The 288358-nt window shown below is 44.5% G+C and overlaps 2 protein-coding genes and 1 pseudogene across 3 annotated transcripts; all 3 read left to right on the top strand.

The window, feature by feature from the left end:
- The first annotated feature begins 76828 nt into the window (after nt 1-76828).
- On the top strand, nt 76829-194028 carry Trim2 (tripartite motif containing 2). Its single transcript, XM_059265544.1, has 12 exons — nt 76829-76995; nt 143053-143234; nt 147485-147722; nt 160723-160874; nt 161800-161980; nt 162859-163582; nt 176314-176417; nt 176731-176898; nt 183106-183274; nt 184537-184607; nt 188420-188560; nt 189458-194028. Exons 1-12 carry the CDS (start codon nt 76966-76968, stop codon nt 189608-189610), a joined length of 2313 nt encoding a protein of 770 aa, XP_059121527.1. The 5' UTR covers nt 76829-76965; the 3' UTR covers nt 189611-194028.
- A 3707-nt stretch (nt 194029-197735) lies between these two features.
- Nucleotides 197736-265412, top strand: Mnd1 (meiotic nuclear divisions 1). Of its 2 annotated transcripts, XM_059264765.1 has the most exons (8): nt 197736-197868; nt 205387-205452; nt 209194-209251; nt 212493-212641; nt 234939-235013; nt 247278-247392; nt 258851-258895; nt 265167-265412. In XM_059264765.1, the coding sequence occupies exons 1-8, from the start codon at nt 197866-197868 to the stop codon at nt 265271-265273; spliced, it is 618 nt and encodes a 205-aa protein (XP_059120748.1). In that variant the 5' UTR covers nt 197736-197865; the 3' UTR covers nt 265274-265412. The 2 variants fall into 2 exon arrangements, with proteins under 2 accessions (XP_059120748.1, XP_059120749.1); XM_059264766.1 differs by lacking the exon at nt 247278-247392 and having other exon boundaries at nt 265167-265281.
- On the top strand, nt 216064-218015 carry LOC131912792 (single-stranded DNA-binding protein, mitochondrial-like; annotated as a pseudogene).
- Nucleotides 265413-288358: the final 22946 nt, after the last annotated feature.

Raw genomic sequence — 288358 nt, 5'->3', positions numbered from 1 at the left:
GTGCTCTTAACCTCTGAGCCATCTCTCCAGCCCCAGAGCAATTTCTTAATTAGTGATGGAGGAGGTCCCAGCTCATTGTGGGTGGTGCCATCCCTGGGCTGGTGGTCCTGGGTTCTGTAAGAAAATAGGCTGAGCAAACTGTGATGAGCAAGCCAGTAAGCAGCACCCCTCCATGGCCTCTGCATCAGCTCCTGCCTCCAGGATCCTGCCCTGCTTGAGTTCCTGCCCTGACTTGCCTGAATAATGACGTGTGATGTGGAAGTGTAAGCCACAAACCTTTTCCTTCCCAAGTTGCTTTCGGACAGAATGTTTTATCACATCAATAAAAAGTAAACTATGACAGTTTGTTTATTTGTTTTCTAGGTATGGTCTCACTGTGTTGCTCTGACTGGCTACAAGAACAAGAAGCCAGAGGGTCACACAATGCATCCACAGTCAGGAAGCAGAGGCTAGGTAGGCTACAGCCTCAAGGCCCCACCCTCTGTGGTCCCACCCTCCTGAAGGTGGCTTAACCTTCCCAAACAGTGCTACCAGCAGAGGACCAAGTGTTGAAATACATGAGCCTATGGAGGAGATTTCATAAGCAAATCACCACAGATACAGCACATGGAACACAGCTTGTACGTGGAGAAGAAATGTGTAGATTAAGGTTTAATTGTGTTGGTTCAGAGCCTGGCTGTGAGTCTGTCCTACCTACCATCTTTTTGTCCTGCTCAGCAAGCTCTGCATTCTGTGTGTCAATGACATTGTGACATTCATGTTGGAACTTTCTTTTAGTGTTCTGATAATGAGCTCAAGGTCAACATTTTGTCCCTTTTTAAACAGAGGCTATCAGTACATGGCAAATGTCAGTCAGTGATAGGACATCCCTATGCCATTGTGAAAAACAACCAGGAAGTTTCTCCGCTGGATTCTGCCCACCCTGGGTGAGGGAAGGGCCTGGATCCTTTTCTTCCTCCAAGCATTGCATTACCACCGCCACCCCTGGCCTCGACAGTGGAAACTCCTGCTACCATTTCTACCTGCACAGGTAGTCTGCTTTCAACTTGGCAATTAGTCCAGTATTTCTTTCCACAGGCAGGTGGTGAACCCTGCCCTAGTTTCTGTGGGCTCGTGTTCACCAGCTGTAAAGCTGGACCTTCTCTACCTGGCTCTTCAGAGGTATTTAGCAAAGGTGGTGGTGAGATGATGTGGCCGCTGTTCTGGTGTCCTCGGCAGCCACTTGCATGGGCAGCTTCACACGGGCATGTTAGAACAGCTCTACCGTGAATTCCCCTTCCTCTCTCCACCTCCACCCACTGAATCAGCATCTCTGGCAGCAGACGCCAGGAAAGAGCACTTCCATGAAGTTCCAGATGACACCGAGCTGCAGAGCCAGCCCACAGGAGCCAGGGAGTAAGGGCAGTCATGAGATTGGAAGGTGCAGGTCTTGGTCCACACATTTCAGGGCAAGTGGCGAGGAGGTGGATGCAGTGGGCAGGGAGAGGTGGGTGGGGTTCCCATCTGCTCCACAAGTGGATGATGACTGTTATGTGCAAAATCCATGCCAGAAAACAGTTATGAAATTCTCTACCACAACTGTTAGATAAATAAATGTTAAACAGAGGGAGGGAAAAGGCATATGTGTGTACCTGTGTGTATATGTGTGTACCTGTGTATGGGTGTGTATATGTGAGTGCAGTGCCCACAAAGGCCAGAAGAGGGCGTTAGATCCCCTGAAGCTGGAGTTGTAAATGGTTGTAAGTTGCTTGATGTGGATGCTTGGAAATGAACTCAGGTCCTCTGTAAGAGCAGCATTTGTCGTAATTTTAATTTGTTGGTTATTAATGAACCAGAACACATTTTCATTAAAATATAGGCATATTTATGTGTATATATATTTTAATTTATTTTTGTGTATGTATAAGAGAAAGGGGTCTTACTAGGTAGCCTAAATTGGTGACTTCATGAGTGTACCACCATACCTGGCTCATGTTTTCATTTTTAAAAAGTCATACATCTTTCCACCTCTGGGAACTGTTAACTCCATTTTCTTTGCTCTTGATGAGGAATCCATTCCTGCTACAGATTTTTTTGTTTGATAGGCTTTTCTCAAAATTCTTGGTGGCAGCCTCCATAATCCCATAACGCTTACATTCTGCATGCCTGAAAAACTAGTACCATGTGGATGATGCCAAGTTCTGCCACCACAAGAAATAGTGTAGTGGTTTGAAAGAAAATGGCCCCCAAAGGGAATGGCACTATTGGGAGGTGTGGCCTCGTTGGAGTCAGTGTGATCTTGTTGGAGGAAATGTGTCACTGTGGAGGAGGGCTTTGAGTTCTCCTATATACTTAAGCCATGTCCAATGAGACAGACCACTTCCTGTTACCCACCTATCAAGATATAGGACTCCAGCATGTCTGCCTGCACGCCACCATGTCTCACCATGATGATAATGAACTGAACCTCTCAAAATGTAAACGAGCCACCCCAATTAAATGTTTTTCTTTATAAGGCCTGCCGTGGTCATGGTGTCTCTTCACAGCAATAGAAACCCTAAGTAAGACCAATAGTCAGGCCTCTTGGGCTACAGCTGTAGCAGGCTCTGAGTGCCCGGGGAAAGGCAAAGCCAAACAAACAAGACATGTCTGGGCAGCCCATTTCCAGCACTCCTCACCAGCACTCCTGTCCTGGAGCCTTGGATAGGTGAGATCTCAGTTCCTAAATGTCCTCACAGCACTTTCCTACTGCCCTGGGGGCACACTGCCTCTGTCTTCTTAATGCCACTCATCTCTTTAGCAACTCCTGCCACTTTGTCTGCGTCTGTTTACTCCACCTTCCCTGACCAAAACTCTCCACTCTTGCTCTGCTCCTTCACTTCCAATTCCCACTGTAAACATGGCTAAAAGTAGCCAGCGGTAACCATGCTACAACCTGAAGGCTGAGTTGCCTTCAAAGTTCCGCCACCAAATCCATTGCTTTTGAACTGTAAGCCTCCATCAAAGTTTCTGGACACGTGCAGAATATACACAAACCCTTTGCCAGAATGCAACATGGCCTCGATTCCCAGTTTTATTTAGAGTCTTTGTTTCTATCTGAGATCTCATTAGCACAGTCCTTACTGTGTACATGTCTCCTGGCATTATGGTATTCTGAACTCTCATCAGAATGGCCCCTTAAGACTTTAATGACATTCTAGGGCAGTTGCACACTCTTCCACATTCCTCCCACAAATCAATTCCAAAGCTGAAGAACCAGATAGTCAGGTTTTGTCACAACTCCACCTCTCTTATCAGTTTTGTGTGCTAGGTACCTTAATGTTGTAATGAGCACAATCCTGGGGAAAAAAAGGTTTGTCTGGGTTGTCTTAGTTGGGGTCTGTTGCTGTGAAGAGACACCATGACCATGGCAACTCTTATAGAGGAAAAACATTTAATTGGGGCTGGCTTACAATTCAAAGGTTTAGTCCATTATCATCACAACAGGAAGCATGGTGGCATGCAGTCAGGCATCGTGCTGGAGAGGAGCTGAGAGTTCTACATCTGGATTCACAGGTAGACGGAAGAGAGAGTGACACTGGGCCTGGCTTGAGCGTCTGAAACCTCAAAATCCACCCCCACCCCCAGTGACACACTTCCTCCAATTAGGTCACACCTACTCCATCAAGGCCACACCTTCTAGTTGTGCCATTCTCTAGGAGTCTGTGGGAGCCATTTTCATTCAAACCATGGGCTTCTGATTTCAGAAGGTTTCAGTCCATCATAGGAAAGGCATGGCAGTGGGGCTAGGTCCACAGTAGTGGGAGTATGTGGCAGAGGCATTGCACAACATAGCCATGAGGAAGCACAGAGCATGGGGGCTGAGCTGGCTAGTTTTACATCAACTAACACAAGACAGAGTCATTTTGGAAGCAAGAACCTCAGTTGGGAAAATGCCCCCTCCAGATTGGCCTGTGGGCAAGCCTGTGGTACATTTTCTTGATTGTTGATTGATGTGGGAAAGTCCAGCTCACTGTGGACGATACTACCCCTAGGCTGGTGGTCCTGGGTTCTATAAGAAAGCAGGCTGAGCGAGCCAGTAAGCAGCACTCCTCCATGGCCTCTGCATCAGCTCCTGCCTCCAGGCTCTTGCCTTGAGTTCCTGCTCTGACTTTCCTGGATGAGAGGCCACAAGCTGTAAGAGGAAATAAGTCCCTTCCTCCCCAAGTCACTTCTGGTCCTGGTGTTTTATGACAGCCATAGAAGGCTAAGACAGGGCAGAACTAGGGGCAGGTATAACCCTAAAAGTCCTGCCCAGTTCCACTGCCTCCCAAAACAGCATCGCCAGTTGGGGAGCAAGCATTCAAATCACGAGTGCTGGGAGACATTTCAGAGCCAAACCATAACATAGGTCATTCAACCAAAGCTGTCTGCCACCTTTAGCATGCCTGCTGAACTTACACGTAACCTGTGCTCTCCAGAGCCACACACAGGAATGAACACAGCACCCTGGAGATAGGGATTTCTTTCTTTCTTTCTTTCTTTCTTTTTTTTTTTTTTTTTAAGATTTATTTTTATTTATTATGTATACAGTGTTCTGTCTGCATATACACCTGCAGGCCAGAAGAGGGCACCAGATTTCATTATGGATGGTTGTGAGCCACCATGTGGTTGCTGGGAATTGAACTCAGGACCTCTGGAAGAACAGGCAGTGCTCTTAACCGCTGAGCCATCTCTCCAGCCCGAGATAGGGATTTCTAATGCAGATCCTTCTGGTATGTGTCCTCACGCCATGGAATGGAAAAAAACCAGCACCAAGAAACACTGACCTCCAGTACCCTCTGGCCGCATCAGAAAAAGGGGGGCCCAGGTGTGTCTTGATAGATAAGCTTATAGACATAGAAAATAATTGGTGAGTTTTGACCTTGACAGTATTTTTTTTTTTCAACCATTCTGGAGACATTTCTAGTCGGTGATCTAAGTTCTACAGTAGGTTAATTTTATGGTAATTACAGAGGAATCCATTTTCCATTTCCCCTAGCTTTCTGAGTTCACCTAGGAATTATTGACCAGAGAAAGTGGGAAAAGAGAGGGTTTTCATTGTGTTTAGTTTTGTTTTGTTTTTAATGTGTTGCCTGATATGGGCCACTCTTACAGGTCATAATCTCCTAGAATAGGAGAATTTCCCAAATTTGAAGTAGCCTAGAGTGTCAAAATGCTAAAAGCATTAACTCTTCCACTTTAAAGGTGAGGTCATGGAAAGGCATGGTGGTTTTGACCCAGAAGTCTCCTTCATAGCAAAATGTCAAGTGGAAGCTGGCATCACTCCATGAAGATGTGAGTGAAACCTGGAGCCCGTAGGCTGTGAATTCCTTGAGTGCTTGGAACACACCTCAGCACATAGTCAGTACCCAATAAATGCTTCTAGAATGAAGGAATGGGAATGGACAAGCCCAGAGCACCAGCCAGGAGCCTTCCACCCAAGATCCTCCGCGTGAACCCCCGTTCTTGAGGAAGTGACTCAGAGCTGCTATCTGATGGTGGGTGAGAAAGTATGTGTCTCTATCAGCAGGGTGCAGAGCCGAGCGGAGCTCACCACCGGGAAACCATGTGTGCTTTCACTAGGGCAGAGCTGACTATACAGACACGCTGGTCATCTGCCATCTTTGGATGGTGGTCTATCTTGGCACCTAGGCCTTCCAGGTAGCTTGAATTTCTCTTTCAATGGTGTGGAGACTCAGAGAAGATTCCAAACTAGGAACTTCGTCACTGAACCAAGTAATTTTTGAGTGCCTACTGTGTGCAGCAGGCACAATGAAAATGAGGTGCTGCCTTGCAGGGATGGGAGACAGAGTGAGAGAGTTAACACTCAGTGGGAACTGTTCTGGGACCGGCAGTGTGTGCCGGGTCCACAAAGCAGCGGCACATAACTCAGAGCGGGAGGTCAGGGAGAACTTTCTAGAAGAGGTGAGAAGTGAATCAGAAATTAGAAGGTTCAGATTCACTGTCGAGTTTAAAGCTGAACACCTCCTCCTCCTGCCCCCTCCACATGGCTCCACAGTCTCTGATGGGCGTTGGAGTCATAGGGTGTGGCGGTTAGTTTTATGTGTCACCTTGGCTAAGCTGTGGTACACATGGTGCCCTGTTGCTTGGTCAAATGCCAGACTAGCTGTTGCCCCGAAGGCGATTTTTAGATGATTCACTTCTCTCTTTTCTCTCAGTGCTGGGGACTGAATCCAGGGCTGCTTCATTCACCCCAAGCCTGGGCTCCATCACTGACCTGCAGCCCCACCCCCAATTGACATTAAGCCAGGAGGCTGTGAGTAAAGCAGATTGCTCCATAAACGGTGGGCCTCGTTCAGAATGATGAGATTGAAGCACCCCCAAGGCTTGGGGGTGGGAATCCCCTCCCATGACAGTGGGGAATCTTGTCTGAGTGTCCAGCCATCCCTACACATTTCAGACTTGCTAGCCCTACCCTACGGTGTCATGAGCCACCCCCTCCCCCACTCACACACACTCCACACATCCTGTTGGCTATTACTCTGTAGGGTCCTGATACAAAGGAATTTTTATTTAACCAGTGGGTTTAGTGGGCCCGAGTTCTAGCTGTGTGCCTTCAAAAAGGAACATGGACCTGGACACGGCGGCACACGTCTTTAATTTCAGCGCTCTGGAGGCAGAGGTCTGATTTACACAGCAAGTTCCAGGCCAGCCAGAGCTACACAATAAGACCTTGTCTCCAAATAAAATAAAAATTTGAAAGGATATGGACCGCAGAACCACTGTGGAGGAAATTAACCCTTTCTCTCTTCTCTTCTGCTGTGCGGGGGCAGGAATTGCGCATGCTAGGTTAGCGCTCTGTCACTGAATGCCACACTGCCCTGCCCACGTCTCATTCCCTGCCTTCTTTATCTGAGCTTTGTTCTGTTGGTTCATGAACTCTGGGGCATCACCAGGGCCCAGGATATCCTGGCAGGTTTTGGAGTATCTGCTCCTCAGGTAACCTTCTTCCACCCCAATGACCAATATCCTTATTCTCAACTCCCCTGAACCTCCAATCAAGCTATCACGTGGTAACTCCTGTCAGCCCCACCTCTTGGGTTATCAGAGTCAGTAACTCCTGCTTGAATACATTGACTACCCTTGGTGGCTCCATGATCACTTGCTAGATAGACCCAGAGGACATGTAATATTTTTTACAAAGTGATTTTTTTTTTATCCTATGTGTATTGGTGTTTGGTTTGCCTGTATGTCTGTGTGAAGATGTTGGATCCCCTAAAACTGGAGTTATAGACAGATGTGAGCTGTCAGGTGAGTGCTGGGAATTGAACCTGGGTCCCCCAGAAGAGCAGACAGTATTCTTAACCACTGAGCCATCTCTCCAGCCTCTGCACATGCAGTATTTTAGTAGTATGAACTTGCATTTTGAGTCTCCAAAAACTTGGGACTAAACGTTAGCACCCCTCTAGTTATCAAGAGTTTTGGGCTGATCACCAACATGTTTCTCCTTCTCCTCCTTCTTCTTCCTCTTCTTCTTCCCCTTCCTCCTCTTCTTCCTCTTCCTCCTCTTCTTCCTCTTCCTCTTCTTCTTCCTTAATGGGTGTGAGTGTTTTGCCCACATTTATGTCTGTGCATCACGTGTGTGCCTGAGGAGACCAGAACAGGTAATCAGTTCCCCTGGAACTAGAGCTAGAGGTGGCTGTGACCCATCATGTGGGTGCTGGAGACTGAACCTGGGTCCTCTGCAAGAGCAACAAGCACTCTGAGCTGCTGAGCCCTCTCTCCGGCCTCCAGCAAGCTTCCTGTCACAGTATGTCTGATTTCCACCGTGATTCCCCATCTCTGCTCCCAACTGGAGGTTTTTCATCTTCGTCTCCTTGGTTTCTGGTGTAAGGACTGGAACACAGTAGAGGCTTTTTAAGTGTGTGCAGAATGCCAGCAGTAGATCAGGGTGAGGGTGATGAGGATGAATGCTTGACATGTCCTTGGCCTCACTCTAGGTTGTGTGTGCCTTAGATGACTTACACACGTATTCTCTGGGCTCACCACAGTCTTAGGTGGTATGCCCACTATTGCTCCTACTTTTCAAGGGTCATTTTCCTTAATTTTTAAAATAAGGGTCATTTTTATAATCATACACAGTGAGAACAAAGCAACTTCAAACTTGTGCTCCTGTGCCCCACAGAGCACCCAACAAGCCCGTGGGGGTTGAAAGGACTCGGCTCATGGCTTCATTTTCCCAGTGTTTTCACGGTTGGAATAGGAAGGGATCGATACCCCATCCTCGGTAATCTGAAGAGAGCACCAGCTGAGCTGGGAGCTTGGGGGTGAGCCTGCGACCTGCCCTGGGTGACTTGGAGACTCAGTTTTCTTGTTTATAAAAGGGCTAGCCGGGCGGTGGTGGCGCACGCCTTTAATCCCAGCACTCGGGAGGCAGAGCCAGGCGGATCTCTGTGAGTTCGAGGCCAGCCTGGACTACCAAGTGAGTCCCAGGAAAGGCGCAAAGCTACACAGAGAAACCCTGTCTCAAAAAAACAAAAAAAAAAACAAAAAACAAAAAACAAAAAACAAAAAAAATAAAAGGGCTAAGCTAGGTGACCAGTGGCATCTCTCTCTTTGTCACCTAAATGCCATTGAAGGGTGTCAGTGGTTGTTTTGACCCTTTTCTCCGGGCTGTGGAGTCTATTTGCAAGCCCTCTGCTGTGGTTTCCATAAGCCATTGGTTGCTTCAAATCCCTCTGAGATGCCAAAGGAAGTGAAGGGTCTCAAGAACCAAACGCACCTTTTCTCAGAGCTTCTTTCCATGACCTCAGTGTCTCAGATCCTATAGCCTGCCCAACCAGAAGGTCCCGGGATGGAAACTCATGAGCTACACTGTGACAAGAAGTAACTGAAGTGAGCCTGGGGTGGTGGCACACACCTTTAATCCCAGCACTTTGGGAGGCAGAGACAGGAGGATCTCTGTGAGTTCGAGACCAGCCTGGTCTACAAATCGAGTTCCGGGACAGCCAGAGCTACACAGAGAAACCCTGTCTGGAAAAACAAAACCAACCAAACAAAAACAACAAAATTACTGAAGTGATTGAAAGCTGTGCTCAGGGGAACAGCATGGCTCTGTAGGGAGTGTATTGGGGTTTGTGGGCCTGAGCCTAGTGCCCTGGTTTAAAAGACAGGCAACCAAGGCAGCCCCACTCAGCAGGTAGCTGGTGTGAGGAGTGATACATGGGCACCCACTGATGTGTCCCTCCTAATTGTTCTTGGAGGAACCCTCCTGGAAGAGGGGAGGTAGGAACAGCTGAGTCCTGGATCAAGCCCTCACAGACCCTCACCTGAGCCATTATCCCCATCAAGGAGGATGCCCCAACCTGGTACCCAGATGCAAGGAGCCTTTTCCCAAGGCCCTGGCGGCTCAAAGGGAAACTCACTTCATTCAATACGTTAGGTCTCCTGGGCCAAGAGATACCCATGTAGATAAAACTCCAGGAACTTGAAAGCTCTTAAGGTAATTACATCTAAAAATATCCCCTGGAAAGGCGTGCTGAATTAATTGTAACGCTATGAAAGAAACCCTAAGAAAACCCGGCAGCAAAGCTTTGGCAAACAGGGAGACATGGTTTTTTGCCTCTGGTTCTGGGTTTTTATCAGGCACTATCACGCATCATTGCAGCTCACCAAAGCTCCCGCCTTCTGCTTTGGTACACGGGGACCCCTTAGCCCCACCTAAGCTGCCTCCAGGGAGCACGGAGTGCAGCTGTTTGCTGCGCGAGCGAAAGAAACACAGAACTAGGAAACTGTCAATAGCAGAATCTTCAAACCCCGTAAGTAAACAAGAGTCTTGAGTTTCCCAGCGTGAGTTTCCTGGCGTGAGTGTGTTCCTGTAGGGAGGTCTGGCTGGCACTGTGTTACTGGATGCTTGCTGTTTCTTAAAATTGGACCGTGAAAGCTGTCTGACTAAGTTTGGGTAGGGCTACTGGAGTGGATTAGGTGTGTCTTCATTGGTAAACAAGAATAAACCAAACAATAGGAAGCTGGGCACAGTGCTGGGAGAAGCGGGGACGTTATCGCCACCAAATAGGATTTGTGTCAGGACTGAACGCCTTTTCTGAGAAAAATGTGTGTCATTCTGAGAAAAAGAAAACTCTGCAAATCTGAATGCAGACTCTACAGAGACATCAGGGTGAAATCGTCACACCAGGCAAACAGTATCTTTGAAACAAGCAACCATACGCTTTCAAGTTTTTATTTTGTTCCACATTTAACTTAGTTGCAAGTAGGCATGCGCACTCTGGGGGTCGAATGATCTTTACAATGTCCTATTTAGCCCGTCTGTGGCAAGCTGGGACGGAATCACGAAGGTTCGGGAGGTAGCACTGAATGTTGGTTTTCTTTCGTGGTTTGAAATTTTCCTTTTCCCTCCTCATTTGGGGCGACTTTTGTTCTTGGCTGCTCAGCTGTGGCCCAGATGCTCCCTTGAGCACCCTGGAGAAAGAGTGACCTCTTGTGGTCAATGCACTAATTGCCGATTCAGGAAGTGGTCAGCTTTCCTAAAAGGCCTTATATTTGAATATTCTTGGTAGAGAACACAAAAGAAAATTTGATGCTCTCTGAACTCAATAACACATTTTTCTGTTAAAAGATAAGATGGCTTACTTTAGAATTTTCAATGTGATTCTACAGGGCCAGGGAGTTTATTACTTAATCGTGTTTCCTAAGAAGTTATGGCTTTTCTTTATAGCCCAAACTTCATTTTTAAAAGCTAATGATTGCTGGGGTTGAGTGGGGGGGGGGGAGCTCTGTGGTAGAGCTCTTATCTGACATGCATGACACCCTGGGATGGATTGCTAGCACCCCTACCCCGACTACGCACACACCACACACCACATTTAATGCCTTTCCTTCTGGTCTGCAGAGAGAGTTCCAGGACAGCCAGGGGTACACAGAGAAAACCTGTCCCAAAAAACAAAACAAAACAAAACAAAAAAAAAACTAAAGAAGGAGGAGGAGGAGGAGAGAGAAAGAAAGTAGCAACAAGATGAATAGCAGGCCTGTGGGTCATTTACTTTCCATAAAGTTAGCGGGATCTTTCAAGTCCCTATAGGGTAAGTTAATGCTTATAAATGCCAAGTCATATTACTGTTTTATGCAGTGGTAATGTGTCATGAAGTACCCAAGGCAATGTCCTTTACAGTCCTAACATTGCTGATCAAAGATGAGGTGTGTCTCTCACGATGTCTCCAGAGTGAAAGCCGCAGAAGTGATGCTGTGGGTTAGCTGTTTGACACTCAGGGAGATGGCAGGAGGCTTACACTTTCCTCAGGCTTATTGGTGAGCTGTCGTGAGCAAAAACCAGGCTCACCAGCCACGAACCTAAGCCTTTGGCCAGATCCAAGAAGTGGATAAGAGTGGCAGGAACCAGATGAGACCACCTGAGTCTGGCGATGGGTACCACGTCTTATATTAGCTGTTCAGTATTGCCCGTCACCAACCACCCGATCTGCTTCTCTCTGTTCCTCATCTTTTTTATTTTCACTGTAAGATACATCCCAGAAATCCTCCAATGTAGAACGTGATGAATGCGTGTGTAACAGAAAGAGCAACCATCGTTACTAAAGTGCCGGAAGCCCCTCTACTGCAGGGTCAACTTCAACCGCCCCCTCCCCAGACAGGGAGCTCTCCTGACTTGAGCTGTAGTCACTTCCTGTGTCTCTATCGTTGGTCACCCACACATGCCAGCGCTATAGCTCAGCTTGTATCACTCCGCTCCCTACAATTTTGTCTGGTCTCCTTGGGGTTGGTTGAACTTCGGCCTTCCTTTTTTATTTATTTATTTTTTTACTATGATTCGAACCCAGGGCTGCACACATGTTAGGTGTGCACCCTGCTATATCCCCAAACCCCTTTTCACTTTTTATTTTGAGATAGCATCTTTTCAAGTTGCCCAAGCAGGTCTTAAGTCTTCCTGCTTCAGCCTTCTAAGATCTCAGGAATGTGTCACCATGTATCTCTTGAGAACATCTCAGTGTCTGTGGGTCAGTGGCCAATTGCTTGGTGTAATAGCAGTCCCTCTGTACTTAGTCATTCCCTGCACCTAGTCGGACACACACAACACACACACACACACACACACACATACACACACACACACACACACACACACACACACACACACACACTACAATTGAACGGACCACAGGCTGGATCAGATGCTTGTTTGATCCCCATGTAGACACTAGATGGCGCCATGTCCTTCCACACTGCCCAGGTTGTCTCTGAAGTCATCAACTGTGGCTGCTCAAAGGCTGGATTCCTTAATCAGTCCCCGAGGTCTTCAGAAGGGTGATATCTGAATTTCACCATTTGGAGACTGAGGATATAGTTTTGGTGGTAGATCATTTATCTAGCATGCATGGGGCCCTGGGGTCAATCCTCAGCACTAGAGAAAAAAATACGGACTTTACATTTAAAAAAATTCATTAGGCTATGTTTTTCAGTTGATATGTAAAAACATTAAAATTACACATATTTCTGGGCTTCCGTGAGCTCTCTCCCTTTATTTTTCATTACCAACAGAGAACTTTTACAAAGTATGGCCCCTCATGAACTCACAGTGGTACAGGTCATGGAGAGAGCTTGGTCTTCTTATTAACACTATGTAGTTTTCAAGAAAATGGATCCATCCCCGTGGTGGTGTGGGAGCACAGAAGTTCCTTGTCATGTTAGCCTTCAAGCAGAGCAGTTTTGATACTTACTGAATCTGCCTGCACTCAACTGCTCCAAACAGCACATAAAGGTGACGGTGGGTGAAGCCTAGACCTGTGACCTGGTAAAACAGATCCTGCCTTGTGTCCAGTTGAACTCAGGACTCACATTTGACTTAACCTTCCTGTCATCTGTCTGCGTCCCCTTGGACACTGGACATGGCTAACATTTCTCTGGCACACTTACAGTCTCTATCGCATTACTCTTCTGCATTTATTCTCTTTTTCCCTTAAGAATTTTTCATGGACTTTGACCTTAGTAGCCAATGATTCTTTGTCAAGCAAAATTAGTTTCTTGTATGTTTTAGAAGGGGGCACAGTCGCTTTCTCTCTTCACAAAGCTCTCTGGATCTCTCTCACCTCTCCCCCGTTTCCTGCCATTTTGCTTGATGCTGACCATGTCCCCCCATTGTGAGCTGTGGCTGCTACTGCCTAGTCTGTCTTGTGGCAGCTGGTCCCCCCAGCTGGATCGCTCCGGCTCCTGACTGTTCTCTGGGTGAACTGCTCTGGTTGTTTCTGAGCTCGAGGTGAACCTCTGGCCTGCATCCATCACTAGACAGTTCTGTCCCTCTGGACTGCTCCCTCAGCTTGCCGAGGAGCCCACTCACCAGCTGCTTTGAGATCTGTTTGTTTTTTTTTGTTTTTAGTGTAAATGGCTTAACTTCCAGGCTTATTGTATAAGTACTCATAGGTTTGGGGGTTTGCCTAGTTTTATTTATTTATTTGTCTGTTTACTTATTTTTAATGCTGGGGATGAAATCAAGGCCTCACACAAACAAAACAAATAGCTTTACCACTGAGCTACATCCCAACCCCATTTTTTTTTCTTCTGTTTTCAAGAGGGAACTGAATGATTAAAAGAGTCGGCTGCCAGCAAGGCCGTCTACACGGAATCCTTCTCAGACCACTGACGGTGAAATCAGTTCACCTCATTTGTCTTGTGGGTTAGTTGCATGGTGCAGATTCGGCGTCAGATGCCTCGTAGGGCTTCCTCTCTCTCTGGCAGTTGGATCTGACTGCCATGGAGCTTTGGGTTTGCTCCTTCACGTCAGGTGTCAGCTCTCCTCAAGGCTGATGACTCAGCGGATCCACCCAAGGCTCTGACCACAAGCTGGACCGCGGTGAAGTCACGCATGGCTCCTCCTCTCCAGCGCTTTTGCACATCTATTATGCAAATGCCTAGACTACATGTTCTGAGAACTTACGTCAGGTGCACTTCTCACAGATTCCAAGGGAAAGGATTGAAAAAAGAGAGGCCAAGTGGGTACCTTTCGTCAGAGTTAGTGCAAGAGGTTATTGGGGGAGGGGAGAGTGAGAGAGCAAAGGCTGTGTCAGAGTGGGGACATGAGAGAGGCAGGCAGACAGACAGACAGACAGAGACACAGAGAGAACAGGGAAGAGACAAGAGGAAGGAAGAGAGGAAAGAAGAGGCAACAGATTGAGCTGTGCCTGGTGGGCACTTTTAAGGGGGGCACATGCCGCGTAGCTGACAGGTGGAAAGGCACCTGGCCGCAGGTGATGATGTAACTGCTTCCGAAGCAGAGGCAGGCTGCTGCTGGTGAAAACGAACACCAAGATCTCCCTTGGAGTCCCCTGGGGATAGGATGCCATGGACTCTAAACTCTGCATAAGCTCACCCTCCATAGAACAGGAGAAGCCCCAGTAGGGACCCGTCTGCTCTGAGTACACTGTCTTAGTTAGGGTTCTGTTGCTGTGGAGAGACACCATGACCACGGGCAACTCTTATAAAGAAAAACATTCAGTCAGGGCCAGATTACAGTTTCAGAGGTTTAGTCTATTGTCATCACGGTGGGAAGCAAGGCAGCATGGAGGCAGACATGGTACTGAAGAGGTAGCTGAGAGTTCTACCTCTGGATCTGCAAGCAGCAGGAAGAGACAGTGAGCCATTAGGCCTGGCTTGAGCGTCTGAAACGTTAAAGCCCATCCCCAGTGATACATTTCCTCCAATGAGGCCACACCTACTCCAGCAAGGCCATATCTAATAGATTTTCTGCCCACTCCATCCTCCCTCCACCCTCCCATAACAAGTTTCTCCACCGATGCAACAAGCTGGATCAAGCTGAATTGAAAAAGTATAAAAACAGGTTTATTTGAGCAAAGCAACTCCCGGGTGGGTTCTCCAGTCCCAGAGATCAAGGCTGGAGAAGACACTACCACAGATGAAAGCAGGGGGACTTTATAGGTTATAGGTGTGGCCTGATGACGTGTCTGCCACAAGCTTGGTTTGTGCCCAAGTGTGGTCAAAAGCTGAGCGCTTAGGTGGGCACTTGGGCGGCGGCAACTTCAGGGGAGGAAGCCGTAGTAGTGGCCAAGAGTGTACTACTGGGCTTTTTGACACCTTTCCTTTGTTTGAAGACTCTCTGAATGGGCAGGGTTTGGAGAGAGAGGCAGGAATGGGGCTTTCTGGATCATGCAGGTGAGCTGGAGGTTCCAACCAAATAACACCTACTCCAACAAGGCCACATCCCCAACAGTGCCACTCCCTATGAGTCTGTGGGGGCCATTTTCATTCAAACCACCACATACCCTAAGTTATAATTACTTACTCAATGAGCATTTAATAAGTGCCAGCTGTATATCTGACACTGTGCTGGGTGTTAGAAAAATAAGACTGAATACAGCCTTCTCTCTCCTCCCTGGGTATAGAGGACACTGGTAGCTGTCTTAGTTTGGTTTCTATTGCTGTGAAAAAACACCATGACCACGGTCACTCTTATAAATGAAACATTTAATTGAAGGGGCTCGCTTACAGTTTCAGAGTGTCAGTCCATTATCATTATAGCGGGGAGCATGGTGGCGTGCGGGAGCCGTGGTGCTTGAGGTATAGCTGAGAGTAGAGTCCTACATCTTACAGGCAACAGGAAGTCGACTGACTATCACACTGAGGGAAGCTTGAGCAAAAGAGACCTCAAGGCCCGCCCCCCGCAGTGACACACTTCCTCCAACAAGGACACACCTCCTAATAGTGCCACTCCCTTGGGGGACCATTTTCTTTCAAACCACCACAGTGTCTAAATATTAACGTGTTACAGGGAAATCACTGTGAAAACTGAAACACGGATTATATGATGCTCTTAGATGTGCAAAGAAAGAGGCAACTGCCAGCAGTGAGCTCTGTCATCAGAACGCCAGTCTGCATTTGTTCTCCTATCCCATGCACTAGGGCATGCACTGGGCAGCAGATGGAATAGGCTGCTATGAAAATGGTTTCTGAAACAGTGAGCTAACAAATGGGTGGCTTTCCCTTCGCTAAGGTTTATTCTATTGTAGTTAATGATAATTAACTTAATAACGGTATTATTCTCTGTACATGTATACATATGCAGACATATGTACATAGATACACAAATATTCCTAGCTTTTATATTTCTTTTTTGAGACAGGATTTTTCATCTGAGTCAAGGTTGTCCTAAAACTCATAATCTTCCTGTCTCAGCCTCCTGTGTGCTGAGGTCACAGACCTGTACCCCCATACCAAGCTTTAGTTCTTTCTTGATATGTATCCCTTTTATTGGTGCTGGGGATGAGTCCAAGGTCTGGTACATGTGAAGTATGTGCCCTCGTTCCCTGCTGAAACACAGCCCAGTGTCTCCTGGTGCCCTTTCATGAGAATCCATAAGGCTCTGGCTGTCATGGGAAAGCCCTAAGGTGCTCAAACCTCTTCCACTCAGAATATGTTTTCCTTGGGAAATACTGCAGGGTTTCAAATATATGGAGGCCCTAGACAACCTTGGGTGTCTGTTCTCCCCTTCTACCTCATTTGATGTATTATTATTATTATTATTATTATTATTGTTATTATTAAAGACAGAATCTTCACTGTGTAGCCTTGGCTGGCTTGGAACTTGCTATGTAGACCAGGCTGTCCTGGAACTCTTAAGATTAACCTATGTCTGTCCCCTGAGTACTGGGATTAAAGGTGTGCATCACCACACCTGGCTCTCATTTGAGATTTTAGAGAGTGGAAAAAATAAGGAACATGGACTGTGAGTGCAACTATCGTATTAACACCAGACAGATGGTTTAAAACCAGATTCTACAGAGGGGAAATGCCAAGCAGGTGTTTCCAGAATCCTAATGAGGTTTTGGGCCAGTGCAGAAATGTCTTCTCTGACGGCCAGTGCAGTGGCTGCTGCAGGAAATGCACTGGCCCTTTGCATGGGGCACCTAATGTAGAATTACTACAGAAGTCCACTGAATCCCACAGAGCCACAGAGAGAAAAAGCATGGCATGTTTGCACAGGCAGAACTGTGTTTTGCAGTAACTAACTCATGTGTATTCTTGGAGTAGACAGAGGAGAGCTGGACTGCGTAGCGAAGGGAGAATCCATCTTGGACCGTCATCAACTAGCGTGCTGGAGGATCTGCTTGTTCTGGTCAGCACAGCACTCCTGAAGTACTGAGAGCCAGTCCTCTCCATGTCCAAATGCCTGGACCAGCCATGTTGGGGCAGAAGAGCCTGAGCAGCACTTGAGGTTGCAGAGTTACCCCCTTCCCGTGCAGCTGGGCCCGGTCTCAAAGTCTTAAACGGGGCTGGGGAGGTGGCTTAGTGGGTACAACACTTGCTGTACAAGCATGAGGACCTGGGTTCAGATCCCGAGAACACACATAATTCCACGTGCAGAAGCATGTGTCTGTAACCCCAGTACAAAGTGGGAGACAGAGACAAGATCCCCAGAAGCCGATGGGTAGGCTAGCCTCATGGATACAGAGACAAACAAAATACCCGATCCCAGACAAGGTTGAAGGTGAGGAAAGACATCTGAGGTTGTCCGCTGACCTCCGCACATACACCCACACTCACACACGAGCATGCCTATATACACATGAAGGTACCCACATATATGCATGCACACACACAAAGCTTAAAAACATAAAGTTTAAACAGGCATGGTAGCATGTGTCTATAGTGGCAGCTACCCGAGACAGTGAGGCAAGAGGATTATCCTGGAATTTGAGGTCAATATAGAAAGTAAGTAAATAGTAAACAAATAAAGATCTGGCCGGGCGGTGGTGGCGCATGCCTTTAATCCCAGCACTTGGGAGGCAGAGCCAGGTGGATCTTTGTGAGTTCGAGGCTAGCCTGGGCTACCGAGTGAGTTCCAGGAAAGGTGCAAAGCTACATAGAGAGACCCTGTCTCGAAAAAACTAAAAAAAAAAAAAAAAAAAAAAAAAACTAAAAAAAAAAACAAATAAAGATCTGGACACCTTTGAGGTCTGGCCCTCTACAATTCTGCTTCTCCTGGCTCCTGCCCCTTCTCCGAACCCCAAACGCTGAGAAACTGCAGATGACTCAAGGTTTTGAGAAGATGGCTAAATAAAGTGTTGTCTTAACTAGCCCAAACTGCCAATTACAGATTAAAACAAACAAACAAACCTGAGGAGGGGGTGGTAACTGGAGTCTTTCTAAATTGAATTCGACTTAGTATGTCCTAGGGGAGCTGTAGAGCCTTATAGACCGTTTCAACAGAGGAAGAAGGAGAAATCTCTGAGGATTCTTTCCTCCACGGTGTTATTGAGTTTTGAAAGGACTCTTTTCTCCAGGATGGACTCAGAAGCATGGGAGAGACTAACCTCAAAATTTTTCAGTCTGAGCCAGATGTGGTACCAGCAGTAGGGAAGATGGGCAGGAGAAACCATGACCCCCAGTCTAGCCTAGGCTACATAGTAAGTTTGAGGTCAATCTGAGATACATGATCAGACCCTGTCTCAAAAACAATCACAGCTGTATCAAAAAATTCAGAGAGGCAGGGAGTGAATGAGGAAGGGGGGAGCAGATATTCTTTAGTCTGAGTTACTGGGAGATGGACAGATGCTGGGTGGGAAGGGTAAAATGTCAATAAGACCTCAAATGTGCAGACCTACTCGGCTGTTCTCTTGCTGAAGCAGCTGGATGGTTCCTGAGGGAAGAGGCTTCTCAAGTTACCTCGGCAGGCACTGGGTCACTGCACTGTGGGACAAGCCACACCATCACCTCTAGCTGTAAGCCTCTGCAGATCCAGTGCCGACTGAAAGGGAGACCAGCCCTTAGGCTGGCATCTCTGTGCCCTGAGAACAGCTCTGGGTTTACTCTGCCTGAGCACATGCAGTCTTCACCTGCACAGACACCCCTGGTCCTGAAGTGAGAGCTGTATGACGCCTCAAGGACTTTAAAGAAAAGCCACCGCTGGTGGAAACTCCCTTTCTCTCTTGTTTCCTGCAGGGCAAGTTCAATACTTATCTCTTCTACACGCACACTCCTAAGTGCCATACTGGGACATAGTTTGAGCAATGAAGTATGAAATTTGCCACAAAGAGTCTTGGGCGAACTCTAAATGTATCTCTCACTCCAAGTCCAAAAGTACAAGCCAACATTCAGCATGGAAGGATGGGGAGCACATGGAAGGACTTGGGTGGGAAGGCATGGGTTTTAACTGACGGGAGAGGGAGAAGACAGCGTCAATGTGCAAAGCAACTTTCCCATCTCTGCAGTTCCTGCTCCCCTCCTCTGTCCAGGCCCAGAGATGAGAAGGGGACACCCGGGACAGTGGTTCAGTTACTGAGGGACCTTTTCATGACCTCTGGTTGGATGGGGGAAAGGTCATAGGATGGATTCCTGGGTGATTTCAACTGAAGCGTCAGAACATGGAAAGCTCACTCAGAACACAGACCTTGCCATCAGATCCAGTTCGGTCACACTCAGACTGTGTGACTTCTTGGCCCCTCGGGACTCCAGTCTCCGTGTCTTCCCAATGGAATTGAACGAGTTCCTGTACTGCCTGAAGATGGAGTGAGGCAACGTATGCCGTAGTGCTGGACGCAGAGTAAGTGCTCACAGCCCACAAAGCATGTTCACTATGGTCATTTGAGACACATCACATGCTGGGGTCCGGGGGCGGGGGGACCACTCACTTCCACTCATGACTGATGCTGGATTTGTGTCAAAAACACTGCCTGATGAAATGTGCCTGAAATGTGGCACTTCTCCGGCCGAGGATTTATTCTTGAGCCACTGGTGTGTAGGGTTTGAACATGAACTGTTCCCCCGCAGGCTCATTTGTTTGAACATTTGGTCCTCAACTGGTGGTACTGTTTCAGGACTTTGTGGAATCTTTAGGAAATGGAGCCTAGGGCAGGCACAGGACCTTGAGGCGGGGCTAAGGAGGTTAAGCCCAACCCAGGTTCCTGGTCAGCATCTCCTCTCCCTACACTGCCTTACATGGAATTGGCCTTATCCTTGGGTTCCACCAGGCAGCCATGACCCTTGCTTGTAGCCCGGGGGTGAGGATCTCCATGCACGACAAATGGCTGTGCAGTTCTAGAATCTGCATCCCCGTACACATTACTTAGGGTAAAAGCCTTGGGCTCTCCTGGCACTGGCTGCTGGGAGATAAACAGGCTTATTTTCCCCAAAGCCCCAGCACACATCTGCTCCTGGCTGCTGCCTCTGATTTGATTAGTGCCAGTGTTTAAAGGATACAGTGGGAGTGACAGTGGCTTGAAACTGTTAAGACCTCCTCTTGGGACTTGGGACAAATTCAATCCCACCCAAGTCAAATTGCTTCTGAAAACGTCAGGTCTCATTTCAAGAAGTATAGATATAGGATTACAAATAGCAGTGTACAGTATGTCACATGTTAAAGCGGTCACCAGATGGGCTGGGGGTATATCTCAGAGGCTGAGCACTTGCCTAGGATACATACAGCCTTGGATTTAAGTCCCAGTCTTGCAAAATTATTCTTTTTTAAGTAGCAAATACATGTTTTGTGGCTACAGATTTGTGTGCTGTTCTTGATGGGCAGAGCAATAAATGTCTGCCTCTCCTGTGATTTTTTTTCTAAGAGATCTTAATAAGTAGGAAGGAGGGATCTGGGCACTTGCTCCTGACCTGGAAGGGAAGTGGGTGCAGCATCTGTAGATAAATAACTGAAGACCAAGTTCAAATAAATGGTGACTCTAATTAGTTCCTTAGGAGAAAAAGACCCAATGCCTTTGACCTCATGCCTCTCTCAGAGTCCACCCACAGCCTGCCCCTCTGCATTCTTTGGCTTCTGTTAACATCCAGCCTGATCCCAAAGGGCTTTGCCTCTGATACTCACACTCTTTTTTCATTCTTTCTTTCTTCCTTTTTTTTCCCCCCAAGACAAGGCTTCTCTGTGTAACAGCTCTGGCTGACCTGGAACTCACTCTGTAGACCAGGCTGACTTCAAACTCACAGAGATCCGCCTGCTTCTACCTTCTGTCTACTGAGATTAAAGATGTGAGCCACCACTTCCTGGCCCTTCACACTCTTAAAATGGCCAATTGAATCACTTGTGCTTTAAAAGGACTACCTGGGATTTCAAGGATTCAAGGATTAGCTTGAATAGAGCAGTGTCCTGAGTCTGCAGGGCCAGAGAAGACTGGAAATGGAAGGAGATGGGCCAGCCAGCCAGCAGCTCCCAGCATAGCCCCACTTCTCTGTCTCCTCCTACTTGGTGGCCCCCTGAGTCTGCACTGGGCATCCATCCCAGATAGGAGCAGTCAGGATAAGCAGTTCCTGTATTGTAGTGGAGCAAAAAAGGATCCTACCTGTCCAACTTTCAATTCTATGTAATGATTATCTAAATTATTCTATTATTAATAAAAACTCAGTCAGATATGGGGTTAAAACCTGATTGATCAGAGAAGTGGTGGAGAAGAAACCAGTGATCTCTTCTCTCTCTCCTTCTTCTACACAAAGGCCTGCCAATCTTTCTAACCCTTCCCTACTACTTCCTGCATCTCTCTATATGTCCTGGGTCCTCTAAAACCTCTATGGCCAATTCTGGTTAGCTAGTAGCTAGCCCCACTTGCTGATTCAAGGTAAACTTTATCGGCAGTCTCAAGGGTGTCAGAGCATGATCAAAATACCCCACATTTCCCCATTTTTGTCTAAATAAGAAGGGAAGGTTTTAACTCTAACACGGTAAAACTACATACAATAAGAACAATATCAGGTAAGAAATACATTCACAATGTCCAGTCCATTTGCATTTGGCAAATTCAGAGAAAATATTCCATTATCTATCCTATCTTAGTGAGTCAAAAGTTTTGTACCTAATTCACTTTCTATCCTAACTTGTATTACCAACCCAAAACTATCTTTTTAGACCTCAAAATATTTTCTTAGATAAACAACTTAAGCTTTTATGTCTCTCAACCTTATACACTTAACACCTCTTTTGTGAGTTTCTTTCTTGAATTTGGTAACACTGAAAACTGTAACTATAAATGTCTGTTGTCAACACCATCAGAGACCCAAGAAGGATATAGTATTACTTGAGAAAATAGGAAATGCAGAGCAAGTAACTTCCAAAACTATTGGAACAACAGAGACATCTGGCTGCCTGGATAGTCACCCAAGTCACCCACTCTGCAACATTGGGGAATCCATCTTTGACCTACAGACCTAGACTATCTGACAGACTTTTTTGTCATGCAGGGAATTTTGGTTTTCTTTCTTTTTCTTTTCTTTTCTTTCTTTTTTTGTTTTTAGTTTTTGGGTTTCTCTATGCAGCCCTGGCTGTCCTGGAACTAGCTCTGTAGACCTTGCTGGCCTTGAATTCACAAAAAAATTCCTACTGCTTCTGCCTCCTGAGTGCTGGGACTAAAGGCATGCATCACCACTGCCCAGCTTTGATGCAGGAAACTTTGAAGGACTATGCCAATTTGTCTTGGTAAAGCTCAGCAGTCACCTGCTTGTCCAATTTGGACAGTGTGCTATCAGCAGTTGAGGCAAGGGCAGTTTCTTGCCCAGTGGCTAACTTTGCCACAATGAAAACCAACTCCATATGGAGGTTCTTCAATGCCCATCATCCTTTTTGAAATTCCAAATAAGTATGTGGTATGGTACACATACTTTAATTTTCCAAACTCTGAAAAAGGAAACACATCCATTTGTCAAATTTCATTTCTCTGAGTACCCTTTGGGTTAATTCCTGAAGGTGGTTATACAAAGAACAAGTAAGACATTTCCATATAATTTCCTTGGCTTGTTGCTAAAGGATAGAAAAATCTTTCTTCAAACCTTTGTCATTAGCATGTTGTTTCATATGAAATTCTGAGGCTTCTAGCACATTTCCTACCAATAGCTGATCAATTTCATCATTACCTTGTGCTAGAGGGCCTGTTAGGCCCATGTGGGATCTGATATGTGTAATATATAAGGGATGATGTCTATTTCTGATTATTTTTTGTAATTCAATAAGTAACAAAGTTAATTTTGAATCATCTGAAATAAGTTCAGCAGTTACAATATGTAAAACAACTCTTTCTGCATATTGAGAGTCAGTAATTATATTAAGATGTTCTAGAAAATCTAATAATACCATGAAAATAGCATATAATTTTGACTTTTGAACAGAATCATAATGGTTTTGAGCCACTTTACTTAAATTTTTTTGACTTATAGCCTGCTTTTCCTGATTTACTTGTATCAGTATAGAATGTAGGGGCTCCAGAAATTGGTTCCTCATACAATGTGAAAAAGGATCCAATTAGTTCTTTTTATAAAATGAAGTCTTTTGCTTTTGGGATATTTGTTGCTAATCTCTCCCAAGAAATTACTGCAAGCTCTTTGTCAATGTTCATTTTCTGCCCATAAAGAGGCAATTGTAGCATTAGTATAAGATACCATGATTTCTGCTGGGTCTATTCCTGTTAATTGACAAAGTCTCGATTTTCCTTTCAGAACCAATTCAGAAAACTTTTCTACATTGGTTTTAATTTTTTGCTCTGTTTGTGAGGTGGAACTATCCATTCTAAGATATTATCTTCTCTCTGCACAACAATTTCTGTAGAAGAATGTGTAGAAGGTAGTATAACCAGAATACAATCAAGCTCTGGATCCAAGCAATCCACATGTGCATCCTGTAATTTCTCTTCTACCAAAGCCAATTCTCTCTCAGCCTCAGCTGATAATTTTCTCAGACTATTTAAGTCTTTATCACCTTGTAAGGTTTGAAATAAATTACTTAGTTCTTGAGTAGGTTGTGGTCAGTTAATACCTCCCAGCAACTTTTTAAAGTCATTAAAAGTTTGTAATTGATCTCTCCTGATTTGCACTTTTTGTGGTTGAACTTTTTAAAATCTATTTTAGATTGTAGGTAATTAATAGAGTCTTCTCTTTGTACTTTTTAGGAGCAATTTGTAATCCCCAACAAAGCAAAATTTTCTTTACTTCTTCAAATATTTTTTAAGGTATGTGCATCTGAATTAGCTAGTAAGATATCATATATATAATGGTGAGTTACAGATTGAGGAACTGTTTACAAATTCTTTCCAATGACTGTTATACAAAATATTGACACAAGATGGGGCTGTTTAACATCCTTTGTGGAAGAATTTTCCACTGATACCTTTTAATAGGCTGGACACTGTGAAGGCAATTTTTTCTCTATCCTGTTCTTGTAAAGGTACAACAAAAAAAGCAGTCTTTTAAATCAATCACTATAATAGACCATCATTTGGGTAATAGAGAAGGCAAGGGAATTTCAGGCTGTAAAGAGCCCATTGGTGGGCCTGGAGAGATGGCTCAGAGGTTAAGAGCAGTGGCTGCTCTTCCAGAGGTCCTGAGTTCAATTCCCAGCAACCACATGGTGGCTCAAAACCACCTGTAGTTAGATTTGGTGCTCTCTTCTGGCCTGCCTGCATACATGCAGGTAGAATACTTGTATACATAATAAATAAATCTTAAAAAAAAAAAGCATAAAAAAAGAGCCCATTGGCTGGATCACCTTATTTATGGCTCTTAAATCTGTTAACATTCTCCATTTTCCAGATTTGTTTTTAATGACAAATAGTGGAGAATTCCAAGGACTGGTCAATTCTTCAATATGTTGAGTAACTAGCTGCTCCTGTACCAGCTGTTCTACGGCCTGTAATTTTTTTTATGTCAAAGGCCATTGTTCTATCCACACAGGTTTGTCAGCTAACCATTTTAAAGGTAGGGCTGTTGGTACCCTTGAAAAACCACCAGCTGTTGTTCCCTGCTCATATACAACCTGAACAGTCTGTGACTGTTCTTGATTATATACCTTTTAATATTTCTCTCAGAAGCATTCTTTATTTTATGGTTTGTTTCTGAGATTGGAGAAATGTTAATCTGTGTTTTCCATTGCTGCAACAAATCATCTCCCCATAAATTCATTGCTATGTTAGCCATATGATTTTAATTGTCCTTTATGTCCTTTTGGCCCTGTACACTTGACTCATCTTGTACTTTGTTTTACCTGAGATAAAGTTCCAATCCCAAGAAGCTGAACATTTACCTCCTGAAGAGGCCAATCTGGATGCCAAGATTTTGGTGCATCTGTAAATGTTATTGTTATATCTGCACCTGTGTCTACCAAATCCTCTATTTCAATGACATTTATATGTATTTTAGCTTTGGTCTCTGATCACTTACAGCAGTTTGCCAAAGTACTTGTTTTTCAGTCATTCTTGTATAGTAACTGGATAAACTAAGGTCAGTTTTCTAATAACCTTGGACTATCCCTCTTCAGTTTGATCACACAGTGGTGTGGTAGGTTCTGGTCTCAATTCCTCTGTCTGTGTCTGAATACTTTTCTTATTTCATTGCTGGGGGATGTCTTTCTGTATGCTGTGAATATGTGTTGTTCCCAATGGTTTATAAATAAACTGCTGTGACCTATGGCAAAGCTGCTTAGAGGCAGGCAGGAAAGGAGAGAGACAGGAAAGGGAGAGGCAGGGTCTGGAGACAGATTCCATCCTGCCATTTAGAGAGCAGCATGTAATGGCACACAGGAACATGTGGTGATACATATATTAACAGTTATGGGTTAATTTAAGATATAAGTTCTAGCTAGCAAGAAGCCTGAGCCATTGGCCATACAATTTGTAATTGATATAATAAGCCTCTGTGTGTTTACTTGGGTCTGGGCAGCTGTAGGACTAGGCAGGACACATGAAAACTTCCAGCTACATTTCTTTTTTTTTTTTTTTGGTTTTTCGAGACAGGGTTTCTCTGTGTAGCTTTGTGCCTTTCCTGGGACTCACTTGGTAGTCCAGGCTGGCCTCGAACTCACAGAGATCCGCCTGGCTCTGCCTCCCGAGTGCTGGGATTAAAGGCGTGTGCCACCACCGCCCGGCCCCAGCTACATTTCATTAGTAAGTCCTTCTAAGGCTTGCATCTTATCAATCAAATTTTTTATTATTTTCAGTAGTAAGTCTTTTTAAGGCTTGTATATTATCTGTCAAATTTTTGTATTTGGCACAGTTATCAAACTACTTTTTTAAGGATCAAATATGAATTACCAAACTGATAATAATTACAATCAGCATTATGTCAATCTCAGCTGAGTGATTTATTCCCTCATTTATATTTTCCATTTTCAAGCCAGCCACAGTAACACTAAACAGGTTCCTAACTTTACCCTGTATTATGATATTTCCAATTCTTTTTTATTATTATTATTATTTTTTATTTTTTTGGTTTTTTTGAGACAGGGTTTCTCTGTGTAGTTTTGGTGCCTGTCCTGGATCTCATGCTGTAGAACAGGCTGGCCTAGAACTCATGGAGATCTGCCTGGCTCTGCCTCCCAAGTGCTGGGATTAAAGGTGTGAGTCATTGCCGCCAGCCCCCCCCGCCCCCCCCCACCCCCACCCCTTTTTCTTTGTAAACCTAATTCCCCTTTAAGAATTCCAGTTTCTCACCAGATCTGCTGCTGAGGAAAGCAAAGGTAGGCTTGTGAGGATAACCAGCTGTGTTGGTGGTGCTCAGCTGGGAGAGGGGGTGTGGCTAGCTGTTGCTGCTCAGCATGACTGGGCAGAGGATGTGCAGTGCATGGCCAGGCCCCTTGGCAGCTTGAGGTGGTGGCAGCCACATTAAAAGTCCAAGTCCTGATCGAGTGCGAATGGGTGTCGAGGCAGCCAAGCTGGCCTGGGTTGGTACTCTGGGGAGGAGGTCCAGGGAAAGCCCGCATGGCGGGAAGTGAGGGAACGGGCCTGTGGTGGGCAGCTAACCCTAGCTGCATTTGGAGCTGGGAATGGGCAGCAGCTGTAGAAAGACTACAGTGGAAAAACCCTGGACTCGCACAGAGGGCCTGTGGGGAAGGAGACAAAGCCAGCCCAGCAGAGAGGTGGTGGGTTTACCTTGGCATGGTTTAATAATGCCACTCCTTGGATACCAGATGTAACAATTATCTAAATTATTCTATTATTAATAAGAACTTGGGAGTCAGATATGGGGTTAAAACCTGATTGATCAGAGAAGTGGAGGAGAAGCAACAAGTGACCTCCTCTCCTATCCTCTTCCTTGATTCAAATGGCTTGCCAATTTTTCTAACCTCTTCCTACTACTTCCTGTGTCTCTCTATATGTCCTGGGTCCTCCAAAACCTCTATAGCTGATTCTGGTCAGCTCCACCCTCTAATTCAAGGTAAACTTTATTGGCAGTCTCAGGAGTTTCAAAATATCCCACAACAATTCTAGTCTAGAAAATATTCTGGTAATGGAATTGAAGGTGACCACAGATGAGCTGGAGAGAAGATACGGGCCATATTTTCCAGGTTTTATGATTGATTTGTGGCAGGGCGTGTTTATTCAGCAACCATTCATCAGCACTGAACACATTCCCAGCCCTGGAATACAGTAATAATCACAGGATTCATGATGTATTGGTGTGGATGTGGCTTGGGGTGTCTAGAACAGAGAGGCTAGGCAGTTACCAAGTGACCATGCAACACCCTTAAACATGCAGGCCGGGCCTGGAGGTGCAGCACGGGGCGGAGCATTTGTCTAGCATGTGCTGGGCCCTAGCTTCCATGTAATAGCAGAGAGATTTAGAGAGACTTAGGGAATGGGCAGGGGGAGAGAGGGAGGGAGGAAGGGAGAGAGGGACATATAGATATATGTAGGTGCAATTAGGAAAGTCTTAGCTGGAGCCACAACTGGAACTGGGTGGTAGAGTGCCTGCCCACCATGCCTGGATTCTGTATTTAGCTTGGAGTGGGGAGGAGAGGGAGGAAGAAAGAAAGACAGATTAATTTTGTGGATTGTGTGTGAAGAGAAACCCCTGCTATATGAATAAAACAACTTAAATTGATGGATAAAATATACAAAAAAATATTCATAGTGTCTGTTTTGTTAAGATTTGCTATGGGCTGGAGATCGTCACTGTCTTGATTGCTTTTCCTTTGCTGTGATAAGGACCAAAGTAACTTGTAGAAGAAAGGACTTATTGAGGGCTTATAGTTTCAGAGGGTGAGAGTCCATGACTATCATGGTAGAAAGCATGAGGGCAGGCAGCAAGGCATGGCACTAGAGCAGTAGCTGAGAGCTTATATCTTGATCCACAAACAGGAGGCAGAGAGAGAGCTAACTGGGAATGGCAAGGGCATTTGGAACCTCAAAGCCCACCTCCAGCGGGACACACCTCCTCCAACAAGGCCACACCCCCTAATCCTTCCCAAACAGTCCCACCAACTGGGGACTAAGTATTCAAGTATATGAGCCTACAGAGGGCCATTCTCATTAAAAACAGCTCTTGAAATTCATGAGATGGTAAGAGGCAGGGCCTTTAAAGGGTGATGAGGTCATGCCAGCAGACCCTCAATTCATGGGTTAATTGGTTAATAGGGAAATGGTTGTCTCAACAGTGGGTTGGTTACAAAACCAATTTGGCTCTGTCTTTCAATGTGCCCCTCTCACAGCAGTCTACCCTCTGTCACCGTCCACATCACCAAGAAACACCTCATCAGATGCAGCCCTTCAACTTTGGTCTTCTCAGCCTTTGGAACCATAAGCTAAATGAACCTGCATTTTTGTAAACTGCCCTGTCTCTGGTATTTGGTCATAGCAACAGAAAATCGTCCAAGACTAGTGTGCTACATAGAGTGATATTTTTTTTTTACTGTATAATTCAGTGAGTACCTGCAATGTTCAGAGTCATGTAACTGACACCAGAATCAGCACATACAGCATGCTTCCCTCACTGCACAGAAGGGAACCTTCCTCCCCACCTCCTCCAGCCCCCAGCAACCTCTGTTCTGCTTCCCAATATTACAGTCTTGCCCTTTCTAGAGTTTCTTAGAAGTTAAGGAATGCATCCCATAGTAGCCTTCCGTGTCAGGGTCCCGTCACTGGACACAACGCCTAGTGTCTCTCCATGCTTTGTATATGTCAAGCACACGGTCCTCTCTGCTGCTGAGTGTACCTGCACTGATACCACATGTGTTCTCTTGATTCATCTCTGATGGGCATCTGAGCTCCTACTGGCTTTTAGTGGTCATGAACAAAGTTGCCTACAAGTCTTTGAGTCTACATGTATATCTTTTTATTCACTCAGGATAATATCTAGGAGCAGAATGGCTGGGTCATGTGGTATGATAGCAGAATTCTGAGAATGACTCTTAAAGACCCTAGGTTTCGGATTACTCCTTGCCTTCATAGTGAGGGTAAACATGATGAGACACTCCTTCTGCAGTCATGATCTCTCACAAGGCAAACGGAAAATGGTCTGAGTGAACCTAAGCGTGTGATGCCGTAAGCCCCGAAGGAAGCCATACACATGAAGCAGGGGGTGTACTGACGTGTTTTCTGTTGCTGTATCAATATATTTGAGGCTGAGGGCATTATGAAGCAGGAAAGATACTTGGCTCTGTGCATGTGGCATGAAGCTCTAGCCTCTCCAGTGTGTAGACAGCCATTGTTGGACTACCTAGCCCACGTTACATAAGAAAATCCAATAAATCCCCTTTGTAATGCAACCGTCCATTCTATCGGTTCAGTTCTTTGGAGAACCCTGACTAATATGATGGCTATTTTCTGTCAGTGCTTTGAAAATATTCTCCTGGCTTCTGCCTCGATTAGACACTTATAAAAAAATGTCAACGGTCGTCCAGTTTTCTCATTTTTCTAGATGTCTGATGTGGACTTTGGATGTTTATTCCACACTATTCCTTTATTGCCCTGTCTTACATTAGGCAGAACATTGCTGACACTCACTTGCTCTTCTGTACGGCCGTTCATGTAGCCTTTGCCCAGGAAGCTGCTTTCTAGTTGACTCTGCTCATGCTGTCTTACTTCCTTCACAGAGTGCCCACGTGTGGCTTGACGAGTTTAAGCTTCTTACCCAAATCTCAAGATGGTAAATGCACATTCAGGTTTTTAATAAATGGGGTAAGCTTTCCTAGGCCCTAGCTTTCTCAGACAAAGAGTGAAATTTTGTAGCCACGTGCTCCTCACAGCCAGAGTTCTTGAACGTCTGCCCATGACATCATTCATGGTTAACTATTCCTCCACGAAGGATTCCCTCTGTTTCCAACATACTTAGGGGCTTTTTCTTATTCCAGCCTGGGGCCAGTTCGTGCTGGGAAATCCCTTTTAAGCATCTTAAACAGAATGAAAGAAATACACTAAAAAAAACTATGGAGTTTGTTATACAGCCAAGTGTAAACTTGCTTGGTAAAGAGGGGTGGAGCGACAGTCCCCAGTCTGTGACACCCAGGCTCTTGAGGCTCAGCCTGCATCCCCCTAATATCGCTGTTTTCTTATCCCTGCCCTCCCAACCAGTCCCTAGCACAGCCCTGAATCCGTATTTAAAGCAGCATCCATTGACATTATTCCTGGCACATCCAGAGCTGGGTCGCTGTTGTCAGGGCAACAGCGTGTCTGCAGGGAGCACCAGCTCTCCAGGGTTTCCAAGGCAACCACTCCGCAGAGTGGAAGCAGGTGCGGCGCCTAGAGTAGAGCCCTGGGGCGGAGCCAGCTGGGGTGAGGACCCTTGGGGGATCGAGAGGTGTGGCCGCTAGGCTGTGGTGTGCTCTGATTGGCCTTGTACTTGCTCTAAAACATTACTTTCGGTGGAATATTCGGCTTTGATGGTGCACTTGCAAAACCGAACCTCTGACTCCCCCCGGCTTGGTGTACCCAGCTTGTCTCCAGGAGCCGCTTGCGCTTTGGAAATGGTCCAAGTGGATGAACTGCAGCGGAACATCCCCACACAGTAAGGTCCTGTTGAACAGAGTCTAGGAACAGACGAGGGAATTGATGTGCGCCACTAAAACGTGAGGCGTAGTTGCATGGGCTTGTTGCGCATCGCCTAAGTGCCCAGGACGTCCGTCCCACCAAGGCCCCGGAGTCAAGTAGGAAACCCGGCTGGAGGAAGCCGCGTAAGATCCTTTGCATTTGAGATGCAGGTTAGCTCACCTGCCCAGTACTCGCCTCTGGTTTTGTTTATTCGCCTTGTTTCCTGAAAGAAACGCTGCCAAGTGAACAGGCAGGAAGCGAGGTTTCTGGAGGGTTCTTTGACATTTAACCTTGGCGTGGTGGGTCCCTGTGCGATCTTTCCTAGGGCCGAGACTGGGAGCCTGCGGTGCAAGGCGCCAACTTGGTCCCCGCGCCTGTCATCTGCGGCTCCTCGGGGGGTGGGGGGTGGGGGTGGGGGGGGAGGGGCGGGCTGTCTGACACAGTTATTAAACCCGGCAGCTGCGTTGGCGGCACCGGGGAGCATTTTGGGGGAGCTCGCGGAAAATAAGGGGCTGCCAGCTGGCCGTCTGCTCGTCCCTTCTCGCTGCCTGAAAGGGCGGCCCGCAGAGCTTCCTCGTGGTTCGATTGGGGACTAGAGTTCGGGCACTTTGTCAAACACTTGAAACGTGAGTATAGGCCACCCTCGGCGGTGGCAGGCGACGGGCTCGGAATGCTTCCGGCTTGGCGACGGGAAGCCTGAGACGGCGACAGGACCGGCTGCGGTGGGAGGGTGGATGGAGGGGGGGGGGACACACACGCACTCGCGACGCACGTCGCCACGCCTCGTCTGGAGGTGGCGCGAGCTGGCCGCAGCCCTGACGGCCCCGGCAGGGACTTGAGCTCCGGGTTGGTAGCACATCGCGCGTGAGGACCGCTTCTATGTGTGGACCCAACACAAAAGGAACTTGGGCCTAGGCAGCCGAGGTGCAAAGTCCTGGCTAGCCACTTGGGAAATTTCGCAGGAAGCCTTACACTGTAGGGTTGGGCTCACAGCAATGAGACATAGCTTACGCTGTCCTGTCCGTGGAGACCTTTGTGCACTGTGCAGGGAGTCCCCGAGGCCACCTAGCTGGGCGACGTGCTCACTGACTGCCCCTGGGTCTGGGTCCCGGTAGCATTTCAGAGTAGTGAGACTTCAGGCCTCTGTCAGGCTCCAAGCTGGCTTCTCTTCCCTGCACATGGTGTTTGTTCCACGGGACAGGCTTTTTTTTTTGGAAAGACCCCAATTTCCTCCTTTCTCCTCAATCTATGAATGTTGTAAAGGGTGTGATAGGTTTTATTTGAGGTTGTCATTGCTTTTTAGAAGAAATCTTGGCGTTCGATTTGTTTTTTTATATTTAATTTGGGCAAGATTTTCAACTTTACAGACCTGGCAACATGCAAGGAAGGCCTCTCTGTGGTCTCTGAATGTCTTGAGGAATCTGGCTTTCCCCGAGGTGTTCTGAAAAGTGATCAACTCAGTCCAGTGGCTCCCGAATGCCATGTCCAGAGACTGGGCTGCCCTTGCATGTTCGTCTGGCTCAGAAACCTGCGCGCTTGTCTGGTCCAGTCTCCTGCTGCCTCCTGCGGTCTCTGTGCAAAGCTTGTTTCCCTATGATTTCTTTCTTTCTTTTTCTTTTTCTTTTTTTGGAGGTGGGTGGAAGTTTGAGACAGGGTTTCTCTGTGTAGCTTTGCACCTTTCCTGGAACTCACTCTGTAGCCCAGGCTGGCCTCGAACTCACAGAGATCTGAGTGCCTCTGCCTCCCGAGTCCTGAGATTAAAAGCCTGCCCCCCTCCCCCAATCCGGCTCCTATGATTTCTTGAGTTCCGCTTACAGCATCCCGGGTTGTGGGCTATGAAAGACATGGCCTTCTCTAGAAGGTACCACAGATCCAAGACTAGTACAGGTTGGGGGTGCCAGCCATGAACAAGTGCTGGAACTTTCCAGGTTACGTCTCCTCAGGCATAACCGGGACACAGAAAACAACTTTCAGCTCAGCTTAACACATCGGCTAAGGTTTGGGCAGATCTTCCAATTCTGTTTCCCCCTGAGTAGCTTTTGTCTGCCTGACCTTTGAGGGCTGTTTTAATAAGAGCAAGCAGGACAGGTGCAAACAGAACGGGGGTGGGGTGGTTAACACTCAGAAAACCAGCAACCAAAAACGTCTTGGAAACTCAACTGATTAGAAATCAGTCCACATTTATAAGGAACTAAAACTGTTATGGATGCACATGTGGACCCTCTAATCTTACACATGGGATTTTGGGTCCCGACTCCAAATCAGAGTTGGTGATTTGGTGCTTGAGTTCGCGCAGCAAATCTTGATTTTCATCCCATGGTGTGGTTTCAGTTCCTTGTTAATAAAAATCAGATTATGACTAAGTTAAAGGGTTGTGAAAAACAACTGATGTAGTTCTGAGATATTAAGTGTGACGTGGATCCAGAAATAAGCCTTTCTATTAACTTCTGCAGTAGAATAAAAGGGTGCTGTTGCCAGTGTCTCCTGATCTTTGAAGGAAATGTGGAAAAATGAGTAGGGTATTGAGAATGGGACAACCAAAACAGTGAAACAGAAGACCCCCCAAAAAACCAAGGCTGTTTTAGGGAGAGAAAGAGAAGTAATTTAGCTACAGCCAAAAGGGGCTAGGGAGAAGGGAGCGAGAGAAACCAGATTTTGATTGTGTCTAACAAAGAGATTCTAAAATGGTGCTGTTCACTGCCTAGGAGCATCTAGAAGAAAATAAGTTGTCACCCACTTTTCAGGCCCTAGCCATTCTTAACCCTTTCAGGCCTAGCCACTCTTAGCCTTAGCTTCAAACCCTGGACCTTTAAGACTCTTCTAACGCCCAGGTCATTTCCCAGGCTCCGATTTTGACTCACCTGGGCTGAGCCCAGGGATGGATCTGTTCTCAGAGCAATCTGGTTTTTTTTTTTTTTTAAAAGGGGGGAGGGGGATTGTGAGAAGCTTTTCCATGCCTCAGATGGCCAAGTCGGTTGCTGCAGGGGCAGACAGGGAGCAGGAGTGTGCAGGGAAGCGGTGGCCTGATGGGGTTAACTGTGAGGACAGCAGGAGCCTATTTTCAGGCCAGGCAACTCTGCAGGAGGGAGCCAGAAGTCTAGCTTTCAATGTGCTAATACGAAACCACCAGATCTTTAAAGGTTGGCCACTAATTAAAACATCTAAAAGCACATTGTGCTTGCCAAACAGAACGCCCCTGCTAGAGCAGGCTTACAATCCAGATCGGGCAACCTCACCAGACCTCGCCTTTCCAGAAAAGCGCGCCAGGGGACCGAGGTAGGGTGGGGGTGGGCTATCTGTTGCCCCAGGACCTCTAGCTTCACTTCTTGAAGTTTATGCTCGTTCTTTCTTTCTTTGAAAGAAGGAATAAGCTTTTTTGTCCACCCTTCCTTCCTGGAGCTGCAGGTGGAGCATCGGGCACATGCCGGCCTTGTTCCTTGTGAAGGAAGGCCCATCGCTTTCTGGCGTGTGGTCTCTGGATTATTGAAATGAAGAAACATCCTCTAGTTTCTCAGAGGTTTCCCTGGCTGTGAATTAAAGGAGGTTGGTCTGCAGAAACTGACCATACCTGTCTCCTCCCCAAATTCAACCCCATAGAGTTCCCTGGAAGCTTCCTTTGGAGGTGGAAATGGTCAATGGGGACTGGGAAATGAAGGGACAGTATCAACACGTCATCTGCGCTGTCCGCTGTGCTGGAGAGCGGGCGTATGGGAAGAGGTGTGTGTGTGTGTGTGTGTGTGTGTGTGTGTGTGTGTGTGTAAGAAAACACAGGCTGTGTTATGTATATAAGTAGTACTGACAGGAACATAAGACCTATTCTCAGTTTACATATATCTTCATTTCCCTTCTCTAAGCTACGGAAGCAGTGAAAAGTGTTGTGTCTACATTAGTAAAGAGGAAGCATCCAGCGTCGCTCTTCACAGGTTGAAACATCTTTGTTGGGTGCAGAAATAACTCAGGAGACTGACCTACAAGATTGTCTTGTTTGCATTCCCCCTACCTCGTCCTTGGGCCAAGGCTCTTGTGTTTTGACTTGGTTCTGTGTGGCTTTTGTTCGGGTTGTTTTGACATATATTAACCATACATATTTATGGGGAACAATTTAATGTTGTATACATATTTATCTTGTGTAATGATCCAGTCGGGGTAATTAGCATACTAAAGTTTCAAGCACTAGTAATTTCTCTGTGACAAGACCATTTGAAACCCTCTCTTCTAGTTATTATAAAACGCAATGCATCTTGTGAACCGCAGTCATCCTGCTGTGCGAACACCAGGATTTACTCCTCTCATCTACATGCAGTTTTAGGTCAGTGGCAAAGCTCACCATGTTCTCATCCCCCTCCTCCCTCAGCCTCCGGGAACCAAGGCCTGCTCTCTACCTCTGTGACATCAGGTCTTTGGTTCCACTTGTGAGTGAGGTCATCCAGTGCATTTCTTTCTGCGTGTGGCTTGTTTCCTCAATGCAGTGTCTTTCAGGTCCAACGTGCTATAAATGACAGGGCTTTGCTCTTTTTATGCCCATACGGCATCCCACTGTACATGTGTAGCGCATTTTCTTCATCCATTCGTTCATTTGTTGACAAGCACTTGGGTTGGTTACATATCTTGGTGACTCTGCAAAGTTTTGTAATGGGCATGGGGCAAAAGTATTCCTTGGCCAAGTTGATTACTATTGGTGAAATTATTAAGGCCACTCCACGTAGTTAAAAGGGAGATTTATTTAGTGGCATAACTTACAAATGAAGGGATAGGTAGGTTGCGGGTTCTGGGAAAGACACAGCGCAGTCCGGTGTTCTCTGGAGAACTCTCCTCGGTCTACCTCTAGCATCCAGGGTCCAGGAAACAAGAGAGAGCGGCGCATCCGGATCTCGGGTCTTCAGGGCCCTCTCTTGGCCCTGCCTTGTAGGTGTGATAGTTACTGAAGCCTCAATAGGGGTTGGAACTTCCAGACCAAAGCTGGAATGGCTACCCACTACAGATTCCATCTCCTTTCACTATCTATGGTGTTAGAACTTCCAGATCACACACAGTTTTGGTTTCAGATTTTGAAGAACGCTGTCCTGTTTCCCACCACAGCTACACTCATTTACATTCCCACCAACTGTGTCCAAAGGTGCTGGTTTCTCACAGCCTCACCAGTTATGGCTTCTTGACTTTTTGATCACAGACATGTGAGCCCGGGTGAGTTGATATCCTATTGTGGTTTTGATTTAGATTCTCTGATGATCAAAGCTTGAGCATTTCCCCCGCATTAGTCCTTGGATATTTCTATGTCTCAGTGACCTAGCTTTAACTGACTTGCCATCTTGGTCATGACTACCATTTTGCTTGCCAAGTGGCCCTGGCACACATTCTAAACCCTTCAAGAAAAACAAAGTCATTTAAAAAGTCAACTAAATGTTTTATGCAGTGCCTAGACTAGTTTTTTTTTTAAACCAATGTTGGTCATGTTGATAATTTTTGAAGAAAGCCAGCTATATCCAGCTATATCCAGCTACTCTGTGTAGCTTAGTATAACCGACCCCGTCTCCCCCCACCCCACCTCAGGATCCCAGGACCCTTTTCTCTTGCTGATGTCAAGGCTCACCTTTGTTTGTAAATCTCTAGTAAACTGAACCTTGTACAACTTTGGACAGTTCCTCCCATCCTTTCTCCCACTTCTCATCGTCTTTGCAGCTGGTTCCTTTTTTTTTATAATCTTTTTTAAAAAATTATTTATTTATTTATTTTTTATTTATTATGTATAAGTGTTCTGCCTGCATGTGTCCCTGAAGGCCAGAAGAGGGCACCAGATCTCATTACAGGTGGTTGTGAGCCACCATGTGGTTGCTGGGAATTGAACTTAGGACCTCTGGAACACCAGTCAGTGCTTCTAACTGCTTGAGCCATCTCTCCAGCCTCGTGCAGCTGGTTCTTATACCTGAAATGTGTATCTTTTTCTGAGAAGTGATGTGTCTGGTCAAATTTTTTTGGTCCATTTTAAAATCAGATTCTTTGTTTCTTGTTGTGAGATATTGGAGCTTCCTTATACATTCTGGATTCTAACCCCATGTCAGATGGAGAGTCGGTAAATATTGCCCTTTGCAGTTGGTCCCATCACACTATTGATGTCTACAGATGATGTAGAGCCTTTTAATTTGGTCTGTTTGGACTTTTGTTTTCCATGAGTACTTCTGAGGTTTTATCCAGAAAAATCTTCACCCAAGTCATTCACTTGAAGTGCATCTCTATTTTGTTCTAGTGCCTTCATAGTTCTGTGCCTTACCATTAAGTCTAAAAAGACTCGTGGGTTTTTTGTTGCTGTTGTTCAGTGTTGTGAATCAAATCCAGGGCTTGCACACACTAGGCAAGTGTTTACCATTAAATGACACTTTTAGCCCCTTTTAAATCACTTTAAGTTGATTTTTGTAACTTGTATGATATGGGGAGGGGTCAAGTTTCAATCATTCTTCTCCACATATTGAATTTTCTCAGCACCGTTGTCTTAGCCACTGTTCTATTGTTGTGAAGAGACCATGACCAAGGCAACTCGTATAAAGAAAGTATTTAATTAGGAGCTTTACAATTTCAGAAGGCTAGTCCATTATTATCATGGTGGGGAGCATGACAGCATGCAGGTACATTGCTGGAGAAATAGCTGAGAGATTTGTTTACATCCTGATCTGGAGGAAGCAGGCAGAGAGAGACACACACAGAGAGAGAGAGAGAGAGACAGAGACAGAGACAGAGACTGGGCCTGGTGTGGACTTTTGAAACCTCAAAGCCCACATCCAATGACACATCTCCTCCAGCAAGGCCACACCTCCTAGTCCATCTCAAACAGTTCTACTCCCTGATGACTAAGCATTCAAACATATGAGGGCCATGTTCATTCAAACCACCACAACCGTGAACTAAAGAGACAGGTCTTTCCCTGGTATGTTGGCACCTTTGGTGTAAGGGCTGCTGGATGTTGGGAGGCAGATACTGACTGAGGACATGGTTTTGTTGATAGCAGAATACGTGCTTCTCTCTAGCAACTGTCCCCACCGTGGTGTTGAGATGATGATACCTTGAGAGCCATCTGGGGTGACCCTGAGACCTGTCTGAGCAAAATGACAGTGACTCCGTGCAGAGGGCATGAGCACATGCCGCAGTCTGAGACACAGAGGGCAGCCTTGTCCATCAATGAAACAAGAAGTCTTTTAGTCCTTCACATGCCATGGGCAAAGCTACAGTGATGTGACACAGGGGCCATGTTTCCCCTGTCGGTGGCGACAGCTCCTGACATGTCTGAGTCCTTTCATCTGAGCTCAAAAAATCAAGGCTGACCACCCAGTGATTTCACTATTGTTGAGACAGGAAGGAGTTCTGAAGCTAGAAGCTAGAAGCCTCCCACAGAGAAGGGAAAGAAGTAGGACCCAAGTGTTTGGTTGGATTCTTTTTGAGGAAACTCTGAAGTCTGTCTTGGAAGGGTAGATTCCACAGCAGCCTTGACATGGAGGTGGCAAAGCCTCAGGCGTGGCCAGGATGCCCTGGCCTGGCATACCCATCCTCTCTTGGTGACTGCTTCAAAAAATGCTTGACTCTTTTCCCGGAGCTGTAGATTATCACATTCCACCCTGCCAGCCTCTGCCAACCTGGACCGGTTCCCAAGGATGAGAGGATGTTTGCTGGACTGCTGATGCTTGTTTGATGTCTGCCAATGCCCACGTCTAACCACCAAGCCGCCTCGGGCTCTACCCAGAGTTCCTCTCTCTCTATGCTCTGGTCAAACTTGAGACCATCCTGCAGAGTTGGGGACCCGCTTTTCCTGACGCCCCTGCCTTTCTTCCTGCGACAGCCCAGGCTGCCTGTTAAGCACGACTGACTGTCCTGCCCCAGGTCACAGGAAGTCAACTTCTGTCCATCTCTGGCTTGACAAGTTTCCTGTCGAGAAACTATTTATATAACCACCATGTAATTTTCCTAAAGGTAGTCTGTCCGGTTGCCTTTCTATTCTAGACCATTCCTGTTGCCTCCTAGTGTTTTAACATATTTGATACTGTTCGAAAGGTTTACGTTAGGATGGAAAGAGAAAGAGAGGAAGAAGAGGAGGAGGAAAAAGAGACGAGAAGCTAAGTTATTCTCCTGAACTTACTCATGGTAGTAGCAGAAAAATCATTATGCAACTGTGTATCCATGACTAATATGGGTGAGGCCAATATTATGAGCTATAATTGTTTTTTTTTTTAAATAGTAATCCCATCAGAATGTTATTTCATTAATTATTATCATTAGTAATTACATTATTTTTTGCTGCTCTGGAGATAAAACCCAGGGCCTAGCACATGCTAGGCAAGTGCCACTCAGTTACATTCCAGCACCATTTTTTTTCTTTTGGAGACAGGGTTTCACTGTGTAGCCTTGGTTGGCCTGGAGTTTACTACGTAGACCAGGCTGGTCTTGAACTCACAGAGATCTGCTACCTCAGCCTCCCAAGTGCTGAGCTTAAAGACGTGCACTACTATGCCCAGCTCCATTTTATTGTAAAGCAGATTATTCTCACTATTATATAGTGACAAGTTAGAAATGAAATTACCTATTAATATATAGTTATATATAATAGTCAACAAGAATACAGAAAAAAAAATCTATTAAGGATTAATTACTCTGTTTCTCCCACGAGGATTTTTTTTTTTAAAGGAAGCATTTTGCAGTTTTTAAAATTAACTCTTACCATCATGTTTAGAAGAAAGATTCATGCACAAAAATGAGACACAGAATAAAACAAGGACTGTGCTAACAAGTACTGCTAGACTACTAGTCAGGTACCAGGGCAGGTGTTAGCCAGTCCATGCCAAGCCTGAGAAACAGGGACTGGTACTGCCCACAGTCAGGTTACTGAGTGGTGGTGCTTGGGTTCCAAGGACTTGTCTATGACTGGAGAGGGAGGCAGAGATGGTACACAGCTGTGGAGGCTCAGGAGGCTGAAGGAGCTGGACTTTAGGCTCAGAAAATAGGGAAGAACATAGGTTGGGTCTCTGAGGCAGGTGATGGGGGGCTATAGCAGATGGATAGAGGCAATTTGCTGGAGCACTGAGCCTCAGTGTCATCCTGAAAATGAAACAGTCACTGCAGGCTATTTTAAGGGCTAGGACAATTGCTGTAAAGGGTCCAGCGTGGCTCACGGGGCACAGATGACTATATGAGTATTGTCATCAGAACAAAGACAAGATGAGACGCTGCCAGATTTCACTGCAGAAAACAAAGACTTGGGATTTCCTGTCACAGTGGTGGTACACCAAGGGCCACCTGTGCTCAGTAGGAAGTGAGGCTTTCTTACATTCAAAGCTCTCTGAATTTGACAAATTCCTATTAAGACCCTTTGAGTGTCTGCCTGGGTTAATTTCCTCTCTCTTGTCTCTAGAATTCAAATTTTGGTACTTCAAAAAGTTTATTAAAATGCAAAAGCATGGTAAAAGGTTTTCTTCTGTATAAATAAATGATAAGTATTTGAGGAAATAAGTATGTTCAGCTTGATTTAAGCACTACATACAGTATATACACATATCACAGCCTCATGTGGTATCCCATTAATGTGCTCAATTGTGTGTTTTTATGCACCACTTGTAAAATAGCTTCCATTTATTTTTTAAAATAAACTAGAGCTCTTTCCTTTTAATGTCATCTGTTATAATTGTCTGTTAGCATTCTGCAGCACACCTCCTGTTCTCCACATTCAAAGGAACTTCATGTCTGCCTACACCCCACCTGCCTTTTCGTTCTTTTTGCTAGTGTGCTGGCGTATATTTTGAAGAATGCCATGGCTATTGTAATATAGTTTGAGGACAGAGAAGATAAGTTTAAGTTCTGAGTCTGCACTGCAGACCCAGAACCTGCTAATGGGCTGTTGCTTGCTTGTTAGTTTTTGTGATGTCATAAGGTGGTGGTTCTCAACCTTCCTAATGTTGTAACCCTTTAATACAGTTCCTCATGTTATGGTAACTGCTGTGAGCTACAGAAATATGAAGCAGAAATTCAGCTGACTATGGCAAAGCTAGCACCTGGAAGAGCAGGGCTCTTCCAGAGGATAAAGCCAAGCCTCAAGGAGTCTTGATGATATTGGCTTTTGAATATATTAGCTGTGTCCTACAATGAATTTCTTGTGTGCTACTGTAGCTTTCCCATTTGATTATTCATTGGGCACAGTTTTCCCTATTGGGATATTTGGATAACATCCCCAGGCTTTTGTTCTCCTGTTTAGCATTAGACCCAGAAGTCTGTCTTTCTGTAATTATCTCCATTAGCAAGTATTCAGCCAGGGCCATCTCCAGACAAAAGCGTTTTATCTGAGATCCTTCTCAAACATCCAAGGACAGACTGCAGATAGATAAGCATTCAGACCACCTGGTAGCCTCCTGAAATAAGGTAAATATCCATACTGAGACAACGACCAAGGCCAGGCTGGATGTTAGGTACAAAGTTTTGTTCTTGTGCAAATTAAGCTTAAACCCTCCTTTCTCCCATACCCAAGTCCCCCTTTAACAATTAACTCAGAACAGAAGGGCTTTTACATACCAGGTACATCAAGCTGTGACACAGGCTGCCTAGCTACTGAGTTCACTTCCCCTGCCTTGCCAGAAAACAGCGCAGCTTGGACAGATTTCGGTGCCAAAGGAAAAAAAAGGCAGTTTTATTTTTGCTCACTGACTTATAGAATCTTAACATTTTACCTAACCACGTCTAAGAATATAGTTTGAGCACACAAATTCCTTTTTTGGATCTGTTAACTGAATTTAACCCTTAGTTGATTCATTCCCCATGGGTCACGTTCCTTTGGGGTTGCTGTGACAGCTGACAGTTACTGCTCTTTGTGTAGATCTTATCACCTCTCTGTTTGACCCTGAAAGAATTCAAGCCTGGTGACCTTGCCTTGGCCAGAGCATTGCTGATGGCATGGGTGTATAACTGAAAATCTCAGAGACTTGGAGGAGAATTAAGACAGGAGGAATTACGATGGGTAGAACTACACGGGAAATTATGAGATGGGATAGAACTAAGAAGGGAGAATTAAGATAGAAATATCAGCCAAGAGAGGAGCTAAGTATGAGAGCAGAAAAGAAGCGGTGTAGAGAGAGAACTGACTCAGAAGAATAAAGTGGAGGGACTAAAGAGTCTCGTATATGCAGATTCAATCAAGAATCTCTCAGATTAATTAATTTGCCGCTGGTAGTGTCTCTTCTGGAACTCTGGGAAAAGACTAGAGAGGGGCTGGGGCCCTCTGTAGCCTTTGTTAGGTGACTCCCCCTCAACTATAAAATTATTTTCTTTGTTACTTTACAACTATAGTTTTGCTACTTTTAGGAATCATAATGTAAACCTCTGTGTTTTCCTGTAGTCTTAGGTGACCCCTATGGAAGGTTAAGTCGACACCTCCACGGGTGTCTCAACTCACAGGTTGAGAACCACTGTTATAAGGGACCCAAGAGCCTTGTGCATGCCGGGAAGCAATCTACCACTGGCACCATAGCTCTGCTTTTTAAAATGTAACAAATATTTGGGCCTGGGAGATGTAAAGGGCTTGGTTTGCAAACTTGAGAACCTAAATTCAATCCCCAGAATTCCAACAAAAAAGCCAAGTATAGTGATGCTTGCTGGTAATCCCAGGAGGAGGAAATGGGAATCCTTGAGACTCAGTGACCAGCCAGCCTGGCCTACTTGGCAAACTCCAATCCAGTAAGATGTAGTCTCAAAATAAAAGTGGATGGTGTTCCTAAAGATGACACCTGAGGTTGTTCTGTTGTCTGGCCTCTGAACACACACACACACACACACACACACACACACACACACACAGACCCATATGCATATCTGCACACACATGGAACAAACATCCAGTCAAAGTATTTCCTGTCTCCAAAAGTAAGAGTCCCTCAGAGGTGGGAGATTGGTTTGAAAGGGTTTCTTTAAATTCGTGTGACTGGCTCCTAAGACAGACTGTGTGTACACTGCGTGGTCTGTAGTTCACATCTCATTTCCATTTCCGGAACGCTAACAGTGCTGTGAGTAGAAGAAGGCCCTTATGTTGTCCACGAAGGGTCACATCTGCCAGCTACTACTATGAGAGGTGAATTTTGTGAAAATCTAGAGCTTGAATCCCCAGGATCGTCTGTTTCCCTATATTATTATTCCTGCATATGTTCCTATATGCCATTATTTTTAGCTTTTGGAGTAAAAACTACAATTTCCCTACACCTTTGGTGGTGCATTTTTTCTGCCCTGACTCCTCTGTTCACACCTTCCGGAGCTGCCCAGTGAGTGCATCTTAGAATGTGAGTCTGGTGCAGTCCCTGCACGTGATTCTGAATACCTTTTTTATGGCCTTTTTAAATATTCTTCTGAAAAATATCTCCCAGCTCTTTCCCTCCCCTCGCCTATCTCTTTTGAGTTGGTCTTGATTGACATAAGGGGAGGAAGCAGCCTCTGTATTCTGGTATTTCGTGGGGATTTGCCCCAATTCCAATGTTTAATAATTAGCCAATTTGACCATTTGGCCCTTTTCAATATGCAAACCCACACTTTTCCAAAAGTTTGTGGGGAAATACCCAGCTTCCCCCCTGTATCTCCTCTGCCCTCCCTGCTGGAACTCCAGCCCCCTGAACATCCACACGTGTCCTCCCCCTGTGAGTTTCTTCTGTGCTATGCCACGAGAATTTCCAAGGTGTTCTCCCGCGATCTGAGAATACCCGGTCTCTGTTTCACAGATGCGATAGCTTTTGTCTTTCCCTTTGTTTCTGTGTCTCCGACTTTTCTCTGTGGTTTTATTTTTGACTCGGCCTTTCTCTTTTCTCAGTGCCCGGAGAGCTACACTGGTAGACTTGGTAGGGGGACCTGGCAGTCAACCAGGTTTTCTCTTAGTGACCCCAAAAGGCAGTGTGGGAAGGATTTTTTTCTCTAATAAGACCATTTGGTTTCTTCTAAGTGTAAAAAGCAACTCGGTGCTGGGTGTGACTCAGTGGAGGAGGCTTGCCCTGCACATGGAGGCCCTGGTCCCTCCTCCTCCTCCTCCCCTTCCTCCTCACTCCAGGGCAGGGGAAGGGGATGCCTTCTGAGATGCCTTCTTGTTTGGGTAAATAAAACAGATTTTGTGGTCTTGTTTGTTTGTTTTTTGAGACAGGGTTTCTCTATGTAGCCCTGGCCATCCTGGAATTCATTCTGTAGACCAGTCTGGCCTCGAACTCACAGAGATCCAGCTGCCTCTGCCTCCTGAGTGCTGGGATTAAAGTTGTACGCTACCATACCTGGCTTGATTTTGGGCCCATGCCTTTAATCCTAGCACTCGAGAGGCAGAGGCAGGCAGATCTCTGTGAGTTCGAGGCCAGCCTGGTCTGCAGAACTAGTTCCTGGACAGCCAAGGTTACCCAAAGAAGCCCTGTCTTAAAAAACAAAACCAAACACAAACAAAACAGAGCACAAAGGGAGCAGGTCCAGACACGCAGTGTGACCATAATTTTAACCGAAGTCTTCCAGAGTTAAACTCTGCTGCGAGTCTGCAGATTAAATTTCTCTTCTAAAGTGAAAACTATTTTTTCAAGGTTTTCTTTTTTTTTTCTGTTTATATTCTGGTGTGTGTGCATGTCTGCATTTGTGTGTGTGTGTGTGTGTGTGTGTGTGTGTGTGTGTGTGTAGGGGGGCATACATTTGTGTGCATGTGCATGCAGGTGAGTTCACATGAAGCTCGAAGCTGATATCAGGAATCATCCCTGATGACTCTTCCATTCCACCTTGTTCAGTGAGTCAGGGTCTCTCAGTCAAGTCCAGAGCTCACCTGTGTGGCTAGTCTGTCTGGCTAGCTTGCTCTGGAGATCCCCTGTCTCTGCCTTTTGAGTTTCAGATGGGCCACTAAGGCCCACCCAACATTGACATCTGTTCTGAGGACCTGAACTCCAGTCTCGACACTCCTATGGCAAGTGTTTTAACCACTGAGCAATCTCTCCAGCATCAGTTTTCATTGCACTTACACACACACACACACACACACACACACTTCTGGTACCTTTGCATGCACATTTTTCTTCTCTTTAAAATGTTAATGTATGTACAGCTAACCATATTTCTTTATTCTAAAAATCACCATAGATAAACCAAGAAATAACTAAGTGTCACGATAAATGGCAAATGACACTTGTCTGTAATACTCCGGGATGTCCCAACATGACATCTTCTGTCACTGTCGCCGCTTCTGAGACAGAATGTCGGCCGCAGAGCAGCTTTAGACAGCAGGATTGAAGGGCATGGCGGTTCACACCTGCAAACCTGACATTCAAGGAACAGAGGCAGGGGGGCTGATGAGAGTTCAAGGACAACCAGGTGACATAGTGAAGCCCTGTCTCAAGAAAACAAACAACAGAGACTATAAAGGTCTGTTCCAGGGGCTTCTGCCAGACTGGCCCCTTCGAGGGGTGGGACCCACAAACGTCTCTCTCTCACTGTTGTGTAGGTTTGACCAACATCCTTCCTCTCTTCATAGCCTTTCCTCAGCATTTTTGTCTGCAGATCTCCCTCCTAGATTCTCTTGTCTCCCATGGGATTCAGGCTCTACTCACCCCCAATGCAAGAAGTGCGGAGAGGGACCCAGCTCACTCTAAGTATCCACGCTGAACTGCAAACACATCTCTTGGGAAAGACCCCACTGCAAAGTCAACTGTGCAAACCAGCGAGACTTCTAACAAACAGTGTTTCTTTGCTTTGGGGGTAGACAGTTCTGATCCTTTTGTGACGGAAAGCTTCGTTCAGGACTCTTCTCCGTGCCACAGTTTGTCATTGTACCATGCTAAGTCCCCGCACAGTCCTCAAAGAGTTGTTTGTTGAGAGCGCCTTCTCTTCTGGTTGCCAAGTCTGAGAACAACGCATTTCTTCAGCAGGCCAGTCACGTGTGCGTGTGTTCCTTTGTGCTTTCATTGGCCTGGTTGTATGTGGTAAAAGAGCATATTCTTAAAACACAGAATTGACCGTGAGGAATAAAAAGCCAGAGGATCCAGTTACGCTCTTCATCTTCCTAGACACTGTGCTGTCCTTGAGCCGCTAACCCGGGGCTTTCAACTGACCGAGGTCTCCTGGGGAGTAAAGAATAGACCCAAGATCTGAACCGAAACCTGCTGCTGCAGTGGCTATATTCCTGATATCACTATACAGCTTAATTTCACCATGTGCATTCATCAGGCCCTACAATTAAACAGTGTGTGTGTGTGTGTGTGTGTGTCTGGGACTTCACCCGTCTTAGGTGAGCATTCTTCCACTGAGCTACCCCCCAGGTCTGTGCAAGGATTTTTGCTAGCATTTATTTTTAATATTGACTTACCTACGTCAGGGAACTGGTTAAACGAATTATGCTATATCCACAAAAGAGCAAGCTATGCAATCACACACATACAGGCTGGAAATATAGTATCAAATATTTTCATAAGAAAAGTTATCTGCGATACTCTATTCATAAGGAGGCAGAAAAATCATCAATTGTGTATATTATATTATCCTATCAGAGACTGTTTTCACAATGTATTTGTCAAGAAAACAGCTGGTGTGATAGTAATTTGCTATTATTTCTGTGTGATGATGTGATAGGTGATAATTAAATTTTTTTCAAACATTTGTTTTTTTAATTAAAAATGCATAAGTGGCTATATATTAGTCTTAATTATATACATATTAGGTAATCGTGATGTTTGCTTGTTTGCTTGCTTGTGACATGGTCTCATTATGCAGTCCAGGCTGACCTTAAACTCCAGATCTTCCTTTCTCAGCTTCCCCAGGGCTGAGATTTCAGGCATGTGCCAACATGTCCATCTTAATATTCATAATTTATTGAGATGACACTATAGACTTTGAAATAGCTCAGTGTTAATTCTTCCACTTTTTATAGCCAGTTTAATGTACTGAAAAGTACAAAATAGTCTTTCTTAGACTCTATATAATGATATATATAATGGCTGATTTAACTGCATTGTTAAAATGTTTTTAAGGACTGGAGAGATAGGGAGATGGCTCAGCAGTTAAATAAAAGCACTTGCTGCACAATCATAAGAACTGGAATGTGTATGCCAGCATCCACATAACAAGCTGGATGTTCCACGCATGCCTGGAACCCCAGCTCTAAGGCAGGAAAGCAGAAGGATTTCTGGAGCTTGTTGGCTTCCAGCCTAGCTGGTGAAGCAGGTTTAGGAAGAGACTCTGCCTCAAAGGACTGAGGAGAGAATGATAGAGGACATTTGATGGCCTCCCTGGCCTCTGTATGCATGCACAGGTATGCACACTCATACACACACATGCATAGCATGTACACATACACACAGACACACACAAATTTTTAAAGCATTGCTTTTTTCCAGCTCTAATCCAGAACTAATTAAAAAATACTTTAAGAGAGTTGCACTGATACAAATCCTGCAGCAGGAGAGGCACCTCATTCTCTTTACAAAGTCAGTATGTATTGAAAAAAGGTTGTTATTTGGGCACAGCTCAGGCTGATATGACCAGGTGGCTTCTTGAAAGAAATCGATCCCGGTGACCACCTGCCTCAGAGGATGCACACTTGCACACCACACTTTAATGCATACATAGCATACATCCTGTTGAGTATCTGATGAGCCCTGGGAGACCACAGGACGTATTAGCAGGCTCTCCAGTGAAAACTTTACAATAGGCTCTGCTTGCCACACTTGACCTGCAAGTGGATTTTGATTTAATTCCATTTGGCTATTTGGGGTAGAATTTTGTTGGTGACCATTTGAGGTTGCTCTTATTTCCTGCCTCCACTTCCTAGTGGTAGCAATTTTTCAACCTGTTCTTTTCCTTGTGTTATTTAAGTTTTATATGGTTGTATTTCTGTGTGCATAATGTCTATGTGAATATATGTGAATTTATGTGATGTGTTGTATGATTTCTAGACCACAACATTTAGGAAGATTTTCAAAATTTATTCAGGTCCACCTGTGTGTGTGTGCATGCACGCACACATGTATGTATGCACATGTGAGTATAGGTGCCCAATGAGGCCAGAGAAGGCATTAGATCCCTGGAGCTGAAGTTACAGTTACCAGTCACCTGATGTGAGTGCTGAGAACTAAACACGGGTCCTCTGGAACAACAGCAAACACTCTTAACCATTGATTCATCTCGCCAGCTCATGTTTGTTAAGATTTTAATGTTGAGAAAATCCCCTGTGATCCTTCACTGCCACTCTGCCCAGAACGCCAACTTTGGGAAGTACTTCTCCAGCTTCCAGATAGCCTACAAGTGCTCCTTATTCACATTTTCAGTGATGTTCAAATGTCCATACATGACATCGGTCATGACCAGATACAGCACATGTGAACTGTGCTCATTCCCCACTATCGTACAGTACTTGTTGTGTACAAACCCCGTGTTTGGCCATCCACACAGTCAAGGACAGCCTGACTTCATCTGCATCTGCAGATCACCAGTGTGCTGTGGGGCTGTCCATGGAGGGACCCATAGTGACTGCAGCTGGCGAGTAGATGGCACGCTTCCAGCCCCCGAGTAACAAAGTGAATGGCTTAATTGTCGGGGGTAACAATGTTAGGTTTTTAAGTGAAGAAGCAAAATGGGAAAGAGAAGGAGGAGGTGAGGGAGGAGGAGGAGAAAGGTTGAGGAAGAGGAAGAAGAGGAAGACAAAGCAGGACCAGGCTTAACCCAGTGAGAAAGTAACTCATTCCTGGTGGAATAAACCATTTAAAACTTCCCAATTTTAGTCACCAACTTATGGAGAAATAAAAATACGTTTAGAAAAATCAGTAGGACGATAGGGCGTTCTTTGAGCACTGTACTGGATAGTTTCATGTCAGCTTGTCCCAAGTTAAAGTCATCTGAGAGGACGGAACCTCAACTAAGAAAATGTCTCCTGGAGGCAGATGGAGTGGTTCACACTTTTAATCCCAGCACTTGGGTGGCAGAGGCAGGCAGATCTCAGAGTTTGAGGCCAGCCTGGGCTACAGAGTGAGTTTCAGGACAGCCAGTGCTACAAAAAGAGAAACCTTGTCTCAAGCCCCCCCAACACCCCCTCCAAAAAAAAAAAAAAAGCTTCCATATGATCAGGTTGTATGCAAACCTGTAAGGCATTTTCTTAATTAGTGATTGACAGGGGAAAGGCCCCGCCCATTGTTGGTGGTCCTGGGTTCTGTAAGAAAGCAGGCTGAGGAGCAAGCCAGTCATCAGCACCCCTTCATGGACTTTGCATCGGCTCTTGCCTCCAGGTCCCTGCCCCGTTTGAGTCCCTGTCCTGACTTCCTTTGATGATGAACTGTGATGTGGAAGCATAAGCTGAATAAACCCTTTTCTCCCCGGCTTGCTTTTGGTCATGGTGTTTCATCACAGCCGTGGAAACCCTAAGACAAGCACTAAATGAGACAAATAAACAGGCCCCTCCTGGTGAGCCCCAGGCTGATGGAGAGAACACATGTGTGTGGACACATGTGTGTGAGCGGGAACTACTTCCAAGCATCTGCCACATCGGTGCTAGTTTTTCATACCGCTAAACACAGGCTGGCAGGCACCAAGCAACTGCCTTTTGACTACCGAACACACCCACCTCCAGAGCAAACTGGCAGCAAGTTGTGGGGGTTTTATTCCTCCCAGGAAATCTGGCTGGGATCAGGAAGGGCCTATGAACCCTACTTAGGGTCCGCACATGGCTGTACAGGTCAGCCCCACACAGCAGAACCTAGCCCAAGTCACAGGGACAGCTGTCCCTTGTTTCTGTTCAGAGCAATGAGACAAGGGACATTTTTCTTTCTTTCTTTTTTAATCCGTGTGTGTGTGTGTGTGTGTGTGTGTGTGTGTGTGTGTGTGTGTAGTATGTGAAGACCAGAGGTCAACGATGGGTGCCTTTCTCAGTTGCTCTCCACATTATTTCTTGAGACAGGGTCTCTCACTGAACCTGGAGATCGTTGATTCTGCTAGATTAGCTGGCCAGAAAGCCCTGGAGATCTTCCTGTCTCCTCCTTCCAGCTCTGGGATTACAGGCACACGCCTCTGTGTGGGTGCTGGGGATCTGAACTCAGGTTCCCATGCTTGTATGGAAAGCACTTTACCAACTTCATCATCTTCCCAGCACCTTTTTCTTTTGAGGTCCTGGGGATCCAGCATACAGCCTTGCACATGCCAAGAGAGAGCGTGTTTACCACTGAGTTACACCTAACCAGTCAGGGACATCTTTCTCTAATGACATAAAGGGCTGCTGGTGAGCTGTCCAAATAGCAGGAAAGTCAGCTGTAATTACTATCAGTAGCTAAGGCAGGACTGCGTTAGGCCTATTTGGTCTTTTCTTTTGTATATAACATTCATAATTAGTCTGTAAAGTGAGTACCGATGCTGTGGTTTGAATAAGCATCTCCCTAAGGCCCCCGTGTTGGTCTTCAGCCCATGGCACTGCTGGGACATCCAGGTCACCACGAGGAGAGTAGTTTTGTTCTATCATGTGTTTCCTGCCATGAGGTGCTGCTGCCTTACCATAGTCCAAACCTTTCAGGGCTAAGGAACCATGGACTGAACCATGTGACCCCCTCCCCCCTTTCTCAGCAGCTTTCCTTGTGGTGCTGGGGGTTGAACCCAGAGCTTTGTGCATGCTTGGCACAGATGTGTATGGAATGTGTTTGGCCCAGCCTGTGCTGGGAGACACAAGTGAATCTCAGGGTCCAATCTGCAAGGGGGTGGTGATGAGTGGCCTTAAGATAGTGAGGGAGACTAGATGCACGGTGCTCTTTAGATGGGGCAGTGAGGGACAAATTACAGGTAACATTCCAGACCTGAGTAGTGAGGATCAGGAGAGAAGGGAGCCTGGGAGAGGGGCAGTGAGGGCACAGTGTAGAGACAGGGCATGCTGGTGACTTAGAGCCAAGCCATTGTACCAAGGCAGGAGGTCAGAAGGCTTGTGGGTTTGACATGCACAGGAGCGGGAGGAGGGTGGATTTTAACCTGGGCACAGGGCACAGGGCACAGTGATTACTATCGTGCTGTGAGCCAGTTGCAGCCAGTGCTTAAAAGCCCCATGCCAGTTTGGCCCGCCACCACCCTCCCTGCACTGTGCTGGCAGACGAGCAAGCCTTAGAGGTGCTGGAAGGATGAGGAAGGTGGGGCACTGAGGATTCTAATTCTCAGTTCAAATCTGAGGGGAAGGAATGCAGGGCGATGGCACTCCACCACACCTGTTCTCCAGCTTCCGGCCTGAGCAAGCTGGGCTAGAAGCTGGGCTCCTGTTCTCAGAGCCCTAGCAGCCTCGAGGTCTAAGGCACCCCAGCTCCACCTGCACCGAACCTCCCAGCAACCTCCTGTTGCTCCCAACCCACTCTCTTGACTCCGGGTCTCAGAGAAAGCCGGGAACTGCTTGTAGTTCCTTTTCTCCCCTTACCCTTCGGGAGACTGGTCCTAGCACTCAGTGTGAAGAAGATGCAGCATTGTGCATGGAGGAAGAGTGGCCAGCGTGCTTCACTTACAGGAAACCTTGCCTCCATCCACCCTTTCCCATGTGCTTTCCAGCTGATGTTGATGCCCAGAGGTGGGTCTTTGGGCCCGAGGTGAACAGAGAGAGAAGGGCCGGATGTTATGAACCTCCCAGACAGATAGGGCCTAGGCACAGGCCACCGTGTGTGCAAAGGAGCAGGGCTTTGTTAGCTGTGGACCAGGCAGCTACAGGGCTGTCGCCAGCCTGCCAACTCCAGGACTCCCCCAGAGCTGCTTACAGATGGCAGTGACTTTAGCAACAAACTCACCTATGCCTCCCAATTTCATTCATTTAAAAAGTCTGCATCTTTGTAGTGGTACAGGGTGCGAGGAATTGCCTCTGCAGTGAGGCTGCGCAGCCACTGCCTAAGGAGTGAGGTCAGCAAGGCTACAGGCACCATCAGCAGGCTGGCTGCTGTGTAACCACAGACGAGATGAGTTCTCAAGGAGAACAGATCTTGTGTCCTAAGTCACCTTTATCAAGTGCATAGCAAGGTATGGATCAACACTGTATCAGAACAAGTCACACAACTGTTTAATAGCTGTGTTTAAGAAGCTTGGATAGTGCAAGCTCCCAGCTCTCAGTCAATGGCTAGTGCATCCCTCCCCCTCCCATGATATTGTTGAATTCATTGTAAATGACAATGCCAAATGTTCTCCAGCATTGCAGTGACAGTGGCCTCCCAGTGCCTGGGATGGGGTCTGTGCTTGGAAGCAGATTTGGGGGGTCACAGTAAAAGGGCACTGCATAGCAGACAGAGGGGACTGAGCCCAAGAAGCTTCCTTGGCCAGTGGCCTAGGATTGACTTGACAGCAGGAGAAACATGGACTTGGAAGAGAAGTAAGGAATACATTCAAACCATAAAGAAGAAAGGTTAAGGAGACACACCTGCTAATCACCCTGTGCTCATCATACACAGTGTAGACATGAATCAAAATGTCACATCATACCTCATAAGTAGAAAGAAATATATGACAGTCAAAATACCTTTTAATTAAAAGTCATGGAGGTAGGTGTGACGAAGGCCACACGTGCAAATGAAGCATGTCTTTCAAAGTCTGGTTTCTTTCTTTCTCATTGAAGTTGAGAGTGTAACTCAATGATAGAACACTTGCCTGGCATGCATGAGGCCCTGGGTTCCAACTGAACATAGCCCCTCCCCCAAAAATGATATTTGAGACATGACAAATATGTGTATGATCTTGATTAGATCCTGGACTGGCAAGGACATTGTTGGGACAATTGGACTATGAACTGTAGATTAGGTACAGATTGTGTTAATAAAATTCCAGGGTTCAATAACCAGTGTGTGGGAACTCTTGTCCTTATTCTTAGGAAATGCACACTAAAGGGATATAGTGTAGACAGTTCCTTGTAAAGTGGAGGAGAGTTGGGGAGGGCTGTAGGGAGGGAGGGAGGGAGACTGTTGAGAGAATGTTATTCTCTGGTTTGTTTGTTGTTGTTATTTTGCTGTAATTTTAAGCTTTTTTAATGCTCTCAATTATATTAGTCAAGGCCCAGTGAAGCTGGGAGAGAAAGTTTTCAGTGGTTGCTTAGTCAGTAGTGAAATTTTTTCTCTCTCAAACAAGAGGAATCCAAAGGTGGATGGGGAGTCCGCTCCATCTCTTCAGCCACTGGCTTCCACCTCTCTTTTGTACAGACCAACAGGAAAAGGAGGCCTGCAGAAAGTGGGGGAGGAGCAAAATGGTTCCTGATGTTAGAAGACCCGTTTCCTCAAAACTGTCACTTTATATTTTCTCCTACACTCTTTGGGCCAAAATAGCCTCAGAGCCGAAGGTAGCTGCAAGGGAATCAGGCAATGATGTCTTTATTCTGCACAGTCCTGACCAGCATACTTAAATGTCAGTAGTTCCACAGGGCTGAGCGTGATAAAAGACCCTGGCTTCAAGCCCCAGTACCACAAAAAAGGGAAGGGCACTAGTGGGCAACTAACAGTCTCTACCCAGCCAAGCCCCACAGGAAGGCAGCTTTTACCTGGCAGCCTCAACAAGGCTTCTCACCCTAGGGCTCTGCTGGGCATCAGACTGACCCAACCTCATTCATGCTGCTCAGTTACTGCTGTGGGTGATGGGTACCCATGGGTTGTGTTCTACAGTCCTGCCGTTTCAGGCAGACTACACTCCCACCCCACTGACCAGGCCAAACTCCATGGACCAGCCACTTTATTTGTTAAAGATTAATCTGTCATCTGGCATTTATTCAAGAGGACAAGCTATTTTTAAAACCTGAGGTGAAATCGAGTTAAAAAAAAAAAAAAAAAAAAAAAAAGGCTCCAGGGCCTTCTGGCGGCTTCCAGGCTCCGGGAAGAGGAGAAACAGTCATTGTACAGTTGATAGTGGGCACAGAGGCCTATTTTGTAGAAAGATAGATATGCTAATAGCAGTCTTTCTGTTCCCTTGAGATGCTAACTTCCAGGCAGGCAGTAATCTATTTTATTGAAAGGGTATCATTTTTGGAGTAGTGAAAAGAAAAGAAAAAAGATCCTTGGTCAAAGAAATTTGAGAATCTTGCACCATATACACCCCTTTCTTGGCAGGTCCTGATACAAAGACATGTTAAAGGTCCCGAGAAGTCCTGTTGTAAAGAATTCTTTTTGGTTTCCCAGACTCAGTCCACAACTCTTTCTTCAATCTCATCATCTATTTGCTTCTGACTGAAGAGCTTACCTTGGGAAATACTGTGTCTCAGAGCCCACACTTTAGTGCCTTGGCTTGCATCCTCAAGCACTGATTCTGGCCTCTTCTCCTTTTGAGTTTTACAGAAAATGGAGCTTAAGTCCCTTCTAGCACAGTGAAAAGGTTTTGTTCACATGCTGAACGCACACATTTCAGTCTCGAGGAAGGGTTTGACACTGGAAAGTGTTTTTGTTTTTGTTGTTGTTGTTGTTGTTGTTGTTGTTGTTTGTTTGGTACTTAAGATTTATTTTATGTGCCTGGGTGTTTTGCTTCCATGTATGTAAGTACCTCACATGCATGCCTGATGCCCTTAGAGGTCAGAAGAGGTGTCAGATCCTCTGGAACTGGAATTACAGGTATTTGTAAGCCAGCATGTGAATGCTGAGTACTGAACTCATGTCCTTTGTAACCACTGAGCCATCTCTCCAGCCTGCACCTGAGAGTTTTTAAAGGGATATTTATGTGTGGCAGGACTTGGCAGCAGATCTTGACTGTGACTCTTAGGTCATTGAATCTCTCTGCAGCACTCAGAACAGGGACCTCAACGAAGCCATCCAGCTGTGCTGGGTCAAGGATGCTTCTTCAGGTCAATCTCGTGAGGTTTTTGCTGCTGATTCCCTATAGCTAACTTGGAGAGGACTGTAGCCTGGAGCTCCTCTATCCCATGAGCAAGTCTAAGAACACCCCACAGTTGCATGCAAGTGGGCAAGGAGATGACGGTTACCTTCACTTTCCATCTGAACCCATCTATGAATAAGATGGGTCTGCTCTGTCTTCAGAGAGCTACAGGATAACAAGGCAACCTGGCCTCCGTGGAGCTGGTTAAAATACTGCAATGATTTGTCCCTAAGAAATTAAGAGTCTCACTAACTCCACCCATTTGGGGCACATTTTTAATAATTTTGCTTTAGGGTAATGTGCGGTCTTTTGTGCAGCACACAGCACAGTTCACATGCTGCCTCATTAACTTTTACCTTCCCTAGGATGAGGGTTGTTATTCCCATCAGGACCCCAAGGCTCTAGGCAGCCTGGGGCTAGGCAGCTAATTGGCACATAGCCAGGAGCACAGCCCCAGCTCCCTGGTGCTATATCTCAGAGCCTTCAAAAGGCAAACTTTTGAAATTGTGGTCTCACCCAGAGATATTATAAAAGTGCCCCTTTGGAACCCCTAATCCCACCCCCCTGCCAGCAAGGGCTTAACCACTGAACCATCTCCCTAGACCCTGAGTTATGCACTCATGAAAGCTCTGTCGTGTAGTCCATTTTGACTGAAGTATGACTTTGTGACTGTGCATATTAAGTGTCTACTTGTCCAGGCAGTGTCCTGAATGGTAGGGAAGCCTTTGTGGGTTCTAGTTACAGTTTTGGGGATGAGAGGATGGTTCCTGAGAATAAGGAATAAGTAAGTGGCCATGAGATTGCCAGTGTCACGATCATGTGATGGTTGATCTTCTCGACTGTGAGAGACCCTACACTACTACCTCCCAGTTTTGGGGTGGCTCTGGCTTTCTGCTGTGTGTTGGCTACTTTTGAATCACCAGGATCCAAACACTGGACAGAAGCAAGAAAGGAAGGGCTGACTTTGGTTTTCAGTCTGTTGTAGTGGGATTTCAGTCTATTGTGGGAAAGTTATGATGAGCTGGAGGAGGAGGAGGAGGAGGAGGAGGAGGAGGAGGAGGAGGAGGAGGAGGAGAGAGGAGAAGGAGGCACAGCTCCTGTGCATGGGAGAAGTTGGTGGAGCCATGGTGGCAGGCATGTGCAGTGGGGGCTTCTCACATGACTGTGAGTCAGGAAGCGCAAAGCAGGATTGAAGTAGGAGCCAGCTATAACCTTGAGAATCCCGCCCCTTAGGCACCTACTCCCACCAGACAGGCCTCACCTCCTAAAGGTTCCGCAACCTCTCTAAACAGGGCTATTAGCTGGGGAACAACGTCCAAAACATTAGCTGGTGGAGACATTTTAGATTTGACCCTAAGAAACCTTCTCCCAGGCAGAGACAAGACAGGGTGCACTGCAGCCCCAGCACAGCACACAGAGCAGAAGGGGCATGTGGACTCAGTCTCCAGCTCAGACATGGCAGCTGCGCCTATGGGGGTCTTCTTGACTTGGTGTCCTCAGGCGCCTGTTCCCGCTCGGTGCTTCTCCTACCCAGCTGTCCCCAGGTGACTCTGGAAACGGTCTTGTAAAGAGTACGCAGGGCCTTTCCCTGAGAGCCTGGTGACTTTGTGCTTTGCTCGTTAGAAATGCTGCATCCTCCAGGAAGTGAGTGGTGTGGCTGACTCCTGATTAGCAGCTTTACCTCCTCATCTTGCATCTTTGAAGGGGAAACAGGAGAAGGGCCGAGAGTGGCCATTTGCTACCTAGGTCCTCAGAGCGCTCTCGGCAGTCCATTTTACAGGTAAGGAAGCTGGAACCTCTAGATGGATAGTACGTGGCAGGAGAAGGTGAAGAGGAAGGTCTTTGACTCCGAAGCTCAATGGGAGGGGGGGGTGGTGCCATGCAGGGGATGGGCACCTCCTAAAGCCACAGCCGGTTAGCATGGGCTCTGTAGATGCTGGAGAAGTTTTGAGGTTGTAGAACTTGGACATGGTGGGTAAAGACACGGGTCCACGCCAGGCTTCCTAAGGTTTAACTGTCCACAAGGGGTCAGGAGAGGTGTCTTATGTCACCGAGGTGGGAGACCCTGGAGGCCATTGCACTGGTTCACGGGCACCTGCCTCATGTAGCATGATGGTGGCCTCCTCATTTATAAGTGGTGTATATCCCCTAGGATTGTTATCGGGATTAGTGAGTTGATTCACATGAAAAGAACAGCAGCAGAGCTGGGACTGCAGCTCTGTGAGCAGGAACTTGCCAGGCATTCATGAAGTTCTGGATTTAATGGTCAGCACCACAAAAAACCAAAGTAAGATAACAGCAATAGAAACCCACTTGTGGCAGGCATCCATCAGCCTTAACATTTTGTAGAAAGAGATTGTTTTCGGCATTTAGGATGTGTGCAAATATAGAACATCATTTTATGACCTTCTGTATGTCTTCTTAAATCTACTAGATGTCTCAGAATAGTTTAATTCTTGGGGTTACAAAGGAAAAACTTGTCACTTACATTCTGCCCAGGCACACTGGCCTCCTCTCATTCCGCGTCTCCATGGTGCTCTGCTGTAGGCCACCCCACGGCTTCCTTCCCTCTGCCTGGGGTACACCTCCTCCTCCCCATGTGCCTGTACCCTCTGACCACTGGAGTCTGCCTCACCGTACCCTTTACCCAGTTCCTGGGGTGATCTGTTCAGAGCAGGCTGGGATCTGGTTTAGTGTCTAATTTCACAGGGAGCTTGTTCCTGATGAATTTTCTCTATCTAGCACAACGTGGGATCCGGTCTCAGAACAAAGCTGGTCCTGAGAGCCAAGCAGGTAGTACCGCAAAGCCTCATTCTGGGGTGCGCAGAGGCTGGGGGGGGGGACTGGGGGGACACCAGATCAGAGCAACTGAGTTTGGACCAGAAATCATCCGAGGGACAGGACATCAGGTACGAGCTTCACCTGCAGGCGAGGAAGAGCCAAGGGTGCCCAGCCAAGGTCCTAGAGCAGGGACCAGTGAGAGCACACTGCGCAGGTGTAGATCTGAGGCCCATAGGCACCCCGCGGTCCTGTCTTCTGGTTCCAGCCCCACCACCCAGGCCCTCTTAAATTGGGCTAGTTTCTTCACCTGTGAGTTGGCCCTTCTGGGTGGTGAAATGAAAACAACAGCCTTGTTCACTTCACAACGATTACAGGAGAAGGGCTGGAGAGATGGTTCAGCCGTTAAGAGCACATGCTCTTGAAGAGGCCCCAGGTTCTGTTCCCAGCACCTGGATGGTGGCTCACAACCACCTGTTACTCCAGGTCCCCCGAATCTGGTGCCCTCTCCTGACCTCTGTGGGCCCCAAGCATGCAAGTGGTACACACACACACACACACACACACACACACACACACACACACACACGCACATGCACACGCACACACTGAGAGAGAGAGAGAGAGAGAGAGAGAGAGAGAGAGAGAGAGAGAGAGAGAGAGAGAGGGAGAGAGAGCTGTAACACTCATAAACGTAAAATAAATTAAAAATTTGCCGGGCGGTGGTGGCGCACGCCTTTAATCCCAGCACTCGGGAGGCAGAGCCAGGCGGATCTCTGTGAGTTCGAGGCCGGCCTGGGCTACCAAGTGAGTTCCAGGAAAGGCGCAAAGCTACACAGAGAAACCCTGTCTCGAAAAACCAAAAAAAAATAAAATAAAATAAAATAAAATAAATAAAAAATAAAAATTTTAAATGTGTAGCAGATGTTTTGTCTGCATGTATGTCTGTGCACCACATTCATGCCTGGTGCCCAAAGGGTCCTGAAGAGGGTATCAGATTCTGTTGGATGAGAGTCAGGCAGATGTGAGCTGCCATGTGGGTACTGGGAATTGAACCTGGGTCCTCTGGAAGGGCAGCCAGTGCTTTTAACCACCAAGCCATCTCTCCAGTCCCACAAACAAATCTTTAGAAGAGAGAGAGGTTACAGGAAAGTCAGGGTGTACATACCAGTGAGCAAGAATGTGATGCCAATGGGGGCAACCAGGGAGCCAAGCTTCATCAGGATGGATTTCAGGAGAAACATGGGGGGTCAAGGACCTTCACCTTGGGAAGGATGCCAGCCTGGGAGACAGAGGCATATCGGAGTCAGCTAGGGCTGCCTTGGCCAGGCACCACACGCAAGGTGACCTAACAACAGATGTTTACTTTCTCAGAATTCTGGCAGCTGAAGTCTGAGGTCCGGGCTCCGGTGTGCTTCCTGGAGAGGATGCTCTTTCTGGGCTTACAGTGGCCACATTCTACCTCCTCACGGTGTGCTCACAGAGCCTTTCCTCTGGTGTTTCCTGTTCATGGCAGGGGGAGGAAGGGAGGGCTAAAACGAGGGAAGAGGGGAGATGGGGAAGGCAGAGACCAAAGGAAAAGGGGCAAGCTCTCTGGTGTCCCTTCTGACAGTAATCCCACTGGATTGGAGTCTCATCCTTCAGACCTCACTTAACTTAATGACTTCTGATCTCTAAATACGGCCTCACCAGGATTTAGGGTTTTGATGTGCATGATAGGAACAAAAACATTCAGTGCTTAGCAAGGAGGAAGAGGAGTATGAAGAGCCACAGACCCTGACTTGGGAATCTCACATGTTCATGTCCGCTGCAGTGGCCTTTTGGCTCCATTTCTAAAGCTGACTTAAAGAAAACAAAAGTAACCTTGACCGTAGAGCCTTTAAAACCTCCCTGGTTTGACTGTACCCAGCATAGCCTCCTGCAGTCTCCATACAATCTGGAGGGTTCAGCCTCAGAGGAGAACAGTCGGCCGCGGCAGAGGTGGGGTATGGGAAGGTGGGGGAATTAGGGGTGTTTCCCAGCATCAGCACCTCCCTTTTCTGTCTGCAGTGATATTTGCACCTGTGACCTGTTCAGCTATGTCTTCCCGTTTGAAAGGAGCCAGGCCGTGGCAAGGCATGTAGCTCAGTGGTAGAGCAATTGCCTCACTCATGAAAGACCCCAAGTGCCACCCTCAGCACCGCAGAAAAAGAGCCAAGGCAAAGCTTTATTGAAGAGTTAATTATCCAGCGGCAGGCACCGAGTTTCTGATCCATCCCTGGCAGTGTACTTAGTGGTAGGGACCATCCTAGGATGAATCATGTCAGTCAAAGGGGGTGCACCTCCACTCTCAAAAGATTCATGAGGACTTGGAGAAACAACAGATACTTGCATGTATGCACGCATGCACGCATGCACAGACATACATGCACAAGCACACGGGAAATTTCACAAGGAGAACCAGAGAACCAGGAGATGATTTCAGGACTCCTAAGAGGATTGACTCCTCTCAGGATGAGTCCAGTGATGAACACTGGGTCTGGTTAGGCAGGCACTGATTGGGAGGTTGTGAAGGCACACAGATAGTTGTTATTAAACTTGACCTTTCTTATGAGCAGAAGTACAGGAAACTGCCAGACTAGTGGTTCTGAGAAAGCAGTGATTTTGTCATCTGTGGACATCTAGCAACATCTGGAGGTATTTGGGATTATCAAGAGTGATGGACCCAGTGGGAAGTGCTACAGAAATTGAGAAAGTAGAAGCCAAGGACATTGCTTAACATCCTACAATGCCCACAGCAGCCTCAAACACAGGATTATTCATCCCAGAATGTCAACAGTGTGGAGGGTGAGAAACCCAGTTGCCGTCTGAGGGGGCATCTGGAGCATGGCATGGAGTGGGAACTGGGTCTTTTCATGTCCTTGGGTCTCAGTTTATCTACTTGTGATGTAATGATCTCTTAGGTTACATTTGGCTTTACCATTGTGTGACTGAGTAACTAGAGAGAGCAACACAAGGCTGTGAATGTCTCTAGGCAGCTTTTCAAAGAAAGCAGAGGGTCTTCAAGGGCTTTCAGGTCACAGTTCTAAACGTCAGGCAAATCTGTGGAAACGAACCACTTCACCGTCTGCCCAGAGCTGGAAGGACCTCGTCCTTGGGTGCCGCCACTCAGGGAGAAGTCCTACCAGAGCTCCAGGGACAGAGTCTCCTAACGTTACCCGGGGCCTCAGATCCCAGGCGGCATTCCTGGGAGCCTCTTGCCAAGTATCCTCTGGGCTGCCAAGTCCTCCAAGAAGTACAGCTTCCCCAAGCCTGAGCTGAGCCGTTATTCCATGTCCTCAAGCCACACCTTCTCCTCTGTCTTAACAGCCAAAGGACTGTTCTTCCAGATGGTAGTGAAGGGCTCGCCCGGAGGGGAGGGGACGGAGCAAGCTTCGTCTGCACAGGGAAGATGTGCTGAAGAAAGCATAACCCTGTGGTGATATTGTGTTCCCCAATATAGTGCACCCTAATAAACTTGTCTGGGGGTCAGAGAACAGAACAGCCACAATATTAAACATAGAGGTTAGGCAATGGTAACACACACGCCTTTAATCCTACCATTTGGAAAGCGGAGATCCATCCGGATCTCTGTAAGTTCAAAGTCACACTGGAAACAGCCAGGCACGGTGACTCACGCCTTTAATCCCAGGAAGTGAGGGCAGAAAGCAGAAAGGTATATACGGCATGAGGACCAGGAACTAGAGCTGGTTAAGCTTTCAGGCTTTTGAGAAGCAGTTCAGCTGAGATCCATTTGGATAAGGACACAGAGGCTTCCAGTCTGAGGAAACAAGACCAGCTGAGGAATTGGGAGGTGAGGAAGGTGTGGCTTGTTCTGCTTCTTTGATCTTCCAGCATTCACCCCAATACCTGGCTCAGGTTTGATTTTATTAATAAGAACTTTTAAGATTCTTGCTACATAAACCATTAGCGGTGTAAAAACAAAATGATGACATCATACGTATTGATACTCTCCAGTAAAAAGTAGTTTCCAGTATAATCCCCTCTCCACAAAACAGCAGAAGGTGCTTATGTACTATAAAAGAAAATCCAATGTTAAAAACACAAATCATGTTCATAGAACATATGTCGAGGAAGAGAAACCTCTGTATGAAGAGAACACCCAAGATCTGTCACTGTATCATATGGTACATACATGTGATGATTTTGCATATCCGTGTGTTGAACAATATTTTCATGGAGTGTCAGGTATTTGTTCAACTGTATGTACAGTTACAGAGCACTCGTTCCTTGATTGCTATAGGCTGGATCTTAAACGTCCCTGCATAGGCCCAGGTGCTAAAGCTTAGTCTCCACAGTGGCACTGGAAGGTGGGGCCCAGTGAGTGATCTTAGGTTACAGGGGGTGCCTCCTAATGGAATTATACACCCCCAAATACCACCAGTGCTGTGGGTGAGAAACACAAACACGGTCTGAGGGAGTGTCTGGGACCCCAGGCTCTTCCTTTCCTTCCTATTCTCCTCCCAACTATGAGCTAAGAGTCTTTGCCCGTCTCTCACTCCCCAACTTAATACGTTGTCTCACCGCAGGCCCCAAAGCAATGGGACCAACTGACCATGAACCAAAATCTCCAGAACCGTTAGCAAAAGTCCACCTCTCTGTAAGTTGATTATCTCTGGTGTTTGGATACAGTAATGGAAGTGAATGTAGGCACTTGGGAGGCTAAGGTAGGAGAATCGTTAGCTTGAGGCCAATGAGCACTCTTTAGTGAAATTCCATCTCAAAAAAGCAAGGGTTGAAAAGATGTCTTAGTAAAGCGTTTGCCACACAAGTATGAAGGCCTGAGTCCAATGCCCCAGAACCCACATCCCACACCCACCAGGTGTGGTGGGTGTCTGTGACCCTGCACTGGGGAGGTGGTGACAGGGAAGAACCTGTCTAGCCAAATCAATGAGCTCTGGGTTCATTGAGACACTATGTCTCAAAAAATAGAGAGAAATTGAGGAAGACAGCTGACCTTGATCTCTGGCCTTCATACAAACACACAGATGCACATACGTGCATATGTACCTGTGCACACACAGGCACATGCAAAGTACACACAGAGAGACTAGAATAATTCAAAATAATTTTCCCTGTAAAGTGGGGGCTCTAAGGTGTTGCTGGAGAACTTCTCTCCAGCTCCCGCCACCAAGTCCCGCCAGTCCCAGAGCCCACTTATAAAATAAACACACAAACTCTTACATTATTTAAACTGCTTGGCCATTAGCTCAGGCCTGTCACTGTCTAGCTCTTACTCTTATATTTAGCCCATTTCTATTAATCTTTACTTTGCCACATGGCTCGTGGCTTACCGGGACCTTCCCATGTGGCTTGTCATGGTGGCGGCTGGCAGTGTCTCCCCGACTCAGCCTTCCACTTCCCAGAATTCTTTTCCTTGTCCCGCCTATACTTCCTGCCTAGCCAATGGCCAATCAGTGATTTATTTACTAACCAATCAGCAACACATTTGACATACAGACCATCCCACAGCACCTCCCCTTTTCTTTTCTTAAAAAGGAAGGTTTTAACCTTTGCATATCTCCAAAGTCAGCTTGGTATATTTGGGAATTTGGGCGTAGTTTCTCTTACTACTTCCTGCTGGAGGGGGGCGCTGTATCTTATGGGGAAACAAAGAAAATTTTAAGATTATGGAGTAGTCCATGAGGGTGTATCGTCTGAGCCAGTTGCCTTGAAACCATTCTGGATGTTGGATCATCAGGGCCATGGTGTCATCGGAGACCTTTCAGGTGGTCTTGGCTGGTCAAACCTGATGTATCTTAATCTTGAACAAATCCATAGCCTCTGGCTTTCTGTGAAAACAAAATCAGAGCCTCCTTTCCAAAGCAACATATCCTTACATCCAAATTTTGAAGTCAAGGTACCTTTAAAATATACATTTTGGCATAACTCAACAGCTTTTGTAATCAACTGTTTTTCTTCAGTTACGAATATCAAAGAGAACATAATCCAGATTCTCTGTGTGGTAGCCATCTTTACGTGGCTTATTTTTTTATATTAGCTTGAGCCTATTGCTTTAAACTGCAGCCTTCTAAGCCTGAAATGGCGCTGGCGCTGTGGCTACTGGCTCCGCCCACTTTAGCTTCCCAACATGGCGGTAGTCCGCTTTCCGCCAGCTCTGGGAGCCGTAACTCTCAGAAATAGTGGGTCTACACTTTTACCAAAGTAGCGTGTAGCCCAGAAACCTCTTTTTTTGTTTTGTACTAGCAAAGGCTAAATCCACCACACAGTTTAATGTGCTACTTGCAGAGGCCTCATTCCCGCCATACTGCAGGTTGAGCATGCACGCCAGGAACCCGCCAGTAGCTCAAACCGGCAGGCTGCCGCTAGCTTAAAAGAGACAACTAGGAGCTGTTTTTAGCTCCTTTTTAGAATCTTTTTTCCCAGTTTTTAGGTGGAAACTCTTGCCACCACGTTGGACGCCATTTGTTGCTGGAGAACTTCTCTCCAGCTCCCGCCACCAAGTCCCGCCAGTCCCAGAGCCCACTTATAAAATAAACACACAAACTCTTACATTATTTAAACTGCTTGGCCATTAGCTCAGGCCTGTCACTGTCTAGCTCTTACTCTTATATTTAGCCCATTTCTATTAATCTTTACTTTGCCACATGGCTCGTGGCTTACCGGGACCTTCCCACGTGGCTTGTCATGGTGGCGGCTGGCAGTGTCTCCCCGACTCAGCCTTCCACTTCCCAGAATTCTTTTCCTTGTCCCGCCTATACTTCCTGCCTAGCCAATGGCCAATCAGTGATTTATTTACTAACCAATCAGCAACACATTTGACATACAGACCATCCCACAGCACTAAGGTGGAGAAAAATTAGGTGCAGAGCAAAGTTAAATCCACCATGAAGGACTCACTTGTGGAGTGGTCAGTAACTCATTTTTATGACTCTAAAACTATTACCTACCTTGAGGGCTTCCTTGGATCTTTGAAAAGGGTGTCTGTGTGTCTGTCTTAACTCCGATGGAGGGGTGCTCTCTTCCCACCCAATGACAAGGGAGACACCGAGAGGACCACCAAGAGATCTTGGTTTTCATTCTGGAGATTGGTAGATCACGTGACTGCCAAGAGAGGAAGGAAATGGGGGGATTGGAGAAGGCTGGTTCAGGAGCCATCTTGTCGTCCAGCTGTGAGCAAGAAGACAGAGTTTAACAGAGACCAACCAAACCTCCTCTGAGGGGCCATTCGGGGTCATCTCAAGGTCGCACTCAAGGGGGCTGTAGAGAGGGTGACTGGATCTGGACAGAGGAAATCCTAACGAGGAAGACTCTTGTAGGGCCAGACACCGAGGGTCAATGTCAGCCAGAGAAATGGAGACACATCACAGGTATTTCAATAGGAGGTTCAGAGCAGGGCCATCTCAAAGGCCCCAGAGATTTTCAGGAGACTATACGCCAACCTCAGACACATCTGTCAGGTTCTGAACAAACAAACATCCTATTATCTCAGTACCCAAGGACATGACAGTCACCTCCCTTCCTTGAGCCAGCTCGAGAAGGAAGGAAACCCTGAGCAATGGGAAGGGGAAGTAGACTGTAAAAAAGAGAAGAGATCAGCTTTTCCCTCTTCTCTCACTTCAGGCTACAAGAGCTGGGGGAAGAAGTTCCAATCAGGTGAGAGGGGAAGGAAGATCTTATTAGCCCGGAGAGAATGTTCTACATTTCCTGGACGGCTCCAGAACTTACAGAGAATCAAGTACAATCATTTTCAGCCCGCACTTCCTAAGTGTTGACAAATAGAGACCACCCACACATTTCCATCATGTCCATCACGCCCGCCTCTCTCCCTTCAGAACCACTGTCCTGTGTCTTCTGCCACTGCCGGTTGCTTTGCTTTGACAGACTCTATTCATGTTGCCCTGACTGGCCTTGAACTTCCAGACTCAAGAGATCCTTCTGTCTTAGCCTCTCAGGGACCCGGGGCTACAGGTGCTCTCAACCACGCCTGACTTACTTGCCGGGCTAAGAATGGAGCCCAAGGTTCTGTGAATGCTCATCAAGCACTGTACCACGGACATATGCAGGCAGCCAGTTAGCATTTGCTTGGGTTTTCTATAATTGCAACTAAACAGTGCACGTTCTTGTGGCCGGCTCCTTCCCTCAGCTTGCTTTGGAACTGTGTTCCTAGTGTGTGTATCAGTAGCTTAGCTTTATTCCTGAGTATGACTATGTGAGAGTTGGTTTGCATTAGCCTCTCCCTTCTAGATTTGGGCTATTGTTAACATATCTAAGGACCACCTCGCTGTGTTTTCATTTATCTTAATTAAGTGGATAGGAGAGACATTCCTAGGACTCAGGATGTTGGCCTTTATAAAACACTGTACAAGTGCCGTTCCTTAAGTGGGTGTGCCACGCTATATTCCCTGGCCATATGGAAGAATTCCAATGACCCACAGCTTTGCCAACTCCTGGCACTGTTGGGTTTTTTAAGTTTTAGCCATGTCGTGGATGTGTAGTGGCACCTGATTTTTATAAGGAATGATTAATACACATCTTATCATTTGTCTCTTTGACTGTTTCTATATTTTCTTTTATGAAATACTCATTCAAATATTGCCCTCCCCTTTTGAGACAGGGTCTCCCTATGTAGCTCTGACTGTCTTGGGACTCACTCTGTAGACCAGGCTGGCCTCAGACTCACAGAGATCCACTTGCCTCTGCCTACCGAGTACTGGGATTAAAGGCGTGCACCACCACACCCAGCAGCACCTTTCTTCAAATTTATCTTAATGAATAATATGATTCTGAATGGCACCAATAGTTTTCTCAGTCTGTGATTTGCCTTTTCATTTTTTTCTAGCCAGTACCTTTAATGAGCAAGCATCTAATTTTATTAAAGTCCTATTTATCAGTTTCTTTCTTTGATTGCTTTGTTTTGATTGTAGAAGTCTTTTAAAGTGCTGAAATAAGATTCTGCTTTTAGAGTTTAAATGTTTAGAAGACTTTTAGAAATCTAAATAGACTCAAAATACTAGGGCTCTGCCTAGGATCCTATCCGAGGACAAAGAAAGACTGGCAGCCTGCAGCCTGCTTTGAAGAGGTTCAGTGAGATAAACGTGCCTTGCAGCGCATCCACACACTTACCCCTTACTGCAATACCACACACACCTGGGACACATATCAGCCCATCAGCCTTCTGTCCACCTCCTTGCCCAGTTTCCATGATGGAGGTAACCTGGCACTCTAAGGCATTCATGATGTGGTAGATTGAAAGAAAATGGCCCCCAAAGGGCGTGGGACTATTAGGAGGTGTGGCTTTGTTGGAGGAAGTGTATCACTGTGGAGGCTGGCTATGAGGACTCATATATACTCAAGCCACACCCAGTGAGACAAATCACTTCCTGTTTCCTGTGAGCCAAGATGTAAGAACTCTCAGCTCCTTCTCCAGCACCATGTCTGCCTGCATGCTGCCTTGCTTCCCGCCATGATGACAATGGACTAAAACTCTGAAACTGTAAGCACCTTATTAAGAGTTGCTGTGGTCACGGTGTCTCTTCACATGGTATGGAGTGATTGGCATCCTCCTTTGTGTGCAGAGTCTATGACCAGCCTTGGAAGGTAGAGGGACTACTCTTCTCAGTGCATTTCTGTGTTCTGCATTCACAGAGGGAAACTGGCTTTACTGTAAGAGCCCCCAGAAAAGGCACAGTTTCATTTCTGAAACTCCAAGTTTTATAACCAGGAAACCAAAACTCTTTTCCTGAGCTGGCCCTGCCCTCCAGTCCCACCACCTGTCACTCCTCCACACTCACTTTATTTATAGTCACTCCCTCATATGTGATTGCATTTGTGCTGGCCATTTTCTCTAACTAGAGTATTGCTTGCTTCTTGTGATACCCAGTAAGACCCTTGTATAGAAGCTGTTATGGTTTGATTCTGAAATTTCCCACAGGGTCATGTTGAGAATGCCTGTTCCCCAACCTGCTTGTGCTTTGATGGAGGTTCAGGGTGGGGTGGGGGGCTGTGGGGCATTTGGGAGGTGGTGCTTGGCTGACCGAAGATGGTCACTGGTGGGCCTTTGAAGGTTCTATCTGGCCCCTGCCTCTGGCCTGGCTTTCCACTTCCTGGTCTATGGTGATTGTCTTAGTTAGGGTTACTAACTAAGACTACTAACATGAAACACCATGACCAAAAGCAAGTTGGGGAGGAAAGGGTTTATTTAGCTCACAGTTCCGTATCATAGTTCATCACCCACAGCAGTGAGGGCAGGAACTCAAGCAGGGCAGAGGCAGGAGCTGATGCAGAGGCCATGGAGGAGTATTGCTTATTGGCTTGCTCCCCATGGCTTGCTCAGCCTGCTTTCTTATAGAACCCAGGTCCACCAGGTCGACCAGCCCCCGGATGGATGGCACCATCCACCATGGTGCTGGGCCCTCCCACATCAGTCATGAATTAAGAAAATGCCCCACAGGCTTGCCTGCAGCATGATCTTATGGAGGCATTTTCTTAATTGAGGTTCCCTTCTCTCAGAAGACTTTAGCTTGTGTCAAGTTGACATAAAACTAGCCAGCACAGTGATATGAACGGTTCTGAGACACCCAGCACCCACCGTGGTAGATGGAGCAGCTCCTGCCAAGCCCTCCCTGCTTAAGGGACTGAGACCCTCAGGAGCAGCGAGCTGTAGGGCTTTCTCCCTTAACTTCTTGGGTCAGATACTCTGTCACAGCTACCAAAAGTAACTACACAGAAGCCAATGCTCTGGCCTTGGATTTTTTGATTAAAATAAGTTAAAAACTGTATTGAAGGACAGCCAACAAGGAGACAGGAGGTATGCCCAGTCCACTTCCTCAATTAGCAAAGGAGTGTGTGTGGCCCAGGAAATATGTTGACTGGTTGTAACTGGCATCTCAGTGGGATAGTATGTTGGTGGAAGTTCTGTCCTGCCTGGTCCTGCAGCTGATCAGTCCCAAATAAACACACAGAGGCTTACATTGATTACAAACTGGCTCAGGCTTATCATTAACTGGCTCTTACAACTTACTTCAACCCACTTCTATTAATCTGTGTTTTGCCACGTGGCTTCATGGCATTGCCTGTGTTCCATTACATTGTGCTCCCCTGGCAGCACTCAGTGTCTCCTCTGACCTCTGCCTTCTCCTTGTCTCTCTGTTTGGATTCCCCACCTGGCTCTATTCTGCCTTGCCATAGGCCATAGCAGCTTCTTTATTAACCAATGGTAGAAACACATATTCACAGAGTACAGGAAGATCATCCCACAGCATTAGTGCGCATGAGTACATGGGGCAAGTAGATATTGTGAATGGCAAGAGCACTTGCCCAGCATGGGAGAGTAAGACCTTTGTATAGAAGCTGTTATGGTTGGATTCTGAAATTTCTCACAGGGTCATGTTGAGAATGCCTGTTCCCTAACCTGCTTGTGCTTTGATGGAGGTTCGGGGTGGGGTGGGAGATTGTGGGGCATTTGGGAGGTGGTGCTTGGCTGACCAAAGATGGTCACTGGAGGGATCACTGGAGCTTGCTAATTGTCTCCCTAGCTCCAGGTTCAGTGAAAGACCATGTCTCTAGGGAATACAGAGGAGAGTGATAGAACAGGCATCCTCCGCTGGCCTCCAATCACCCCTGACTAGACCCAGAGAAAAATTATTATGTTAGCTTGGGTAGACCATGAGCAGGCTCACACAGCAGAAACATGGTTCCAGGGTGGAAGGGTCATCCCAGACAAGAAGAAAAAGCTAAATTCAACAGGGATGCTTCGAAACATAACACAGATACATGAAGTACTAGGATTAATCTCAGCACCAGGGAACAGCAACAAAACAAACTCAAAATCTACCATACTGAGAGGCATGGAAAGGTCTAGATGGAAAACATTTCAATGAGAAATGCATGGCTGTGCAAGTGAGGCTCGTGAGCATTGGGTGGGAATCAACACTCTCTGCTCTGAGAGGGTGTGGGCAGACTGCGGCTGTGTGTCCAGCTGCAGGGAGAACCCGCCTGACTAACTCCCCTGCCTTCTCTTCCTTCCCATTTCCTCTGTCCCTTCCAGCCTCTTCCCCCTTCCCTTTCTTACAATGTTTTGGTAATGCTTTTCTTATTTTTCCATCAGTTGGTTTGCATCTTCATAGCACAGACAGACAGACAGACAGGTGGAGGATTATTTATTCACATGCTCCTTGGCTTCAGTAGTTTCTGAGACCCAGGGTCACACAGTCTGTGGTGGAGGAGGTAGCAAACCTCTCCAGGTGGAAGATTTCTCCCACAAACATACCTGACGTCATCATGCTGCAGATCAGGCCTAATTTCTTCCAGTTTGTCCTACAAGGAAATCAGGAGAGCAGAGAACACCCCTCCCTTTATTGAGTACATTGTTACTTTACATTTTAGATATAAACATTGACTTTTTATTTTTCTTCTTATTCATCTCCTTCCCCCTGTTTTCTGCCACCCGCTTCCGCTGGTCCCCTACTCCCAGATAGTCCCCAATTCTGCTTCCGTGTCACAGGGATTACTTTTTGTTCCCTTTTTTCCTCCTTCTCCACTCCCTTAAGCTCTCTTTCTCCCCTTTCATGGCTCCCCTTGTACTTTTATCACACACACACACACACACACACACACACACACACACGCCCCACAGAGAAAGAGGGAAAGAGAACCAGAGACAGACACACACACACACACAAACACACACACACACACACACACACACACACACACACACAGAGAAATTCATGTCTAGTCCACAAATGAGAGAAAATATGTGGTATTCCTCTTTCTTACTTTGGTTCGTTCTGCTCAATGCAACAATCTCTGGCTCCATCCTTTTCCTGTAAATGTCATGACTTGATTTTCCTTGGTGGATGAATAACTTCCACTGCACATATGCACTACATTTTCTTTATCCCTCCAGGTGTGGGTGGGCATCTAGGACTCGTTCTATCTGATTGTGAATAGTGCAGCAATAAACATGGATGCATGCATGTCTCTGTGGTGTGTTAATTTGGGAAACATGCTCAGTAGTTCTATTTTTAGGTTTTTGAGGAACTCCACACTGAGGATCACAGAGGCTGCATCACTTTGTGTTCCCATCAGGATGCACCAAGGCTCCTCTTTCTACATCCTTACTAGCATTTGTTGTTTTCTTGATGACAGCCATCCCAATTGGGTGAGATGGAATTGGCATTTTCCTAAGGATTTTACACGCTTTTCTGAATATTTATTGGTCATTTGTACCTCTTCTTTTGAAAACTATTCTGTTCATTGGCTATTTATAGATTGGATGATTCTGGAAGTTTTTGTGTTTAATTTTTATAGCTCTTTATGTACTCTAGATACTAATCCCATCTACTATATAGTTAACATTTTTTCCCCAACATTGTACTTAGTGTTGACAAATGAACTTCTCTTAATCCTCATGACAGTCATATGAGATAGAACCATTGTTGTCCTGAAATTATGGCCAAACAAACAGGCACAGCACCAGATCAACAGCTGATATGGGGCAGCTAACCTTCATCTTCGCTCTCAAACTTCCCCAGGCTGCCTACTGTCGATTACATAACTGAAGTGTACTCAGCACACACACACGACTGGACAGATTTGGGTTCCAGCAACCACAGAGAGCTTTCTGGATGTTGAAGAAGAGGTAGAGGATTCCATCCAGCTGTAGGAGAGATGGCGTGGGAGACTTGAAAGCAGTCAAAGAAATAAAAAGAAGAATGTGTGCAAGGCAGCAGGGACATGGGGCCAGATACGCAGAGAGGCTCAGGGGAGGCTGACTGCGCAGGTTGACTGAGCTAAATTAAAATTTAACCAGTGGCTCAGAAGGACTCCTCTTCATGTCATTCAGGAGCCAGCTTTGGACCAATGGCTTAAGCCAACCAAGGAATTGTGGGTTGGGCCAACACAAATGAAAGCCGGAGGAGAGGAAGGGCAAAAGCAAAGAGGGAAAGCTGGAGAGAAACGGATTCCCAGGAAATTAGCGTAATCTTGGATTATCAAATGACTTAACAAAACTCCTTTGAGAAGTAAATAAACAAATCCATATACTCATGTACTGGAACACCACTTGGCCATAAAGACAAGGCTATTTAATATAACAAACAACACAGATCAATCTCAGAATAATCAGGTGGGATACAAAAAGCCAAACATAAAATCATACTCTTTTTAATTGGTCAAGGAAAGCTCTGACTATGGATAATTAAAACTCCAGACTGCCCAGCTTAGACAAGAGAGGTTCCATTCACATACAGCGAATAGAATTAGTTAGTGTCCCTGTAAAAGACAACCAAGGGGCAGGAGAGATGGCCCAGGAAAGCTCTTGCAAGCTCAGTCCCCAGCACGCATGTCAGATAGCACATAATTGCCTGTAACTCCAACTCCAAGGGATCCGACACCATGTCTGGCCTTCCATGGGCACTGCAATCATGTGCACAGGACACACCCCCACCCCCACCCCCACACACACACTCACAACACACATATCCATACATGACTTTAAAAATACCCAAGATCCCTTTGCTCTTCTGCCATGTGAAGTCACAAGAAGAGAGCTGTCAGTTAAAGCAGCTCCCAGCAGTCATGGAATCTGCCAGAACCTTGATTTGGACTTCCCAGCTTCCTAAAGCAGAAGAAATTCATGTTGAGCTGGGCATGGTGATGCACGCCTTTGATCCCAGCACTTGGGAGACAGAGGCAAGAGGATCTTTTTGAGTTCAAGGTCAGCTTGATCTACATAGTGAGTTCCAGGACAGCCAGGGCTACACAGAAAAACCATGTCTTCAAAAACAACAACAGCAAAAAAGAAAAAAAATTCATGTTGTTTATTACCTTCTAAATTGATGGCATTGTGTTATTACAGCCCAAATAGACTAGGACAGTGTCACTTAAATATCTTATTTATTTTTATTTCTTTAAAAATAGAATGTAATGTCTATGTGACAAAATGCGCATTAAGCTGGATTTGGATTCAGTCCTCAGCTTAAAAAAAGGAGAATAAAGGGAAAAAAACAAAAACCATCTCGATGGTAGAGTCCTGGCTTAGCAGGGTCTTGGGTTCTGTCCCCAGCATGGTCCCCAAAATCTTCAAAAGAAAGTAAGCCACTAGGGGAGGCTGGGCTCCAGAAATTGACTGGGCTTCGGCTGTGGCAGGGTTGGGAAGCTCTGCCCATAGGCAGCTGAGACTCAGGTCACCAGAGAGTTGGGGAACTAAGGCACAAGTTTTTTGGATCAAGGGCAAAATTTTGATTGGCTGGTGAGTGTCTTCAAAGGGTGATTTTCTGAATTACATAATCGAATGGCTTGAGATTTAGAAAATAGAGATGCCCCCCCCACACACACACACTTTTCACGGGGCACAGACAGCTCTGCCTCTGTAATTATTCTGTGTTTTACTTTTAATGACAGCAGTAGGCCAGTGCCAAAAGGCTGTGATGGCCGGGAAAGAAACAGGCTTTCTCACAATCTTAGTGCTCAGAGTTCTCCCTCCTCCTTCCTCCCTCCCTCCCTCCTTCCCTCCTTCCTTCCTTCCTTCCTCCCTTCCTTCCTTCCTTCCTTCCTTCCTTCCTTCCTTCCTTCCTTCCTCCCTCCCTCCTTCCTTCCTTCCTTCCTCCCTCCCTCCTTCCTTCCTTCCTTCCTTCCTTCCTTCCTTCCTTCCTTCCTTCCCTCCTTCCTTCTTCCCTCCCTCCCTCCCTCCCTCCCTCCTCCTCCTCCTCCTCCTCCTCCTTCTCCTTCTCTCTCTCTCTCTCTCTCTCTCTCTCTCTCTCTCTCTCTCTCTCTGCTTATTTGGTGGTATTAGGGCTGGAGTGTGGGATCTCACACAAGGACCTTACCACTTAGCCACACCCCCAGCCTCCAAAGTTGTGTTTTCTTGATGAAATCCCCTGAGAAGTCTTCTCTAGGTGTTCAATGTCACCTCTTCCTCCCTATTCTCAATTCATTTCCTGTTTCAGTTTCCTGACACTGGCTCACTTGATGCTTATTGTAAAAATAATAATCCAAAACACCACCATCCTTTCTAATCTACTTGGGATTTTGTGTTAATTCATAGCTAAAGAAAACCCCTCTAGAACCCCTTCCCAACACCAGCTGACGCTCATGACTTTTGACTTGAAGGTACAGATGTCCTTCTGCAAAGAACCTAGTTTGCCTTTAATATATGAAGGTCATAGCATTAGGGGGAGGAAGGGGGAGGGAGGGAGGGAGGGAGGGAGGGAGGAAGGAAAAGAGAAAGAAGGATGAAAGGAAGGAAGCGAGAGGGAAAGAGGAAAGCAGGAAGGAAGGAAAAAGGAAGGAAGGAGGAAGCATTAGAAATAGAACCCAGCTTGGCAGCTAGGAAAGGCTGGGTGGGAAGGGACTGAAGAGAAGCTTGGTGAGGTTAGCATGTACGGATTCAGGGCTTTGTGTGACAGTGATAATGATGCTCCAGACCAGAAGTGATAATTATACAATCCTGTCTATGTCGCATGTGTTCTATACCACACTAGACGGCCCCAGGGAGGTCTGAGCACCAACTGCAGCCAGGTCTGAATTACTGGAAAGAGCATCCAGTCGTTGTCCCCCGCCCCCAACACGTGTGTGGAGAGAGAGAGAGAGAGAGAGAGAGAGAGAGAGAGAGAGAGAGAGAGAAAGAAAGAAAGAGAGAGAGCTGGAGGGCAGAGCCTGCTGGATGGATTAGGCCTTGGCCAGTTCAGCTCTTGAGTTCCTGCCCACAAGCTCTTCTTGCCTCCCCTGGGAAACACAATGAGACATCAAAGGTTAATGTGTGGGCCTGGCCTTTCACCTCTCTCGATCCTCGGCCTGATTGTGCTTCACTGTAATAAACACCATGAGCAGAACCCTCTAACTTTGATGAGGAAAGGGTTTATTTCATCGTAAGCTTCCAGGTCACAGTCCATCACTGAGGGAAGTCGGAGCAGGATCTCAAGGCAGGAACCTGGAGCAGAAATTATGGAGGAATGTCGCTTACTGACTCCTGTCCATGGAGGCAAGCTCAGCCAGCCTTCTTACACAGCTCAGGCCCCGGGGGTGGCACAGCCCACAGTAAGCTAAGCCTCCCCACATCAGTTAGCAATCAAGACAATTCCTCACAGATATGGCTGCTGGCCAGTCTGATCCAGACAGTTGAGACTTTCTCTTCCAAGGCAATTCTTGGTTATGTTGAATCAGCAATAAAAACAGACCACCAGCTCATTTTCCAGGGTAAAGAGCTGCGCAGGAATTAAGGTTTGGATATGAGGTACCTGTCATAGGTTTATGTGTTGAGTGCTTGTTCCCAGCTGGTGGCACTATTTGGGGAGAATGGGCCTAGCTAGGGTCAGAACTTTGAAGGTTATATCCATTCTCTGGTCCCTTCCTCTCTTGGTGCTTCCCATATACCAGGAGGTAAGTAGCCTTATGTTCCTGTCGCCTCAATGTTCTGTCATAGTTCGTGGGGCCAAGTAACTGTGGGCCGGCCCTTCTGAGACCCCGAGACAAGCAAAAAACTTCCTCTCGTCATTTCTGTCTAGTACTTCATCACAGCAATAAGAAAACTAACACAGCAGACCTGACGTGGTGCTTGCCCGGGAGGCTTGCTCGGAAACTTGCTTGGAAACTGCCGGGTTTATCAATGATTCACTAGAACTCCCTGATCTCTTCATCTAGAACGCCGAGGGCCTTCCTTGATCACCAAAGTCCACGAGTCAGGGCCAAACAGCAGAAGACTGTGCCAGGATGGGGGGCAGCCATTACTTGAAGGTGCTAGGAAACCTCGGTTTCAATGAAAGAATCCCAGGCTGCCTCACCTGCCCTTGTCTTTGGGTCAAGCAGAGGAATGGTGGGTACATCTGTGCTGGAGGCCACCGGAGATGTTCAGTATTCATCCAAGCATAGGAAAGGTCCAGAACAGGTGGATTTGCACCGTACAGTGGAAGAGGAGGGAGCGCCTCTGGGAGTGGTCCACACTGATGAGCTTTGTCCCTTGACTGGACGAGAGACGTCACCTCCACCAAACCCTTTCCTCTCCCATGCATGTGTCTGCTGGTGTTCCCTCAGAGGACTAGGCTCCTCCAGGAGCTCCACATGGAGCTCCGTCTCCTTCCTTGAAGGAGACCTGTATTTGAGGTTGAGGAACTCACCCAGACATTCCTGTGAGAGAGAGATCCTCTTAACAACCTACCCCTACAGGGTCTGACATGAAGTGAAGTGGCCTTCCCTGTGGCCACGGGCAAGGCAGCTGAAGATAGGGCCAGTCTAAGTCCTGAGCTCCTCTTGGTTCTGCCAGCCCTGACCTTAGGGGACTACGAGGTCAGAGACTCCCGGCACAATGAGCTTCCAGCAACCCTCGGCCACCGCTCCCATCCTCAACCTCTGTGGGAAGCGTGTCTCTAAGGCACACACGAGAACCTTCTTCAACACACAGTAAGGCTGTGCAGGCTTCATGTCATCCAGAGCTTGATCCTGTCCCTCCGAGAGTTAGTACATCCAAGATGCTCTCCACCACCGGGTCCAACCTCCCACTGAACTGATAGATGGGTGCTGAGAGATAAGGGAGATCTTGTTCCGCCCCACCCCCCACCCTAGCTGTGGCAGCCCAATCAGTGTGGATGTGGACTGCATGCCTATGTAGTGCTTATAGCTAAAGCTTTCTTCTGGGTACTTGGAAATTGAGACCCAGCACACCAGTGTATCATGAAATGGACACAGAGCTATCATTTTGGGCACTGAGAATGAGGAGGTGGAAGGCGTTGTAGCAGGTGGATGGATTGGAGGGAGAAGCCATTGACTTGTGGGGAGAAGCATTCACTTGGAGGGAGAAGCATTGACTTGTGGGGAGAAACATTCACTTGGAGGGAGAAACATTTACTTGTGGGGAGAAGCATTGACTTGTGGGGAGAAGCATTGACTTATGGGAGAAGCATTCACTTGGAGGGAGAAGCATTGATTTGGAGGGAGAAGCATTGACTTGTGGGGAGAAGCATTGACTTGTGGGGAGAAGCATTCACTCAGAGGGAGAAGCATTGATTTGGAGGGAGAATCATTGATTTGGAGGGAGAAGCATTCACTTGGAGGGAGAAGCATTCACTTGGAGGGAGAAGCATTCACTTGGAGGGAGAAGCATTGATTTGTGGGGAGAAGCATTCACTTGGAGGAGAAGCATTCACTTGGAGGGAGAAGCATTCACTTGGAGGGAGAAGCATTCACTTAGAGGGAGAAGCATTCACTTAGAGGGAGAAGCATTCTCTTGGGGCCCCTCTGCAACCTGCATTCTGAGGTCAGGAATAGTCTGGGTTTCCGCCGTAGGATTCACGCTTGTGCCATACATACTTGAGGGGATTACCCCTGTGAAGACAGTTGTTAAAGGTCAGAAGGAAAGAGAAACTCAATTAAAAAAAAGGCACTGCCCTTCCTGTTCAGGGTTCCTTACTCCCTGTCTCCCCTGCTTCAGGGTGAAACACAATATCTTAAGCAAACAGAGCTCAAAGTGGCTGATCATTGGCTCCCATTGTCCCCTGATACCACAGCCCCTCCCTCCCCTTGGCCTGAGCTGACAGGCTGTTTATATTTTTTTCTAAGGGCCACCCTAATTTAACTCACAGCCTGGTGACTATAATGGGCTCATTTGTCTGAGGGCAAAAGGGAGCCAGAGTCCCTAGTGCTGAGGAGGCTGGGCCGGTCTCTGATGCCCAGGAGTGGCCGCTATGGAAGCCAGGTAAGAACTTCCCCTTTGTGATGAGTCTTTCTCGGGGCTGGCTGGTTAATCTTGGGCAGGGAGGGAGACAAGCTGTGACTGAGTTGCTAGCTGGGTGTCACCGGTTTTCAGTTCTTGTCTGCAAAGACAGAGGAAAAGACTAGTCCTCCGAGACCTTCCCAGAAAGCTTCTGTGAGCCTGGTCCACCCAGGTGAAGAAGGCGAGAAAGCCCAGAACTCGGGGGAGGAAAAGGCAGATCTGGCACCCAAGCAGCATCACCGAGGCTGAGCAGCAGACATTTCCCCCCACAGGCTCCCGGGACTCAGCCTTTCACTGGTCCAATGCAGCTGTTCACAGCTGGCGGCTGCCACAGTGGGGTTTCTGGAGCCTGTGCACCTCAGCTGACCCCTTCTGAAAGAGTTAATATCTTTTAGTATTTTCAAAGGGAAGGCACAGTGGATTTGTCATAAACAGATCCATTCAGAAATGTGGGAACGGTTGTGAGCCAGTGGCTGCTGTAAAGTTTAACTGCCCCATAAAAGTGCTCAAAGGGTACTTGGAATAAGGAACAGCCCCAGGCGAATAGAGAGTTTGTTCTTGATTACTGGAGTGAAAAGGCGGGGGTGGGGTGGGGGTGGGAGTGGGCCCCCTGTTGCCCCACCCCCACCCCCCGTGATGATGGTTCAGAGGACAATGTGAGGTGGGGAATCTGACCGGGCTTGGGCAGCCATGCTGCCGCTGTGCTTTCTGGTTCCTGGTTCTGGTTTCCGGGGCGGTCAGTCTGGTTTCTTCATCTTAGCCCATTTGGCGGTAGACAGCTGTCCCAGCACAGAGCTATGACGGCATGAAAGTGATGGGCTGCAGAGCACCCTAAGCCCTCTTCCCCCTAGAAAGCGTGTTAGAACCACCCCCACCCCCACCCCCGCCTCCTGATGAGCAAAGGAAGCATCCCTGGCAGCTTTGATCGGACCCTGTGTCCTTGCCTTTCTGAGGAGCCTGGTGGTGTGAAGTCGGTGTCTTTGGTATGGCCAGGAGTCTGATAAGCTGTAGAAGGGAGGTCGGTGAGTCCCTGATGTCCTTGCTGTGCTTTCTAAATCCCTGGCTTCTCCCATGCCCAGGTTTCGTACGTTACCTGGATACAGCGCCTTTAGAAGTGTAATGCTTCTGTGGCACCAGACAGAATTAGATCAGAAGGCAAAAGTCAGTTTGTAAGCAAGGCCAGGGCTCCTGAGTGCGTGGTCTGAGAGCCCAGGAGAGAGGGAGGGCTAAATTGCTCTTTGGAATAAGCTAGTAAAGGAAAGAATTGACTCTGAAAATGAACTTGAGACTGCCCAGTGTCGGGTAGGGCCAGCACAAAACCTCCCAGCCCCACCCTCCAAACTCAATCTGTTGGGGGCACTGTATTCCCACACTCCTATCTGACTAGGTATCTTTCAGTTTCTGAAAGCACAATCCCCAAAGACTGCCTCACCCCAGGGGCTAACTGCAAGCCCTGGGGTGTCTCTTGTGCTACTGATCATCAGCTGTAAATCAGAGGTCCCAGCAACCTGGGAGGTCTGGTGACTAGCATGTAACTGTGTCTAACTTTGTGCTATAATTTGGAAGTTCTATGGCTCTTACCCTCAAGTTCGGTGAGTTGTTAAAGAAAGGTTTGCAGAACCCAGGGACATGCTTTTGTGTCTGCTGACCTATTGTAAAGGATATAATGGAGAACACAGATAATCAGTCAGATAAAGAGCTGCAGGGGGTAGAGGTGGGGTAGGGAGGGGGTCCCCCCAGCACCTCCACCTGTTCAGCAGATGTGTCATGGCTTTTGTTGTTATTGGTGGGTTTGTTTTGTTTTATGGAGACTTCATTACATAGGCCGGATTAGTTAGATACTGCCCCTGGAAACTGAATCAATTGCCAGAACCTTTGTGCCTCCTGGAGGTTGGTATTGGTGCTGCAGCAGGAATGTGGCTCATTCCCCTGACAATCAGACCCCTTCCTGAGGCTTCTGGGAAGCCCTCAGCCTTTACATACCCCATGAGCACACAGAGATACCTTTTCATGTTGTACATCTTAGTGGCTTCAAGAACTGTTTGCCAAGAAACAGGGACAAGAACACACACACACACACACACACACACACACACACACACTTCTTATTCTAACCCTCAGTATCACACCTTTCTGAGGATTTACACTTCAGATCATCTCTCACATATATTTGTACAAGTTGCATACTGTTTCTGTGTCCCAGTTTCCAACTCTGCAGCATGTGGCTAGTCGTAAAAAGGGTCAGCTAAGGAGAGGTAGTTGGGGCCCAACCCTGCCACATTAATGGGGGTGACCCCAGAAGCCCAAGGCTGAGGCAGAAACTCCAGAGCACGAGGCTAAGAGCAAGAGCTTTGATTTAGATACATCCAGGTCAACTCATACCTTTGCCGTTTTGTGTAATATTGGGCAATTAATCTACTTTTCTAAAGTTTCTGACTGGACCATTGAGAGGCTTATTGTGTCCATGTGTAAAGAGTTTGATGTATAGTGCTCAGAATACAACAAATCTCCAATAAACTCATTTATTTCCCAGCTACCAGCACTCAGCAAGAGGCCTAAACATAGACTAAGTTTTCTGAGAGCCCCTCCCCCGCCAAGCTTAATTGAAAATTCTGGGAAAAGTCAGCAATGCAAAGTTATTAGTCTCATTTCTACACCATGCTGGCCTGCAGGTGACTCTGTATGAAGTGTGTCCCTCGGCCCATTGTGATCTGGTCTCCCCACAAGACAATGTCTCCCAAGTCCTCTCTAACGCTCGGTCCATGGGTAGATATAATGGAGCTAGCATATACCTCCAGCAGCTGAACTTAATCTCAGGTCTCCAGTTTCTACCAATGCCGAGGTGTCCTGGGAAAGTCCCTTCCCCCCTCCAATTCCCTCACTTTCCTCATCCAAAAGTGGCCATCACAGTGTCTACCTCCTGGGGTAATTTGGGGATGGGGAGGATAGGAAACACAGACACCTCCAGAATGCTTGACTTTGATTCATTCCTAAACCTTCCTCCATGAAGCACACCCCCATTATGATGGAACTTTCTGGATATTTCCAGAGGTTTCCCACAAAGAATAGGTTGAAAAAGTCTCTGAGTACAGAAGCCTGATCCTGCCAGGCCAGGTTGGGAGCTAGAAGCCAATCTCGGACAGAGGATGAGAAGTGAAGGCCACACTCACATCCCAGAAAACCGGCCCTTTAGAAAACCCAGCCTCAACTCCCCCTAAGACTGACAAGAGCAGTCATTTCTTTACAGGGCTCTTTCTGTAGAAAACCGTAAGAAAATGGAGGCCCCAAAGCCAAGGGTCTAAAACAGTGGAATCAAGAAAACTGGTAGGCATCTAAGGAACAGACAGCTTGGTGACCTTTGTGCTCCTGGGGTGGTCTTAATGGAGCAAGAGGAAGTCACAATTTGGATTGGATTCATAGTCCTTGTACTTCATAGCTTTCTGCCTGCTTTACCCTTCAAACAAGTATGCATACTCAGTAAGCACTGTTTTGTCATCCAGGGACAGTGAAAGAACCCACCCAACAAGGATAGAAAGCACATCAGTGTTCCCTGAGGAGCCCCTAGGCACCCTTTCACCCCAAGCCACTCTCTGGGAACACATCTCTTACCCCACCTCCTGCCCTACCCTGCCTTTCAAGGGCTCTGAGTGCCAGGAGGGTTTTCCCACTCTCCACTGCATTTCCCAGCACTGTGCTTGTAGGGTTGAGATGAGGGATCAGCGCACAGCACAGCCTGCAGCCAACCCCTCAGACTGTTGACTCTAGAAACCGCAGGGTCTCCAAAGGCCATGGCAGACTTCACACACATTGGCGGAGCTGGTGTCATTCTCCAAGAATGATGTTTATTCTCTGCAGGTGTGTGGAAGACCTTGGAGTCTGTAAGCCTGTCTGTAATCCTGCTACTCCCACGGGGGCAGTTGCCAGTGTTGACCTTTGATATAGCAGATATCCTGCCAGAGAATCTCCAAGGACAGACACTTACGGGAAGCCTTCCCTCTTAACTCTCCCCCTCTTCCCAGAAGAGAGAGATGGAGAGTTTTCTGTTTTGTTTCGTTGTATTGTGCCGGGGGCATCACACAGGGTGTCCTGCATGCTAGGCCGCCCTGTTCCACTAAGCCACAGTCACTTCCCTAAACCTAGATCTAAACTGAACTTTGAAGCTGCTAATTAGCTCAGAACCGTGTGTCATGAAGGCCGCTGGTGTGCTTCCCAAGACAGTATAATGTGCATGGTTTTGCCAGCTACGCCTGGTTGTAACATTCATCACTGATTCAATTTTAAATATGGAAGTGTTGCTTGAGAGTGTCCCCAGACTGCACCCTGCCCCCCACCAACATACAAACATTGATGCTGGAGGTGGGGGACAGCACTGGAGGGGGACAGCACTGGAGGTGGAGGACAGCACTGGAGGTGGAGCACAGCACTGGAGGTGGGGGACAGCACTGGAGGTGGGGGACAGCACTGGAGGTGGGGGACAGCACTGGAGGTGGAGCACAGCACTGGAGGTGGGGGACAGCACTGGAGGTGGAGGACAGCACTGGAGGTGGAGGACAGCACTGGAGGTGGAGGACAGCACTGGAGGTGGAGCACAGCACTGGAGATGGAGGACAGCACTGGAGGTGGAGGACAGCACTGGAGGTGAGGGACAGCACTGGAGGAGAAGCACAGCACTGGGGGTGGAGCACAGTACTGGGGGTGGAGCACAGCACTGGAGGTGGGGAACAGCACTGATGCTGCAGGTGGAGGACAGCACTGGAGGTGGAGGACAGCACTGGAGGTGGAGGACAGCACTGGAGGTGAGGGACAGCACTGGAGGAGAAGCACAGCACTGGGGGTGGAGCACAGTACTGGGGGTGGAGCACAGCACTGGAGGTGGGGGACAGCACTGATGCTGCAGGTGGAGGACAGCACTGGAGGTGGAGGACAGCACTGGAGGTGGAGCACAGCACTGGAGGTGGGGGACAGCACTGGAGGTGGGGGACAGCACTGGAGGTGGAGGACAGCACTGGAGGTGGAGGACAGCACTGGAGGTGGAGCACAGCACTGGAGATGGAGGATAGCACTGGAGGTGGAGGACAGCACTGGAGGTGGAGGACAGCACTGGAGGTGAGGGACAGCACTGGAGGAGAAGCACAGCACTGGGGGTGGAGCACAGTACTGGGGGTGGAGCACAGCACTGGAGGTGGGGGACAGCACTGATGCTGCAGGTGGAGGACAGCACTGGAGGGGGAGGACAGCACTGGAGGTGGGGGACAGCACTGGGGATGGGGGACAGCACTGGAGGTAGAGGACAGCACTGGGGGTGGAGGACAGCACTGGAGGTAGAGGACAGCACTGGGGGTGGAAGACAGCACTGGGGGTGGAGGACAGCACTGGAGGTGGAGGACAGCACTGGGGGTGGGAGACAGCACTGGAGGGGGAGGACAGCACTGGAGGTGGAGGACAGCACTGGAGGAGAAGCACAGCACTGGAGGTGGGGGACAGCACTGGAGGTGGAGCACAGCACTGGAGGTGGGGGACAGCACTGGAGGTGGAACACAGCAATGGAGGTGGAGCACAGCACTGGAGGTGGAGGACAGCACTGCAGGTGGGAGACAGCACTGGAGGTGGGGGACAGCACTGGAGGTGGAGGACAGCACTGGAGGTGGGGGACAGCACTGGAGGTGGAGCACAGCACTGGAGGTGGGGGACAGCACTGGAGGTGGAACACAGCACTGGAGGTGGAGGACAGCACTGGAGGTGGGGGACAGCACTGGAGGTGGAGCACAGCACTGGAGGTGGAACACAGCACTGGAGGTGGAGGACAGCACTGGAGGTGGGGGACAGCACTGGAGGAGAAGCACAGCACTGGGGGTGGAGCACAGCACTGGAGGTGGAATACAGCACTGGAGGTGGAGAACAGCACTGGAGGTGGGGGACAGCAATGGAGGAGAAGCACAGCACTGGAGGTGGAGGACAGCACTGGAGGTGGAGCACAGCACTGGGGGTGGAGCACAGCACTGGAGGTGGGGGACAGCACTGGAGGTGGAGGACAGCACTGGAGGGGGAGGACAGCACTGGAGGTGGAGGACAGCACTGGAGGTGGAGCACAGCACTGGAGGTGGAGCACAGCACTGGAGGTGGAGCACAGTACTGGAGGTGGAGGACAGCACTGGAGGTGGGGGACAGCACTGGGGATGGGGGACAGCACTGGAGGTGGGGGACAGCACTGGAGGTGGAGGACAGCACTGGAGGTGGAGCACAGCACTGGAGATGGAGGACAGCACTGGAGGTGGGGGAGCACAGCACTGGAGGTAGAGGAGAGCACTGGAGGTGGAGGACAGCACTGGAGGTGGAGGACAGCACTGGAGGTGGAGCACAGCACTGGGGGTGGAGCACAGCACTGATGCTGCAGGTGGGGGTAGCATGCACTGACTTTTCCTGCCCATCCATATCTACCATAGCTTTTCACTCATAGTGAGGCAGGCAAGCAAGGACCATAGTGACTCCCAAGGAGCACTTGTAGTAGCAAGTGGTAATGGCAGATGTTTCACTTTCCGGCTGCTGAGTTCTAGAATTTTCAGAGTGCCCAGTACAGCCAAGTCCTTTTGATGTATCACTGACCCCCCAGGTTCTTTCCCTGGAATCAAGGGAGCAGAGTGAGCTGTGAGCTTTAGGGTTCTCCCTGAGGCCTAGAGCACAAGCTCTGCCCTGGACACAGTTCTTTTCTTGTGACTGTGTTTTGAACAAGAAATAGCAGCCACTGGCATTTTCTTAGGGCTGAGAGTCCTTTCAATCCACCCTCAACTTGGATAGCTGTCGTGTCTTGGATCCTTTCTGTGTTGTGGGCACACTGGGGACATAGCATAAATATTAATTACTGCTGGTACATTACCAACAGAAAATGGAAAGACCCCTATAAGGCAGCAGTGACCCTAGAAGTCCCAGAAGCTATGCTGGATATGTGACAAGGACAGATAGTGACAAGACATTAAAAAGCAGCTGTCTTCCCACACTTAGCACTTGCAATAAACCAAGGGTGCCATTGTCTGAGCTGTCACTGACGCTGGGGGAAAGCAGGGGGATGGGGCGAGGGTAGGCGTCCCTGCCTTCCATATGGGTTCTGAGAAGGCTGGTCTCTGGTGGGAGCCTCCTTTTCTACGGGTAGGCTGCACCAACCATGCTCTTTGAGCTGCACACAGATTCTGGGGCTGTCCCAAGCTTCGGGCTGTGGCCTTTGAGTGCAGGGTCCTTGGGGAAGGACCAGCTACTGATGTGAGTGACAGAATCTGAAGTCAGTAGCTCGGGGTAAGCAGCAGGGCTTGGTGACCAGCAAGCCCCATCCTCGAGAAACCGAGGTGATGGGGTCAGAAAGATAATCTCAGTGCCTGTAGTCTCCAAAGCTACTTGTAAACCTGTTTCTGTAGCAACCATGTCCAGCTGTGTCCTCAGCCCCACCTACTGTGCTAGGGGCAAGAGGTAATGCAGGAGGACTCTGGCTCCTTCTTTGAAAGTTGTCACTGCGTATCTTCCCTCCTATGTGGGTGTAAACTTACCTTTCCTATTCCCTTCCTTTCAATGTGTGAAAAATCCATGGTCAGTACAGGGAGGAGGGGGCTGGCAAGGAGAAGAGTGTGCGTGGTAACTGGAGACTGAAACCATTGCGGTTCCTGTCTTATTTGTTGCTGCATTGGGTGTTTTTGCTTGGGAGCTCCACCCACCCCGGCCACTTTCTTTCAAACAGGGCTATTTGCTCTGATGCTATCCACGGAGCATCTCTCTGGTTCCCTCACATAATGGTTGTAGTATCCAGACCCGGGCTGGTATCTACTGTGTCTTCTGTTATCTAAAGGGGAACTTGAGTTGGGTTCTTCTTCCTTTCTCGTTCCAAGGAATGCACTTTCTCAGCCACTGACTGGGGGGCCCGGTGCACGGGATACAGCCCCAGGCTGGCTGCTGATGGAGTTGCTGACAGAGCTCAAGCTGAGCCTGCTCCGAGCTGTGTCAGTCAGCTGTCCGTCACCATGAGAAATACCCGCAGTAAATAGACTCTTAAGTAAGAAAGCCTTATTTTGGGTCATGGGGTCACAAGTTTTAGTCCTTGGTTCCCTGGCACTGGTTGCTTTCAGCCTAGGGCAGGCATGACCAAGAGAGACACCTGAGGTTGACCTGTGGTTTCCATTCACACAAGAACATACATGTGCACACAGACACCAGACATGCACAGACTTCTGAAGGAGCACATAAAATAATGAAGGAGATGGGTTGTATGTGCAAATCAGTAAGGTGGAGAAATGCTGTCAGGACACGCTGTGTGTGTGTGTGTGTGTGTGTGTGTGTGTGTGTGTGTGTGTGTGTTTCCAAGACGTTGTCATCCAAGGCCAATCACACACACTTTATAATCAGGGAAGGGTAGAATTTAGACTTGGAAAAGAGAAGAAAGGCCACAGCAGACTCAGGAGGAAGCACCATCACAAAAGAGGCATGAGCTAAAACCGAAGGAGGTTTTAGAAAATATAATTTAATCAGGTGGTACGGGAGGAAGCAAGGGTCAAAAACTAGTGCTAAAAAAAGTCAGTAGTCTTGACAACCTGAGCAATATATGATGTCACTAATCACCTGGCTTGTCCTCCAGCTTTCCAACACATGACTCCTTTGAGCACTAGAACTCTCCCTTCCTCCTCCATGAAGGCTTTCTCACTTCCCAGGAAATGGACAGGCTGGGAGTTTCATTCGGTAGTAGAGCACTTGCTCCAAACACTCAAGGCCCTGGGTTCAATTTCCGGCGTGCAAGCACACACACACACACACACACACACACACACACACACACACGCACCTCCCTTGAGTCCTCAGAACAATTCCAATGCCTCCTTCATAGAGAGGCTTAACTGTATGTTTTGACCCTCACTCCCATTAGCCATCTGAGACCTTGTTACAGGAAACAGTTTTGGCTCCTTCTGTGCCAAGGTGGTGTACATAACCTGTGTGCTCAGCTAACACTAGCTACCCCTGTGGCGGAGGAACAGGCTCTTCCCAGCTGTCTCATGCACACATCCTTCAGGTAATCTGACATTTTAGCTCCTAGGCAGGTATAGACATAAATAACTGAAATTAAAGCAGTCTATGAAGAAGCAGGTCCCAGTCACCGAGCAGTGGTGTCAGGCAGCTGATCCACCAAGGAAATGGTTTCACCTTGAACTTGACATGCCCTTGTAATGCTAGTTAGTTCATTCCAGGGTCCCCAGGACTTTCCCTCACCAATTCACAAACTTCATCACTGATTCCCAGAAGAATTCCACTCTTCTGGTCATAAATCAAATACTAGAGAGTCCCTGCGAAGGCCTATTTAAGTCACTAACCTTCCAAGAGTGGCTGTTGGGAGACGGATTGAAGATCAAGGACTACATAAGTATTGTTTTGCAGTAAGAAGTAAGGTGGCAGAGCGGGGCACAGTAGCACCTGTCTGAGTCCCAGCTGCTCCGAAGGTAGAGGAAGGGGGATTGCTTGAGCTGGGGGAGGGGGTGGAGACCAGACTGGGTAATACAGAATGGCCTGCTCCCTTTCCCATCGCAAATGAAAAGCTGTGTGAGCAGGGCACCTGCCCAGTGTGCACAAGGCCCTGGCTTCACTCTTCAGCACAGCCAAGTAAAATGTAAAGTCTTGAAAGAAACAAAGACCAGAACTGAATTCTATCCCCTGTGTGTTTGCTGTGCTCCAAGCCTTTTCAAAGCTTTGTGGATAGTGTTGAAGATGATCCAAAGATTACACATGGCATCAGCCTCGCAGCAACGGCCCAGGGGGGTTTGGCATTGTGACAGAGGGAGGTGTGGGGAGGGAGGAGTCTAGAAAGAAAGGGGCAAGTGTTAACCATCAGGGCTTGACATCAGGACTAGATACATAGCTGCGAAATGGAAGGTTGTCATCATACTCATGTTTGTGGCCGTGTTCATGGCAGCCATTGGCACTTGGAGCTTGTGCCCAGGTAATACCTGATGCATGATGGATTCATATAGAATAGAAACACTTAAGGAAAATAATAATAATAAAAGTTCACAGGTGGTGTTAAATGAAGATATGGTCGGACAAGTTGGTGTGTGTGTGTGTGTGTGTGTGTGTGTGTGTGTGTGTATGTGTGTGTGTGTGTGACTGAAATTTAAAAAAATCCTCTTGTATTTTCTGATCCTCTTTCTCACTGTTTCCACCCACAGTGCCTCCCCTGTTCATCTGCAGTGGATTTCCTCCCCTCCATCCTCTGCTATAACTCTGCTCACAGTGGGGGAGGGGAGTGAATCTGATGAGTTAAACTGTTCTCCCCCAATTCCTATGTTGAAGTCTTCACCCCTGCCCCCATACCTCAATATGTGCTATTTTATGGAAAGGTAATTTCCAAGTACAAGATAGAAACAGAATGCTGCAGTTAGATCTTAGAATGTCTCAAAAGGTCTATGTGTGGAAGGTTCGTCCCCCAACCCCAACTCCACCCCATCCCCTGATCCTGTTCTAAGTGCAGGAACCTTCCAGAGTTGGGCCTAATAGAAGGGAGTTAAGACATCTGGGACAGCCTTTGAAGAGGACTTTGGAAGCCCTGTCTATGTGTCTTTCTCCTGGTTTCCTGACCACCATGGGTAAACGGGCATCCTTGTCATGTGCTCAGTCATTGTGTCTCACTCAGAGCCAAAATAAGCCTGTCCTTGTTAGATGTTGATCACTGTAGGCATTTCGACATCATGACAGAAAGCTGCCTGACACATGAGGACGAAGATAATTAGTCAAGTGCAGGAATTCTGGAGTAAGCTGGGCCTCTAACCTAATAAGACTGGTGTCTTACAAAAAAGGGGTATATCTGGTCACAGGCGCCCACAGGGGAAGATCAGCACGGACCATGGCACAAGCCAAGGAGCCATAAGAAGCCTGCAAGAGGCTCCAGCAGGCGCTGGGCTTTCAGGAGGAAGCCCCGCCCATTGTGTGGACCACAGGCTACCACACATTTCTGCTGTTTAATCTGCTCAGGTCCTGGTACTTTGTTTTGGCAGCTGTAACAAACCAAAACGGTGCATTCTCCCCTGCTCTGTATTTACATGCAACTTCAAACCACACACCTGCCTGGCCTGTCTTGCTTAGCCAGAGGTCCCCAATACCTCAGACATCTGTGTGGTTGGTTTGCATTAGTAACCACGCTCAACTTCTGTGACATCGGCCTGTGAACCCACACACGGCTTCTCCAGGTCCTCTTTCATTTTCTTCTATCTACCCTACTGCTCAAGGGACAGACCTAGGTGACAGTTGATACCTCCTTTATAATATCTCCTCCCTCCCTGCACCGAGCATCAACTCCCAGCTTCTCTTGCTCTCATTGGAGCCTTTCCCCTCCATTTCAAACTCACCTCTACTCCCTTCCTAGGTTGGACTCGCCTTGTGAAATTCTCTTTCTGCAGTGGAAATCTTACAACATCACTTGCCAGCTTGACATCTCCCATAGGGTCCCCTTAGCTTCCAGCCAAATGTCAAGGCCCCAGTTTACCGACAAGAAGTGACCTAACTCCCTTGCCATCCACCATAGGGCATCTGTCCCCATTGCTCCTGTTGTCCCCATACTGCCGCACTCAGGATCAGTTCCCAGCCTCTTTGTTCCTGAAGCCCCGCTAAGCTCCAAATTTCACATGCTTGGTGGGGAGGCAGCAGCAACAGCGGGGGGTCTCTGGATTCCAGTGATTGAAATCCCCACCACCACGCCCCCGGCCCCGCGCACACACCGCCCTGCATTTCTTTGACAGTAATTTTGCGGGACTAGGAAATGGCAAGTCTTCCTGGCCTAACACGCACTGCACTAGACCGCACAGCTCTTGAGAGTAGTGACTTCATGCTTTCTCCTAAGTGAGGAAGGGAAGCATGGAGAAGGCAGCTCTTTTGACCAAGCTGTTTCCGAGAGTGAAAAGTCAGCCCACAGAGACCGCACTTCCTCATCGTTTTCAGCGCTGACTGTATCGTGATTGAGTCATGGAATGGAATTAAAGCAAACGCCGAGCTTTCTCCCCTCCGTCACGTTCAGCAGGGTTTGCTTTCAATACCGAATGCCCGGTGGTGGAGGCCGGCTGCTGCTGCGTTGAACTCGCTCAGCCGGGTGCAGCTGAAGTCACTTCCCCTGCGGGGACAGAGCGTGCTTTAGTGGGGTGGGCGGAGTGGGGGGTGGGAGGGGAGGATGAGTTTTCCGCAGTAGACCTGAAAACCCAGCCAGCCGCGGATTGGCGCATCCCAGCTGCGGCCGCCTTAGTCATCCGAGTGGTTCTGGAACTGGGCACCAACTTGCGTGTTTGTCCCCGGCTCTTTGTGCGCCGATCAGCTGTGGCGTGGGCTCTGGCATCTAATCCAGGATTTGCCTCTGCGCGAGGCTTATGGAAAACAGATGTCTCGTCGCTCTGGGACTGAGCACAGAATGGGAGTGACCCAGAGGGGAGCTGCCTGGCACCGACGACACGGAGGGAAGGCCCCGGCAAGGCCCGCGGGGCCAGCTCTGTTCCTCGCGTCGGTTCTCTCGGCTGAGCCTGCAGCGTAGACAGAGTCCGGCGAGCCAGCGAGCGGTGTGACCTTGAGACGGCGTGGGGCGGGAGAGCGGGAGCCGGGGACTGCGGCCACCTGAGGTCGGGGCGCAAGCAGCAGCCGCGAGGGTCGCGGTAAGTGTCCCTGCGAGCGGCGGCGAGCCGGGCGAGGGCACCCAGGCTTGGGCTGCGGCTTTTCCATGCTGTCAGCCCGCCAGCACAGTTCCCCGGGTCCCGCGGACCCCCTGCCGCCCCTGACTTGCGAGGAACGCTTGCAAAGTCATTTGGCCCTGGAGAAGAAAGCAATTCTGCAATCTTAAAGCTTGGAAGGGGCAGGCTTCCTGTCCCCCGCCTCCCCCGCCCCCCTCCAACTTTCTATTTCTTTTCCTTTCAAAAAACGTTCTTTCTCTTAGAAGGGACTACTCAGGTAGATTCCCTTCTGATTAGTTTCTGCACTTACCCTCTGGCCAAGCTCATGTTACACTTCTGGTTTATTAAAGGAGGGAAATGTTGCCATTTGGGGTTTTTTGATAGATGGACATTGAAAACTGCATGCTGCTGTCCAGAGGTAATGGGTTGGGGGTGGGGAGGAAGCCTGTCCTAAGACATGCCTGTCAGATGCTTTAAAGCATTCAGTGACCCCCAGATCCTTCCCTACCAGTACGCCAGTCAATTCCAGGGAGCAACTGACTCCTTTTCTGCATCCCTTTACTCTATTTAGAGCAGAGACAGGATTAGATTCAAACGCTTTTGGGGATTTTGGGGTGTATTTGTTTATTTTGAGGGGCTGGAGATCAAATGCCCCGGCTGAATAAGTGGGCTACTGCTCCAGCTCACAAATGCTTTTTAAACAGGTACATTTCAGAGCACTTGGAGTTCTGGAAGTCTAGAGACATGAGAGGTTGTTCTTGTGACAGCGTGCTCATCTGTGTCCCCACCCCCCAAAAAACAGTTTGGGGCCCTTTTTTTCTTTAAGATGGAGGTTAACCTTAGGTTAACCTAATACATATATTCTGTATCCTTAGAATATAGTTATAAGCTCAGTACAGCATAACTAGTATTTCCAGATTCCTTTATCGGGGGCGGGAGTTATCGTGCTGGGTTGTACATGACCTCTAGTCTAGGATTTCCACTTGATTTCACCCTTGGCAGAGCTCATGCCGAAGAACAAAAGAGCAGCAATGATTCAGAGCCCACCACATCCTTGACCAAAGACATAAAGTATTTTATAGACTTTTTATGGCGCACATTGTATTTCCATCCTGTTCAAACACAGGCTCATATAATGATTAAAGATCAATTATAAAAAGAAAGACTCTGCCTCCCTTCTGCCTTGGGTAAATATGGATTTTGATGAGCTGGGCAGGGCCTTCTGCACTCAGGATCGAGTACAAAAGGTTCACACCATAGCTCACTGGCTCCATATCAGCGTTGTCTTTTCCTAGCCACCTCCCTTTGCTTCCCTCCCTGGTCTGTAGAATTTCACTCAGTTACCATGACCTCGTTTTGGACTGTGGCGTGTGTGATGCCATCACCTTTCATCAACATTTGTTTAGGTTAAAATGTTCCTTACCTGTATTTTCTGAGAACATTTACCCAAACCTAGTCTTTATTTTATTTTATTTTAGAAAACTCTCTATATAATAAATAGTACTGTATTTGTCAAAATGTAGCATCTATATCTGTAATTATTCTTTTATCATCATGTTACTGTGGGCTTGTATGGATTACTCTTTGGTGAGACTGTAGTTTCTATTTCATACTGAAGTAAAGTGGAAGGAATTTCTCATAGGACACTAAATATAAATGGGTTAGAAAGTGTAATCATTAACATCTCATGCTCTGACCTTTTCTTTGGTCTGCCCTTGGGTTGAATTCCATTCATTGACTCTTCAGCAAGAGGCTGATAGTCACATGCAGGTCAATAGTGGTCAGTTTATGTGCTCTTCAAGCTACAGTAATTTACTACTCTCCAAATTTTTCACTGTGAAAACCTGGCCCATTTAGTGGAGATACCCAACTGGGTAATATTACAACTTCCAAGGAAGCTTTGTAAATGAAACCCCAGGATCCTGGACTCCTGGAACGATACCATAATATCCTCTTTTCCTCACCACTGCTGAAAATAAGCTTGTTTAGTTTATCCCATATCTGCCTTGGATAATAAACATGTAAAAGGCAGTGTTAGCTTGATCATTTTACACACTGAAAGTTTATTCTGGCAGGTTCTTCAGATACGCTTTTATATGCAGCTGCTAATGATGAAGGTTGGGACAGTGATAGTGTCCTCGAGAAAAATCACTCCAGAGTGTCTCCTTCAGTGGCCTGAGAGAATTATCATGAAAGCCTGAAAGCAAAGATTGAGGCCTTATCAGACTGTCATCAAAGTTGGCTCCTGGCATCCTTGGCTCCCAAAGCTAAGGTTCAATCAACTGCAGATGTCACCTTGTTGCTGACATTCATTATTCAGTGAGGTCTGTCATGGTAGCAAGTCCTTACTGAACAAAAACCTCCCTTTTTGTGTGGCCATTACTCCCTAAACAATAAATACAGCAGAACAGTAATTCAAAACTGCATAGGTATTACACGTGATTTGAGATGACAAAATGCACAGGGAATAGGTATAGGTTATGTGCAAATTGTGTGTGGTTTTGGAGAAGGGACTGACTTACCTGCAGAGGTTAGTGTCCACAGGGGTGAGGATGCCTTTGAACCAACCCCTTCAGATGCTAAGGAACTGCTCTATTTCTTATAATTTCACATATTAGCCTTTAAGACCGAATGGCTAGTTAGCAAGTCTTTTAAGAAAAACATCCCCACAAGTTATCTGTGAGTTCAATGCATTGTTTTCTCTGAAAAAAGGGATATTAAGTCTCATCATATAGAGAGTGTTTGGTCTTTGGTCAAAAGAACTGACAACTGCAACTTTTAAGATAAATAGAAAATTAAGGGGGATACACCAAGCCAATGTTTACTTCCTGTTTGGCTTTTATGTCATTTGTGAGGTTTCATAAAAGTTGAACCTCAGAATTAGTGCTTATGTTGGCACATATTAAATCTTCTCTACAATGGTTACTTCCTACATTAAACTCTGATTTTTGTTGTCTATCCTGCCATTGACTCTCAATGATAGAACAGAAATATCCTCTCTCTAGAATTTTCACTATTTCCATTTTGCCTAACATACTGTATGTTTACATGAAACTTATTTATGCAGAATAGTTGACCCTGGGAGATTAGAATGTTCCTTGGGTCTGCAGATGTAGAGGGCACAGGTTGCTTCCTGGCATGCACAAAAAGCCCTGGGTTTCATCTCTAGCACCACAAGAAAAAAAATTGCCTTTCTTGTGTCCTTGAATCAAACAAAATCAGTGTATCTGTCAGCATTGCTATCAGCCTATGGTGGATTAGAAATGTACCAAGGGAAGCTGCTGATGCAGGCTTCCTTCTGCTTAACTGTAGCATCTGAATCCACCCGAGGCATCCCAGCTTCATGATCTAGCTTCCAGAAGCAGTTTGCAGAGGATGCTAAACACAGTTGGAACTGGAGTACTGGGAAGTAATTGGCTTTTTAAATCACTGTCTTCAGTGTGTAAATGTCTTCCAGGTTTCAGAATGTCTGCTCTTCCTGGGATATCCCTTTCTTCCCTTTAAATGCACCCCTCAATTTAAACTAAAGTGTCAAGAGAGGCATAAAATTGTTCTTAACTGTTTATCTCCCTTTTGGATCTGGACCAACATTGTGGAATTCTGTGTTGTTTTTCAGAATGGTGACTTTGAGGTCCAAAAATATGGCAAGTTTCAGGTTTGGGCTTCTGTTAAGCAATCCAAGGTGAGACCAAAGAGTGGTGGGGAAGTGAGAACAAACCTTTGTGCTTTTTTATCAACAGCATATTTATTTCTCATAATCTGGAGGCTGGGAAGTCCAAGATAAGGCACCAGTAGATTCTGTAGTGTCAGGGTTTTGGTGAGTACCTTCTTTTCATAGATATGTCCTTCTTGTGGCTTCCTTGGTGTGGAAAGGGCCAGGCAGCTTGCTAGGTCCTCCTTTATAAGCACAATAATCCCATCATAAAATTACTTTATTGGCCTCTTCAGTTTCCCAAGGTCCCACCTCCTGTACTATTAATTACATTGAGGATTAGGTTTTAATGTGAATTTTTTGGAAGTTTTAATTTTGCATTTTTTATTTTTAAAATAAAAGAAATTACTTACTATTGGATGGCAGGGAAGGTGATGCCATCCATGATGCATGTGTGGAGGTGGAGGACAACTTTTGGGAATCAGGTTTCTCTGTTCACAGTGAGGATCCTGGGAGATCAAACTCAGGTTCTCAGGCTTGGTAACAGGCTGGAATGAACTTTTGTTTGGTCTTTGGTTCAGGACCTCACACATGCTAACAATGAATTCTACTTGAAGCTCCTGTAAGTGTTCTTTTATATTGTTCTGCCCTGTCTGATAGAAGGAAGGGAAGGTGCCTTTCGAAACTCTAGTCTGTCTGCCAAAGAGATTTATGGAAAAAATATCACATTTCGAGGTCCTGCCTTATGACCTGGAAGTACAACCATCATTATACAGGTGTAACGGTTTATACAGGGAAGTCTAACCCTGGAAGGCATTTTCAAGCATTGTTGGTGCCTTTTGAGTAGTTACTAGGGAGCTTCTTTCTTCCGCCTAGTCACGAATTTCCTCCAAAGCCTTCCCTCCAGGTGGGAATGGTGGTACACCTCTGTGTTGTGTTGACACTATTCCTGTGGAGTCGTGAACAAATGTCTACTCACCCCAGATAGGGAATCAACTCCAGATCAAAGTTAAGGATACTACCAAAGTCCAGTTTGGTGAACTAATGAGTTTGATTGGGGTTACTTACAGGAGCAGAGGTGACTCAAATGCAGCTGCATCCCCCACCCCCACCCCCAGCATGGGAGACAGCTCACCAGTGTACTGCACAGCTTACAGGTAGCTCAGGAGGTTGGAGAGTGTCTCTTTGAGGCACAGGTGGTCTGAGCTGCTTCTGGATAGGCTGATCTTTGCTTCTTCCAGGTGGCTTGGCTAGCCCTTACTTCTTTAGACAGCTTGGGTAGTCTCTATTTCTTCCCAGTGGTGCTGAACTGAGTCTCTTCTAAAGAGCTCAGCTTGTCTGAGTGTCTTCTAGACAGGTCAGCCAGTCATTGTCTCTCTCAGGTGGCTTGGCTGATCTGAGAGTGTCTCTCAGCAGTCCTTACTGCTTATATATGCTCCAGGAGGGAAGGGCCTAGCATATTTGGTCAGTTTCAGGGACTTCCTGAGGTGTGAGTTGTTTACTTTCTGAGTTTAAGGCGTTTCCTTGCAGGACGATATGTTTGACCTTTCCTTAGAGTATCCAGTGTCTTTACAAACATCCCTCTAAACTGGAGGTTTGCAGGAGGAAATTCTACCACATCACCCTATAATCCCACCCAGCACATCCCTCTGCACTTAGTGGCTGAGGCAGAGGCATTAAAGGGTTGGGTTTTTTTTGTTTTTGTTTTTTTGTTTTTTGTTTTTTTGGTTTTTTCAAGACAGGGTTTCTCTGTGTAGCTTTGCGCCTTTCCTGGAACTCACTCTGTAGACCAGGCTGGCCTTGAACTCACAGAGATCTGCCTGGCTCTGCCTCCCAAGTGCTGGGATTAATGGCGTGTGCCACCACCGCCTGGCTAGCACTAAAGTCTTGAGGCCAGCCTAGAGCTACGTAGTGAGACCTTGTCTCAGAAAAGCAAAACAGTGAAGTCTTCCTGGAACTCGGAGACCTTTTTGGAGGTTCAGATGTAAACACTACCTGGAAGATGCTAGAGGACCCTGGCATTGAGATATGCTTCCTTTGGTGGTACAAGGTATTTTCTTGGATCTTTAAACATAACCAGGGTGTTCTGGCAGTTGTTGCTTACTTTCAAGACTTTTGCTAGGTACAGCCTTGCTCCCAGGGGTTACTTCCTCAGATCCTAGCCAGTTTCGCAGTGGCTACGTGCGGGGTGGGTGGCTGCAAAATGACCCATAATGGGAGCGTGGCTGGAGGGTAAATGATAGACACTCCTGAGCTTTGCAATAATTGAGAAGATGATATCAGGCCCCTGTAATCATGAAAATAGCCTCTCAGACTAAACAAAGATGAAACCGTCTCGTTCTCTTTGACTACATGCCATTTATTTAAATTAGTGTTGCACATTCTACAATGGTCTGAAGCCATATTATGAAGCCAACCAACTGAATAAGTTTTGTGGGCCTTTGCTTAGGGATGAGAAAGGTTTTAGCCACATTGAACAGGATTTGCATCTTGTTAGCTCCCCTGTGTGCCCGGGGACACTGAGCACAACAGAGAATGTGAATCTATCTTTTCAGCCAGACAGTCTGTCTCAGCTATGATTCTGCTGGGAATTAAAGTGGCAAACGAGGAGCTTGGGTGAAGTGGGGGGGCGGGGGCGGCAAGAACTTGCAGGACACTCAAAAGAAGGAAAGCCTGAGGTCAGGCCTGAACCCTCTCTTTCTCACAGTTTGAGACGGGCAGTACAGTTCGCCTTGGCTGCAACGGGCCGACCAGACATTTGGTGACCTCCTTGGTGTTACCATGTGAACTACTTCCGACTGGTCTTTGGTGCCCAGCACATGTCCAGGGTACTTCCTCTCACCCGGTGCCTTGAATTCTGTTTCAGGAAAGCAACATCATAACCATGTTAGTCAAAGAAATAAGCTGTAGACTCAAATCTTGTGTGCAATGCAAATGCATACTCTGGGTCCTCCTTGAACTGGTATGTTACATGGCCGAGGAATAGTTAGTCTGCCAAAGAGAGTAGACCAAAGATCACTCACGGGGGATGAGAGCTGCAGGATTAGCTACTTGCTACCCACAGACACCGATGTGAATCTTAGATGATCATCTGACGCCCTCCTCCCCTTCCACTCCTTGCAAGTGTGAGTCACGTCTGCTCACTCACATCCTAGCCTTACAGTTAGTGCCTCTGGCTCTCTAGGCCTTCGGTCCCCAGCCACGGTGCTCTGTGGAGACCTGTAAGGGCTGAGCAGTGCTGAGCAGCTTTAGGACAGTTTTAGGAGCGGGATCAAGTGAGCACCCGGTGAGACAGACTAAGCGCAGCAGACTAGGCGCTCACACTCGGTTTTCACAGCACTGTGGAGGCCGATAGGGGTGTCAGCGCTGTGATGGCTGCAGAGAGCAAACAGCAAAGACCGGACATCTTTTTCATCCAACTCTTTGCCGGTAATGAACCCAGTGATCAAAACCAAATTTAATGAAATCAAGTTTGCAGAGTATGGTCTCCAGATCCCTGCCATTAAAATTCCTCTTTGCAAAGCTGTTTCCCTTTCATGAGAACAATACGTTAGCCATCTGCGTGGCACACCCTCTGCAGCACAAATGAGCTGAGCTGATAAATGGTCTCTTTCACACCAGTCATGCGGCTGGCATCCACTCTGGGTACAATGAAGTGACAGGGAGCCGTTTGCCCAAGGGAGGGATGAATGGAGGCCAATGCAATCCTTTTTTGTTTTTCCGTATTCTCTGCTATAAAGTAGCAATTACCCTTGGAGTTTCCTTCGCCTCCCGCCCTCTGCCCCTCCAGTTCTCAGTCCAGAAGCCTGAAGTACCAAGTAATCCATGCCTGAAGGCTAAAACCCACTCTAAGCTGCCAAAACAGTCACCGAAACAACGTAGAAAGATCTGGTAGGTGTGGCTCAGGGTTCATCCCTGCACCAAAGAAAACACTACCAGCTACATGCCCAACCCTGTCTCACTTGTGAAAACGGTTTCATTACATGGTATAATACCAGGTTTCTCAGTTGTTTCCTTTATAAATATTTCGCTTGTAACTCACATAAAGTGTTTTACTTAAACGAAGATTCTGAATGCTTAATGAATATTGATTACAGGTCAAATTCATACAAATTCATATTAACTGCCTGCATCCATCCTTCCTTCCTTCCTTCCTTCCTTCCTTCCTTCCTTCCTTCCTTCCTTCCTTCCTTCCTTTCTGAGACAAGGTCTCACTGTGTAGTTCTGACTGGCCTGAACCTCTCTATGTGGACCATATTGGCTTTGAACTCACAGAGCTCCACCTGCCTTCTCTCCCGAATGCTGGGATTAAATGCATGTGCCACCACACCTGGCTTTTCCTTCTTCCTTCCTTTCTTTCATTCATTCTTTCTTCCTGCCGGCACTGAACCCAGAACCTTGTCACGCTAGTGTGCACTCTACCACTGAGCTCCACGCTAGCCCTGCACATCATGTTACTTCCTAAAGACCCTTCAAACAGCTAGAATAGGGAATTTTTTTTTAAGCATTTGCTTTCAATAGTGAGAGCAGTTTCTATCATGGGGGAAGACAGATTTATGGGGTTATAAAATTGAGAATTCCATCTGCATAGGAGCTGGTGTGCATGTGCAATGTGGAACAAAATATTCTTGGCATGCTTGAGACTTATCTCAAACAGGATGTTCCATGCTAAACCTCACTCGAGAAAGAACTAAGTAATGCACTTTTCCTAGATGTCTCCTAAGGCATTTGCTCTTTGTCAGGTCTCTTGAATGAATGCATTCACCAGAGTGACCTTTAGTCTTCTCCCAAGGACCAGTCAGGCTTCAACCTCCCTTACACAGACATTCTGCTAGTGCCCATTGATGGCTGCTCAAGAGGGCCGGGAAGGTACAAAAGACCCCCAGACCTCCTGCTTGTACCCCCGGAGACCACCTGGGGCTCAGCCTGTGACTTTACACACAATGACTGCTGAAGTAGTTCAGAGTTCAAAACCACAGCTTCAGAATTGTCACATCTTGGTTCATTCACAATCTTTGGCCAGGGTGTAAAATCTGCAGAACAAATACTGAAGGAGACCTGGAACAGTGGGGACTTCCCCCCTGGACCCCGGATTAGTCATAAGCCACACCCAAACACCCGCTTACACAGAGAGATCCTGTATTAAGTGGGAAAGAAAAGTTGAAGTGGCTGCTTTCTGACTCGGGCAGACTACTGCAGCAGATGACCCTGCAGGTGTGGTCTTTAGAGGAGGAAACCGGGAGGGCTGTTTAGAATGGGCCAGGATGTGGTGGTAAAGGAGATGGGGACGAGGGAAAAGGGGAAAGGGATAAGGGAACCGGGAAGGGGTATTTGTCCAGAAGGGACAAAGAATTGCCTCTGGATAGAGGGAGACAGGTGTGGCACATGGGCAAATGGCGGTTTATAAAGGGAAAGGGGGAAACCCATGTTAGAATGAGGTGTTTAATTTTAACTGGGCATGTTAATTAGGTGAATCAAAGGGGACTTTTGATGGCTGGACTTCAATATTTGATAGCTGGACTTTGGTAGTCAGCCTCAGGAGGAGGAATTGGCCAAATAAGGAACTAGACCTTGGTGGCTAGCTTTAGGAATGTCATCTACTGTTTTTGTTTTTGTTTTGTTTTGTTTTGTTTTGTTTTTTGGTTTTTCAAGACAGGGTTTCTCTGTGTAGCTTTGCGCCTTTCGTGGAACTCACTTGGTAGCCCAGGCTGGCCTCGAACTCACAGAGATACGCCTGGCTCTGCCTCCCCGAGTGCTGGGATTAAAGGCGTGCGCCACCACCGCCCGGCTTACTGGTTTTTGTTTTTGTTTTGTTTTGTTTTTTTTTTAGCAAGGCAGAGGAGATGGGAGAGAAGGGCAAGGCCTGCCAGAGCCATGCTCGCCACGTTCAAGCGGGCCAGAGTTCCTTCAAATAGCAAAGTGATACAGGAGAAGAAAGTTCAGCTGAGAGGCAGAGCTGAGAGGGACTGGAGGTCAAGGCCAGCTTCACCTGCCTAGTGAGTTTGGGGCTATCCTGAGCTAAGTGAGCACTGCCTCAAAATATCTCCTCTCCACCAAAACATTCATTTGTTCACTTTAAAATAGAAACAGTTAACTTAAAATTAAAGCCGTACGGAGGTTTTCGTAAAGGAAGTTTGGTGGTTGAGGCTGCAAACACCAAACATGTGGACTCTGTGTCTCGCTGTACTTCGTCTTCGTCTTGTTTGAAACAGGCAGCGAGGCCAATGGCTCTTCCTTGACCCGCGGTGCTCACGGGACAAACGACACTGAGACTCTTAGTTCAATTTTCATTCTGTTTTCCCAACATGGTTAGTGCTCTGTGGTTGGCTTTCAGTCTTAAAACCAGAAGAATTCACTTAAGAAAGCGATAAAACCCACCAACAAGCAAACATTGAGCTCTTGGCTTAGGATAATACATGACCTAGTGGATACATGTATGTCTGTACCGGAGCTGTTTATTGGAGACTGTGGGCGATTTCTCCCTAGAGCCTGGGACACTCAAGCTGCCAGGAAGAGTGAGCTGACGGTCTGCTGCCTCTTTCTTATTCACCAAGGTCATCCCGTCGATCCACTAGGATGTGCTTGGCCATTTTCTTCACTCTTTATTAGTCATGACATTTATTGGCCCCGGTGGCATGAATCTAGAAGAACTTGCTTCCTCAGTTCAAGCTCATAATTCCTTCAGTGTGGCAGTTAACTAGCTGGGCTCCCTTGGCACTGAGATAGTAACAATGATTGACTCTCAGGGTTGAGAAAGACTTACCTTTAATAAGTCCCCTTCAGGGCTGGGGGCGGGCGGGCGGGCGGGCAGGCAGGCGGGGCTCAGTGGAAGAGTGCTTGCTTACCTGTGTGTGCCAGACCCTAGCTTCCATCCCTAGAGCCACAAGTAAAGAACAAAACACACACACACACACACACACACACACACACACACACACACACACACACCATTATCTCTGTGACACGTTTGTGTTGTAGCATGTGAGAAGGAAAGCTCTGTGAATCTGAGCGACAAAAGGAACATCAGTACTCCCACCTGAGACCGCCTTCTCACTAGACCTGATGCTCAGTGATTCCTGATGAATGATATGTGATAGAGTAACACAAGGAGCCAGGAGGGTAAGCTTAGTGCTGGAGCACTTGCTTAGTGCACATGAGGTCCTGGGTTTCATCTGCAGTGATGATGATAATAATAATAATAATAGAATCGTGAAAGACTTTAAATGAAAGTGTCTTAGTTAGGGTTTCATTTGCTGTGACGAAACGCTGTGACCAAAAAGCAAGTTGGGGAGGAAAAGGTTTATTTGGCTTACACTTTCATATCACTGTTTATCACTGAAGGAAGTCAGGACTGGAACTCAAACAGGGCAGAAACCTGGAAGCAGGAGCTGATGCAGAGGCCATGGAGGGTGCTGCTTAGTATGCTGCTTATTGGCTTGCTTCCCCTTTCTTGTTTTCTTATGGAACCCAGGCCACCAGCCCAAGGATGTTACCACTCACAATGGGCTGGGCCCTCCTCGTCAATCACTAATTGAGAAAATGTCTGACAGTGAGATCTTATGGAGGCATTTTCTCAATCGAGTTTCCCTCCTTTCGGATAACCCTAGCTTGTGTCAAGTTGACGTAAGACCAGCCAGCACAGAAAGGATAACTCACAGTGAGAACATACGAAGAACACAAGAAGGCATCCAAAGAGTGCTTTCCAATGATGGTGGAGAAGAGAAGTGGGGAGGGGCTTGCTAGGCTGTTAGCAACATCCCAGGTGGGAATCAGCAAATAGGCATGTGTGAGGATAGCCTATCAAGAAGGTCTGTGTGGAGAGGTCATGGGAATGAAGACAGCGTCAGATCAAAGAGGCTCTTCAGTGTGGCAGTGATGGTCAGGCACACAGAATGCAGGGGTAGTGCTGACTCAGATCAAAGAGGCTCTTCAGTGTGGTAGTGATGGTCAGGCACACAGAATGCAGGGGTAGTGCTGACTTTGTCTGAGAGCTATAATAGAGACTGGTCTATGCCTCTCACCTAGTTGCATATAGCCTTAAGCAATCCTTGGCTCCTAGATGGCATTCTCCCTATCTTTACATCATCTTCTCTCTGTAAGTCTCTGTACTCATCTTTCCCCTTCTTATAAGAACACTATCAGATCAGAGCCCACCCTGATGCCCTCATTTAAACTTGGTTACCTCTGCAAAGAGCTACACAGTGCCCCTGACCTGTGATGCCTTGATTTACAACTTGCAGCTTTATCATGATATGAAAATGATATGTATCCAGTAGACACTGTACTTTGAATTCAGAATTTTGAAATTTTATTTTTATTTTATGCATATGGGTGTTGGCCTGCACTTACATCTGTACATCATATGTGTGTGGAGTGCCAGAGGATGCCAGAAGATGGAGTCAGATCCCCTGGAACTGGAATTATAAATGGTTGTTTGCCACCATGTAGGTGTTGGGGGTTGAAACTGAGTCCTCTGGAAGAGCAGCCAGTGCTCTTAACCGCTCGACCATCTCTCCAGCCCTGAATTCTTAATTTTAAACATTTTCTGGGGTAGCAATATGCAATTTGATCATCTTGAATGACACTGGGCCCTGTCATCAAGCCATAGCACCCCAGGACATCCCATCAGCTCTTGAGCACAACAGGAAAGAGCTAACACTCTAGAAGGTGGTGCTGTGCATAGCCTAGATTTTTAGACCTAAGTCTCAAACACACTAAGTGAGTTATTCAACACTCTCTTGTAAATTAGCTTTCAATGACGTTGCCCAGCTCTAGGCAGGTGTGACTGCCCTGCATAGGCATGGCTAAGTTGAGATGTTCATTAAGAAGATGTATTAATGCATTATCTGTTTATGACATTTTTGACTTCAGGAGGTTTTATGAGGATATAACCCCAATGGGAGTCAGGGAGCACCTGTATCCTGATAAGGTCACCCGTGAAGAGACATCAGCCCAGCAGGAGGGGACTCAGGCCATCGCAGGGACTTTCATGGTGTTGAGCAGAAGTGTGAGGTTCTGATAGCAGAAAGTTCTAGCAAAGGTAGACCGAACATAGAATGGTGAATGCACCAGAGAGAGAAGAGATATGTTGGCTGGTGAGGAGGGTGGAGGAGAAGAAATATGTAAAATCAAAAGGAAGAATTCAAAAGCCTTAAGCAGTGACAGGGATGGTGTGTTCTGGATGTGACACGTAATGCCCCGGAGCACCCACACTTCTGCTGCTCCCTGTGACCTTGAGCACTGAGAAGCCAATGTCCCTGTTTTCACAGTTTCTGGCTGAGAAGGATTCAGGGAGAGTTCACACCCACCCACCGGGGTCTGCAGCTGCTGGAGCCTGGAGGGTGAGGCTCAGCGCCACGTGTGTTAGACCTGGGGCGGTGACACAGGCATGTGGAGATGGTTACTGGGCCAGCTGTCTTCCCTTCGGACATGGATCTGGGATTTATATGCATAGCAGCAGTCCTTTAATCCCCAGAGTAGGTGGGCTCTCCGAAAAGGGGAATATAGAAGCTGAGCCTGTGATTGCTATTTTAGAGCGTTCCGGACTTGGGTGATTGCCAAGAACCAGCCCAGGAAGCATTTACAGAAGTCAGTTGACAGAGAGCAGAGGAGCCCTACATAGGAAGTTTTTACACCCGGGTGCCTGAGAAGGCAGAGAATGGCCTGAGTACTAGGGAAGAATGATTTGTAGCCACAGTGAGGAGAGTGGGAAAGGAGGAAAGATCACAGGATGGTGGCGGGTTAAAAAAAAGGGACAGGAGGCTTTTACTTGAAAGCTGTGAGTGTTCCTATCCAGCGGATTTAATGGATCGACTCATGGTATCAGAGGCTGGCCCCAAACAACTCTGTGAGCCAGAGACCTTAGGAAACTGGTAGACGCTGAGTGCACATCAGAGTTGGAAGTCTCAGAACCAGAGGGACCAATGAAGTTCCTCAGACTGAAAGCCTGGGAGTCCCATGTGGAGCTGTTAGCATGATCCTGTGTTCAAAGGTTGAAGCTTATGGAGTTTGAGGTCCATGAGCCACAGACAAGCAAAAGTGCCTGCATCCACTCCGGAAGAACTGATAGTGTACAGGCATGTGTGCCTCCCTCCCCCACTCTTTCTTCCATGGGAGCCCCAGCCTAGTGAATGCTTCGGTCTGCTTGGATCCTCTCCCCTAGCTTTATCACTTTCCTGGGAGCCTGCCCACCCAGCCAAGCCAACAGCCAACATTAACCATCAGAGGGCGTGACAGGGTGGTACGTGGGCCACTTGGAAGGAGTCATCTGCCTCATTAACATAGACAAGGAGCATGCTGCCTCTTCCTGTGAAACAGAAGGAAAAGGGAGAACACTTACATCTAGAGTCCATGATGTATTTGGGGATTGATTCCCACAGTCCTGTCAGCAGAGCATTTCCTACTGAACAAGACATTACTGCCGTATTCTGTAGATTCTGCTTCAGAGGTAACAATTCTATTGCAGTTGCTGTCTGCAGGAATTATGTTAAAGAGAACGCAAGCATGGAGCTGCTTTGGGCTGTGTGCCCAAATCCGACCGCCATATAGCACTATGGCAATTTTAGAGCAAATAACTTCAAAATTCTCTGAAGTTCTGAACATCTGCCTTCCTTCCTGCATAATAGAGGAGGAAAACTTGGCAGCAGAAATGTCTTTAATCCCCACAAAGACTCATGACGGCCGCCAATGACTCGGTGTTTAAGAACTAGCTTTCACAGACGTGTCCTCCAGGTCTCGTTCGGCAGAAGAGATCAGTGCTCCTCGGGTGGTTCTGAAGCCAAGTTTTCTCTTGGGTGTCTGTGATGTCAGTTACACTTCCCCTCATCTTTGCAAACCTGCCGTGGGCACCCAGACGCAGAGGTGGGAGGCAGAAGGGCGTTAGACAGCCTTTCTCAAGCTGTGGCTTTCATGAGTGGGTTGTAAATCAAGTTCGGGAGTTGCAGCCAGTCTATTTTAGAAATGGAATACGTGCCAGGCGTGGTAGCACACGCTTATAATTCCAGCACTCTGGAGGCTGAGGCAGGAGGATCATATGAGCCATGCCAGCCAAGATTTTGTCACAGATATATAAATAAAAATTGAAAATTAAAAATGAAATAGCAGAAGGTGTGGGGCTGAGTATGATCTCATACAATCTTCGTTTCGGTGAAATATCCGTCTATATTGTACCCAACATAAAATACTGGATTACAGTCACTAAAGGGTGGGAAACTTGGTCATAGAAGTGCAGGGAGACTTCACAATCCTAGGTGGGTGACTAAATGACAGTCTATTCTATAAAAATCATGGCGGTTATCAACTTTATTTGGCTATTGGAGGGATTGAACATGGAAGGCTCTGTGTCTTTTAATGGTTAATAGTGCTTATTATAGTGGTCTCTTCTGCCTAGATTTAGATTTCTTTTCTGTCTCTAATCTTTGGTTACTATCCAGGCCTTTCTCCTGAGGTTGGAACTGTGAACCCAACAGCTGCTGACATTTCTGTGTTGTCCACAAACATTTGGAGCACAATATGTCTGTCTTAGTCAGTTCTCTGTTGCTACAACCAAATACCAGGAAATGGATAATTCGCAAAGAATAAATGTTCGCTCAGTTGGTGGTTGTGGAAGCTGGAAAGTTTGCAGTCAAGAGGCTGCCTCTGGAGAGGGTTTTTTGGCAGATGGGGACACTCTGAAGTATCCTGAGGTGGCAGAGGGCATCACTTGGTGACTGAGGCACGGAAAAGAAACACAAACTAGCTGCAACCGTAGACCCGCCCTCGAGGTAATGCATTAATCTGTGGGCCAGTGATTCTGCACTGGTGGTCCGGTCACCGTGTAAGGCTCCCATCTGGTAATACCTCACAATAGAGATTGAATCTCAACATGAGCGTCCATGGGGATGTTCAAGACAAGTCATGTCCAAACTTGAACTCAAGTCATCGTCACTTTATCTCTCTAGTTGTCATTTACCTTCCTGTCTTACCCCAAAGCACATAAACCCCCCTCTCTCACCTCTCACCCAGGCAACCTGAACAGCTTTCTATTTATTGATTCTTTTTTTTTTTCTCGTATGAGTGCTCTGTCTGCATGTATGCCAGAAGAGGGCATCCGATCCCATTATAGATGGTTGTGAGCCACCATGTGGTTGCTGGGAATTGAACTCGGGACCTCTGGAAAGGCAGCCAGTGCTCTTAACCTCTGAGCCATCCCTCCAGCCCCTCTTTATTGATTCTTTAGGGAAGGAATTCTAAACCTGGTCACCATCCCCACTCACTGGCTTACTGAGCCTTTCTTGCCTGGTTGTTCCCCCTTGGTTGTCTGTCCCTTTCATCCTGGACTGTTACGAGTCTTCAGAGTGCCCATGGCTTTCAGGTTAAAGTACACGGCCTTCTCCCATCCCAGCTTTGAACTCCATACTCTAGTATTCCTCATCTGCTCCAGTCAGCCTTCATCCCTGTAGCACACATTCCTGAAGGTGACCTAGGCCTAGAATGTTTCTTCTTTGTGTTCACTGGGTAACGCCTGCCTCTCAGGGACCAATACAAATTGGTTTTTGAGTCAGAAATACTCAGGTTTGAAGTCCCTAAACAGTGTATGGTTGCTTTGTGACTCTGAAGGAGGAACGGTTGTAAAGAGGAAACAGCAATGCCTTTGTGATAATTAAATAAGTTACTGTGTATAACAAACACTCTCTGGACTGGGGATGGGGCTTGGTTAGTAGGTTACTAGGCTAGCATGTGCAAAGCCCTGGGTTCCACTCCCAGCACCACATAAACCAGAGGTGGGGATACATGCCTATTATCCCAGCACTTGGGAGGTAGAAGCAGGAAGACCAGACATTCTGTCTCATCCTTAACTGTTTAATAAGCTGAAGCCCAGCCTGAGATACATAAGACTGCCTCACACAAATGAGCAAACAAATTAATTAATAGAACATTGTCTGGGCTGGAGGGTATAAATCAGGGCACAACTCATGTCTAGCATGCATAAGGCATTGGGTTCATTTTCCAGTACTGCAAACAAACAAATATGTAAGCAAAATCAATCAGTGCCCAGAACACACCACACACTTGCTAAATGGCTATGACCAATATTTGGTGTGTGATCATAGTTATTTTTAATCTTTAGAAAAGCTTAGTTTCCCTCAACCTGCACCAGAGCTGCTGTGTGTGTGAGGTTGCTAACGATCCCTGCCTCAGCTATTCCTTCCGACCAGCATACATTTCCTAGTCTTCTTTCTTTGACCAATCTCTGCTCATCCCTCAAGACTCAATCCAAGTGTCTCTTGTCTTGAACCCTCCCAGGGAACCCTGTGTTCACCTCCATCAGAGCTCTTGCCCCCAAGAATTATAATGCTTTTTTCTCCCTGGACTCTCTGTCTCCTGAGAGCTCCACATGCAGTCCACCACCGTAACAAATGCTTCCTCCAGTGTGCAGGTACCTGACACATAAAATGCACAAAAATGCTTACCTGAAGATGAGTGTCTTGGTCTGTTTTCTGGTGATGTTAAAAAAAAAAAAAGGGCCACAAACTGGAGAATTTAAAGTAAAGAAATGTATTTTGTATAGTTAGGAAAGCTGGGAAGTTCAAGGTCAAGGGACCCAGGCTGCTGAGCACATTCTTGCTAGTGAGGATTCTGCTGAGTCCCAGGACAGTGCAGGGTGTCACATGGTAAGACAGAAAAGAAGCCGGGCAGCTCACTTTATAACAAAGCCACTCCTGAGATAACCCATTAGCCCTTTAATCCATTAACCCAGGATTGATTAATCACCTCTTACAGAGCTGCCGGGACTCATCACTTTACCTCACAATGGGAATTAAATTTCAACATGAGTGTTGGTGGAGACATTCAAACCATAGTGATGAATGCATGAAAGAGCCGGCTGGTGTAATAACTTCCTGATTGGTGTCCGTGCCTGCCTCCTTCAGGAAATGCATCCTGTTGATGGCTGGACGTTTAGTGCCCCAGCCTTTGTTCCTCTTGTCCATTGTGCACCTAATATAGAAGAGCAGGCCGTTCCCTCTGACGGTCCCCCCTGCTTCATTCCCTGGTGCCTAGCCACGGCCTAGCCACGCTGGGTCTTCCTGTTCGGAAACATTCAGCGCCCTTAACTGTTGACTTTTCCCTGAATGGCTTCTGCTTGTCTCACAACCCTTCAAAGGCCTCTCAGATGTTGCCACAGGACGATTCCAGACCGCGCTTCTACCTATTATATAACCAACAAAGTAGTTACCTGAAGTCTTCCACTGCAGCCTGTTCCTTTCATCCAGCAATGTTTTCACATGTGTGTTTTCACTGGCAAGTTCTTAGAGTCCGAGGATCGTGTCTTAAGCATCCCTGGAAACCCAGAACTCCTGGGACCTCAGGTGATTGTCATTTCTCACAAGTGCTGGAGGAGTGAACTGAGAACCAGCCCAATTGGGTCTCTCGTTTCTGTCTACTGGTTTAACTTTGGAGACCAGGGTCTGAGAGTTTCACTCATCCTTTGATTCTTAAAGACATCTCCCCTGACTTTTCAGGGGCGCTGTGTTATAACTGCATGGCGCTAAGGCCTTCGGTAAACAGTTTTGATTAATTGATTGGTGTCTTTCCTAACTAATAAGTGTGCCTTAAGGCTGATGCATCGTTAATTTGGGGTATGCACAATCATAAGACAGAACTAAGAGTCAGAGTGTATGAAATGTCAAAATGTGGATATACAGACACGTCAGTGGGCTGCTGTGTCCATACGTTGTCAACCATGCCAGCAAGTGTCCCGCAGTCCGCAGTGTTACAGACCCTGGGACCTAGCACTGTCTCTTCTGCAAAGAGCTGCTTCCCCAGTGACCCAAGCTTCTCCCAGCATACATGCTGAATGACCTGTCACAGTGAAGAGTGAAAGTGGCCAGTGCTGGGTTCAGGTGGGACAAGGCTCAGTCTCTTCAATGCACATGAAACAGAACTGCCTTCCTCTAAGGAACAGGGGCCCCAGAAGTTGGGCCTTCTTATTTATTTATTATTCTCTCCCAGTCCAAGGAAAAGATGAGCTTAGAGCAGCGATCTCAACCTTCCTAATGCTGCGATCCTTACTACATTTCCTCATGTTGGGGTGACCCCCAACTATAAAATTATTTTCGTTGCTATTTCATAACTGTAATTTTGATACTGTGATGAATCATAATGTAAATAGTGTTTTCCAAAAGTCTTAGGCAACCCCTGTGAAAGGGTCAGTCGACCGCTTTGGGGGCCACGACCCCCAGGTTGAGAACCACCGGCCTGGAGTCTCTGGTAGACAGAGCATTTGTGTAAGTGTGTATGCCAAGCAACACTCAGAAGCAAGCTGGCAAGCTACTCAGTTATCACAGTTTGGCAGAAGGCCTGTCAGTTCCCAGTCACCCAGTGTTTCAATGGGTGATCCCCCCTCACAAACTAAAAAGACACAACACATGGCCTACAGGGCACATTTCCCAACATGGGCTCAAGCAGAGTCCAGTGAGGGGAAAGGTGACGAATTGTGAAAGATCACATATGCCCTTCCTGGAGTCAGCAAGGACATGCAGCATACACGGGTGGCGAGCGGAAAGTCACTCACTAGTATCTTTTGTAGGTGGTCACAAATCAGAACAAAAGGAGAGTGTGTATGTAGACAGTAGGATCATTTTTAAAGAAAATTTTTCACACAATTAAAATATGCCCACATCACAGATGGAGAACATTTGCAAGAAGGAGTCATGTGAGAAGTGATGTTCCAACTCACCATCTGCAAAAGACCCATGAGTAGAGCACCCCCATCACAAGCCACTGACTAGAGACAGGGTGGACCAATGGGTAGAGTATGAACAGCATGGGCCACTGAAAACAGACAGAGTGGACCTGCTGGTAGAGCCCCCCATCACAAGCCACTGAACCCACTGCTAATAACACTGAGGTGATCTTACCGATAAAACCAAGTTGGTGGCTTCTTGGCCCTTTACATGTTTTGGTTTGTGTAAACTGGGTTAAAAGGTTGAATTTCAACCAGGTATGCACTCATGTTGCTTAGTAAAACATTGACTTCAAGTATTACACCCTTTTAGAGAGAGTTAAGACAACTAAGCCCTGAAAGTGCCATTCATCCAAAATACATCCAGCATGTCCCTCAAACGTTTGGGTAGGTACTCTTCTCTTATTTCTAATAAAATGGTTCTTTGGTCTCAGTTTTATTCACACATACCCAGTCGTGTGCCATGTAGTGAAATTTGGGTCCTCACTGGGCCACACCTACAGTGGCGTCTCATAGGTTTATGATGGAGCTGAGCCTAGCGATGTTGAAGTCAACACGATGTGCAATGCGCTTTTCCTGTGTGGGCAGAGATGCTGTGTGAACAAACCCACTGCCCCGCCAATTTCATAACCTTATAGCACACAGCTACACACAGTGCAGAGTACTTGACAAAGGTGAGAGGTTTGCGTTTTTACTATATTATACCCTACTGTTATTTCAGAACAACTCCCGGCTTATTTATGGTGGGCCCGTGTATGTGTGGACATGTATGTGAGTGCGTATACATGCATGCGGAGTCCTGAGGTCAGCATCAGGCATCTTCCTCGATAGATCTCCACCTTATTGTTTTGAAGCATGATCTCACATTGAACCTGTAGCTCACGGAATCAGCCTGATTGACTGGCCAGAGAGCTCCATGGATCCTCCCATCCCTGCCTTCCCAGAACTAGGGTGACAGTGTGCACTGCTGCACCTTGCCTTTGGCTTTTTGTGCTTTTTTAAACATGTGCTAAGGCTCAAACTCAGGTCCTCATGCTGACACAGCAGGCATTTTTACCGACTGAGCCATCTCTCCAGCCCCCATGCCCCCTACTTATAAAAAAGAAAGATTACTATAAAACAACGTGCCACAGCACATGAGCAGTGACCCCCGGACTTGTACTTTCCCTGTCTCTTCATTGCATAGTTTCCTCTCATGCCTGATTTAGACTCATGTAGTATTTTTTACTGTGGCCCTGGGGACAATAAGCAGTGCCATATTCGTATATATGTCCACTGGAGCCAAGGTGTAGTCACCTATACTGTTGGGGTATCTTCGGGTTTACTCTGCAATGTTACAACCCACCATGAAATCACCTGAGGACTCATCTCTCAGAACTATCTCCATTGTTAAGAGATGCATAATGGTGTGGTGATGCACATCTTTAATTCTAGCACTTGGAGGCAGAGGCTGGTGGATCTCTGTGAGTTCAAGGCCAGCCTGGTCTATATATGGGATTCCAGGCCAGCCAGAGTTACATAATGATATCCTGTGCAGAAAGAGCTGGGGAGATTATTCCCATCTTACAAACTTGTCTTGAGAATAAAATAAGAATATTTGGTATCTGGTAGTTATTCAATGATTCAATTCCCTTCTCTCTCTACATGCCATTGGAGAACAAGTAATTGATGTTTATTGAGCACTTACTGCCTAAACTTTGGTAGATCTGGAACTAAGAGTTCACTCTCTACTAGCAATAGATAGACACTTGAAGAAAGAATGTGGTAGCAACTATAAGAGTCTGTGCCAACATTGCTGGTAACTTAAAGAGAGTGTGCCGGGTTTCCCTCTCTTAGGAGAGTTTTCGAAGTGTGACACCACCTAGTGGAATCTTTGACAGAGGAAGAAAAGGTAAGGGGGCAGTATTCCACACAGAGGAGAAACATGCACAAGATGTAAAGTTTCAGGGCTGGAGAGATGACTCTGTGGTTAAGAGTGCTTACTGCTTCTGCACAAGGCTATAGTTTGGTTCTCAGCCCCATAACACTGGCTCACAGTCACCAGTAGCTCCAGTTGCGGGGGATCTGATACCTTTCTCTGACCTCTGCAGAAATCTGCATGCACATGGTACACTTACTCATGGAGGCACATGCACATACACATGTAAAGAAATGACAAGTAAAAACTTTTTGTTGTTATTGTTTCATTTTTTTGAGACAAGGTTTCTCTGTGTAGCCCTGGCTGTCCTGGAACTCACTCTGTAAACCAGGCTGTCCTCAAACTAAGAGATCTGCCTGCCTCTGCCTCCCGAGTGCTGGGATTAAAGGTGTGCACCACCACTGCCCAAAGGTAAAATCATTTTATTAAATGACATACAGTTTCATTAAATGGCTCAGGACTCTGGGGCCCTAGAATGAGTACCCTTGAATCCTAAAGCCACGGTGGTAACTCCGCATGGATCCAGCAAGTGCGGCAGTTCCAATTCCAGTCACAAGCAGTGGCGCCGCTGAGCCTATGCACCCTGAGCTTGGGTTGTGAGGGGCTCTCACTGTCCATGGTCTGAGGGGGCCGGGATGCCCTAGTCACGGTGCAGATGTGAGGCAGAAGTGATAGACTCTCGGGTACAAAAACATAAAGGATCCTGTGGATTAAATCATGCTCTCTCCAAACTCACATGTGAAGCCCTCACCTCTACTGCCGTGGTGTTTGGAAATGGAGTCTGTGCAGGGTAGCTAGGGTTAGGTGAGTTGGTGCTCGTTTCCTGTAGTTAGAACATAGGTGACTTTGATAGAATTGTTTCAGACATTTTATCATAAAGACAGTTCTGGGTTTTTGTTGTTTTGCCTTTCTGTTGCTCTTACTCTATTTTTTCCTCAAATGAGGTAGAAAGTTGTCCTCTTCCTGGAGTTGTCAAAGAATGGATTCTCCAAACTGCTCCTCTCGATCCCTTCCATGCAGCTCTTGTGTCTAGTGAGCACTAGGGCCACTGTTTTATGAAACTGGAATATGAAAATGAATGAATGGCTGAGTTAGTGTGTGAGCGAGCACCAGAAACAAGGGACCTGCGCCATGTGTCCTTCTCATCCTCTCTTCTGTCTGAGCTTTTCTTCTTTTCAACACCTAACATGACTTGTATTGGGTGGTGACCTCTCCTTCATTCATCCTCGTCTTCATTAGAAGCAAGGTTTTAGGGACAGTGAGGTGGCTGGGCAAGTTGAGGCACTTGCTGCCAGGCCTGGTGATCTGAGTTCAATCCCCAGGACCTACAAACTCAAAGGAGAGAACCACGTTGTCCTCTGACCTCCACATGTGTGCCGCGGCATACACGCAAGCACACACAATACCAAAATAATGTTTTATGAGCAAAGCTCATTTGAACTCAGAGACTGAAGCAGCGTGAACAGGGCCTGCTAAGATCTGCGCCAGGGCTCTGAGTATATATTATAGCTTCCGGTTTAGCGTTTTTATGGGATTCCTGAGTGTGTGAACAAGTAGTTATTTTATTCTTGTGTCTTCTCTTAGGCTCTTGTCTTTCTGTCTGTTTGTCTTGTCCAACTCCGATGTGACAGTTTTTGTTTTATTCCACATTTTATTTTGTTATATCTTATTATCGTCCCCTAGAAGCCTGTTTGTTTTCTAAGGAGAGACAGAAAGGGGGTGGATCTGGATGAAGGGGAGGTGGGGAGGAACTGGGAGGAGTAGAGGGAGGGAAAACTATAATCAGATATATTATGTGAGGAAAAAAATCCATTTTCAATAAGAGGAAAAACTAAAAATGTTTTTTTAAAGCAAGATTTTAGAGCACTATAACATGGCCATGTCTGGCAACACTCTCACTTTCTGCTGTTGTACATAGGGTCTCTAAATAAAAGCTGGATAGCATGCCTATGATATCTTGTTGGGTCATATACAAAAGGTCGCTGCTGCTGAACTGTGTGTAGAAACAGTTGGGCTATTTTTGAAAATATTTTCCTTTGGTAATGCTGGAAATATTTAAGGGCAGGCAATAAAAATAACAAGATACATCCTATTTGGTAGTATTTTGCTTTCCATGTGGATTTGGGGCTCCAATTGCTACAGTTTTACAGAGTAGTTGAACTCTGAAGGAGTTTTGCAGGAGAGTTAAAAACTACATCTTTGCATAAACAGTAATCGTCTCTTCAAAAATAAATCTCGAATCACGTTTGGTGGAGCTACTATCTCTAGTTGGTTGTTTTTACAGTGCTGGGGATGGAACCCACAGCCTTTATCAGCAAGCATTCTACCCCCGGCTACACCGCAGCCCTTAAACTGTCTTTACGAGTTGAAGGAACGGTGTCCTTATTACATCGTCCCTGTCATCAGTCAGTTTACGGCCTATTCTTGTAGAACTTGACAGTTTACAAGAGCTCACAAATTCAGAACACGTAAAGAGCAAGAGTGAAAGGCAGGACTCAGGATATGTGTTCTCTCTCCAGCAATTAAAAAAAAAGTGAATTAGAAAATGTTCAAACGAGCCGGGCGGTGGTGGCGCACGCCTTTAATCCCAGCACTCGGGAGGCAGAGCCAGGCGGATCTCTGTGAGTTCGAGGCCAGCCTGGGCTACCAAGTGAGTCCCAGGAAAGGCGCAAAGCTACACAGAGAAACCCTGTCTCGAAAAAAAAAAAAAAAAAAAAAAAAAAAAAAAAAAGAAAGAAAATGTTCAAATAATACTTATTTTTCATTACTTCCAATATTTACTTGTATCCAGTAATCACATAGACATGTAAATGTGTTATAAAGCACACTTCAGTGCCTAAGTGTGTTGGTTATTTTTCTTGTTGCTATGACAAAAGAAGACTTGACCACAGCAACCTAAGGAGCAAAGGGTTCACTCTGGCTGACGATTTCAGAGTCCATCATGGCGGGGAAAGCCCAGCGGCAGGAGCGGGAGGCCGGGAGGCGGCTGGTCACATTGCATCTGCAGTCAGGAAGCAGGGAGCCATGAATGCTGCTGCTTCGCTCTCTTTGTCTTTTTTTTTATTCAGACTGGGACCCAACCCACGGGACTATACCATCCACATTCAGTTGATAGTCTCTTCAGTTGAACTCCTCTGGAAACCCTCTCCTAGACCCATCTGAAGGTGTGTTTCCATGGTGACCCCAAACCCAGTCAAGTTGATGGTGAATATGAACTGTCATGCAGATGAGCATATTTTCTGTAAGCAGTGTGGCGACTGTTCCCACAGAGTCTGTGCCACCCTTATGGAAGCTGGGTTGTCCTCATAGCTTGCTAATGCCACTTTCCCTACAGAACCCATCTACAAAGACAGTCCAAGGGATCTTTAGCAGACAGGCACTGGATCGTCTGACTATTTCTGAAGTGCCTCATCTAAGAGTCTGGTCAGTGGGACTGTTTTCTTCTGGGCGGTGATGGATGACATTGCCCTGGGTGATGTCCAGGCAGGCAGGACACTCAGTCATTCTTCATGATACAGTGTTTGAGACGACAATGTGTGCTGAGTTGCTGAGTCACCCATGGAGGGTGATCCTGCCCCCCATGGAGTTATAGGTTGGTGTGAGCAATTGCTCTAACCAAGCAAATTGGTCATTACAAACTGTGACAGCTGTCATGAAGGATTCAAGTGATGTGATGTGGCATACATGGGTGACACTTAGGGTAGGATGGTCAGTATGGCCTCAGCCAGGAGGCATCGTGTAAGGATGGGAAGCTCACACCAGAGCTGCTGCATCCCTCACAGAGACCCCTTAGCTTTGCTGTGAACCGAAGAATGGTAGCATCCTGTTTTAGACTTCGGATCTCAAAGGTTGGTCTCAAGGTCGTGGGTCACTTTGCTCCTATAGAGCCAGATACAGATGGGAGAGTGTGAAAGGGAGACCTAGACTCTGGAGGCCACAGGGAGGCTGCCTCAAGACTGGCGCTGGAGGAACCCTGGCCATCAAGTAGAAAACAGAGCTAGACTCTTCTCTTATGAGTAAGTTTTGTGGGAAAGTTGAAATGAAGGCCAGGCTCTCCTGTTTCTGCATGCAAATAAACACATATTAATAGCTTTTTAAAAAAGAGTAAAGTAGGACTTAGGAAATAACTTAGTCGAGTGCTTGCCAAACCAGCACAGAGACCTAAGTTCTGATCCCCGGCATCCATTTAAGAAGCCAGGCGTGGTGTTGTGGACCTGTACTCTAGTGCTGTGAAAATGGAGATAGGAGGAGCCCTGGAGGCCACTGGTCAACTATTCTAGCCAACAAAGACAGGTTCAGGGGATCCTGTCTCAAACAGGTATGGAGGCACATGCCTTTAATCCCAGCACTTGAGGCAGAGGCAGAGGGATCTCCATAACTTAGAAGCCAGCCTAGTCAACGTAGTAAGTTCCAGGTCAACCAGAGCGATACAGTGAAACCCTGTCTCAAAAAGGGATGGGGGGTGGAGGTCTGGACAGATGGCTCAGCAGTTAAGAGCACTTGCTGCTCTTGTAGATGACCTTGATTCGGTGGCTCACAATTATCTATAATTCCAGTTCCGGGGACCCAATGCCCTCTTCTGACCTCTGCAGGCGCCAGGCACACATGTGGTCTACATACATTCATTCAGGCAGGACACTCACACACATAAAATAAATCTAAAAACAAGTGGTCTGGAGTGACAGAGGAGAACATTTGGCAGTAGCTTTTAGTCGCCACGTATATACACTCACACATATGAGCATGCACACACCACATATATGCACTCACACATGAGCATTGCACACACCACATACATACACTCACACATATGAGCATGCACACACCACATATATGCACTCACACATGAGCATTGCACACACCACATACATACACTCACACATATGAGCATGCACACACCACATATATGCACTCACACATATGAGCATGCACACACTACATATATACACTCACACATGAGCATTGCACACACCACATACATACACTCACACATGAGCATTGCACACACCACATACATACACTCACACATATGAGCATGCACACACCACATATATGCACTCACACATATGAGCATGCACACACTACATATATACACTCACACATATGAGCATGCACACACTACATATATACACTCACACATATGAGCATGCACACACTACATATATACACTCACACATGAGCATTGCACACACCACATACATACACTCACACATATGAGCATGCACACACTACATATATACACTCACACATATGAGCATGCACACACTACATATATACACTCACACATATAAGCATCCACACACACAAAAGTTTAAAAAGAAAGAGAAAGTTTAAAGATAAGTTAGAGTGGGACAGTGGTGAGGCCTTTAATCCCAGAGGCAGAGGCAGGTGGATTTTTGTGAGTTCGAGGCCAGCCTGGTCTACAAAGGGAGTTCCAGGACAGCCAGGACTGTTGTACAGAGAGACCCTGTCTTGGAAAACAAAAACAACAACAAACCCAAGCAGAATGGAGGACTGGGTTGTAGCTCAGTGGTAAAGCTCATACCAAGGTCTTGAATTTAACCACTAGCACCCTACCCCACTCCACCCCACCCCACCCCTGCCCCAAAAGGAATAATACTGAAGCTCAATCAGAATGAGAAGGGGAGAACCAGATACCCAATAAAAATTATGCCAACCATTACATTTGTGTTTTTATCACTTCAACCTGCATTACATTTGTGTTTTTATCACTTCAACCTGTTCCCTTTGCATTAAAAGGCTTCAACAGTCAGAACACCTGCTGACTAAAGCCCCTACATACACACACACACACACACACACACACACACACACACACACTCCCATGTTTGTGTCAGTGCTGGATTTTTACAGACAAGGCCGTTTTGAGGACTCGGCTTCTAAACCATAATATCTGTGTCTTTTTGCTTCCTTGCTATTCCCGGGAGTCTGCCTTCTCCGTGAATCCCCTTCTAACAGGATGTTATGGTTTATTTTTTCTCTGCCCCTTGCCTGGTGGCTGGCCGAATCTTTGACCTTTGAGTACTGCAATCCTTTGTGCAGGGTTCCGGTTTCTCTGCTATCTTGGGAACTCCTGCTGTTTGGCTACAGTATCCATATACACGAACCCTGAGCCATTAATGCCTCCAGATGCCAGCTGTGGGGTGAGAGTCTTTTCTATTCTTCAATATAGTTTTCTCGTCTCACTTAGAAAGATTTCTTGTTTCTTGTATTACTGATGATCTCTGTTGTGGAACATTCTCTATGGAGCTAGTTATCATGAGAGCTGAACAGCCCTCAAAAGGCCTTCAGGGCCCCAATATCACCAGGAGAGGATGGTGGGACAAGTGGAGAGAGGCATGGACAGGAGGCTGTCATGAGTTCTCTGAAGGGCTTTCCTCCTTAGTTGTGTGGCATGAGAGAGTCACGATGTCCCTACAGACCTGTTTCTTTGTCTGTATAGTGGAACTCAAGTTGGCTTTACACCCAGACATCCTGCTATTCTGAAGCGATGTGGAGGGATGGGGACACAGTGATGGGTAAGAGATGGTAAGGGAGCACTTTTTCCCCTGCCGCTATCTCTGTGCTCAGATGGATGAGCTGTGGTCCCGTTGTTTGAAGAAGGTGTTTTGTGGTGTTAAAATGGCTGGATGAACCATCTCCAAGGTCCTTTCCACTCTGACTCTATGAAAGATGAGTTTTGTGCCTCCTTTTGTTCTGATTATTAGGAGAAAGGCCTTGCCGGCCAAGGAGGGAAGGGGACTCTGGGCCAGGCCTGGGACTAGGGTAGAGCCCCAGAGCTTCCTGTCGGTATCACCACTGGAAGCGATGATATGTCTAGGCTCAGGGAAGGGTGCTGTACATCACAGCAGGGAGTGCATAGAGCTACTCATCTTGTTCTGGGACATGAAAAAGAGAAAGAGGATGGGCTTGGGGTCCCACAGTTCCCTTGGAGAGCTCAACCCTGGTGACAGAAGACCTCCCACTAGACCACGTCTCTTAAAGACTCGCCAGCACCCAGTAGCATTTCAGACTGTGGACCAAGGCTTTCACCACATGGGCCTTTGAAGACTACATCCGCACTGAAGCACGTGGAGTTTACGCCCTTGATCCAGGCTGCGTGGTTCTAGTCTTTTTTTTTTTTTTAAAGATTTATTTATTTATTATATATACAGTATTCTGCCTGCATGTTTTTCCTGCAGGCTAGAAGAGGGCATCAGATCTCATTATAGATGGTTGTGAGCCACCATGTGGTTGCTGGGAATTGAACTCAGGACCTTTGGAAGAATAGTCAGTGCTCTTAACCACTGAGCCATCTCTCCAGCCTGTGGTTCTAGTCTTAAGATCTATATGTCAAGGAAGTAGACATCCTCCCTTTAGAAGGCATGAATGCTGCTCTATGTAGGAAGGCAAAGAGGAAAGAAAATGTCAGTTTTTATGACCTGAGGTTTGTGGGGGGTTTTAATTAGTTTTTTTTTTTTTTTTTTTAATTACTGGCCTGGAGAGATTCGGTCATTAAGAGTACTTGCTGCCCTTACACAGGATGGGGGTTTGGTTCCCAGATCCACATGGCAGTTAACAATCATTTGTAATGCCAGTTCTGGAGGATCCAACACTCTCTTCCGGCCACTGTGGGCACCGCATGCATGTGGTGCCCCCAAAATACATGTAGATAAAGCACCCATACACATAAAATAAAATTAAATGAAATCTTAAAAATTTAAAAATTAATGTACACTATTTTCTGTTTATTTTTCCTCCTGACCCCCACACCCACCTTGTGCCCTTCCATGCCCACATACTTCTCAATGGGTAGAGAAGGAGCACCAAGTGCTGTTGGGCATACCCTGACCTGGTTCCATTCCTTTCTCCTTTCTCAAGGAGCCCAAGTCTTGCTTTCTGTCTTCATCCGAGACCAGTTAAAACATAAAGGCAAGTTGGCAGGGAGCAAGCTGGTCACCGGTGACTCAAAGTGTCCAGGATGCAAATGTCTCTTGTATGGCTTGAATAAGAATGGCCCCCATAGGCTCATAGTTTTGAATGCTTAGTCACCAAGGAGTGGAAAAAGGGTGAGGAGGATCAGGAGGTGTGTAGCCTTCTTGGAGGAAGTGTGTCAGTGAGGTTGGGCGCTGAGGTTCCAGAAGCTCACACCAGGCCCAGTGTTTCTCTCTTCCTTTGCCTGAGGACTAGGATGTACTCTCAACTCCTGCTCTAATGCCATGTGTGCCACTATGCTCCTGCCACGCTCCTCACCATGCTGATCATGGACTAACCCTCGGAAACTGTAAGCCAGTCCTGAAATAAATGATTTCTTTCCTAAGAGTTTCCTTGGTCATGGTGTCTCTTACAGCTATAGACCAGTGACAAAGACAATTGTGTTTTTCCCGGAGGAGAGGCTCCCTGGAGTCAGTAGTATTGACATGACATTCAGCACTGAGGGCTGTTAGAGGGGTCTGTTTGGCTGGAGAAACTATTCTTTATCGAAGGTCCTCTAACGATGCGTGAGAACAGATTGGATTTTTGGATGGGTTTTATGAAAAAGGCCTTTCATTTCCTCCAGTTCATGGGAAGCAACTTTAATTACGAATTGCAACGTCTCTGGATTAGGTAGGCATTTTACGTTATTGAGGAATTTGTGGCCTGCAAGAAACTTGATATAAACCTAAAACTGAATGTCTCAGATTTCAGAAGAAAGGAAAGCCAAGTATTCTATTTCTATCCACAACCATTTAAGAGGAGCAGGGAGAAGGCAGGGCGAGAAGGGAGTGTGCGTTCCTTGGGGTACCTGAGTGTTTCACAGTGAATTCATTTGTGATCTGATTTCCGTATTAATCGAGCTCTCCCTCTCTGGTAGGTTCTTCCTGCCCTCCTTTGCACTCTCCAGCTCTCTTCACTAAACACGCACCTGCCGCTTTCTGCCCATGCTCGTAAAATCTAGTGAGCCTGTGGCCCTTATTCCAGTGTTTCTCACAGCAGCTTCTCAGCTCACAGCACCAAGAAACAAAGTGTGCACACAAGTGAATCCTTGCATCTGTCAAGAGCAGCATGCCTCCATCTGCAAAGCCCAGATTGTCTTTTCCGGGTCTTATCTTGCTGACTAGTGAATGGGAAGTATTATTATCTTGGCTTGTGCACAAGCAAAGTGCAGGCATTACTTTCGCGTGTGAGATTTGTGTAGTCTTTGGGTTCTAACTGTGTTAGTCAGTCTGGTTTGCATCTTAACGTCTATACACTGACTCAGGGGTATTGAAGACCCCAGGTAGATTTTCCTGGGAAGTAAATTCCACAAAAGGAGGTGTCAGCCATTCACCAGGCTTAAGCAGGGGTGAGCAAACCACCCCGGAGGCCAATGCCTGGCTCCTGGCCTGTTTCTGCATAGTCTGTGTGCTGGGGATGGCTTTTATGTTGATTGTCAAGTGACTTGGGAAAAGCCAAGACAAAAAATATTCTTTGATGTGAAAGTTAGGTAAAATTTAAGCTTTCCATGTTCAGAAAAAAACAATTTTGTTGGCACACAGCTACAATCACTTGCTTACCCATTTCTGTGGCTGTTTCTCAATAGAGTAAGTGGGTAACTGCACTAACCTTGTGTTGATCCAAAGTCTGAAATGTTTACTCTCTGGCTCTTTACAGAATGTGTGCCTGACTCCTAGGATTGAGTAGGTAAAGCAGCAATATTATGGGACATTTTTGAGTCTTGTTATGTGCTAGGCAGTGGGCTAACCATCATTTAAGCATTGTCTTACTAATTGTCACAGTACACGATCTCTCTCTGCATGTCTCTCTGTCTCTCTGCACTGCCCTCCACACTTCTAGGGAAGTACTTGGTCCGAAGAGATTAAATAATTTGGCTCTCATGTAGCCGGAAGTTTCTCTGGTCCCACCCAGCTTTATGATCCGATCAAATCTCTCCCGCCTGAAGTCCTGTAGCTGCTCATAAAATAATTACTCAGAGGCTTAATATTAATTACGAACTGTACGGCCTATGGCTCAGGCTTCTTGCTAACTAGCTCTTTCATCTTAAATTAACCCATTTTTATTAATCTATATGTTGCAACATGGCCATGGCATTCCTGGTCTGCTGGCATCTTTATTGCTCCTTGGGGAGAGGGCTGGTGTCTCTTTTATCCTGCTTTTCTCTTTCTTGTATCTCTGCTTGGATTTCTCACCTGCCTCTAAGCTGCCTTGCCATAGGCCAAAGCAGCTTATTTATTAACCAGTGGAAACAACATATATTCACAGTGTACAGAAAGACATCCCACAGCACCCCCACATAGCTTGTTGGTGCCAGAGCTGTTTACACCCATATCTGTCTGATTCTAGAACCCAAATCCTTACCCACAACAGAAGTCATCCAGTCAGCCAGAACAGCACCCATTTTTCCTTACAGGTCTGTGGTAGAGAATTCAGATAAAAATCATTTGGGATCTGACTTATTTTTATTACTTTTATTGTAATGAAGATTTTATGCTGATCTCTCATGAAAGTATTTAGGTCCCTTAGTGGTAGAGACCCTTGTGTGGCCCAGCACAGTGCCCTGCACATTACAAACACTAAATGAAGTTTGTTGGATAAAGTTAAGGGTAGGGAAGAGGTCAGGATGTGGCACAATAAACCAGGAAAACAAGGTAGAAAGACACTGAGGAAGTCTTGGGGTACCTCTGCCTGGCCTTGGTCCCAGCGGCATGACCCCAGGAATCACAGGCACGGGAAGACACCTACCAGTAGGTCAAAGCAGAATGTTATATTCATTCCCTCTGCTGTGACCCAGCTGTTCCATTCTCCAGCCCCTATGCCCTCCCCTCCAGCGGAACTGTGGCCTCCTGGCACTGGGCCCAGACACACTTCTAATCTTTGAGGGTACTGGGTAGGTCAGCCTTTGCTGCACTGTGTCCATTCAGAAAAGGATATGGAAACAAATCACGAGAGCTCCATGTCCAAAAACTATGGCTGACATCAAAAGGCATGGCTTTGACTCTGGAAAGAGACCAAAGGAGCTCTGCCTCCTCCAGTCTGTCCAGGAAGGCTGCTGGCTGGAAGGGAGAGAAGCTGGTGCCAGACTTTCTCTAAAACATGAAGCAGTGGTATTGAACAGAAGCTCTCTCCCTTCTTGAGGCTGGCCTGGCACAGAGAGTCTATATGAGGAGCCTCCAAGATCCACAAGGAAACACCAGATCACCAGCCTTGCGGAGATAATTGTGCTAAGTGTGTGGGAAGGAGCAGTGGGAACTGAGGCCAGCCTGGTCCAATGAAGTGTGCAGAGAAGTCTGTCCACTCTCATATGTTGTCTTTAACGAAATGAAAATGAAAATGGGGGTTATCTATTATTCTTTGGATTGTTGTTGTTTATCCTATCATTTGACAAGATCTCTCTACATATCCCAGTCTGGTCTAGAACCCACTATGTTCACTAGTAGTACTCTTGATCACCCCGCCTCAGCCTTCTCAGTGCGAGGATTACAGGTATATGCTACACACCCAACTTTAATCTATCCTTACATCCAATAATCAAAAGTTTATTGAGTCTTTCGTAAGTCCAGAAGTATGGGTTCCTAAATAGACTAGTCAATCTATTAGAGGCTTCAGGAATAATAATAATAGCTTATATGCTGACTGCTTAGAATTGGCTTTCTGGTTTGCTCCCTCTAGCTTGCTCAGCTATCTTTCTAATACAGCCTAGACCCACCTGCCTAGGGATGGCACTGCCCACAGGGGACTGGGCTCTCCTACAATTAGCAATCAAGAACCCCTCCCCTGAGACATGCTCACAGGCCAATCTGATGGGGACAATTTCTCAATTGCCATTCCCTCTTCCCAGACATTTCAAGTTTTGTCAACCAAGATTAGTCATCACGCTGTTATTATATTAATAAGGAAATGGAGGCATGCCATTCTTGTGGGCATGGTGAACTCGCATGCTATCTGCTCTGATCTGCTCAGGACAGGAACGACCCCTTTGTTTAGCATATTCATGTTGTATAGGCTAGCCACCTGTTAGCTGGCAGCCTCGTGGTTAGTAGATCCATCAGTGTTTATGTTTAAATACATTTTATTTAACTTGCAAAAGCCCCTAAGTGCAGAAGTTGTGCTGTTGTTATTTTAGCTATATCAAAGTGAAAATATAATGTGCTTCCTTTAAGAAAAAGGGTAAAAACTTATTCTAGGAGACAACACATCCACATAACGTGATTACAGTCTATTGTTACCTTTTTCTGTTTTTAGTTAGTTGTTAACTTTTTTTTGTCTATTTTTGTTTGTTTGTTTGTTTGTTTGTTTGTTTTTGGAGACAGGGTTTCTGTGTTCTTTTCGCCTTTCCTGGAACTCACTCTGTAGACCAGGCTGGCCTTGAACTCACAGAGATCCGCCTGCCTGTGCCTCCCGAGTGCTGGGATTAAGGGCGTGGGCCACCACCGCCTGGCAGTTGTCAACTTCTTACTGCTCCTAATTTCTAAGTAAAATTTATCATCAAAGTAAAAGTTATCACAGATCTTCATGTACTTATGGGAAAATGTAACACATCTAGGGTTCAGTGCAATCCGGTTTCAGGCATCCACAGGGATCTTGGAACACACAACTCAAAATAAGGGACCCACTGTAGAGCGAATCCGGGCCACGCCTTCATCAGAGCCACATGCTGACATTCACATTAAGACTCAGACAGATTGCTGGGCACTAAGATTCCCTCCAGAGTCAGAGGCAGGCAGATCTCTGTGAGTTTGAGGCTAGCCTCGTGTACAGAGTGAGTTCCAGGACAGCCAAGGCTACACACAGTGAAACCCTGTCTCGAAAAACCAAAACTAGAAAATAAAAATAAAAAGTTCAGACTGATGAAGCCCATAGACTGATTAGAAAGATACTGTCCTTTGATGACATGCTGGAAGAGGCAGGCAGTGAGGATGACGCGCCAGTCCTCAGCTTATTTTCCCCCAGACAAGGGGCCTATTTTACCACCCCTTCGTCTTAAAGCACTGAGTTACTGGGCGCTCAGTAAACTCACGCCTGTTTTCTGCAGAAAGGCGCTTAAGTCCACAGATCGGGATCATCCACTAAGACTCTGGAACCCGGAAGGGCCGGAGAAACCCGAGCCTTAGTCCCAGAAGTCTGGAAAAGGGCGTCAGCGGAGAATGCTGCGGGATCCAGGGCGATCCCAGTCACTCGTAGTTTAGAATGCTGTCATCATCGCAGCATTCTGTCTGTTTCCGCCGGCAACGCCCATCTCTGCCGCTTGCCTCAGTTCTACAAAAAGGTTTTAATTCCTTGTGAGGAATAAGGTTAGCCAACGAGACTCACCGAGGGAGGGAAAGGAAGAAATTCTACAAGCAAAGCCGTCCCTATCTGGGAGCGGAAGGACAGCTTGCTTTAACTGAAGTAGAGCTGGCTTCCTGGGGAGGGACTTGTTGCCATAGAAACGGGAGGCGCGGCTATGCAGAACCACGAAGTTCCTGGGGCTGTCAGCTGAGGTTGTCCCTGTGATTTTTTTTTTTTTTTTTTTTTTTTTTTAATGGTAGAGCCCAGGAGGTGAGATTGGTTGTTTAGTACAGAAGAACGCTTGCCAGGTTCTCTCTGATCCCCTCCAGGGATCAGATCCCCACACTGGGGAAAAGGTACTTTATTGTGTGGACCGCAAGAAAAGAATATCCTTAAGAGAAGGCAGACGCCCAGCTAGGCACGAGTAGCCTCTCACCCAGTCACCCACCTACTGTCTCCTGCGGGCAGTCTGGGCTCCGCTCTGCCTCTGGGTGTGGTCAGCCGCACCCACATGGTTGCTAGGCAGGTTCACCAGGCCATATCCCGGCCTTAACTGGAGCTCTGGCTTGCAAGACATAAAGGCCCCAGGCTCCATCCCTGCACTAACAACCAGGGACTTGGGCTACCTTGAATTTAACCATTAAAATGAAAAGTATGGTCGCCCGTTTGTCTAGAAAAACAAGCGCCTCTGATGTGCATGTTAATGTCGCCATGGATAAACTGTATTCATGTTTCCAAAACGCACGTCCCCGTGCAGGTGGAAGCCAGAAGACCAACCTCAGCTGCCCTTCAGATGCTACTACCACCTTGTTCTTTGAGACAGAATCTCTTGTTGGCCTGAAATTCAGCCAAGTAGGCTAGGCTGGCTGAGAACAAGACTCATGGATCCTCTTGACTCTTCCTGTGCTGTGGAATAACAAACACAGGCTGCTGTGACTGGATTTTTCTTTCAAAACAAAAACAAAAGCATGGGTTCTGGGGACCAAAGTAAGGGCCTCCTACCCAGCCCAGCACAGATACCATCAGGAACCTGTAGTAGAATATTATTTTAAGGTGTGTTACTTTTGTTTATGTTGCATTTGCTTAGCTCTATGAAGCTGTGTTACTTACTGTACCTGTGTAAAACACCTGATGGTCTAATAAAGAACTGGCCAATAGCAAGGCAGGAGAAAGGATAAGTAGGGCTGGCAGGCAGAGAGAATATATAGAGGGAGAAATCTGGAAAGAGAGGTCCAAGATCTAGGAGCCTGAAAAGGAGGAGGACTCCAGGGGCCAGCCACCCAGCTACACAGTGAGCCACAGAGTAAGAGTAAGATTAACAGAAGTAAGAGAATGGGAAAAATCCGGAGGCAAAAGGTAGATGGGATAAGTTAAGTTAAGGAAAGCTGGCAAGAAACTAAGCCAAGCTAAGGCAGGGCATTTATAATTAAGAATTAGCCTCCATGTGTGATTTATTGGGGAGCCGGGTGGCGGGCTCCCCAAAAGAGAAAAAAAAAGCAAAAACCCCCAACAGCAGGAACCCAGAGATAGCACTTAGTATTGGGGGATTCCATTCCAATGGTGGGAAGAAGACATTCAGCTTTGAATTATAAACAGCAAACAATGGCAAAAACCAAAGAGCACTTAGCTTGCTTCTGCCTTTGGTATCATCGGAGCAGTACAGAGAAGCGGGCAGGTTAGACACGCTGTGAGGACTGTTGTGTGTCACTCACTCTGCTGTATGCAGAGACGGGAGCCAAGGCGGATAAGAGTCACCTCGCTGCCCAGAACTCCCAGTCCCCTTGCCCGCCTTTGTCTTCTTAGCTGTGTGGCAAACCCACATGCCCGCCACTGCTCAGCACAAACAAGGCAAACAAAGCGTTCCCCATTGAACTTAAACTCCAGAATTGTAGGGGAACAATGTGGGGGAAACCCAGGCGGCTCTCAGACCAGCCTGCATCAGCCTGGGTGGGCTTCATGCCACCACGTTTCCCAGTGTAGATAATACAGGTTGAATTGTGTCCCTTCCCCGCCCCCCAAAGGCATTGAGGCCCTAACCCTTGATACCTAACTTGGAAATGGAACCTTTACATACATAATCAAGTTACGATGAGGCCATACTCATAGTAGGCCCTAATCCAATGTGATTGTTCTCACCTGAGAGCAGAGACCTGGAGAAGAAAATGCCAGGTGAAAAGAGAGATATACAAAAAGATAGTCATGTTAGAATGGGTAACAAGACTGAAGTGATGCTTCTGCTTATAGCCAGAGGATACTAGGGGGTACCAGAAACTGGGAAAATGCTCCCCTGAAGGCTTCACTGGGAACCTAGCCTTGTCAACACCTTGGTTTTGGATATCTGGCCTCCAGAACTATGAATGAATACATTTCCCTTGTCTTGGGCCATGGCAGTCCATGGGGCTTTGGCACTGCAGTCCCAGGAAATGAATAGCATAGGGAAACAGAGTTGAAGGGAAAACACACTTGATCTAAATGAGCCTGTGCCCTAGCTTCGACAAATGACATTCTAAGTTCCTGAGATGACATATAGCCAAGACTGCCAAACCACAGACCCCAGTTTAGGGAAAGGGAAAGGTCATGAAGACTAAGATGGGAGAATACACTTTTCAGTTAAGAAAATAAGATGATGAGACCCACAAATTGTAGAGGAACTGGCTATCGGACATAATGCTAGATGATTACTAGCAGAGCCACACAGAAGCACCCATTAAAGAAACAGCCTTGGTTCCATTGTTCCAGGCCAACAGGAACTCCTTTCTGTGCAGGATTATTGCATTCAATTTTTGTTGTCTGCTCAGTATGAGTCACCATGGGAAAGGTATGATGAACTCAGAGGTCATTGACAGAAATACAGGGCTTGGAGGAAGAAAAGCAATGATTTTGTTGTATTTTGTGCTGGGCAGACTCCACCCAAACATGTCTTCAGTTGGGGTGCTCTGTCTGGGTCCTCTTTACTGCCGTGATTGCTAGCTGGAAAGAGCTGTCTACATCCTTGGATCTGATCCATATGACTATGAGCTTGAGGCAGGGAGCCTTGCCCCCAGGAGTGATTTCTAGAAGCTCTGTTTCTATCACTTATTTTTCTGTGCCTAACACACCAGCTGGCACATAATCATTTGAGAACAGGACACATATTTAGTGGCAATACCAACACCAGGCCGGTTCTGATGTGAGTTCTTGGGTTGAAACAATTGTCCCTTACTGCCGTCCCTCTTAAGAGTTGGGTAATGGTTCTCACAAGAGTTCTTCGAAAGCAAAATGAAGTAAGGGTTACACCAGGCAGTTTCTAAGCTTTCTGGTTTCAGGTTGCCCACTTTTCATCGGATATATCCCTATGTCACTGAGACAAATACCTCTTAAACCAGCCGGCTTTGTTCTACTCTGGAATTACCTGGCTGCTCTCACTTACCCACCAGGGGCACCATGGCACAGTTTACCTCTACGATATAGCAGCCACCCCTCCTTCGGCTGGGCACTTAACTTTTCTAAACTTTAGTCCCTACTAGAATAATCGTACTGCCTACTCCTACCTTTTGGGAGGTTGGCTTTGAAGTTCAAGGAGAAAAATCTATGATGAAAGCCCTTTCTAAACTCTAAGTCCCTCATAAGGTTTGCCTCTCTCTAATGGCCTCTGGTCCAATTATTTTCCAGTTGTGAGATGAATGTTTACCTTGCATCACATTCTGCCGCTCATTGCTTTGTAGGAAAACTTCATCATTCTGTGTCCACTATTGAGTATCTGTTATGGGACAAGCCTTGTACTGGGGCCTGGGAGGTTAGGAGTAAAAGACAGAACCTTTCACAGCTTTTTGTCAGAACTTGCAAGAGTGGCTCCCCCACCCAATTTGGGGGTGAGAGGGTCTAGTAGCTGGAGGAGGAGGAGCCAGAGAATCCTCCCTGACTTGAGTGGTAACTTGAAGGGCGAGAGGGAGTTAAGTAGGAGAAGGGGGTGGAGAAGATGCGTGTTTTTGCAAGAACAAGTGGTGTGTGAGCCTGAGGAAGAGGATTTCCCAGAGGAGATGCTGTTGATAACATGGGGGGTGAACTTGCTTGTGTGGGACTCTCCCATGCATTGAAGGGTGTTTGGTGCCCCTGTGCCTAGCCCCAAATGTCAGTAGTGCACCCACTCCCCTCCAACATGACAGCCAGATGTACCCTTCAGAGATGCATATCCTGGCAGCCCATCATAGGATTTGGTTCTATTCCCTGGTTAAGGGTCACTTCTTCCAAAACAAACAAAAAGCCTTACATGGTGGAATATCTTTGGAACGAGGGTTATAGCTAAGGACTCGAGAAAGTGCAGAAAAAAAAGAAGACAGCAATGGCCAGGTCATAAATAGCCTTTTACATTATCCCAAGTAGTTTGCTTTCTGGGAGAAATTGCCTTGCTTAAGAATAGGTAGAATGCATTTCAAGTGCCTTGAATTGAGCAAATCTTCATATTCTGTAACATCAATAAATTTTGGGTCATGGGATTCCACAGTCCCATCAACCTTACTAGGTATCAAATGTCTTGGTCATATGATTATGCATGGTCTATGTGTTTCCAAAGTGCATATTGTAGTCAGACTGACTGATGACACCTAACTCTGATTTAGTTGAATAGAAGGAAGGGGAAGGGCCAAGGCAGCTCAGGGGCATTAGTAAGGTGTGCCTTTATTGTTTGTTGTGGCGCTCAAGCACAGCACCCTGTGCAGGGCAGTCACTTACACTGTCACTTACCTGCAGCTCTAGTCCCCCTTCTCTGCTGAGTCCCCACATCTGGCCATAGGAGAGAAGAAAACAAACCAACAGCCATTACCACCACCCTGTACCTGTTGCCTAGGAGCATCAAGAAGATGCTGTGGCCTGGTAAAACCTCCTCCAGCAATCCAAGCCCTGGCTTCCAAACAGCAGAGCTCAATGCTAAGATGTGCCTTTAAAAAAGGCTGCATTTTCCTATGGCAACCTTACATGTACTCATTAGGCTTCAGCCGAGCTCCCAACACCCATCCTATGCAGACAGTAGTAAAGCCATAGTGACAGGGATATTTGGAATGGGGCTAGCCTACATAATGCTGTATCTACAGAAGGAATATTCCCGTCCAAGTAAAAGATTGAAAATAAAATATGAGCCTTGTATTAGTCGGTCTGTTATCACTGACAAATACTTGAGAGAAACAGTTGCAACGTGGGAAGGTTTGCTTTGGAGATTTCAAACCACGGTGATTTGGCCCCAACGCTGTGGGCAAGACAGAGCAACATGAGAAAGGGATGCAGTGGAGCAGAGTTGGTTACCTCAGGTCAGCCAGAAAGTGGGAGCACAGGACAGAGGGACAAGGTTCATCTTTTCAGGACATGCTCACCTCCTAATTCCACCACCTCTCTATCAATAATACCATCAGATTATGAAGCCATCATAATGGTTAATTGCTCGATAAAATCAAAGCGCTCACAATTCAGTCACCTCCCAGAAGCCCTGTCTCCAAACCTTAGGACGTTGGGACCCAAGTTGATACACGAGTGTTTGGGGACACTTTCTATCCAAATGACTCCCGTTTGTCCTCTCACTCTTGACTCTAGTAGTACTGATCCAGGACTCTCAACCCCAGTGAGCCAGCTGACCTCCCAGCCTTTGCTTAGGCTGTTGTCCTGTGCAGGAATACCTCTGCACATCTCCCCTGCGGCTGCCCAGAGCATCCCATTCCTCTTGCTCTCCGGCGCTTACTCTTTTACTGTATCACTGCCTGCATGGCAGAGTCCATCTTCTGTATCTGGTTGTGGCATAAGGGCTCAGAGCCTGTCAAGCTCTTTATGTCCTCAGGACCTACTCAGTGCCTGGAACACACTAGATGGTCAATGAGTGTTCACTGAGTGGTTGAACAAGTGCCCCCTTCTTTAATGACAAGCCCAGCAATAAGACTGAGGACCACCCCCCACCTCCTGCCTCATTTCTTCGCCATCATTTTCCAATGTATCAAGTTAGACACTTTTGTGATGGCCTGTTTTAGGAAGAGGACTTCGTAAACTTGTATGGAGGGACCTGCTTGTAGTTTTAAGAATTGGTCCTAACTGCATTATAAACTTCCGAGGCTGAATATATGTTCACATAAAATCTGTACACAAATGTTAATTAGCAGCATTATTCATAACAGTCCCAAGTCAGAAACATCCCTGTTGTCTACCAATGGGTAAGAACAGATAATTACAGCTGGGCAGTGGTGGCACACGCCTTTAATCCCAGCACTCAGGAGGCAGAGGTAGGCAGATAATCTGAGTTCAAGGCCAGCCTAGTCTACAAAGTGAGTTCCAGGAGAGACAGAGAAACCCTGTCTCTAAATAAATAAATAGTAATTATAAAGTTCTACCTCTGTACATCTGTACAATAGGATATTGTTAATGAAGGGAATGTAATACTGATGTGTACTGTTGTGGATGAACTTTAAAAATGTGCTAAGTGGAAAAGACTGGACATATATTACTATATTTTACATGATTTCATTGTCATGAATCTAGAGCAGAAAAATCTATTTGTGTTTGAGTCCCCTACAAGTAGAAATCTACACAGACAGAAAGTAGATTAAAAAGTAGATTAGTGAGTTCCAGGACAGCCAGGAATACATAGTGAGACCCTGTATTTTTTTTCTTTTTCTTTTTCTTTTTCTTTTTCTTTTTCTTTTTCTTTTTCTTTTTCTTTTTCTTTTTCTTATCAAGACAGAGTTTCTCTGTGTAGCTTTGCCTGTCCTGGAACTCACTCTGTAGACCAGGCTGGCCTCAAACTCACAGAGATCCACCTGCCTCTGCCTCCCAAGTGCTGGGATTAAAGGCATGCGCCACAACCGCCTGACTGAGACCCTGTCTTTAAAACAAACAAACAAACAGAAAACAAAAAACAAACCACAAGCTCCAAAAACTGTACAGTATTAAATGTCATGCCCACAGTGGCATGTCCCTACATTTCCAAGACTTGTTGATGTCATGGAACTTTCAACTCCCCATCCCACTACTACTCAAGATAATCTTCACTGATCTCCGGAGTTCAGGCTCCTTCAAGGGCTCAATGCACTGCTTAACTATATAAAAAGAATGAATGCCATCAAATATGCAATAATGTTATTTAAATGAAGAATGATTAGTGGTCACTCTTAAATAAGACCAGTACGGAATAGTATTATTGTCTGCCTCTGTTGCTGTAAAGAGTATGGTTGTGAATTCCACTCTAACACACAAGATTTTTATTCTGAAGTATGTATTACAATATAAAGACATAAGCACTTGTTGGCCATTTTGTGCTTTTAATATTTTAAGTACATTTAATGACTTGACAGGAAATCAAGTTATGAGCCTAAGCATAGTTTGTCGGGTTTCTCAATCCATAACTGAAAAGTTCCTCACCAGAAACAGAACAGAGTCTGTTTTCCCCTGAGTCGGAGTATGTACCATCTACTATTTTTTTTCTTCCTTAATGATTAGAACTATAAAGAGCAGAGAAATGTCCTCTGTATTGTTTGACTTAGTGGAACTGGGTGGCACAGACCTTTTCCTGGGAGATACACTGGGTGGCGTGGGTAGAAGAGGCTGTGGAGCCGAACTGATTTTGCATTTTAAATAATCTGCTTTCTTTCAAGCTACCTGCAACATTCAAAGAAACAGATTTTAGTGTAACTGATGAAAATGCATGCTGTCACACCCACCCAAAACACTGCTCTAAATCTGAACTTTTCTTCGATTCTTGACTCTATCCTTCCTGCCTCAGCACTGGCTTATATGACCAGTATGTCTTCTTTCTGATTCGTAACACTCTCGGGTGGGTACCAGTCTTGTCTGTAGGGCCCCGCAGACTCATGCTCTCCACGCCTCCTGGGGTTAATCCTGCAGTCGGGTTTGGGGATGGAGCCTGGCGGCCTTGCACCGGAGCATGCTAGCAGCTGACTGCTGACTCAGAGGGGAAAGCCAGCCACCCGCGAATCTCTTTGCAGCTCGCTGCTGCATCCCTATCCCACAATCCCTTGCTGCAGTGTGGCTTGCTGCAGTCTTTTCAACAGACGCTGAGAAAAAGATGTCCTGTAAGATAAAGATTGATTGGTCTGAATACGGAAGGGGGTCTCCTACTTGTTAATGACCCAGAAACATTCCTGCCGACTTTCCTGAGCCTTCTCTCATTTCCTCCATTTTTTTTCTCTTCCTCTGTCCTGTTCATGAGCTGGCACATCTCTACTTAGAGCAGAAGATAATGCTGGGCTTCTGATGATGGCTGCATTGCATGGTAGGGAATTTTAACCAGTCTCTTTGCGTGGTGCTTCCAAACTTGAGACAGTAGCAGAAATGTGCATTGTTCTTTTGGGTGGCGGCGGCGGCGGAGCTGCAGCGATAGCCTGGAGGGGATGTCTTTCTTTACCTCGCTGACTTTTCTGTTTATCGGGAGAAATGGGTAGGTCCTCAGTGTTATGATTGCTTGCCGTTATTTCTGGGGGAAAACTGCTCCTACTGATCTCACTTCCCTTTCACGGTGATGCTGCATGCTCCTTAATTAAAAAAATAGGGGAAGACCCACTCTTTGCCTAAACAAAAGCATCAAATTAACAAGTATGGGGAGAAAGCTATTGTGAATGGATTAGATTTTTGTCCTTATTAGTCTCTATTCTAGTGTTGTCTGGGTTTGTTTCAAGTAGAATTACATTTCCTGCATCTTGATGTTGGGATGAAGTATTGAATTTGCAGGGTTCCTTCCTGGCTACTCCTAGGTGGAGGATGTGCGATTCTACCCTTCCCCCACCCGCCTCTCTGCCCTGGCTTAAAGCTCCTTGCCTCCCAGTTACCATTGGAAACCCATTCATTCATAATGCATGACTGGACCCCCTGGATTCTAGATGCTGTTGAGAGCTGCAAACACACATGCATCAAATATTTCTTTCTGACAAATTTTCTTGCCGTGGAAGTACAATCAAATCTGGGTGGAGCTCAATGGAAGAACTACATAGAGCAAGAGAAATCCCTGGGTTGGCCTTAGTTCTGCTTCCTCGAATCATGGGTAATTTTTGTGTCAGAGTTTTTTTTTTCCCCTGCAAGAATGCCCCACCCTGACATTAATCCTCATTGTACAGTAGGAAAGCCAGTAGGAAGGCTATTTATTTCCAACTAAAAATTGAATGTTGAATAAATGAATTCTGGAGCCATAAGAAAATTTTTGTGTCTGAAGAAAAGATGGGTTCAGTGTCTCAGTTTCCAAGACATAGACTCAGAAGGAAGCACTGAAAAACCTCTCCATTTCCCAGCTTCTCTTACAGCTGCTCTATTCTCCATGAGTAAATTGTTAGAGGTTTTTCAGACACTGCAATACGTAAAGAGAGCCATTTGTTTGCTCAGGTCCATAAGTTGGACTCTGCTTTGCCTAGTGTGAGCTGATTTTTCCAGAGCGCCTCCCTTGTTTTTAGGCAGGTGTTTTGCCGGCACCGTTCTGACCCACTGTAGTGTTCAATAATTCAGGCCACTGGCGGGCCAGCCGCAAGCACACAATGAGAACTTTCATGTGTGCAGCGGCACGAGGAAGCACCTCGGGTGCCCAGCCCTCCGGCCACCGCTAAGGAGTTCTTCTAAAAAGACAAGCCATTTGCAGTGCAAAGATTGCAAGACAATGTAAAAAAAAATTCTCTGACAGAACGTGCTGTTTGAAGACTGATGAATGCACCATAGTTAACCCACACATTTTTTAAAAAGACAGCCACGTCTGTGCACCTTTTCACCTCTAGGAAGGTCGCAATCCTAAGGTAACTTAATTTTTTAAATGTACAGGACAACAAAAGATTAGTGGGTGCTATGGGTTAGGAAACAAAGTAAAAACACTTATTCTTTGTCTCAAAAATGAAAATACTCTTCATTTGGGTAGCTTTTGACATTGATTTCTATAAGTTCAACACTTTTATCTACATATCTGCGTTATGTAGAAACCCTAAATGTGAAGCCATTTATTTTTAATTACCAAAGCTTAAATTTTAAGAATCTTCTTGCCTCTGTTCATTAGTTCTCTGATAAGACTAGTGCTCTAACCAAGTGTTTTTATATACTAAAACATGCAGAAGAGAAAGAAGTGTTTTAGGTTTTAAAAAAATGCTGCAAATTATCTTTGTGTGCCAGAGAGGGGGTGGGGAGGCTGTGAATGTGTGTGTGCCCCTGCCTTGCTGAGGATCCGACACAGGGCCATGTGCTTGCCAGACGAACACTCAGGGAACAACGCCCCCAACCCCATCATAGTTTCTTTCTTCAAAATTTTGAGTCGATTGCTTCTAAATTGTAGCAGAGTGATTAACTTGAGCACATCTGTAGTGGCTTTTAAAAAAGAAAGGCTTGGCTGCCATCTGTTACTTTACTACTGCGGGAGTGCTTCAGGTCCGAGCACGGTTTGCCACACAGCAGCTATGAGGGTTTTCTGAGTATTTCTATTGTGCAGGTTGTCTGAATTCAAGGGATCAGGTTTCCGCCTGAAACTTGGAGCCTTAGATTAGAACCAAGAGTGTGGGGTGCAGGGAGCCAAGTATTCAAATAGCATCACTTGAAGAGCCACATGTTGCTACTTTTTGTATGCCAATCTTTCTAGCCATTTCTCTACCTTGTTCTGCCTAGAGTTTGGGTATCCTCCCTTTCTTTGTGAAGCCCTTCTTCTTCTTCTTCTTCTTCTTCTTCTTCTTCTTCTTCTTCTTCTTCTTCTTCTTTCTTCTCCTCCTCCTCCTCCTCCTCCTCCTCCTCCTCCTCCTCCTCCTCCTCCTTCATCTTGAAACTTATCACTGAAGGAAGCACTAACAGCAGAAACAGCGTGCTTCCTAAGCACCAGAGGCAAGGGGAGGGTTATTGTCACACAGGCCTGTGTTTGGGGAATTCTGAAGTGAAATACTTTTCTCCCTTTCTGTCAGCCCCTCCCAGCTCCCAGAAGGGATTCCCCGCCCCTTAGCAACATGGCTGCCCCCTGCCTCTCTTGTGGTTGGAGAATTCTCAGCTGCTTTGCGTAGTCCCCAGAGGGAGCCTAGGGGAGCTCTAGCACAGTGATGGATGTGGGGAGAAGAGACCCCACTCATCTTGATTGTCCCAGGGCGTCCCAAGGTAAATATCAATTAGCTCAGCCACTTAACACTCCTCACACAGACTCAACCCTTTGGAACCTTGAAAGCCCAAAGAAAAGCTTAAGAGAGTGAGGACTTCAGGAGTTCCGCTTAGAAATCAACTTCCGTATGGAAAAGCCTCCGCATCATGGGAAGTTGTCACACATCCATCCATCCCTGGCTTGGTTGGGCACACCTTGGCCTGGAGACATACTGAAGTTAAAGGAGAGGTGCTCACTCTTCAAATGTGTGTGTGCATGTGCACATGCACACGGACGGGGACACACACACAGAGAGAGAGAGAGAGAGAGAGAGAGAGAGAGAGAGAGAGAGAGAGAGAGAGAGAGAGGAAAGAAAGGATCTTGGCTTCTAATTTACAAAGTGGCTCCCCCGGGATCAGGCTTGATTTAACTGAAAGTGGGTCACCCTGTTTTCCTTTCGCAGGAAGACTGCCCTCTTTCTTCTAGCTGAGTCATCAGTAACAGTCAAATCCAAGTAGAGATGAATGATAGAGTAGGCTCCTAACTTAACCCAAAGCTCCTGTCAGGTGGAGCGGGGAGATACAGTGTACATGCACGTGTGTTTGTGTGCCTGTATGTGTAGAGACCAGAGGTCGGTGTCCTCTTTGGTTCCTGTCCACCTTATTTTTTGAGACATGGGGTCACCACCTTGGCTAGCCTGGCCTGTCAATGAGTCAGGGCTGTGCTGTCTCTGCCCACTAGATCTGGGATTACAGGCATCCCCGCCATGCCCTGCTTTTCCTAGGAATTGAAACTCCGGTCCTCAGGCTTGCATGGCAAAAACTTTACTGACTGAACCATCTCTCCAGCCCCCAAAACACCTGTCCTTTACATCGGGCTTCACCTGTGCCTTGAGCGCCAGGTGTCACCTGCCCCGGGGTAGCATGGTATCCATTATAATGACCAGTTCATTATTTCCTTTCTATAAACATGTCGGGGGATTTTGTTCTGCTAGAGAAGCTGATTTTTTTTTTTGGGGGGGGGGGCCTGTCCTTACCATCATTATCCGCTGAAGAACTTTTTAAAAATGTAAGCACATTATTAAAGAAACTCAGCAGAGAGGTCCAAACACAAATGCCTAGCAGGAGTGTTGCAAAGCTAGTGTGTAGAGCCAGAAGTGAAGTCAAGCGTGAGCATGCACACGTGTAGTGTCAGCACTCAGGAGGCTGAGTCAGGAAGGTAATGAGTTTGAGCCAGCTTGGGCTACCTAGTGAGACCCTGTCTAAAAAAAGAGGAAAAAAAATGGAATTTTGTACTGTTGGGATGGTGCTGAATAAAGTATACCGCAGCTTACAAATCATATGCTTCCATTGTATTTTTCAGCCATCTTCCCCAGACCAGCCTTGCCAGTCTGGGCTCCCTCCCTCCCCTTCCAGCTTTTTTTTTTTTTTTTTCTTCTTTCCATTCTCCCTTCCTACTCTTCCTCAAGCTGGTGTCAGCAACAAAACTGGACACTTTTCTCATCTGAGTGGTATAATTTGGGGTGCGAAGTATGCTCTGGATCTTGGAATTGCAGACACAGCATTCTCCTCTCAGTTTTCCCCCCATGTGGTGGTAATTCCCATGAAACTGGAGGAGACTTGAGCAAGTGAGCCAGGGAAAACAGGAGAGTGGATGTGAGGGAAGAAAGGCTGGGGCAGGGTTTTTCTGTGCAAGGACTGTGTTTCCTGTTTGCCGAGTTGCTTTTCCCACAACATGCCATGTTTAGCTGGCAAAACCACCCTTAATGAGGGCCGTCCGTGCCAAGTCTGAGGCTGTTTCCTGCCATGCATATGTGTCCTCTGTAGTTTTCCAGTCCTTCCTCTGAATTTGTGAACATGTTAAAATATGTTGGTAATACTTATCCTCTGGATGATAACGTGTGTTGGTAAGCTTCAGACTGTCACACCGGGAGGCAGGCGATGCTGACGTCAACCCGACAGCATTCACCACAGACATGCTTTGTCACAGAATCTAGCTTCTTTTTCCCACTGTCATGCTTTAGGCCACCAGTAGCACACTGTGTTTATTCAGAAATCAGTGACAATGGAGTACCAGGGACACCCAGCTCCAGCTTCTGGGATAACGGCAGTGTGCAGACACACATCCCTGTCCTGGCAAACATTCCACAGCAGGGTGAGGGAGCCGTGCAGGGGTGGGAAGATGATATGCGATGTAAATAAGTCACACATTGTATCAAGAGATGTTTTAGTCGGTTCTTTCCTGTAACAAAACTACCAGAGACTGGGGGCTTTCAACAATTGTTTCTTCTAGTGCTGGAGGCTGGAAGTCCAAGTTCAGGGAACCAAGACGGCAGGGTTCTGGAGAGAGCTGCCCTCCAGCTTTGCAGACAGATGGCCTTCCCTTTATTCCATCCTCACATGGAGAGAGAGGGGCGGGGAGAGAGAGCGGCATGCTTCCTTCATGCCAGGAAGCACAGTGGGAAACATGCCATCAACCCGAATCTGCTGAGCAGTGTGCACAGAACAGACGGCCCTTATCCAGAGTGCTGGGGATGACCAGTTCCTGGTTTCCTTGATTCAAAAAGCAATATAGACGTGGATTCTTGCCTGGCCTCCTTTCTCATCTGGGTCTCTGGAGTGTCAAGATCTTTCCTATCCTCATAAGCAGCAGAAGTCTGCAGGATAATGGAGACAGAAACTACACCTGCTGTCCCGCTCAGCTCAGATCCTGTCGTCAGGGCTCCATCCTCAAGGCCTAATGCTCTCCCACAAATGACCACAGTCTCCAAATACATTAGGAGCTAGGGCTTCAACATACAAATGGGGGCGGGGTGGGGTTGTTGCTGCACAAACATGGGGTCCATAAGAGAAAAATCGTGTTTATGGAGCCAAAGCCAGCAAAGACAAGGGATAAAAAAACCATGTGATCAGGTTGAGCAGGAGACTCCCAACAAAGCAGTAGGTGGTGGGGTTAGGGGTAGGGGTGGGAGCAGGGGCAGAGGCGAGAGGGCCTCTGGAACACTCCAGGGAATTTTAGCTTGGTTTCATATAAAAGCTCTTCTAGCTGGTGAATGTCAGTATCTGTCTAATGTGGACTGTGTCATAGAAAAAAGACTTTTGACCAGGTATGGTGGCTGGTGGCCTCTAACCCCAGCACTTGGAAGGTTGAGGTAGGGGGATTTTGAGAACCTGGGTTGCATAGCAAGACCCAATTTCAAGAAGAAAGGCTCTTCTGCCTTCCCCTCCATTGGCTTTTTGCCAATGGGTGTACCAGCAGCTCTGCCTGGGCTCCATGGATGGTTTCTTCCCCTTAATTCTGCTGATCTCCAGCAGAAGAGCAGTTCCGTCTCTGATCTTCACTCTCCTGCCTTGATTTCTGCCACATCTGTGGGTAGAAAGGGTTGCCAACAATTTGGAAGCTCAGATAGAGAGGGACGTCCCAGGAGAATGTAGTTAGGTACTCATCGCTGGTAGTGCTCAAGCCCTTTGATTAAAGACTATCGCCCACTCGGAGGCCTAGAAGCGTCCCACCATGCACACTGGCTCATGCTGTGCTTGAGTTCTTCCAAGCACATTGTCCCTTTAGGAGCAATGAAATGCTTTCTGGTTAGTGCACATCCAGAAATATTCCCGGAAGTGTTCTTATCCTGGCAAAGCTGGGGGTCTTTGGGGCTTGGAAACCTTTTGTGTTGAGTGTGGGAGTTCTAAAGAGCAAGATGCCTTCAACAGGTCACTTGTGACAGATCTGCGGCATTGTCATGATTTTAAATTAGTGTTAATGAGTAGGCATAATTAATTTACCGTGTAAATGAACACTACTAACAAAGACATCATCACTCACCACAATAATTACCATAGAATTAGAATCAAATGTGTTTTTTTTTTAAGCTTTAGAGCATAAAAATGTTGGTTTAAGGGATTTTATTCCGTTAATATACATCATTTGTTCAAAACAAGGTTTTTAAAAAAATGACTGAGACCGCATGTGTTCTCTCCCCCTCCATCCCTTCCTTCTGCTGTGTTATCCAGCATTGATGAGCACATGACGGTCACATGAAAAACACCAGACATATTCAAGGACAGCTGAGATGGCTCAGCAGGTAATGTGCTGCTGCCAAGCCTTAGCCCTCTTTGCGGAAGACGGGAAACCACTCCCGAAAGTTATTTTCCAGCCCTCCACATGCTTGTTGTGCCACATTCGCCCCCTCCCCCACACCCTCCAACACAAAAGCTATTCAAAATAAAATTTAGTTGGCTTTCCCCCCAAAAAAATATTCATTTTTATTTTATGCATATGAGTGTTCTGCTTACATGTGTATCTGTGTATCACATGTATGCCCTGGAAGCCAGAGGGGGTGTCAGATCCCCTGGAAGTGAAGTAACTGTTGTGAGCCACCCTATGGGTTTGGGGATCTGAACCCAGGTCTCGGCAAGACCAGCAAGGGTTTGTAACTGCCGAGCCATCCCTCCAGCCCCTACTTAATGATAAACTTAACAGAATGTGTGGGAGTAAGGGCTCAGACCTTATATTGAATGCTGAGTATGTGTTCTCTCCTTGAGCCGCATCTCCAGCCATCACTGTCATTAAATAATAATAATAATAATAATAATAATAATAATAATAATAGAATAATCAAACCCTTAGTGGATTTTTGTTCAGAAATTGTGTCGCTCCCTCACAGTCATGCAAATTTTACTGCTACCCAAGAGAGCATGCTGCCATTTTTATGACACATGCAAGTGTCACCCTTGTTTAAGATTAGCCGTCAGAGGAGGCAGAAAACCTGAAACCTGAGCTTTCTGCTCCATTGATCTTCCTGGATGACCTTGAGTAGGTCATTTCAACCCTCCGCTTTGGTTTGCTTATCTCTAGACAGACAGTGCTTTCCTTCAGTAGTCTGATGTCATAGGGATGTGGTCAAGCTCCCGAGAGATGAACCGCCCGCCCTTCATCCGATCAAGGAACATCTTTCTCTAGCTCTTCAGGGAGCACTCCACGGAAAGTCTAGCTGCCAGTGCCTGGCCAATTAGATATTCCTGCCTTCACTGCCTCACCATGCAGGGAGCTCTGACTGAAGGTGATGCTCCTGCCTCACAGACATTCACCAGGTGCCATTTGTTAATCAGATTCCTTTATAAACCTGTCATGGGTGTTAACTCTGCTAAAATGGATCTTGACAGGGTTTTATTTTTTTTAATTTTATTTTTAATTAAAATGTAATTATACCATTTCCTCCGCTCCTTCTCCTCCTTCCCACCCTTTCCATGACCCTCTTCTCAAATGCATGACCTCTTTTTCTCTAATTATTATTATCATAGCTACATAAAAATATACTAGACAGTGAAAGTGGAAAAACCAGTGTGAAACTCCATAGCGTCAGAATGCCTGTTCTAACTATGTAGAAGTTCATTGAGATGTGTAGACTTGGGATCTGGTTAATTTTGATGTGTGGTATTTATTTTATCTGCACATGTTTAATAAGTATAAAATTAAAATAAATATGAAATTAGTCACATATATACATATAAAAATGAATAAATATATAATTACAACATGCTGAGTCCATTAGTATTCTGTATGTATATGCTTATAGGGCTGACCACTCAGACTGTAAGATCCAGAGTTTTCTTAATAAAACTTGGGGCTGGATTACTTCAGAGCACTGGATTTCTTTCAGAAGACTGGGTTTGGTTCCCAGCACCCACGTGATGGCTCACAACCATCTGTCATTCCAGTTCCAGGAGATGTGACACCCGCTCCTGGCTTCTTCAGGCATCAGACATGCTTGTAGTGCACACACATGCGTGCAGGCAAAACGCTCATATATGTAGAATAAAAGTAAATAAATCTTTAAAGCAAAGAGCTGAAGAGCATCTAAAAACATTGGTTATTTGGTGGGGCATGAGAACTATCATTCGTGTTTGGAGAAGAGTGGTGTCCACAGAGAGTATCGGACTGCTGATGTTGTAAACATGCTGTAGTTCCCAGCTTCAGACACAGGTCACAGACCAAGTTCTAGCGTCAAATGTAAACCAAGCTTCCAGAGCAAAGCCTTAGCAAAACACACGGCCAGAGTGGTGGGCAGCTTAAGAGGTGCAAAAGCTGTAAGTTTCAGAGATACCTATACTATTGACCCTGTAGTGTGTGTGTGTGTGTGTGTGTGTGTGTGTGTGTGTGTGTGTGTGCATGTGTACTTGTGTGTGTTTAATTCATAGAATGAGAATAAATTTTTCATTTCTTTTATGTTGATGATGAACTAGTTTTTGTCTGCCCTCCCTCCCTCCCTCCCTCCCTCCCTCCCTCCCTCCCTCCTACCTTCCATCTTTACCTTGAGAACAAGAGGCCTGTGAGCACCTTACCACGCGTTTTGAAAATTGAGAAGTGAATTTCAGCTCAACTCATGCTAACTTTTTGAGCCAGAAACTTGAAGGTGGTGGCCAAGCTGTGTCTGTTATAACTTCCTGTCCAATGGACTCTGCTTCCCTCTCTGGGGTCTTTGTGACATGCGCAATCTCTTCCTATTTGAAGCTTCCTCTGACTTCTCTTTTCCCTTCAAACGTGCGGAGGGGAGGGAGATTCCTTTATGATTCCAGGGACTGCCTCTGCGGTCTCTCCACTCTGTTACTAGATAGCACAGGTGACGAACTCCTGAGCATTGTGAAGGGAGAGGGGTGGGCTCTGGGGCCATGCAGTGGGGAAGCCAGAGGGAAGCCTGGGTCTGTGAGCTCTGTCAAGCACGATTAGCTATGAAGACCCACCTCCTTGCAGCCGCAGTACCTGAGAGCCTTCCCCACACTTCAGTTTGGAGGGAGAAATGCCCTTTACAAAAGGGAAATTCATGTCCGTTTTAGACAAAGAGGTGGAGATGGCTCCTTTGTGTGTACTGATGTTAGAACGCCCACGTCTGGTCACACCTCCTTGGGTTTTGCACCTCTTTTTTTTTAATGAAACTTCCAAGCATGTAGAGTAGCATACGAAAAAACCAAACAAGTGAACAAACAAAATAATGCTAACATCAGGACCGCAGAGACGGCTCAGCGGGTAAAGGAGCTTGCCGCTGACGCTGAGGACCTGGGTTCAACCACTGGCTCCACATGGCCAAAGGAGAGCCAATTCACACAAGTTGTCCCCTGACCTCCACACGTGCAGTCACATGCCCACACATGTGCACACAAACAAAACAAGTAAATGTTAAAAAAAAAAAATTAACATCAGTACAATCTGTGTAACTTCCCCCGGGATGTCTTTCATCAGTTTATTTATAGGCTCTAGGTACATAAGAGGAGATAAGGTTTTTCCAATGACTGCATATTGTTCCTCAAGAGCTTTCAGTTAAAATAACTTACACCAATGTGATGTGTTTGGCAGTGGCATCTTCTAGTCCTCTCAAAGTATAATATACTGAGTGTCATCTGAACATAAAAGGCAAATGTATATCCAAAATAGAGTCATGAGTAAAACACATGCTTAGCTTTATAACTGCCCCCTCAGCTGCCACTCACTTTTAAACTCAGCAAACATCTTCTTGTAGGACACACTCTCTCCTGATCTGTTGTCTGTGTGGGAAGGAAGATGTCATTATTTTATTGTTATTTATAGCACAAACAAGCTTGCTATTACTTCCGAAGTAATGAGAGCTGGCCCTGGTTATTTTGAGGTCACTGACATTGGCGTCTACCTGTGTTTAGAATGGAAGAGCCCAGGATTGGTGTGCATGTGTTTTACAGGATAGGTGTATATGTGTTTTACAGGATAATCATGTGTTTTCCTTTTGGCTTTTCTCTCTGACTGCAGCAGCGTGCAGGGTCGAGGACAGCCGGCCCCCCATGTCAGTGGTCTAGGATGGCCAGTGAGGGCGCCAGCATCCCAAGTCCTGTGGTGCGCCAGATTGACAAGCAGTTTCTGATCTGCAGTATATGCCTGGAACGGTACAAGAACCCCAAGGTCCTGCCCTGTCTGCACACTTTCTGTGAGAGGTAAGCTTCTTTTGTGCTCCCACACTCACCTGCTCAGGCTCTTTCCCAGGAACCACTGCTGCCCAAGGGGGACAGTGCCTGACTTGTGCTCCTAACAGACATCTAGGAACCCAGTCAGGAACCGTGAGTGATGTACTTCGTTTCAGACAATTACAAGTCTGAGAAAGCATCCAGGAATGGACTGGCTCACCTCCAAAAGACAGAGCTAAAGAAAACACACTTCTTACTTGTCTTTCTTGAAAGAGTGTTTTCAATTGCTATTTCATTTTAAAGATTTTGTTTGTTTGTTTATTTATTTAATTTTGAGGCAGGCTTTCACTAAGTAGACCAGGCTGACCTTGAGCTCACAGAGAATTGCCTGATCTGCTTCCCAAGTGCTGGGATTGAAGGTGTGTACCACTACACTTGGCTAGGATTTTATTTTTATTTGTGTATATGTGTGTGCATGTATGTCTGTGTGTGTCTGTCTGTCTGTTTGTGGGCAGAGGCCAGAAAAGGGTGTCAGATACCCTGGAGCTGGAGTTATAGGTGGTTGTGAGCCACTGGCTGGATGTGGGTGCCGGGAACCACACTCCAACCCTATGTAAGAGCAGCTGGCACTCTTAGACACAGAACCGCTTCTCCAGTCCTTTATATACACTTTTATACTCTGTGGCTTGACTTACTATGTTTAAAAAAAGCCCATAAGGATAAGAAGTTTGTTTCACGACCTGCTTGGTGGCCCAAGCCTGCAATTACAGTACTTGGGAGGCTGAGGTAGTAGAAACTTGAGTTTGAAGATAAGTCTGGGCTATTGAGATCTTGTCTTTAAAAAACAAAACAAAAAAACAGAATCGGGAGTGGTGGCACACTCCTTTAATCCCAGTACTCGGGAGGCAGAGCCAAGTGGATCTCTGTGAGTTCAAATGTCTATGTAGTGAATTCCAGGACAGCCAGGCCTATGTAAAAAGACCCTGTCTCAAAAACAAACAAACAAAAAACCAAAACAACAACAACAGAAACAAAAACAGGAAGAGAAGTTGTTAGCATGTAGTTTACTTGTGACTTAATTTAAGTGTATCCTTAGCAAGGCTTTATGAATACTGTTCTTAAAAATGAATAAATACTCTAGCTATGTTTGAACATATGTTGTTAAATATATTTCTATTACTTAATAGATGTAATTAAAATAGCATACTTCCTATTTCTAGATCATGAACTCAGTGCTTTCAATGATTTCACATAGATGCTGATTTTATTTACCATCCAATTAAAAACACATTTATTATTTAACTGGGGATTAAAAAAAAAGAGTTGATTTACTCTGAAGGGTCCTGCTGCAGCTGAAAGACTACATCCTTGATGGCGGTGATGGGTAGAGGGAGGGTACATGGGCTTCTCGATAGACGTTGTGGGGTTTTTCTTTCATTTGGAATGTAGTGGGTTGTTTTGTTTTAGTGATGGTACATATCTCACACCTCTGCTTTTCATTTTATTCATATATAGGCATTATTTATCCAAGTGCTTTGTAATTCATGTCTTCTAATAATTAGTGATCATCCCCTCCCCCACCCCAACACTGACTGGGCATGGCCAAATGCAAAGCCCAGAGACCTGCCACTGTCCCTGGGTGCAGATGGTGACACCATTACTTTATTTGCAGCAGTCACTATAGCCTGGCACTTACACAGTATGTACCAGTTGAGATTCACTCAGTCCATGCTCAACAGAACTGCCTAATTCCTGTGTTTTTAGCACCCTCTCGGGTTTTTATTATTATTATTATTGTTATTATTATTATTATTATTATTATTATTATTATTATTATTATTATTTCTTAACCATGTTAGGCAAGAAGCAACACTTCTGAGCTGCTCAGGGTCCACCCCTGCTAAGCCCTACCTCCTGTCCAGCAACGCACGGCAGAGTCTCATGAGATCCTACTGTAGGGAGTCCCTGTGGGATGCATTAGACTTGTTCTAGCGGTGTGCTCATTGGAGTGGCTGCCTTTTGACAGTGCTCAGCAGCTTTCCTTAGAAGGTTTAGCTTTTTTTGTTGTTGTTGTTTTGTTTTTTGTTTTGTTTTGTTTTTCAAGACAGGGTTTCTCTGTGTAGCTTTGTGCCTTTTCTGGAACTCACTTGGTAGCCCAGGCTGGCCTCGAACTCACAGAGATCCACCTGGCTCTGCCTCCCGAGTGCTGGGATTAAAGATGTGCGCCACTACTGCCCGGCTAGAAGGTTTAGTTTTTATAGAGAGAAGATGTACAGTTGGTCACTTAACCAGTGTTTTCTAAAACACCATCAACAAGGCTTAGAAGGAGAACAAAACTAAACATCTTCTGGCCAGTTATGAACTCTCCCAACCATTCCAATTAATACATTAAACCAGGGACAAGTGCTGGACCTCCAAACTCCACAGGAAGCCATGGTTGTAGAGCATTTGCCTCACCAGGGAAGGCTTCCCTGCAGGAGTGATTGCTAAGCCGAAACCCCCAAGAATCAGTGGAAGTTAGTTAAGAGAAGTGAACAAGAGAAGAGAATGTCAGAGATATGCAGAACCATACTTGGAAAAAAAAAAAAAAAGGAATGAATGTAGCCTTTCATGGCTGCAGGGGGATCCAACCTCTAAGGACTGAAGCCTTTCCCTTCACCCAGGGCATTTTTATTTTTCTCCATATTTACACTTTAGCCAGTTGATTTCCATCTGTTCAAAACAACCTGAAGGAAGCTTCCAAAAATACAATGCCAAGTACAACTTTCTAGATTCATCAGGTACCAGAGTTTTCTGAGTTTCCTGAACCAAGTTTTGCATAGGCTTTGTATCCTTGGGAGAATCTCAGACAAGATTCACATAGGGCAACAAGAGAAACAAAGGGTAACCAAGAAACACAAGATGAATTAAGGCTAGGTGCTAGCATTCCGGAGCCAGATCAGGTGCAGCCCAGGGGGGATCCCCCCCCACCCACACACACATACACAGTATCTGTCTGTTATACTCATAATGGTGTAAGATCCCAGAGGAAGAAGAGGTTTCAGGATGGAGCCCTGAGTAACACCAAGCTTTGGTAACTCAGAAAACATAGAACAGACAGGAGGGACAGACGCCATAAAGACACAGGAAGATGATCCAGCACAAAAGGAAGTGGAGCCAAAGTCAAGCTTGCTGAAGGTCGGTTGTCTAGTAAAATATGGTTGCAAATGCCTCTTGGCTTCAAGTATCATTTTTGACTTTAGCAGATCTGTTTCATTTCTGGCAGAGACTTAGTCCAAATGACCTCTGAGACTCTCACCAGCTAACCCTACTTGGTGTTACTTTCTTCATCTGCAAAATAAGAGGCCACATTGGTGGTTCTCAAACTCTGGCTAAGCAACTGGAAAACAGTGTACAGAACAATTTTGGGTTTGTTTCTGTGGTGCTTGAATGAGACCTATGCATGCTGGGTAGACACTTAGCCACTGAGTTGCAAGCCCAGCTCCAACTCTAGTTATTTAAAGGTTAAATTATGATATCAAACTGCCTGGGTTTGGATTCCCACTCTATCCCTGACCTACTAAAGAAAGCTAGGCGAGGTCCTTAGCCCCTCTCTATAGCCATGTTTCTTCATTGTCCAAAGGGGTCATAATGGTGCCCCCTCTATAGGTTCGGGGGAATATTTCAAATGTAGTTTGTATTGTTAATACATTTCTTTCTTAACTAACTGGATGAAATTGGTGCTTCTTGAGGAGAAGAAGCGAGAGATGCGGTCACTTAGTCTGGGTGTCTCATCCTTGCTTCAGCCAAGTATTTCCAGTTAGATTTTTTTATATATATAATTATGGTTTTGTGTCAAATGAATTTCAATGTTAACAAATACATCTGACATTTTCCCACCAATTACAAAAGTCTACACATTTGTGAGCTCAATGCTTACAGAACAAGGCTTTCCAACCTTTACTATGTATGTGAGTCACACGGGCATCTGACCTGGTAGGTCTATCAAGTTCCTTGGAAGGTCAAGATCGCTTGGTCTTGAACCAACCACACTGTGACGCTACAGAAAGAAGTCTATGACATTTTTTTTCCTCAAGCACAGCCATTTGTCTGGTCAGTGTATAGAGCCCATGTGAGGACAGGTTGGTTCTTGGTCTCTGAAGGATGATTTCTCTGGTTCAGGACACCACAAAGTAGGTTTCTGCAAAGTGGCCCATTGTCAGCCATTGTTGATGAGAACGTGGATGGTACCTGCAGAAGTGGCATTCTGTGCTGACTGCCCTCATGTGTGCCCACAACAGGTGCCTGCAGAACTACATTCCAGCCCACAGCTTAACCCTCTCCTGCCCGGTGTGTCGCCAGACCTCCATCCTGCCTGAGAAAGGGGTGGCTGCATTGCAGAACAACTTCTTTATCACAAACCTCATGGATGTGCTGCAGCGAACGCCCGGCAGCAATGGCGAGGACTCTTCCATCCTGGAGACGGTCACCGCTGTGGCTGCAGGAAAGCCGCTTTCGTGCCCAAACCACGATGGGAATGTAAGTGAGGCAGAAAGCAGGCTGCGTGGGGGACATGGTGGCTGTGGCCTTGGGTAGGCTTCGGGTACATACCTCAGAGATTCTTCATTAAAGCAAAGATTATTAATAATATATTAATAATAGTCTGAGAAATGACTAATTAAAAACAAAAACCCTCAGACTCTTTTTCCTACTCATTTTCTCTAACCAGAGTTACTTATAGCATAAAATCCATCTTCATCATCCCTACTTGGAATATACTGTTGTGGTCCTCAGGAGAGAGAGTCAGTTGCTGCTTGTAAGCTAGGCATACTCTGACATAACATGCAAGTCAAAAATCATGGATACAGATGTAGTAGCAGATAAGCTCTACAAATTGAAAGTGATTGCTGAAATGCTAATTAATTAGAGTTTATTTTTCTTGGAGAAGAGTTTTTCTCATGTCTCAGATCCTACTCCTTAGGAAGGAAGAACTGAAGTTTTGTCCATCCCCGATAAAGACTACAGATTGTGAGTTGCAAACGTACTTCCTGCTTCTAGCAAGCAGAATAACTGTTATAAATGCAAATGGGCCCGTAAGACTCATCAAATAACTGACTCACAGTAGCTCTGTGCCTGGAAGGGACAGGGTAATGTCACGGCTAGAAGCACGGGTTTGTGAGTCAGCCTGGCTGATTCAAACCCTGCCTTTAAACACATTTCCTGCCTCAGCTTAAGCGGGTTTATTAAACCCTTGCTCCCTTTTCTGTGTAAAGGAAGTCATAATGATATTTACCAAATAGAATTATTTGAAACTGGGAAATGAAATGTTTAGATGATATAAAGTGCATAGTAAGCTCTCAGTAAAGGTTAGCTGTTAAAATTATTTCTTGATCCAGGCGTGGTGTGCATACCTATAATCCTAGCACTCGAGAAGCTGAGAGAGAAGGATGATGAGTCTGAGACCAGCCTTGGCAATACAGAGAGACTCTCTAAAAATACATACATATTTCTTAGAGGTTGGACGTGTAGCTCAATGGTAGATTGCATGCCTAGTATCTTAGTTAATTTTCTATTGCTGTGATAAAACACTATGACCAAGGCAGCTTACAAAAGAAAGCATTTAATTTGGGGGTTGGGTTTCAGAGTGTTAGAGTCCTTGACTATTATGTCAGGGAGCATGGCAGCAGACAGGCAGGCATGGTGCTGGAGCAGTAGCTAAGAGCTCATATCTTTAGACACAACCATAAGTGTGAGGTAGATAGAGGGACAGGGAATCTTATGAGTCTTTTTGTTTTGTTTTGTTTTTTGAGACAGGGCTTTGCTGTGTAGCCTTGGCTGTCCTGGAATTTTCTCTGTAGACTAAACTGACCTTAAACTCACAGAGATTCACCTACCTCTGCGTCCTGAGTACGGGGATTAAAGGTGTGTGCCACCACTGCCTAGCTCACAGGGGTCTTTTGAAACCTCAGAGCCTGTTTCCCAGTGACACACCTCCTTAAACAAGGCCACACCTCTTAATCCTTCCCAAACAGTTCCACCAGCTGGGGACCAAGCATTCAAATACGTGAGCCTACGGGGGCCATTCTCATTCCAACCATCACACCTAGCATGTGAAAGTCTCTGGATTCAATTCCTGGCACTGCTCCCTGTATTGGATGATGATGATGATGATGATGATGATGATGATGATGATGATGATGTTGATGATTTGGTGTTAGGAATCAAACCCAGGGCTTTCTGAATGCTCATGCCCTGTCACTGAACTATACCTCCATCCCTAATATTATATTCATTCTAAGCAATGACTTTATTCACTTTTTCCCTTAGACTGGCCACTTAAGAAGCATTTGAAGCTGCTTGTAATATAAGCCCCACCCCCAGTGTATTATAAACCACCGGCAGAGCAAGTGGTTGTTAGAGCCGAGCATTGTTCATCAGCCATTGACTGCTTCTCACACTGCACCTGGCCCGCTCTGCTTCAGCCGTCCTGGCCTCCTTAACCTCCTCAGCAGCGTTTCTGCCTTCAGCTGGCTGTCCCATGCCTTCTTCCTGCAGTGTCCCATGCCTTCTCTCCTGTGGCTTGTTTGCCCTTCACCTTTATTCTCCATTTCCTTCCCAGAAATTCTTCTCTAGCTACGCTCTCTGAGGCAAGCCACCCCTTTTTTGAGACAGGGTCTCACTATGCACTCCTTACTGGTCTAGAACTGTCTGTGTAGACCAGACTGGTCTTGAACTCATGGAGATATGCCTGCCTCTGCCATCTGAGTACTGGAAATAAAGGCATGTGCCATCATGTCCAGCCACCTCTTCATAGCAATTTACCTTCATCATGTCACTTCCTATTCTGCCCCATGGCAATCATAATGTCATCAGTGGGCTGTTTGCTCATTGGTCTTGGAACTCTCCCTCTAGAATGAGTTCAAGTGGGCAGGGACCTTAGCGCCGAGAACTGCCTCTTCAGCAGATTGTTGCACAGATTTGCCAGACACCCACACTCAGCTTCTCAATGCAGTCTGCAAGGCAGGTGTAAGTGACCCTTATTCATAGACAGAGTCTCAGGCTTGGACAGGTTAAGCACCAGTTTGACTGACACATCATTGAAGCTAGACCTAGAATAAATATCATCCTGAGCTTTATGATAGCTTCAAACACAAAAAGACATCATGCCTTGCACATCTGTAACTATTTAATTAGTAGTACACCAGGCTAGTAATGACACCAATGTATAACATATACACTATAATCCAAGGGAGACTCTTGTGTATGTCTTACCAAAACAAGCTGAAAAGTTTCCTCCTAAAGCAGGTTGAATATTACTTTTCTGGCCCCTTTCCTTGTTGGCTCAGAGTGAATACTGAGGCTTTCTACCTGGACCCCCATCCTAAGTGCTACATCTAGGAAAATGTTTCTGTCAGGTACAAGTTCCTGTAAAGTTTAGTTCAGTCATGGGGCTCCCTGCAGACCCTGCTTGATAGGGAAGGAAGTCTTAGAAACACTAGGAGTCCAACTGTAGGCACCAGCCTAGATTTGAACCCATGATTGTGTAGAATGTCAAATAAATGGCACTTGGGAGGATAACATGGTAATCAATGTAAAGGTGTGGTGGTGTTCAGGAATGGTAGGCAGCTGGGGCACCTGGAACATGGAGTCTGGAGGTGAGGCCAGAATACAGGTGGGCAGGAGACTTGCAGGGAGGAACAGAAAAGTAGCTCGGGAGAGATTGTGACACACTGTGATACCATCAAGAAAGCACTTGACCTAAATTCCAAAAACAGCATGGAACATTAACCCTTCAAAATGAGAGGTGAATAGTTTACTGTCTGAATGGTGGACAGAGTCGTGAGACTGAGGCTGGGCATCGGCTTTGCATTTACTGAGATGTCCAGCTAATGTCGGTAAGTGGGACTGGAGAGTATCACTGAGCCCAGAGCAGAAGACACATTTCAGAGGAAAGAGGATGTTCATGTGAGAATCTGCCTGCCTTGGACGTTCATGTAGGAATCTGCCTCCCTCACATAAAACCTGTGTGTTTTAAGAAGACAGTCTGTTGAACAAAGCTGAGATTGGGAGAACTTGAGCCACTGAAATTGACCGTATAACTAGGCCACAACAAAACGTCAGTGTATTTAGCTCCCGCCCAGGATACTAAAGTTAAATTGGTAATTGTTCAAGGAAAAAACACAGAATGTTTTTTTGAAGCTCACCACTATTTAATACATAAAGTGAAGACAAAACAGGACTATATAAAATACAGAATTGGGGGCTGGAGAGATGGCTCAGCAGCTAAGAGCACTGGCTGTTCTTCCAGAGGACCCAGGTTCAATTCCCAGCACTTACATGATAGCTCACAAATGTCTGTAACTCCAGTTCCAGGGGATCTGACACCTTCATGCAGGCAAAACACCAATGCACATAAAACAACAACAACAACAACAAAACATACAGAAGTGAATATTTTACCATCTCGTGTATGGGGTAAATGTATATGTATATGAGTAAATAACTCCATACATTTTTTTGAAAGAAGATTTTTGTAGGTTAAATAAGCATTTTATTTTATTTGAGAAGAATGCAACTCACGAAGTTGGAAGCCAGGCATGCGGCCTAAGCTGAAGCAGGAGAATTAGTGTGAGTTCAAAGACAACCTGGCCTAGATAATGAGACCCTGTCTCAAAAACAAACACGCACAAAAACTCAAGAAGCTAAGGAAAGAACAACAAAGTAAATTATGAAATGTGAAAGAAAATAGTGTGTGCGATTCTTAGTACACTCCTGAGTAGTGAGAGACAAAAGCTGCTCAGGTAATTTGTGGCTCATTTATATGTCTGACGCCAAAACCTAGGGAAGACAGAAAAATGAAAGCTACTAACAATTTAACTTATAATACTAACCATAAAATTCTTAATGAAAAAGCCTCAGAGAGTTCTTTGTATGTAAGAATACTGACAAGGAAAATATGATTATCTCAAAAGAAATTGAGCAAAGATCTTAGAAAATCCACAGGGAAAGTATAAATGGCTAAAAAAAAAAAATCACATTAGGGAGGTTAGGCTTCACAAAAAATAATCATCTCTATTCTATTTTCTTTTAAAAGATAATAACCAGGGGCTGGAGAGGTGGTTCATCAGGTCAAGGCGCTCGCTGCACGGGTCTACGACCTGAGTTCAAACTCTGCACCCACAGAAGGTGGGAGGAGAGAACAATGTCACAGAGTGGTCCTCTGACCTTAGGTCTTGTGGAGAAAAGAGTAAATTGTTCTTCAGAAAAGTGAAGTCAGTTGGGCTCAAATATAACAGACGTTTCAGATAGCCTCTCAACTTTTAATTCAGCAATTCCACTAACAGAATTATTTCTAAGGAAATCATGGATAAGATGATGATTTCCAATAGGAATGTTGTATTCTATATTATAGTAAAAATTAGAAATAATATAAATTTACAATATTAGACACCTGATGAGGTTATTATCAGCCCATATAACTGATTGATGTGTGACTATTAAAACTGATTGATTGATTGATTGATTGATTTGATTGATAGATTGATTGATGGATGGGTACTAAGAATTTTTAGCCAGGGCTGAGCACAGGCTTTATCAAAGCCTCACTCACAGCCCCAAATTGATGTCTTTGAAGCAAATGACATATAACTGTTGGTATATGTGAATATATTTATGTTTAGAGTTCTGACTTTTCTCTGTGAGACCACAGTGTATACAGTATACACAGTACACAGTATATGCAATGTGGATACAGTATGTATGTGATGTGTACAGTATATACAGTGTATACAGTATAGAAAGAAGAATGACATTTTGTTCAGAAGGGACAGAGTTGCAGGGAGAATGGAAAAGTCTGCTGTGTTCTACTGTGCTGTCAGCCCAGTGTCTTCAGGAGCCAAGAAATGGTGATGGGCCAGAGAGATGAAAAGACCAGGACTTGGAGGAAGGACCCTGGATGCAATTATTGGGAACTTGATCCTGACCTCAGTCTGAGGCTCTACTAAAGACCATTAAACATTGGCACACCTATGTACAATTTACACTGAACTCATCTCAAACTAGCAGGGGATGCGAGAGGGTTGATTCAAAACAGAGGAGACTGAGATAGAAGGAAGCTGTGGGAGTCCGTCTGCTGGACTAACCCACTGAAGGCTCTGTTCCAGCAGGAATGAGGTTGGAGAACTACATCAAAGGAGTTGATTGGCACCAGGCTGGTGTTGCCAGGTGACCGCAGGGCTAAGATTTTGGCAAGGATGTAATGGTGCCCTCCACTGAGGTGATTAACTCTAAAATCACTATGCACTAGGAATGGTAGTGTTGCCTATAAATCTAGCACTTGGGAAGTTCAGGTAGGAGGGTCACAAGTTCACAAGTTTGAAGCCAACCTGGACTACAAAGCAAGATGCCCATCTCAAAATAATGGGGTAATGGGTGGAGCATGTCACCCACTCATAGGGCCCTGACTTCAAACCGCAGCATGAAAAAAAAGTGAATAAAATTAAAACTACAGGACTTAGGGTGTAGCTTGTGGTAGAGCATTTGCACGGCCCTGGGTTCTCTCCCCAGAACCTCAGAAATAAGTAAATAAAGAGCAAAACAACTGAATTTCTATAAAATGACACTATCTTTCTTAGGAAAAACTAAGGAAGGAAGGGTCTCTGGCTACTGTCTGGTGGACAAATTGGAAAAGAATTCCTAGGTTAGTGACACATGTCTTTAATTACAGCACTGGGGAGGATCTCTGTGAGTCTGAGCTTGAAGTCAGTTTGGTTTGTATATTGAGACCCTGACTTACAGAAGAATAAAAAGGAATTCCTAAAGATGCTTTTCTGAGCCCACTTCAGCACCAGAGACCACTGGATGCTGGATGCACTGCTAATTCCAGCACCTCCAGAACCATTAACGATTCTTCAGGTTAAAGTCCCCCCTCCCCTCCTTTCTACCAAATGCAGTTCATCCCATCACATTAAAAGCTAAATCTATCTAAAGGCTCTGACCCTCCTTGAGGTGAACGAAGAAGTTGAAAGCATGTTCTGAGCACTTCCTCCATGCAGAATCACTGTGAGTCTTCAGGATCATAAAATTTATGAACCAGCGAGAGGCCATGGGGAATTAGCAGCCCATATCTTAGTATCTTAGCACTCTGTAGTCTGGTCATAGACTGTAGGAGTTGATGGCTATGCTTTGAAACGGGAATGCTCATTGCATATGCAAGCCAAACGCAGTATCCCAGATAAACTGCTGCAGTTAATTGCCATGGGTAAATCTTTAAAAACCGGTCGAGCGTATGAAGGTTAATAAAATCAGGTGATTAACAGCAAAGTGGGGTGCTGCCACGCTGATTAGCACCAGTGGATGAAGGCCTGTCACGTGTTGAAATGCTGTGTGCTCTGCTCATTAAACCGCCGGGACCGCACTGCCAAGTCCTAAAGGAAACAGAATGACAGCCAATGATCTAAGAGGCTCTTTGCTCTTAAAGCCAACACTTGAGCTCATGCCTTGTGATCCTGGGTAGACACATGACTAGGGAGCCCTGTCAGTGTTCAGTGAGGCTCCATCCAACAACTAACAAGGATGTTGACAGGAAGGGGAATTCAGGGTGAGACTACCCTACCACTAACAAGGGTGTCCTCCCCTCCCCCATCAACTGTCAGGATCCCCACAAAGGCCTCCAGATTGGCCACAGGCCTGGAGCATCCTTTCCCCCCTAGGAATGCACGTGGCTCTGCCAGCTCCTCTGCTGACAGACACAGACGGTGACCACCTGTCAACACCAATAAGCTCACTCTGGCCTCTGGCTGCCCTCCCACCCCTGGGGACAGTGGCATCATCTCTCTAGAGACAGATGAGCTCAGCTGAGGGGCACACAGTCACCCCACAATTAGTGCCTTACTCAACAAGCCTCAGCTGTGAAAGCCTAGAACGAGCATTTAAGAACCACTAGCTTTCGGCACTTCAAAAAATGATTCCAGAGTTCTTTCTCCCAGGACACACTCGGGGTATTGAGCCTCAGACAATGAACACTTGCTGCTGTCAACTCTAAGGTGCAGTCGGGGTTGTTTTTTCTTTTAAGGTAAAAATCACAATACATCAAATTCAATATTTCAAACACTTAAAAGTATATAGTTAGTGGGTTTTATATTCATAAAATTGGCAAAGATCACCACTATCTGGTTCCAGAAGATTTTCATCACCCCCAAAAAGCAACTCCACATCTATAAACAACCATTTTGGCCTGGTGATGTCACAAACCCAGGTCATGATTTTCATATGTGACTCTCCCTGCAATCTTGGGATAAATCCTACCATCCTTTTGATGTGTGGCTGGGTTTTGTTAGTTCATTGCACAGGATTTTTTACCCAAATATACAAGGGATATCAGTCTGTTATTTTTTTGCAATACCCTTGGCCCAGTGAATTAGGAAATGCTGCACAAACACATATACATACACACATACACATACACACACACACATACACACACACACACACACAAATCCTCACTTTTTTTTTATTTTTTTGGAGACAGGGTCTCACTATATCACCTTGCTCTAGAACTCTACTCCTCACTATGTAGACCAGGCAAGCCTTACACACACAATGATCCACCTGCCTCCCATGTGTTGGGATTAAAGGTGTGCGCCACTACAGCCTGTTCCTCTTATACTTTTTAGAAGTATTTGGGAAGGATTGGAATAATTTTTTTCTAATAATTTATTTTTTTTTAATTTTATGTGAATTGGTGTTTTGCTCACGTGAGGGTGTCAGACTTCCCGGAACTGGAGTTACAGACAGTTATGAGCTGCCATGTGGGTGCCGGGAATTGAACCCGGGTCCTCTGGAAGAGCTCTTAACTGGGGAGCCATTTCTCCAGTGCCATGAAATAATTTCTTATCTAAAATGCTCGGTAGATTCTGCCAGTGAAGCGTTGGATCCTAGGCCTTTCTTCGATGCCAGTTTTCTGACTATAACATTGTTCAGACTTGTGTTTCTCCTGTGCATCTGTTTTGGTAGTTTGGGTGTTTCTAGAAATCTGTCCACGCCATCTAGGCTATTCAACCTGCTGGCATACAACTATCCATAGTGTCATTATAATTCATTATAATTCTTTATGTTTCCAAGATACCAGTAGCAAAATCTACCTACTTTCCTTCCTGATTTTAGTAGTTTGAGGCTTCTTCCTCTCTTGGCCAATCTAAATAAAGTTTTTATTCTTCAATTTATATAATTTCCTTCTTATCAGTTACACACTTCTCTCTGTGACAATGGCAATTGCCTTAAACTGTTATGTCTGATGCTAAATTAGCTGCCCAGATCCTTTTCAGTTGTAGTTCACAGAAAACTTCTTTTTCTACACCTTTAGGTTAAACATTCAGTTTGTTTCTTTGGACGTTTATTTATTTATTTGATGTTGGACTTGGTGCCTTGCACATTTTGGGTAAGAGCTCTTTTATTGAGCTATGTCCCCAAACCTTTTCATTGTTGTTTTTGCTCTTTAAAGATTTCTTTTTATCATTTTAAGTGTGTGTGTGTGTGTCTGTGTCTGTGTCTGTGTCTGTGTCTCTGTGTCTGTGTGTCTGTGTCTGTGTGTCTGTGTCTGTGTGTGGGTGTGTGCAATGCCTTGTGAGTCCAGAGACACCAGATTCTCTGGAAGAGCAGCTGGTTCTCTTAACCTCTGAGCCATCTCCAGCCCCATCTTCTCTCGCTCTTATTTTTTATGACTTATTATTTTTTCATTAGAAATTAAGGCATTTAAAATACTGTGATGAAGGGTGTACATGGTGTTATACACCTTCAATTATAACTACTTTAGAAGCTAAAGCAGGGAGGTGGTGAGTTTGAGGGTAGCCTGGGCTACAGAGGGAGATTCTATCTTTAAGAAAAAGAAAGAAAAAGTATTGTGGCAACTCTAGAAATCCTATTTTCTCTCTGTTATACTTTTTCTTTTTTTCTTTTTCTTCTTTTTTTGCTTAGTGACTTTTCTGGACCAGTTTTGTAAAGGCTACAATTTTTGTCATGTGTGACCACTGGAATATGTTCCATTAGCTTAACTTAGTCATCAGTTAGTGATATGGCAGAGGTTTCCGTACTCAGTAAGTCCACTCTTACTGTGCCACCAAATGTTGAAAATATAAATTAAGAAGAGTAGCTGGAGAGATGGCTCAGTGGTTAGAGTACTGGCTGCTCTTGTCAAGGATCTGGGTTCAATTCCCAGCACCCCCACGGCCACTTAGAATCATCTGCAACTCCTGTTCCCGAGGATGGGACCTCCTCTTCTGCAAGCACCTGGCAGAACACGCATAGACATAAAGCAAAATAAAAAGAGTAAGAAGGGGATTAGTAACCGTAGGATGATGGGCTCTGGTCTTGATGACATTTTAGATTTTTAGTGTCTGTATTTTACTTCATGTCCTTATCTTATAATTTCCTCCCCCATCATCTCACTTCTCAGACTGCAGAATACATTGAACTCAGACCAGAAAATGCAAGTAATACGGCATAGTGTTTGAGATTTCTACACACAGCATGCACACTGACTAATTTCTGAATAAACTGCCACTGTCTAACCCCATTCTACACTTGAGACGGCACTCTCTTCTCTCACGAGCAGCATGTGGCAGTTCAGTGTCGGCCTCGGTTGACATGGGAAATGTGCTGGTAGCTTGCATGAGCACTATTAGTGTGTCACACTCCCCAACCCAGACGCTAGCATCAGTCCCAACACCCTGAAGAACGAGAGGGAAGAAGCTTCCACATTCCGTTCTTGACTCTACCGCACTTGGCGGCAGTAACTTCCTGCGCTGCTGGGATTTCATGAGTATTTACCACAAAGGGGGAATATTTATTACATGTGATCCAGAAATAAAATGTCCTCATATTATGAACCACCTTCTGCTGAAGCCATGAAGTGAAAGGAGTCTTCACCCTCACGGGATCATACTCCATGGATCCCTAGGGAGGACATTTTCAGCAAAAAGTTTCAGAATTTATCAGAAAAGTTCTTTTTGTCTTCCTTCCTCCAGCCCTTTGAAAGACAGGAAGCCTCTTAGACTAATAATTTTTAATAAATAAAATATTTGTGATATAAGGCTCATACATTGTTACCAAATATTTGCATTTCCAAAAGTAATTTCTAGAAACCTGACAGTAGGAAATTCAGCATGGCAGTGCATTAGTTTTGGATCCTTCTGTTTTTCCTAAACAGTGAAAGCCAGGAATATGTTAAAGGGACATAAAACAATACAAGTGTAGCTCCAGCTAGAGAAAGGGGGATCCATGAAGGCGACCCTTAGTTCACAGCATCCTCACCCAGCGGTTTCTGTGTGGCAGGCTGTGTTGAGCTGGACTGACTCACACAGCTTTGAAAATAAGAAACAAACTTTGAGTCTTCCCTTGGAAGAGCTGAATTTCCATTTGAGTTTGTCATTAAAGTTCAGTTTAATTCAGCATAAGGATATTTTGAACAGGAGATGGACACAGAAAACTTTGGGCTATAATGAAATTAAGGGGACTGCAACTGCTTACCATCCACAAAGCTCTGGGTTTGAGCCTCAGCTCCAGAAAAGTGGGAAAGAACGGAAATTTCCAATTCATGATCCAAGCCTAACAGGTCTCCTTATGTGATAAAAATTTAAAAAAATAAATTGATCCCTGTCTCCAAAAAGCAGTGAGGGGGAGGGCTTCTAATTTATGGCCTAGGCATAGCCCTAAAGGTCATTTTATGTGACAAAATTAAAGTGAAGTACGAATTCCTGTCACTTACTACATACCAACTTCAAAGTGCAATGCTGCATGAAATCTAACATTATCATGGAAATGTTTTGAAGGACTTTTTTCTGAATCTGGTTCACGTGGAGAGATTGTTTCTAAAATACAATCAGCTCCAGAAAATACTGTGTCAAATAGTGAGACTAAATAAGAAAGGGGTCCTTTGGGTTGCCATGACACCTCCCTCCAGAACCACGGGTAAAGGCATCCTGTGATTCACGTGATCCAGTTTGAGTACCCGCTCTAGGTGAGGCACGATCTGGGCTCTGGATAAGAGAGTCCCTGTGATCAGGAACTTGTTGGTTTCAATCATGCTGTGAAAATCCATCATCCATCAGGCTGGGTCAGGATTTATGCCCTTTTCAGTGTGTACACTACTAAAAAGGGCCACATAAAGTTCTCCCTCAAAAGTGCTCTGAGAATTCAAAACTGGAAGATACTATTCCCGGTAGAGAAAATAGGGGAGTAACTAACTCTCAGGCGTTTGTGTTACATTGTTACTAAGTGTCCATCCTAATCAGGATAAGTGACTTAACTTCAGGTTAAAGACAACCAGATGATGTCACTGTCATCACTACAGCGGTTACTAACTGGAAACTATACTGAGCTGGGGCCAGGCATCACCAAGTTCTTGTACATATTAAACCCACATAATCTTCAACAGTGGTCCAGTGGAGGAGGTTACTGTCATGGACAGTATCATCTTCTCTTCTTGAGAAGTTAGGTCATTTGTCTATGGCCATTCAGCTAAATGTGTGATGGGGCCAGGTTGCAAACCGCTGAGTGCATCTCTGATTAAGCAGTGGCAATTTTAAATAAGATTCAGGAGCCCTCCTGGGTCCCCAGACCTCTTCAGGGGACCCGCAAGGTGAATATTGCATTCATAGCACAATAATGAAAGGTAGCGTTTGTCTTTTTCACTCTCTTTCTCTCAAGTGTATATGGTGAAACTTCCCGGAATCTGGGTGACGTGTTCTGTCATAATAGAATGACGCAGAAACAGAGAGGATTCTAGCTGTCTTCTATCAAGCTCAACACTGCAGAGATGTACTGAAATGCAAAGCCATGCCATGTTCCTCCCAGCATTTTTTGCCTTGCAAATATTGTTTTTCACAAGTTATTATTATTCATTAGCCAACATTAGTATTCAAGTGGCTTCACTTTCAGTACATTAATAAATAAATTTTTGTTTCATTTTTAATATGACAAATATCTATGGAAAGGAAAGAATCCATATGTACCAAAGCTCCTTTTTGTTTGTTTGTTTTTGAGACAGGGTCTCACTGTACAGCTGTGGCTGCTTTGGAACTTACTGTGTAGACCACGTTGGCCTGGAACTTACAGAGTTCCATATCCTCTGCCTCCTGAGTGCTAGAACTAAAGATTTCCACCACCACGCCTGGCTCAAAAGCTCTTTTGAAGTCCTCAGTACTTTATAAAGAGCTTAGGTTCTAAGGCCCAAGTGTTTGAGAGCCACAGCAGTGGCTTTGGAGTCAGATGCACCTCTGCTTGAGGCCTGTCGTGTCAAAGCTTAGACCCTGTGATGCCAACAGCTTTCATGACTGAGAATGAAGGGGGAGCATATCTATATCTATATCTATATCTATATCTATATCTATATCTATATCTATAGATATATATATGCTCCTGCAGAGTATACACATACACACACACACACACACACACACACACACACACACACACATATATATATATATATATATATATACTTCCTGCAGAGTAAGAGAGTAAGCTCTCTGTGTTCCCACAGGTGATGGAATTTTACTGCCAGTCCTGTGAGACGGCCATGTGTCGGGAGTGCACCGAGGGGGAGCATGCAGAGCACCCCACCGTGCCCCTGAAGGATGTGGTGGAACAGCACAAGGCCTCACTCCAGGTCCAGCTGGATGCAGTCAACAAAAGGTGCCATGCCCCTCCAGACTCCCCACCCCACCCCATGTGAGGCCTGGCCTCGACATCTGGTATCTGAGATGGTAGGGTCATGCTAGACCTGTACATATGACTCTGTATGTCCTACGTTCTTCTTGATCATGAGATCTCTGAATTTCCTGCCTGAAACCAGAACCAAGGTTTTCCTGAGAACTGTTGCCATACTTCAGGCCTGTGGTGGTGGCGGGGATGGCTCTTCTCTGCCGAGCCCCATACAGTGGTGCTGAGCAGTGATTGTTCAGTTTTCCCAGAGTGTTTGTGTTCGGGGTTTTTTCTTTGGCATGGACACAAATGAAAGTAGTACCCGTGTCCTTTATGAGAGAGACTGAAAAGAAGACATTAGCAACCAGTTGAAAAACGAGACAAAATAGTCCAAAGTCTCAGTGAGAAAGTGTAGTTTTTCAATGTTACTTAAAGGAACTTAGAAACTTACCAGAACTTCTCCAGATACTCTGAGTTCCGCTAAGTTTATATGACTGGGGAAAAAAATGATAAAGCTAGACATTTAGAATATAGTGGTTCTCTACCACAGGCAATTCTGACCAACCCCACCCACCCAGAGTGCTTGACAATACCTAAAGGTATTTTGGGGGCCTAGCAGTGGTGGGGTGGAGATACGCTGTTGGTATTGGGTAGAGGAGAGAACACTGTTAAACATCCTATATGCCCAAGGCAGTCTTCTATGACAAGGAATATCACACCATCAATAATTAACAACGATGGTTGAAGGCAGACTGAAAAAGCTGTGACCCTGAAGGCCACATTGGTTCTATTGCTTTTTAAAGATGGCGGGGAGCATCATAGAAAAGGCATTCTGCTTTTAGAGAAACTGAAAGGTGTAGGTAGACTTTGGAATACTTCTGGGTTAATGATCGTTAACGACTCTCCTGTCTCTCAGACTCCCAGAAATAGATTCTGCTCTTCAGTTCATCTCAGAAATCATCCATCAGTTAACCAACCAAAAGGCCAGCATCGTAGATGACATCCACTCCACCTTTGATGAGCTGCAGAAGACTTTAAATGTTCGCAAGAGTGTGCTGCTCATGGAGCTGGAGGTCAACTATGGCCTCAAACACAAAGTAAGGTTCTGCTGTCCTACAGGTTTCCTGTAGGAGGTGTGACGCCAGGGCCACTCCATTCAGAGCACGGGCTTACTGTGTTCTAACAGCAGCAGTGGCGGCAGGGGCCTACACAGGTCCTTAAATGTCACCACTGTGCTGTGAACTCCTGTTTTCATTTAGTAGAGAATTCCCCTCTCACCCCACCCCCCACCCCCGTTTTTCTTTTGGCAAAACTGGGATTCCATGACCTTCTGTAGCAATGTATAGTTTGACATACGGAGAGGTTGCGTATCATAATGTTTTCAGGGTTTAGAGTTGTCTGGAATGTTTTCCTCCCCTAATTATAATGTGGGAGAGTCTCTTAACTGCTCTCACCCACACCAACCTGTTCCTCAACTTCAAAGTGGATCCTGACTGTAGCCTTTGTTCAGGCTGTTCTCCACGGGGGAGGAGGAGAGCTTCTGGTATTCAAATGCGGAGACTTCTCAAATGGTTGGTTTTTGTTCCTTGAGGTGGTGACCTGGCAGCTCAGAACGTTAGGGAAAGCCACGGAGTAATGACTATTGCACATCAAGCTGACAATTTGTTTGCCACCCTGTTGGTAGCGTCCTTTCTGTTTTGCCCCGTGTAAACAGATGACCCAAGAAATGCACGTGTGGGTGATGAGGCAGGGTGAGGCGGAAGGGAAATCTCCAGAAGGCACTGGAAATGCAATTTAGCATTTTGCATGGGTTCACTGGGTTAAATGGAATGCAGCCGGTGCGGAGCCACCTGAGTGGGCGGGTATAGGAGTTGGTTCTTTTGGGCGGAGGGCTCTGCCCCAGCTCCTTGGCAAGCGTCCCGCAGGCTGCACAGTATCCTGTAGGAAGTGCTCACTGCTTCTGTGTACCTGGCAGGTGCTGCAGTCGCAGCTGGATACCCTGCTCCAAGGCCAGGAGAGCATTAAGAGCTGCAGCAACTTCACGGCGCAGGCCCTCAACCATGGCACGGAGACGGAGGTGCTGCTGGTGAAGAAGCAGATGAGCGAGAAGCTGAACGAACTGGCGGACCAGGACTTCCCACTGCACCCGCGCGAGAACGACCAGCTGGATTTCATCGTGGAAACCGAGGGACTGAAGAAGTCCATCCACAACCTAGGGACCATCCTCACCACGAACGCTGTCGCCTCGGAGACGGTGGCCACGGGCGAGGGGCTTCGGCAGACCATCATCGGGCAGCCCATGTCCGTCACCATAACCACGAAGGACAAAGACGGAGAGCTCTGCAAGACAGGCAACGCGTACCTCACCGCCGAGCTCAGCACCCCCGACGGCAGCGTGGCAGACGGAGAGATCCTGGACAATAAGAACGGCACCTACGAGTTCCTGTACACCGTGCAGAAGGAGGGGGACTTCACCCTGTCCCTCAGGCTCTACGACCAGCACATCCGAGGCAGCCCGTTCAAACTCAAGGTCATCCGCTCTGCCGATGTGTCCCCCACCACCGAGGGCGTGAAGCGACGCGTCAAGTCCCCCGGGAGCGGCCACGTCAAGCAGAAGGCTGTGAAGAGACCCGCCAGCATGTACAGCACCGGCAAGCGAAAAGAGAACCCCATCGAGGACGACCTGATCTTCCGAGTGGGTAAGGAGTGGGTGGGTGCAGTGCCTGGACTGAGTGGCTAGGGGGGCCACCCGGCAAGCGTTCCTGCCAGTGGGGATCCTACACTTCGGAGGAGCAGGTTGTATTAGGCTAGCTTCTGTAGGCTCTTTGCAAATGTTCTTCTTCCTCCTCCCCCCATCTTTCTCCTTCTCCCTTCCCCCTCCTCCTCCTTCTCTCCTTTCTCCTCCCCCTCTCCCTTCCTCCTCTTCAGCCTTCTCCTTTTCAAGAAGTAAGTACTGCCCGCGAGGAACTGAAAATAAGCAAAAAGAAAAATAGAGAATCCCCAACATTCGTAACCTGGATATTTTAAAGGATTCACAGAATCATTCTCACTTTGGTGGGGATGTCTTTGGAGGACTCCTGCCTAACCCAAAGGCAGAAAGAGCCTTGCCTCAGGCAAATACTTGTATTTCTGTGAAATCTGTGGGCTTGGGCAGTGGCAGTCCCACACACGGATTTCTAATACCTCTCTGTCCAAAATCTTGCAAGGAGTGGGAGACCCGTGGGGGCCAGCTGTGCGGGGCACGCTGCGTGGCCAGCCAACCTTGCAGAGAACAGCCCCTAAGACTGCAGGGTGGAGAAGGCAATGGTTTGGGGATGAAGCCAGAAGGTACAGCCTGAGCTCAGAGATGGGATTGCAGAGTTGCCCCTCCCTCTGATTTACTGTCTATCGCTTATTACTTATGTTGGTTTTAACTGCTTTCTTTCTCAAGAGAAAGCAACCTAAACATAAATCACAAAGGGCTCAGTCGTTCTTAAGGAAAATAAAAGCTTGCATTTTGTTTCAAAAAGTACCTGCAGCCTGCCTCCTTCCCCCTGTGGTGTCTTCCTGCAGCCTGCTCACTCCACTGTGGTGTCTTTTCCTGCAGCCTGCTCACTCCCACTGTGGTGTCTTTTCCTGCAGCCTGCTCACTCCCACTGTGGTGTTTTCCTGCAGCCTGCTCACTCCCACTGTGGTGTCTTTTCCTGCAGCCTGCCTCCTTCCCCCTGTGGTGTCTTTTCCTGCAGCCTGCTCATTCCCACTGTGGTGTTTTCCTGCAGCCTGCTCACTCCCACTGTGGTGTCTTTTCCTGCAGCCTGCTCACTCCCACTGTGGTGTCTTTTCCTGCAGCCTGCTCACTCCACTGTGGTGTTTTCCTGCAGCCTGCTCACTCCCACTGTGGTGTCTTTTCCTGCAGCCTGCTCACTCCCACTGTGGTGTCTTTTCCTGCAGCCTGCTCACTCCCACTGTGGTGTCTTTTCCTGCAGCCTGCCTCCCTTTCCCTGTGGTGTCTACATCCCAGTGCCTGAGAGTGCCGCACAGTCTGTTGACTGACACACCTAGAAGGGAAAAGATTTTCCTACCGCAGAACTTCCCAGGATGGGAATCTGCTGATAGGCACTGTGTCCTATGAAGGGGAAGGATTAACAGTGCTGGCCAACTTTTCCATCTGTTTTCCATGGACCATCCTGGGAAACTAAGGCTCCTTGGAACATTTGTGGGCCGAGTTGCCCAATTCGTACTCTGAATCGTGGTAAGGACTGTGGAATGACATACAACTTGTCTGTTCAGAGCATGCCTTTATTGGCCACCTGTGGGTACAAGGGACAAGCTGGGACAGACACAGGACTGGATCCTGCCACTCCAGTTCCTCCACTTACGCCTTGGGCATATATTTCTGCGTTCCCCAACTTCAGCTTCCATGTCCGTAAAATGCAAAATTGTCTTCTAGATTCTTTCATGTTGTCACACACACACACACACACACACACACACACACACAGAGAGAGAGAGAGAGAGAGAGAGAGAGAGAGAGAGAGAGAGAGAGAGAGAGAGAGAGAGACCTAGTAGTATTCTCTTTGACATACTTTCAAATACTTTGACATTTGGTTTTATTTTTTGGGGAAATCCTAGTGGTAGTACTGGACTATGTTAGTTCCATTTTTAATTGTATGAAGAACATTCACACTGTTTATATACATAGTGGCTGCAAGTGTGGTAAAATAAGGTTTCCCTTTATTCACATTTTCATCAACTTTTATCTAGTCTTTTCGGTGGTAGTGGTTGTTTTAATTTGCATTTTCCTGATGGTTAGTAATGCTGAGCACTTTTATATACTTGTTGGCTACCTATATGCCTTTTAAGGAATTTAGATATTTAGATCCTTTGCCTATGTTTAAATCACATTGTCTTTTTAAAAAGTATTATTATTATTATTATTATTATTATTATTTGTGTGTGTGTGTGTGTGTGTGTGTGTGTGTGTGTGTGTGTGTGTGAATGATGTGGGGAGGGGGCACAAGTGCCTCAGTGTGCACATAGAGGTTGGAGAACCACTTCATGGTTGCTTCTCTCCTTCCTCTGTGAGTTCCAAGCATCCAACTCAGACCACTACGTCTATGTGATAAATCTTTACCTGCTGGGTCATTTCACTGGCTCCAGTTTGTCTTCTCACCATTGAGTTGTTTGGAGCTAGATTTACTGGTATACTGCTGAGGCAGAAAGATTGAGAGTTCAGGACCAGCCTGGGTTACATAAGCAACCACGTGGCTTATCGGTACCTTTACATCTTGCTTCTCCTGGCAGCAGCTAGCAGCGTCTGTCCCACTCTCCTTTCTTCTCTCCTATCTTGCTTAGATTTTCTTGCCTGGCTCCATCCTGCCCTGCCATAGGTCAATGCAGTTTTATTTATCAACCAATCAGAGCGTACAGAAAGACATCCCACAGCAAGACTCTAGTAAAAGTCAGCACTCATGATGAAGTAATGAAGCCAAAACAAACAAACAAACAAACAAACAAACAACAACAAAAAGCCATTTTTAGGGCACCTGGCACCTGGCAGACCTTACGCTAAGTAATGAATATATTATAAAGATGACAGAAATGTGGTCTCCTTTCTGAGCTTACAATTTGGTGTGACAGATACATGACCAACTTGGCCAACTACTGAGAGCTAGTGATGGAAAGCTATAATAATAAGGATTTTAAGCCAGAACTTAATAGGACTTACGTCAACAGATGGAAGTAGCATATCGGGCAGAAGGACCTATGCAAAGAGCAAAGGAAAGGTGAAGGTGAGAGAATATGATTGATAGGTTCATATCACGCACATCTTGTACTGAGAGAGTAAAGATCAGAAGAATAAAAAGTGAATGTGATTGGACAAATCTGTATGGGAACCCAGTGTTCTTCAAACACCCTCTGTGTCCTCACACTTGATCACTCCCAAGCCTGAATCCTACTACCTTTCTCTTTTAAAACCCACAGTGATTGCTATTATTATTTATACCTCGGTCTCACTACCCAAGACTGCAAATTCCTTGAGGTGAAGGACGATGCCATTATATCATCTGTCATCCCCAGCAATACTCAGAAGTCCATTGGAATAGCATCAAGACATAACCTACATGATCTAAATACCCTTTCCTTGGGCCAGTGAGATGGCTCAGTCAGTAAAGGCACTTTTCCCCAAGCCTGGTGGCCCAGGTTTGGTCCCTGGAATAATTCTTTAATCAGGAGCTTCAAGGAAATGTTAGTGATACAAGTTAAAGGACTCAAGCTGGACATGGTGGCTCATGCCTTGAGTTCTGGAGGCAGAGGCAGGCAGATCTGTGAGTTTAAGGCCAGCCTGGTCTACATAGTGAGTTTCAGGACAGCCAGGGCTACATAGTGAGACCCTGTCTTGACCCCACTCCCCCAAACACACACACACACACACACACACACACACACACACACACACACACACACACATGAAAACCAAAATTAAAACAAAACAAAAGACAGGTTAAAGAACTCTAGATGGTGATTAGAAGTAGGAAAAGGGAGGAGGCACTTTTTGGGTCAGGTACTCTTCTTACTGATAGTAGTGTTTCAGTTTTATATATATATATATATATGGCATTGCAATATATAATATTAGGTATGCTGGAGGCTGCTAGCAATAGCTTATTTATTAACTCCATAATATTTACTTGAAATCACCAAGGATCATTTATTCTTTGGAAATGGGCAAATGCCACAAATCAGAGCTCTCTCTCCCCCAACCCCTCAGTCCTATTCCTCAAAAGCGATATTATCAGGACAAAATATAATTATCCTTACCACAGAAGGAACACATACTTAAAGAAGTGAAAGCTACACCTTTTAACTTGTGTGGTTTTCCAAAGTTGAGTAGTGTGGTACCTCCCATGCCTGACAGCTTAATTGAGTGCCCAAATGAATATAACACAAGTGAATTACAGTGTCTCTCAAATACTGAATTGGAAAATAATTCTGAATGAGTTGAGAGAAGGAGCTCAGAGCTCCTGTTGACAACAGTTTGTCATTCTGGAAATGCAGAAATTGCTTTTTGGGTTTGCTGACTAGGAGTTATGAGCTGGTGTAGTCAGTTATAAAGAGCATCATTGAACAAAGGGGAAGTGGAAGATGTGGGAGGGAGGGAAAGAATCACAACTGAATTGTTTCAAAATATATAATTCATACGCCATCCCTCAATGAGCTGGTAGGAAGTTGAATGAAGCACTCAGGTGCACCCTAGAGCATGTTGTTTTAAACGGATGTGCAGGGCTGGAGAAGCAGTCTATCTCAGAGCTTTCTTCAGGCTCTGGGATTGGTCCACCAGCATATAGAATAGAAAATGTGTATAGAATAGAATAGCATTCAGGTAGCATGTGCTCAAAGAGTTCTCAGCAATATACTACATTATTTTATGTCCCTCTTCTAGCCTCACCTCTGTAAGCCACTACTCATTTTCTTAAAGAAGTGATGAAGGAGGTCCAGTTTATGAGCTCATTATAAGATCCCTACCTCGGTCCCTTGAGAATCTCATCCTCAGGAGCTCTTCCTGTATTTCAAGTGGAAACAAGATGTAGTTTATAGCTACTGTATTTGTTAAGTACTAGGCACTGTGCTGTGTGTTAATCAGCTTTCTGTTTCTATAATAAACATCTTGAGATGTTAAGTAAAAAGAGAAGGTTTATTTTGCCTCACAGTTTTGGAGGTTCCAGTAAATGATTGGTTGGTTGCATTGCTTTGGGCCCTTTGATGAGGCAGCACCTCGTGTTGTGGGTTATCCCACGAAGTGAAGTGCTGACCTCATGGTGACCGGGTAGCAAAGTCAGGAAGACCAGGAGCTGAAGACCCCATGTCTTCCTCGAGGTACACCACCAATGACCTAACTACCTTCCACGAAGCCCCACCTCTTAAGGGCTCAACCACTTCCTGCTAGTGTTGTAGGCAGAGGACCAAGCCTTCAATACTGGAGCCTGTGGGTGACTTTCCACCTCCCATCTTGAGCACACTATGTCAGAGTGCAGCAGGGAACAGGACAGATCTTACTCCTTCACTCGGGGAGCTCATGGTGTAAGGAGGGATACAGTCAAGCAGGTCACAGTGCAACGGGGGAGGGTGCAGTTCTCTAAGAGATGTTAAGAGGAAATACTGCTGCCCTGGGGACCAGCCTTCAGCAGCTCAGGAACTGAGGGGGAACCATGGAGTCGACTTTTCTATCTGAGGGAGTAAAACTCAATCCTCTGGGGCTGATGAAGAAGGGAAAACCACACATACACCTTCAGGATCTCTCTCTCTCTCTCTCTCTCTCTCTCTCTCTCTCTCTCTCTCTCTCTCTCTCTCTCCAAGACAGGGTTTCTCTGTGTAGCTTTTGGAGCCTGTCCTGGAACTCGCTCTGTAGACCAGGCTGGCCTCAAACTCACTGAGATCCGCCTGCCTCTGCCTCCTGAGTGCTGAGATTAAAGGCGTGCGCCACCACCGCCCGGCTATCTCTCATCACTTTATTTCTTTTCTTACCTCTATCCAGATGTATCCCTCTATATGTTGTTAATTGTTCCCTTACAGCTTATATACCCCAGCAAAGTCTTTCAAGTGGAATAAAAATTACAATGTGGTCACTGTTCAGCTGGAATCTCCAGCTCAGCCGTTCTCTCTCTCTCCAAACCCCGCCCTCTCAGAAAAGCCAACAGGAGTCCAGTTCTGCATTCCTGGTAGGGGTGACAGATAGCTGCTCAAGACCCCACCTACCATGATAGAGGTCACGTCATTGCCCCCCTCCAGTGCCTAGAGGGCATTTAAGGCCCCTTCTTCAGAGCAGCCATATGATTTCTCTCCTGCCCTCTTTCCCTGGCCTCATCTCTGGGGGCTGGAGGATTCACCCAGGAGTGCTTTGCTCAAATATACCTGTTCTTTTACTTTTTAATTTGGCTTGATCTGGCTTACTGTGTTGGCAGAGAAACCTATTATTGGGGTACAGAATACCTATTAGTTACATTTTATTTTTCAAGTGAATGATTACAATGAATACAAGTGAAAAACATGTTTCCCATTTCCCTTACATGTTTAAATATTTTACATATCACAGGTGAAAAACAAATAATTCCCAAGAACCCACATACATTCATGTCCAAGCAACTTGTTGTAGATTAACAGAAGTGTAAGGAAGCAAGGTATTTTTCAAAGCCAGTTCTTTTCCTGGCAGGCTGCGTTTTGCAGTTACAAGGAAAGGATCAACCACTTTGTTATTTCTCTTAAAATGTAATCTTATAAAAAATCTTAAAAGAATCACAAATCTAAACATTTGTATATGAAAAACAGTCAGGTCTACTTTCAATCCTCAGGGTGCACACATCAACAGTTTTTATATCAGGAAGCTGAGGGCAGAAATGGGCACAAGGAATTAATCATCACCCTTGATCACCAACCCATCCTAGCAAGAGAGGCACGTCAGCTAATAATAACCTAACTGTCTTTGTTCTTGGTTTTTGACCTCAAAGAGTCCCTCACTCAACTATGTGCCTTTCTAAACTTTAAATTGTTCCCCAAGATGTTCTACCTCAAAGCCATTAACAAAAACATCTTAACCTAACCTTAAGTCATTAGTTGAAGCTTTGTTTTAACTATGTTGCGCACCAAAACCCATGAACATATCTCCCAATATTAAAGATTAAAAGAACTTGAGCTAGCTTCTGGGACTCAATGTTTTTCTTAATCATTAACCTAAGCCACAGTCTATAGGTCTCCTCCTAGCTGTGCGACACTTCCTTGTTCTTATTTTCTATCCTCTGCAGCCCCTGCTCTATCAGGGGTGGGGGCAACACCATATCCTGCCATTCCCTTTATTAATTTTCCCACTAAAGTATTCTCTATTACAATCCCTTACTGTATTTATTAAAAACTCTCAATCATCAAAATTCTATTTAAACTAACTCTATTGTTGCATAAAATAATTGCTTCAGTTAAACAGTACAGCTTAAGAGGAAACCATCATCATAATAACCCACAGGTGAACATGCCCCATAGAATGGGATATTTCCATGAGATAATCACACTACATTAAAGGCAGTGGGGGTCCCTCCCACACTGATGCACACCATGCCAGATACCAGAGAAAAATGGCAGCAGCAAACATTTAAAGGCACAGCATTAGCAAGAGACATTCTGGAGCTGAAGCTCAGTCACCAACTGCTGCTCCTCTGACGTGGCCATTGGCAAAATATGATCCATGTTACCCCCCTCCCCCAACCCCACCCCTCCCACCCCCCACCCCCAGCAAAAAAAAAAACAAAAAACTGGCATGTTAAAGTCTAAAAAGAAACAACAGAGGGTTGGAGAGATGGCTGTTATTGCAAAGGACTGGAGTTCAGTTCCCAGTACATACAGGATGGCTCAGAACAGCCAGTAACTTGAGCTCCGGGGGCGTCTTTTGGCCTCTGTGGGCACCTGCACGTGCGTGCACGCACACTCACATACATAGAAATTATTATTATTTTTAGACAAGGCCTCACTATGTGTCCCTGGCTATCCTTGAACTCACTGTGTAAACAGACTCAACTGGAACTCACAGAGGCAACAGATCTGTCTGACTCTACCTCCTGGGTGCTGGGATTAAGGCATACACTGCCACAGCTGGAAAGTAAAAAAGTGTGTGTGTATTGGGAAAATGCAGTTTTGTTCTTTCTTTCATCTCTGGTTGCCTTTGTGATATGTCTAGCTCCAACCTCCTTTATCTGCACAATGGAAATGATGCTCTTTGTCCTGCTGATTCATGGGAGAGAATTTATAAGAAAGTGCTGCGCAAATTGCTGACCATTTCATTTTCTCATGATGCAACATGAGTTATAATTTACTGCCCGCCATGAACTTATGCACGCATTCACTTACTTAGCAGGCATTAACTGGGCACCTGCCTGGTTGGATATTCTGTGTTAGACACTCTTCTCGCCTCAGTAACTTTTTGGTGGATTCTTTCATTCAGAGCATCTTGCATACTAATTTGGGATGGGTGGTGAGAGGAGATAAATATTGTTGATCCCCGGGATTCAGTTTAGGGGTTTATCTCCTGGGCATTTGGAAGTGGTCAAGGGGCACAGGGCTCTGAAGCTGTTGGCTTGAAAATTCCTCTTGTGATTCATAGGCTAGCTTAGCATCCAGAAGAAAAAAATAGTTTAATTATCTTGAGATTATTCCCAAATTATTTATAACTTCCTTAACATTCTGTCAATTATTTAGTAGCCAACACAAGTAGTTGTGAAATGAATCTTTTATTTACATTAAACTAGACAGGAAAATATTTGATAAGTACTATCTATGTATGTGTTGTTTTACATATCTGTGTTGTGGAAGAACTCATTTTCATTACATATTTTCAGTGTTCTCTCTCTGTGTGTGTGTGTGTGTGTGTGTGTGTGTGTGTGCATGTGTGTGCGAGTGTACACCTGTGTGGCCAAGGATTGAACCCAAGGTCTTGAACGCACTAGGAAAGTGCTCTCTGACTGAGCTGCATCACCAGACCTCTTCATTCATGTAGAATACTGTAGAGAGAAGGGAGAGGCTTGTCTGTAGACCAAATAGAATTTCCTAAGGAGCTGGAAATGTAAAGCTGGATCCCCCAAGATTTCCAACTTCCGTAATTTCTATCTACTTCATTTCCATGATAAGCTACTTTACAAACATTTGAATATTCTATCCTCACAACACCACAGCATTGCTCAGCATCTGCTTTAGTTTCCAATAAGAAGTAATCCACATCAATTGTCCTCCAAGAGGACGCTGATGCCAACGTCTAAGCTTCAGGAAAAACACTCATCCGCCATGCTTTCCAACACTGTTCATGAAAAAGAAGCAGTGTGGGATCTCTGACAAGACAAAAGGTGCTCATAAGAATGAGGCAGGATACAGCAGAGGCCTGTGCAAGGCTGGGGTGGGGGACGGTTGGTCTTCAGCACCTGAAGAGAAGGAAGTGGGGAGGAGGAGATGGGTAGAGAGGGAGGTTCTACCATAGTGAAGTTTAAATGGTCGTTTCTTTTTGTTGTTGTTGTTGGTGGTGGTGATGGTGGTGATGGTGGTGGTGGTGGTGGTGGTGGTGGTGGTGGTGGTGTGTGTGTGTGATGTGTGTCTGTGTGTGTGTGTGTGTGTGTGTCTGTGTCTGTGTCTGTGTGTGTGATGTGTGTCTGTGTGTGTGTGTAAGCATGCATGTGAATGTCAGAGGACAACGTTTGGGAGGCAGTTCTCTCTTTTTATGTGGGATTTGGGACAGGAAGGCAGGCTTGCAAGTCCATGGAGTGGTGATGCCTTTTACCTACTGAGTGGCCCTGCTGAGCCTGCCAAACCTCTTTTCAGCACTGTGCTTTGTCCCAATGCTCTGGTGACCCAGTTCTCTCCTTCATTGCAGAAAGACAGAATCTTCCCTCCTGGGTTCTGACATGGAGTTTAACTAAATGTCTTCCTGCCCCGCCCCAATACAGTTATTTCCCATTTCTACTGATGCTCAGAAATGTGGCCTTATTTTTGTACAGCACAGACATGTGTTGGTGTTCTGGGCACCTGTATTTCCCTTATTCCAGGGTCTCCTGTGTGTTTTGTAAGCAGGTGGAATCTTTTTAACAGGACAGTGTTGGCTTTCACTGACACTGTTCTCTCCATTTCCGGCCACCCACTGAGTCTTCTGGAAACACAATGGCCTTTGTCCTTACCAGACAGACAAAAGGTTAAAGGAAAGAGATCCGCAGGTGGTGTCTGTCCCTGCCTGCACCTGAAGGACAGCAATCCCTGTTTATCTACTCTGTTCAGGTGTCTGGCTCTCCCCTTGTGTTTCTGGTCATCCACACGTGAAAGGCTCCACAGCACTGGGGTTTCCTTCAGGTCACTTCTCTTGTTTCTGTTCCATTCCCAGTTATAAGCCTCTTGCTCTTTAAAGCAATGTATTATTATTATTATTATTATTATTATTATTATTATTATTATTACTACTACTACTACTACTACTACTACTACTGTATATATGTGTGTGATATACCACTGCATGTGTGGAGGTCAGAGGACAACAGTGTGTCTGTTCACTCTTTCGCCTCTTACATGGTTTCAGGGGTTGAATCCTGGTTGCCAGGCTTCTGGGACTGACCTAAGACATCACACCCATGGGCCCCAAGATTCTTGCTTTCAAATTGGTCATGATGCCTCCTTCTGATAACTTCATGCTTTGGTTTATGAATTTTTAAATTTGTTTATTTTGGGACATAGACTGTCTGTCTCACCCCATTCTCCTTCTTCACCCCACCCTTGGGTGTGCTGGGATTCTGGGTGTATTTTTGAAAAACAGGGGTTTAGTTTCTTACTTTTCTTAGAAGCATTGGCCTTACTGTTATGAATTATGCACGCGTGGGAAACCCCCAGCTGGCCAGGCCAGGGTATCCCACTGTGCAGGGAACCATGCTGGCATGCTGAGCAGATGCAGCTGCGGGCTGGGGGGTGACCCGCTCCATGTGGGCATGGCGGCGGGGAGGTGGGTGGACATTCACAACCCAGACACTACATCCGCGCGCGCGCGCGCGTGGAAATGGTTTATTATAGTAGACGAAGAGAAGATAGGAAAGAAGAGAGAAAGAGAGAGGGAGAAAGAGAGAAAGGGGTGGAGTTTTTACTTAAACAGAGGCTTCTTTGTCAGGACCCAGGGCGGTCCCAAGGGGCGGGTCAGAATATTAACACTTACCATCTTTAAAAAGATGTTTGAAAAATGAACATTGTAGAATTCTTTCTTTTCCTGGTCCTCAGTTTTGCTATTCCCGTGTCCAGTTATTCAGACATCAGCAGGGAGGCCCAAAACAAACCACATCAGTACATCCCTCTTTACAGGGCCAACCACAGCTTCCTCATCTGTATGACCAGATACTAACTCATCTTGTTTATCTGTTTATTTATTTTTATTTGTCTGTTTGTTTGTTGTGAGCCTGGTTCTCACAACTGTTGTCCAGGCTGGCTTTGAACTCCTGGGCTCAATCAGTTGCCTTGATGGGGCTCCATTTGGGTACCTCAGTGCCCTGCTCTTACACACCATTTTAAAAACATGTTCACTCATTCTGCATTCATGCTTATTTCAAAGGTCCTTGTGGACCAAGTGGTATGTCTAGTGAAATAGTAGTTTCCTTCATGACGCAGGGCTTTATCTTTGGGGATCTGAATTTTTTTTTTTTTCATATTTGGAGACATTAGACACAGAAGACACAAAGGAACTTAAGAGGGCCCTGACCTTGGTACAAGGACGGCCACTGCAGTCTGGTGAAAACCAGCTGACCCAAAAATTGTCCTGCTCAGCCTGCTCAATTCTATTGTTGATTGGTTCTGGAGTTTTATCCATCACCGGTTTCAATCCTAAACTCAGTTCTGATTCTGGAGAGTCAGTTCCCAGGCCACCCTTCAGCCTGAGCCTGACACCAGCCCCCTCAGCATGCCCTCCTGGCTTTCCTCAAGCACTTTAATGACGGCTAAAAAAATATTCAACTGCTCTTTTAATGTACATTGAGTGATCATTTGTTTTTCTCACTAGGAATTAAATTGTAAGCTTCCTAAGTCATTTTTAGGTACTTTGTCTGTTTCCGCCCATTAACATTCAGTGATCTTTTGAAGTAAAAAAGGATAACTGTGAACATACCAATGGGACACTGTCGCCTTCCTTCTCTTTCTCATCTGTCCTTGTAATCAAGGAGTCCAGAGGCCAAGTGTGGCAGGTTTGACCTGACGCCCAGGGCTATGGAGACGAAGGCAAGGGGCAAACTCAGGGCCAGGCTAGGCCACACATAGTACGACCCTGTCAAAAAAAAAAAAAAACAAAAAAAAAAAGACAAAAGCAAAAGAAGTCATCAGAAATATACATAGCCAATGAAGTCTTAGAGAAGAATGCAGAAGTGGATCCAGCGTGTGAAAACCACAGGGCTCATTCATGATATCTGTGACTTCAGGGTGCATTATGTGCTCTGAAGGCCAAATGTCCAGGCTTTCCCCGAGCTCTCTGAAGAAGAGAGAGAGATTTTGACAGGACTCTAAAACACTCCTCTCTTGTTGTAACTCCACGGTTGGAATATTTTTTTTATTATTTCTTCGTGAAAGCTGAATATATTTTAACCACATTAGTATTCAGCTACAGATTGATTAGAGAGAATTAGCACTTGATTAAGAATGATTTTGCAAAGACTTTATTGGTCTGAAGGAGAAAGTGAGTAGTTCATGGAGTAAGTTTTAGGGGAAGCCTTCCCGCTCATGTGTATCAAAGGCAATGCAGAGGCCGTGGCTGTAGCCCAGTAAACACATGGCCATGGCTTCAATCTCTATCATGGAAAAGGAAAAAGACAATGTATTCTTAGGCTACTTATCGAAGCTTAAATTATTTGTTTGCTAACCTAATTATCTATAACTTAGTTTCTGTGCTTTTCTCATTTATTCTTAGGCACCAAAGGAAGAAATAAAGGAGAATTTACAAACCTTCAAGGTGTCGCTGCATCTACGAGTGGAAAGATATTAATCGCAGATAGTAACAACCAGTGTGTGCAGGTATAGCCCTACGTGTGTTCTTTTGACTGTGTTGGCTAGAGATAGGTGTATACTTCTATATTTTAGATTCAAGATAAATGATATGGGGAAGAAACAAAAGGAATATGCAGACTTTTGTTTCTGTTTGTTTTAATTTCGTTTTCTTGTGTGTGTGTGTGTGTGTGTGTGTGTGTGTGTGTGTGTGTGTATGGGGGGGATTTCTTAAGCAGCATTGGCATGTTCTGATCTGTAGTATATTTGACAAATGCTTTTTCCTGTCCCGGTGATTTCTGTGCTACTCAGATTCTAATGAGTGTGTAAATTCATTGTACAGATATTTTCCAATGATGGGCAATTCAAAAGTCGTTTTGGCATCCGAGGACGATCACCCGGACAGCTACAGCGGCCCACTGGGGTAGCAGTGCACCCTAGTGGGGACATTATCATCGCAGATTACGATAACAAGTGGGTTAGCATTTTCTCCAGTGACGGGAAGTTTAAGGTAAGAATAGTAGAAAGAACAAAAAATATGGCAGTAAATTATGTTTTTCTTTGTTTAAATCCAATCCAGTCAGTATTTCATAATTCTTCATACGGGGTCATCAATCTCAGTTTTATTAAATAAGAGTAACTGTGATAATTTTATAAACTTGCCTTCTTTCTCTTTCTTTCTCTCACATACACACACATATGTACACATTCATACATACATACATACATTCGTACATATGTACACATACATATACATATGCATATAGATGCACATACATGCATACACACCCATACACATTCTAAATGTGATTTATTTTATAAAGCAATAGTTTGCTTGCTTGCTTGCTTTAAAAAACCGTGTTTATTGGAAAACTGTATTGGTTACCTTAATTTGACTTAAAAAAAAAAAAAAGCCCCCTGCAAAGGGTTAAAAAGAAGCAGTTTGTGATTCTCAAATGAATTTCCAGACTGTCACAGAGTGCTTTCTACTTTCTCAGGCCTGTGGTGGAACACATGAGAGAAATGACATTATAATGTCCATTTCTCACCTTTAAAACATACACAGGCACCTGGAAGGAAAAATCCTCACGCACAAGGAATGTCAGCCGTACATTATTTGTTGTAACCTGGAAACACAGCATTAAAGAATGTCGCGTAGAACTAGGAAGGAAAAGAGAATGGAGGCTGTAGAGAGGTGAAGCCGGTTCCCCTCCAGTCTGGGATCCTGTCACGTGATATGTGCTATTGCTCTTCTATCTTCTTTTTGCAAAATGTGAAAATGGTGTCTCTGTTAGTCAGCCCTTCATTGCTGAGACAAAATGCCTAAGAAAACCAACTTAGAAAGCGTCTAGTTTGGTCCACAATTTTGAAGGCCTCAGTCCACAGTCACTGGGCCCTTGTGGTCACTTTGGTCCTGTGGCGAAGGGACATACATGATGGAGGGCATTGCTGACCTCATGGCGGCAGGAACACAGAGCAAAGAGGAAGTGATCAGGGCTCCACAGCCTCCTTCAGGGCTCTGCCCTGGTGACCTCCCTTCTTCCACTGGGTGCTACCACCGCTCAATAGCACCAGTGGGGACTAGGCCTTCCTCAGCTGGGTCTTTGGGAAATATTCAAGATCCAACCATAACAGCTCCTGTTCCCTCACAAGTCACCAAAGAGCAGGGTAGGCCAGCAGTGACAATAGCATTCTCCTCTAAAGTGTCACCAAAGAATTGCTACCACTCAGCCCATCTGTACCTATATCCATGAGATTATAAGACAGTGGGTCAACAGTCCTTTGGAAGGCCATGTGTACCATGCTTTACGCAGTCCCTCACCCAACCTAAGGAAGGCTTCTAATTGATCTGACAACATGGACTTTCCCTCAGCTCAACCACTGGAATCCCATTTCTGTGCTTTATTAACTTTTGGCCTTTGGAAAAATTATATCATTTCTCTGAGTACTTAAAATTCAGAGTGTAAAAACACTTATCTCATAGGATTTGAGTACAAATCAAATGAGATTTTATTCCTGGATTTTTACACGTGTCTCATGTAAGAAACGATCTTTTCCATGCCCCTTGTAATCCTTTCCAAAACATAAAGTTTGTGCGGCCAGGTGTGACTCGGGCTTCATGGCCTCAGGCAAGTGTGTGGTGGCCACCACACCACCTCCTTCCCTGAAGGAAGTGTGTTTTCCTAACCCATTCTGGAATCTTGAAGGTGGACCTCACTCAGTCTCTGATCGCAGGCATTTGAAGTCTTTGGGTTGCCCCGATCATCTCATGATATTGACGAGATACTATTTATGAGATGAGTGGTAGATGATTTTACTCTCAGATTAGAGCCTTTGTTTTATGTGAGGCAATACCTTTTCAGCCTGAGGAAATAAATGACTGTCCCCGTTAACACTGCATTATTGCGCATGGGTATTGAGTAGACCCTGAACTTTTGGCTCCGCTGGAAATAGCCCCATGTAACGGTCATGGGTATAGAAAGCTCTCTCACCTTTCTGTGTCTTCCAAACACCCAAATGTGATGGCTCTGGTAGGAATATGAAGAAAACGGTAGCTGTCTTCTCAGAAGTCCTCTAGTTTGGAGAAAACCTGCTTATTCTTGTTTCATCCTCCAGCAAAATGAGTATCGATCTGTACATTGGGAGCCAATGCTGCAGCAGCTTTTGCGTATTAAGCGAGCGTTTGCTAGCTAAGAGATATGGGCTCCCTGATGGGGATGGTTCACACACACGACTTGATACTTCAATAGCTATAATAAATACTTGGAAGAACTGGGCTTAGAATTGGGCACTGCTTGGCAGTCAGTGCAGTACACACTGTGGAGCACTGGTGCCCCCTAGAGGACAGGGGGAGGATGTTACCTATTGCAGCAAGAACTTTAAAACAGATGTCCTTTAGAACCCATTAAGGTGAAAGGATAGCACATGAAAACACTTGAGTAAAAAAACACTGTAAAAAAAAAAAAAAAGTTCATCCATATGCAGGCTACAATCCAGAGATTATTATTTTTGCTTCTTTAATGGGACTTAGTGAAATCAGCAGAGTGACTGACTTACCTTGTATCGCCGCACAGTCTTTATATTTTTTCCTAATTATCTCCCATGTGTAACATCTTACTACCATTTTTATAGACATCTGTCTGGTAGTCTAATATTTATCACTTTCTGCCTCCTTTAATGTCTTCTCTTTCATCTTCCCTCGTGGCTTATACATTCCAGCCCATCTGGGAGTCTTTTGTAATCAGAAAAAAATTTAAGTATATATATATATATATATATATATATATATATATATATATATATATGTATGAATGAACACAAATATGGTGACCTTTATGGCCAGTGTATTCTAAAATGTCTCAGCTTTCTCCTCTTCAACTTGCAAGCCATTCATTGGGTTAAGTGCTCTCTTTTAACTGTCTAATGCCCAAATCTGAACTACGTTTCTTCTTATTCTAAGATAGAGAGGAAACACAGTGAGGCCAAATGCCTGGCTCCTTGTTTAACTCGGTAGAATTCGGTGCAGCTGAGTTGGAAGTTGCTCATGGGTGGTGGGAGGTGGCAGAAAGGGACTTTCGGGTTCAGCTTTGAGTTGTGCTTGTAGATCTGCCCAGCCGGCGTCCTCTGGTAGAACTAAGATAATCCTTTGGCTTCTGTTTTCATCCGAGATAATTATCTACTTGGTATTATATGGTTGAGTCATTTTAAGTAACTACTGTTGTTTATAATGTTAAGTAGCAGTCCTATTAGGTAGTGATGAAGAGAGTGCCAGCTCTCCTTTTGATCTTGTAGGATCCCTTCCTTTCAGACTTGAAAGAACGTGAGCGATTTCCTTACATGCCATTATGTTAAAGACGCTTTGATCCTTGGGCTTCATTGCGGCATCGGAACCAAACTTACGCAAGGGATTCCCTGGCCTAAGACAAGATGTTTCCTTTCAAAGTACTGGTGTCTCTGCTCTAAGGAGGTCACACCTGAATCTCCAGCATTTTGTAAACTTGGAAAAATAAAGACTCACCTGAAAAGTCCGATTCCGAGAAAACTCCATCGCTGTATAAGGAAATTAAGAACACATACGTGGAGGCTGGAGACACAGTTCAGTGGGTGAAGCATTTGTTGTTCTTATAGAGAACCCAGAACTCACACGTGCCTCACAACTGTCTGTAACGGCAGTTCCAGGGGATCCCATGCCTTCTTCTGACCTCCGAGGTCACCAAGCATACACATGATGCGCAGACATACATGTAGGCAAAACACTCAGACACACAAATAAAATAAATAAATCTAAAAAATTAAAGTGTTCATCCATGGTTCACAGTTTTCTATCAGGTAGTGCTAAATTGAAGAAAGAGAGCGTTCTGTAGCAGAACATATGAAATGTAATTAGTGGGGGTTAGTTTTTTAATTTAAAAGACAACACAAATAGGCTTTCATGTGTACAAAAAAGTCTAAAATAAAAAGTAAGAGTTCCTTTGCCACCACTGACCCCACTTTCTAGGCTGCAGACTTTGGTGTCTGACTTTTCTTCCCAGAAGTCCAATCTCCATATGGGGTTGGCTCCAGGACTCCCTTGAACTCCAAGACCCAAGATTGTGAAGGTTTCTCCTACAAAATGATGCAGTTTGCATATCAGCTATGCACACCTTTATATTTTGAATCATCTCTAGATTACTTATACCTAATACAATACAAGTGCCATGTAGATATTTATTGTGTTGTATTGTTTAGGGAATTGTGACAAGAAAAAGTCTACATATGTTCAGTAGAGACACAAGTGGGGTCCCCCTTGAATATCTTTGATGTGAGGTTGGTTGAATGCCAACTTTTGTCATCCTATGCAGACCTTGTCTACTGGACCTGGGATCTGAGGACCTGAAAGAATGGGGCGGACTACAGTCTACTGCTGTAGACAACCTTACTTTGGTTTCAGTGTGTTTTTATAGACAGATGTAACAACGCAAGCAATGCTCCAAAGAAGGTTGTTTGAGTTCACAGAAACATGATCAGAAAAACATGTAAATAAACCCCATTAAGCACATACTAAATATTAACAGAGCTGCCCTTTCCCAGAACTTACTCAGGACAGACCAATTTAAACACAATTGCCTGGCACGTACTACAGATTATATCTGGGAAAGCATAAAAGCAAGGCAGAAGGCCATATCCAGATTCAGGGTACACTGACCAGATTGGGTTCTATAGCTGTGTTCTGACATCCAACAAGAATAAACATGTCTTATAAATTGAAGTGTAAATGTTTGTCACAGGAGACACGAAATCACGTCCAAGAAGAATCCAGGGAACAAAATGCACCTGAGGTAAAAGGCCCTCTGCCTTTTTCCCTGGAGCCTCTCCCACAGTTCCCCAAGGCATTGTTCTACATGGATCATTCTTTTGACTGTGTTCTGACAGTTGAATCAATAAATACAGAACTAAAGTATATACAAGCGTATGGTTGATAAAAACAAAAACGAAAACAAAAAACTAATGTTTTGCTCCCCCTATTAAACACCATGAAAATGAGAGGATTTAGTCATGACTGGGTAGCTGGGGAAATGGCTCAGTCTGTAAAATGTTTGCTATGTAGGCATGGGAGCCTGAGTTTAATCACCAAAACACATGCTGAAAAATGCTTGATGATAATGTGTGCTGGCGAGGCTGAGAAGAGCAGATCCCCGGAGATCCCTGGCCAGCCAACCTGCCTGGCTAGCAAGCTATAAGCTAGTGAGAGACTCTGCCTCAAAACACAGGTGTATGTATGTCTCTTGGTGAACAACACCCAAAGTTGACCTTGGCCTCTATACACATATACCCCCCCATACACACACTTAATAGCCATAAATAGGCTAGCTTATAAATAATTCCAGACTTTTGTTTTTTAATGTGCTATACAAGTATTTGTCGAGTACCATTTATGCACCAGTGAGCGTGGCAGGCTTTGACTACACAGTGGTGGATGGAATAGATGTGACTTCCAACCATGTAGAACTTAATTCTAATAAGATTTAATGGCACATGCCTGAGATTTTAGTACTGAGCGTGATATCTAACAGCAGTAGTGATGACCTCTGTTTGGTGACTGCTTACTATTACTTTGCTTACACTAAACCTTTGACATTATTTTATTTATATTTGTTTCTAAAATAACATTGGATATTGTTAAAGTTGCTTTTTAAAACTTTTTAAAAAAATTTAAGGAATCTTAAGGTTAAAGGGAGTGAGTAAGTCTATCAGTGCACCTTCAGATGTGCTCAAGGCAAACAGCAGGAGTAAACATGTCTTTCTCTAGACACTGTCATCTTTCATCAAGTGTCCATTTAGAAGGGCACTGTGGCCCAAGTTTGGTGGCAAATGCTTCTTAAAAATAAGGTTTTATAGCCAGGCATTGGTGGCACATGCCTTTAATCCCAGCACCCGGGAGGCACAGTCACAGGATCTCTGTGAGTTCGAGGCCAGCCTGGTCTACAGAGCAAGATCCAGGACAGGCACCAAAACTACACAGAGAAACCCTGTCTCGAAAAATTAAAAAAAAAAAAAAAAAAGTTTTATATAAATGCCAGTAGCAGATGTTCTGGGACGGAGATAACATTGTTCCACGCGGTACTGAGAACATTTGAGCAAACGATTTTCTAAGGTAACGACTAACTAGCTTCAGGTTGGTTCGGTAATGCTTTGAACTTCGATGTCCATATTCAGTTTCTGCACTTGTTTCTAACAGACAAAAATTGGATCGGGAAAACTGATGGGGCCCAAAGGAGTCTCTGTGGACCGCAACGGGCACATTATTGTGGTGGACAACAAGGCGTGCTGCGTGTTCATCTTCCAGCCAAACGGGAAAATAGTCACCAGGTTTGGTAGCCGAGGAAACGGGGACAGGCAGTTTGCAGGTACACTCGATGGTAATATGTAAACCCCCTTTTCTATGCCTCTCTTGCTCACATTTGCATGATATTTGAGCATGTTGAAGATGCCCCGTCCCGGGTGTGTGTGCTGGCTTTGGGGGAGAATTCTAGGGGTGGGACCAAAGCGGAAGCAATGTAGACACTTCCCAGTTGTCCTGAGAAGGCTCAGTCCAGAGTACAACCTTTGTACGGCGGCTTTTACCGATCGCTGTTCACACAGCAGACACTGGATTTTCAAATATGTGTATTAAGTAAGATAGTACATTTTAAAATAAACTATTTTTAAAACACAAGTGTTTGAAGAACAGTGAGTGGCTGTTTCCTATGGTGCAGTTTCCTTTAATGAGTCTCAGGATGGGCTTATATTTCCCCTTTGCTGGTTACGATAGGAGGACGGGAGTGTGGAGTATTTGCTGAGAGCAGCGAAGGCAATCTTTTCCACTTCGCTCTGTGCAACTTTGCAATCACAAGCTTTTTGGATGTGCACATCTGCACGAAAAGGCTGAGCACAGTCCATTGATTTTCCTTTTCAAAGGATGCTTGTGGGGATTTCGCATTAGCTGGCATCTTCTCTCCTTGTGTTTAGTCTCTCTTTCTTTGTCTGGCCCAGATTCTGAACAGTCACTCAGGATTATACAATGCAGTTTTTTTTTTTTAAAAGATTTATTTATTTATTATGTATACAGCATATGTGACTGCATGCCAGAAGAGGGCACCAGATCTCATTACAGATGGTTGTGAGCCACCACGTGGTTGCTGGGAATTGAACTCAGGACCTCTGGAAGAGCAGTCAGTGCTCTTAACCTCTGAGCCATCTCTCTAGCCCCCCAGTTTTTTTTTTTTTCAGTAGAAAAATTATATTTTGGAGCCTCTTTCTCAGAGCTGAGAATGACCATGTTTTTCTTTGTAGGACTCCCTCACTTAGCGAAAAGCAAGAGGTAGTGGGTATGGCTTACAGAGGGTGGTACAGAGAAAGGTCGCTGATACTTCCTGTTTATCCTACTTCCTTAGGGCTGCCCCTCTTAGGCACTTGGTGGGAAGAGGCCAGAGCGGACAGTCACAGGTCTAGAAACGTGCAGAACCCCGCTTTCCTGGGGCTGGATGTCTGGCTGAGTGCTTGTCCGGGGATTGGGACTCTGGTTCTTCGCCCTTTCTTAATTAAGTCAATGTGTTAACCTTGTGCTGTGTTGGAATCATCTTTGCTGTTGGGACCTCATGTGTTTTCCCCCACCCCTATTTTATTGCAGGTCCCCATTTTGCGGCTGTAAATAGCAATAATGAGATCATCATTACAGATTTCCATAATCATTCTGTCAAGGTACTATTCAGTGCGCCACTCGTTAACTCTGAACTGCTCTCGCAGAGAAATGGGTCTAGTTGGAAGCAATGCACAACACTTGTTTAAGCCCCACAGTGGCCTCAAAGCTTTGCCTGCCCATTGCTCCAAGTAGCCTGTGTAAACCAGCCTGGTCTCAGTATATGGAAGGACTCCTAGTTATCATCAGCCTTGACTGACTCCAGAAAGAAAGAAAACCTTTTAAGTAACCAAAATGCAAGTCAGGTAGCGACGTGAGAAATGCACAGAAATGGAGACAGTAGTGCATTATATTTCCAGAGGGAGGAGATTTCCTGAGGGCTGGGGGATGCAGCTGCATGGTACAGTACATGCTTATCATGCTATAGGGGCTGGGTTCAATCCCCTGCACCAAGATGAAGGAACCACAGTTAATGATGGTTAGGGGAAACTTTGAAGTGGGGGTGGTAGTCAGCAGGAGCAGGATTTTGAGGTCAGGAAAGAATTAATGCCAATGTTATTAAACTACAACTTCATCCACATACAAAAAGCAAAGCCATAAAAATTATTTCAGCTCTTAGACTGTCTTCTTCCGAGAAATGTGTGAGTAACTAAATGACGTAAGCTGGGAAGCATAAAATATAAAATGTTTGTAACTATTAAAGTTCTAGAAGTGATGGTTTCAGGATATAGAGATGCTCTTTCAATTATTATTTAAGCTCACTTTTCATCTTAAGAGCATCATAGCCTTTGCTTTATTTTTTTCTCTCTGACAGCTGTTGCATGGATGTGTGGGTTTAGTTTCCCATGTTAGAGCAGTTAGCAGTAGCCCCAATTCAGGGGATCCTTGCTTAGTAAATGTAAATCTATAAATCAGAGTTAATAAGTAGTCTACTATAGTTTTTTGTTTGTTTGTTTGTTTTTAGCAACCTGCTCTACAATGTAATTGGGGGATATATTCTAAGACCTCTAGTGGATACCAAGTCACAGATAGCCACAAATAGTCCGGATTCTATAGATACTATGTTTTTCCTGTGCATGCATACTTGTGATAAAGTTTAACTCATAAATACGATACAAAAAGCAATTGTGTCAGCTTTCTGTTGCTGTGATAAAAATACCAGAGAATAACAACTTCAAGCAAAGGTGTCTTTCGGTTCATGGTCTCAGAGTTTCAGTCATAGTCACCTGCAGAAACAAAGCTGAAGAGAGGCTGAGGCAGAGCCTAGGGATAAGTTCTATCCTCCAAGAGCACGCGTCTGTAACCTACTTCCTCCAGACAGGCCAGGCTGCCTTCAGTTTCTGCCACCTCCTACTAGTCCCAGTAATGAACCCATTAGCGAATTAATCCATTGATGAGGTCTGAGCGTTAGGATCCACTCACTTCCTGGAAAGTCTACCTCTGAGCAAGCATCCCTGCATGTGGGGGAGCGGGCCTTGAACACATGGACCTCTGAAGACACATTTGAGGTCCAATAGCCGCAATTAACAGTGATAACTAATTATAAAATACAGCAGTTGTAACAGCAGCCTGCTGTAGACGTTACTTGAAACTGTGATTTATTTCTGGAATTTCCCACTTCCTTCCCTGCCACAGTTAGAGGTAGCTAAGGCCGACCGAGGAAAGCAAAATGCCGATGAGCGGAGGTACCGCAAGGATTTTGTTTTAATCACAAGACAACTAAGCCTGATAGGCACGGTGTGCATGCCTGCAATTCCCAGCACTCGCAAGGTGAAGGCAGAGGTGTTGGCAGGAGCAGGAAGGATCAGAAACTTGAAGCTAGCCTGGGCTACGTATTGAGACCCTGTCTTCAATGAACACACACACACACACACACACACACACACACACACACACACAGAGTCAAGCAAACAACAGAAATAAAGCATTCTTTATCCCAATATGAAATAGATGCACCTATGCCAAGAAAAATATACTGGGTCAAAAAAGTAAGCAAGGACCACCAAGATCACGTGTAGGAATTAATAAAGGAAGGAGCATAGGATAACAGTGTCTTCACCAACACAAACACCTGCTCATTGGTATTTAAAGCTGCAGCATTGTGTAAAAATGGCCATGTGACTAAGAATTGAGGAAGCCTTTTAAACACTTCCTCTTTTTCCTATCCCTTCTCCCCCGTCTTTCCCGCCCCCCCTCTATTTCCTTTCTTACTTCTTTCCTTCTTTTTTCTTATTGCCGAAGATAAAGCTCAGGTTTTCATACATGCTAGGCAAGTGCTGTGCCACCTAGCTGTCCTGCTGCATACCCAGCCTACCCTGGCATTTGCAACCTAGCTGTTAGCAAGAGCTGGTTGTGCTTGTTTCTAAGGAGCCAAAGACAACTCAAAGGTCATCCTCAAATCCGATCTGTGCTCAGAGCTGTGAACCTTCTGAGGTCCAAGTGTGAGCAACCTTTACTTTAAAGGTAAAGGTGCCCTGACCATAACACTTCTTTTTTTTTAAAGATTTATTTATTTATATGTATACAGTATTCTGACTGCATGTGTGCCTTCATGCCAGGAGAGGGCACCAGATCTCATTATAAATGGTTGTGAGCCACCATGTGGTTGTTGGGAATTGAACTCAGGACCTCTGGAAGAGCAGCCAGTGCTCTTGACCTCTGAGCCATCTCTCCAGCCCCCATTACACTTCTTGATTTGTAAGTTAATACGTCCATACATCTAAGCATCACCATAATGGATATTTACAATAACATCCCAGGAATATTTCAGAGCCATTAAGTATCATCTGAAACATCAAGATGAAATTGTTTACCATAGTGTTGTCATTAAATACATTAGTGTATTTAATTAAATGTGTTCAATGTTGTTATTATTTGATAGGTATAGCATATCACTAGTAATAAGAACATTCAGTAAAGCAGAGTGTGGTGGCGCACACCTTTAATCCCAGCACTCAGGAGGCACAGGCAGGCAGATCTCTGTGATTTTGAGACCAGCCTGAGCTACAAAGTGAGTTCCAGGACGGCCAAGGATGTTACACAGAGAAACCATGTCTTGAAAAACCACACACACACACACACACACACACACACACACACACACACACACATACCACCTCCCCCTAAAAAAAGAACATTCAGTAAACCACAGTAACCAATTGATAATCACACCAGGCATGAGACCATTTCCTTAAGAGTTCTGTTTGTCCTGCACTTGGAATAGCCTCTGTTGGTTCTAATCGTGGTGGCTTTAGAATTTATAAACTCTTCATTTTAACTAAAATACTTTCTGAAATAGATAAAACAGCCTTGTTATTCTTCACCCATGGCCATTGTATATCTGTGCACACGTTGACACACATAAATGCCTGCATTCTAAGTACGACATTATGTTGCTCTAGTAAAATGATAATAAATCATGAATATTTGGCCTAACAAAAACCTTATCCAAACTGAATAACAATCTATCCTGTAGAGACATAGTATCTATTCTTGAATTTTTATTTATCCAGTCAATAAAGCTACTTATTTGAAGATAGAATAATATTTAGTATTGTTTAAAAATAAATATTTCCAGGTCTATTCATAATATCTTATATTTTTTATAGTATCTTGTAATTTATAAAAATAATACAGATACTTAGTAACCAGTTGTAAATGGCAGAAAAAAAGAAGAGTCGTTTAATAAATAATAAATGAGATTGAATATGATTTGGGAACCACAAGTGACTGGAATCTAGTCTATAGACCACTTTTCTCAGACTTCTCATGTCACAGGACTTGTTATAGATAGCTTGCTCAGATGGCTATTTTTTAAACAATACGGTTGGGGTCAGCTATTTTAAATAAAAGAATCTTTCAATATTTCGTACAGGTATTTAATCAGGAAGGAGAATTCATGTTGAAGTTCGGCTCCAATGGAGAAGGAAATGGGCAGTTTAACGCGCCAACAGGTGTAGCAGTGGACTCGAATGGAAACATCATTGTGGCTGACTGGGGCAACAGCAGGATCCAGGTACATTAGATGCTAAGGAGTGCAGATGGCCGACATGGTTAACAGTGAAAAGTTGCCCATCCCAGGACCTAGGATGTTCTTCCTTCTTGGTTAAGTCATAACACTGTAGATAATCTCATGTGAAGGACTGAACACTCTAAATGGAAAGGTAGACCGAAGGTGACATCGTTAGTGTAGAATTCTCTCATTTGGGGCTATTTTTTTGGTTTGAATGTTGTTCTCCTCAGACCCCTAAAGGGCTCATAGATAGGATTCAAGAGAGCCTTTGAACACAAAAGTACTGCTTGGATGTTTTACTAATCTTAATTGTGAATACAGGCAACAAGTAGTAATTGCCAGGCGGTGGTGGTGCACGCCTTTAATCCCAGCACTTGGGAGGCAGAGCTAGGTAGATCTCTGTGAGTTCGAGGCCAGCCTGGGCTACAGAGTGAGTTCCAGGAAAGGCGCAAAGCTACACAGAGAAACCCCGTCTTGAAAAACGAAAATTAAAAAACAAAAAAGAAGCTGAGTTCCAATGTGAGCAGAGGTGGTGGCCGCGACAACGAGGTAGATGCACTTACCAGCCAGGGCAGAAGGCAGGGGGCCAAAAGCAGTAACTTCTCTCTCAGACCTCTTTATGCCTATGCCACCAGCAGGAAGTGCTGCTCATGCTGAGGGAGAGTTACACCCACCCTCCACCCCAGCTAATCTTTTCAGGAAATATACTTACAGATGTTTCCCAGAAGCCATCTTATAGCTGTTTCCAGATCCAACCAAATAAACAACCAAGGTTAACCATCAAATATCATGTGTGTGCAGCAGCCTGGACAAACCCAGAAGGTTTTTTTACGTGCTTTTTAAATACACGTTCTTTGGCATATGTAACTTTCATGGTGCTCTGATTTTGTGTTTGTGCAGGTTTTTGATGGGAGTGGATCATTTTTGTCCTATATCAACACATCGGCTGACCCCCTCTACGGCCCCCAAGGCCTGGCCCTAACTTCAGATGGCCATGTTGTGGTTGCAGACTCTGGAAACCACTGTTTCAAGGTCTATCGGTACTTACAGTAACAGTGGACACCCCTGCACTGAGGTCTTGCACTAGAAACAAGAACAGAGTTTTCAATGTGGGACCAGATTACAATAGGACTTTTCATACTAGGAAGAACCTCTGGTGGACTTTCCAAGGTTATTTCTGAATGTAACAATTTCCTTAAAAACTGTTTATCCAATTTCCGTAATTCACTTTTAGGATTTAAAAAGAATCTCTTCTATTGAATCTATACAAACTGCAAAGTTTTACACCTGTGAACTATGGCTCATAGGACAGGGATTTATGTAGTTAAATTAATTTTGCAAATCAGACATTAAAAAGAATTAGCAAATCTGTTGACCAGTGAATGAATGGTAGCCTTTGCATCGAGCTTCCAAGAACAAAACTTGTAGTTACCTATTTTATTTAACTTCGGTCACAAGACCCAAGGGACCTTCTAACCTCACTTTTACAGTAGATGTTATTACTCTGGTGACATTTTTTTGTTTTTGTTTTTGGTTATCAACAACCATATATAAATGACTTTAGAAAAATCTAAGGCTGTCTTGCAAGATCCTCCCTGCTCTGACTCAGGGCCCTCTTGAGTTGAGCCCATCAGAATCAATGCAAATTTCCCAACCTTTCTGGGTTTGATCAAAGATCTTTTTTGTGTGTTCTCCTCACCTTCTCTTTCTGCTCACCTTGCATCAGAAAATGAAATATATTTTCAGTAAAGCCTGAAATTCCCGATGATTTGGAAGGCATATGGCAAAAGCAAGGGGGACCCTTTGGTGGCTAGCCTCAACACACTGGAATGTAACCAAGAGAACTCATGTTCATGCGCCATGTGTTCACATGTCTTTCCTGTTCCACATCACAAAAGCGAAAGCTTTACCTCCTGCAAAATGTCAGCACATGTAGTAGGACACCAGTGTCCTAGGACAGAGAGCCATAAGCAGCCCTTTGGAGGACAAGATGGTGTGAACCAAAGGCATGTGATTGATTAATGATTTCCCCTTAGAGAGCAAGTGTTACCAAAGTTCTGTTGAGCATTACAGGTATGGGCATGTTATGGTTATTTATCATTGTTTAATGAATAGTAGAGGCATTAAGGGACAAGTATACATGGTTAGGGTAAGATAGAATGTATTATACATATTATATAAGTATATATATATATATATAGTTGAATCCTTGGTGTGTGGAAATAGGCAGCACTCTGTCAGACAGAAGCATTGCCCAGTCATCCTTCAGCACATTCCCTGGCTGCTGCAATCTGAAGCCGTCCTTGCGAAAGGAGCCCCACAGCGGCTGTAAACGGTGCCACTTTCCAGCATGATGGTGATGCCCGCCTTCCAGGCAGCAAACGGCCTTCTTTTGCTTTCAAGAAAAAAAAAAGGAAGAAAGACAAAAGAAAAAGACGTCTTGAAAAACTGAGTTTGAGTTACCTTTAAGTATAAATGCATTTTTTTGGGAAACACTACCTGTCATGGATACTGTAAAATAAGACGTGGTCTGTTTCCACTGATGGATTTTTCTACTCAGTTCTTCTACCAAACAGGAAAATTGTGTTTGATGTGTTTGATGATGGCTTTGGGATTTCTTTCATTGAAAGCACCTTAGATATTTACTGTAAGAAAACACTTCCCTTACATACATATGATGGTGTTTATGGCTTGTTATCTTAAAATTCTAATGTTCTTGATACAGGAGTGTTACAAAATTTAGAAGGGAAATCTAGCTACCTCCAATGGTCTATTTAATTTATTATGTCCACATCAACATCTGGGGGGAAAACTTTATTTTCAGAAGACTTACATTTGGGTTTAGCTTATTATTATTTTAGTTCTGTGGAGTTTTAAAAATTCAAGCCTGTCTGAGATTAGACATAAAATTCAATACCAGTTTAAGAAGTGATAAAATAAGACTGCTTCTGAATACCATGGAATAAGCCTTTGAGTTTATGTTTTGATTTTTTTTTTCTTCATTTTGGGGATGGAACCCTTGGCCTCAGAAATGCTTAAGCAAGAGCGCTCTATAGCTAGGCTGCTCCTGCAGCCCAAGCATTCAGTATGAACTTCAATATTTGTATCTACAGACTTCCTACCAGGGGCCAGGAATGCATCTAGGCACTGGGACCTGAGGGATGTGTGAAAGAGACAGGCATCTCTGTCCTCTTACGGCTTATATTCTGGCAAGGGGGATTCTGTAGTGCTGTTTATTAAGTCTGCCTGCAGGATTATTTCTGGGCTATTTAAAAGAAAGGTTTTTTTTTAAAAAAAATGAGTAAATTAATTTTAGTTAATTTTCACAAGCAGAAAACATTTTTTCAAAGAGTTTGCCACAGGTTTTTGTTTTTTTTCTTGGAATGGAACCCAGGGCCTCAGACATGCGAGGCACATGCTCTACATGTGCCTTCAGATTGCAACTATTAATTTGAAGATGAATTGACTGAATGATTCTTTTTGTGCAACAATGAGATATTTGTGACCTGAGAAATTAACTCATAAACCAATCAGTCTCATACATAAAATATCATATCAGGCTTGGTATCTCAGTAGGAAATAATACAAATTAAGGAAGTTTTTTAAATACATGAATATTGGTACAAACTGGAATGAAAGAATATTTCATTTAGGTCTGTTTCACCATCAGCTACTAAAGCACCCGCTGTGGGCACTCCAGCAAACACTACATTCTACACTTGGGTATGTGTGCGCACTTACTGTATTTCTTCATGGTAAGCATATTTTTGGGGGGGAAAGTGCTGCTGCTAAGATACAAATAGACAAGATCGAAATGAAATCTTGTCTCGTTTGATGGGAATGGTTTCTGGTAAACTAAGAAGGATTATTAGGACTAAGTGGCTTTTTTGTTCTAGGCTGCTGTTACTGTTATTTATCTCTGTATAGAACCCGTTACACACTCATGATACATAGCACTGAGAAGAAAGTAAGCATTCCAATTCCCCTTGGGCACTAAGGACAAAAATAGCTTCAGTTAGGTTTTGTAGGTTAATGACAGTGTGTCTTCTCCGACATAAACCTCCCCTGCTGGACACGGGGTGGTAGGGAGTCACTTGACCATCCAGAAACACACTACTAGAAAGCCTTTAGGACTGTTTGTCAGTTTTTTAACGATGTGTAAGATTTTGATGAAATTTTAGTCTCCACGACTAAACAAGCCCCTGAGTCTCCTAAACGTGACAAAATTTGAGGCAGTAAGTACGCCTGGTCCGTGCAGTTACTGCACACCCGCTCCCACTACGTGTACAGGGTATGTATGTCCTCACAGGGAAGGAACTGGAAGAGCAGTACGTTACCAGGTATATGGAGCCTCACTCGAAAGGGTTAGCATAAACGCTTTGGTAATACCTACGGAGGAAACTGGAGAGAGCAGACCAACACCAGGTCATCTGTAGACCACTTCAAATGGGAAAAGTCTCGGTGTGCATTTGGACTCTATGGCAGCCTCTCTATTCACCAGCTTCTGAAAAGGGAAGAGGGAAGTTTTTGGTGAGTATTTTTAAAACAAGACCTTTCCAAGTAGGATAAAGTTTAAGCTTTCTGACGCAAACCTTATCTAATTCCCCTTAAAATCGATAAAGTCCTAATACCGTTACTTTCTGTAAATGTTGCAGGGTTTTAAAATTTACAATTATTTTAATATTTTTGATAACTAGGAATCTAGTATTGCCATAAAAGAAACGAAGTGCCCATTAAAAATTTGTTTGGTATAAATAAATGCTTTTTTTGGTTTTGTTTTAAAAATGACAGTAAGCTACAAATCACGAAGCTAATCTTCAAAACACTTTCTAATGATGTACTGTGTGGTAGCTGATTGTGTGGTCTGTTTGTGGAGAATGTGTGGATGCTATTCATTAATATTCTAGAAGAGATTAATAATCAGCTATGTTGTTCCAATGAATGTACAGCACTTCCATTAACTTTTGAAAGCAACACAGCCTTAACCTCGACGCTTTTGCTTTACACCATGGGATGTTGTGTCAACCAAGTATGCTCTCCTAACATTCTTTCTATCATTCCCAACTGTGCAGCCTTTCGAGCCTGCCCATGAGTATGAAGGCTGTCCGTTTCCTTTTTGTTTCTTTGAAGATTTTGTACATTCCACCTTTACAGATCTGTTTCATACATTTTGTGTATAGAACACTGGTCTTGTGCTCTTTGCCATCCATTAATGATATAGCCTCCTCATATGTTCTTTTATGAATCCGAATGCTGACTGCCTATTTAAACAGAAGAATGGACGCTGTGCATCAATGTGTTTGTATGTTCGTAGCTACATACGTACCACAGTATTTTGGATGCTTTAGTCTATAATAAAACTTTAAATTAATTCTGTCTTGAAACATAGGAGAAACAAGAGTCGTGTGTATATCGTTACCATGCACAAAAATCTCAAATCATTATAATAAAGCTTGTTTTCTCCATTTTCAGACTGAATATTCATTTAACAGATTGTTTCCTGAGTGGAGGGGAATGGGGAATGTACCATGTAGAAGACTGCTATACCTCGACTAAACTGTTTGGACTAGAAGGGAAAGAAAAGCTGACTACTATTTTTGTTGGTTGTGTTGCTGAATACCTGGCAGCATCCAGGATGTGTATGAAATAGGAGTTGGGGAAATCCTGACACAGTGGGCAGTGTGTTTACTTAGAATTGCTGTCCTTATAATCCTCAAAGAATTTCAAGATAAGATGGCCTTTTCCTGGTCATGGCAGAAACTTGCAAGGGTCAGTGACTCAAGAGGGACCTCACTACAAGTATTACTTCTCACAACAAGAATTTATTTACACAGCGTTCATCATAGTAAAAAAATTCTGTATTATATCAAATTACTGGATGTATACTTCAAACCATAGAACCATCTAGAGTACATTACCATCCTTGGGGAGTCCAGTGTTGGGGAGCTTGATGGTACATGTACATGCCTAATCTTCTCAAAGAAGCTTTTTACTACAATCCTCAAATTCAAGAAAATACTTTTCAGACAATGTCTCTGTGTGCAAGTTGTCATGTTCAAATGTTTTCTATTTCAGAACAGATTGGAACTCTGAAAGAGGTGGCCAAAGTTAGCCTTACAAGGAGAGATAAAGAAACAGAAGTTAGAATAAAGACCCAAACTGACATCCCTGGCTGCTGATTACATAATAACATTTGTCTTATTAATTCCCATCTCTGTTCTTCACTTTTTTATTATTGTTGTTTGGGTTATTTTGAGGCAAGGTCTTGTTATTTTGCTCTGGCTGGTCTGGAATTCACCATGTAGGATCAGGCTGGCTTTCAGCTTGCCCTGGGGCTCCTGTGTCCCACCTGTTACTTTTTCTCTCCTCCAAGCAGGTCCCATGGCCATCAAGGGCTCTTTGGCGTCTATCAGACTTAGAGAGGAGCACCTCCCATCATCTGGTACCTCAGACTGTTCACTTGGAACACATCTCACATAAAGCCAGCTGTAACCCTTTCCAGAGCAGCAGGATCCAGTTAAAGCTGTAGTTTGTCCATGCAGAAGTGAGGGGATGGGCAGGGCAGGTAGACAGACATTCAGTCTTTGACCACCCTATTGTCTTTATGCCTCATTGTAGTCTAAGCATGCACAGCACACTCGAGTTTCCACTTAGCAAAGTGGAACAGCTACAAAGATGAACAATAGAACCTGTACCATTCAGGAGCTCACAGTCCAGTTGATGAAACAGACTTATACTTAGCAATGTTAAAAGTGCCGTTACATTTGCACACTAGCAAGTATGCTGTGACTAAGAGAATACCCAGGTACTGTTCTAGACGCTCGGGGACAGCAAAAGCCCTGGATTCACTCCAGCACTTAAAACAACAACTCCCTAGTCTATGGGCTTGAGACAAACGAATATAGTGTTGGCTACATTATTTATGGGGCCTGGTGTGAGCTGAAAACACAGAGCCCCTTGTTCATGGAAAGGGGTCTGAAGAGATAGCTGAGAAAGTGCTTGCTTTGCAGGTGTGAAGACCTACATACATCCTGTCCCCAGAGCCATATGAAATGCTGGGAATGGGCTATGCATTTATAATCCCAGCCCTGGGGAGGCGGAGACAAGCAGACCCTAGGACTTGCTGCCTGGCCATCCTAGCCTACTGTGTAGGTGTTAAAAGCTGGAGAGCTTGAAGAAGCCTAGCAGACTTCTAGTGGCACTGGGGTCCCAGTATCCCAAGCCCCTGTTCCACTAGCATGGCAACATCCTCCCAACACCACTAGCTGCTGATGGCTATGGGCCGTCATTGCCAGGTGTCATCCAGGGTACACCAGGTACGCCAGAGTAAGTCTGTGGACATGCTAGCCATCGCAGAGTAATTGGGGGGAAGAGATCAGACCAGCCTATGCAGGGGCCAAGACCATCACTGAGAAATGAAAGGAGACATCACTTGGCCTGAGGACTTGTTGGGGCCTGTTTGGCTGAAACAGAATGGGTTGCCAGATTCTAGCCTCCTAGTTAGCTCAGGAGGTTCCCATTTTTGATGAGACAGTACCTCTCATCTTCTTGTGTGGATGAAACTCTTGTTTTCAAATCAGTTAACTCATCAGCTTTTCCCTCCCATGGTATACCAGACTCAGAACCTATAATCCCAAAGGTTGGGGATTTTGCAGTTCGTTGATAAGGATTTGTATTTTAAGTACTTAGGACTGACTCAGGTTCTTTTAAAGCATGGATTTAAAAGGCATGCATGAAGTGTTATAAACCGTCTTCCAGAGACAAGGATCCCCTGCTTACCTGCTCTGTGGAGCACTCAGATTGTCTTGTTTCTTTCCAGAAGCTCACACAACTTTGGGGACTTTAATGCAGCCTGTTTTACTCATTCGCTGGTCTGTTTGCCATACAACATAAGTTCTAATTAATGGACGTTTTGCTCAGGTATTTGAATGACTCTGTTCTCTGAAGTCAGACTTTAAAAATGCATAAATTACGTGTATAGAAGAGGAACCTACCAACCCCAACAAACACCTGGAAAACTTTCATACTAAGACTGTACACAGATTTCAGTTCTACTCTGAGATGATCAAAAGGAAAATGACTAAAATTGCTTGTCTCTGTATATAGTTGTTAACTTGATCTAATAAAGCTTATTTTCAATAAATTAACAACAACGATAATAATAGCATAGGGTGTCAGGAAGCCCTTGCTGTCAGGAAGCCCTGACCTGGAATCCCAGGGTTGAAAAGGAAACCCAAAAGAATAATTGAAATACGGAGCAAATCAAGAGCCCTAGGAAGTGTTAATAACATCTATGTGATGGAAGCTCCATGCCATATAACTGACAGACAGGGTCACCTCCTCCTTATGCCTGTTGTCTCATTATATGCCGCCCCCCCCGCCCCCAATTATTGTTTTCTTTTGTAGGAGCTTTGGACATTTTTGCTACTCACCTTCGCCCCATCTTATGAAGTTAAGATTGTAATGCAACTCTGAGAGACAGTCACCAGCAGTTGTTAGAAATAATTTAGAAAGCCCCCATTTACTCTCTGCTAAGCTCTTACAATCAGTAGAACCAGAATACTTAGGATTCACTCACAATACAGAGCACCTGCACCACCGTGTCTAAGAATTCCTTTTAAGGCTAGGAGCAGTGGCACACGCCTTTCACTCGAAGCCAGCTTGGTCTACAAAACAAGTTCCAGGGCAGCCTGGGTTACACAGAGAAACCCTGTCTCGAAAAGTTAAAAAAAAAAAAAATTCTTTTATAAACGTACTCACTTGCTGCAGCCAAATCCCCATTTATTTTAAGCCAAAAAAAAAAACCACACTTAAAAGCGAAGACTCAAAGTTGCCTTTTAAAAAGAAAAACAAAAGCCACATTGAACCCTTAAGTAGCAAGCAGCTCTGCAACCCCAGAGGCACCGGAAGGGCACCGCAGCCTGCCCTACCCCAGCCGGCACCCCGGGGCCCAGACTTTTCCTTTCCTCATTCATGCTCCCCAACCCAGCAGGTCCTTTGGGTCTCAGTCCGGTCCTGCCCATCTCAGGCTCCTCCTCTCCCCGCCCTGCTCATCCTCTCAGGCCCCTCCCCTCCCGGCCCCTCCCCTCAGGCCCCGCCCCCTCCTGGCCCATCATTACCCAGGTCCCGCCCCTCGCCGCCCTGCCTATCATCTCGGGCCCCGCCCCGGCCCGGTTCCTCCCTCGGGTCCTGCAGCCCTCTCAGGGCCGCCAGGGGTCGTTGCGACCTCCCCCTGCACTTCCTCTCGCCCTTCCCACCCGACGCGGCTGTTGGCGCCAGAGTCAAACCGGGAGGCCGCCGCGCGCACCATGGTAAGAGCGAGCCCGCCACGCGCGCATCCCCGGGCTTCGGGGCGGCGGGCTGTGCGCCTGGCCAGGCCCCGCACGTCCTGCTGCGCCCGAGCCCTGACGGCCGCCCGCGCCGCTCTGGGTCTGAACCCGAGCATTCTGGAACCGAAACCCAAAGCCCGGCAAGTGGGGCGGGTCCGCGGCGCCTGTCCGAGAGCCCCCCGCCACGGCGCACGTGCGCCCGAGTGGACGCTGACGTTTTCAGTGCCCTTCGGTTCTGCTGGGATTAGAACCCGGGACCTCGTACAGGCGGGGCACGGCGCGCCCGGTTATCCCAGCCGCGCGGCCCAGCGCAGCCCGGCCGCAGGGATCATGGCATTGAAAGCCTCCCTGGCTTTAAGTCAAGGGCAGGACTCAGCCCGCTCTGCTTCAGTGTGGGACCCTTGTGTGCCCGCCAACCCTGGCTTACTCCCAGCCACTTTTATCTTTTCGAACTTAATGACTTTCTGTCCATTAGGTCATTTTCATCCGCCTTCAAAGTTCCGTGCCATTCTTTTCAACTCCCGGCGACAGGGTATCAGTGTGCCGTTAAAGTGACCCGAGATTTTAATATCTTAATTTAGTGAAGTAGCCGTTACAAAGGGTGGACAAGGATCGGGTTGTAGGGCATTTATTTGAAGAAACTTGCCCAGCTGTAATTATAACTGATAACGGCTTCTTTGTGGTTAAACTAACAACCGGGCCACCTGGGCATAAAATGGCCCAAAGAGCCCCAGGACCAGACTCAAAAACAACTGTGTTGTTTCCAGTGCTTCGTGTTATCATGTTTCTCTTTGTAGAGTTAAAGTACCCGACTACAAGGAACTATTCATTATTGATGTGCCGGCCTTACCCTCTTACCTAACGCTCGTTATAGGGCCATTGCCTACCGCCAAAGGATTTAATGGCTGTTAACTCTTCACATAGGTACTTGCTATTATTTTTATAGTAATAAAGATCAAGAAAAAAGTTCAGTGTTATTCTGGTCAAAGTTCAACTTTTGATCTCTTGGCTAATCCCGGATTAAGAACGATTTTGATTTGACTGGGCTCGTTAGGCAAACAATTGTAAGCATTGGCCTCCAGTTTGAAATTGGGGAAAATCGACTTTGAGAGCGACATGACATCTTTTTAACTTTGCAGAATATTATTACAAATGACCAACAGGGCTGATATTAGGAATTCTGTAACTACTTATTGGAGAAGATTCTTTAGATACAAGGCTCAAAAAAAAGCACCTTAAAGTGTTTCACTCAAATCGGAAGTGTCAGAGACCTCAGGTGGCTCTGAGTCCCCTTACTGATATGAAGGCATCCCTGTTTTGCCGTGAGGAGACCTCCTCCCCCAGTCTTAACTAATGAGTCGTTATTTTTCTTGTTGAGGAAGTCTCTAGTGTCAGTCGGTTGCCCTTTTTACCTTAGGTATTTTAAATCCGCCCTTGGTGGTTTCCAAATGTGACTAGTAATAACTGTTAATAAAAGAGAGAGGAATAAATCAGCCTGAAAGTAATATAAACGTATGGCACAATTCATCTGCCTTCCTGGAATGGCTTTCACAGTTGTTTAGTCATAAGAGCTTTCCTGAACTGGGTTCCCCAGGACATGCCGTTAGACATTCTCCTTGTTGTTTGCTTCCAGGAATTGCAAAGGACTTTACAGGTACTATTTATAAACCAAAATATTAGGAGGTTTGCCCCCAAATTTAGGATCTGTTTTCTTCTGACTTAGCCGCATGATAAAGCCCTAATGAAGGGAGCTGATGGAGCCTTGAATGAATGACATCCTGAGTGGATGTGTGTTGTTGATGTGCGTGGCCATAGACACCATAGCCTCAGCTATGGATAGCGAATAGCAAAGTCTTTCCAGGGAGACCCAGTGCGAGTTTTGACAGTGTGTGTGTGGAAAATGTACAGCTGTGGCTTTAGTCTCTTCTGGGTGTTTATGGCCTGAAGACTGCCTGCCTACCGAGGCTGTTCTTTGTTACCAAGATTCGCTAAACCTGCCTCCTGTTCAGATGTATATAATAACCCTGCCTCCTTGTTTACCTATATGTAATAACCCACTGTATTACATAAAGTCACCTGCCTCTCTGTTCAACTCTACAATGAACACACTGGGCTTCTGGAGTGCTACAGTTTCTCCATCCAAGAGTCCAGAGCACCCAATCCCAGCTTTCTGTTTGAGCGTCCTTCTGTCTGTCTATCTTTTCTTCATTCTCTTGCTGTCCTAGTTAGGTCCAAGTCCCTAGAGCCTTGCAAGGGTACAACACCCTAAAGAGATTTCCACCTCTCCCACAGAGCCCCTGCCATCTTGGAAGTCTAGTGAGAAAAGCAAGTCAAAGCAACGGAGAATATTTTTTAAGTGTACATGCCCAGGCACATTGTCAACACTGCAGTTCAGTTCATACAGGGGAACTCGGCTCTACCCTTTTTAAAGTCCCCAAGATGAGTGTATGTATGTAGTTTGATGCCCATTGGCATGGGAAGCTTAGCTGGGTATGAACTTCATGGTTGGCTCAGATACTGCAAGAGAGCAGTGTGGAGGGGGTTCTAAAACACCCCTGGATTCTAGTTCTGCACCATAAATTTAACAGCAGTTCTACAGCTCCAGAGCTTGTTTACATGGCAGAGTGCTCTGCTTTCTCTCTTCTAGCAAGGTGCTGATTGCCGGCTTTCCTGCTGCTTAATTCACCCTGAGTTGTATGTTAGGAGTATTGTGGGCTTTGGAGTTTGAGCAGCTTGGAGTTGTAGAGTTGGCACTTCACTGGTTGTGGTCTTGATGTTCAGGGCTGGCCTATATGTCTGCTCGTCTAACTTACCCAGTTTGCTAAACTCAGAGAGGGCAAAGGGCAGTAGATACTCTGAATTTTCTTAGTCTGCTGAGAGAAATCAACTCTCTTCAGTGCAGTAGATGATGTGATAGAAACGTGCCGTGGGAACAGAGGCTCAGCCTGTGAGTGCAGCAGAGGGAAGTCTTTCTGGAGAGAATGCTCAAACTAGGCTTTGGGCGACCTTTTGGAGTGTTGAGTGTGCCAGAGGAGAGATGTTTTAGGTAGAGGAACATTTTTTTACAAGGCACAGAAATGAGAGAATGCTTCCAGTAGAGAATTCTGGAAATAATTTTATTATTACAATCCAAATTGCAGTGTTTCATCTTGTTATGGTAAATTTGGGGTGGGGTGGGGAGCTACTCAAAGTAGTAGGTTGGGGTCAGGTGATGGGGGCCTTCTATATCCTATTAGGGTACTTGAATAATTATGAAAGTTGGGACCATCAAAAGGTTTTTAAACAAGGGAGCTGCATAGTCAGATTCGTTTCTTCCATGGTGTGAAAGCGGAATTTAGAGGATGAGACAAAAGTGTGTTTAGGCAATTGAAAACAGGTTGCAGGAGATAGCCAATGAAGGCTTGAATCCAGGCAGAGGTAATAGGGTGGACCAGGCAGGACATAATGGAGCAATGGTTCTCAACCTGTGGGTCATGACCCATTGTGGGGGGGGGGTCGAATGACCTTTCACAGGGGCTGCCTAAGGCCATTGGAAAACAAAGATTTTTACATTATGATTCATAACAGTAGCAGAATTACAGTTATAAAGTAGCAAGGAAAATAATTTTATGATTGGAGATCACCACATCATGAGGAACTGTATTAAAGGTCACGGTGTTAGGAAGGTTGAGAACCACTGTATTAGAGAACATTTAAGAACCAGTGTTGACAGAACTTGGTAGTTGGTAAAGAGATGAAGGCACTTAGGATGATGCCTGCCAGGCCTTTGGCATAGGTCAAAAGTGTTTCTGAGACTCCTAAGTGTGTAGGAGAAGGAGGATTCAGTTTGGACCACTTGAGTTTGAAGTCTGTCCAGCAGGCAGGTAGATACATGAGATGGAAGTTTAGGAGCATATTCAGGGCCAGACATAAAGATCTGTGGTCTCATCACAGCATTAATTAAAATTAAAGAAGATAAGATCAAAGAAGAGATTTGAGGAGAGGAAGGGCTCAATAGTGGGTCCCTGGGGAGTGCTGTGTTCCAGAGGGACAGAGGGGAAAAATGTGAACTTGGAGGCTGCTTACTTATACAAACACACTCATCAAGAAACACTACATAATCTTGTTGCTGTGGAAATGAGTGAGTTTCTAATTTTACCAAAAGAAATACAGAATGGCATTCCAAGATTGTTTTCTCAAGTGTTGGAGAGTGATGCTTTCTGACAGGGTTTTGGTTGGACAGAGTCGGTCTTTATCTTATTATTTCTTAACAAGCAGTTTATTTTCCTGTGATCTGTTGTGTAGTAATTTCCTCCAAAGTTAAAACTTTCCATCTTGGAGAAACTCTTCAAGACATCGGATGTGGAAAGGGTGGTAAAACAGGAGATTTTAGGGCAGGGTATTCACATGGAGGTGAAGCAGCAGTATGGTCTAAGGCAGTAGCAGTTCTCAACCTGTGGGTCGCAACCCTTTGGGGGTCAAACGACCCTTTCACAGGGGTCGCATATCATATATTTACATTACAATTCATAACAGTAGCAAAATTACAGTTATGAAGTAACAATGAAAAAATTTTATGGTTGGGGGGGGTCACCACAACATGAGGAACTGTGTTAAAGGGTCACAGCATTAGGAAGGTTGAGAACCACTGATCTAAGGGGAGGTGAAACACTCAATCCTGCAGGAAGACTCATTAAATTAAGATAGGAAGTAAACAACTCAAAATAGCTTCCGGAAGTCCCTGAAATTGACCTAGGCGGGGCACTCATAGAGTATATAAGCAGTGAAGACAGCGAAGAGTCACTCTCAGACAAGCCCAGCAGCCGGAAGAGCAGGGAAGGGTGTAGTAACCTAGAAGAAAGAAGGCCAGCTTAGCTGCCTGGAAGAGGCTCACACTAAGACGCTCTGAAACCTGTTGGGGTTCTGCAGGGTGTCTACTGTGCTCCAGGTTTCCAGCTTTATGGGCTGTCACACATGCTAGGGTGGGCTTTGAGGATGCGGCTGTCTTTGAGTCATTTCTGCTCCCGTAAGTCCTTCTATATTCCAGTAAGTAACCCCAACTGTGGGGACCCACAGAGGCTTCCTAGTGAGACCTTACTCTGGGTCAGAGAATCTGAGCTTGCTTTACCCAGCAGGGCTGCATAATGGATGATTTGACCATGGGCATGGTTACTAGGTGTTTGAAAGGGTCTACACTTGGATGTACATTGTGCTTTGATCTAGCAAGGGGGAAGTCTTTTGCCTCTCCCCTTGGCATATTATAAAAAGCCCTTTTGAATAAAGGACAAGGCTGTTGGGTATTGACCCAGGTCCTCCCGAAGCTATCCTGTGTTTCTGTCTTTCTCCTCATCGTCTAGGTCTATCTTTCTATCTAGTATTTCCTCATTCCTCTCTCCTCCACCCAAGAGCCCTTTGAAAGGTGGGAGCTGGTGGGAGCTGGTCTCCCACAGTCCCCCACACCCAACCAAACTCACGGGTTCACCAAGTTGGACTTTGGTGGTGTCGGTACTTTGATCTGTCCTCTGTTCTGTATTTGTTATGAATAGACACTTGTTCGTGTTTACCAAGGAAACAACATGATCCTGTGCAGCTTTTGAGAAGGATGCAGAACACTTCCGTTTTAGGGCCAGTGAGATGCTCAGTGGGTACCGTGCTTGTTGCTAAGCCTGAGTACCTACCGAGTTCCATCCCTGGAACCACACAGAGGAAGGAGAAAGCCAACTTTGGAAGGCTTTCCTCTGACCTCTACACCTGGTCCATAGCATCCCCTCCTCCTAAAATAAATAATAAATAAATCCCAAATCCCAGACAAGTGATGTTTCTCACACTGTTTTTATTTTTCTTGCAATTTTTGCGTTAAAGAAGTTTTGCTCCTCTCTTTGTTTAGTTTGAATGGAAGTTGATATATACTATATATAATATGTAATAAGAGCTATATCTCAGTTACATACTGCTTACCTTATTTTCAAATTAGATGAAGACTTACAGGAATTACGGGCTTCCATTTTCTATTTGGATGGGTTTTTTCTTACTTGAGCCTACACGCTGCTACCACCTTTCATTTTCTTTCGATTAAAATGTTAAAAAAATGCCGGGCTGTGGTGGCACACACCTTAAGTCCCAGCACTCGGGAGGCAGAACCAGGCAGATCTCTGTGAGTTCCAGGCCAGCCTGGGCTACAGAGTGAGTTCCAGGAAAGGCGCAAAGCTACAGAGAGAAACCCTGTCTCGAAAAACCAAAATAAATAAATAAATAAATAAAAATAAAAAATAAATAAAAAAATAAAAAAAACTTATGTATATGAGTGTTTTGCCTGTGTGTATGTCTGTACACCATGTGTATGCCTAGGGCCCAGGGAGGCCAGAAGAGAGGGACAGATGTCCTGGGACCGGAATTACAGACAGAGCCACCGCGTGAGTGCTGGGAATTGAACCCTGTCCTCTGGTTTTTAACTGCTCAGCTTTCGCAAGCCCCTGCTACCTGCCATTCTTACACTCCAGTTTATCTCCGACCTTGTCCCTCCTAGCTTTAGAAGTTCCTCAGCACTTACTCATTGTATTGGTAGGATCCACTCTCTTCCCGGTTAGCCTGGGTAATCTGACCCCAGACACCTTTTTGAGTTGTAGCTTCTGTTTCTCCCTCCTCACAGTCCAAACAGTAACTGTCTCAGTGCCTGACTTGTGCGTCCCTAACACAGCCTGGGCATGGATCTGCACAAGGCGCCCCTCCCCACTTCCCAGTATGACCAGATCCTTTTCATCTCTAGCCTTCTAGATTAACATGTCTCCCTTCCCGGGTGGGACTGATCAGTTCGTCCTGGGTATTTACACAACAATTTGTGCATGTAGCTGTTCATTGGTTATAAGTGGCTGTCTGTTTTCTTTCAAAAGGTAAGCCTTTTGAAAGTTAATACAGTGGCTTCTCATTGGTTCATTTTATAAATACTAAATTTCTGCAAAGGGTGTAGTGACATACACCTTGATTGATTGATTGATTGATTGGCTTTTCGAGACAGGATTTCCCTGTGTAGTTTTGGTGCCTGTCCTGGAGCTTGCTCTGTAGACCAGGCTGGCCTCGAACTCACAGAGATCCACCTGCCTCTGCCTCCTGAGTGCTGGGATTAAAGGTGTGTGCCACCACCATCCGGCTACATATACCTTTAATCCCAGCACTGGGAGACAGAGCAGGTGGCTTGCTGAGTTCAAGGCCAACATGGTCTGCTCGAGGACAGCCAGGATACACAGAGAAACCCTGTCTCAAAAAAAAAAAAAAAAAAAAAAAACAAAGTAAAATTCCCGTAAAAGGTTATTGCTGTCACTGTTTGTGTAGGGAAACTGACCATCCCTACTTAGAGGGTTGGTACATAGCTGTTGAAGTGAGTCGTTGGGCCAGCCTTGAGGGACAAACCTGTCGATATTAGACAAAATCACAGAACTGTTAAGATAATGTTTAATGCCTAATTGTTGTCAAATGCTGGTTTTAAAACTGCAGGTTTTGATGTTTTTTGTTTTATGCTTTTAGTCAAAGAAAAAAGGACTGAGTGTGGAAGAGAAGAGAACCCGTATGATGGAACTGTTTTTTGAGACAGTAAGTTATTCCCCTAATGTTGTTAGTACTTTGTATAATTTTTACGTTAACTGTATTTTCACTATTTTTCTGTGACATAATTCAGTGTTAATGGTCTCTTTGTTAGGGACCCATACTGCCATGGTCTTGAGGGGCAGATAAAATTCTCCAGTGTTTTTGGCTTTTCTGAGTTATGGAATAGGAAAGAGCCATATCCCCTTATTCATGGTCTTTCATCCAGACTGTCCTATAGACTGATACTGGAATTCTCTTTCTGAGTCATATATTTGATTATGACCTCTTTTTCCGAAATAACTTTGTTAACTGAGTGCTGCCCGGGTGCTGACCATCCCCAGGCATTTAGTATAGGTTTTCTGATTTCACCAGTGGACAGTCCTGGGGTTAAGGCCTGTGGTCTTCAGCTTTTCTTTCCAGCTGAGGACTCCAGAGGCAGAGAGTCTGAAGCCTCCAGGGTCTCAGAAACAAGAGTGGATATTACCAGGGGTTAAGCCAAAGAGGACCACCTAGTTTCACAGGGAGCACTGACATCCTTCTGCTTTGTGTTTACAGTCTGTCTATGCATTATGATGATACCCAGAGGCCTGTGCCAGTCACTAAGAGAAAATAAAGTTTCAGCTTCACTAAGTGGCAGGCAGAGGTCAAAACCAGGCTCTAGGCCCTACTTTTTTGTTTTTTTTTTTTTTTTTTTTTTACTATGTTCCTGTACATGGACCTTTCTTTTGTAAAGAAGTCTAGCTGGCGGTGGTGGCACACACCTTTAATCCCAGCACTCAGGAGGCAGAGGCAGGCAGATCTCTGTGAATTCGATGCCAGTCTAGTCTTCAGAGCGAGTTCCAGGTCAGGCTCCAAAGCTACAGAGACACCTGTCTTAAAAAAACAAAACCAAACAAAAAGAAACAAGTCCAAACAGGCTTTTTACCTCCCATACCTTCTTATGGCCTTTATTCCACAGGCCGTTTTCATCCCATACAGACAAGAGAAGATGGTACAATCAGATATTATGTTGGTAAAAGTCCTTTGCGTTTTGCTAATGCAGATTCTCAGTACTCTTAAAATATTGAGGACTTAAAAAAGTAATCTATCCTTTATGTTTTTAAAGCCAGTGCAAGACTGTCATTGAGAAGATGAAGTCTGGTTCAGTTTTTTTCTTTGGCGGTGTTGAAATTTTTTTTTCCTGTGGCCTTAAAGCAAGAACAGACTTAATTTCTTCCAGGCAGTGGAAACTCAAGAAAGTAGTCAGTGGGTGATTTTATCCGTTTAGTATTGATCTTCTCAAATACCAAAGTTGGCCATTTCTCGTTTTAAAATGTTCAACTTCACCCTTCAATGGCATTTTGACACTAAAGACTAACACTAATGACTAGCTGCTCAGAGGTGTTCCATAATGAATTTTTTCTGCGGAGATAATAATTAATTCTGTTAGTTGGCTTTGTTCAGTTCATGCATTCCTGTTCTTCACATTATGATACTGTATGTTGCTGCACACTTACTTCATATGTCAGCTTTTGAGATGGAATTAAAAGTGTAACAGTGAACTTTGGAAATGTAATGGAAAGCATTTCATCTGTTTTCTCCTGAAGGAGACACCATATATCTGGGATCCAGACTAATGTCAAATGTTAGTCAATATTAGACATTAGCCCTTCAACAATTCAGAACAAATCAATATTATGGTCCAAGGTTGAAAAGCATGATTCTGGAATTCAGTTTCTGGAATTTGGATTCTAATTCCATTGTTGATAAGTAAAATTCCAACACTTCTAACACAAACATTCTATACCATCAGTTAGATGGTATTAGATATGGATAGTGGCCCTTCTCGAAGACAGTATCATGGCCAAATGTTCACTGTGAGGTGTTAAGTAGAAAATGCAAAATCTGAAAGAATATTGCTGTATGATTATATATGTTAATGGTAAGGTTGTGTTTTATGGTCTGTTTTCTCAGTTACCTTTGGTGAATGTGTCTCACCTTCTGAATTAGAAAACTTACTGGCTAAGAACTGTGTACCTGCTGATTATGACTGTGGGCTAAGCACCATGTACCATGCCGCCCCTAGTCATGACTGCGGACTAAGCACCGTGTGCCATGCCGCCCCTAGTCATGACTGCGGGCTAAGCACCGTGTGCCATGCTGCCCGTAGTCATGACTGCTGGCTAAGCACCGGGTGCCATGCCGCCCCTAGTCATGACTGCTGGCTAAGCACCCTGTGCCATGCCGCCCCTAGTCATGAATGCTGGCTAAGCACCGGGTGCCATGCTGCCCCTAGTCATGACTGCGGGCTAAGCGCCGGGTGCCATGCTGCCCCTAGTCATGAATGCGGGCTAAGCACCGGGTGCCATGCTGCCCCTAGTCATGACTGCTGGCCAAGCACCGTGTGCCATGCTGCCCACACATGCGTTCGTCATCTTGCTCCTTTATCCATCCATCAGTTCTTTTTGTTTTGGACACACAGTGTATATTCTAGGTTCCAGGGCTCTTTGTCAGGTAGATATTTTTGCAAATATTTTCTTTTAGGCAATATCTGTCTTCTCGGTTTTGTAAAATGTCCATTTAGATAAGCAGAGGTTTGGGGCTTAGTTTCCATCCAGTTGAACAGTCACAGTGCTTCTTTTAATTACTGACTGTGTTAGTCTTCCCAGTTTCACTTTCATTGTCCTAGGGCTTCTCATCACTTCAGAAGAAAGCAACAGTCAGCAAAGAGTGTCCCCTGACCGCCATTAAATACTTTGTATTTTCCTGAAATGTTTGGTTCTGCTTGTATTAGTGTAGGGTTGTATGGATGAGTGAGTGAGACACAGCATGAACTGGACAGTCTTCTGTCATGTGGAGTTAACTGTTTCATAAAACCTTAAATGAGAACCAACGTTGACAATTGTCTGTAACATTAGTTCCAGCTGGTAAACCTGTGGAGCAGGAGACAGACCAAGTAGAGCACTTTCCCTCTTTCTTTCTTCTTTGGTCTTTCTCCCTCCTCATTTCCTCTCTCCCTCCCTCCCTGTTTCTCACTTCCCTCCATCCCTTCCTTCCTTTCTTTTTAAGGTATGACCTTCTTATATTGCCCAGGCTAGCCTCAAAATTCTGGTCCAAAGCAATCCTCCCATCATTGAGCCTGGGGTTTGTGTTTTGTCTGTCTATCTGTCTTCCTTCCCTTCCCTTCCCTTCCTTCCCTTCTCTTCCCTTCCCTCCCCTCCCTTTTTTCTTTTAGATTTGTTATTTAAAAAATTGTATGTGCATGAATGTTGGCTTGCATGTATGTATGTGTACCATATGTGTGCCTGGTGCCCACAGAGGCCAGAAGGGGGCACCAGATCCTCTGAACCACCATGGGGGTATTGGGAACTGAATTAGGGGCCTCTGTAAGAGAGCTATTGCTTTTAATCACAGAGCCATCTCTCCAGTCTTGTTTTGGTTTTCTTAACATCAGAGTGTCAGAGCAGCTCATTACCTTCCAGAGTTAATTTTCCTGCTTCGATGAGAAAGAAGATAGCTTTTGTTGTTGTTGTCCAGTCAGGAATAGACAGCTGTGCTCATGTGGAAGTATGTCCATCTTAAGTTTTGTGGATGACATTGAATGAGATACAGCATTTCTTCTAGTTCTAAAATACTCAATTCTAGTACATTATTCATTTTTAGACATAGCTTTTTGATGCTGTGTTTTATGAACATGGTTATGGAAAATATAAATAAACAGTAGAAAGTAATTATGTGTTTTTCACCTTTTTAAACCCTTTTAACTAGAAAGATGTATTCCAACTAAAAGACCTGGAGAAGCTTGCTCCCAAAGAGAAAGGCATCAGTAAGTATTACGAGATGGTGGATGGTGGGGACTTGGGGAACCCGGGACTCAGTCTTTTCTGCAGTGGTCTTTCCCTTTATGGACAATGCAAACATCTAGAAGTGAGTATATTTGTAAAAGCCTCATGTGACACTTCTTAGCCATCAATCAGTTCCTGTGTTTGGACCCTCTGCCGTCCAACAGTTAAAAGGGAATACATATACCTTTACCCATATGCACACTTATTTTATCGTTTATTTCAAAAGACGTAAAAGATTGTTGAATATTCTGTAGCATTTGTCAGATGTGACTTGGCATCTTTACATAGTGTAGTAGTTTCGCGAGGCTGCATCAACAATTGACTATGAATCTGATAGCTCAGAGACACAAACTTGCTGTCTCTCAGCTCTAGGGCAGAAGGCTAGCATGAGAGCGTAGGTGGGCTTGTTTCCCTCGGAGACTGACGCCGTACAGGTGCTTTTCATCTTGAGATCGTGATTTTCAGTGGTGTTTGTTTGCCAGTCCGACTTCCCAGTTCTGTGGCCGAATGCCTGACAGACAGCTTCAAAGAAGGGTTTGGTTTTGCTCACGGTTCAGAGGTCTTTTTTTCAGGAAGACAGGTAGAGCAGAGCAGCTCCCATCGCCGAGCTAAGGAAGGAAAAGTTGGAATTTTCTGTTCTAAAGTCACCAGGTGTAAACATTTTGGTTCCTTTTGAAGTTTTGTCAGTGTATGTATGTGAAGATCTCTCTTGCTGAGAGGGAACCGGGCTGCACATGGCGTTTTGTGTTTGTGGTTGTTTGTGGGTGTGCTGGGGACTGGCCCAGGGCCTCACACTTTTAGGCTGGTACTCCACCACGGAGCTTCATCTTAGCTGTGTATCTTTTTATATAAACGTATCATCTGCATGTGTATATCACATGCTTTGGAAGATGAATTCCATCCTGTGACTGACTGCCCATCAAACTTGCTTAGTTGATCTCCTATTGTTGACCTTGTTGATTTTCTACAAATACTGCATCGTGTAATTAACATGTTCTCAGCTCTGGACTGAACTGTGTTCTTCTCCCAGTTCATAGGTTGACTCTCCAACCCTTCTGGAAATAGGACTTTCATGAGGGCATTAAGTTAAGAGCTGAGTGTAGTGATACACAGATGTAGTCACAACACTTGGAAATCATGAATTTGAGTTAGCTTGAACACTTGGAAATCATGAGTTTGAGTTAGCTTGAGTTCCATGGTGAGAGACTGTCACAGTCAAATGCAGAAACAAATGATTATGTGAGGTTTTAAGAGTAGGGCTCTAATTTTAAGACAGGAGTTGGGGGGTGGGGGGGGGGGAGAGAGAGAGAGAGAGAGAGAGAGAGAGAGAGAGAGAGAGAGAGAGAGAGAGAGAGATATCTGTGTATGTCTCTTGAGGAAAGGCCACTCATAAAGAGAACATAGACTATCCACACAGCAGGCAAAGCATCCTCACCGGTGACTGAATTGGACGCTGTCTTGTCCTGGTTGCTGGAACTGTGGGAAAGTGGACTGAACACAGGGCTTTACTCTTCTTAAGCCAATGCTCTCTGGCTGTATCTTAACTGCTGTTCAAGCACCTGGTCTATGGGGTTTGGTTATGGAACCCAAGCAAAGCAAAGCTCTGTTCATCCATTTTTCTTCACCTCTCATGTTACTTCATTAGACTGTATCTGTAGAAGTAAAACAGAAAATAAAGGCTTGCGTAGTTCTCAGAATTTCAAACATGTATTCTTAGATTGCTTTCAGGAAAGGCTTGGCCAGTTTATGTTCACACTAACTTTGCGGTTCTTTTCAGTCTTGGGGGTTGTACCCAGGGTTCTGTGCGTGCTGGACAAGCACTCCATCACTGAGCCTCACTACGACGCTCTTCATTTTTAGAATCCTTTGACTTTCATTTCACTTGTGCTTTATGAGTAGAGTTGAATGTTTTGCACATTTGGTGTCAATTTTATTTATTAGACCTTTAAATTTTAAATAGTTTTATAGCTAGAGATCTGCTCTAGGGAAAATTTAAATGGATATTAAAATAAGGACATAGCTTTTGGTACATAGAAAGTAAGCATTGTTAATAGATTCTGATTTTAAATCTTAGCTCTAACTCTTGGAACTAGTTTGTTTCTTTATTGTTTAATCTTTCACAACTTTTAGTTTTCTTAGCTGAATATAATGCATGTTTATTTTTGGGAAAAAATGAAGTGAAAATTGCCTGCTCTCTCCATCTGAACTACTGTCACATTAACACACACTGTCTCTTCGCTCCTCTACAGCATACGTTCTATACAGTGCAGCATGTCTTTATCTGTATCATCAAAATTACAGTATAACCTTGCATTGTGCTCTTAAAAATCCAGTTATTGGGCTAGTTTCCACTTCCTTTTGTTGCTGATAAGAATGCTTTGGCAAACATGTGTATTCATCTTTCTGCTCTGTGGCTGAGTTTATGAAAGGGGAATTTCTTCAGAAAGGAAAGACATCCATCTAAAGCTTTAGAGACATACTTCCATGGTTTACACCTGTATTGAGAATACAGTTTCCTGGAGTCCTTTCTTCCATCTTTGGATGTTTTAGTTTGGTAGTCCAGGGGCCATGCTGTCTGTCTTAGTCTGTCTTCAGTTCAGAGTGGATTGAAAAGGTAGGGGTGGAGCTTAGCAACAGAGAGCTTAGCTGGCATGTCCAAAGCCTAGTACTGAAAATGAAGTAAAATAAAGTGTAGTTGTAGTTGAAATACATTGAGCATGATTATTTATAGACCACTTTTATTTATTGTTGAATTAGCATGCAAAGCGACAGGCTTCCCTATGGCCTGTGACGTGTACTCCAGTTTGGTTAGGTCTCCTTTTCCCTCCCCCATCTCATTGTCCCCTCAAATTACAAGGACCGTTTACCCCCACTGTCTGCCTCTCCACCTCCACGTCGCTCGTGTCCCCGTACTGTTTGCACCTTCTTTCCCCAATCTCTTTTTCTCTTCTCATGGGCCCCTTTCTAATTTCATGACCTCTGCCCACCCTTGCTCCCACATAAGCACACAAGATCTGCGTGTAAGAAAGGACATGCGATGTTTGCCTTGAAGAGCCTGGGTTACCTCACTTTTTATGCACACATAGATGCCTGTTGACACACTGTTATCTTCCTTTTTTAGCTCTTAACTGTAATATGCTCTGCAAGTGTTTCTCTGGTTACTTGCTTTTGAATTTTCCCTATGATGCTGCTTACCATGGAGTCTTGGACATTCCTCCCCAGCTGCCATGTCAGTGAAAGAAGTCCTGCAGAGCCTGGTAGACGATGGCATGGTTGACTGCGAGAGGATTGGAACTTCCAATTACTATTGGGCTTTTCCAAGCAAAGCTCTCCATGCCCGGAAACGCAAGCTGGAGGCCCTCAACTCTCAGGTAAGGCACCGCGTGGTTCTGAAGAGGTGTGCTTGGTGACACGGGTGTGTTTTCCCTAATACTTTTCCCACTCAGTGCTTTCTCTTAAACTTTAAGAATACGTTATTATTTGGGCTCAGAGTCTAAAGAAAATCATCATCTCTTCCTCACAAAGAATATATCTAGGGCATAGCTCAGTGGTAGATGCTTCCCTAGCTTGCACAAGGCCCTGGGTTTTACTCCCGAACACCTCAAACATAACAACACAAAGCCATAAAGTGACCTTAGAATACTTCACCTTTTATTTTCCTACATTGTTATATTATTTTCTAGTATTTTAGTTCTTTTTGAAAAAAAAAATCAGTAGATTCTGGGAGGGCAGTTTTAGATTTAGGTTTACAGAAAACTTGATGGGAAAGTAGAGAGGACTCCTAGTCTGCCCCTTCCCTCCTCAACTCTCCTGATTCCCTGTTGTTTGTGTCACATATTTTATATACTGTATGTCTGTGCATGATAGTTGGTAAGCCAGCTCTGATACCTTGTTAGCCAGAGCCTGCTAAGTCCAGGGCTCACTGTTCAGTGTTTTATTGATGGTTTTTTCCTCTGTGTATGTGTGACTAGTGTGTGTGCATGTCCTATGTGTATGGATGTGCATATGTGTGCATTGTGTGTGTGTGTGTGTGTGTGTGTGTGTGTGTGTGTGTGTGTGTGTAGAGACTGGAGGACAGCCTTCAGTGCCCTCAAGAGTGCTGCCAGCTCCTCTTGAGACAGGGTTTTTATTGACTAGAACTCAGTAATTAGACTTGGCAGGCAGTCCCAGGGATCCCCCTGTTTCCACCTGCCCAGTGCTAGGTTTGCAAGCATGCACCACTGTGCTTGGCATGGTTTTACATGGGTCTGGGTATGCAGTGAGGTCCTGTGCTTTTATTGTTTACTTATTGTTCTCGTGGGTTTTTCTTTTTTGGTTTTGTTTGATTGAGACAAGGTCTCATGTAAACTTGAGCTAGCCATAACCTTGCTTTGCACTGGAGGATAGCTTTTTGACTCACGATTATTCTGCCGTCGCCTCCCAAGTGTTGGGATTATAAATGTGTGCTGCCACCCTACAGGTTTTGACAGCTGCATGATGACATGCGTCCACAATTACAGTGTCCTCCAGAGTAGTCTCACTGCCCCAAACTCCTCTTTAACTCCTACTCATTTTCCAGCCTTCGGCTTCCAGAAACCACTGATCTTTCTCCTTTTAAGACAGGATCTTTGTGTAACCCAGGCTGCCCTCACACTTGCAGCCCTGCCTCAGTCAGCAGACCGTTTTTATGTCTTTACAGTTTTCATTTTCAAACTTCCATGTGACTGAAATCATGCACAGTGTGGCCTTCACAGAGTGGCTTCTTGCGCTTAACAAGAAGTATTTAAGGTTCCATTATGTCTTTTGGGTCTTAATATAACATCTCATCTCATTTTCTTCTTAACTGCTGAATGCATTTTACCATGTTAAATAACTCGATATACCCATTGAGCTGTTGGGCATCTTGGCTGCTTCCAGGTTTTGCAGTTATGAATAAATCTGCTACTAAAGCTTTGTGTGCATGTTTTTGTGTAGTGTGTGTCTTCAACATATTTGGGCATTACCAAGGATCATCGTTTCTGGGTTGTATTTTTGTTGAGAAGACATCAGAGTGCCTTCTGGTGTAAATGTACAATATTGCGTTTCCATCTGCTGAGGCTGAGTGTCCTGTCATTGTCCAGTGGCATGAGCGTTAGGTAATGTGAATGTTTGTCTCTTAGAAATTTAATGAACATGTAGTGGTATTTCATGTTTTCTGTTTGCAGTTCCCTGATGACATGGTATGGAGGTTCTCCTTATATGTGCATGCCACGTGTATGGGAGGAGCTGTGATTTTAGTCTTTTGCCCACTTTTCATTCATTTCTTTTTCAGTGTTGACTTGTAAAACTCTTGCATTTTTATGTTTTTATTTCTTTTTCCTAAAATCCTGTCTCTGCTGCAGTCCAGTGATTGAAGTGTTTTATAATGCTAAGGTGGCATTACTGTTTCCTGTTGTTGTTGTACTTTTTATCTGGAATTTTTTTTGGCATATCTTCTTATTCTGTATCATTTGATTAGGAAGTCCTGTGACACAATATTGTTTTTGTTTCCATGGTACAGTCTATGCCTGTGAATTATTACCATTTAGCATTATTGGAACCAGTTCTTTGCAGCTGAATTTTTTATGCTGCAAGCATATGATTAGGATGTTAGCTGTTGGATGAGTGTGATCTAAACACGTGAAGTTCTTAAGGATGAATAAAAACATCTTAAATGATGTTAGCTGTTAATGGATGTAGACTAGGTTTAAAGGGTTTTCATTTATTGAGATGGCAAAATTTAGAAGGTATATATAGAATTACAACGTTAATTTGAACCATAAAAAGAAAGCCCTGTGTTAGCACAGGCCTCTTTACAACACTTTTATTTTTGACTGCGTCCAGCTCCTTCAGGTCTGCCCCCTCCCTTATACTCCCAAGCTTAAATATGTATGAAGATAAATATCCAATTGTGTTAGAGACATTCATTATTTTTTAACTTACTTGAAAAATTTAAAAATTTCTGGTGTGTATGTATTCTTTGTGTGTGTGTGCACACATGTGCATATACAAGTTTGTGTGCAGAGACCAGAGGAGGAGGTCGGATATCCTCCTCTGTCTCTTTGCTCTTTGGTCCCTTGCAATGATGGAGTCTCACTGAACCAGAAGCTTGCTTGGGCAAAGATTGGTCAATAGATAGGTAGAGTCTATGTTTTAGAGATACGTTTGTATGTTTAGACCTACTGGAAAGAGATGGAAGTAAATGAAGGGTTTAGCTGTGAAACCTAATGGAATGAAAGGGTTTACATGATGACAGACAGGAAGGTGCTTTTCTGATGATAGTAACTAGGAGGTTATTGCAGTTATATGGTTAAGAAATAGGACCTGCAGTGAGAAGCTCCCTCAAACTCACTAGGATAGCTAACAGAAGGCAGGCTGCATGCCTGTATTCCCAGCAGTCGGGGCAGTGAGGCAAGAATGGGATCTGGCTTTGGTTCCCCCCACCCCAACACACACACAACCCCCACTAGAGAATGACACGCTGGCAGTGAAATGGAGAAAGTAGAGAGTGTAAGCACTCTCGGTGGGAAAATGCAGCAGTTGTTATGCTTTGGACCTGAAATGTGCCCAGCAGGCTCATGTTTGAAACATGTTCTTAGCTGGTAGATTCCTAGGAAGCCTTGGAACCTTTAGGAGGAAGAGCCTACCTGGCAGAAGTAAACCAGCCGGGGCCAGCCTTTGAAAGCTGTAAGAGTTCCTGGGTCTAGCCTTGTTCTCTCTGTTTCCTGTTATGCTGTGGTGTGACAAACCTCCTGATACTACAGCGTGAGCTACTGTACATGCGTTCCCTGCCATGATGGAGCGGACCCACAGAGTGAGTCTGTCCTCCCTGAGGTTGTCTCTGTCAGGTCTTGTTGTCCACAGTGACAGGAAGACAGCTCATCCAGTGGTACAGCCATTATAGAAGAAACCGTTTTCTAGTTTCTCAGACACTTACAACAAATAAATATGTGAGTCGGTAAGTGCGTCTCTTGGTTGTGTCCAAAGACTTGAAAACATAATGTTGGAAAGGTTTTTGTACCCGTGGTCAGAGCAGAATTACCTATTTATATTTAGTAAAGGTGGCAGCCACCCAAACATCTGCCAAGGGAATGTGGAAATGGAGTATTATTCATTGTAGAAAGGAATAAATTCTGATATACAGTACAGTGTGGATGAACCCTGAAGATATGCTAAGTGAAATAAGTCAGCTATAAAACATCAAATAGTGTGTAATCCCACATGTATCATGGCAGAAGTGCATCATGAGCAAGGGAGCAAACAGGAGAAAAGGCCTGGGCCCACAATGCCTTGGAGGGCACCCCCAGTCATCTCAGTCCCTTCCCTCAGGCCCCACCTACTAAAGGTTCTACCCCTGCCCCTAGTCCTGCCTCGAATCCACATGTGGCCAGGTCTAAACTACTGCACATTCTTAGTTCTTTTTAAACCTTACTGCGTTTTCCTGTCTTGATTTTGTTGTTCTTGCTTTTATCACTTTTTCAAATTCAATTTCCTCCATCTGTTCTTAGCCAGATTGTCAACACCTCTGAGAAACCGTCTTAACCCCTAGCTCTCACAGGTGCTTGTTCTTTAAGCTTGTGTTAAGGGCTCACCACAAATGCAGCATGTGGTTTCGGTGTGCATTGCTGGTATCCTATGCAGTAAACGTGATCTGCTTAGTCCTTACAAATGTAGTATGTACCTCGTTGAGGGGACAGTGTATCTAAAACATGCTCATTTTCCTAGGTTATGTAAGAGGAAGACTAGCTTCACATTTCCTGAGAAAGTTTTCATTTTCTTTACAAAGGCAAATCTCAGTCTCTCTTTGTCTCTCTTTCTCTCTCTGTTTCTCTCTCTCCCTCTCTGAGTATGACCATAAAGTAAAGCTAAATTAGAAGCACAAGGTTAGGCTACATTGTCAAGAAAAGCCTAAAGATTAAATAGTAAGTATAGGTGGACTTTTCTGTACCACCAGCCAGTTCCCAAATAATCACACAGAGACTTTTTATTAATTATAAATGCTTGGCTGATAGCTTAGACTTGTTTTTAACTAGCTCTTATTAACCCATTTCTATTAATCTATGTGTTGCCCCAAGGCTCATTTAGCTCATCTATGAACTTCCCATGTTACTTCTTTTGTGTCTGGCTCTCGACTCATTAGAATTCCTGACTCCTACCCTTCTTCCTGGTGGTCTTTGTGCCCCAAAATCTTGCCTAGCTATTAGCCAATCAGCTTTTTATTGACAATGAGAGCAATGCATCTTCATAGCAAGTAAGAACACCCGAAGCCCTGTTTCAAAGACCTGTGTTACAGGTTTTCATCAGTTTGTAAGACATGTGTCTGAAGTAGCAAGCAGTTTGGTTCTTGAATGATCTCTGAATTGTGGTCAGTTACTTGGGCAAATAGGTCAGGACTCTGTCATGAGACGGGTGGAAGGAAAAAACCCAGTCATGATATTTTCTCTAGCAACAAATGAGATGTGATCAGAGGACAGTGAAAATATATGAAATGAGTAATGTCAGTCAAACGATAACATGGCACAGAGCATCAGTCTTTTGACCAGGCCTCAGAGATGTTGCATATCACTATGTGAAAAGGGGACTCTGTGCATGGTGAATACGTGGGTGAAAGTGTGAGGTGACAGGCAATGACAATCAGAGCTGATCAGTATATTTCTGAGTGACCAGACAGAAGAAAAGGTACAGAATGGTGATTCCTTTGGTCATTGTGTGGTACAGTCTCCTTTCCAAATCATGTGTAGTCTGTAGTTTAAAGACAAAGATGAGAAGTTTATCTCTGGTAGCATTTGGGAAAGGGAGAACTTCCCCTTGCCTACCTGAGGGTGAGTGCTTGAGAGGTCAGGTGGGTGGGTGGAGACAGCCCTGGGGCAGGGAAGATGGCCTCTCCACTATAGGAAGTGGAGTAGGATCTGGTCAGACTTAATTTGAGGCATCCAGTAACTCGTACAAATCACCAAGGAAGATTTTCAAATGCAAAATAAAGGTGGGAAATAAAATAGACCCATGAGTAATCAAGTCAAAGTGATGTTGCACACAATGCAGAGAAACCAAGAAGGGGGAGGGTTAATGTATTAAATGTGCTATTGAGAAGTTAATTTTATTAAAAGTATTATTACTTAAAAATTTCTCTCTCATATATATATACATATATATGTGTGTGTGTGTACACACACACACACACACACACACACACACACATATGCGCATGCATGAGGTTAAAAAGACTTGTTCCAAACAATGGCAGAGCCTACATGAAAGATCTTTGAAGACATTTTGAGATACTCTACTAGCCTTGGACCACTTTACCTCTGGACTCCATATTACTTGAGGAAATTAAACCTTTATGAAATTCCATTTTTCTTAATTATTCTGTTACTTGTGGTTGCTTTGCAGTCTTTTTTATAAATGTGGGTTAGATCTTCTGTTATCTTTTACTAGGTAAACAACAGAGTAACCTCAGACAATGTAGTTCCAAGAGCAAACACTGATGCCATCCGTTTCTGTGTGTCTGCAAACTAGGCCTGGTTTGAGTAAGTACCTCTGGCTCATGATCTTTGAGGCGGTAGTAACACTGATGATGCCAGGGCTGTAAGTGTTTTGCTGGCATGGGAGGGCCAAGGAATGCTGAAAAGATCATACCATGTGACAGACCTCACCCAAGAGATTTTTGGGGGGAGGGTGGTGACATGTGAAAGGCTGCCTGTAAGTGGGGAGTGTATATGTGTGTGTGTGTGTGTGTGTGTGTGTGTGTGAGAGAGAGAGAGAGAGAGAGAGAGAGAGAGAGAGAGAGAGCGAGCGAGCATAATGGCAGGCTTTATGAGGTGGGGTATGAAGTATGCTCACATTGGTGACATGTGGAAATGTGTCCTGTTGGCCTTTAGTATGATGTGTCTTTGAAGGCGGGTGGAGCCCTCAAACCTTTGGCTAGAGGTTTCCCTCAATTCCTTACCCATGGGTCTTTCCAGAATGCACTTACCACAGTCATCTCTAGACTATTACCTAATTAATATAAATTCTATGTAGACAATTATGTTTATAGAATAATGACAGAAACATACAATTCTGTGCATTTTCACCCTGAATATTTTCAATCCCTGGCTGATTTAATCAGTGTATGTGAAACCCCTGGGCACAAGGGCCAAGTACAAAGAAATTATTTCCTTTGGTTAAGATTTGCTTAATATATCCCACTCCTTTATATTTATTGTTATGTTTTCTATTTCAATGTGTTTCTGGTAAGGACATATAATTAGGTTTTGCATTTTTATGTATACTGACAATTTCTGCCTTTTATTATTATTTTTTATTTTTTTATTTTTTGGTTTTTCGAGACAGGGTTTCTCTGTGTAGCTTTGCGCCTTTCTGGGACTCACTTGGTAGCCCAGGCTGGCCTCGAACTCACAGAGATCCGCCTGGCTCTGCCTCCAGTGCTGGGATTAAAGGCATGCGCCACAACCGCCCGGCTAATTTCTGCCTTTTAAGTTAGTGTGTTAGACCATTTATATTTAGTGTTAGAATCAGTGTTATTAATTTGCTGTAATAATTGATTTTTGTTGCTTGAGAATAAGGATTGTGCTTTCTTCATCCAACAAACAACATATTGAGCATTTGAGCACATACCTTGTGAGTGGTCAGTCCTGTCTAAATTAGGTACAGTGGTGCTTATTACACATTTCTTGGCCAAGGTATAAGGCAGAAATTTCTTACTTTAAATGAACAAGGCCGGCCGGGCAGTGGTGGCGTACGCCTTTAATCCCAGCACTCGGGAGGCAGAGGCAGGCGGATCTTTGTGAGTTTGAGGCCAGCCTGGGCTACCAAGTGAGTTCCAGGAAAGGCGCAAAGCTACACAGAGAAACCCTGTCTCAAAAAAATAAATAAAAATAAATAAATAAATAAATAAATAAATAAATGAACAAGGCCAAATGACTTACCATAGTTCATATTAACTAAGTATGGGTACTTGGGTAATCTTAGTAGACGCAATCAGTGTCTTACTAGTACCATGAATGCAACTATTTCAAAACTGAGGGTAATTGACATTTAGACTGAATGACTGAAGAATAGGGTGTTCTTATTCCTGCTGCTCTGGTTTTCTTGGAACACCATGTGAGTAAGGGGTTAACAGCATAAGCTAAATTTACCGAATCATTGTATAAATTAGCAGCTGTCAGTGTACTCCTGTCCTGTGGTTTGAGAGTTGACCTCGAGTGTAGTTTTGAGTACACCCTCTCTTTAGTTCCTCTTAGAAGTCAGAGGTCAAAGCTGAACCTGGCACACCTCTGTAAATCAGCAGTTAAGACATGCTAACATGGACGCCGTAGGGCCTGTGCCTCCTGCTCTAAGCACTGTTCTAAGTCACAACAAGGTTTTATTTTTGTTGTTCTTGAGCAGCTGGAGAAGTTTGCAAGCTTTCTAGAGACTTGCTTTCCCGGTTCGTCAGAGAGGTTGCTCAGCTGGTGTGGGCTGTGGTGAAGATGAAGTGGAAGGTTTGGGACTTGACGGTTTCCGCATGTGGTAGCCACACATTCGGATAAATTATGGCTCACCCACGAGTGTCAACTGTAAACTTCTGTGTTCAATCAAAGCAATTAATTGAGGGCTTGCCTTTTACTGAGGGTGATTCAGAAAGTAGAAGTCAGTGTTCATGCTTTATAAGAAAAATGCTTGTGACCTGTGCTGGAAGTGTGACTTCTCTCCAGGAAGGTGAATTGAGTGGAGAGCACTGCCCAGCTAACAGCTTGAGTGAGCGCTGCTGTGATTTACATACACAGGCACTCGGTGACTGCTGATTGGCCACACTCACGGCTGCAGTGAAGGACCACTGCTAAGATTGCCAGAAGTATAATGTTAACTTCCTTTGAGTTTCTTGTTAATTATCTCCAGACTGGCTCGGGGGTGTGGGGGTGGGGTGACTCTTCATTTCCTCTCTTTTAATGTCATTCCTCTGCTGTCGGTGACTCCAATGACGTGCAGGAATGTGCTTGTCTCTTGAGGATAGACATTCTTAGAGGAAATTTGAAAATTCAATCAGGAAATATATTTTTTTCTCCTTTGCCTTTTTTGGTTGTATGTGTTGATATTCATTGAAGACAGTCTGAAGGACTCATGGTTATAATTTGTTTTAACTTCAACATTTTCTAAGATGTGTGTGGCATGTGTCAACCTCCACAGAGATTTTCCATGGCTGCTGTAGCCATGCACTGTTGTAAATTATCTGAATCTAAAGAATAAGTGGTCTATGCCTAGAGAATTTTCAGTTTCCTTGATAAAGTGTAGTGATCTAACTTACTTGGAAATAATTAACAAGAAACTATAAAAAGTTGCCTTATAATGTTTAATATATTAGTGGCAATGCTAAGCTTTGCTGTAAATTCTGTTATACAGTTTAGGACAAAGACAAGGCTCTTACATTTTTCTTTAAATTACATCTGTCTGTCTGTCTGCCTGTCTGTCCGTCCGTCCGTCCGTCCGTGTAGGGGTTAATGTATGTGTGCACATGCCACAGTGCATGTACGGAACAGAAAACAACTGCAGGGTCAGTTCTCTCCTTTCACCACGTGGAAGGTGGTCAGGCTTGGCGGCAAGTGCCTTTACCCACTGAGCCATCTCACACCAAAGAAGGCTTTTATAAAGATGTATAGTTAACATAGCGTTTTTAGAAACTGTCCTTTTGAGCTGAAAGTGGAGTAGGCTTAGAATCAGTGGTTCTCACCTTCCTCAGGCTGCAACCCTTTAATACAGCTCCTTATGTTGTGATTATAACGATTTAACGATGGAAGGTACCTTGGTAGGTTGGAGTCACGCTGTGCAGCAGATCCCATGTGAGAGGTTTATTGGGGTGGGGTGTGTGCAGAGGCGGCCTCTGAGTGAGAGGAGAAGGAAAAGCATGGGGAGAGAAGGCACTTACTTTTTGTAAGAGGATGTGGCGCATGTGCATAGGGAGAGTTTGTGGCTCAGGGTGGCGGTAGCAACAGTGTTGCATCTTGGTGGCTGATGTGATGATGATCAATCCCTGTGGGCAGGCCAGCGGAAATGCCTGAATGCTAACAGTGGTGACCCCCAACCATAAAATTATTTCATTGCTACTTCAGAACTGTAATTTTGCTACTGTTATGAATCATAGTATCTGATATGTGACCCCAAAGGGGTCTCGACCCACAGGTTGAGAAATGCTGGTTTATATGAAAGGTGGAGATGTGTGAAGAGGAACTGAGGACTGTTATCCTTAGGCAGATTCAGTTAAGAGCCTACTATGATTCTTATACCTGTATGAGGCATCAGTATTGTTATTAACTATGTTTTACATAGGAGGAAACTGAGGGACCCACAGGTTGAATAACTTGCCCAAGGTGATAGTATTAGGAGATGGCAAAGGAAGATTTGAATCTATGCGTTTTGACTGTGGCCCATGCTGTTAATCAAGAGAAGACCAAAACAATTAACATTTAGTTGATAGTTGATGATTAGCTTAGGAAGAGTATGTACAGACTTTTTTGTTATGTGGTCACATAAAGTTGGAAGTCATATTGGGGTCATATTATTATGAGATGTCTTAGTGGTTGGTTAGGTTTTGTCATGTACACCAAGCAGAGGAAACTGAAAATTTCCTGCCAGAATAAATTTACTTTTTTTTTTAATTGCTAACTTGGTTGGTTCAAACAATTATAAGCTTGGAAGACAGTGTTGTTACTTTCCCTTCCTCTGCTTAATATGGTTAACATATTATTAATTTTGCTGAGAATAATGAGGTATAGTTATTTTTTTTAAAGCTATAATAAATATCTGGGCTGGACTGAAGAAATAGTTTTTAAGCTAGCCCCTCTAAGAGAGGTGACATAATTGTATTCTCATATAGTAAAGTCTTTAATAGGCAAGAAAAGCTTTCTATACAATGCTGAAAATAACAAGGCATATTTCTATCTCATTTCTTCTGAAATACATGTTCTGGTATTTGATTTATTCTCAACCTATGGGTCGAGACCCCTTTGGGGTTATATATCAAATATTACGATTCATAACAGTAGCAAATTATAGTTATGAAATAGTAATGAAATGATTTTATGCTTGGGGGTCACCAGAAGCTTTCAGCTCTTTCAGCTCCAGTGAAAGTAGAAGTGACTAGATCCTTCTCATAAGTCACTGTTGTGATGAATTTGTGTGTAGCTTGAAGAAACCCCGAGGTGAAGTGACATTTCTCTGTACCCTAAAAGATGGAAAGAAATTGTCAGGGGGCTGGAGTGAGATGACTTAGCAGTTAAGAATTTATTCTGTTCTTACAAAAGACCTGAGTTATGTTCCAGCATCCATACCTGTGACTCACAACCACCTGTAACTCCAGCTCCAGGGTGATCCAATAAAATAAAAAAAAAATTGTTAAAAATCAAGAATGACCTTGAAGTTAATCCTTAAAATAACCATCCCTGTCTTCAGGCTTACAAAGGAAGGCAGGAAGACATGGAGGAACCTCGAGTCTTGAACACAAGACCAGTAATCAGGTTCTTGCCCATGTTTCCATTGCTCCAACTTGGTCTCTAAGAGATTCTATGCCCAGGTGAGGAGTGTGGCAGTATTTTGCCCCTGTTCTCTACAAGTACAGTGTGTGTATGTGTCTGTGGGGGTGTACTACATAATTCTTGTATGGAACATGAAGCGTAACCAGGCTCTAACAGAAAGTGGAAGTGAGGTTACTCAGGTCTGGAGGTGAGGAGGGAGGTCTTGTTGAACAGATGTAGGTTTCGGTTTGCAGACAAACCCTTCTGGAGATTGGTTACAGCAGTACTGAGTGGTACACTTAGAAATGGTTAAGGTAGGAAATGTTGTATGTACTTTATTGACATTTTAAAGTCAAAGCAATATTTTAAATATATAATTAAAATGTGACTTCTTAAAAACAAGAATTTAATTAGCATGGCAGCAGCTATATAACAATTTTAATGAATTTTTTTTCTTAATAAGTAAGAATTAGGAATCCCCCCTCCTCCAGAACTTTTGTAGTTCTTTATTCAGGTTTTGGTTTAGAGGATAGTTCAGGCCAGACTTTCTAGGAATTGGTCTATAATAAGCGTTTCATTCTGAAAAAGAAAAGAACATGAAGCTAGATTTTATTGTAGTTTTGGAGACACTGAGAGATGTTCTCAGTTTGAAGGTGGTTTTTTGTTTTGTTTTGTTTGTTGGTTTTGTATTTCCCCTAATTAGTGTTTAGAAATAGGCATATAGATGTTTACAGCTAAAATTGAATCTCTAAAGAGTAGGTCTACTTTGGGCCTATATAGATGACTAGAAATATTTTTAATAAAAACTATCTGTTGAAATTCGTTTAGTGACTGTGGTTTGCCATGGCAAGCATAATGACTGATGGACAGGACATAAAATAAGACACATGGTAACACATCATTGTGATAGCTCCACACACTGTCCTTCATACGTATTCGTGAAGAATGATGTGTTACTCACTCCCATCTCACAAAATACCTGAAGTAAATAACTTAAGAGCAAAGGGATTTACACTGGGTCTTCCCACATCAGGGGGTCCGTCTAGAAACTGCCAACATCAACCATCACAGCTATTGTAGACACACTTCCTCTGTAGCACGAAGAAGCCTTTGTGTCAGCTAGAGCCATGCCAGACATTCTTTCAGGGAAGGGACTGTGGCTGGCTCATCTTTTGTTGCTAGCATGTAATGCAGTAACAGATACATAGAGATATGCTAGGGTTGAACAAAGGCATTAATCACTGCATCACTGCCTGAGCTCACCTGCATCAACAGCCTGGGTTCATCCCGAGTATTGTTTACTTGGTCTAGCAGCCTTCTCCCTGGCCCCAGTTTTTTCCTTTCCTTCCACTCCATAACATACAGCAGTAAAAAATGATTTCTGTTATGTAGACATGATTGTTGTAACCCTGGTGTAAGCTTGACTTTTTAAAAAACTTAGCTTTGGGAATGAATGTTATGTGGGAACAATTAAGTGTGTATTTTTAACTTCATCGTTTCGTTTTTCTGCCATTTTGCCTGAATTATACTTGACAGGATCCCGTGTAACAGATGTAATATGTTACTGAAAACGAGGTTCTGTAATCAAAGGAATCTGGGAATGATGAGTTCACCGAAGTAACTATTTTGAATTTTCTGACCCTTTAATCTGACAATATGCATTGCAAGTCTGTCTTGGTCTGTTCCCTTGAGATGTTAGTGTTCTGTGAAATACACTTTAGTAAACCCTGTCCAAGTTTATGGAGTCACTTCAGCAAATAAGACTGCATTTACTGTCAGAGATACCCTCTCCTCAGAGCTGTTATGCATTCCAGGTTGAGTCCGGCTTGCAGATCGCATTTGAACTTGTGTAGACCTCTGCTGGTGTCTGTTGTACATACACCTGCATTGAGTCTCCGAAGGAGCCCAGTCACATTCCCTATCCTTAACAACCCGCTTAGCAGCTCTGAGGAGGAGCCAGCTGCTTAGTATCTTTGCAGTGTCTGCCTTACAGGTTATGCATCTGTTGTTCTTCCAGCTTGCTTACTTCAGACCTGTGTCTCTCATAGACATTAGCAAACAAGAACTTGCCAAGCTACAAAAGTTCATATTGCTCTGATATTTTAAAATAGTCATATTGGTATTTTTCTAAAATAAATTTGTATTATTACTCACTTAAAGCTAAACACTATTAACATTCTTAAAGCATTTTAAAAGTTAATTTTTAACTATTTGTATGTGTGTGGAGGTGTGTCAGATCTCCTGGAGCTGGAGTAACAGGCAGTTGTGAACTGCCTGATGTGGATCCTGGGAATCAAACTCAGGTCTTCCAGAAGAACAGTGTACCCTCCTAACATCTGAGCCTCTCTCTCCTGCCTCTACTGTTGACATTCTTATATGTGTTCTTTTTTGTATGTGCGAACAAATAAGAGAAAAGTAGATTCAAATTGGCTTGCATAATAGGATAATGGGAATTCACTATCTGATGTTAAGAAGTTGGAGGTAGCCTTCTCAAGGTTGACTACTTGCACCACACATTGTCTCAAGTCTAGACTGTCTTTGACATTTGGCTTTCCCGTTTTGGTTGTAAGCATAACTTACTGAGATTCCTAAGTCCTTCTCAGTGGTGTCCAGAGAATAGGTTGTCCCCTTCCCTCTCTCCCTCTCTCCCTTCCCCTCTCCCCCTCACCTCCTCTTCTTTCCTTTCCTTTTCTCCCTCTCTCTCCCTCCCCCTCCTTTTATATAAGATGAAATGTCAGCATGCCCCCTTCCCCAAGCAGGCTTCTGTCTATATCTCATTGGCTAAGTCTGAGTTAACAGGCTTATACTAAAGGGATGTTCTGGGAGCATCCATTCTTTTGGAGCACGCTACCACTGTAGTCTGAACAGAAACTGAAGCTCTGTTAAGAAAGAAAGACTGCTGGGCTGTTGTGGCACAAGCCTTTAATCCCAGCACCAGGAGGCAGAGGCAGGCGAATCTCTGTGAGTTCAAGGCCAGCCTGGTCTACAGAGTTCCAGGGTTGCCAGAGCTACACAGAGAAACCTTGTCTTGAAAAACAAAACAAAACGAAACGAAAAGAAAGAAAGACTGTAGAGGAGTAACTGAGAGGGTCTGCCTAATGACATCCATATGCATTTAAAAGTAAAACCTTTTAAGCTGTGTGTCCCAGCTGCTCAGGAGGCTGAGGTAGGAGGATCCTTAGATGCCAGCTAGACAACACAGCAAACGAAGCTAGCCTTTTAAGTTGAATGTTATTACTATTTCTCTATTGTCCCAGATAACTAAGAATTAAATACTGTTTGCAGAGATAGGGTGACTCGAATATTGGAGATGGGAGAAAGAAGTATGCAAGTATTTTATTGGTAAACGATTTGAAATAGTTTAAAAATAGTCAGTGATTAAAGCAGTTGAAATGCTTGAATTTGGTACCACTTTTAAGGCATCAGAGATTTAAGAAAATGTTTACTATTTGTTTGCTCTTGTGGTAGCTTCAGGCTAGGCTTCCAGACTTCCTAAACATGACTCTCCTCTGCTGTAGAAGCTTCATGATGAGGTTGAAAAGGATGACCCTGGACTAGCTATGAAATTCCATAGCCCATCCCCCAAACACTGTTCCCTGTTTCCTAGGAGATCCAGGCTTGGGAGAGTCATTCTCCCGAGTTATATTCCCCACTATAAGTCATCCGATCTGGAAAGATCCTCTCCACAAGACCTGGACCGTTGATGCCATGCCACCAGGTGGTGGCAGAGTGTCAGAATCACTCCTGCCATTAATTTCCCCAGATAACCCTCATTTCAATTTGTTTGCCCTATTTTGCCACCAAAAGATTATCAGTATTTTATAAATTTTAGTATTTCCATCCTAATACTGTATCTAGCTGCTCTGTATTTTATAGATGTTTCATAAAAATTTAACCCTGTTAGTTGCGTTTGTGTTTAAATTGAGCTACTTTTTGACCCAAGGGGGTGGTTCAAACTTACATGATTGCACCAAATCAAATTCAGATATAGGATCTTATCATTTCCCCAGTGTTTATATTTATTTATAACCATGACTGTCCTACATTATAATTATTGTTTTGTTTTTTTCTTTGTTTGTTTTGTTCTTTTTTTGGTTTTCGAGACAAGGTTTCTCAGTGTAGTTTTGGTGCCTGTCCTGGATCTCGCTTTGTAGACCAGGCTGGCCTTGAACTCACAGAGAGCCTGGCTCTGCCTCCCAAGTGCTAGGATTAAAGGTGTGTGCCGCCACTACCTGGCTCTAATTATTTTTAAACCCACTTAACTTTAGATTGGATACAAAACAATTTCAACTTTGAAATTTGTTGATTTTCATATTTACAAGGCTACACATTTACATTTTGACTAACCTCTAACACTTCAATTCACTACAAATGTTAGTTTGGTTGGGGTCATTGCCTATCTCCTAGTAGCACCAAAACCAAATTTAAATCTTAACAAGAAACAAATAAAAAGTATCGTGCACTTCCTAGGGCCCAGAACTCCTAACTCAACGGGGCGGCATACACTTGAGTGAGGAAAGCCATTGTAAAGACGTCAGTGCCTGTCTGTCTGGCTAATGCATGATGACCAACATCCACTAGGTTTTTATAGATAATTTTAAATTCATGCACTAAAGCAACTCACGAAGGACCAAGAATGTACTGGAGAGGAGGAACCAGCAGTAGGCCGTGCTTGGCTTACTGCCCGGCTCACTGTTCTTGCAGCACCATCGTCAAGCTTTCTTTCTTAAAAAGACGAGCATCATGAGGTGAGGTTTGTACCTGGCAGAAAACTGAACAAATACAGTGTTGCTGTCGTTGAACATTGGTGTTGCTAGGACTAGACAAGATGGTAAGGCTGTGAGGAGAAGCCTTAAATGAACCCATGTAAGGTTGGGTGTGAGAGCTAGTGCCACAGTATTGCCGGCTGACCTCCATACACAGCTGTGACATGCATGACCACTCATACACAGCATGAGCACTGTAATGGTTTTATTTTAGTAATGAAAAGAGATAGTATGGGACTGAGAGTATAACTTAGCTGTGGAGCGCATAGTTAGCATATTCAAGGCGTAGGTTCAATTCTCAGCACTATAAGAAAAGAAACTTGATCGATAAAAATGTGAAGATTGACTAAATATCAATAATTGAAATCAGTCTAAGAGGGTGGGTGACTCAGTGTGTAAAGCATTTCCATACTTTCACAAGGACCTGAGTTCAAATCTTCAGAACCCATGAAAAACTGGGTGAGATAGCACACATGTGTGATTCCCAAGAACCTACTACACAGAGATAGGCAGAGACATGCCATCCCTGGAAGCTCATGGGCATATAGCCTGGCAGAGGCAAAAGTAAACAAAGACACTTTGTTTCAAAGTGGAAAGTGAGGACCAACCCATGGTTGCTATCTGACCTCCACAGGAGCACTATGGCAAGAGTGTGCCCCTGGCATGGATGCACACACTTGTGCAATACACACATCATATATACACAAAGATTAGAAACATTAAATAGAATGAAAATAATGATGATTGACACTTTTCAACCATAAGATTAGCAAACTTTTAAATGTTTGCCAGTATCTACTTTGGGGGAACTTGCAAGGATTAGCCTATTTTATACTGCTGGTAAATCACAAAATTCCAAAAATATAAGTTAACATGTTACAACCAGTGGGATAGACATTATCACAATAAAAGAAAATAAGTGTAAGTAAGGTATGAAGACCCTGGGTTCAATCCTTGCAGTACTCCTTACCCCCTAAAAGCAAAGAATAAGAAGTAGGGACTCAAACAGGCACTTGTATGCCAGTGTTCTTCACAATGGAGGAGATGATACAGATGGCTATCAGTGACTATATAATATGTGGTGTACACAGAATACAATTTTGTTCAGCCTTTAAAAGGAGTGGAATTGTGGTATGTGCTATAGCACAGGTGGTCCTTGAAGCATGCTAAGTAAAATAAATACAAAAAGATATTTGTGGTTCCATTTATGTCAGGTATTTAGATTAGGCAAAAGCAGACCAGTAGTAAAATAATGGTTCCATGGGTAGAAGAGTAGGGAGAATGGATAGGTGGTGTTTGTTAATGAATCTTTTTTGTTTGGAATGATGAAGATGTTCTGCAGATGGATAGTGGCAAAGGTTGTGCAGCAGCCTGAATGTATTTAATGTCATTGAATAAAATATGTTAAATGATGCATTTTGCATTTCTTTTCCATAATTAAAATTTTTAAAAAGAAGTTGGAGAGATGGCTTAGTGGTTAAGGTTGGCTGCTCCTCCAGAAGACCCAAGTTTGTTTCCCAGCACCCACCTGGTGGTTCACAACTGCCTATTTATTCCATTTCCAAGGGATCCAAAACCCTCTTCTAGCCTCCGAGGGCACCAGGTACATAACATGATACACATACATACATGCAAGTACTTACACATACACATGGCCATGGTGACCCAGATGCTAGGAGGGTGCAGAGAAAAGGAATTGTCCATTTGTGGCTGTTGGGAATAGAAATTGTGCAGCCACTGTTCGAAGGCATTTGGGCATATTCTTATAAAGTAAACATACTTTTTATCCTGTGACCAAACAGTTGTGCTCCATGGTATTTACCAAGTGAGTTTTGTACAAAATCTGTACAGATGTTTGTAGTAGATTTATTCATGATTACCCACACGTGGGAGCAAATAGGGTGTTTACTAGCTTAATGGCAGAACAGACTGAAAGTTACCCAGATAGTAGAATATTATGCACTGATGAAAAGAAATTGGTTATTGTAAGCTGTAGGATGATTGGGTGTTCAGTGGGAATTCAGTGCAAATTGCTAAGTGAAAAAAGCCATTCTAGGAGAGGAAGGATAACTTGATGGGGCATAGAGAATTGTGACCAGGGAAACTATTCTGTATGAGACTTTAATGGTGAGTACATTCCCTAAAGTCCCCAGAGTGACAACACCAGTGGGCTCTAATGTACCATGGACTTCAGTGATGGTGATGTCAGTGTAGGCTCATAAACTGTGACCAATGTACCATTTGGTGTGAGATTTTGATAGTGAGGAGTCTGTGTATATGTAGAATTGAGGCACATGAGAAAATCTGTATCTGTTGCTCAACTCTCTGTGGACCTAAACTGCTCTGAAAAACAAACTTGTTTTTAAAATAATGTAGACCTGTTGGACTTGGTTGCACACGCCTTTAATCCCAGCACCCAGGAGGCATATCTGAGTTTGAGGCCAGCCTGATCTACATAGTGAGTTCTAGGACAGCCAGGACTTCATAGTGAGACCTTGTCTAACATAAAGAACGTGTGTGTGTGTGTGTGTGTGTGTGTGTGTGTGTGTGTGTTCTTTATGAGGTATACACACACATTCAAAATTTATCTGAAAATAGTGAATTGTAAAGCATTATACAAGGGTAATTTGGTTTACATTTTGAAATGTTACTTATACTGGTCTGTGTCTGAGTGTAAAGCAATGGATAGCACTTCCGAGAAGGTATGTGTGCAGTAGGGCCTCTGTATTTTTCTACCCTATGTCTTTACTAGGTGGCTTCCAATGTACTCAGAGAAGAGTATTGTGTTAGAGTCTCAAATCTAAATATGAAACCTGTTTTTTTCTTGTTATAGGTAGTTTTTACTGTTCCACCTGCTGCCATTTGTTCTGGCATACTAGGTTTTAAAAATTATTATCATTAGCCTTAGTGAAATATGGAAATGGATTTAGTATAGTATATAATTGATTCTGGTTCACTTTATAGACATATACTAGAATAGTTTGGTCTTTTTTGTTTTGTTTTTGTTTTTTGAGACAAGGTTTCTCTGTGTAGTTTTGGTGCCTGTCCTGGATCTCACTCTGTAGAACAGGCTGGCCTTGAACTCACAGAGATCTACCTGGCTCTGCCTCCCGAGTGCTGGGATTAAAGGTGTGCGCCACCACCCCGGCCAAGAATAGTGGTCTTTAAAGGAATCTTGTGGTGAATACCTTTTAAAAATATAAAATACAATCTTTTTAATTTTTTTTGTAAGTGTGGGCTTTTGATTTTAAATACAGAGATACTGAGATACTTTCTTGTTCAAACTACAGTATATAGTAGTTATTTGCTTTCTCTTAGAAGGTAGATTATATTTTCCCATATATTAATACTTTATTGCTTCAGTTGGGTTTGTTACTTAGAGAAAACAAAATTTTATTTAGATCAATATTTCTAAAAATTGTTGACCCATAACCAGTAGGATCAGCATCACCTGAGAAATTTATAAATGCAGATTCTTTGGACTATAACTCAGTGGCAGAATGCTTGCCTAGTGCTCAAGGAGTCGGGGATCAGAACCCCACCACTGTTCTATTTAGATGCTCAGGAGGTGGGAGCAGCAGCCTACTAAACATACAGTCCCTTATTCTCATGTGTGCCACTGCTTGAGAACTGCTGGCTCACGTGATCCACACACGTCTCAGCTCATTCCCCTCAAAGCCCCGGTTTCATGTAATCCCACAGGGCATATTAGGAACCATAGCCATATACTTCTAATAGCTGTATAGATCAAAACAAGCAAAACCTAAAAACAAAGCAGAATCCAAAGCCTGGAGGCAAACACAGCCTATCAAGAGCTGTGGCTCCCAGGGTATTTGGGGTGAGTGTCTGAAAACTAACAGGGACCGAGCAGCTCTTTAGCAGTGTCATATCCTATCATTTGCATCCTGTATTACCAAGATACTTAACATGACAACTTATGAATGCAGTAATTCATGTTTAAAGTACTGAGATCGGGGGCTGGAGAGCTGCTGGCTTAGTGGTTAAGAGCATTTGCTGCTCTTCCAGAGGACTGGGCTCCATTCCTAGCACACACTTCATATGGAGGCGCATAACTGGATGTGACTCTAGTCCAGGGGATATGACGCCCTCTTCTGGTCTCTGTGGGTATCTGCACATAAGTGAGAGACAAATAAATAAAAATAAAATACTAAGATATATGTATCTACATAAGATTATTATCAGAATTGGGGAAGTATTGAATGAGTTACCTTTCAAATGCTTTTAAGTTGTAAATGATTATAAGTAGACATGTACCTGGAGTGCTTCATTTTATATGTGTGTGTGTGTATATATATATATTATATATATATATAATATATATATATAATAAAACATGCTAATAGGTAGGGGATATATATATATATCCCCTACCTATTAGCATGTTTTATGTAATTATTAACTTTAAGGCTAATGTGTCTGGTTGTTTTATAAAACATTTTCCATGTTTTTAAAGATGTATATTATTTTAATTGGAGAATTTCTCTGTTCCTGAAATGAAGTGATGTATATATATTTAAAGATTATTTCAGGTGGGTCCTTCAGGGTGTTTTTAAACATGGAGATTTAAAAAAAAAATGCATTGCAATCTTTGTTATGAAGAACTCAATCTTGTTGCTAAATGTAAAGTCTTGAAGCTTGTTTTGGCTCAGAAACCCGCCGAATGTGTTCTGTTTGAACTTAGGAAAATAATGTCTGTAGAAGAGGCCCCGCTGCCCAGGTGATGACATCCGCTGGCCTGGAGCAGCTCGTACTCTTTCAGTAAAGGAAGTGGGCGGTGCTTCTGCTTGCCCCAGGAAAGCCACCGACTTTCTAAAGATACTCTTTCTGAATTTAAGCAAGACTGGTATTTACACACTAACCTCCCTCTCTACAGCTAGATTTATATCATGAAAAGTCAGCTCCTTCTCAGCTAACAAATTAAATTAATTACTTTCTAGATGTGTATGACTCCAGAGAGACAGAGGCATGGAAGATCTTTAAGAAGGCTTATCGCCACTCAAAACGAGTCTGAAATGTCTTAATTTATACTAAAAGATGTGGTAGAAACTGGGGGTTGGGAATTGTCCGTGGTTGTTTATTTACTCACAGACTCAGGTGAGAGTAATAATTGTGAGGGTCAGGTGTGCCCTGAAATTTGCCGGTCTTTTCTAGTGGTATGCTTGTGGATTTTCCATATTTACTGTTTGGATGACTTCCACATGGAACTTATCTGCTTTCTAAGCTGAGTAAGATGAATACATTAGTGAACTGACTAGACTTGGTGGCAGGTAACAGATATGTGAAGTGTGCAGTTCCTCTAGATGCTTTACTGGGGACAAATGGGATAGTACTGACTGACTGGAGAGGCACAGTACGAGTCTACACGAAACAGCCTGAGGTGTTCTTAAGAGACCTTAGTCAAAAGGGAAATGAAATTTGGATACAGATTTTTAAAGGAGATATTTTTGAATTTTCAAATTCAATTTCTAACTGAAGTAATGAGGTAGAAGTTGTTTGTGGGTAGAGATGGAAAAGCAGCTAAAGATTACATAAAGATGTTGAAGGCATATTACTCATAACTGGGTGTAGTGCCACACGCCTTTAATCCCAGCACCTGGACAGGCAAAGGCAGGCTCTTTGAGTTCCAGGCTAGTGAGGGCTGGTGTGAGAACTTGTCTCAGAACAACAAAAATTGAAAAAAAGTTAAAGACATTATTTTTTGATGAAATAAGAAGAAAGCATTTACTTTTTGTGCAGGCTAATTTTATGTCAACTTGACAGGCTATTTTTGTTTGTTTTTTGTTTTTGTTTTTGAAGGCAGGGTTTCTCTGTGTAACAGTCCTGAATATTCTGGAACTCACTCTGTAGACCAGGCTGGCCTCAAACTCAAAGAAATCTGCCTGCCTCTGCCTCCCAAGTGCTTGATTTAAAGGCATGACCCACCATGCCTGGACCATTTTCTTATTTAGTGATTTATAGGGGAGGGCCCAGACCATTGTGGGTGGTGCCATCTCTGGGCTGGTGGTCCTGGGTTCTATAAGAAAGCAGGCTGAGCAAGCAAGCCAACAGCACTCCTCCATGGCCTCTGCATCTGCTCCTGCCTCTAGGTTGCTGCCCTGTTGGAGTTCCTGTCCTGACTTCCTCCAGAGATGCATTATAGATGTGGAAATGTAAGCTGACTAAAACCTTTCCTCCCCAAATTCCTTTGGTTGTGGTTGTTTCATCATAGCAATCAACAGCGACCCTAGACACTTTTCTTTCGTTCTACTCTGAAGATTAATAATTTTCTTCAAATTAGAAAAATTGGTTTTCAGTGTGGCCTTTAATGGTTTTTCTAACATAGAGCTGAACCAACAGTCTGTTTCATTTTGTCTTCTTAGTAAACCATTTCATCTGCTTGATTCTCTCTCTAGCTGTCGGAGGGAAGCCAGAAGCACGCAAACCTACAGAAGAGCATTGAGAGAGCTAGAATTGGCCGGCAAGAGACGGTAAGTTTGTGTCTATAAACTCTTTAATAATATAAGTGTGTAGCAGCATAAACCCTGGAGCCAGACTGCCTGAGTCTGAAAATCTCCTAAATTTTGTTCTTAATTTTCTCAGTTGTGACATGGGGAATAATAAAATACAGTTCATTCAGTTATTTTGTGGATTAAGCTAGTCAATATTTGCAAAGATTTAATGGTACACAGAAAGCCCTATTAAATGCTTATGTACATATTTTAAGAATTGTAAAAGCTTTTGGCACATAATAGAAAATGATCAATATGATATTCTTGTGATGGTTATTCTTGGTTGTCAACTTGACTACATCTGGAATTAACAAAAACACAAGTGATTAGGTACCCATGAGGTATTATTTTCTTAATTAAATCAACAGAAGTGGGAAGATACACTTTTAATCCTGATCTTTTGAGGTGGGGAGATTCACATTCATCCAGGCCACACCTCCTGCTGGCAGTCTATATGAAGGACAGGGAAGAAGGAAGCTTGCTCTCCTTGCCTGCTTACCCTCACTCTAATTGGCAAGTCCATTCCTTCGTGGCATTAGAGCCTACTTCTTTGGAATTCCAGTATAGACCAAAGACCAGCTGAGACAACCAGCCTCATGGACTGAACAACTACTGGATTCTTGGACTTCCCCTTGATAGACAGCCATTGTTGGACTAGCTGGACTGTAGCTTGTAAGCCACTTGAACTATCATTTACCATCTATCTGTCTATCTAGTGATTATACCCAGAAGTGATTCCAGAGCAACAGAAGTATAAGGATGAATTATTTTAGTATCTAGAATAGGTTTTCCAGTTTGCAGACACCTACCGTTACTCTGAAGCCTCTCCTAGACACTTGGACAGTATTGAAAGCCCATGGTATGAACTATTTTTCAAACTTAAGGAAACAGATGCATCTGATTATCCCGATTTACCAATTGTGAGAGGCTACAGATTTGGTAACTCTCTATATATAAAAATTTTGACAGCTTCTAGAAAAATAAAGAAAATGATGCTAGTTGGTGGCTCCGAGCATCTCTAGATAACTGACAAAGGAAAAGAGTGTGCTCCGTGATAAAACTAACTAGCTTCTAGCATCTCAGAACACAGTGAAGGACAAAGAGCTCAAGCTGCAGGAAATCAAACCAAAGTCTTCTTTATAAGACTGGCTGAATTACACAGAAAATTCAAGTCCCAGCCTCTGAGGGCATTAAAGTAAGGGCATTTATTGGTAAAGAATGGGATCCTGGAACTTGGGATGGAGATATGTGGGAGCACCCTATTGAGGCTAAGAACTTTGAACCTTCAGATTCTCAAGGGTTTATCTCACCTGAGGAGGTAGTCGCTCCATCCTCAACAGAAAATGTACTCCCACCCCCACCCCTGAAATACTGCCTTTTCTGCCCTTGACTGAGGAAGTGAGTCCTTCATTGTCTGCTAAACCAGCAGTGATTTTTTCCCTTAAGGAGATGCTAGGCAAGATGACACTGATATCCTAGCTGCCTCTAGACCTATAACCAGACTAAAGGTTAAGTCGGCTCCTAGAGGGGAGGTAGAGAGGATAGTCCATGAGGAAGTGCACTACACTACTAAAGAGCTTAGTGAGTTTGCTCATTCATTCACACAGAAGTCTGGGAATATGTGTGGGATGGATTTTAAGGGTGTGGGATAATGGTAGAAGGACCATAAACTTGGATCAGGCTGAGTGAATTGCCGTGGGCTCACTGAGTGGAGAGTCTAGGTTTAGGATAGAAGTTCATTGCCGTGGGCTCACTGAGTAGAGAGTCTAGGTTTAGGATAGAATTCATTGCCGTGGACTCACTGAGTGGAGAGTCTAGGTTTAGGATAGAAGTTCATTGCCGTGGACTCACTGAGTGGAGAGTCTAGGTTTAGGATAGAAGTTCATTGCCGTGGACTCACTGAGTGGAGAGTCTAGGTTTAGGATAGAATTCATTGCCGTGCGCTCACTGAGTGGAGAGTCTAGGTTTAGGATAGAATTCATTGCCGTGGACTCACTGAGTGGAGAGTCTAGGTTTAGGATAGATCCTCTGTCAAAAAAAAAATGTGTCAAAAGTCTGTTTGAGTGGTTGGCTGAAACGTTTGTCAAAATATGGCCTACTGAAAAGGAAGTTGGAGATGTCTGATATCTCTTGTCTTAGGGTCGATGACGGGATTTTAAGACTCAGGGAAATTGCAATGCAAGAATGGATACACTGTCAAACCTATCCTCCACTATGGGAACACTGAGAGGACATGCCCTTCATGAATCCTGTACGACACAAAATGGTGAGGGGTACCAGCACATCTGACGAGCTTTGTTGTTGCCCTCCTCCTTGTGTCAGACTTTAGGGTTGGAAATGCTGTTGCTCAGTTGGATGAATTAAATTCTGTGGGTTTAATTGGGCCCCGAAGTAGCAGGGGCCAGGTAGCAGCACTGTATTGCCAAAGGCAAGATGATCGTAGTTATCATGGTGGGCAGCCCAGACAAAGCAGTGTCCATAATGGCCTGACCCATAATGGACAGCATGGGCAAAGTGATTTTTATGGTTGCATGACTCAAATGGACCTTTGGTACTGGCTAATCAATCATGGTGTTTTCAGGCATGAAATAGATAAAAAGTATATTGCATTTTTGTTTGATCTATATAAGCAGAAGAATTCTCCAACAAATGAAAAAGAAAAGCAACAAAAAACAAGGCTACATTGGATCGTGGCAAAAGGGAATCTCAGCCTGTTAATCAGTTTCCAGACGTGAGCCAGTTTGCAGACCCAGAATCCCTTGAGTGAAGGGGTGGCTAGGCTCCCCTGAAGAAAGATGTTGATAAAATACCTGGGTTTTACTGTTAGCCTTTCCCCAGCCATTCCCCAGAGGGACCTGTGGCCTTTCACAAGGGCAGCTGTACATTGGGGAAAAGGAAACAATCAGACTTCCTGGGGTCTATTGGATACTAGATCTGAATTGCACTGATTCTTGGGGGAGACCCCAAGAAGTATTGTGGCCCTCTGGTTAAAATAAGGGCTCATAGAGGTCAGGTGATTAATGGAGTTTGTGCTGAAGTCCAACTCACAGGTCTGTTAGGTCCCTGAACTCATCCTGTGGTTATTTCCCCAGTCCCAGAATGTGTAATGGGGAAAGACATACTTAAAATTCCCACATTGGTTCCTTGGCCTGTGGTGTGAGGGCTATTATGGTTGGAAAGGCCAAATGGAAGCCTTCAGAGTTGCTTGTGCCAAGGAAAATAGTGAATAAAAGACAATATCGCATCCCAGGAGGAGTTGCAGAAATTAGTGCCACCATCAAGGACTTGAAAGATGTTGGGGTCATGATTCCCATCACATCTCACTTTAGCCATCCTATCTGAGTAGTGCAGAAGACAGATAGATCATGGAGAATGACAGTTGACTGTCGAAAACTTAATCAAGTAGAGACTCCAGTTGCCACTGCTATACCAGAAATGGTGTCCTTTCTTGAGCAGATTAGCACATCTCTTCACACATGGTATACATTTATTGATCTAGCAAATGCCTTTTCCTTGGTACCTGTTGATAAAGAGCACCAGAAGAAATTGGTTTTCAGTTGGTAAGGCCAGCAGTATACCTTTACAGTTTTACCTCAAGGATATATAAACTCTCCAGCCCTGTGTCAGAACTTAGAAGGGATCTTGATCATCTGTCTCTTCCACAAAATATCACATTGGTGTACTGTATTGACGACATTATGATGATTGGATCAATTGAGCAGAAGGTAGCAACCATTTGGACTTATTCGTAACATATATGTGCCTCAGAGAATAGGAAATAAATCCAATGGAAATCCAAGAGCCTTCTACCTTGAAATTTTTAGTGAAATTTTTAGGAGTCCAGTGGTGTGGGGCATGGTGATATCCCACCACCAAGAAAGAAGCATCATGTTTAGTGGGTCTATTTGGATTCTGGGGACGGCACATTCCTCACTTGGGTGTGTTACTTTGGCCCATATACAAAGTGACTCAGAAAGCTGCTAGCATTGTGTGGGTCCTGGAACAAGATAAGGCTCTTTAGCAGGTCCAGGCTGCTCTACCACTTGGACCATATGGTTCAGCAGATCTTATGGTACCTGAGGTGTCAATGGCAGATCAGGATGCTGTTCGGAGCCTTTGACAGGCCTTTGTAGGTGAATCACAGAAGATACTTTTGGGATTTTGGAGCAAAGTTCTACCATCATCTACAGACAACTATTCTCCCTTGAGAGACAGCTCTTGGCCTGCTGTTGGGCCTTAGTGGAAACTGAATGTGTGGCAATGGGCTACCAAGTTACCATGCAATCTGAGCTGCCTATCATGAGCAAGCCATAAAGTAGGACATGCACAGTAGCAATCCATTATCAAATGGAAGTGGCATACATGTGATCAGGCCCAAGCAGGTCCTGAAAGCACAAGCAAGTTATATGAAGAAGTTACCCAAATGCCTATGGTTTCTATTCCCATTACAATGCCATCAACTGCCAAGAATGCACCTACAGCCTCATGGGATGTGCCGTATAACCAAGGAAGAGAAGACTAGGTTCTGGTTCTTTATGTTGTACAGGCATCACCCAGAAGTGGACAGCTACAACATTACAGCCCCTTTCTGAGACAACCCTGAAAGACATTAGCGAAGGAAAAATGTCATAGTGGGCAGAACTTCAGGCATTGCATATGGTCATACATTTTGTTTGGAAGTAGAAATGGCTAGATGTGCAACTGTTCACTGATTCATGGACTATATTCAATGGATTGGCTGGATGGTCAGGGACTTGGAGAGAGCATGATTAGAAAATTGGTGAGAAAGACATCTGGGAAAGAAGTACATGGATAGGTCTCTTCAAATGGGTGAAGGATGTGAAGATACTTGTGTCCCATGTAAATGCTTATCAGGTGACTTCAGCAGAGGAGGAGTTCAATAAGCAAGTAGATTGGATGACCTATTTTATAGACTGCATCTTTCCCTAGCCGTCCTAGTCACTGCTGAGTGGGCCCATGAACAAAGTGGCCATGGAAGTAGAGATGGAGGTTTTGCATGGGCTCCAGGATGTGAACTTCACTCTCTCAGGCTGACATGGCTACAGCTGCTGCCGAGTGCCAGATCAGCCAACAGCAGAGACCACCACTGAGCCCCAGATGTGGCACCATTCTCTGGGGTGATCAGCCAGTGACCTGGTGGAGACTGACTACACTGGACCACTTTCTCAATGAAAAGGAAAACAGTTTGTCCTTACTCTAGTTGTAGATTTGCCTTTCCTGCATGTAATGCTTCTACTAAAACTACTGCCTGTGGCTTACAGAATGCCTGATCCACCGACATGGTATTCCACACACTATTGCTTCTGACCAGGGAACTCATTTCACAGTCAGAGAAGTGTAACAGTGGGCCCATGGTTTTACCATGTTCTCACCATGCAGCTGGCCTTAGAGAAAGATGGAATGGCGTTTTAAAGACACAGTCACAGCACCAATTAGGTGGCAGCAGCCTGGAGGGCTGGGGCAGGTTCTCCAGAAGGCAGTAGTATATGCTTTGAGTCACTGTCCAATATATGGTACAGGATCCATGGGTCCAGGAATCAAGGGGTGGAAAGGGGAATAGTTCCATTCATTATCACCCCTAGTGACCCACTAGGAAAATTTTTGTGTCCTATTCCCACGACCTTCAGTTCTGCTGGCCTAAATGTTTTGGTTCCAGAGTGGGGAGTGCTCTTGCAGAGAGCCACAACAAACATTCCATTGAAGTGGAAGTTCAGACGTTACCTGGCCACTTTGGGCTTCTGCTGCCCTTAAGTCAACAGGCTAAGAAAGGAATAGCAGTGTTAGGAGGGGAAATTGGACTGCTTCACAATGGAGGTGAGAAAGATTATGTCTGGAGTGCAGGAGATCCTTGGATCATCTCTTGGTGTTAATTATGTCTGGTGATTAAAGTACAACATCTTAATCCAGGCAGGATGACCAAGGGCACAGACTCTTGAGGAATGAGGGTATGAGTCAGTCCTCCAGGAAAAGAGCCAAGACCTGCTGAGGTGCTTGCTGAGGGTGGAGGAAGGACAGTGGTAGCAGAGGAAGGTAGTTATAAATACTAGCTAAGGCCACGTGACCAGTTGCAGAAATGAGGATTATAATTGACATAAGTGTTTCTGTTGTAATTGTTAAGAATGTGTTTGTACAGATATTTCTGTTTTCTTTCCTTGATTTCTTTATCATGTGATATAACATCATTTAAGAGAATATCAGTGATTATCATATCTAAGTCTGAGCTACTGAAATGATGTCCATTGCCACCCATTCTAAATTCATGATGTATTTGTGGTTGTAGTTATCTGATGAAATATATAATGCATTTGCGATTGTATGTGCGATAGTTATATCATGTTAGGCATAATTACAGCTTGGTTATTGTTTGCATTTGGAAATTAAGCATACATAAAGAGATATTTTATGTCAAGCTGACAAGGGATGGACTTGTGATAGCTGTTCTTGGTTGTGAACTTGACTATATCTGGAATTAACTAAAATCCAAGGGGCTGTGTACACTATCACTATGTGAGGTCAATATGTGATTTAAGCTGTAGTTGTGTTTCTTTTATGAATTTGGGTGCTCATGTGTTTGGTGCATAGATGTTAAGAACTGCAATATCCTCTTTGTTGATTTTTCTTTTGAGTATGTAGTGTCCTTCCCTATCTCTTTGATTACTTTTTGTTTGAGGTCTATTTTGTCAGATATAGTGGCTATCCTGGCTTGTTTCTTAGATCCATTTGCTTGGGATATCTTTTTCCATCATTTTACCCAGAGGTGAATTCTGCCCTTGATGTTAATGGGTGTTTCTTGGACGCAACCAAAGCATGGATCCTGTTTTCGGATCCATTTTGTCAATGTGTCTTTTTACTGGGGAATTGAGACCATTGATGTTGAGACTTATCAATGAGCAATGTTTGATGATTCCTGTTACTTTATTTTTGGTTGTTTTTTCTTTCCCTTCTTTTGATTTGCTGGTCTGATATTATTTATTCCTTGTGTTTTCTTGGGTGTCATTAGCTTCTTCAGGTTGAAGTTTTCCCTCCAGCACAGTGGTTCTTAGCCTGTGTGTTGCAACCCCTATGGGGGAGTTGAGCAACCCTTTCACAGGGGTCACCTAAGACCATCAGAAAGCACAGATATTTACATTATGATTCATAACAGTAGCAAAATTATAGTTATGAAGTAGCAACGAAAATAAAATAATTTTATGGTTGGTAGTCACCACAACATGAGGAACTGTTTTAAAGGGTCGCAGTATTAGGAAGGTTGAGAACCAATGTCTAGTGCCTTCTGTAGGGCTAGGTTTATAGATTCATAACTGCTTAAATTTGGTCTTGTCATGGAATCACTTTCTTTCTCCACCTATTGTGATGGAAAGTTTTGGAGTAGCATCTGAGAGTCTCAGAGTCTCTCTAGGCCCTTCTGGCTTTTAGAGTCTCAATTGAGAAGTGGGGTGTTATTCTAATAGGTCTGCCTTTATATGTTATTTGGCCTTTTAATGCTCCTCCTTTGCTCTATATGTTTAGTGTTTTGATTATTATGTGATGTGGAGAATTTCTTTTCTGGTCCAGTCTGTTTGGAGTTTTGTATGCTTCTTGCACCTTGACAGGTACCACCTTCTTTAGATTGGGGACATTTTCTTCTATGACTTTGTTGAAAATATTTACTGTACCTTTGCTTTGGGCTTCTTCTTTTTCCTATATTCCTGTTATTCATAGATTTGGTCTTTTCACAGTGTTCCAGATGTCCTGGATCTTTTTTGCCTGGATTTTTTAGATTTAACATTTTCTTTGACTGGTCTATTCATTTCTTCTATCTTGTCTTCAATGCCTGAGATTCTTCCATCTCTTGTATTCTTTTGGTGATGCTTGCCTCTGAGGATCCTGTCTGAATTTCTCAATTTTTCATTTCCAGTTTTCTCTCAGTTTGGGTTTTCTTTATTGATTCTTGAACTGTTTTCTTCTTTCGTTCCACTGTTTGTGTTTCCATCGATTTCTTTAATGGATTATTAATTTCCTCTTTTAGAACCTCTAACATATTCATAAAGGCTATTTTGAAGTCCTTGTCTTATGCTGCATTTCTCATGGCCTGTTATGATAGGGTTACTGAGTAGAGACATGTTGTCCTGGCTGTTATTGATTGTGTTTTTACACTGGCATTTCAGCATCTGGGATTGGGAAAGTTGTAATTCTAGGTGCTGATATCTGGTCTTGTCTTTTTGGGGTGGATATTTTGTTCCCTGGTCTCTATTACTCTCTGTGGTTCTTAGGAGAGTGTGGTGTCTGTGTGTTGCCTTGTAGGGAATGCTTCTGAGATCCTGACAGGTATGGCCACTGGGGATTCCCTTTAGAATGTGTTTCTTGATATTGGAACCTGACACTTAGGGTGGAGCTGGGCTAGAAGTGAGATTGAGGGCTAGGAGGTCGCTGATGGGGTCACTGAGGGAGGAATACAGGCTGTGCCTCCAGGGTCTGCTTAGTCCCCTGGGAATGGGTGCAGAGAGGGAGGAGAGGCCAGAGCTGGTAGTCTGTTGGGTTTCCCGAAATTGCCTGCTAGAGTTGGGGGCTCAAACAAAAGGATGTGGGGAGGAGGGCAGTGTGGCAGCCTATAGGAAAAGATTTGTGTGATCTGCTAGAGATGGGGACAGACAGGAAAGGAGGCTGCAGCAGGTGGTCTGCTCCAGAGCTGGGGATATGAGACTAGGGGATTAGATTTGGAGAGAGGAGAGAGAGTAAAGGTCTGAAGATTGCCTACCTGCTTTCCTGGGAGGCAGGTTCCCAGGAAGTGCCTACAGAAGTTGGTCGCTATGACAGAGGGATGGGTTGGGGATAAGGGTTGGGGAGGCTGTAGGAGATCTGCTTGATCTGCTGGAGATAGGGGCAGAGAGGCAGGGTCTGTTTCTTTCCTTCTTGTGATATTAGATTTGGGAGCCAAGGCTTTGTGCATGCTAGGCAAGCACTCGACCACTGGGAAGAAAAGGATGACAAACAACTGAGCAAAATCTCTTGATTTTAACACTAAAAATCAGCACGAACTCTTAGACACTCAACCTCGGCCTCAGTTCCTGTCACTTGACTGTGAAAGGAAGCAATCTGAGAATGTTACATTGCAGAAAGGACCATGTCACAGGTTTACAGGAAGTTTGTGCTTCCACGTTACTTCAAATTTATTCTTTTATGTTAGTTTCCAGCATAGTCACAGATAGGGATTAGAAGATGGTAATTTCTGTAAACCATTTAAGGGAAGGGAAGCTCCAGGTATCACCTAAACCTGTTCTAACTTTTTCTGTAGTTGATAGAAGCACCATCAATGAATAGTGGCATTAGCATGTTTAGAAACTGAGCATGAGTCAATCCACTTAGCCAGTGTAGCTGTGGGTGGGGAGGAGCCTACCGTCAGGCCGCGGATGGAGCTTTCAGCCAGCAGAAGGGTACAGTAATCAGAAAGGCTCCTAGGGAAGTCTTAGCAAGTTTTCAGAAGTACCCACCCCCTGTCTGTTAGGGATCAGCCATGGAAAAGCTGCTGAAGAAGTCCCTAACACCAGGACATTGTCAGGAACTTTTTAAGTGCATTTTGCATGCCAGCAGTATGAGAAGTGACGGCAGTTTTGTACTTGAGGAACTAGAAGCATGAAGACACTAAATACCATGGTAGAGATTTTACTTCTGCGCTCACACAGACCTTCACACCTTTGCTTCTCCTGTCTTCTCTAGCTTTTTCTCCTCCTCTTTCTTCCACCGAAGCATGTTTAATCTGAGTGTAGACAGCAAGTAGTTGTGGTAATATATTGTGTACCCTAATAAAATTTGTCTGAAGATCAGAGAACAGAACAAGCCACTAGATTAAACATAGAAGCCAGGCAGTGGTGGCATACACCTTTAATCCTAGCACTTAGGAGGCAGAGATCTGTCCGGATGTCTGTGAGTTCAAAGCCACCCTGGACTACATGAGATTGACTCAGTTTAGGAGAGAAACAGAGCCAGGCAGTGGTGGCACACACCTTTAATCCCAGTACTTAGGAATCACATGCCTTTAATCCCAGCACTTGAGATTTCATGCCTTTGCTCGGGAAGTCACACGCCTTTAATCCCAGCACTAAGAAGGAAGTGATATGGTGGGCGGAAAAAGGTCTATAAGGCGTGAGGAGACAGGAACTAAGGCTTTTCAGCAGAAGCATCCCTTTCAGCTAGAGGCTCTTTCGGCTGAAGCCTTTCAGAGACATCCAGAGGATTTGTGGAACTGACGAAGTAAGACGTGGCAGTGGCTTGTTCCTTTGTCTTTCTGATCTTCAGGCAAATTTTGTTAGGGTACACGATATATCACTACAAGTAGTAACCATTCTGGCACATTCTGGTTAGTCTCAAATTTCTCTGAGCTGTGTCAGTATGGCATTTACTAATTATATGCACCCATTTACATTTAAATCATATACAGTTCAGTTTTTCATTAACGACCCTGTACTGGAATGTGCAGAATTAGGTTGTTCCCATCATGCAGTGCTCTGTTGGGCTTGTCTGCTCTAGAACATAACACTCTCTAGAAGAACAACAGCAAAACCAAAACCAGAGTACAAACAGAAAGTACAGGGTGGCAGGGAAGCCCTAGGCCAGCCCCATTCAGGCCTCTTGAACTTTGATTTTTGCCTTGTATTTATCTGAGAGTCTTTACCAGCATTTGATTTTGTGTGAGTTATTTTCTAGGTTCCACAAATGTCAGTCACACAGTCATAGCACTGTGACATCTCTGTGTTGATGAGGGCTCTGTCTAAAATGTCAAAGGGTGCCTGTTGGATTATGCTATTTAAAAGCCTTATTTGGTTCACCTTGAAAGAAAAATGGCAGGAGGCCATTTCTGATCCCTTTAAATATTTATAAAGGTTAATCATTTAAAGTTGAAAAAAATCTAGAACATTTTTTCAGACACCTTTTGAAGCATAATTGTTCAATGATTAATGTTGCCAGAAACTGTGACTCCCATGCATAACACAAGCCATGAAGTTACCCCAAAAGCAGTGCAAGATTTCTCTGATCGGTGGTAACATCATCATCCTTGAGTTCATCCATGTGTAACCATCTGTTCTTGCCTGTATGACTGTTGCATTCTACATATTTATTCTTATTTCATTATTCAATGTATAGGATTTCAGAGAAGGATGGGAATTAGGCTTGTTCTTACACTGTGTATATTTGTGTGTATACTGAGGTGTGTCCACTGAGGGATTGGCACCAAGACCTTGTGAGATACTAAAATCTGGATGCTCAAGTCCTTTCAAGTTAGACCCATGAGGGCTCACCAGGTAAAGGTGCTTGTTGCCAAACCTGACAGCCTGAGTTCACCTCCTAGGACCCTCAGGATGGAAGCTCCACACATACAGTACATGAATGAAAATTGCAAATTATATATGTCTATATATAATATATATGTAAAATATATACTTACATATAATTGTAATAGATGTCTATAAAATGGCATAATAGTTCCATATAGCTTATATAATCCTCATAATTTTAAATAATCTCTAGATTACATATAATTCCTACTACAACAGAAATGCTCTGTAAACATTTTTTCTATTGTAAATTTCAGAGACTGACACTGAGGGAAATTTCTGTACATGTTTAGTACAGGTGTATATGTTTTTCTTTTTTAGTATTTTTTGATATGTAGATGATTGAATCTGCAGATGCAGAACCCATGAATACTGGGAGCTGACCATATAAATATATCATGTCAAATACATAAGTGTTTTACAGAACTTATTACTTTATTACACATGAGATTTGTTGTGGAATAGAATATTTGTTTAACTATGTAAAGATGTGTTGCACTTGTTTATACTGCATTTGTGAAGATGTGTTGCTGTTTTACCTTGCCTGCCTAAGGCACCTGATTGGTCTGATAAAAAGCTGAACAGTCAATAGCTAGGCAGAGGATGAATAGGCAAGGCTGGTGGGCAGAGAGAAAAGGGGAGCCAGCTAGCTGGCAGACAGACAGACAGACACGGGGGAAGCAGGAAAACAGGGTGGACAGTACGTACATAGATGAGGTAAATGAGCCTCGGGTAGCACATAGATGAATAGAAATAAGTTAAGTTACAAAAGCTGACTAGAGACAACCTAAGGTGAGGTCGAGCATTTATAATTAATAATAAGTTTCTGTGTCGAGATTTGGGGACTGGTGGTCCAAAAAAGCCTGCTACATTATTTAGCCTAATTGCACATAAAATCCTTTACATCCAGGAAGAACGAGCCATGCTTATAAAAGAACTTTCTTCATTTCGGAACCAAAGGGATCAACTTAAGGCAGAAGTCGAAAAATACAGAGAATGTGACCCACAAGTTGTGGAAGAGATACGTAAGTTCTTACCACAATTGAACATCTTAATTTTGATAACAAGAGACTTGGCATGTCTAGTTGCCTGGAAACCACACTCTCACTCTCTCTCTCTCTCTCTCTCTCTCTCTCTCTCTCTCTCTCTCTCTCTCTCTCTCTCTCTCTCTCTCTGTGTGTGTGTTTACACACATACAGTCTCCTTTAAGACGGCTTCAGTGCTGCTGCTCACTGTGTCTGTGGTCTAACAAAGACACTGCCTCACAGTTGCTACTAAGGAGGTTCACAGTCCAGCCTTGAGTGCTCACAGCTTGGCACAGAAAGCATTTCAGAAGGAAGGCAGTGAACGGGATGGGACAGTCTAGGCCTAAGATAGTCAGGAAACTGAGAGGTCAGAGAAAGAGCAGTTTGGTCTCAGCCACCTCCAGTCTATGAAGAAATTGACCATTACCTTCTAAGAAAAGGATATTGTAAATACAAGCGCTTGCCTTATGAGTATACCAGTGATTTTCTTCCTTGTGTGTGGAGGTCAGAGGACAATTTACAGCAGTTGGTTCTCTCCTTTCACCATGTGGATTCCAGGGATCTGACTCAGGCGGTCAAGCTTGGCGGCAAGCCCCTTTACCCACTGAACCATCTTGCCTGCCTTCCTTCAATTTTAAAACAGAATCTTCAAAACTTGGTATTATTTATGTATTTATAGAAACCTAAAGTTAGAATTTTAAAAAGCATATTATAAAGATACAGCATTTAACTGTTTAGGAAAATATGTATAACTTTTTCCATATTTTTTCTATTTTAGCTTACTTTTGTTTAGGGCAAACTTTACCAAGTGTATCTTTTTAAAGATGTGACATAGCACATGACTGAGACTTTGACAAACCTGAGACTACTTGGTACTTTAGAAGTAGCCTGAGCATAGTTGGATTACAATTAAGGTGGCCTAGCACGCACATGTGCATGTGTGTTGTCTTTTGAGAAAAAGATCTCTCTATGTAGCCCAGGCTGGCTTTAAGCTAGAAATCCCCTTGCCTCTGCCTCCGTAATGCTGGGATTTCAGCACAGTCTGGGTCACCTGCCTAAGGAAACACCTATGAACATACAGTGGTGATCACAACACGGAAGATCTTTGTTGACTATGACTAAGAGGTATAGATTGTAAATACAAAAGGAAACACGTCAGCTAAGCAAAAAAGTGCTGCCATAGGGAAAAAGTTGTTAGATCAGAGAACTGCAGTCAGAAAGGAGCAGACCCGGTCAGAGGACGTGAGGGTCAGATTTTCTTTCTGGGAAAACAAAAGCTTTTTAGGAACTGCGGGAAGGTACATACATGATGGTCCTGAAAGCAAGTCACCTGAGAGTGTTGAGCCTGGGGAAGAAGCATGTCTGTGAAGCTCTTGAGGACCTTTAGGCTCACCACACAGCTGACATCTTGAACAAGCAGCCTTTCACTTCTAAGACCGGATGATAAGCAGGCCTGGCTTGCTGGTAGATACTGCCTCCTTTTTCTCCTGGTGTCTGATGTTGAAGTAGCTGTTGTAGTGCCAGATGTAGCTAAGCACTTTGTTCCACAGGATGGTGATGAAAAAATATGTGGCCAAACATGTCTCCCAAACACTGGATTTGCAGAGAATGACTGTCTCAGAGAGTTCTACTTCCATCTCTTCATGAAAATCTTTGACTGTAAAATTTTTAGATTCTAGAGAACAGCACCAGCAAGCTGGTGTGCAGTAATTCTACCACTTTTCCTTGGAGCAGCACTTCTTTGCTTGTAGGAGTCCAGCACTCACCTTTTGAAGGGTTCTTAGGTGGAGGAAAGAGGGATAAGAAATGATAGAAAGATAGACCTAGATGATGAGAAGAAAGACAGAAACACAGGATAGTCTCGGGAGGGCCTGGGTCAGTACCCACCAGCCTCGTCCTTTATTCAAAAGGACTTTTTATAATATGCCCAGGGGAGAGGCAAAAGACCTTCCCCTTGCAAGATCAAAGCACACCATATAGCAAAGTATAGACCCTTCCAAACACCTGGTAAACCTGCCTGTGGCCAAATCATCTCCTTGTGCAGCCCTGCTGGGTACAGCAAGCTCAGGTTCTCTGTTCTTGAGTAAGGTCTGACTAGGAAGCCTCTGTGGCCCCACGTTTGCTTCTCTTCCATTCTTTTCTTTATTCAGGAGCTGAAAGTGTTAGCCCTCCTCAGTGAGGAGTTACGATTTTCTACTTTGTAATTCTCATGGTACTGCGCCAGGTGTTTCCTTGGGCAAGTGACCTTTGCTGACATTACTTCTAGCTATCACTTACACACCAGGAGACTCAAGATTGAAAACATCGAACTATTGCCAGTTAACTTAGCATGTCCTGGAACAAGTTTAGGAATACTTATAAAAATCCAAAATCACCTAGCAAAAAAATGTTTGCTTTCGAAGGGTGGTTTTCGTGTCTGTGAATGATGCCCCAGGAGCGATAATTAGCATGTTTCCTTCCCTGTTTATTGTTGAACTAATAAAGTCTGTGAACCCTAAATATAAATGAGAGAGAGAGAGAAAGAGTGAGTGTGTGTGTGTGTGTGTGTGTGTGTGTGTGTGTGTGTGTATGTGTATGTATGTTTGGAATGTAGGCCAATATGCCAGTTGTGCAGAGACTAGGAAAATGTCACACACAGCAAACAGTAATCTGTCAGTCAGTGCTGGACCAGAGCAGAACCAGCAGGTCAGAGCGTTAAAATGCTTAGAGTTGTCCATAAGTTGGAAACTGAAGAGGCAGTATGAAAGATATCAAAGAGACCTATATCAGTTCTTTTTGACAGGAACACCATATTTGACATGAGAATTACACTGGATTAATAGCAGATTACTTTTTGCCAAAGAACAAATTAGTGTATTTGAAGACATAGCAAAGAGAAAAAGTTAAATATTAAACTGGCATCCATGATCTGAGGACACCCTAGCCTAACATATGTGTAATTGGACTCATAAAGGAGTGGAGTGCTTGCTGGACCAGGGAAATATCTGTAAAAACAATTGTTTTTGAATTTTTATGGAGTAGATTGAACTCTGACTACTGCCCAGTCCCTCCTCCCATGCAGTAGGTGCAGTAAATAGTCCTGAAAATTTCAGTGAAAACTTCAAATTCCACAGATCTAAGAACTTAAAATTGTTAGTAGCTAATGTCAGAAATCTCCTTATCATTAAATTTAAATAACTTTACTAGGTTCTAACCTCTAACCCCAAATACTAATGTGCTTTTTTATAATGAAGATTTTCATAGGATTTCAGCTATCAAGTTAGGGTAGGAAGAATTGGATTAAAGGATTATGTGTTTTATAAATTGATTTTAATAGGATTTAGCTCTTAATAGCAAGCTCTCATAGCCACATTACAACACTCGGGCTTATCCTGGCTGTCCATGATCCGTGTGGAACACACTTTCCTGATAATAGTTCACATAGACATGCTTATATATTTTCTCTTTCTTAAAATAATGCCTGCAGGAAATATTTGTAGTTCATCATTTCAATGTGATGATTGATTTATTAACAAGTTTAATTGTAAATAACCAGGGAAGTGAGAAGTCAAAGCAATCATTTTATATAATACTACTTTTAGCCACTTGAACCATTATTTGAACAAGACTAGATAAAACTAGTGGTAGAAACTGAATTCTCATAAAAATACTTGAAAGTAAGTCAGGCTTGGTGGCACATGCCTGTAATCCCAGTTATTTAGGAGGCAGAGGCATAAAGATTGAAAGTTCAAGACCAGCCTAGGCAACTTAAACCCTGTGGTTTTTTTTGTTTTTTGTTTTTCTTTTTTTTCCTTGGGGGCTGGATGTTGAAGCAGGGTTTCTCTGTGTAGCCCTGGCTGTCCTGGAACTCGCTCTATATATCAGTCTGTCCTTGAACTCAGAGATTCACTTGCCTCTGCCTCCTGAGTTCTAGAATTAAAGGCATGTGCCACCACCACCACTGGCTGGCTGCCACATTATATTTTAAATGTGCAGTTTTGTATTAAAAAATTGTAAGACATGCAAAGAAACAAGAAAATGTACCCTACAAGCCACGACTAAAGTGCTCAGTAGACACTGTTCTGAAGAAGCACTGTTGGGCTTATTAGACAAAAATTTTAGTGAACTGTTTCAAAAAAAAAAAAACATGGTCACCAAAGGACGCGTGTCCAAAAAAATAAAGGCAGGCCTAAGGATAGTTCACAGAGTAGATAATGTTAATGGAGAAATAGAAATCAGGCCAAAAGAGCCAAGTAGGAATCTGGAGTTTAAAACCGCAACAAAGAAGTGAAGTCAGAGTGGTTAAGCAGAGGTTGGAGCCAGCTGAAGAAAGAACCAACAGGATAGAAGGTAGTTCAGTAGACATGTCCTGAATCTAGGAAGAATCAACAGAATGGAAGTTAGTTCAGTAGACATATTCTGAGTCTAGGAAGAACCAACAGAATGGAAGGTAGTTCAGTAGACATGTCCTGAGTCTAGGAAGAACCAACAGAATGGAAGGTAGTTTAGTAGACATGTCCTGAGTCTAGGAGAGCCAACAGGATGGAAGGTGGTTCAGTAGACATGTCCTGAGTCTAGGAAGAACCAATGAGGAAACATGTCCAGTTCCTGAGACCTGTAGAACATTATGATCAAATTGTCCTAATTAAGGACAATTTGGAAAGTAGTAAGAAAGAAACAAGGGATCTTCACTAAAATTAACTGCTTGTTTCTATTTAGAAAATATAGAAGCCAAAAGCACCGAAGGAGGACATATTCAAAATACTGAAGGAAAACTGTCCATCAAGATTTCTATATCCAGGGATAACAGGCAAAATAAAAGATCCTCAAGTGAACAACTACTAGCTTACACTTGACACTGGAACATAGTTTGGTCAATATGAAGAACTAAATCAGCAGTGAAGGCTATTGGTTAAGTAAATAGACAATAGACATAGTTTTTGTCTATTTACTTTTCTGATTTAGGAGACAGCTGTATAAGGCAGCAATGTCTGTAAACAACCACGTGTATAGAAGATACAGTCTGTGGCAGTACTAGCATTATTTGGAGGGTGGAAATGGTGTTCTATAGCAGAGAGAACTTTCTATGGAAATTAAGTTGATATTTATCTGAATGTTCTGTATTTATCTGAATAGAATGTTATAAGTTCAGACATTAGTGGCAGTCCTCAGGATAGTCACCAAAAGATAACAAAACTACTCCCAAAATACACGGTACAAGAAACAGCAGGAGAGGGGAGGGGTGACATTTCTTTCATATTTTCCTGGCATGCAAAAACCTGAGTTTCATTCTCAGTTTTCCTTGCTATTTTAGAGTGCAGAAATTTGAGGAAGGGAGGGAGAACGACAGAGAAACTTTAAATAACTCTTCTTAACACAAACATTAGTTTTGGAAAAATTGAAGGACAAAAGGGACATTTGACATAGTGCATTAGTTCCTTTCTGTTGCTATGATGAACACCATGACCAAAAACAGCTTATGAATGAAAGAGTTTACCTTGGCTTGTGGTTCCAGAGGGAGAGTCCATAATAGCGAGGGAGGCGTGGCAGCAGGCTGGCCGAGTGCACATGTCACTACACACAGAAACAAAGTGATGAACTGGAAGTGGGGTGAGGTTATAAACTCCCAAAGTCCACCCCCCACACCCACAGTGATGTAATTCCTCCAGCAAGGCTCCACTTTCTAAAGGTTCCACAACCTCCTCAAACAGCGCCGCCCGCTGGGGACCAAGTGTTCAGATATGAGAGATTATGAGGGACATTTCTCTCCCAAACCACCACATGGGAAATGACAAAATGTCATGTAAATCATATCATAATTATACTAAGTGAAAATGGCTTGTTTTCCAATTAAAAGGCTAGGAAGGCCAAAATTGAAGGAAACAAGTAAACTAATTATACACCACCTACAAGAGACTCATATTTAAAGACTAAAATATGTCGAAAGTAAAAGGCTAGAGGAAGACTTGCAAACAGTAATTGAAAGGGGTCATGGCAGCTGAACTAAGAGCAAAGAAAATAGACTCTGAGATGAGTTATTACTAGTGTGGAAAGTGCAGTCTATGATGATGATGAAGGGTCAGAAGATACAAGTTATGTACATACATAGCTGTGGAGCTTTGAATGAGAAGTGTCTCCCACAGGCTTCTGCATTTAAACAGTTTCCCAGCTGATGCTCCTGTTTGGGAAGGGTTAGGAGCTGCAGCCTAGCTGAAGGAAGTTTACACGGAGGTACGTTTTGAGAGGTTAAGCTTTTCATCCTCTCTGTTTGCTCTTTGCTTCCTGCTTGTATTTGAAGAGGTGAGTTCTCAGCTCCCTGTTGCTGCCACCATGCCTCTCCCATGCCTGCTGCTTGCTGCCATGCCTCCCTACCATGATGGCTCTTCTGGAACTGTAAACCAAAACCCCTTCCTCCCTAGGTCACCTTTGGTCATGGGGTTCATCCTAGCAACAGAAAAGTAACTAATATATGCAACTAATATAAGAATGATAAAATACATAGAGCAAAAGCTTAAAGAATTAAAGAGACAGATAATTCAGCAGTAATTATTTGAATACTGAATTCTGGTATTTGAAAACAGAACAGTACTTTGAATAAACAGTTGAAAGAGGAATGGGGTAGTTGGCTCGCCTGCTTAGCATGCCTGTGGCCCTGGGTTAAATCCTGAACACCCCCTCCCCAAAGGTCAAATGAACTAGAACATCAAGATGTAGAAGATTTAACACTTTGAACTAAGCAGACATGCATAGATACAGCCTAATTTTCAGTGATGGAACTCTATCCAACATTTAAATCATTCTTTTAGGCTGAGAAGTAGAGAAGACTTCTTATTGTGTCACTTGACCCCAGCATCATTCTGATATCACTGCTAGACAAAGATAACAAGAAAGGAAAATTTAAGATTCATATTACTTATGAATAGAATTAAAATCTCAACGAAATATTAGTAAACCAAGTCCAGCAGCGTATGAAAAGGATTATCTTAGGGATGCAAGGTTTGTTCATCCAGTGAAACAACATAACCTATAAAAAAATCCAGTAACAAGATATTTATAAAATAAAACTTGGTGGGACAAGGGTAACCAAGTATTTGTCTAAAGAAGTGAAAAAAAATTCTATATTTTTGAGACAAGGTCTCACTATGTAGCTTTGGGTGGTCTAGAACTTGTTATGTAGATGAGACTGGCCTCTGATTGACAAAGAGTCCCCCTGTCTCTGCTTCCTGGGTGCTAGATTAAAGGTGTGTACCACCACACCCATTTTTTTTTTTTGACAAAATTCAATAGTCTTTCATAATTAAAAGTATTCAATGAACTGGGAAATGAACTTCCTCCACCTAAGAGGTCATCTTCCTGGATGGAGGTCTACTTTCATTACAGGTTCAACGTTGTACTAGAAATTCTAGCCAGTCAAAGAAATAACAAAATACTCACTTTGAAAGAAAAGCTAGGTAGTGGTGGCGCACTCCTTTAGTCTGGCACTTGGGAGGCAGAGGCAGCAGATCTCTGTGAGTTCGAGGCCAGCCTGGTCTACAAAGTGAGTGCCAGGACAGCCAGGGCTACACAGTGAAACCCTGTCTCGAAAAACAAACTAACCAACAAACAAAACAGTGAAGTAAAGCTAGTTGACTTTAGATTTATATTATATTTATATAGAAAATCTTCAGCAATATTTATATACATGGAAATAAATACTCCCCAAATTGAAAAATCTTCAACAATAATTATATTCATGGACATTAAACATCCCCCAAAAATTATTATGACTAATAATTTCAGAAGGTTTGCATACCAGAATGTCATTATTTTAAAAATCATGTTCTCTTTATTTGTTTGCTTGAAGCATAGGGTTTTGCCATGTAGTTCAGGCTGACCTTGAACTATTGATTCTCCTGCCTCAGCCTTGCCAAATGCTGGGATTACATCGTCATGCCCAAGTTTATTTGTATTTCTGTATTGCTAACAATGAACAAATTGAAACTGAAGTTAAGGAAAGAAAATCCATGCTTTTCCATAGCGTCAATGCAGATCAAATGATTTATGAATAAAAATATCAAACAAAGAAAAGTAAGATGTGTCCTGAAAACTGAAACATTGTTGAAACAAAATAAAGATTCCAGTAAGTGGAAAGATATACCAGGTTAGTGGGTGAAAGACTTAAATTGTTGAGGTGGAAATACTCCAGACATTAATCTACATATTCAGTGAAGAATCCCTCCCAGTTCTACCTGTTCATTGTTCAGAAATTCTTTAAGTTCATAGAGAAATAGAAGAGACCCAAAATAAACAATTTTTAAAAAAATATTGAAGACTAATTTTCTTAATTCCAAAATTTAATGCAAATATCCAGCAGTTCATCCAGCAGTCATGTTGGGTCAGGAGAGACATAGCTTAATGAAATGGACCTGAGAGTCCAGAAGTCAGCATGGTTGATTGTAATCAGGATTAAGGATTCTCAGATCATCCAGCTGAGAAAGAAATCTTGTAATGCTGTTGGGCACAGTTAGGTCTACACATGTTATAAATTAGCCTGCACCCCTCTGCTTACTGTAGCAGAAATTGAATGGTTCAAAGACCTAAATGTAAGGGCTCAAGCTACGTCTCTCAAAAGAAACATAGGTGTGTATTTTTCTCTCATTTACTTAAGTGTGACATTAAAACAAACAAAAATCACTTGAGTTTCATCAAAACTGAAAACTTTTTTCAAATATCAGGATTGTAAAATGATACTTATAAAATGAGAAAAAAGTTTGTAAACTTCTATTTGACAGATAGGCTATATCCAAAATATAAAAAGAACTTATAATTCGGTAATAAAATGATCAAAATTTTAACTTAAAATGGTCAACAGATTAAACATTTTTCCAAGGAAAATAAACAAATATCCAATAAAAAAATCAGCATTCCTCATTAGATTAGCACTGTAGTGAGATGCCTTTTCACATTCCTTAGGATGAGATTTTCTCCCTATTTTTAATTTTATGTGTATGGGTGTTCAGCCTGTGTGTATCTCTGTGCATCATGTAAATGCAGTGTCTTCTTTCAGAAGAAGGCATTGGATTCCCTGGATTAGAGTTATAATTGGTTGTGGGCTGCCATGCAAATGCTGGGAGTTGAACCCAGGTCTTCTGAGAAAGCAGCCAGTGCTCGTAACTCTTGAGCCATCTCTCCAGCCTCAAATGACTACAGTTTTGTTTTGTTTTTAAAGACAAGTGTTGCTGATCATGTGGAGAAATAGGAACCCTTGTATAGCTGGTAGGATTACAAAATGGTAGTACAGCTACTTTGAAAAGTAAAGGCCAGGCCGGGCAGTGGTAGCGCATGCCTTTAATCCCAGCACTCAGGAGACAGAGCCAGGTGGATCTCTGTGAGTTCGAGGCCAGCCTGGTCTACAGAGTGAGATCCAGGACAGGAACCAAAACTACACAGAGAAACCCTGTCTCAGGGGGAAAAAGAAGTAAAGGCCAGGTATGGTGACATCCACTTAGAATCCTGTCACTTAGGAGGCAGAGGCAAGGAGATCAGCAGGTGAGCTAGGAGCTAAGGTAAGAACCTGTTTCAAGAAATCAACCCCAAAATTACCATTCCTCAAAGTAGTACACACCGTGTGAGTCATCAGTTCTGTTTCCAGACTTACACTCAAGAGACGTGAAAATAGGTTCATTGCGATTATTGTTTGGATTAGTGGAAATGGCCCAATGTCTGTCAGCAGACAAATGGGCAAGCAAGTTGTAAAATGTAGTTTACTATACAAAATAGTAGTAGGTGTTGATTTATGATGAACCCTGAAAATACTGGTGTGTGGAGAGAAGCCACACACAAGAGAACACGTTTCCTTCATGTGAAGTATCCCCACAGGAGAAAGCCGTTAGACAGAAAGCAAATGGTGGCTGTTAGGGGCTAGAGAATGGGGATTGTGGATGTGTGTTTGGCATACATGATTTTCTATTGTTGATAAGAATGTTCTAGAATTAAGATAGTGGTGATGTTTGTACAACCGTTTAATGAATCCACCAAGTTAATAGGGTGAAATCCGTCATATATAACTTATGTTTTCATAAAAAAATAAATGTTATCAGGGATGGAAAGATGGCTCGGTGGTTAAAAGTACTGGCTGCTCTTCTGGAGGACCCAGGTTCAATTCCCAGCACCCACATGGCAGCTCACAACTGTCTCACTCCAGTTGCAGGGGATCTGACATCCTCTCACAGACATACATGTAGGCAGAATATCAATGCACATAAAATAAAAAATAAATAATTCAAATAGATAACTGTCAGCTGGACTTGGTGGTACATGCCTTTAATTCCAGGATTCAGGAAGTAGAGGCAGGCGGATCTCTGTGACTTTGAAGCAAACTTGGTCTACAAAGTGAGTTCCAGGACAGCCAGGGCTGTTACACAGAGAAACCCTGTCTCGAAAAACCAAACCAAATATGGTCATGGCATTGCTATGAACAGTATCTAGAGTGACTTGAAAGATACTTGTACAGATAGATACATTTAGTAGCAATGTATATTCATTATTTTAAATTTCTTGGTTTGGTTTTTAGATAAATTCTCACCATGTAGTTCATGCTACCCTCAAACTTAAGATCCTCCTGCTTCAGCTTCTAGTGTGCTGAAGTTCAGCCATGCATTGGCACACCTGTATAAAACTATATATTTAACATATAAATTAAAATAAATATTTTCTCCTATGGCATTACTTTCTTGCTTCTAATAATTTTGTTTTGTTTTTTTGAGGCAGGGTCTCACTGTATAGCTCTGGCTGTCCTAGAACACACTTCGTAGACCAGTCTGGCCTGAACTTAACAGACATCTTGCTGCCTCTGCCTTACAAGTGCTGGGATTAAAGATAATGAACCACCATGCCCGGCTTTGTTTCTAAAATTTTTAAAAGTTAGATTTATTGTAACCTAAGAATATATAGAGTAAAACTCTTACCAGTAAATTGTTTTATCATTTTGATATGATAAGTTGATTGAGAAACCTCTCATTTAAACCTGTACTTTAGGGAATGGCAAGGTATCTCAGAGGTTAAAAATGCTTGACACAGATCTGACTTCCTGGTGGGAGGAGGCAGCTGATTGCTGTAAGGTGTCCTCTGACCTTCACATCTGTCCTGTGCCCCTCTACACACACACAAATAAATAAATGAAGCTATAAAATAAACCTGTACTTTAAAGAAGAAGCACAGTGGTAATGGACATTTAGAAAGGGAAGTTGTTCATACCGATTTTCTGTTTACTTAATATAATTGCAAATACCTAAAATTGTCTTGAGCATTTGAACAGGTTTTTAAAATACAATGTTATACTACTATTTGAGCTTTTTCATGGTAATTTCTAGTATATGTGTAATTTGTAATATGTTGGTAAATATCTGTAGAGGGTTGGAGGTAGTTTTATACATATAAATAACTGCATATCCTTTTATCTGTTTGTTTGTTTGTTTGTTTGTTTGTTTGTTTTTTTCAGGTCAAGCAAATAAAGTAGCCAGAGAAGCCGCCAACCGATGGACTGGTAGGTTCTGCAGTGGCACTAGTGGGCGGTAGCCAAGGCTCCACGATGACGAGCAGTTCAGGGCCTCACACAGCTTCTGAATCATCTTTATGAAAGTGCATGTCTCTGAAACCAGAAGTAGCTCCGAGTCTAACTTTTCCTAAGCCAAGTTCTGATCATTGAACTTGCACATCTAAGGGTGTGGTTGAAGCTCCATGTAGTTGTGCATCTCTTTGGTACTGGGGCTTGAACACAAGGCTTCACACGTGCCAGGAGAGTGCCCTCCCGTTGATAAGTGTCTGCAGCCTGCAGTTCCCTGTATACAAATTTAAAGTCCCTTTGGGCGTCCACGGACTCCTGAAGGATGTCTTCTCAAGACAAGAACAGCTAAGGTGTTTTGAGGGCTGTCTGCTGCTCTCCTGTAATGAGTGTGGTGTGTTCTCACGTTACCTCTGTGGGAGTTTCAAGGTAGATGTGGTCGTTGTTCCTCAGTTTGAAGCAGAGCCACACGTGTTGTGCTACAGCAGTTAGGCCCGGCTTTGTGATTCTTCTCTGTGGGCCTGCTTTCTTTTTCTGCTCTACACCACAAAGAGAGTCTAAGAAGTGTGAGTTAGTGGGGCACTGTGGCACCGGGCGTGGTGGCACAAGCCTACAAGCTTAGCACTTGGGAGGCTGAGGCCGGGAGACCATGAGTGAGGTCAGCTTGGGGTGCTTTGTGAGAGTCCATCCTGTGCCAAGCCTGCCCTCTCACAAATACGTTATGTACGTCCTAAAGTTTAGGAGCAAGTGGGTAATGGTTGTTGGGATTTGTATACAAGTATGATTAATAGTACTGAACCTGCCAGAGAGGAGCTCGGATGTTTTCCAATAGTTAATAATAAAGTGGTGGTGACTGCATTTCTCCACCTAGTGAGAGGCTAATCCCTCCCGAGTGTTAGTCGTTGTCATTATGCTCCACTGGGAGGAGGTGTGGATTGGGCTGAAGCCGAGTGGGGAAGAACTTATGTGGAGTCTCAGGTTAGCCTCTGGGAGGGCAGGCGTGTGTGCCAGGTTCCTGCTGCCGGTCCAGGCCTACATTTCACAGAAAACTCAAACCTCATTTCCCCCAATCTGTTTTACACTAAAGTAAGTAGAAAATATTAATGAAATTCCCCTTGGGCTCCTATAAAACTATTATTTATTTATTTCATTTATTATAAGTTGTTTCCTAAACAAAATACTGCTTTAATAAAGAAAAGGAGAGAAAAGAGCAGACACTGTGTCAGTGAAGTGTAAGAAAGTGAGAAATACAGTGTGAGGTATGGTAACACATGTCTGCAATCCCATCACTCAGGAGTTGGAGGCAGGAAAATGGTTGAAGGCCAGTCTTGGCTAGGTAGTGAGTTTAAGACTTACCTAGGCCACATAAGACCTTATCTCCCCCAAATGCTAACAATAACAATGTGATATTATATAGGTTTGAGAAATGCAAAATTCTGAGTGTGAAAATGAAGCAAGTGTTCGTATGGATTGAAGATAAGGTGGTCAGGAGGCCGAGATGGATTGGGGAGTAATGCCACCAAACCTGAGAACCTAAATTAGATGCACATGGTGGGAGGTGAGACCTGACGCTGACCTCCATCCGTGCACCATGACACACACCTGCTCAGCCTCCTGCTACCACAACACCACGTAAAGAAAACTTCATGATTTTCCTCCAGTCGTTTGCAGGGAAGCAACACATCCAGCAGTAGGAACAACAGGATGTGTGTGGCAGAAGGAAGCCACGCTGAGTGCCTCTGAGTCTCCTCCATGACCCTTTGACCTTCTCTGAGCTTGTTTCTCCTCTGTTCTCTGGGATAAGGCCTGCCTCACGTTTTGAGGGGACTAAGTAAGAGTCTGTAAGCTCTTCAGCATGGTATTTTAGACATTTACACCCCTGTCTCTGGCTCCCCAGTTCACTGTAAATTCTGGTTGTTAAGTAAGGAACTATAAATTGTTTTCCAGTTCATCATAAACTTCCAAAATTATCATTAGAAAAACTGTTGTAAGAAATTTTTGTGGTTAGCTGCAAACAAACAAACAAACAAAACAAACAAACAAACAAAAAACCCCTGAGAGTTTGAAAAGCCCGTGGAAGGGATGTTTTTATGATAACAGAGTTAGCTGTTCAGAACTGTATTTCCCGGACTCAGCATGCAGCTCAGTTGGCAGGCTGCTTAGCATGCACAAAGTAGGGTTGATTCTCAGCACCAAATCAAACCGTGCATGGCAGAGAACAGTCCAACCTCAGCACTCTGAGATAGAGGTAGAAGGGACAGAAATTCAAGGCCATCTTATACCATACATCCCTTCCCAGTCAGCCTGGGCTAATGAGACTCCACTTGGAAAATATTCCCACTTAAGGCTCCAGCTAGCTCTTTTCACATAATCATGTGTTAAACAAAAAAGTGAAGATAAGAGATAAAGTGAGTTACACCTCAGAAAACCTCCCTGGATTCAAAACAATAGAAAAGACCAGTATTATTTATAGCAAAAAATATATATATTAGATGTCAACTAAAGTCTGGTTCATTTTTACCTAACAATGTCCTTGAAATGTTTCTAGAACTATGAATCTCCAGATTAGAGAGATGGCTCAGTAGTTAAGAGTACTGTTGTCATAGAGGACCCAGGTTTAGTTCCCGGCACTTGTGTGGAGGCTCATGACCCCTGTGATGCCAGTTCCAAAGTATCCAGCACACTTTTCTGCCTCCAAAGGCTCCTGCATGCATGTGGTATAAATAAATTCATGGAGGCACATGCACATACACAAAAATAAATACATTTTTTTTATTTTTTATTTTGTTTTTGAGACAGTTTCTCTGTGTAGCCCTGGCTGTCCTAGAACTCGCTCTGTAGACCAGGCTGGCCTTGAACTCAGAGATCTGCCTGTCTCTACCTCCTGAGTGCTGGGATTAAAGGTGTGCACCACTACCACCTGGCTGAAAATGATTTTTTAAAAATACAATATAATCTGATTATGCTCTCCCCAACAACTCCTGCTGTGTCCTCCCTACTTCCCCACTCACCCAAATCCACTCGCTTTCTCTCTCTCATTAGGATACATAGAGGTATCTAGAAAATAATAATAAAATAAAATTAAGTAAAATAAATCAGAATAGGGCAAAACAGACACGCAGTAGGAGAGCCAAAGAAAACGTTCAAATACAAAGACAGAGACACATTTGCACACACAGACATACCACAAAAACAAAACCTGAAACCAAAATATGTAACATTTTTAAAAAGAATAGCTGTTGTTTAATAGTTCAACATTTTAGTTTATAGAATGAAAGATTGCAGCCGCATGGTGGTGGCTCACATCTTTAATCCCAGCACTCGGGAGGCGGAGGCAGGACGATCTTTGAGTTCAAGGCCAGCTTGGTCTACAAAGTAAGTTCCAGGACAGCCAGGGCTACACAGAGAAACCCTGTCTTGAAAAAGGCAACAGCAACAAGAAGGAAAAGAAAGAAAGAAAAAAGAGAGTTTTAAATATAGATGAACTATATCTTATTAATGTTTTGTGATACTTTACATCTTACTTAAATTACATCCTAATAAATTCAGATAGTAGGGACTTAGTGACTTCGTTTGCTGTGCTAGGAACCAAAAGGCATCTTAGTGCATGAGGTGGAGACTTCACTGCAAAAACTCTTCTGTTGCTATTTAGTATAAAAGCATATGAACTACCAGGAATTAAGACTGACAGATGAGTCTTTTTTTGTTTTTTTTTTTTGTTTTTTGTTTGTTTGTTTGTTTTTTTGGTTTTTCGAGACAGAGTTTCTCTGTGTTGCTTTGCGCCTTTCCTGGAACTCGCTTTGGAGACCAGGCTGGCCTCGAACTCAAAAAGATCCGCCTGCCTCTGCCTCCCGAGTGCTGGGATTAAAGGCATTCGCCACCACCGCCTAGCGACAGATAAGTCTTAAGGTTGTTTCTTTTAAAAGAATAGTCTTGGTTGACTTACAAAATTATGTACAATAGGAAAATTATTTGATAGGGAATGTGTTGTCAGGATTATATATGGCACTGTCTTAATAAGGCAGATCTCCAATGGCCTGAGGAAGGCTTGATCAACATCTTTGAATTGACCCTTAGATATCACAGTGTGGTTTTGTTGGTTTTTTTGTTTTCAGTCTTTGGATGTTTTCTTGTCCTTGATGTGAACAGGAAACTCGTTTCTTCAGAGCAGCTGAAAGCTTCTTTGGTGCCCATCTTCTTTCTGACCCAGGGTCACAGTATCTTCTCACAAGCCACCTCTGTTGTGTGTGTCCTTGTTTCCTGGACGTCTTTCCACATTCATGGAGCCTGTCCTGGAAGGTCTTTTTTCTCTGATACACACATGACTTTAGAATTGTTTGAAAATGCATTAATGATGCTTCTTCCTGTGTCATCTTGAAGGCACATATTCTGCACATTCTGCAGTATCTAGTACACTAGTACTGGTCTTCTGTCTCACCTCTCTAAGTACTGGGCTATAATTGGCCAGGCTTTCCTGACTGCACACACTGTAAAACTAAACACAAGTCCAGCAGATCCTGGACTGCCTCATGCTGGTGTTTTAATATTCTCACATTATGAAAACTGAAGATTCATTTTAGATTGTTATGAAGAATAATTTTATTTAAATATCTGTTGGCATTCTAGAACACATTCATAGAAAAACAGTGACATTTTGTTAACACTATTCTTTTTTTAAAAAAATATAAATATTAAAACATATTAAAGCATATATATATATATATATATATATATACACACATATATACACACACACACACATATATATATTAACCAGACTCAAAGCCCATCCATCAATGCCCTTCTCTCCAGCTGGGGTCCAGTACTGTCTGCCTCTTGAGTTAGTAGTATTCACTCTAGAAAGGAAGTTGAATTCCAAAATTTATATTTATTTAATACTTAGAATTATCCTTCCACAGAAATAGTCTATTAAGGGAAGCTAAATGCATGTATTGATTTGAAGGAAGGCAGAATATGTGTGTGTATATATGTGTGTGTGTGTGTATATATATATATAGCAGAGTAGTTTCAACAACAGATAGGACTGTTGACGATAATCTGAAGGCCTGGGTCCAGTTTGCCCCGAGGCCACTGCCTGCCTTGCACATGGCTGCCTCCTCTTACTTCCTGTCTTCTTTCTTCACCAGCTGCTGACCTCTCTCATTATATCTGAATTATAAAGATACCCATCAAATTTGCTTACAGTCAGCCGGGCGGTGGTGGCGCACGCCTTTAATCCCAGCACTCGGGAGGCAGAGCCAAGTGGATCTCTGTGAGTTCGAGGCCAGCCTGGTCTCCAAAGCGAGTTCCAGGAAAGGCGCAAAGCTACACAAGAGAAACCCTGTCTCGAAAAACCAAAAAAAAAAAAAAAAAAAAATTTGCTTACAGTCTACCTTAATGACCTCATTTTAACTCAGTCATTTTTAAAATTTCTGTCTCCAGAACATTCTAAGGTAGTGTGGCTGGTGGCTAGAAGGGGTAATGACATGATACAGCCCTGGCGCTCAGGAAGAACTTGTTTTAATCTTTTACTCATTTTTACCACGAGTGCAGTGTCCTCTTAACAGACTTGGACATCTCAGGCCATTGTTCTTGTGTTTGTGGAAAGCATTTTAATTATAAATTATATAATAGATGAGACATATAGACCGTCATTCTTAACCCAGGGGCAGCTCTGCCTCTCCATGTGGTACTGTCCTGCCTTCTTGCTGCCAATCACTGATGCTTGAGTGGGCCTTGACCTCCTTGTTGTTATTACACTGGCATGAAAAGCCTTCTCTGGAAATCTTCATATACAATTTGGGGATCCCCTTTGGGATAAATTCCTTTAAGGAGGTGCAACACTCTTTAGTGGTAGAATACAGATTCCCTGTAGGGACACCAAAGACACATCTGTTTCTGTGTCAGTTTAAGGAGAACGTTTTCCCGGCCTCTTGCCCAGTCCCTCAGGCTGTCCTGATTATCTGGAAGCCATTACTGGAGGGGAAGGACAGAGGTCTGGAGAGAAAGTGCTCCCTCTGGGGACAAGAGCAGCCGAGATTGCGAGGACTGGAGCCTGGCCTCTGGTAGGAATGTGGCAAGACTCAAGGAAACTGCTCTGTCTGTGTTACTCCCCTTTGACATTCTTACGTAGAAAACCGCTTCTTATTTTAATACAGCCGAGAGTGATGGAAGCACTGTGATAATAATTAGATTAAGATGCTTTATGATTGTGTTTTTAATTCCCAAAACCATCTTTAATCTTTTTTTATAGATAACATATTTGCAATAAAATCCTGGGCCAAAAGAAAATTTGGGTTTGAAGAAAATAAAATTGATAAGAACTTTGGAATTCCAGAAGACTTTGACTACATAGACTAAAATGTTTGGGAGAAAGGATTTGTGAGCTTATGAATCGTCAAATCTTAAACATTCTCTAACTAATGGTACCGAATTTTCATCTATCTGTTAACTGTTTATCGTTTTACAATTTTAAATAAAGTATAAAATAAGAATGTTCTTTGCCCCTTTTTGGTAACCTTATTCCACATTGTGCTCATTAAAGTGTCGTTAAAGCAGGCAGTACAAGCAAAGCCACCACCTGGTCAAGTCCACTGTGCCCCATTCTTAAAGAGCAAAGCCATGGCATGATGGTGTTTTTAAATTGTGTTCAGATATTAAATACTGAATGAATTTGAATGCCCTGTTACAAACACAGACAGATATACACACACACACACACACACACAGGGCTGTTTCCCTGTATCTCAGTACTTGGTGGAAATGTGTGTGATTGACATTCAGTCTGCTGTATCATTTTTGGAAATTGCAAACAAGAAAGTACAGCAAATTGTTGTTCCTTCAATCTTCAATCTAGAATTATTTTACAATTCCTCAGACATGGAGACTGTGTTGTTCTAATGTTTGGTACCTTTCTACTGGAAAGAACAAGCCCATGGCCAACTGTCTTGATTTATGTCCTTTCAGAACTTGAAATATGTATGCTCCTTAGAGCACACACATAATCATGTGAGTGCCTGCCCTCACCCTAGCTATAAAAAAAAAAAAAAAAAAAAAAAAAAAGAAAGAAAGAAAAAGCTCAGCTTAGCCGTTTGGAGTATTTGCAGACACTACAAAATTAAAGACAAAAGCTGGTATGGCAAGGCTCACTACACATACCTTAGTATCTTCACACTATCCAACTTTGGTGTTCTTTTAAGTAACTCGAGTAAAGTGCTCCATATGTCTGAAATGACCCAGTGGCATCCAGGCCATTTGCTAGTGAATCAGGCCTTTGTATTTTCAGGGGTTGCTCTGGGCCTGCTTAATCCCTTCCTGGCTGTGGGCAGTGCAAATTGGTCCATCTTTGTTTGTTCTTGGGGCCAGTTTATGTTGCTAGGGCAACAGATATTCTCCCTGGATGAAGAATTCGATGTATGAAATAGAAGCACAGAGCTTAGCATGGTCCCTCGTGCTTTTAGTCACAGCACTTGGGATACTGAGGCAGAAGGATTGCTGTGAGTTTGAGACCAGCCTGGGCTGCAAAGGAAAAGGGGAAAAAAGCTAAGAAACACCTGACAACACAAATGTGGAAATTCTTAAGAGTTTTCAGACATAACTTACTATTTATTGCTTCTTTGTTTAGAAAAAGTATGTGTGTGTGTGTGTGTGTGTGTGTGTCAAAAAAGATGCCTTTTCCCCTAACCCCTGAGGTGCTGTTGAGTAAGCAGGTAACTCTCTTGATTGGGATCTTCAGGAGGATGGTAGAGAGTGAGTGAGCTGGGGTGTGTTCCTGCACTAACCTGGGATTACAGCACTCTCCTTAGTCAACAGCGTGCTGGCAGATATTTAATAGATGACTCCAGAAGGAGAGCAGGCTGCTGACACATAGTGTAGGTAAGTTCATCCTGCCAATGTAATGACAATACCGGAAGAGGTAAGGTCCCTACCTAAGAGAGTATGCTCTCATGTAGTAGTCTTTTCCTTTTTGGAAGTTTTAAAATTTTCCGAAAACTCCAGGTAACTCTCCTGTGTCTGTCTCCCATCTTGCCACAGACTGCTGGGTTCCAGCTGCATGCCACCATAGCCACCATCTTTGGTTTGTTTGTTCAATGTGAATTCTGGGCAAGTGCTTCTACCTGCTAAGCCATCTCACCAGCCATTTTGAGGGTGGGTTGTTTTTTTGTTGTTGTTTTGTTGTTTTATTTATTTACTTGTTTTATTTTTCTGAGACAGATTCTTACACAGCCCAGCTGGCCTCAGTTTATGTAGCTGAGGATGACCCTGAACTGTTGGTCCTCTTGCCTCAGCCTCATAAATGTTGAGACTACAGGCATGTGCCTCATTTCTGACTCATGTAATATTTCCACCCTTCAGATGCAATAAATACACATAATCTAAAGAGCAGAATGCTGTGGGATGTTCTGTATGGCAAATGTGTTGCTCTGATTGGTCAATAAATAAATCACTGATTGGCCAGTAGTCAGGCAGGAGGAAGTATGTATAGGCAGGACAAGGAGGAGAATAAAGCTGGGAAGTGGAAGGCTGAGTCAGAGACACTGCCAGCTGCCACGATGACAAACAGCATGTGAAGATGCCGGTAAGCCACAAGCCACGTGGCAAGGTATAGATTTATAGAAATGGATTAATTTAAGCTGTAAGAACAGTTAGCAAGAAGCCTGCTATGACCATACAGTTTGTAACCAATATGAGTCTCTATGTTTACTTGGTTGGGTCTGAGCGGCTGTGGGATTGGCAGGTGAGAGAGATTTGTCCTGACTGTGGGCCAGGCAGGAAAACTCTAGCTACAGCAGAAGAAGTAATAAAATGTAGGAAAATTTAGGAAGTGATTGATTTTTAGTTTTGATTACCCTTTTTTCCATAAACACAATAAAGTCTGTTACAGATGTTATACCTGATCTTCATGATGGCTGCTCTGTGAGAACAGCTGGCTTGTCTGCCCGTTCCGTTCACTGCACTGTTCAGCTGGAAGAATGCTTTGGACTTCACTGTTGTGTAGAACTGGAAATACTGGTATGAAAATGGGACCATTGGTTCAGGCAGTCTCTGGGTAATTCGATAGTCTTAGGCTGCTTTTGTTGTCGAACTGAAGATCCATGAGGTACAAGTTGAGTTGATCTGGACCTAGCCCAATCATGCAACATTTGGGAATCTCGGTATCTTCAATGAGGCCTGAAGTTTTAAGGCACCAGGGAGCTGATATCCACCTGACCATTCTCCTTCATGTGTTATCTTTTACATCTGTCAAATCATGTCTGTTCCAATTTTAAGAGATTCTGAAAGGAAAAGAATTGTACATTATCCTGACCAGTCTCATCGTTGTCGCCGCTCAGATCGCATCACTGAAAAGGCCTTCTGAGACTGGACAAGGGTCAAGGCACTCTGTGCTAAATGAAGCGTTTCTGAGTTCTCTGATGCTTGCCATGCCATGGTCTGATAGAAGTGTGAGTTCTTGGTCTGCCTCAGGTAGATGCTGTTCCCTTAGCTCTTCTCAAATATATCTTTAAGAAACTAGAACATGAGTACAGCTGGCAGCCCCGGCAAGCCGCACACGGGTGCTTCTTAGCACAGTTGTGGGAGCGATGGCTGAGCTAAGTGTCTAGTGTGAAATCTGTTGAAGTATGACACACGGTAGAGCCCTGCCCAGAACGATGCAGACATCCTTCGGAGATCCACTTCCTAGACATTTCTATGCCAGAAGGAAATGATCTACTGAGTGGGCTGGTGCCTAATATGCTTACCCAAGAACAGCTTCTAAAAAAAATGAGAAAGGTGTGAGAGACGGAGGTCAGGTGAGGTGCTGTGTTCTTCCAAGGCACTCGAGATGGAATTTCAGGATTAACTCACTTAGTAAACTGTCGCCCTGAAAGGTAAATTCAAAGTCCTTTTTTTTACTGTCTTTTGTTTACTTTTTAGTTATGAGTAAGAATGTGAAATGGAGACTTTAAGCAGCTTATAAAGCCAAGATATTTGTTGTTCAACCCCTTGCAGAAAAAGTTTGCTTATTTCCAAAAAAGTCAAAACCTGGCAGCATGTAGACTAAATGTGATCTACAAAATGGTTTTTTATCCAACAGTACTGTGTGTGTGTGTGTGTGTGTGTGTGTGTGTGTGTGAGTTTAGCACCAGAAGTCAATACCGGGTATATTTCTCACTCCCTATCTCCCTATCCACCTTGTTGTTTGAAACAGGGTTTCTTCATTGAACTTGGAGCTCACTGTTTCAGCTGTTGGTTGGCCTGTAACACACCGCCGCCCCCCCCCCCCATATCCACCTGTCTCTGCCTCATAGTGCTGAGATTACAGATACCTGCTGGGGATCTGAACTCAGGTCCAAAGGCATGCAGAGCAAGTACTCTAACCACTGAGTCATGTCCTCAGCCCTATTTTAAATTTAAATTAGTTACTAACATATTCAGGCTATATAGTGCCTCATTAAAATTGAGATTTTCAGCTTCTTTTGGAAATCAAATGATTTAACAAGCCTATTGGCAACAAATCAGGAGAGGAGAATGGAACTAACTCCAAGACTGTAAAGTAGTGAGTGCATTCTCCAGAGGAGCACCAGCATGGAGCACTCCCCTGACCACAGTTCATTCTCCCTTAAGTTCAAGTGACAAACTGACTTGAAATTGAGCATTAGTTTCAAGGCCAGAAAGAACTCTTGTTGATAGTCTGCATTAAATTTGTAAATTAGCTCAAAAGAGAGCAACTTATCCCAGAGAAAAGGATGTTTTTCTATTTAAGTATTCCATGTTCTTCCAGTAATTTTGTCATTTTCCCTGTGTATTTTATGTTCCTAAAATGTATTTGGGGTATTTTATGTAGCACAAATCCTAATTGGTCTTAATAATAAAAACCCAGAACCAGATATCAGGGTGAAAGCTGAAAGATCAGAGAAGCAGAGCAGTCAGCCACTAGTTCTTACCTCTATGAAACCCTCAGCCTGAATGAGAGCTCCTATCTCTTCCCGCCTTATATTCCTTTCTCTGTCCAGCCTTATCATCTCAACCTCCCTAGTGCTGGGATTAAAGGTGTGTGCCACCACTGCCTGGCCTCTATGGCTAACTAGTGGCTAGCTTTGCCCTCTGATCATATGGCAAGCTTTATTTATTAAATCATACACAAAATATCACCACAATTTTAATTTTTTGTTTCCTTCTACAAGGAGTTTTCTCTTGCATTTTATCTTTTACCTGGCATTACTTACATACCTAAAGGTGATTGTTTTTGCATATTAATCTAATTTTGTTAATTTTTGTGGTTGTAAGGATTGAACCTGAGGGCTAGGCAGTGTTCTGGCACTAAGCTCCACCTCAAGTCCCTGTGTGGAAGTTTATGCCTGCTGTGCTAGTTGAGATACTATTATCTAGTGCTGTATCTCAACAACACTCTGGGTAATGTATAAAGCAGAGAGTTTTATTCAGCTCATGGATCTAGAGGCTGGGAAGAAGCACAGTGCCAGCATCTTCTTGACATCTGGTGAGGCCTTCTTGCTCCATAGAGAGAGGTGTGAATTCAGATGACAGTTTGATGCTACATCCATTGAGTAAACTGTGATGAGCTCCCAACAATGGGTTCTTGGCCAGTTTTGCTGTACCGGGCATGCATTTCTTCCTGTGGAATGGGCCTTAAATCCAAACAGGGTGATTGGCCACTCCCATGGCGTCAGCGCCATTATTGCACTTATGGATGTCAGCTCCCAGGATTCACAGCTGGGTAAGACTGTCAATGGCTCTTCTTCCTCAGCAGCCTGCATAGCACCTTCTATCCAGGACTATGAAGGCTAGCCAGCAGGGAGAAGCTTCCTGGTCAGTATCAGCTTGACTTCTTCATGTCCTATAACCATAGAAGAACATTTCTCAAATGTTTTTTTGTTTATTTATGCTTTGAGTATTTTTAGACAGAATGGCTATTGAATTTGTCAAAGATTTTTTTTTTCCCTGCATCTCTGTTCAGAAAATATGATCTTCTTAAATCCCATGAGGTAAAGCGATATTAATATGTTTCTTACTGTGCAGCCATCCGTATTTCGCCCAAAGTCTTCTTGGTTGCAGAGAGCTGTTTTCTCAATATGATGCTGGGCATATTTACAGTGTTCTTATGAAATATCTTTTGTAAATTTAGTACCATATTATACTCATTTCCTAAAAGATATTTGGACATTTTATCATCTCATGTGTTCCCAGCCAGTTTATACAATATTGGGAACATTTTGTCTTTGAAATACTCAACTGTAATTCCAAAATAACAAAAACAAAAGTGAGGTCACTCCATGTGTATTGCTAATACTGTTTGTCTTCCATTTAGAACATGCTAGACATCTTCAAATGTGAGCTCACAGTTTAGTTTACTTATTTACTTGCTCCCTAATGTGTCTTTATGAAGATGTACTGTGATTTGCTGAGTCAAGATTGGTGGACATTTGGATTTCATGGTATTTCAGACTACATTGAAAGAACCTTTCTAAACATCTCTTGGCACATTTGTGGGAGTTCTGAGGATGAATTCCTTGACCAAAAAAAGTTCCTATTCATGAAGAATTAATCTTCTAAAAAGAGCATGAGAAAGACAAGGCAGAGCTGAATTTTATAGAATAGAAGTGGAAAGGCTATGACTTTGAGGCCTTGAACATCTCCACAGAAAAACCATCTCCAAGTAGTTTAAATAATTATTTTTTGTTTAAAAGATTTGTTTAAAATCAGCTGGGAATCTTTTATCAAAACAGACTTGTGAACAATATTGTGTTTTAGTTAGATTTCATTAGTTGAGAAGTAAATTTGTACCATTCCTTGGCCATTAGGCTGAAGATTGGCACTCGGGTCACAGCCTAAGTCTTTTCTGAACACACTCTAAAACACACCTCTTCCTGCAGCAGAGACTGCGGCTCATGCAGACAGGCTGAGGACTCTAAACTACACCTCTTCCCACGTGGAAACTGAGGCCCATGCAGAGAGGCTGAGTTGGTTTGCAAGCCTGGACTTGGAAGGCATCATGTTTCCCATAACATTTTGAAAAGGAACTCTGGGAACTTTTAAGTCATTTAAATTCCACAGAAGTACATTTTTCAGTGCAGTTGTGGTTGTTAGCGTGTTCAGGTAGCCTGCCTTTTGCCTGTGTTTGTTTCCCATGCTGGGCGAACTCTGGAGACCCACATCTGCCCGTTTCCCCCTAGCTTGGTGAGTTTCCATTAAAACTATTTGCTTTATTTAATTCTTAGGTCAACTGGAACAAATATTTTCCCTTTACAAATACTCCAGTAAAGTCATCTACATGGATTGAAATGGCTCATGTTCATTTGTTTCTTTTTAACAAACAAACAAAAAAGCATATTTTATAGCAGTGTTTTCTTTAATGGATCTAGAAGAGTAGCTTCCTTTTGGGAACTGTGTCAACATTTCGTGTAGTATGACTTCAGGGAATGCAGTATCTAGATATCACAGTTTTTTTGCTTAACCATGACCAAGTGTCCAAAGAGGTGCTTCAGCTTTTGCAGCAGATGGCCATCAACAGTGACAGCTACAGTCCACTGCAGTGTTAACTGTATGATGAGATCATTCTCGGAATAAGGCTGGAATGTTGGCACCACATATAATCTGAAGAGAAAGATGCCTTTCTCAGTATTCAACAGAAGCTCCCCGAGGGCATGCTCGTTTTCACCTCTTCATCCTTGGAGGCCCAGAACACCTCCCCCAGTATTTGACATGAAAGAACTACGTGATAATCTCCAGCCTCAAATGGCCTCACCATTGCCTATCAGCACTTTTATTGTAAATTATAATTGGCCTGATTCCAGGAGACTGTAAGGCAGCTGTTGCTTTTCAGCCTGCTTCTCCCTCAGTCCCCACAACTATGTCAAATGTTTACCACTCTGTCCCCCTCCTGACTCAGCCACACGTTCCTTGATCTTCTCCGTTAGGATTTTTGCTGTTGCTTTAATGGGAGCCCTTCCTGCACACCTGAACGTCCCGCTCTCCTTGCCACAGTCATTTTCCTGTTCAGGCAAACACCGCAGTTTCCGGTGACATACCCACTGTGTGCCGGGGGTGATGCTTCACATCTGTCCCCTCCCTACTGTCTGACTCCTGTGTTGCCTGGTTTTTCCTGACACATCTCCACAATGTTTCACTCAACTCTGTTTTCCAGATAGGGAAAATGCAACTCCTTCCCGTGTGCCCTGTTACCCTAATGATCCGTGAAGTTATTCAGGATATGCCTTGTATACATTATCCACATGCATTTGATGCTTTTCCTCCACTATTGGAAATGTTTGACATTCATTTAATGACCCATCTTTGTTAAACATTTCATTAGATGCTGATGACACACAGGTAAATGAGCAGGTACAAGGGCAGTCTGAAGTGTAAAGGGATCTGCTGAGATGGCTCAGCGGGTAGAGGAACCTAGGCCAAGCCCGATGACCTGACCTTGACCCCTAGGACCCGCGTGGCTGAGGAAGAGAACCAACTCCTGAAAGTTGTCCTCTGACCTCCCTATGTGCACTGTGGCATGTATGTACCCACATATGTGTATACACAACAAATGTCTTTCCAAAGTTTAAAGGATGAAGGAAGCCAGGGAGAGCTTGTGGCATTGTTGAGTGAGCAACACTCATAAAGCTAGACCCATCTGTAAGGGTCTGGGTCTCCAGAGACAGCATTAACCCTGAGTAAGACCACCTTCGGAAGTTACTGCCTGTTCTGCTCCTAGTACTTGGGACTTACTTAGAAAAACCGTAACCTTTCTTTGTAAAGTTCATGTGTATGCTGTATATCATTTCCCCCTTTCTTCACCCTCTCCCATGTCCCCTCTCCTCAAATTTATGTCCTATTTTTTAAAATTGTGTGTTCATGTATACACACACACACACACACACACACACACACACACACACATATATTATATGTAACTCAGGCAAATATAAAATAATATGATTCCCTGTGGTTTTTCAAAGACCCTTAGTGTCACTTACTCTTCTTCCCTCTCTCTTCCTCTGTATTGTCCTAATCCACCCCCTCCCCCATGAGAGCCCCTCCATTTTTCCCGGTTTCCCCCTGGTATCACCTCTGCCCTGCTTTTCCCTCCCAAGCCCACCATCCTCACGTTCTTTAGTCTCTCCTGGATTCTGTGGTCCTCTATGTAGTGTACTCACATCTGAGGATTCAGAGTGAGGAGCCACGGATGAGAAAACGTGGGATATTTGTCCTTCTGGGTCTAGGTTTCCTCGTATTTACTGGATCCATTGATTTCTCTGAGATTTTCACAAGTTCCTTTTCCTTTACAGCTGAATAGTATTCATGGTGTGTATGTGCCACACTTTCCTTACCAGTTGAAGGGCATTTAGTTGTTTCTCTTTCCTAGATGTTGTGAATGGAGCTGCAATGGACACAGCTGAGCAAGTGTCTATGGAGTTGGATGTTAAGTCCTCTGGGCATATGCCAAGGAGTGGTATAGACAAGTCATATGGAAGACTTAATTTTAGCTTTTTGAGAATTCTCCACACTGATTTCCAGAGTGGCTCCACCAGTTTGCAATCCCATCAGAGGGAGTGAGACTTCCCGTTTCCCCCCATCCTCACTAGAATTTATTGCAGAAACCACTCCTTTTAAACAAGTATAACAACTTTAAATAGCAAAATAGACACACATAAAGTAAGTCATTATTGCTCAAAATTTCTACAAGCCATATGCTGTATTTTTAATAAAGGGAAAACAAATATATGCATGGTTATAATTACTAGTCTGCTGACAAGAAAAAGCTAGAAGGTTGCACAAGAAAATTACCAACAGGGTGTGTGTGTGTGTGTGTGGGGGGTTGACACTTTGTTTGAAAGCTAAATTATAATGCAGAAATTCTAGGGATACTTGCATCTTCTGACCCCAGCTCTCCCATGTCCCCATCCTCCACAGTGTTGAGCGGTTACGTTAGCTCCATCCCTTCCGAGGAAATCATTAGTATGCCAGTATGTTTTCTGTGCCCTTTGCAGGCAGCCCTTCTGTTGAAACTCACCCCTTTAAGGTCCGCTCCAGTCCAGTACCCTCTGAGGGGCCCTCTGCGGTAGTGCCCGCTCACAGCGACCTGCCTGAGGCTGTCATCTGGCAGTAGTCAGACTTAAATGGGCTCTGCATGTTCCTGTTGGGATGTCTTGTAGCCATTAGCTTTCCAGAGCCTTCATCCTTGTTTTGTCTGCAAAGAAGGCCTCCGTGGTCCTGAGTCAGCTGCTTAGGAGGGTGATTGCTGACGTGATGAGAGCTATCATGGAAAACTACACAGTGAGCTGTCGGAATGCTCCCCCACTTCCTGGAAAATGTTCCTCAAGTCTGCAAAATACGTGGAGTTAAGTAAAAGTAGGATTGGGCTAAGTCCAGGCTGTAAATAGGAGTTTGGGTAAACTACTTAACACCCCAAGGCTTCATGCCCCCCCCCCCCCTTTAAATGCACGTAAAAAACGGTTTCAGAGATGTTGAGAGTGTTTGGAGAGTTAAGCAAAAAATGTGGACGCAACAACTGACACTGTTGTCTAGCACAGAGGCTGTGATCAGCAGAGAGCAGTCATGTTCTTGCCAGAAAATAAATCCCCATCAGTGAAAAATGCCACGACAGAAGCTTCTGTCTGGTTTTGCTGCCTTTGGGGCGGAACTCCCTCAGGTCCCCTCCTCATACTCCTGCCTCCCTCAGCATTCCTTCACTGGGAATTCAGGGCAAGGGAAGAGGGGGTCCAGAAACTGTAGCTTGGAAGTTGTAAACGGTTTTCTTACAGAAAAGTGTTGTTCTACATGCTGCTCACCTTCATAAAATTACTTATGGGCTCTTTTGGCCATATCTGGCAAATGAAACCACCATGTCTAAAATTGTTTCTATGGGAAACTATGTTCCCAGCTCCTAACAACAGACTTAGAAATGAGCTGTTGGAATGCATCTTGTTTGGGGACAGTCTGTAGGTCAGCATTTGTGACTCACTGCCAGTGAAAGGGAAATGGCATTTATTCCACCGTTTCTGAAACCTAGGCACTTAAATTTCTCTGAGGTCATCAAGGATTTAAAGTTATTTAAAACAGTAACCATGTAAACCTATCACGTTATGTTGCTATCTGGAATCTTACATTCCAGCTATTAACCCAGCAACTAAGATGCACTTACGTGCTCTTTAGACATCTTCAGGATTTACTATTTTTAAGGAAGGCAGAGCATTGTGCGTTTGCAGGCTCCTCTGTGATTATATAACTGCTGAAACCCTGCCCTCCCTCCCCTTCCCCTGCTTGGAGGCTTCTCTGCCCATGTTTGGTAACTGTTCCACGGCAGATTCTGATACTGAAGCAAGCCAGAAGAACCCTTATTCGGACGGGTTAAAAGCTGAGCTGCTCCAAGACCTCAGATTGAAGAATCTCCTGTGTGTGGGCAGGGGATGTAGCTCAGTAGTGCGATGCTTCCAGCATGTGCAAGGTCCTGGGCTTGATCCCCAGCCTGGCAAGAAGAGAAAACGATTTCTCCTGTGCAGTGAATCTGTGGATGCTACCTAGATCAACACAAGTGGGTTTGGGATAAGTTGTTGAGGAAGAGTTCATGTTCTAGATGAGGCTGATGGGCTACCCAAAACCCCATTGATTCCCTTGTTTTATGTTTCCCTGCCGTAAGTCCCAAGAGTGTGTTTTTCTAACTCTCTTGGTTTTATTTTGTGTAGTTGCTGTGAAAAGCATCAGACACACCTTCCTTTCTTTCCTCACTCTCCCCTTTCTTAAATCCTTGCAGTTATGACCAGAGAGACTTCCAGGTCCTCTTGGTTGTTTATTCTAGGCTTTTCTTCAGCTGAGCTATGCTTTAAATTAGTCTCTAGGACAGAGAAGATAAACTGCAGAAGTAGGTAGCAGGCATGAATTCTCTTTCCACCACCGTGGCTGGGTCCAAGCCCACTTTCAGTATTATTTAATAGCTTACAATAAAGCATAAGAAGAGACCACCTAACCCAGAACACTTGCCTTTCTTGAAGGGACAACTGCAGTTTTCTGAGAACTGTGGAAACTGAGCAAGCTGAAACTTATTCTACAAAAGAAATTCTTGGTGCGCGCGCGCGCGCACACACACACACACACACACACACAATCTAGTCATTTATGAAATGCCTACTTTACACCATTCACAAAATGAGCAACAGATTCCTAAAGATGATCTTTGTGCAAAGACAGAAACTGAAATGGCAGTTATCAATCAGTACATACTGTAATAAAGGTTTGCAGCTAGTGCTGGGGAATCCAGGAGAAAGGCAGTCACTGGCTAGGGCATTTCAAACTGTCTCACAGACTTGAATGAAATCACGGTTGATTCTTAAAGACACGGTGCTCACACAATACCACGTTATTCTTTGTAATCACAAATTATTGTTCATTAGCTTCAAATAAAATTGAGAGTAAAGTCTGAGGTGGCTCCCTGGATCAGGGCTAACAGCACTAGACGAGCCAGATATGAAGATGAGAAGGTAGTCCGAGAACCTCTCAGGTCTCCTAATTTAGGGTGCAAGTGTGGAGAGAGAGCTAGCCATTCCATTCAGTCTTTCATTCAGTGAGTATGGATGACAATCAAGTCTCATAAAATGAGAGACACTGAACCTGAAGTAGCAGGTACCATGGCGGCAAATAAAGGGTACTGGAAATGTTTAATTGAGGACTGGATTGGAGTGGCAGTTTGGGGTAGTTTTTCAGGGGGACCTGAATCCTAATACAGGCAGTGGGATGAGCATGTGTGATGATTTCCCATGGGGGGAAAAAAAAAACCTGGCTATGAAAGGATGAAAAAGTCAGAGCCCCATGTCCATGGAAGGAAATAGGTTGTATGTAGGCCTAGAGTGGTAGATCGTTCCAAATTTGTAGGAACTTTAATAGGTCTGGGACGTTGGAGATAGGACAAAGTCCATGATTTGGGGCTGGGGATTTGGTCAGTAGAGTGCTTGTTTCCTGTGCACACATGAAGCTCTGGGTTCAGTCTCTGTCACCGGAAGAGCTGGGCACCATGGCACATGCCTGTAATCCCAGCACCAGGGACATGGACACAGGAGTTCAAGATCATCTTTAGCTGTATAGCTACTTCCGGGAGATCAGCCTGTGCTACATGACATCTGTCTGAGACCGAGGGGCCGGGGCAGAGACAGACATGGGGGGCATTTAAGTAAAACTTAGCATTTTCAGATCTGTATTTTAAAAAGTCTATCATATAGAATAGTAGTCAGTAAACTTTGTAAACCATGTGCCTTTATTAACCAAATATTTTTGGGGATAGGCATATAGCTCAGTGCTTTTCTACCACCTATGATGCTCTGGGTTTGATCTCAAGCAGCCCAGGAACCGGGTGTGGTGCCATACACCTGACTTAGGAGGTTGGCACAGGAGGATCAGAAACCCAAGGTCATCCTCAGCTGCAGAGTGAAGTCCAAGCCAAGTCACAGTGTTGGAGGTGTAAGTCTGTGATTGTGTGACCCCATTGGCTTTGTTCCTGTGGGAGAGCAGCACGTCATGGTAGAAGCACATGTCAGAGCAACATCAGTTACCTCATTGCAAGATCAAAGAAGAGGACAAGGGCGGGCCAGAGTCCCACAATCCCGGTTAAGAGTACACTTCTGATGATCTACAAAAGCTCCTACCGGTTCTCACCCCTTCCAAGTTGTTCCATTTACCAATAGTATCTGCCTTGGTACCAGCCCTTTAACATGTGGACCTTTGAGGGGCACGTAAGATAAAAACCGTAGGAAGTTTCTTGCATGGCGTTGGTGGGGACAAGATTGGAGAGGGTGGTGGTTATGTTTACTGTAATAATCTGAGTAAGAGGTGGTGAGAACTTAGAGCAGGGCAAAAAGGAGATCCAGAAGGACCAAGTGTCCCCACACACAAAGGCAAAAAGGTATTGCGGGGTGGAAGTTGGGTTAGTGATGAGCTGGCTGACAGTTAAAGAGCACACAGTTCTAGCTTGGAGTAATTTTGATGGTGGTGTTAACTTTTGTTTAGTACAGTTGAATGAAAGTTTCAGTTAAATTTTGGAAAAAAAATAATAGGAAAAATTCTAAAAGTCATTTTTCGCAGCGTTTTATGATTGTTCTGTGGGAGACCTTATCCCTAGTGCTTTGAGGCTTCAATCCTTGGCGGTGCTAGATTGAGTCCCGAGCCTGGTGCCTGCTAGGAAGGTGTCCCACTACTGATGTGCACCCCAATCCTTTCTTGTCTTTTCTCTCCTCCCTGAGGATTCCTGCTGAAAGCTGACATCTCCAAGGCCCCACTTTCTCTTTCCAGGACAGAGCAGCCTTCGGACTCTAAAGGTTACATGTAGCATGAATCTTAAAAAGTTCTTATTAATAAAATCAAACCTGAGCCAGGTATTGGGGTGAACTGGAAGATCAGAGAACCAGAACAAGCCACAGCTACCTCACCTCGCTGGTCTGTTTCCTCAGATTGGAAGCGTCTCAGTCCTCATCCAGAATGGGTCTCAGCTGAACTGCTGCTCGAAAGCCTGAATGCTTAACCAGCCAAATGCTTCTAGTTTCTGGTCCTCACGCCTTATACACCTTTCTGCCTTCTATCACCACTCCCTGGGATTAAAGGCTTGCTTTCTGGGATTAAAGGCATGTGTCACCATGCCTGGCCGTTTCCAATGTGGCCTTGAACTCACAGAGATCCAGAGGGATTTCTACCTCTGGAATGCTAGGATTAAAGGTTTGAGTGCCACCATTTTCTAGCCTTTGTATCTAATGGCTGTTCTGTCTCTGACCCCAGATAAGTTTATTAGGGTGCACAATATTTTGGGGAACACAATACCACCACAGTTACAGTTAACTTTTATCACTCAAAATTTGACTGTGATACATGTCCAATACTCACAGATCCATTTGATGGTCCTTTCTTTAGTTGATTTGTGCAACCATTTGAGTCTATTTCTCAGCAGGAAGCACGGAAAGTTATGTTAGGTACAGATGTGCCCACATGTGCATGCAAATAGGAGGTGTTAGCTAACCTGCCCGTCTCAGGCATCTTTTGCACATTTCCAGAGAACTACCTGGAGTTCCTTATGAAGTAAGGCAGTGCTTATCACTAGGTAAACGTCAGTTGTTGCTACTATTTTTGAAATCCTTTTTATTTATTTTTTTTAAAAAAAAGCTGCCACTTTTGGTGCTGTGACAGGTCCAGTCATAGTGGGTGCAAAGCTTCTGTGAACTAAGTCCATGCGTGAGGGCTATCTTCAAAGCAAACTCCTCCAGGGCTGCTGGAGTAGCAGCTTCTAAGAGAACTGGGGGTCCATCGGGAAGTGAAAGGCCAAGAGCTGTCACAGCCACAGTCCTGTACCCCCAGTCAAAGCTGGCCAGAAAGACAGTCTGGAGTAATAGTCAGAATGGAAACAGGTGATTATAAGACTCACTCAGCAAAAAACAAACACAAAGTTTTGTGTACCCTGTTAATGTGGGTAATTACTTCTGTCTCACTTTCTTGGTTATAAAAATTGGAAAGCAGGCCCTATATTAGAGCCTGGTTGGTGATCCAAGACCATGTGAGGACTTTTTTCTTTTTCTTTTCTTTTCTTTTTTTTTTTTTTTTTTTGAGACAGGGTCACCATGTTGACCAGACTGACCCTGAACTCACAGACATCCACCTGCCTCTGCCACCATGCGCAGATGGAGGACTGTAATCCATAAAGTTAAATGCTATTTTTTTCCCTAGACAATAGTTTTTGTAACTCTTTAGCTAGTTTTAGAAGAATATGGTTGTCTATATATACAGATCTCTATAAAGACTTGGTAATTGCTTTGGTGAGAAAGGGGTTTTTCTTAATCAGATGTCTGAAGATCATTTGTAATATTACATTTATTGTTTGTGTTCAGAAACGGCTGCTGACCGTGTGGCCTGCAGTTGGGACCCTCTGTCTCACTGTTCCCATGCAGCCTTGTGCTCAGCGCTGTAGGAAAGCAGAAGTCCCTGGACTTTTCTCAAGTCTGAGCTCCAGAGAGGGCAGTTGATGTTCACCAGAGCCAGCCCAGGTGCTCATTTGAGGCCAGTGGGAGGGGCTGAAGAAACGCTCAGGGCTTAAGAGCACTTGCTGCTCTTGCAGAGGACCTGGGTTGGGTTCCCAGCACCCAGATGGCAGCTCATACCATCTGTAACCCCTGCTCCAGAGGATCCAGCACTCTCTTCTGACCTCTGTCGGTACCGCATGCAGATGTGCACATGCAGATGTGCAGGCCCACACCTGTACACACGAAATAAAAACGAATGAATCTTTTTGAAAAATCAAGGCAGGGAGAGAGTTCACTCAGCATAGTTTTCTTAGTGAGATTTCTGCTGCTGGGATGAATGCCATGACTAAAATCAAATGTACAGTCTGTCAAGGGAAGCCCAGGCAGGAACTGAGGCAGAAACCACAGAAGGAGGAAGGCTTCTGAGTGGCTTGATCCCCCTGCTTGTGTTCAGCCAGCTTTGACACAGCCCAGGACCACCTGCCTGGGGATGGGACGGCTCATAGTGGGTTGGGCCCTCCTGCATCAATCATAAATCAAGACAGTGCCCTCAGACGTGCCCATAGGCCAATCTGATGGAGGCAGTGATTCAGTCGAGTTTCCTTCTTCCCAGGTGGGTCCAGTTGACAACCAAGATCATCCCTGACGAGAAGGGACAGTTTCCTTGCTCTCTGAAACCCTGGGGCTAGATGAGGAAAGAAAGGGAAATTGGGGATCCTACGAGTTTAAAGTGACCTGCTGTGTACTGCTCCTCAGGAGAAGGCAAGGCACTTCCCCGTCCCCAAGAGAAGTGGCTGCAAGGCAGGAGAGCCTGGACAGGGGACTCTAGAGTGTGTTGATGACAAGGACTCCCATGTACCAGAATTGATCCTAAAGCTGCCAAGAACTACTAGACCTCGGTGGACATCTTTGTAGCAGATGATTATACAAAGATCCTCAATGCTATCTAAGTGAAGTCTCCCGACCTGGGACTTGAAACAGAAAATAAATTGATATAGAAAACAATTATGTTCTTTGACAAAAGTAACCTTGTAGACTGAAGATTACAAAGATTACAAGCTGACTTTTTTGTAGGAAGTGTAGTAACAAACTTCAGTTTACCATGGCCAGGCCATTGTGCACACTTTGGAACGTGGGTGTGTGTGATGAGTGTTTGCCATAGCAGAGCCCCGGAGTGGAAAGCTGAAGAATGATTCTAAGTGCCAAGGCCAGGGTCACTGGAGATGGGATTTGAAGCCGGGAGAAGGTAGGGTTTGCTCTTGGTTGTTAAAGATGGTTTTGTTTTGGTTTTAGATATGGAACCCAGGGCCTGGTGTATGTTAGGTAGGACTTCCACCCCTATCCACTGGCTGGATTTGCTACTGGTGGTGGGCTGTTTTTAAAATGATTTCATTTCTTTGTCATTATGTGTATGGGGGGTATGTGAACATGAAGGAGCGCTGGGACGCTGGAAGAGGGTGTTAGATGTCCTCGAGGTTCCAGGTGGTTGTGAACCACCTGGCATGGGTGCTGGGAACCCAACTCTGGCCCTCTGCAAGAGCAGAAGCCCTCTTAAAGGATGAGCCACTTCTCCAGCATGGTTGCTGCTTTGGTTTTGCAGATCAGGTCTTGTTATGTATCCCTGGCTGGATACTTGCTCTGTAGCCCAGGCTAGCCTGCTTTCTTTCAGTTCTGGGGTACAGAGATTACAAGTCTGCACCTCCATACCCTGCATGATTGCCCTTTTGATGGGCCTGCTGAGATTTTAGAATTTAGAGGCAGCTTTTCCAATTAAGCTCTGTATCGTTTCTACTCTTCCAGAACACAGCCGAGTGACTTGGGGGGCATGGGCTGTGGCTCAGAGCATCAGCAGGAGCTGAAGTTGTCCCTGTGAACTCTTCCTTGAGAAGCCAGAGGTGGCGGTGAACAAGTGACATGAGCCAGAGGGCAGACGTGACCCCCGGCTCAAGGCCTGCATTGTGCAGTTGTACCAGGGCTAGCCACCCAGGGCTGTGAGGGTTAAACACAGTACTGAGAGCAAAGTTGTCTGGTACAGAGACAGCCTGCTCTGTGGGAAACAGGACTCCGAGAGAAATCAGAATGAGCAGAAGATGGGGAAGAACCCAGAAGTGTCGGGGGAAAACGGAAGGGGGCTGAGGAGAGGCAGGGGAGAAAGCATTCACAGCACTCGGGGGATTTCTGAGGCCAGCGGAAGTAAAAGCCGCAGAAGCAGAAAGAGGAAGTGGGGCTTCAGAAAGCTGTATTTCCCAGAGTCCTCTTCAAGCCCTCTCCCCCAAGAAGCAACCATATTAGGAGAAAGAATGGAAGGAAATGTCCTGTTTGTACCTTAGACCTGACTTTGAGGCTTCTGAACCTCCCCCCACTCAACTAAAAAGCAGGGGTGGGGTCGGGGGGGTGTTGACAACCTTTCATGTCATGTTCGTGAGGAAGGGAGGGGAGTGGAAAAGGAGGAAAGCGACATGGAAACTGAGTCTTCCAGGAAGTTACCTTATTAAGAACTTAATTCGTGCTCAAGGCGAGTCATAAAAATACATGGTGCGCCTGTGCCTGTCGCTGGCAGCTGGCGAACTGAAGGTAGCCTGTGAGGAAGTCCCTCTCACGGTCCCAGCTGCTATTTCAAAGATATCCACTAAGAACCAATGCAAGTGTACATTGTGTACAAGTGTACAAACGAGCTGTGCTCCCTTTGGAGAGCCAGGCATAGATTACCACCACATTAAAATATCTGGACTGAGCCGTCAGGAGAACTGTCACCAGGCAAGAGTTGACGCATTTTAAAACGTCAAGTTGTAGGGAATATGTGTAACACGAAAATGTCTCGCCTCGACTGTTCTCCAGGGCTCAGCTCAGGGGCATCCAGTACGTTCACCGTGCTGTGCAGCCACTGCCACCATCCTATCTTCAGAAACGTTTTCGTCTGCTCCAGCCGAAACTTTGTGCTCATTAGAAACGGCTCCCAGGAAGCCGGGCGGTGGTGGCGCACGCCTTTAATCCCAGCACTCGGGAGGCAGAGGCAGGTGGATCTCTGTGAGTTCGAGGCCAGCCTGGTCTCCAAAGTGAGTTCCAGGAAAGGCGCAAAGCTACACAGAGAAACACTGTCTCGAAAAACCAAAAAAAAACAAAACAAAACAAAACAAAACAAAAAAAAAAAAACAAAAAAACAAAAACGGCTCCCAGGGCCTGGAGTGGTAGCTTCACGGTTAAGAGCTCTGGTTGCCCTTTCAGAGGACAAGGGTTCAGTTCCCAGCACCCACGTGGCATTTCACAACCATTCTTAACTCTAGTTTCATGGGATCCAGTGACCTTTCCTGACCTGTGTGGGCACCAGGCACACATGTAGTGCATATGTGTATATATGTGTGTGTGTGTGTGAGCAAAACATTCACACAAAATAAAATATAAACATTAAAATTAAGAAAAGCAGAGCCAGGTGGATCTCTGTGAGTTCGAGGCCAGCCTGGTCTACAGAGCGAGATCCAGGACAGGCACCAAAACTACACAGAGAAATCCTGTCTCGGAAAAACCAAAAAAGAAAGAAAGAAAGAAAGAAAGAAAGAAAGAAAGAAAGAAAGAAAGAAAGAAAGAAAGAAAGAAAGAAAGAAAGAAAGGAAGAAAGAAATGCTAGCCATTCCCTTTCCCCAGCTGTTGGCAGTGACCTTTCTACTTTCTGTAACTATGAATTAACTAAGTTCCTTCCATAAATGGAATCACGTGATATTTGTTCTTTGGAACTGGTTAATTTAGCATACGGGTCACCTATGCTGTACCATGGGTCAGCATTTCCTTTGTAAGGCAGAACGAGACTGTTCTTCTTGAGGAAAATGGATGATAAAAAAAATCTTTTCTTTAAAAACTACCTCACACTCACTCCTCCCAAGGCTCGGAGATCACTGCGGAAGAGGGGTGGAGAGGCAGGAGAGGTAGAGACAGGGGGATTATGAGGAAGCAGGGTTTTCCAGACATAGCAGGGCAGTTCCACATGTGCACTCACATGGCAGCATGCACCAGACTACCACAAACTCAAGCCAGACAGAATTCCAACACAGAGAGGGGAGGCGGGCACAAGTCTCACCCCTGTTGAGGAGCGATTGGCAATTGATAGCTGCTGTGAGAGAGTCATTTTCTTTAAAGCTGTGGCCCTTGGGAGGTCATGCTCCAGTGGGGAGGGTCGCACCCCTAAGAGTATATGGACAGCACAAATTGGAGTTGATGAGTTTTTTTTTTTAAGGAGGGAGATACAGAGTTGGATAGAGAGGGTCAGAGGCAGATCTGGAAGTGAATATGATCTAAATACGTTGTACAAAATTTTTAAAAAAATTAATTAAAAATGTATGTCTCTGTGTGCTGGTTCATACCTGTATCCAAGCTCTCAGGTGATTATTGTGAGTTCAAGGACAGCCTGATCTATGGTGTGAGACTCTATCTCAATTAAACAAAATATATGTATATACATATATATATATATATATATATATATATATATATATGTGTGTGTGTGTGTGTATGTGTGTGTGTGTGTAAGGTGGAAGTTTCTGTCCCACCAGCAACTCCCAAATACCAAGCAGCTGCTTCTCAAAAAATCACTCAGAGGCTTATATTAATTATAAATGTTTGGCTGATGGCTCAGGCTTATTACTAGTTAGCTCTTACATTTAAATTAGCCCATATTTCTTATCTATGTTTTGCCACGTGGTTTGTGGCTTGTTACCTTATTTTCTCTACATCTTGCTTCCTCAGTAGCTGGCTGGCATCTGCCTGACTCCACTGCTCTCTTTCCTTCCTTATTTTCATTGTCCCACCCATACCTCCTGCCTGGCTACCAGCCAATCAGCTTAATCTACATAATCTGCATAATCTACATCATTTCCCCCCCCTTTTCAAAGGAATATTAGATAGATACAATTACAATTACAGTCCTCCTGGATCTTAACTATGGACAGATTAGGTACAAAACTCAGATTCTTCAAGAAAGGACAACTATTGGAGTAATCTCTATTAAAAAAATTGCCTATTACTTATGGTCTGGATGTCTAAGATGTATTTCTTTCTTGATAGTTGTTCTTGTTGTATGTAGTTTCATTCCTTGTTAAGATTATTACTTTTTCCTTTCTCTGGACAATACTTGATAATTGTTCTAATTGTATACAGTTTTTATTATGAACCTTCCTTTTCATTTTAGACAAAAAGGGGGAAATGTTGTGGGAATTCTGCCATTTATTCTAATGACCAATGGAATGGAGCAGGTTGGCCCGATGGGCATGGTTTTCTCTAAGATACAGAACCCTTTAAGAATCGGAGGAGGAGTGTCATATGACACTTTTGGGACTGTGGAAGGCTTCCTGATGCCATGGCTTAGTCACCTTGTCGGGAATTTCCCCATCTCTCCCTGGCAAACGAAGTAGTGGTGCTGTTTTGCTCTGTATTCATGAGTATGTCGTATTGATTTCATCTTTAATAAATCTGTCCTGATCCAAAACTTCTGTGGACTACCACAAATATTATCTATCTCCATGGCATGTTTGAAATTGTCAGAGCAGTGAGCAGGTCTATTGGGATTCACTAGGTTCCAAAGGAGGCAGGAGGTGGCTTCAGGGTATCATTGTCCAGTCCCTCTTTGCTATCTCACTTGGGTTGTTTTCTTGGTTTTCATCTTCATTTTTGTTTTATTGTTGTTTGAGATGAAGCTTCAAGGAATTGCTCAAGCTAGTTTTGAGCTTCCTGGGCTCAAACTGTCTGCATGGGTCAGTCTTGTAAGTACCTGGAACTACAGGTATGTGTGACTGTACCTGGCTAAGGACGGGGTCTTTTCATCTCAGTGACAAGACCCTTTTCTTTGCTGGTAAATGCAACAGGGTACTTCTGTCTTGCCTATCCAACCTTGAATGAAGGTAATCAAGAGATAGTTACTGATCATCAATGTGTGTCTGTGACTCTGCTCTTGACTTCTGGTCTCACACCTGTTTTCTAGGGCTCAGTGTGTCACTCTGTTGTAGAATGGCTGCCTAAGACATCCAAGGCCCTGGGTTACATCACCAGTACTCAGTCCTGGGGGGAACTCCAATTTCTACAATTTCCATTTCTCTGTTTAGTAGCCCTTTGCTTTTCAGGGAAACTAAGAATATTGCCAGAGACTTAGAAAAGTAGTTGGTAGTATTGTAGGTGCTGTGAAATAAGAACTTTTCTACTATATGACATTTGGAAATGTGTTAGCTGTAGCTTTCTTTCATGGTAGTGTGTGTGTGTGTGTGTGTGTGTGTGTGTGTGTGTGTGTAACTTTTTGTAATCCTAGCTACTTGGAAGGCTGAGGTAGGTGGCTTGTGAGTTTGAAGTCAGCATAACATAGTGCCTCAAAAAAAAAATTTATGGCTGCAGAGATGGCTCAGTAGCTAAGATTGAGTACTGCTCTTGCAAGAGGACCTGAGTTGGGTTCCCAGCACCCACCAAGAGTGGCTCACAACCAGCTGTGACTCCACTTCCAGGGGATCCAACACCCTCTTTTGGCCTCTTTGGACATATGCAGTCATCTACACACATACACACACAAACATTCCTAATGTGTATGTAATATATTTATGCATATGATGTGTATATATAGTCCATAGATCTATGCATCTGAAAGTATAGCTCATTGGTAGAACATATATTTAACATGGAATAGATCCTATCTTAGGTCTTCAGTATGAAGATACAATATAAAAACACTTATCATTCATAGGTAGACTGCTGATGGTATAAAACACATTTTTTCAAAATATTTTAATGTTCATAGAGATTATTTTCTACTTTTTAATATGTCTTATTCAAAGGCTAGTACTTAGGAACCCTTTACTCATCCACTTTACTTTGAGATTCTAAAATGAACACACCCAGACGTGTGTGTGTGTGTGTGTGTGTGTGTGTGTGTGTGTGTGTGTGTACAGCAGTCCTCTGCTCTTCTGTGATTTCTTACCCTCTCAGGGTCATGATTAGGTTGATCCTGCACTTCCGTTCAGCCAAGTGATTTCAGTTCTGCTGTGAACAGCCACCTTCACCCACACAATTGCCAGGGTAGTTCTCACGGGGTTTCTCTCAACCCACCCAAAGTTATTTATATCACTTTAGTTTTGAGATCTAATGGTTGTGTCTGTAAACTACTGAAAACAAAACTCACCCAGGGTTTCCCAGAAGAGGCCCTGGATTAGAGTCATCAGCGTGAGAAGGACATGGGCTGTGATGGGGCTGCCAGCCTCACTCTCACCCTCCCTGATTTCCGACTCTCAGCATCTGTCGCTCTGTCACCTTAGCTATAGCTAGTCTCATCTGAAATCAGCCCAGATGAAGGCAAACGGTTCTTCCCCTGGTTCTTCCTGGTTCAGACAGTCTGGTGCTATGGTTAGGGGTGCGAGCCTGTGAAGCTGCATTTTCCAGAGCAAATTCACATTCCTGAGTGATTGTTGCATATCCTGGTCGGTGGTTGGTTTGC

This window comes from Peromyscus eremicus, chromosome 6, assembly GCF_949786415.1.
Source record: "Peromyscus eremicus chromosome 6, PerEre_H2_v1, whole genome shotgun sequence".
Taxonomy (NCBI): Eukaryota; Metazoa; Chordata; class Mammalia; order Rodentia; family Cricetidae; genus Peromyscus; species Peromyscus eremicus.
The sequence above is the reverse complement of the archived record's forward strand: the minus strand, read 5'-3'. Positions and strand labels throughout refer to the sequence as shown.

What these genes read in the sequence shown, in the direction of transcription:
- Trim2 (XM_059265544.1), top strand. Translation starts at nt 76,966, where the DNA reads ATGCCCAGGAGTGGCCGCTATGGAAGCCAG. An exon ending in CTGCACACTTTCTGTGAGAG is followed by an intron (nt 143,235 to 147,484) that starts GTAAGCTTCTTT and finishes TGCCCACAACAG; the next exon opens with GTGCCTGCAGAACTACATTC. An exon ending in ACTATGGCCTCAAACACAAA is followed by an intron (nt 161,981 to 162,858) that starts GTAAGGTTCTGC and finishes TGTACCTGGCAG; the next exon opens with GTGCTGCAGTCGCAGCTGGA.
- Mnd1 (XM_059264765.1), top strand. An exon ending in TGGAGGCCCTCAACTCTCAG is followed by an intron (nt 212,642 to 234,938) that starts GTAAGGCACCGC and finishes TTCTCTCTCTAG; the next exon opens with CTGTCGGAGGGAAGCCAGAA. An exon ending in AGCCGCCAACCGATGGACTG is followed by an intron (nt 258,896 to 265,166) that starts GTAGGTTCTGCA and finishes CTTTTTTTATAG; the next exon opens with ATAACATATTTGCAATAAAA.